This window comes from Pholcus phalangioides, unplaced genomic scaffold, assembly GCF_987345545.1.
Source record: "Pholcus phalangioides strain wild (caught in Gottingen) unplaced genomic scaffold, Ppha-v1.0 ptg000042l_1, whole genome shotgun sequence".
NCBI lineage: Eukaryota > Metazoa > Arthropoda > Arachnida > Araneae > Pholcidae > Pholcus > Pholcus phalangioides.
In genome coordinates this window covers 17,622,171-17,910,528 of record NW_028301628.1, presented here as the reverse complement: position 1 = coordinate 17,910,528, position 288,358 = coordinate 17,622,171, and the positions used below count along the sequence as shown (strand labels likewise).

General features: G+C 38.2%; 3 protein-coding genes across 8 annotated transcripts; 2 read left to right on the top strand and 1 right to left on the bottom strand.

The window, feature by feature from the left end:
* Nucleotides 1-73,306: 73,306 nt before the first annotated feature.
* Nucleotides 73,307-218,279, top strand: LOC149064563 (nephrin-like). 6 transcript variants are annotated; one of them, XM_089255447.1, is made up of 14 exons: nucleotides 73,307-73,769; nucleotides 135,100-135,435; nucleotides 144,989-145,096; nucleotides 155,320-155,523; nucleotides 157,392-157,691; nucleotides 160,776-161,066; nucleotides 162,068-162,355; nucleotides 162,486-162,785; nucleotides 165,138-165,266; nucleotides 171,586-171,613; nucleotides 175,982-176,079; nucleotides 188,569-188,710; nucleotides 188,860-188,990; nucleotides 217,474-218,279. In XM_089255447.1, the coding sequence occupies exons 1-12, from the start codon at nucleotides 73,700-73,702 to the stop codon at nucleotides 188,679-188,681; spliced, it is 2,265 nt and encodes a 754-aa protein (XP_089111573.1). In that variant the 5' UTR covers nucleotides 73,307-73,699; the 3' UTR covers nucleotides 188,682-188,710; nucleotides 188,860-188,990; nucleotides 217,474-218,279. The 6 variants fall into 6 exon arrangements, with proteins under 6 accessions (XP_089111573.1, XP_089111572.1, XP_089111570.1 ...); XM_089255446.1 differs by having other exon boundaries at nucleotides 144,989-145,099; nucleotides 165,141-165,266; XM_089255444.1 differs by having other exon boundaries at nucleotides 144,989-145,099.
* On the bottom strand, nucleotides 201,991-202,728 carry LOC149064565 (uncharacterized). The gene has a single exon (XM_089254609.1). The coding sequence runs from the start codon at nucleotides 202,726-202,728 to the stop codon at nucleotides 201,991-201,993; it is 738 nt and encodes a 245-aa protein (XP_089110735.1).
* LOC149064564 (uncharacterized) lies at nucleotides 210,751-211,563 on the top strand. The gene is made up of 2 exons (XM_089254608.1): nucleotides 210,751-211,030; nucleotides 211,169-211,563. Exons 1-2 carry the CDS (start codon nucleotides 210,751-210,753, stop codon nucleotides 211,561-211,563), a joined length of 675 nt encoding a protein of 224 aa, XP_089110734.1.
* Nucleotides 218,280-288,358: the final 70,079 nt, after the last annotated feature.

Here is a 288,358-nt window from a genome sequence, read left to right as displayed (position 1 = left end):
TTTGTAAGGTCAACACATTCACAAATTTGCAATTTTCGACAGTACTGCAGTACTAACACGCCGATTATGAGAGATGCCAACAACATCGCAGATTTGGTGCTGCATGATGATGACGATGATAACGCTCTCAATGAAACGATAATCTCCCTACAGCGATATATTGTCTTTGTTCGCAGAATATCGTTGTATCCAGATTGCTGTATTGTGAAAAATTGTGAAAGATCATTAATAAAGTAAATAAATCATAATTAAATGCGTGATACAGATGATACACATCAGCACTTAATTCGAGCCAAAAGAAACATAATTAGTTCCACTATTTAAAAATATGAACAAAATCGGAACAAAAACCACAATTTTCTTTAATTATTTAACAACCACTCTATCAAATGTTTTAGTGAAACCAGTATATATGAGTATATATACCAGTATATAGTACCACATGAGTCATTGTGCTGAACTCCCATCGTGAGGATGCACGTTTGTTGATGTTGGCCCAGAGGCGGATTTAACGGCGGGCGCACGCCCGGGGCCCCGACATCTAAAGGGCCCCGAAAAACCCAAAACTTAATACTTTTTTCTAATTTAAGGGGCCCAATACTTTCTTTTGCACAGGGGCATCGATCGACTTTATTCCGCCACTGCGTTGGCCGCAAAATGATGGGTCGACCGAAGTTTGTTTTCTGCGGTTTTCCAAATTCGAGGAGCGAATGCGAGCCTGTCTTCCAGGCTCTGTGCGGAGATCGAGCAGAACCTCAATACGATACTCCCGTAACATGAAAATTCAAGCATATACTATCTTCACTTCAAAAATATGGAATACATATGACAGCACCAGAAAGAACACGAAACAAGCACATCTCCGAGAAGTGTGAAATCTCATTGCACGCATAAATGTGTTAGGGGTCACGCATACTCTCGGAATATACATTCCGGAATGCACCGATTCGTTAGAAATTCCGTAGAGGAATGTGTACGAGATGCATTTGCGGTCGAGTAGTAGTTGTATTACAAATTCACACCACGTGACTGATTTTCTTCTCTTCTCTATATTTTCGATTGCGAACTTCAATATATTTCACGTATATATAATACCATTTAATCAGTTTCACCAGGAAGCGGCAGTTAGCCTGGTGAAGATCTTGAATTCGGGAATCATTCTGGTATTGAAGTAGGTATATATTTCAGCAGCCAAAGTAACGAAGCTAGCTTTGGAGCACGTATTTCCAAAGTTTAATATGTATGGCAGCACGCATGTAAACTCATTTTGCAGTTTCTCATGAATACGTCATGAGGCCAGTTCCGAGATTTGTTGGGATTTGATGGACTCCATTACTTCACACAACCGGCCATAAAATTTCGATCAAGCCCGAAGCGTAAAAGCGTAATCAGAATGAACTCGGCGACAATATGAATATTCGCGGCGTGGCGAGTTTTCGCGCAGAATGACCAGAAGTAATGCATACAAATAGCTTTTATTAATATTTAACAAACGACGAGCGCACGGGCAACGGTCGAGTGGAGGCCATTTTCTTTTTGTAAGCATCGTCCGAGTCGAAAATCCGGCAGTTTATGTTTTTCACACTTTTTAGGGCACCCACACACGCATGTAGTAACACTTCCTTCCTTTTTATAAGTTGTTTTTAGGTTTCGCAAGACAAAGCCATTGAACTAACACATGTTTGTTTTTTTTTCAAAGTAATCTTTATTCCTCTTTTAACGTCTTTGAAACCGCTGGCTACTTTTCTATTCTGCATTGCATGGTCGAAATACAAATACAACGCCACAACCGGCAAAATGCCCAACGAGGTGGTTGATAAAAAGATGCCCATAAAAATATGGATGTCATATATTTCAAAAATACAGCCAGAACTGAGCATCACGAAATCAGTTGCAATTTGTTCGGTCGAAATTTCCATAAAATATATGATGAAACTAGAATGAATAGGAGAGGAAAAAATAGAAATGAAACTTTTAAACAAATATTTTTTTTTTCCGAAATACGTAATCATTATAGTTGAAATCCCCGTACTTTGAGTATTTTTTCTTAAAAACTGCGTAACCGAATACAGCCAAATTTTCAGGATATCTTAATGAGACCATGGGAGAGAGGTTTATGAGATAAAAGAATAGTTCAATTTTTTCTACCACCGGGTGAAACAGTGGCGTTATTTTGTTGCATTTTTCAGTTTCCCATGGTCCAGAAAATATATACAAAGTTTCATTTTAATATGTCTGCTAGAACGGGCTCTGCATAGGTCTGAGTAGTTTCAGCAGTACTGGCACTGCTCAGACCAATGCAGCATCCATTCTGGAGGACGAATTCCATTGAAACTTGATATATAGGCTATATGGACTGAGCACTACGCTAGTTTTTTACCCGGTGGTCGAAAATTGAATTTTTTTTTTTTAAATTTCACAAATCTCTCTCCCATGGTCTGATCAAGATATCCTATAAATTCGGCTGTATTCAGACAAGCAGTTTTTGAGAAAACTATTCAGCGTGCGGGAACCTTAATTATAATTGCCCTGTATTTCGCCAATGATTTGGTATCCCAAATATCCCTTGTTGAGACAAATCCAACGATACCCTTTATATAGGAAAACCCTTTTCCTACCGTTGAACAATTAAAGCGACGGTGGTAGAGGCAAATTTTTTTAACTTACGGTTACAGTGGTACTTGAAACCACGATAGCTGTAAATGTGCAAGTCATCGAGGAATTTCAGCCTAACATAAATAGATTGCTAACATTTATTTATTTACATACAACCCCAGAGGGCATGAGTTGACTTGGTAGGAAAGTAGGCTGGTTAAAAGAACTCGCAAATGAAGCGTTTAAAAAAAGAAAGTCAGCCAAACACATTCACGTTTATTCAAAAGGCAAAAAAGGTAAGCGCTTGTATAAAAAATGAAATAAAATAGAAAATTGAAAATTTAAAAGTATAAATAGACTAAAAGTTAGTAGGGAAAGAATTTTCGATAGTGGGAGCAAATATCGCGTAGGTGGTGCGTACGAGTTTTGATCATAGACTGTTCCACATTCTCTCGACACGATATCTACTCGGTAAAAAACCAATCTCTTTTGGTCGTTGGTACGCTTATTGCCAACGAAAAAATGTTCGTCTATCAATGATCTCGAAGAATGGTCCTTGCTGTGGTAAATAAGCCATTTAGTGGACTATTTTGTAGTCATCTTCAGTTCTTCAACGATTCTGAGTCATTTCAGAGAATACAAACACTAATATTCTAGGCTCTCGCAATAGCCGCTGAGTTGGTCGAATGGTCATAGTGACGGACTCGCATCGCTAGCATCCGGGTTCAAAACCCACCGTCACCGCAGTGGTGGTCGCCTGAAGTTGGTTTTCTGAGGTTCCCAACTTCGAGGTGGGAATGCCAGCCGATCTCCCCGTTAAAAAGTCTCGCCGCAGAAAGCAACAGGCCAACGACGGTATAATTATTTATTCATTACACTTCACTCACTACGAGTTCAGAAAAACTCATAGTTTGAAAAAATTGATTGCAGATGGCAGCACTACACATAACAAGCATTACACAGAAACATGCCAGCTATTCGTTTGGTAAAGGACCGCTGTGGCTTTTCGAGGAGTTTTATGTCTTTAACTTCGGGAGGGGCTCAATAGTTATGAACAGAACTTCACGGTCAGGCGAACGTACATACAGAAAGCACATGACAAGGATTACGCATTACATTTTCAGTATGTCGTATATAACATATATGAAATTCTATTAGCTTTGCGAATTATTCCATGGTAATGTTCATTCAATAGAATCCAGGATGCGGCTCATAGTAATACCAAAATCCAAGCATGTATCTAATTTTTGTAACATTTTCATTGTCGAGCTGATATTATTCATAGTCGTAGTACCTGCCCAAATGCGGTTTTGACACAAGATCAATCAAAAATCCGCTATTTGATTTGTTGAAAGAGGGAGTTTATAACGGACAACTCCACTGGAAAAGTAGTTGGCATGTGATTTGTAAGATCCTAGTGTTTTGTACTGGGGAAAATAACGTGACGGGTGTGTCGTCAGCGATTACATTATGGGGATGGGTGACACAGCCTGAGTGATTTTTCTAATCATGCGTTGCGAGAAGGTGCCGGAAAAGGAAACATTTTACATTGAAATAATAAAAAAAAACTTAGACAGTAATAAAAAAAACTGAAACTGTTAAGAATATAAGTGGTAAAAGTGCCTAAGTTACCTAATTTAAGTTTTCAAAATTTATACACGAAAGGTCTTTGAAGTTTTGGACCGTTTTTGTGACTAAACGCTGTTTTTGCATGGAGCGGTTCGATGTAAATTTCCGGGTGCCAGTTTTTAAATATTTCTCATAAAACGTCTGGTCATAAACCGGACTTCGGTGAAGTGTCTTATGAAATACAAACCATTGCTCGCATATATTAAAACCATAATAAGATTAGTATTTTGGGTGTGAATTTTTTGGGATTGTTCCTCCTTCGTTCATAATCATAAAATAAATATCATATAACTTATACCAAATTCCTATTAAAACCTATTCAACTGCTAAAAACCTATTTTTACAAATGATGAAAATTAGTTAGCTTAATACTACAAAATTGTAGTATTATAATGCGGTAAAACCCCTCTTAACGGTCAGCCCTCTTTTGCGATTAAATAATAATTTCCGATTGTGTAACAAAAGTATCTATTTTAAACTCCTGATAAACGGTCATCCTCCTCTTTTACGGACGAATTTTCTTGTTCCGTTGGTATCCATAAAAAAGAGAGGTTTTACCGTACTACTTCAAACATTTTCATCATTTGTAAATTTTGTTTGTAACTGTTGAATGGAATATGAATTTGGTAATGCAATTTTTACATTTGACAAGTTTCTACTTCCACTGTTTTTGGCTTCTCAAAGACTTGGGGCGGCAGAAATTGACAATTGTAATAGACTTGACACACGTAGAAATTGGTACCGTGGTCCGATAAATAAGCCTCATTTCTTTCAGTAGCGACGACTTAAATGAAAAAAACCATTAAAAATATTTTCTTATCGATAAAACACCTGCGAATTTATTTCTCATTTTGGGTTAATTCACAACCTCGTCGAACTCTAAATCATGGAATGGATTCGCCCCGTGGGTACTTCTTATCGAATTCCATTCTCGAAGTAGAATTCCATTCTTACATTTTAGATTCTTTGTTTTGAGCGCTTTTCATTTTTATCCGGTTTATGTTTTTATCCCAAAAGAAAAAGAAATATCTACTTCCTCCGGCAGTTGCACTACATCCGGTTTTCCAGAGAAAAAAAAATCAACGTCTTATTTTATTTCGGCTTTTCTTTGGCTAAGCAACTGTCGTCTTCTTCTTCTTCTCGTTTTACCACACTAATGCGACTTTCCGGTTCAAGGAAACCTGAAAAGAAATCGCATTTTCTAGTTCCCGGAGCTTTTATAAACATTGGCCAAAAATAAATCTCGTGTGACACATCATATCTACTTTTTTTTTATTCTTCTTACGCCACAGCCATTAATGTGTCTTTTCTTATTCTTCCCATTGAAAGTCTTATACAATATGTGCCGCCGCCCTTAACACCACTGTCATTGCTCGGAACTGCTTTTTCGTGTACTTCTTATTTCTGGAAGATATTTTGAGACGGTCTTTTTCGGAGATGCGTTTCGATACTCTTCTCTTTTTCTTCCCTTCCATAGATTATTTTTCATCTCAACCAATACCAAATTTTTTCCCTCATTTTTTTTTTTGAAGCAGTTTGATTTCTTATTAGTGTCGTTGCTGCTGCTCCTCCTAAAAAAAGTATCTATAAAAAAAACTTGCTCTTAAAAAAGTTTCACGTTTCAGGATTTGTTTTCAAATGTTGGGAATTTGCGATCCCCCAAGGGTCTACGGGAATGCTTTCCGAAACTCAATGATACAAATGATAAGGTACAATCAGTGGTGAGAATTCGCATAGATTTTCTTCATCTTTCTTGAGCATTCGAATGACGAGTTTTCGAATTCCGTCCCTGTTTTTTCGCTTCTTTTCAAAAGGTTTTACAGAGTTTTGTGACCACATTTCCTTTAGAACAACTAAGATCCTGACGTCCTTCTCCTTACCAGATCACGGTCCGCCATGATGTAAAAACCTAACAGCGTCAGGACCCTCCTCCACCAGTGATACCCCGCCGAATGCCTCTTTGCATATACCCCCTTTCTCCTTTTTTGCGTCCTTAAGATGGCAGGTAAAATACGTACTAAAATGTAAAATAAAATTATAAAAATAAACAATATCGCTTGAACAGTAATGCAATCCGTTGGAGGTTCGCGCCAGGACTACGGAAGAGTGTAATACGGTCTATTGGTATCACTGTACCAGAGTAATCAATCTTAATTTTGAAAAGTTACCCAATGTAAAATGAAATCCAATAAATCCGGTCTGAAATCAGAACATACCCAGAAGACACGATGACCAAACTGTCAGTTTCGCTGCAGATTCATAGGTCCTGTCATCAACATGAGCCCTGGTTACTTCACTAATTTAACCTTGACTTGCATCTTACATGCCTGTTCCTCCCCCCCCCCCTCAGTTCTAGAGAAGGGCCCCGAGGCTGGGACGTTTGGCAGGGCCCCCGACTAGGATTATCAACCGTCCTCTTTTTTTTTATGTCATTTCAAGCATTTCGGGAAATTTGCCCTTTTGTCCTCCTTTACACGTTTCCGGAATTATTTTTCTCTTTTTCTGGGGAAAATCTTTCTTTCTCCACGTTGAAACGTATATTTCTTCATTGTGCTTTTTTAGGTGTATATGTGTTTTTTTTTCCCACACGCATTCACCAATAGCCGTTGAAATTCCCAGAATTTTTTCTGTTTCTGCTTTTGTTTAGCGGGAAAAATGAGGAGTTGGGAAAAATTACTGCTGTGGCTGGTTTTATTGGTCGGAGTAATGGTGCCATCTATTGGGAAAACGGGGATAAGTGGCGTCACTAAGGGTGCGTGCGTGCATAGTCGTCCTCCTTTCTCAGTTTGTGAATCTGGTAACTCTAATCCAGACCAGCATTCTCAGGTGGATCCCTCTACAGTGAATTTATAGCGTGAAAAAACAAAAACAAAAAAAAAAGATTAGAATCGGCTTGGGCCCTGTCAGTCATACAGGCCACGCTTACATGAACGAATTGTGATATCTTCGATCCTGGTTTGACCATATTCTGTCATATACACAGTCGAATCCCTTTATAGCGTACCCCAATGTCTTGTAGTGCGTTCTTATCTGTATAGATGGCGCACCCTCCTCACGCTTCTCGTGATTGTAAAAAAAAGAAAAAATGTCAGTTGGAATTGTACCACCGATTTGTATACACGTGTCTTCCTTCTCGTTATGTTTCTTTCGTATATTAAATCGTTAAGTTTTCATCACGTTTTATGTCGTCACTACAAGCATCGGATCAGTCTCATCAAACCCATTTAGCGAAAAAAATTATGTGAGAAAAAATCTACGTATAGGGATTATACGGGTTAATTTGTGATTCGATTTAAAACGCCAAATTTGTTATAGCAACGTAATTCTGGGGAACAAATGCGAAATCAGGGTTCGATTTTACTTTTCCGCCGTACATCTATATATCCCTCAACGTTAGTTCCTTTCATATTCTTCTACGTGTGTGAAATCGACAACTTTCCTGGTCCGGCACCCGAATCACCACCAGACCTGCCTGCCCTCCAGCCATCGGTCGTTTCGGTCGACGGAATACACCGATGAGAATTCATACATTAAATGGAGATTGACCGTTTGCGATTAAACCCCGTAATGCCCCGTAAGCATTGAAGTGTCCTTCCCATTACATAATTCCCATTCGGAATGTAAGTAATGGGCGTCGCCCACCTGTGATCTTCCTTAAGATTCGATTCCTAAGGGAAATCGCTGCTGTCGACGTTAATGGCATCGTCATTTCATTCTGTCAGCCGCATACCTACAGTACATTAGTATATAATATCATCGCTGAAATCTCCAACTGTTACCGTTTGAAAGTTCATTATCGACATGACGACGTCATTTTGTATATAATGTTTCGATTCGATTTACTCTACAACCAACTCATTGATCATAACATTCAAAGATGGACGATTGCATTATGTAATTAAATACTATATTTTACATGACATTTCACTCGTTTTCTTTCGTGGGGAATGACAAAAACCAAATCATGCCAAATAATTCGAAGCCAATTATTCAAGAGCTCTCATTTTCAACGGAAAGAAAATTTCCATATTTTTTTAATCTACTTTTCACTTTACGAAATTCATATTTTCATTCAGTTTCGCATTTCAACACACTGTTTAGATATTGTGCCACTACTGCTATGTGCTGTTTAAACTTTTATAAAGCAGCCCATTCGGAGAGAAATACGTTTTTCGCTTTTACGTTAATTTAGTGAATGTGGGAATGCCCCCTCCCCCTTGAAAATAAGATCCTCAATTAATAAAAAAAGATAATAATAAACACACACTACTACTACTTAACCGTAAATCTACCTCTAACACATTCCTTTGATGAACTTCTAACGAATCGGAACGTGTTGCGTGTGTATATATGCAGGGCCCTAACACATTTATGTTGTCATAGTTGTCCCTGTTTCGTGTTCTTGGTGGTGCGGCCATCACTCTTCTATATTTTAAAGTGGAAATGGCAAATGCTTGAATTTTCATGTTAAGCAAGAGTTTCTTGTTGAAGGGTCTGCCTGCTCTCTGCAGAGAGACTTTTTAAATGGGAGACCGGCTCGCATTTTTTTTTTATTTCAGTTTAAGATATGTCATAAGATTACAATACAGTCGAATCCCGTTTTAACGAATACCGTTATAGCGAAAATCTCGTTTTAAAACGAACACTTTTCTAATCCCCCAAATAAGTTTATGTAGGAGAAATGCAAATACCTCGAATTCCTTTGTAACGAAAATTCTAATATAACGAAGTGATTTCTCCGGTCTCTTGGAGTTCGTTATAACGGGATTCGACTGTATATAAAATATTATTAGCCGACAAGAGGCCGTGGCCCTGTATAGTCGACCGTCACAATTTTCTATAGCCCTAAATATGTTAAAGAAAATACATTCAGCACTTTCAGTGCGTATTCAGAAAATACATTTAGCACCAATCAATATAAATAATAATTTCATTCACACCTCGAAGTCGGAGAATCACAGAAAACCATTAAATATATATCTTTATTCAGAAGATATATATGTTGCCTTTAAGGGAGGGTAGCATAACCCAAAATAAATGCACGATATGGAATAACTCCTCGAGACATCCATCTAAGAAATTAGACATCACATTGCCGATTGCTCACAAAAAAAAAAATATCATAAAATAACCAAAACACAAGTAGCCTACAAGAAAAATAAATTGATGCAATCGGCCTTGAATTGCGCCAAGTTGGGGTGGGGGCGTCTCTGGCGTAAGTTCGTCCTTGATTCTTAGCGCCAACAAGAAGGTGGGGGGGAGGGGTAGAAACTTTTAGGAGCATGTCTCCACAGTTTGTCAGCCCACAAGAGTCTGGTCTAGGCTTGCAGGAGATCAGCCATCATCCGGCAGAATGCAGCCGCTTCCCACTATGTTGGCAACAGGGTTCGTTCCGCATCCTCGCTGTTGACGGTTTTTTCCCCCTCCTTGTTCCATGCCATCATCTTTCATGCGTTATCGGAATGCTTCGTTGAATTACACCCGTCTGGTAGACCGAAAAAAGTCATTTTGGTATAGAGCCTCAGTATGTGGAGTGTGTCCTAGTGGTGCAGTGGTAAGATGCTCGTCTTTCACCATGAAGGTTACCGTCAAGATTCACGGTTCGAATCCGTGATAGAACATCAGAAACAAATTCTTTATCACCGAGCCTGGGGTGACTACCAATAGATGGTGCCTTCGTTTCCTACCCAACTTCAACTTTTTGGAAATTGCCGTATAGCGATAAATGACCGGAGTTGGTGCGGTAGAGAGTTGAAGAGGGTTTCTGTGGTTCCCGAATTCGAGGCGTCAATGCGACATGACCTGTCCGTTAAAACCTCTTGCCGCAATCAACATCGTCTATAGCAGAAAGCCTCGGCGCGAAGCTCGTGACGTCACTGAAGAAGTTATTACACTTGTAGCCATTGGATATAATAGGCCAACGCATGTGATATCCAATGACTATAGGTGAAATGACTTCTTCAATGACCTGACCAGCTTCGCGCGGAAGTCTTCTGCTATAGATGGTGTTGGCACAACAGACGTACAACGGTACAGATATTCAATCATTATACTTTATTCACAATTTGAATATAAATAGCAGGACGGAAAATTCCAAACTAGACGATGGACCGGAAGCCATTGCCCATGAGTGAGGGTAGACCAGCTCGGTTTTAAAGAAAGAAAATACGTGGAAAGAACGATATTCTTTTTAGCTCCAACGTTTCTTTTGCATTGGAAAGCTTCGGTTATTTATTCTCTGATCAACTGGCGTGATTCGTATTTGTTTTCAAATGATTGTTCTAAAATATGAAACTGACAAACAGGCTAGAACTTTAGGGGACTCCTTGCGGTTTTATGCATTAATTATTATTTTTTACTTTTTTATTATCTTGTTCTGGAGTGTTTCCCGAGTTTCCTTTTCATGGAATGTTTTTGCAGCCTTTAAAATCCATTCAAAATGAGAATCATCTTTGGCCATTAGTTTCATTAATGGGGGAAAAAATGTTTGCCATTGAAAGCGTTCTTCATAAATAATGTAGAAAACAATTCGTATTTATTCGTCTTTATTTTCGAAGAGCTCGTCACTTATTCACGAATGGATGTATTGATTCCTCCTCTACCAGTCGCAAATTTATTCATCTTCGATGTTGGAAATATGCTTACAAAAGCGGAAGAAACACGTACAGAATTTTGAAAAAGAAAAGAAACATTTTGAGCAAAAAATATGTAATATTTCATGTTTTTTTTAAAACGCCAAAGTATTTGAACTCTGGATGAGAAATAAAATGAAAACGCCGCCGCTGTTTGAGGATGTGCGATAGAGAAGAAACCATTTTTCAAAGCATCCCTGAGTTTTTCCCACAGCCACTTTGCTGCTGTTGCTGCTGCTGCTACGAATTTCTCGAATCATATGTTATTGAGGTGATGTTTTCTTTTTTATGTTATACTTTTATTTATTTATTTATTTAGCAATAGAAAATAAATAAGAATTTTTTTTCACCCCTCCCCGTAACAGAATATTTCCTTGGTTGTTATTCTTCGATCGATCGGCAGAACAAAATGTTCCCTTGTTTTCTGTTGCCGATCAAAAGAAATAAATGCGAGGAAAGATGATCGAGAAAACTGTTTGTGTGGTTTTTTTTAAGAAAAACATCTGCTTACATACATACATCGTTTCTGTTGGATAAAGAACACAATCCATTGCTAAAAAGAACATCTTCTGATCTTTGACAAATGGTCGGAATCTGACCAGAGGTCTGTCTGACAGACCCGAATCCGTCAGAGGGTATGTGTGAATGAACTACGATATCATAACCAATAAAACGTACACTTCTTTCTCTCTTTGAGCAAGATATTTCGTGCCGTTTGTCATAAATTTTCCGTGCCCCGTAGATTCAAAGCAATATAGCTCCACCATTGCTTAGATTGCGCGAACTGGTGTTGTTAGCTTTTGAATGAGTTCACTCGAATGGCGTGGCACTCGTTTGTAATGTACTTGATGATATGACAAACGTTCGTAGTTCACTCGAGTGATTTCGTAACCGTTTTGAAATCACTTGAGTGATTTGGTAAACACGTTGACAATCTCTATAAATTCATTTGGTAAGTGAGCACATAACAAGGTTACTTTTTAGAATTTTGAATCTTATTTTTGATAGCACAATGTAAATTTTACTAAACAGTCAGGAACTAGTTATTTTATTAGACTCTATAATCTGTAGAGTCTAGAGAGTAGGAAAAAAACTTGAATTCCGCGTTACAGAGTATATATATCAAGAAACACAGATTAAATTTTTTCCACAATTTCTTTTTAATTAATACATTTATACAGTGTAGCCTTACAATTTGTCAATTCGTCACCGAACTAATGCCGAATCCCAAAAATATTCTTTATATGAATACACCCCCCGGACGGCCAGATAGCTGGCCGTCCGTCCGTCCACCGGAAAACTGAAAGACCAACAGGGATCAAAAAGTGACCGATCGCCCCCTTTCATTTGGATTTAAAATTGAAATCACAATCAGAATAGATTATTACGAACACGAACGTGTAAAGGCCGATACATACGATCTGTATACCTGACAGATACGCCCGAACAAGTATACTTCTCAGTTATACCTCGACAGAATGAATCCGTGCCGTTCACAGGTATACCCGTACGGTCTGTAAAAAAGGTGTGATAATTTTCTTTAATTGGGTATATATTGATTGATTTCGAATCACTTTTTATTTTTAGGTTATCGTAAAAATTCTTTGTTTTTACTTGCCAAAGACACTTGCCATTCATTTTTATAGTAAATTCTTTCCAACATCCGATGGCATTCACCTTTTGAAGGTGAGTTGTCTTCTCCCACGTTTTCATCAGTATGACTGGGGAAAAGTTATTGAATAAGTGAAATAATTATTCCTTCACACGCATTTTTGATGTGCAGCTAGGTTCAGTATTTTGTGAGTAGAGTTATACTTCTACTACTTAACCGTGCAAAAAAAAACCTTTCAGAATTTCTAATGGAGCGATATATGGCGGAACGTGTTGTGTGAGTGTATGTATATGCATGGCCCTAACGTATTTATGTTGTCAGAGTTATGCTTGTTTGGTGTTCTTGCTGGTGCTGCCATCTCTCTCCCATATTTGTAAGTGAAGATGGTAAATCCGTGAATTTTCATAATATGTATGTATCGTGTTGAAGGTCCGCCTGCTCTTTTTGAAAAGACTTTTCCAAATGGGAGATCGGCTCACATTCACTCCTCGAAGTTAGAAAACCGCAGAATACCAATCTCAGCGGACCACCACTGTGCCACCAACAGGGGTTTGAACCTGGGTCCTCACGATGAGAGTCCAGCACGATGGTCACATCCACCGCTCAGCGGAATGATATCATTGTGAGTCATCATGAGATATTGGAGCAGAGCAACCTTCTTTCATTTTGCGGGAATATTCTCTCAGGATTTTCAAACAGTAAATTTGAGTGGAGGAAGACTTCGTCGTCGAATCAAATGGAAAACAGAATGCGAACGATTAGATCCTTTAAATCACTAATTCGGCGGCAACATTATTTGGAGGTATACAGTATTTTCCCGAAAAAAGAAAGAACACAAAGTTTTAACGATAAATTTTTTCATCGATCGTTCGAACTGGTCCGAAGAGACACACACACACGGGGATTATTATTCATCTATTCGATCTCCGCTTTCGCAGAAGTTTCTCCAGCGGCATATTATACCATACGGCTACGAAAGAAAAAAAAAGTTGAGAATCGAATGATCGGATGCCGAATATTTCTTAAAAATTCGTTCCTTTCAAAGGCGTTCAAATAAACTGCGTCGTGATGGATTACTTTGGCGCAGCAAAAGGCTAAAAAAAAGAAGAAAAGTTGGAAATACTCGGAACGAAACCGAATGAAAAATTCATGTCCTAAAAAGATCCCGCAGTTGAACTGACGCCAAGAAACAAGAAAAATTCTCGGATACAAAATACAAACAAAGAAAGATACTACGGGAAAAAAAAGAAAGGAAACCAGGCATCGGCCATACATCTATTTCTCAAGAAAGATGTGCGTGCGTGTGTTTTTCTCTTCTCCATCAGTATGCATTGGCGAGATATGTTTCGGAACATTCCCATTTCTTTCCTGCTGCCTGTACCGGAAAACTGTAAATTTTCAACGTTGCTTCGATTTCTTCTATTTTCATTATAAGACATAGACACCTCGAAATGACGGAATTCATGGATGGAAATCCGAATGGCCGAAGCTTCGTAGACGCAACGTCACTCGATTTACCTTGTCTGCCTGACACAGATATTATATAATAAATATTTCAAACAAATATTTGCATAATACTCGGTCTATAGTATATCATATATATGCTGCAGTTGCTGCTCTGTTCCGAATGAATTATTCAGAACACGATGTTCGGATGTTTTCTATCAAAGGAAGGATCGAAACGGGAGAATGAGAAACAGAGTGGTCATTTCTCTCTCTTTCTCCTGTCGCTATAATCTGTCTTGGCTTAAATACAACCTTGGCTATCGATTTGGCTTTAAGCTGACTGGTTATTTATTATATAGCAATAGTTCTTAAAAGAGAACATAAGACCCCATTGCTGCCCCGTGATATTTTTAGGGTATGAAAATTAAGTGAAACAGGGGCCATAACACGTGATTAATTAATGGTAGAGGAGACAGACTGGAGGAAGAAAAAATACAGGTGCAAAACATTTTTGTGCATCCAGGTATGTTTTCAGCTCGAGGCTGACGAGAAGATCCATCTCGTTTATAAAATTTTCTCACACTATAAATTTATCAAGACATCAACCAAGCAGATAGAGCCGAACTCCTGGATGTTAAGGGGACTGAGTGAAGAAAGCAACAAGAGAATAAATTAGGGCTAGGAATCAGTTACAATTAACTGATTAATAAAAAAAATTAATCGACTAATCCACTGATTAATCGCAAATTTTCAAGTTCTAACCATTTATAACAAATGTAGCGCAATCGGCCCCGCTTAATCGGAAGCCAACGATTGCAGCACCTAATATTCGATTAAGTGGGGGCGGGAGACAATTCAATTGCCAACGTTAGCATAGTTTGTATATTGGGGCGCGGTAGCCCGGTCGATAAGATGCTCGCCTAAAGTACCAAAGGATGTTTAGAGGTGTCGCGAGTTCGTTCGATACCCGGTTCGTCCTTGTCAGAAAACTTTCCTGACACAGGGGTACAACAAAAAACGGGGACTTGACAGCAGCAAAAAATTGCTACCGCAGGGAGTCCCCCATCGAGGGGGTTAGCGCACCAAACTCTCGATGAATATAAAAAACAAGCCTGCCGTTCGGAATCGGCAATAAATTGTAGGTCCCGGTCTAATTAGCCCTCGCGTGCAGAAAATGACCGTGGTGTGACAAAAATGATCAATGATAGTTTGTATATTGGAAACGGATGTGAACGCGATCAATATTATTAAAGCTTCTCGAATAAACAAGACATTGAAAATTATATTTAATTACAATGATCACAATAACTATGATTTTGTTCCTTTTCGTTGGGAAAGTTAGCGCCCACTATTCGCTCAACAGAGAACAAAAATAAAATAATTAAATGTATGAGTTGAAGACTACTTAGAGGCCCTAGTTCTTACTCTCAAATGTATATTTTATCACATCTTATATAATCCGTGACATATTTTCCTATTAATTCCATATGTTTCATTCAACATAAAAAAAAAAAAACATAATAAAAAAAATGGTGGTTTGTGGTGAACGTGTGAAGCGCAATATTCGATTAAGCGGGGAAAAGTTATTAAAATTGATATATTAATCGGGACTGTGCATTAATAACTATATAATATTAGTCGACGCTGTAAAAATGTTTTTATTCATTTGATGCACCTGTTGGCTAATGTAAACAAACACGTCGATTAAGAAATTAAGTTTGCCACAGCTTCAAGCAATTTAATATGCTGAACATATTTGTCAAATCCTAGAATTTCTTTACTTTGATCTTTGTCGCTTTCTTAGAAAATTAGTTTATTCACTGATTTCCAAACTACTTTCAATCTTCATATTGTTGTTACTTGTTTCCCTGGAAATTGCATACAAATGGTACGGGGGAGGAGGAAAGCTGATGGTTCTCGAGTACAGAAACTGCTGTTCCCAATGTCGACAATAAATTTAAGTCTCATCTCCTAAAACTTCTATCAAATTGATAGTATTCATCACCAGCTTTCGTTGAATCTACTTGTATTTCCTCATATTAAAAAATTTGATCAAAATATCGATTCAAATATTTTTAAATATGATTACATTCTTGAAATGTTATGTATAAGAACATAATTCAAAACATCTAATCGGTTTCATGAAATAAATCAAGTTAATTTATAAACTTTTAATAAAGATTTCAATCGATTTTATAATCGGATTGATCGAGTCAAATAACTCAACTAAAATTTTTAACTGCGATTAAGTTTATTCGAACCAGCCCTGGTGCAAAGAGGGCCAATGGGCGTAAAAAAAAGGTTAAGAAACACTGCTGTGTTGCAATCAGTAATCAAGAATTTTAATGAAACCTATAATACCGTTTTTATTCCATTTTAAAGGGTCCTTAACGTTACTTGATCGAAATTTGTCAAAATGGTCGTCTTTTTCGCAAGAAATGATCCACCTATCTTAATGAATTTTTGCCGCTGAAATTCTCAAGTACAACGCAGACAATTGTGGGAAAAATATTGACTGCTAGTTGGTTGAGCAGATCTATGGAAAAGAAACAAATATCGGGTTGTGCCGAATGCTCCGAGCGTTTTTCTTGTTAGTTTTTGAGCGAAGCAAAACGAAGTAAAGGATTCAAGACTTGACCTCTTTTTTTCAAGAGAGAGAGTAGTTTTCTTTATTTTTCATTAAACTTAAATCTATCTTCGGGGTACTTTCCGAATTCCATCCTTGAAGAATTTAGCTGGTTGGATGCGGAATGTTCATGTAGCCTACTGTAAAAGTTCAATGTATAGCGAGTGGAGCTTATATTGTGAATCTCGCTTTTACTAGGGATTTGTAATGCACCGAGAGGGTAAAATGGCGTCCTAAGCTTCAGCGATTTTTGCAGAGGCCTGTCTGACAAATTGCGGAAAACTGATATTGTTAAGAAAAACCTTGAAGTGTTGTTTTTCATTGAAATAACTCAAGGTTCATTTCATGAACCTTTTCTCGCAATGTAAAATATGGAAAATCTTTTTTTTTTTTTTTTTTGTCACAAGGAGCCTAACCTACATCTTGGCCGTATTCCCAACAGTAGAAAATGATGTGGCCAATAGCGAACTCAACGTTCTTATCTCAACAAATCAACGGGCAGTTTTACAAGAGCTTATGATTTTGAGGAAATTATTGAACTGAGCTGTTTTCAGGAAATCTTAACTTTCAGGAAATAAATTTTATAAGCATTAGAAAAATATTTATATGTTAAAAATTAAAATACCTTAAAAAAATTAATTTTTTTTTTTTTGAGTAAATAAGAAGCCTATTTCGGAGTGATTAAGATTTTTTGAGCGATTAAGTGACACACATTTCTCCTCCTTTTTCAGCCTTAATGGAAATCGTGGGAAGAGAAGGTCGAAACGTGGTCACGTGAATTTTTTGTTAAGAAACATTTGATATTCGCACGTGCGGTGAAAAAAACATGCGTATCATAAATCCAACCTATCAAATATTCTAAAGAAACCTACACATCGCATTTTGTTGTTTTTTCTCGCATGTTTTATTTTGAACTTGTTCTAACGAGAATAGCTTCTGATTTGATTAGATTTTTACTCTCAAAAAATTAGAATTTTCATGTATAATTTATCACCTTAGTTTTAATATTATATATTTTATCGAATTGAGGAAAATACTTTGTCTAGGATACTAGAAATGCTTTACTGTTATTTAAAATCCGATATCAATATATTTTTGGTATTCAGATGAAGGTATATTTAAACTTTTCTTTCGAGATGTCATTTCTCTATTAAGAATTTTTTTATGATGTTTGTATTTTTTTTAAAGTTTAAACTATTTTGATTATTGCTGTATATTGAATTAAATAGAAATTAATGTTTAAAAAAAATAAAAATAACGTGACTTTCCGAATGACACTTCCGATACAATATGGTAACTAATAACTGGCACGTAACTACGCATCACCTACGCAAAAATATTTAGGTCATGTGTCTAAACCATGGGCGGAGATACGGGGGGGGGGGGTGTCAAAAGTAGAGTCGACTGATCTAATGTATAAATGTATATATGAATTGACATCATCATCATCGTGCCCCCCCCCCAGACTTCCAAGTCTATCTCCGCCTATGGTCTAAACAAATAGCTACAGTCTAAGAGCACCAAATATTGAATTCCGTAAGAAATAAAAAATTATGGAAAACTGGTCACGTTACCTACGTAATCAAATTACCATCATGCACTTCACATCAGAACGTACAGTCCTGAGTGGTTTCCAAACGGCGTGAGAAATTTAAATGATGGTGGCATCATTCTCATAGTTCTGCAATGACCGTGATAAAAACCTTCCGTGGAAAGATATTACGGGGTACACACACAGGTACCAATAGACTTAAGCAGAGAGAGAGAGATGAAAATTGAGAACTTTAATTCAGTTTAATCAATCAGTTGAACCATTTTTTGAAAATATACGAAAACTCGTGTTGTGGAGATCGATGTTCTGTTCAATTACATTATTGTATTGGAATGGTATGATTGAAAGAAGAAAAAAAAGCAGCGGAAAAAAGAAAAAAATCGCTTATAATGAGATTTCCGTCATAACGACAGTTTTTTCATAATTTGTTTGCCCTCGTTGTAACGGACTTTTACTGTGGACAACACATTAAGTTACAGTTAGAAAGTAATTTTCACAATCGAAAATTTGAAGAGAGTAAAAAATTAAACTGAGATAACACATTAGCAGCTGAAACATGCGCCTACGAAAAAAAAGCTCAGAAATTTCAGAACGGCCCAATATTATACATACTTTGATTAATTACTGAAATTCATTAAAGAGAGAGAGAGATAGAAAAGGCCCTGTCTTTGTCATGTATCTATATAAAAATTCCTTGAAATTCCTCCACGAAAAATTCCAAATCGATTAAGATCGATCTTATAATGTCTGTCACATTGAATCGATCATAATCGGGATGGTGTATATATTTATTTCTCCGGGGCAAAAAAGTCAGAGCGATTTTCGTAAGAACAGTTTTCCCTCTGATCGGCGCTCCTTTTTGATCTTTCCAGCTGTCGTCATCGTGTTGGGCTTCTTCCGAAAACGTGAAAAAAAATTGACACACGCAGTGTTTGGCACTACACTCTGTATTTTTATTGGCTTTTTTTTTTGTTCAGGAAACTTCTATAGTGAATTCATTGGAGCCGACGGAAGAAGAAGAACAAGGAATCGTGACTGAAAGCACTTTGTGACCTTTAAAAATGAGACAGGAACCGATATCGAATTATTTCCCGTTACTATCGATAAGCTACCTATAAACGACTTCGTAGAATTGACCAAATGCCTTCTGTCAATGGAGACTTCCGTTTCGGCACAAAACGATCTTCGGATAAGAAATTCTTTTGTAATGATTTTTCTCGTAACGATTGCCATTCCTGATGGTCAATCCTAAACACTTGAGTCGTTCACCATTTTACGTGAATACGTCTTTAAAATGAGATACGCTACACAACCGACAAAAAACTCGAAAAGTTGAGCATCACGTCATGTCACATTAACCGATTCAGTGCATATCTTTTGAATGGTTTGAGATTAACATTCACCTTTTAATCTTGCTACTAAAAATGGCAACGTTAAAGAAATTTCAAAAACATAATCTAATTAATCCAATTCGAAAAAATGTGGGAGATGAGCTCGTTTGAGCTTTGGTTTTTCTATTCTTTTCTTCGCTTTAGATTATTAAAAAAAAAGGAAGGTGCTTTTATACCTATTTACTCCTTTAGCTCTTCATGATGAGGTGAAGGAAAGAGCTTGTGATCTTTGGTCGGATTTCCTATTCTATCCCAATGTCATGTCACTAGAATTGGTCATACTTTAAACCAGTGGTTCCAAGTGTGTATCGAGGCTCTTGGGGTTGTCGCCAAACTTTCTCAAAGGAGTTGGGGAGCTGGTGACATTGATATGTGCCTTTCCAGTGCTTTAAAGAACTTGCCTTGTTGTTGAAAAAAGTTATCGTCTTGTCTCTACTGAGCCCAAGAAAATAATTCAATTTTTTAAGTGCAATATTCGCCGGTATATCCGAATTCAAAAATCGCTGAAAATGAGGGAAATACACAAATACAAATACAACGCCACAACAGGCAAAATGCCCAACGAGGTGGTTGAGAAAAAGATGCCCATAAAAATATGGATGTCATATATTTCAAAAATATAGCAACCCAATTAAAAATGCAATTAACAAAAATTGTAAACAATATATACACATGATAAAATATTATACAATGCCCATAAAGAATACTTATGGTTGTCTTATTCTAAGAATGGATAGCTTCTCGATTTACCCCAACATGTTTATCGTATTTCTTTTTGAACGTGTCAATTGTGTTACAATTTACTACCTCCGGGGGTAAGCTATTCCATTTATTAACAACCCTATTAGAGAAAAATTCCCTGCGACACCATAGCCTTGCATTGTCTCTCACCAATCGATACTGGTGTCCCCTTGTAAAAGCAATCGATTGGCGGTGTGCTAAAAGTTCATGGTCCATCCCATTGAAAATTTTGAACACTTCGATCATATCTCCTCGACACCTGCGTTCATCCAATGTAAACATATTCAAAAAATTAAGTCCCTTTTCATAATTCAAGCCCCGTGTGCCAATAAGGGCACGCGTAGCTCTTCTCTGCACCCCTTCAACCAAGTCTATGTCCCTCTGTAGGTATGGTCTCCAAAACCTTACAGCATACTCCAGTCCAGGACGAACTAATCCTCGAAAAAGCGGAAGAATGACTTTAGTCATTCTTTAGTCGCGAAGAGACCTTTTTGAAAATGAGACCAAGCATTTTATTCGATTTTTTAACCACCGCTGAACAATGTCCAGAAAACCTAAGCCGCTCGTCAATGAGAATTCCCAAATCGGTGACCCTAGTTGCATCCGGGATAGTGACACCATTCAACTCTTAAAGACCCGCATAATCTGACGGAGAAGCTCATTCTGCGCTTAATATGCTGTTTCACTCAGAAACAGGACAACAAGTTTCTAATCAAGGTTTTTTTAAGGACAGGATGACCAAACAAATAGTTATTTTTATTTTATTTTAATAACTAAACAACCCCTTGCAATAAGAATGACGTGTCTGAATTCTAAACGTTATTTGAACACTTTTTCCAATCGGAAATATTCTTATAAAATCAATGGTTCACGAGTATCTAAGATAAAGGGACTTTCCTATGCAACCTGTATAAATCACCCGGATGTTACCACCATCACACTAGAAATAAAAATGTCTGCAGTAGAACAAGCGTGCGTACTCGAACGAAATATATAAAAGCCAAACATTAAAGTCACTTAAAAGTTAATTTTTCTAAAATAGACGAAATTAAATGAGCACAAATCGATGACGAAATGAACTCTCGAGAAAATTCTTTTCGCTTTTTTTCCGACCAGGAAAAAATTTCCCGATTTTATCCAACGGGAAAAAAATGTATATCGGTATTCGATTCGCTGTAATTCGTGAATCGCCTTTTCTTTCACCCTCCGCCCTTTCCTTTTTCAGACAATAACGCGATATAGAGAATAAAACGATCGTGCTTTTCCTTTATATCGAATTTTAAGTAAATTACGTTTCGATTTCCCGATTTCAAAGAAAAATGGAAAACAAAAATTCTCCTTTCTCTCTCTCTCTGTCGTTTTGATTCCCAACAAACGCTCATATATGAATGAATACATGCACATATGCACGTAGGTAGTCGTTACGAGAAAAATTTTAAGTCGGTCTCTTTCCTTCTTTGATCCGTAATTAGATTTCTCACAATCACGTCACGATTTCAGAGAATAAAGTGTTCAAATTGAGAAGATGAAGCGAGTTTTGTTCGCGTAAAAAGAAAACTCGTCAATCGAATTTTTTTATTCGTTACAAAACGACGTACTTTTGTCTCTCAGACGGTTTATAAATCTCAATACGATGGCAAGGAGATATAAATATGTAGGTATGCAGTAAAATCTCGGATTACGAATAACTGAGTTTACGAATGTTTTGCAAGACGAGCGAAAATGTGAAACTTTCGCAAATAAATGAAAAATATTTAACGAAAAATCAAAATAGAAATACAAATCTATAATAATCGACTTTTTAAGTGCCGAAACCTATTAAAACATTATATAAAAAGAGCTTTTCTTATATTGCCTCTGAGATATTAAACAGTTTTCACAGTGAAAAAATTAACATAATTATAATAAAAACATGAATCATACAATTTTTGTTTACAAGTCGTTAGGACTAAAGATTACGAAACCATTTTTGATTTTAACAGATATAAAAACAATGTGAGCACAATAACAATACAAAAAGAGAAAAAATTTGCAATATATATATATTCTGATGAGCTTCAGTAATAAAACATATCTAAGAAATATAATAGTGTTATTTTGCTAAAAAATATTCTGTGACTAATTCTTTAAGGACTGCTGGAAGAACTTATAGTCCATTGAGGCCACAAATTGTTTGTATTATTTATGTGTGTGTATTATGTACATATTTGTATCTGTGTGCATTATATTTGCGTAATAATAATATTTAAAAAAAATGTTTAATAAATTTTGACTCGATAAAGGAATGGCACAATTCACCATTAATTTGTTTCCCCGATTCAAGCATTGGAAGTGACATGCGAAAAAGAAAAATGAATGCAATGGGAAAAATTGAGATAGAATCGAGAATAAAACTGCCTGGGTGAGGACTTCCTGGGCACGCTGCATACAAAATAAACTGTACTGTACCGTATTAACTAATTTTTATATGAATATATTAATGTTTATATGAAAAGTGGCTTTTTCGGGGAAGAAGGTCGTGGCCGTTTTCTAGAGTTTGTTCTCCACTATTTTTCCAAAGCTAGGAATTGGCATCATCACCAATGATTAGGGTAACGGTGCTCAATTTTCAGGAGAATGCAGACCACTTCATTGGTTGGAAACAGTACCGTGGGTCACTTAAGTAATCTGGAAATGTGCCGCGGGTCACTTGAGGGATCTGAAGACGTGCCACGGTCATCACGTTACACAAGCGATATACAAATATGCCGCTGGTAAGTGATGTGGAACTGCATCGCGGAACATTAAGTTAAGCATATATGCACCCTTTAGTTCATTTTGAAATTAGGTATGAGGTAGCTGCCACATCAGATGATTCTAAAGGCCACATTTGAGTCGCGGTTTATGGATTGAGCATGTATAGTTTAGACTAGGGTGTCTGGAACTAATCAGTAGAATCTTCATTCTGTTGTACGAGAGTATTCTCTTGAGAATAGTCGACAGGAACAAACCAATCTCGTGATTGGAATCATTTTCTTAAAATAATTAGAATAAACAATTCTTCAAAAATTTCAAATTATTAATTATTTGCAACTATCAATCGAGTTTACAGCGAAGAAACACTATTTTATTAGTTGGAAAGCCTCACTCAAGTGAGCAGTTGTTTTGTAGTTATCATTTCAATTGTGGTTCGAAAGCGGAACATTAATCGTTTCATTGTGGTCGATGCTTATTCGGAAAGCAGCGGACAAAAGAAAAAAAGTGACTCTCATCAAATAATAATTTATATCTCTAGCGGATTGTTGTTCCTGACAGCGAGCTTTTTGAACGAGAGATTTCCCATTAAGCGCATCTCCGAAGGATTCCCGCGGAAATGTTCGTAGCAAATTCATATAAAAAAGAAAGGGAGTAGGAAAATCTCGAGTAAAGAAGAAATGGACGAAGCAGTTCGCAGCTGTTTACTCGAAAACAAAAGGAGCTACTGCTTGGTGGTAGTTGACCTACAGCCATCGACCCGCACTCGAGCGACGAACACGCCCGCGCACACACTGATATCGATCCAATGCCCGTGGATCGATTCTCAGTCCTGTCATTCAGCTAACTTCACTTACTCCCTCGCTTTGACTTCTCAGATTCTCTCTGGAGGACTTCGTTTCGCGTCCGTCCACCCACTCCTTGCTGCGCGAATCGGCTAACGCCATTTCGGTCGACTGATCCTACAACTGTCCCGTCAGTAGAAGTTGCAATCATTTAGAGGTCCTGTCGGGGGTCTTGCAAAAGAAGCTGCACCAACCGACATCACAAAATGTACTGCGACCGAAGAACGGACTCACGGTTCGACGATTTTGATGAACTTCAACTTTTTGCCGAAAAAAATTATACTGTTCTCCGAAATCGGATCAGTAGATGGAATTGAGCATATAATATGGTACATACGCATAAATATTTTCGCACGAGAAAAAAAAACCCTTCGATACAAATGCTTCGAGAAAAAGACACGATAAATAGTTCGCGTCGACAACCTTTGCGGTGGATATTGCACCTTAAACCAATTCAAAGTTTCGAGATTGAAGTTCATTAAAAAACACTCAATGTTTATGTGATAAACGGCAAAATTTAGTTGGAGGCTTTTCAAACACGTGGAGACAAAATTGACGAACATTTTACCCGAACACCTAATACCCCTTTACTCAGATCCACAGGTGGATACGGTGGGGGGGGGGGGCGTAAAAGATGATCGCGTTATACCCGTTCAGTCAAAAAATATCATTGGCATAGGCCGCTTATGCTTAGGTTCGGGGTTAAAGATGATATGTGGAGGGCTTCAAGTACCTTTTACAGTATTACCAGAGGGATGGTACCATGATGGCGTCATTGATATCTCACCTATAATTCTGGGTGCTACTTACTTTGGCAATCCCGAGACATCTCGCGTCCATAAAACCCTCTTATTTCGGCAATGGCGAGGTCAGATGGTACATTGTTGTTATTTTTTTACACAGCCAAATATGTTTTCTATTCCTTTTTACCTGTCAGATCAACTGCTAGTGGATGAAGTCAGATTTTGTTTAAAGTTTGATAACAGATTATTATTTATTACTATTATTAGACGGCGTATTTTTCTTATCCTTGGGGTAGTATAGGAATATGCGCACAGTTTATAAAATTACCGAAAAATACAGTTTTCCTCTCCTCGGTTTTTTTTCTTTTCTTTTACTATTCTTGGAGTTATGGGGAAAGAAGCAGGTATCAGCTCCACAAATTCGGAAAAAATGTCTTTCTTGAAAAAAGGTGTGGCATTTTTTTGCAGAAGGTTTAGCGATTTCCACTGAGGCAATTATAATGTGGATCACAGAGAAAGTTTGAAAACCGCTTAGGGTCAAGACCTATAAGAGAACATCAGAAGCCGCTGTGCGGTCGTGATGGACATTGATACGAAATAAGCGACACCTCACCAACCCCAGCACATCGGCGTACGCAGACGGGGCGGGGGTTCCCACCTGAGCAGAGGTTATATAGTGTTTAATTTAACAGGAAAAAAATTCCTCCTCCCTTGAGAAAATCCTGCATACGCCTATGGTCCAGCCATACAGACGTCAAGAACTATATCGAAAATCAAGATCATAACGATTGACCTGGGGTAGCGCAATGAACGCTCTGAGGTGGTAAGAGACGCTTCTTAATGGCCGAGGAAGATCGGATGCTCATATATTTGCATCATATTCGTTGTATACAAAAGTTTGGTTAGCAAATAAACGCAAGATGCATCCATTTCTTTGGAACACCTTGAAATCTGTAAAAAATGTAGGGCGGAACGCATCTGGTCTTATCGATCGTGACGAGCTCCCATGGTGAGGACCCGAGTTTGGTCAGCGCACGCGGCACAGTGGTGGTAATGTTTGTTGGTTGAAGTTGGTTTGTGTTTTCCACAACTTCGAGGTGTAAATGCGAGCCAGTGTCCCCTATGAAAAATCTCGTCACAGCGAATAACAGTGGACACAAGACCCGTGAAAGTCGAGAGAGGCAGAAAAATATAGCATATATTTAAAAACTCATTAAAATTTCTTAATTCACTCAATTTGTGCAAATTTCTGAGGGTTACATCTAAAGTATGTGTAATTTGATGAGCACCCATCAAATTAGAAAATATTTTTTCGTTTTAAAGTTGGAAATTTTTTAAAAAATGATCATACACACCACCAACTGCGTGTACAATTTCTTCTGCTCAAATTTGAATTTCTGCATAAAATTTTTTTTTGTACCCTAAAATGTCTGTTTCATGCAATGAAGTAGAATCTTTAAAATATGTAAAGTGAAAGTATTTTTAAAAATTCAGAAACTTTAAAATTTCAAATTTTATGAAATTTTTCAAAATTTAAATTTTATGAAATTTTTCAAAATTTAAATTTTAATAAAATTTTTAAATTTCAATGTATGTCTACTATTCTAATTAATTTTATACACCTAGGCAAGGGACACATGCCAGATAAATCTCACGGAAATAGGAAATATAGCTCATGAGGTATCATGAGCGCAACAACAAAAATTGATGTTTTGAGAAAAACGTGTTTAAAGATTGTGAAGTATGAATTTTGATGAATTTATGAAATGACAATTTATAACTGTTATCGATTTCATTCTACGAGTTCATTGCGTTAATCAAGTTTATTGGCTCGGGATGGCCGAACTTATTCATAATCAAGTTAATTGTGTTGCAGAATTACAAACAAAGGCCGCGATGCTACCTAAAAATCTTCCAAAACTAAAAATTGTTACCGATACTTCATTCAATTAAACGAGAAAAATCAAATGAACACAGACGTTAATCAAAGCGAAAACATTTTCATTTTTGGGTATAACGACAGCGTGAAAATGAGAAAAGTGCTCACGCACACACAGATGCCTACCGCTTCAAATGCTCGACACACAGCAAGTTGCAAAAAGCAACAGATTGGAGAACTAATGATGCAAAAAAATTCACTTGAATTTACTTTGCAGTCTATATTATGCATTCAATGTATGTGAGTAATATTTGGGGCAAATTTGAAACTGACTCAAGAAAACCGACAAATATTAGTTGACTGATTTTTGACTTTGTAGTAAAAAATAATTCTCAATGTTGGTGGTTTTTTTATGTATAAGTAGTGGCATTAGAGAGAGAATGAATAAAATTTGTGGTAAGTGTGATGTAAAAAACATGATTAGAATTTGTTTTAGAAAATAACATTATATGTCTAAAGTGGGCAAAATTTTGAGTAGATGAGAAAGTTTTCGACAATCGTCAACAACAAATCTCACTGCATAGACATGCAAGTGTGTGTAATACATAACACATTATTATGCTTGGAAGAAAAATCTTTTGAAAATCAGGTTCTTCTCATCCACTACGTGTTAACTTATTTCTGATACACAACAAAGGAATTCGCAACAAATAACACACGTAAACATTAATTTTGCATTGCCTCTATTGTTTTCAGTGATATTTCAATGGAATTTTATCCCCCATTTCGTGAAAATGGTTTTATATTCATTGTTGAGATTGTAATCACACTGATAATATTCACTGAAGATATGAACTGCTGTTGCGCATAACTTGATTATCTTTTAGTACGTTCAATACACAATTCACAACTTTGATATTTCTCCTTTACCACCACCACACAATCTAGGTTCATGTAACATATATATATATTTCTAATATGATTAATTGAAGGGTTTCTTTCACTGAATAACTACACTAACAAGTAACCACTCATGAAAAAATAATTGTGAAATAATTATGAAATAAATTGTAATGTAACACAAAAGACATGATAGACTTGCCGAGGCACATGCACGAAGAGCATATGTAAACAAAAAAAGTGGGAGTAAGTTTTTTCTTCAACTCAATGAAGAAAAAGGAAAAAAGACTCATGAGAGATATTTCGAATGTAGATAGCGTAATAAAAGTCTGTAACAAATGTATGTAAACGCGAAACATATGAGGTAAACATGAAGCCACGTGGCTCGAAGTTCTTTTAAACTTGTGAAATTTGAATTTCGCGTCACACATATCACATCTATCTCGATTTCTACTGCTCCTAGAACAAAAAGTGAGGTATAAAAATGTTCAAGAAGATCTGTAAAACTTTTTAAAATAATCAAAAAATCAAATTTTTTTTATCGTTCAACTGTTCTGTGCCCTCGTTCATTGACGATCATTTTCGCCCTAACGATACATGCTCCAAACTTGCACAATTATTTGGTTAGGATTCCTAATAACCATTCAAATACAGCTACAGATAGTGAAATATCAATAAATTGGCTCTGAGCCGAGATGATCAGTGTTGTGTACCGTTGTTAAAGTCATTTTTGTGTCTTCTTCTGATGACACGAATGATTCCAATTCGCACCTTACTCTGGCTTAATAAACATCATATTTTCGACTCTTTTTTCTGACACGTTGCTTTGAAATTCCCGGGGACATAATTGTGTACCTGTTCAGTGTACATGAACTCCAAGGAAAAATCGAGATATTTGTTGCCTTTGTAGTCTAGTGGTCTAAGGCGTTCCCCCGGAAAGTGGACGGACGTAGGTTCGATTCTCTCCGCAGAGTCAGTTGAATTTTCTCTGTCCATAAATTCATCTCGGTAACAGCCAGTTGTTAAAAACCTTCGTGCGGAGAGTGACGTCATCCTTACATAATTACCAATCCCCTGAGTGAGGAAATTTTGTTTGGGAAGACCAATCCCTTGCTTGTGTGTAGCATCCCGTTTAAAAACAGTTTTTCCATTTTGAATGCCAGCCGGTGAGATGAGAGTAGATTGCTACGGAAAATGCATTTGTAACTTAGGCCCAAATACTATCGAGACCAAAAAATGCCTAATCACTTATGGACTCGATATACTTCTACCCTATGCGATAAATGCACATCGACCTGACGCGTACAAACGCATGCTAACCCGGCGTTGATTAGGACTAATGAGACTTTTTGACACGAATTGTTTGTTTAGCAATAAATATAGCAGAGTTAAATTTTATTCGTATCTAAAACGTCTCAGTGCGAAAACAGTGCTTCTCGTTTTTCGGTGGTAGTCCACTCGTTCATGGGAGAGAGAGCCCTACCCCTTTTCGTTTTCGCTCTTTCTCAAAGTAATGCTGCCCTGTTGTCAAACCACACCATAATTACCCGAGTTTAGAGGTGTGAAAGCTGTTCATAGAATGTTCGATTTAATTAGTCACCGAAAACGAAAAAGCACCGAGCTTAGCTTAGTTTTCGTATAAAAGAGCCATTGGTAACGTGAATCAATCACCCTTGTCACCATCAATGAAAACATTGTTCTCAACTTGTTCCACTTTGAGCCTATACGTGCTTGCTACCTAGATGGCAAAAATAAGATAAAAGTTTCTTTTTCCGCTAAAGTTCACTTTCACTTGACTCGCCCCGTCAATTTTAGCTGCTCGCTGTCCATGTTCTAAGAATAGTCAATGAAATGAGACTGCACTAAGAAAATCATCTAACGGCTTATCTAAGGATTACGTTTTATCGAAAAAAGAAAAATTGGCCGCGTGTTCACTTAGCGTTTGTAGCGATTCGTTAAAAGACGAAAAGGTAGATTCGTGCTGTATCAGCATTTGATCACTACGACAAAGAGTTGCGAGTTCGTCATCGATCGCGAATCTCCTTCGCCGGCATCGAATAGTCAGCGAGTGAGTTGAATGAGACGACTGAGCGCTGCTGAGTCTGCTCGATAACAACCAGCCACATACGGACTTCTCTACTTCATCGTCCCATTCTTTCCAGAACATCATGAAAAAATTCTAACGTGGGTTTTGTATCCAAATAACGTTTCCACAATTAAACGACGGAGGCACGAAATATTTGTAGATTAAGCAAGTTTATCAAGATAAGAACACACAAATTTCTAGGCCAATGAATTTTGGTATTTAATTAAATCATCTTCCTTAAATCATAAAATTGAATGTCAATACTATAAACGTGGTTTTATAGCATTCGACAAATTACTTGTTTGCAAACTCATTTATTTTAATCGTCAATTTCGGTTTCTAAAATATTTATTAAATTTTTAGGGAATATCTCATTAGTTAATCCCAAACGAGTAGCATCGAGTGGAATTACAGATAAGAGCATAAACTTCTAAATTTCCTTTCTTCCAATTTGTATTTTTTGCACCGACCTCTCGGAGTAACAGCTGAAAAAAAAACACCCAAACACAAAGATAAAAAAAAATCAAAAATTCAAACTTTGAAATAAAATATCCCGGACAATTTCTGCTCTACGGTTACGTAAGTTTTTCCTTTGCGGAACTACTTCAAGGACAAACTTTATTGAAATTTGACCATATGCCTTGGATAAAATATGAGAATTTAAATTTTTTATTTCTTTGAAAAGTTTATATAAAGGTGTCGATATAAATATTTACATATATAAAATAAACTTTTTTTGCTGTTTGAAGTGTTTGTCAACAACCGACGGCAGAAGAAAAAGGCCTGGGTAAGGGCTTAGTGGACAGCGATTCATAGTCGGATGGATAACCACTCCCATCATGGAGTGGTTATTATTATTTCGGCCTGACATAAGTAATTCAAAAATAAAGAAAGCTTTCACCGCTACCAAGACTTGATCTTCATGAACATATATTATGCAGAACACACCTTCAAAATCCTAATTGATGAAGATGACAAGTAACGAATCGAATGGCCAATGTGATGTCACGTCAGGGTTCCAAGTTTTGGCATTTTTGAAGGTGTTAGTATTCTATTAGCCCTGATGTCAGGATTACACTACAAAAGTTTAATAAAAGATCTTTTACAAAACTTGAAAAAAAAACCAATAAGTCTATTGAATGTATTCGCTCGAATGTAATCGATACGCGTATGAGTTGCATTTTTCTCGTTTTATTAAAGAGCTTTTACAAAACTCTTATAGTGCAATGCTGGCCTAATCGAGAAAGCAAAAAAACCCTTTTTTTCCTTGTGTGCGTGAGCACTTTTCTCATTTTCACGCTGTCGTTATACCCAAAAATGAAAACGTTTTCGCTTTGATTAACGTCTGTGTTCATTTGATTTTTCTCGTTTAAATGAATGAAGTATCGGTAACAATTTTTAGTTTTGGAAGATTTTCAGGTGGCATCGCGGCCTTTGTTAGTAATTCTGCAACACAATTACTTGATTATGAATAAGTTCGGCCGTCCCGAACCAATTAACTTGATTAACGCAATGAACTTGTTGAATGAAATCGATAACAGTTATAAATTGTCATTTGAGGACTAACTAAATACAATTAAAAACTTTTACGGCACCTAATTTATGTTATGAATGTGTGTATGAAACCATAAAGCTGTATTTAGAAGAACAAAAAATCTGAGATGTCTTTTTTTTTTTTTTCATTTTGAAAATTGATAGCTTTTTTAGGGGAGGGAGGGTGAGTTTTCGGGGGAAAAAATTAAGAACCGGAATATAAGAACATCTCGAAGGGGCAACAAAATTAGTACTACCTAGGACGGCCAGAGCCTGAATTCTGTCTCTGCTAAGAGGGGGTTAGGACAACTGTGTGCCCCTTTACTTAAATACGCCTCCAAATTAATCTTCATCTGAAAAAATGAACAAGTTCTGAGTGAATCATGCAAGCTGGAGTGAATTTCGATGTCATCTAACCCTTCCTTCTAAAAAGGTTAAATAAATTTATTCCATTAAAGGTTAAAAAATAATTTTGCCATTCGCAAAATTATCTTCAGTTTGTATCAAACGAAGGTACCAAGTAATAACAAGGTTACAACGTCACACTACACGAAGAGAAAAAGCGCCAATCGTGAGAGAAGTTCGAACTTGGCTTCTAACGGGATTGAATATTTCAGTTCATTTTCGGAAAGTGACAATCCCCCGGCTGTGGGAGAAATTTACTTTCGTTGAATGTATGGCGCGTAACTGACCGCTGCAAAAATGACACGTCACCAATAATATTCGTCTGACCATAAAACGGAAAACGTTTTTCCATATTAGTTTTTCACAAGGAATCACGCGTGTAATTATTGGACTACCCTGTATACATCGTATCTTTCTCTTTGTAATGAGATATTACACACCATTTTCGCACGTCTGGAAATTATATTTAGATTTAAAGTCTGATCCATTTTCGTTAGACAACTTTTCATACTGGCATCACAATTTTTAGCAATTTCATTCACATCAAAAGCAATAGTGTCATTAGTTGCTTGAAATATGTTCAATGGTTTTTTTTCTTTTGTTGTTGAAACTTTATTCGTAGTTCGCTATCCTCTGTCAATAATGGTGCATAACTTGATCGTTGTTTCTGTTTGTTCTGGCAACCGATTCCAAACGCATATATCGATCTTCATTAATTGAATACACTTCCTATCATATTCTACATACTCTCATTCATTCACTATAATCATCGTTATAATGTTAGCGGTTATTTTCTAGTCATAATACGCCATTACCACGCTGTTATATCATGTTTCCTAATTATTCAGCTGTTTGTATTCTCTTGCACCTCTAACGCGTACTCTTCAGGCTACGTTTGTTGTGCACTAAGTTGTAATTTGCAAATTACCAATTTTCGATTAATCAGTTAAACTTTCCCATCGATTCTCACCCATGATGTAAACAAAGATCGAAACACTAGCAACTGAGTGTGAAACTCAAACATTATAAATTAGTTGAATTTACAGTTAGAAAGTTTAAATAAGATAAATTACGATGGGGAAAAAAAACAAGCTGTTAATGCCCTGAAAAGAAAACAAAATGTTTTGGAAACATGTTTCACAAGGGAAAATTTTATTTGTTGTAAAACCACTATTTGCCATGAAAAAAAGCAGAAAACATATCAGCCAAAAAAGAAAACTACAAAAAAAACATTGATGTCGTAAAATAACGGGAGGAAATTAATTTCCTCTTAGACAAAGTTGTTATTCCTTCTCCGGTTTCGTTGGCCCGTGACATAACAAATTGTAATTATTCAGCGCTCATACTTTGTGCATTGCATTCCTACGACGAAATAAAGTGAATCGTATTTTAAACGAAAAATGTTCACAGCAAATCATTCGTGCGAGTGCACAATTCATAGGGAAAATAAATATACAGCTTTAGTGGATATACGTATTTAGTTCGTTAATTATTTAATTTTCTCCCCCCCCCCGTTGCTATTCAAATCAAACATATTTTTACTCGACAACTCGATTAGAAGTGTCAAAAGTATATCAACAAAATGTATAAATAAACGAGAAATTATTTACTAACACTAGGTCGAACTGTATCAAACTGTCTCGCGTTGGGCATGTTGATACGCATGTTCGGATGACCATATGATCTGTATTTTCAAGTGTTTTTGGTCGTATCTACTATTTCATTTCAAAAGGATTAGTTCTACCCTTTACAGTATTACCAGGGGGATGGTACCATAATTGTCTTGGCCCTTATAAGCGGCATTGATATCTCGCCTAATTCTAGATGCTTCTTACTTTAGAAATCCCGAGACATCTCGCCTCCATAAAACCCTGTTATTTCGGCAACGGCGAGCTCAGATGGTACATTGTTGTTGTTTCTTTTACACACAGCCAAATATGTTTTCTATTCCTCTCAACCTGTCAGATTAACTGCCAGTGGATGAAGTCAGATTTTGTTTAAAATTTTGATAACAGATTATTATTATTTATTACTATTATTAGACGGTGTATTTTTCTTACCTTCGGGATAGTATAGGCATATGCGCACAGTATATAAATTACCGAAAAATCCAGAGTATTTCTCTCCTCGGGTTTTTTTTTCTTTTTTTTTACTATTCTTGGAGTTATGGGGAAGGAAAGTATCAGCTCCACAAATTCGGAAAAAAATGTCTTTCTTGAAAAAAGGTGTGGCATTTTTTTGCAGAAGGTTTAGCGATTTCCACTGAGGCAATTATAATTTGGATCACAGAGAAAGTTTGGAAACCGCTTAGGGTCAAGACCTATAAGAGAACACCAGAAGCCGCTGTGCGGTCGTGATGGGCATTGATAGGAAATAAGCGACTCCTCACCAACCCCAGCACATTGGCGTACGCAGACGGGGGGGGGGGGGGTCCCACTTATGCAGAGGGTATAGTGTTATTTTACATTAAAAAATGTAAACCCTCCTTTAGAAGAAAAAAAATCAGTCCCCCCCTCCCTTGAGAAAATCCTGCGTAAACGCCTGTGGTCCAGCCATACAGAACAACGGACGTCAAGAACTATATCGAAGATGAAGACCATAACGGTTGACCTAGTGCAATGCTTCTCTATCTCACGCGTCTATTTCTTACTTCTCTGCAATTTATAACAGTTTTTTTCATACATAATTGGTATATTTCCTCAGGTTTGGCAGCTTTTTTTAGCGGGAATCAGTGACGCTCCGTTCTAACGAACAGAAATTCCCATATTTTCCCCACCAAAAATGGTCAGCGATGTTGATGTATGTTGATTGGGATGAGTAAATAACGATATGACAGAGGCTGATAATTACAGCCGAGGAATACAAAAAATTATATTTATTATTCACGATAAACACGTCATCACTATCCACCCATAAGAATAAACATGCATCGAAAGAATTAGAGAGAGAAGAGAAAATTACATTACATACATTAACAACAAAGTTTTTCAAATTGCGCAGAAAGCATCGTATGAAATTGTGTACCTGCTCATTCGATGACCACTGCCGATGTCTTTGCTGATTCCTCTCTCCACTGCTATATACAAATCTGTTCAATTCTCTCAAAAATGCCTCCGTATTTTCGTGTCCACGTTTCAATTCCAATCCACTCCCTCCCGATGTATTGATTGGTGTGCAATCACTTCTCTGGATATATAGCGATGATCCAGAAATAAGAAATCGATCAAGAACAAGAAAATAAATGTGATAATGGCAAAGGAACAATCTCTCCCCCTTAATCTTGGCGGTTGAACATCAAGCGAGCAAGTATCATCATCATGAGCACCGCCATCGGCAGATATTTATTTCACCGTAAAAAAAACAAACGAAGTAGAGATTTCAGCAAAAAGAAATCGGACATCGTTTGCCGAGAAAAAAGAATTTTCTCCTCCTCAGAATGTTTTTCATTTTCCTGATACTAGGTACGTGGTGGTGCTGAGATGACAAACGACAAGACTGATCACCCAAAGGTCAAAAGTCCTTCTCACCTTTTTGTCCCGTCAGCGCCCTCGTTTTCACTTCTCTCCTCCAACCCGCAAATGGAGCCTCGTTCCGGTTTATATACCCATCTTAGAAAATAAAACTAAAAATACTGCTCGTATAAATTGCTAAGCTATACGCTCTTCGGCATCCATTTCACGGACTCAGCCCGAAATATTTCTCCACCAGAGGCGGAAATTTCCTTGGATTCATACTTAAAAAGAAATCGGCAATATAAGTGAACATACAATATTAATCTAAAGAAGATAACTACAAAAAAACCAGAAATACATTGCCAAAAGATGAATAAAAACCTGTGAGAAAAACATATTTTTCAAAAATCCAAAAATCCAAATGTAAATCCAAATTATAAGATAAAACCTGATCCTTATGCGATCGTTTGGGAGCACTATGGGTTCCGTTTTCAAAAGATAAAAAATTAAATTAGTCTCATATGGAAAGAACCGAACATCCGGCTATAACGACGGATACCAACTAAAATAACAAGAAACAAACACAATAAACGCTTAAGTTGATGATAATGCTTCTTTCACCTGTGCAAATTATCTGATTGGTCTATGAATTGGTGACATATTGTAACATACTTCAGTACAAGAAATCGATTCCATGGAGAAGTACTCGATGGTGTTGATTTCCCATCGTTAGCTAAATATTTCACTCGTGTTTTGATAAAACGTCCTTCGTAGAAGTAGAGAAATTGAACGTGTGACTTTCATTCCAGCATCGAGACGCGGTGTTTTCCGTCTAAAATCAAATCCACGATTTCTCATTTCGGTTTCGACGTTCCTTTCACATCGAGCTAGAATTCCTTTTTGAGACCCCCCCCCCCCCAAAGATCTCGCACCAGTTGGTACACAATGGGGAATTTATTTTATTCCGTGTGGTCAATGCTGCCACGGATGCGTAGGCAAACAAAAAGGTCATTGGGAATACAATTAAAGGAAGACATCGGATATGTTAAGGACTTTGGAAAATCTTCTTCCGCATCTCATCGCTGGAGTGTAAGTCATACGTAAAATTTCTCTAAAGCCAAGATCATTCATAAAGTGAAATCGCCAGCACATATTTAGACTTCTACGATGAAAGTTTTATCCGTGGAATATTTAGCTAATTATTGCATCTCCATGGAATCAATTTGCGGTACTGAAATATGTTACGAATTTATAAACCAGTCTGGTAATTTACACAGATCAAAGAAACATCATCATCAGCTAAGCGTTCGTTTTGTTTTTTTTATCTTTAGTTGGCGTCCATCGCGATAATTCTTTCAATCCGAGACCATTTTATTTTTATCCATTGAGAACGGTACCCATAGTGTTCAGAAACTCCAGTACCAGGTTTTATCTTATCATTTGGATTTTAATTTGTCAAAAAAAATACGTTGTTCTCACCCCGGTTTTTACTGAAGAATATATTTGGATGTGTGATGTGTGATTTACTTTTATCATATAATGCTAACGGTTAAACGCACAAAAAAAGCTCATGTTTGACTGATTCTCTGAGGATCAAAATGCTACTCTCGTCTCGAGAGATCGGATTTTTTCATATGGAAGAGAATTCCTCTTCATCCTTTTAGCAAGCGTCTGTTTCCTTATCAATGAGAGAACAAAAGACGAGTAAATGTTATAGCTCCTGAGGGAACACCTGATTCGAATCACGTCCGAAAGTCTTCTCTCAGTGATTTCTATTTATTTCCAAGTGATGTTCCCAAACATTTCTGTTTTGATTATGGCTGCTCAACCCTTTCGAAAGTGCGTGCATTATCTGTCGTGGGCCACAATGGTAAAAAGCAGTGGTAGGGACACACTAAGCATAATACTTGTAAAATGAAAACTATTTCTTTCCTTCATCTCAAATTATTCTGGAGCTCGAAAACTTTTCATCAATATGAAACATTCAAATTTTCAGGTTTCGTGTCCACAAAGGACCGATTATTTTGACGGTCAGGACCGTAACCTGGATTTTCGCCGCCCCCCCCCCCCACCAATTTAAAATTTTATAATTTTATAATAGTGCTCTTTGTTTCCACCCAAGATTTTCCATCCACCCCTGAAGTTTGCCCCCCCCCCCGGAGCAGTTTTCCACTGTCCCCCTCTAGTTCCAACCCTATCGTATTTATCTTATCACAATCCCCCCTCCTACCCCAGCATTTTCAATTTTTTATTTTTTATTTTTTTTTTCAGTTTCCCTCTTCCTTTCAAGTCAGTACGTATAATCCTTTTATGCGAGGGATGCACAACCTTTTCGGTCCGTGGACCTGATTTGCGATATTGCCATGGCCAAGCAAGTGTACCTATCGTGTTGGGAAGATTGATACTTTTCTTCTTATTTTTTTTTTTAAGAACGGCTTACGCAGGCCGGATAATATCTCTTGGTGAACAGCATTAAGCCCGAGGGCTAGAGGTCGTGCACCCCTGCTATGTGATATCTATAGCTTCTACCGTCCCACCTCAGATCCACTCCAGTACTTCTCTGAACAGGATATCGCTAACCCTGTAGAACAAGAAGCCAGCTTACGAACGGGCCGGATATTTTGCGGGAAAAATCCACCACCTGAAATACGAAGTGTACCATAATTTCGTAAACAGTTAAAGAATTCATAAAAATGCGGTAATCCATAATTGATGCGGTTTGTGCAAAAAAGTTACTCTCACGAAGGTTTTTTTCTTTTTTCCTGGTAACTTTAATTTTTATTTTTTAAGAAAAAAAATCATATCGTTTACATTTTGTTGATAAATGACGTTGCACAAAAATTTCACTGCAAATCATTCATACAGGGTGTACGATTAATAGCTCATTTTTCAATTTTTCCTGTTGCTAGAGCTTACATAAGGCTTTCATTGTGATGTTCATCATTGGTGGATAAAGCACTATTGGCTAAGTTTTTTTACCTCAGCTGAAGCTTTACGAATTTTCCTGACACAGAAGAGATCGCATAAAGGTTCAGGTTCAATCACTCCTGCTTACAGGTTTCCGACGTCCTCTATCCACAAAAATGTGTACCAAATCTTTTTTTCCGTTTCCTAAAAAATTCTCTTTTCGTGAGAATAACTTTTTTAACCGCATTCAGAAATTTACCAATTCCTTCAATATTTATAATTCTTTAAACGATTTGCGAAATTATGGGACACCCAGTTGATGATATCAGCTGTGCAAAGAGTGGAACGGTTTCGATCTTTGACTTCGATTTTGTGAATTTTTTCAATATTTAAAGAATTTCTTGAAATATATTTATATTTTAAATATCAGGCACATGAATGGGTACATATATAGAGATCATCAGTTGTTCAGCTATTGAAATTAATGGACCCGTTAGAAATGAATCGGTATCGAATTCAGTATCCAGTAATTCATCATCATGATGCCAACCACTAATGTTGGGGAAACACTGAGAAGAAAATTTCCTCTTATACCGACGACGGCCTTTTGCCCCGAGAACCTCTCTTTTTATGCGAAGATACAATTTTAGCAGAATAAAACCGTTGCATATCAAATACAAAGGAAAAAGTTTATTCGGCAATGACGTCATTGCATTGTTACGATATCGTAACGTGGACGTTCAATGGGTTTTTGGTTTTACTGCCACCGCCACTTGTCAACGCTGCCGTCGTTGTAATTTGATTCTTTCTGATTCTTATGAAGCGTAACACCGTTCTCTAAAAGAAGTTCGATTTCCTTTTTTTTCCATCGATGCTTCCTTAAAAAATAATTTTCTTCGAAAAATTTAAAAAAACAACAACAAATCTTTGCTAATCGTAAAAGGAAGTGAAAAGGTGAGGAAAAAATGGAAAGATCGGAGCTTTCTCCGAAGTGTAGATGCTTGTCGTCATCATTAATTACCAGCTTTTTCCAGCAACAAAAATGCGACGAATGTTCTTAGATTAATGTGATTAATTTTGATGTGCGTGCGTGCGACGTTCGCCCGCACACGGTGTCGGGACTTTGGTTTTGGTCGGATAAAGAAACGATTATTTTCGCGTAACATATTCGTTACCTAAATTAACTTAATTTCCCTCACGAGAGCCATCAACGAAAATCTCTAATCAGTGATTAATTATTGTACCTTTGTGCTCTTTGGCGCGTTTTTGCCGAATACAAAAAGAGTGCGCGCCTACCGATTAATCATGGATCCCATTAGAAGATTGATCCTCCCTCTTACCGCGCGTTGTATGTACTGCATTATGCTGCAGGTCGATGTTAATGACCAGAAAAATCACTGTCGATGAATACCAACGGATTATTATTTGTTTCATTTTCAACGCGACAGACTTTACTGTGACGTACGTGTCGGTCGTCTAATTATTCTCTTTCCTCCCCATCCTTAAATAACTTAATGCTTAATATTCAGCTATTTAAGGATGGGAGAGAAGAATATTTTTTTAGCTATTTCTTGTGTGTGAATTTTATATGAAAAAAAACCTTTCTTTTTTTCTTTTAATCATAACGAATGAAATGCACACTGCATCAAAGTTTTCGGTATCGATATGATTCTTAGATGAAGCAATCGTTTGCCGCCGTGGGAACTCTACCTGTGACACATATCCTATGAGATACACAATATTCTGGAAAGTTACATCAAACAATCAATCTATTGGAAATGGCAAATAGAATTTTAGGAATTCTGACATATGTTTACGTGAACAACGAGCGTTTTGGGAACACAGTTTTTTTTTTTTTGAACCCGATACGTATGTTTTACTAACTTTAGGATTGCAAACTCAAACGTGCATACCAGATGACATTCTACGATTGTCGTTGTGTCCAATTCTTATGTTCGTGACACCATGTTTGTCGTTTCAAGGCATTGCATGGTGTCGCCAATGATTTTGGAATAGTCGCTCTACCTTCTATGTTTGCTGCATGCAGTTCACGGCGGACAGTTTTTGTCGATACACCTTCCTGTAGATGTGTGTTCATCTCAGATGTTATCTGGGATGCTGTTATCTTGTGCTTTCTGGCCACAATCCGCTTCAAAACCCTTCTGGGTCTATCAACCATCTTCGACTTTCGGCCACTGTTATGCTTTGTAGATGATGTCATTCCCTGTTTGCCATAGGCTGTCATTACCATCGACACAATACTTCTCCCGACACCAACAAGGATGGCCGTTTTAATTACTGTGGCCCCGGCAAGACAGGCTCCAACAATCATGCCTCTTTCGAAATCTGTGAGGTCAGCCATAACGAAATTTTAACGCCCCAATATACATTGCATCCGAACGCTATCATTGCTACGACTACAATGATGTGTGCACATTATCGCCCACTAAGTGGAACTCTTCCACAGTAGAGGGCGGACGTATACGACAGGTTCTCTCGGGTATTGTTTTTTTGCAGAGGTGTTCTCATTATTTTGTCCAACCCCTGTATGTTATAAACGGTTGACCGTTTATATGTACAATAATCCGTTTAATCCAATAGACCGTTTATATGTTCGTGACACGACAAACATGGTGTCACGAACATAAGAATTGGACACAACGACAACGTTTTGGGTCTGAAAATGCTTCCCTGTACGCAAAATTTTTTGCTGCGCAGATACAAATTCCTTATTAGGAAGGTAGTAGGTTATTTGACATTCCACACAGATATCAAAATTCTGTGCAGTCGAGATAAAAGAGAATGTGTCCTTATCTGGGGGAAAAATCCTTGGTACTAGTATTTGCCAGCACGCATCTAGATGCATGATTCACGCATGAAAATTCAGTTTTAGGCTTCCAAATGTGAAAATACCCTGAAAATTACAGTTTTTTAGTAGAGTTATTTCTCACGGATAAAAAAATACCCCTCTTTTTACGAAAATACCCCTCAACATTTTGGACAGGAGTAAAATTACTCTTCACGATTTTTTTTTCAGATAACTCTGCTCTCTGTTATTACTACGAATGTTTCGATAGCTGAGTGATGCGAAGATAAATGCAGGAGAGAAAATTCAGATGCCTTCTCGGAGAATCAAACCCACATCCTCTCACTTCCTGAGAGTGAGCGCACTTCTTTCTTCTTAGAGCTCGCGTGCGCTGAATGGGGCCGTACATGGACAGCCAGGCACAAGTCTAAGGAGTATGAATCCGTTGGCTTTGTAGTCTAGTAGTCTAGGGCGCTCACCTGGCAAGTGAGAGGACGTAGGTTCGATTCCCCGCAATGCCGGTTGCATCTTTTTTTCTTGGATTTATCTTCGCATGAGCTAGTTGTCGAAACCTTCATAACAAAAAATATTTCCAAAATTGTTCGCCAATGTAATCAAAAATTTCCGGAAAAGCCGAAAATTTTTGCTCGAATTGCTTGATGGCGGACAAAATGAGAGCCAGTCAGACATCGCACTCAGAGATATGATAGGCCAGAATAGTAACAAAGCCTATCACGCCAGGCGTGCTAGCATTTCTGTCTACAGCGCAACCCGTGGAAAATTGTTAGATTGTCCTGACCAGAACCCGGACTCTGCAACATCCTATGGTCGAGAACGGCACCAATTGTGCACCGAAACATACGTCAAGACTTTTATTTCCCATTTGTGTTAGATTGATTATGTTACAAGATCCGTGATGTGTCTATCAAAAAGTATTGAGTACGTCTTCGGACCACATCCCTGTCCACATGTCGTTTTCCACCATCCGCGTTGATGGTAGCAGAAAATTCTGGAAACTCGGACTGCGGGAAACCGAAGTGTTTCTTTTTTTTAATGATGCCTTAACGCTTAAATACTCATCGTTGAAATTTCCATAATTTACCTTCCACTTACTTTGTATGCGCTTGTATCTGCTCGCGATATTAAGTACACCGTAGTCGAAGTATCATTAATTTTGAACTCGTCTTCGCTTAAAACATCTTGTACGGAGGAAATAACTCCGAAAACTTGACGCGAGAGCCGGTATGAAGTTTCTGTTTCGAGATTTTCCAACAAAAGCGTAAGAAATGCAAAGACACTCGGGAGCATCCTCGGCACGTTTCCATAATCTAGTGTCTTTGAACCGGAGCGAAGAGTCACGTACCCGCTCGCAACGAACCCTAAGGTCGGCGGGCCTTTGATAAGAATGCTTTGACCGAGAGAGAGCCAAAACATTCTACCATATCACCGAATGGAAAAATCGAACGTCCCTTTCCCTTTGGTTCCCGTTGAATAATTCACGAATATATAGGAAAAGATAAGTAAAACAGAAAGTTCTCTCTCTCTCTCTCATATCTACTTTTGTTGTACCTCACGTAAACGTCTAAAAAAAAAACTGCATTTAGATGGAATATAGTCGTTCATCGAAATTTTGTATCAATGTTTTCGTTACATGCATTCACAAATTAATCTTGTACAGTGCACGCTACTTGATGTGATCACATCTGATTTCTGATAACAATAACCGATTGATACCTCTTTTCGGAAAAAAATCTTGCAGAAAATCGACGACCGAGAAAAATGGGGATGAAAACGGGACCACTGTTTACTTCTTTCCAGCATAACTCCGTGTTTCTCAAACTTTTACCACCCATGGCTCCCTTGCCTCGATCATTTTTAATCCACGGCTCCCTAGAGGAGTCTCGAAAAGAACCACTCCGTGAATCGATATGATCACCTCACCGCGACGCCTCTAGGAGCCACGATGTAGTACGATCTTCATGAAACAACGGCATAACTGGCTGTGAAAAATGTTCAATCATGCAATTTTTTTCACATTGTTCTAAAGCGTGATATTTTTCTTTTAAGTTGAAATCCATCCTGCATTTTATTATTGTTGTTGAGCCGCTGTGACGAGTTAGAATCGAACTAATGTATATCACGAATCACGATAATCTTTGTAAACAAACATGAATCATCATCAAAACTTTATCGTATGTTTATTTTTGAATAACGAAATGGTGTTTCAAAAAACGAAACTAATTGACGAAACCTCTGCTTGCATTTTGAAAATGAGCACCGTTAAATAATTTTGTCCGACTTGAAATTTCCTCCGAAAAATATTCGTTGTACAACGTAGGTAGAAATTAATTATGCTTAATGACGCTGCCGCCGTGCGGTCATGTGGGCATCGTGCTGGAATCTCATCGTGTGGGTCCACGTTCGAGCCCCGATGACGCTAAGTGGTGGTCAGCTGACGTTGGTTTTCTGCGGTTTTGCAACTTCGAGGTGTGAATGCGAGCTGCTCTCCTATTTAAAAAAGTCTCTCAGGGAAAGAGCAGGCAGACCTCCGACGTGTTTCTTACCCAACATGAAAATTCAAGTATTTATCATCTTTGCAATATGGAAAACAGATGGCAGCACCGATAAGAACACGATGCAAACACAATTCTGACAACAACATTACGTAAGGGCCACAAATACCCTCAGAACACACATTGTACCAGTGTATGTTCGGCATGTACCAATTAGTCAGAGGAATTTGTACGAAGTGCATGTGTGGTTAAATAGTAGTTAATGATGCCAAATTAGTTTCGATTTTGTTCTGTGTACACAATTAGAGAAGATGCATGAACAAAATAAAAACGTTTATGAGGCTCAAATACATTTCCGAAACAATATCATTATGTTGTTCCATGCTAGAGAATTCTCAATCGCCGTCATTGCTGTGACTTATGACGCGAGAATACTTTCTATTTAATGGAAAAAAAAAAACTGTAGGAACAGACTAAAATAGGATACACTTCAGAAGATCCATGAAAGTTTTTTCTATGTTTGGGTACATCCGTGAAACAAGTCGATAAATTAGAATGACCCACTGAAAATTCAGTCATATAATTGCTGTCAAAAGCTGTTGCTTCCCACTCACTTCATCTTTCTGGGATCAAAGTTCGTGGTCAAAATTTGTTAGCGTGGATCGTGTGTGTGAGAGATCCAAGGGATTCACTAATTTTGAATATAACATTTAATATGTAAACGTAGGTGCGCTACCTATATATGGCACCATTTGTATCAAAAGAACCTCGCGTTCGTCGTGACCTAACTTACGCGGGTCACCCGTACACTTTGTAAAGAATGGTCCGTGAGAATTTGTTGGGGTTATGCTATAATGAGTTTTCATCATTTATCACATTTATCACTAAGTGTCTCGAGCACACCCTTCTCCCTAATAACAGCTGAGACCGTAACGGGGACCGAATATATCGTTCAGAATGAAATGAAAATGTAGTTGATAGTTAATGATGTTGTTTATGTGGTATGCCTCGCTTGCCTCTGAACGTGGGCGTCTAGTTACAAGCACAACGCGGTAAATTTGTCGAAAATTAAAATTGGAAAAACTCATTAATTTTTAAAATTTTCTCAATTTTTCTTCTTCTCAATTACAGTACAGTATTTATTTCATCCATTGGGTGGATACACTTCTAAACATGTTGGAATCGAAATTGTAGGATCCAGTCAATTTATGCCGCACGTTGTAAAAATGAGGGCTGTTTTCAGAAGTAATGTGTAAAAAAAACATCTCTTTAATATGATCGTGAAAACTCCCATCCGAAAAAAAAGACTGATGGTATATTCTTCGAGATTCACTGGTAAGGTGGTAGAAAAAAATCTAAGGGGCCGTTCTACGTCAGCAAATTTTTAGCCATTTTTTGACCCCCTTGTCAGCAAAAGTCATCAAAACTTTGTTTCCCCACTTATCAGCAAAATTTCGTCAGAGCTGCCCCCCTACCTCCTAACGCACATTGGTGGGATCGGAAATGTACACGGAAGGGAAGCATAGGAGCTCGTGCGCCTTCCCCCCAAAAAATATATTTTTCTAACGCAAAAAATTAAAAAAAAAAAAAATTCGAAAGAAAATACCTTTATATGTGTCATTTTAATCGATTTCTGTGTTAATGTCAATGCTTTTTTTTTTGAAACCGAGCACAACTCAGGTCTATCGCCATGGGCAATTTACTACCTAGTGAGTTGTGCCGGAAGTGTAAGTGTGTATACCTAATAGTCTGAAAGCGTATCTAGTGTTGTGTATGAAATTTCAGTGCTACCATCTATATCTCAGAAGTGAAGTGAGTGATGTGTAGTGACTGAATATTTGTACTGTCTGTAGGACTGTTGCTCTCTGTGGCGAGACTTTTTAACGGGGAGATCGGCTCGCATTTGCGCCTCAAAGTTGGGAACCACAGAAAACCAACTTCAGCCGACCACCACTGTGACGACGGTGGGGCTCGAACCCGGGTCCCCGCGATGCGAGTCTGTCACTATGACTACTCGACCACCACAGCGGCTAATGTGAATGCTATATGGAGGGTAAGAACTCAAAATTTATCTTTAAGTAATTCATTGCGACCCACGGGTAAACCCTTGACCCACAGACCAAATGTGGCCCTGAAGGTTATCTGATATGGTTTGCCCCCTCAAACTTAATTTTGTAAAAATGAACTATAAGCGGCACATTTACAAATCGCTCAAATGACCCGTGTCATAATTTCAAAGCATTTAAGTGGCCCGTGGCACATTTTCAGGTCACTGAAGTAGGCCTCAAAGATCACTTTCACATTCAAAGATCACCTAAGTAATCCGCGACACAGTTACGGAACACTTAACGATCCGTGGCACATTTAGAGATCCCTTGAGTGACATGTAGCACAGTTTCAGAGCAATTGAGCGGCCCGGACACATTTCCAGAGCACTTGAATGATCCGTGAAACATTTAGAGATCACTAAAGTGGCTATATAGTGGTACTTACAGTATCAATAGGGAGAATTTTAGTTCAGGTGCCATTAACTATCTAAAGGTTTTTTTTCCGTTTTTGGTGCACCGAATATATAAGATTCCATTAAGAATATTTCATATCTTCATAAAGGATGGTTGGTGACGTAAGTATCATCCAAATCCCCCCTCCCCCCTTGTCATCAAAAGTCAGCAAATCGACAAAACCCCCATCGATGCTGACGTAATACTTGAATGACCCCTAAGGACAACCAAAAAAATGAAGTAATAAATATAACTGTATAGTAAAGGTCAAAACCTGAAGAAAAAAAAAGCATAAAGACAGAAGTGTTTTGTGATGGAAGGAAGAGAAATGTGCATGTATTGGTGTGTTTGGCTGGGACTGTTTTGATCGGTCTTACGCTGTGAAACCGGGGTTGTCTTTAAATTGTGAAGATGCCATTTATCAGAAATTGAAACGTGCAAAATCTTTGTTCTTATAGAACGGTGATTCTCAAACTTTTGTAGCACGCGGCTCCCTTATCCAGTTAATGATACATCTACGGCTCCCCACAATAGTTTGCGGTAGAAATTTTCTCTATAAAATAACCACTTCAAAGCATAAATAGGTATACAGATTAATATCTACAGCATCACATAGGAAATGGGATGTCTGGTCACGAAATTTCGAAAACAATTAAAAGATCGAAAACTGTTGTTTACGATGTATGAAGGATCTCCAGAATTATGAACTGAAAACTCGCAACAGGTAGACCTCCTTCTTTTACTATCCGTCAAAAAAGTTCCATTATTCATAGTGCTCACAAAAAAAAAAATCTTCTGGTCTAGAAGGAATACAACTTGAACGAGTCGAGAAACAATCTATCAAAAAATTATGAACAAATGTTCATATACAAGATTCATTGAAAGACTGGAGCACTCGTCCGGCAAGCGAGAGACCGGGGTTCGAGTCCCCGTGGAGGGCAGCGATGAATTTTCTTCCTTGTAATCTTCATCTCCACATATAACCAGTCTTTCAATGAATCTTGTATTGACAAGTGGAAGAGGACATTTCTAAATGCAAATGTTCATATATACGAAAATTAACACTCCATGGTTCCATGTATATTTTAAAAAAAGATGGTAAATTGCATGGTAAAAAAAACCTATTATACCAACTAATTTTCTCAATTTTTTGGGTGTTTGAGAAATTACATCCTCAGTGTCATTTCGGTACAAATTACGGCTATTTAAGAGTGCAATACTTTTTTTATCTAAAATAATTGTCTGCGTTATTTTATGAGTGATGCTGAAAATTGTATGTGTTCAGAGACATAAAATCGCACTAATTTGAGGGAATCGGAAACAAAACTCAAGGTATAAACTATTCAACTTTGATAAGCGAGATTTTATCTGTAGATAGCATTAAAATCAAGACAAACTATATATTTCATCCTTAACTAACAATTTTAGCAAATTGAAATATACACTCTAATCAATTAAATTGCTGCGTCAAAGAGTTGTTTCAACTCGAAACATCCTAGCAGCACCAACATTCATCCGTTTTTATTGGAGTGAACCATAGAGGGTAAAAAAAAAAAAGTGCAAACCCCTTCCCTTACAAAAGCGAGGTCAGTTCGCCAAAAAGCATGTTTCTTTTCGTGCCAAGTGAAATGATATTGTTTTCTCTGAAGAAGAAGGTCAATTCACATAGACCTGTTAAATATTACTGGCATGACCTACGCCGCGACAGAGCCATATTCCCGAAACGCCAATTCGGAGATGGATCAGTTTGAGGAGGTTTTGCATCCCAGGGAAAAAAATTCCAATCGCGTTCAAAATCAACTCGGAGGCAGATCGAGATATTCTGGCAGAAATTCTACTTACTGAGATGAAGGGCCACCATTAGCAGACTCGGGGGCCCGGTGCGAAAATAATAGCGGGCCAGAAGCACTTTAATAATTTCGGGGAGGAGGTTCCTTTAGCTCCGATTTTGCTATCATCGGTAAAAAATCGGTAACAAAAAAATGCAGACACAATTGAATGTAAATTAAAAGAAAAAAATTATGAAAATTTTTTTAAATTGATGAGACAAATAATTCAAAACCCAATTAAAATTGGGACCTAATGGAAGAAATTGTTTGAGAACTAATGAAAGTTCAGAATCCATGAATTGAAAATAAAAAAGATAATTGAGAGATAATTCAGCACCTATGAAAATTCAAAAAATTTATAAAACAAATTAATAATATCGTAAGAGCGGGGCCCGGAGCACCCGCACCTATCGCACACCCCTCGGCGGCTCTGCTAAGGCGCCTCTTATGACTTCTGAACAGTATTTCTTTTAACAGGACAATGCTTCTGTACATGTTTGAGAGCCTTGGTGTGAAGCCGATTCGGTGGAACTCGTTGACTGGTCAGCCAGAAGTCCTGATCTGAATCCTGTAGAGAACTTGTGAAACAATTCGACAATTTTTTTCTGAGACAGTGTACAGTGCTCATCAGATTTTCTTTTCACTGGTTAAATTTTTAGTTCGACCTGTAAATTATCACTGTAAAATTTTGATATGTGGATGACCTATGGATGTAAATCCCCACAGGTTTTTGAGGTATGACGATTTTTCGATTTCCTTTAAACTTTGTTTTGGACCACCTTAGTTGCGAAAAGGATTATGAGAAAGTAATATTATTCTGAAAAACTCGGATTATTGCATTTTCAACACAAACGTTCCAGTTCGTGATAACATCGCTGTGACACCATCAACCTCTCTTCCTTACCCAAAGCTAGTTGAAAGTGTTTCTGAACTAGCAACTCTTCATGCAACTTTATTCAAACCTTATTGGCCCTTGGGCAAAGGTTGTCAAATGGAGGGGAGGGGGCTGAGAGCGTTTTTGGGTTTCCAGTTTCCATGGAGTTGAATGTCACGGAACCCTCAGAAATCTTGAAACCCAGAGAGCTACAAAAAAAAAATACTTTCTTGTTTCTGACACTCGTGGAGTTTTTCTTTATTTAGAATTTTAATGATATAGTGTCGTTTAAAAAGATTCTGATGGCCAAACAGCTGAGAATGGTAATTCCAGTAGTTTTGTCTCCATACCTCGATGGTCAATAGAACCATGGAAAGAGTTCAAGTAAGGCATTGCGCGCAATTTTTTTGGCCCTTGAAATTATTTTTTTGTTTAATATTAGAAGCAAGACAAATTTCCGTACGAGTGACTATCACTGTACGTGAGTGAGCACACTGAAAATTTTGGGAATCCACGCTCCAAGTAACACACGAGTGCTTTCACTGTCCAATCAGCGCTTATGTAGCATCATGTGGCAACCAAACACATTTGGCAGCCTCCAGGAAATGACGAACTCGCAGGGAACCCACGAGTAACTATATATACAAGAGTAACGTGTAAACATACATTTGCATGCATAGTGTTCTTTTTCCTCCCGATAGTAATTGTTATGTTTGCACGCGTTGGCTGCCATTGTCTGGGTTATATGGGAATATTTGAGGCGTAATATTTTTTTGTCTTATAGCTGCCTTAAAGACCTTGCCAAACGGATTAGTAGAAGCCTCACAAAATTGTTTCCACGCTTGGTGTTTGGTCTTTTTGATAATCTTATTATGCAGGGCTCTTCTTCGATGGGAAATTTCTTGCAATACACTCTGATCGGTGGCCGTGTAGAATTTTCGCTTACTAGACGGCGTAGAGATTTTCTCGACACCTCCAGTTCTTTATTCCACCAGGGTGCAGCTTCTTTGATGGTTGTGGTTATTTTGAGCCACCTGTTGCCTATTCATAATATTAAATTAAACGAATTCGAAATAGAGTTGTCTAGGTCTTCTCTATTTCTCGCATGATGTAAGTCACTAATAATATCGGGCATTTGTCTACCGAGAGTTTGGAGGAAATTCCTAACCCTTCTTTCAAAGTTTGAATACGTGGCGATGGTTTGTAAGATAGCTTTTTCGCTCAGAGCTAGGTGTATGTAGAAGTGGGGACTCGAGCTGTCTGCATCAGAAATACTCCAATGGGTTCTCTGAAAGATATCTACATCGTTCGTTAGCGTGACGTCAGGGCTGTCCGAAGTATCCTCCCAACTATAGGTGCAGCTGCCATCATTGAGAAGTGAAAGGTGTTGAGCCCTGAGTAGATCTGAAAGTTTGCGGCCCCTGCTGTCGATGTCCTCGTATATAATGAACATTCATATCGGCACCGATGATTGAAAATGTTTTGCTGGTTGTTTAGGAGATAATATTAAGTTCGGTGACAGTTTCTTCTATTTTTTGGGATGGGGACGCGTAAGCTGATGTCAGAACTAGCTCTTTATTTGCCAAACAAACTTTTACAGATACACTGTTTCTAAATGTCAAGAATTTTGATGCAATTATTCTGTTATTCGGAATTGTTATAGATGCTTTAAAATTATGCGAAGTAAATTTCATCCACATACCAGGAAGGCCATTGAGCATTCCTCTATGCTGCCAAGGTTCCTGGCCATATCTATTTTTTCCAGAAATATGGTGCACCATTGTATAAGTGGCAGTTTCACTCTGAAAATTAAAAAAATTAATTTAATTAATAATTAATTAACTTTCACTCTAAAAATTGTTAATCTGAAGTATTTTAAGACTTGTGGGTGGGGGGGAGGACATTAGTAGTATTATCGACTAGAATGCATAAGTGTGCCACCCTTTGCCGATAAATGGTATTTTAATTTGAAGTTATTTCCAACAGCGACGCTGATGACCTCAGCCGCTAATGAGTGGGTGCATTTCACTACTATGTCTTTTTTCCTGGGTATAATTTCCTAGATAATTGCTCATATTTCATTTGTTCTAAGAAGTCATTTAAGATGATTTCTCAATTGATGTAATCATCTTCACAGAATTTCAAATGCAGAGAGAAATTGTTTCCAATGCATCAGAGCATATGAGACCGTCTTCTTTAGATAGGAGAGTGTGGTGCCATTTGTCAGCTGACTAGGTATCATCCTACCTGCAGTTTTTGACGATGCATGGAATCTTATCGTGCCACGGCCAGAAGCTGCCAAGTTCTTGGTTGTTTCCTGCGGGTTTGAAATCCTTGTCTTTCAAAGGATCCTTGATTTTGTTGTGTCGCTCTTCGACTCTGTTTCACTGAATTAGGCCGTGGCAGATGACCATCTGGAATTACGAAAAAATTAGGATTTTGTCACTTAAAACGACATCACAACTCACGTCGTTTTCGCTTTTGTCTTTTGTTCAGTACTTAGGTGAATGTGTCTCTCTCAAGATCATCTTCTGTATCTTTTCCATGGTTATCCAAAAAAATATAAAAATTGATGGCAGCTCTACACATAACAAGCATTACACAGAAACAAACCTCACGTTAGGTACACAACAACACGTACACGCACATTCCGGCATGTATCAATTCGTTAGAAATTCCACAGAGGAATGTGTACGAGATGCATGTACCGTTAAGTAGTAGTAGCCTCCAAGGAATCATATGCTCTACAGCTTGAAACTGACCATCCATCTTTTCACTCAAGTCATTTCACGTTTTATTAGATTTTGAAGATTTTTTTTGTGTAATGTTGGAGTTGTTTTTTCGTTGAATTTTCAAACCAGAGGCTGGATCTAACTCCATGCGACGGATAATACGCCTTAAAAAAGTTTTGTTTTTGTTTTTTTTCGCATTATTATAGACTTGTAAGTCAAAAGATGGTGGAGTTTCGGAAACTTCCCATCAGCCGGAGTTTTTGAACCATAGAACTTACTTGAACTTTCTCTGTATACTGAAAAAAACTCAAAACTTGTTTAGGTTCTGTAGAGCAGCTTCATAATCATCAAGGATTCCACGTAACTTGGAACAACTATCATTTGGTTTTGGCAGTTGGCAGTTGGCTTGGAAGAACTATCAATTGTTCCAAGCTGTTTTGCTTTCTCTCTTTTAAAGGATTAAATGCATCATCTCATTGGTCGGCAAACAAAACAGTGAGATTTGTGTTGGATTAGAGTAGAACATGCAATGTCGCTCTAATTTATGAATTGGGTTAATGTATTAGGAGATATTTTTGCGGCGAAATAAATTTTAATGAAACTGCTATCGACGCCCAGAGCGGGATTAAGAGAGGAGTTCATTTCAATCATTCGATATGGCGTTATGTGAGTGCACGAGGAGTAGATGGGCGTGCGTGCTCACAAGCGAAATCCTCTCTTCATCCTTTCGCTTCTGTACGGTCATTACCAGCACTTGGTGTAGGAACAGAGACACACATGCACAGTAAAGGGGCCTTCCTGCGAGAGAGCCGCTTTCGCTATTGATGAGTCGCTGAAAGAGGGAGATTCGTAGGCGATTGCGAATTCAAATCATTCTCTATTTACGACTAATGATGGGCCGCGTGAACCATTCATCATCCGAACGAGAGCATCACCTACCTACCACCTATATCGAGCTCCCACGTCATTAACTCCTGTATGCTCTCGATCTGCCATGCAAATAATTCAAAGAACTGCCCCATTATATTCCTCTTCGCAAAGAGATCGGGCCTCCAAAGTAATTCATGTAATATTATTTTTCGCCGTCGTTAAAATTCAGTCTCGCGCTGATCTTTTCTTGGTCCGATTTCGCATTTTACTCGAATATCGCCGATTTCAGAATGATTTTTTTTCGCTAACAAATTAAATTCATGCCGAAGCAAAAAGAAAAGCTCTCCAAACGGTTCTCATTTACCTCCTTCTCTCGGCACCGATGACGATATAATTATGTATTTTCGCCTTCTGACTCTCCCTCACACCATCCGTTCATATTTTCCACGACATATAACGTTTCATACACAGACAGAGTATAATTTATTTCAAAAGAATCGAATCGGTCAAAAGTATCATCAGAATTCACTCACTCGCTGAATGCTCCTTTTGCATCTGAATATCCAACGACAGATCTATATTACCGTTTTACTTGATATCATTATTTCGTTCTCTACGATTTCGGAGAAGAAAAAACATTCCATAAACGGCACAATGGAAGACATTCCTCGAAAGCATCCACAATCATTTACTAGTCAGTTCGATTCATAGTCTAAGCCAGTAATGAGTGTGGAAACTACGGTCCGCGGACCAGATGCTGCCCGCTTAGAAGTTTTATCTGGCCCACCACAGATTTGAAAATACAGTGGAACTTCGGTTAAAGAACTCAATTCGTTCCACAAACGTACTCGTTATCCGAATCAAACTTCCCCATAGGAAATAATAGAAATTTGGATAATTCGTTCCACAATTTATTCATTCACATAAAAATGACTAATAAAAACGGCATTCAATCAATAATTAAACACGATAATATAATAATATATAATACAATAAAATATACATAATATATAATACAATAAAATATACATAATATATAATACAATAAAATATACATAATATATAATACAATAAAATATACATAATATATAATACAATAAAATATACATAATATATAATACAATAAAATATACATAATATATAATACAATAAAATATACATAATATATAATACAATAAAATATACATAAAATACGATAATGTATTTACGAACATGATTGACTATTAAGGGGCCGTTCAAGTATTACGTCATCATCGATAAAAGGGGGGGGGGTCCGATTTGCTGACTTTTGATGACAAGGGGGGGAGGGGGAGTTTGGATAATGCTTACGTCATCAACCACCCTTTATGAAGATATAAGTTAGGATTCAGAGCTGATGACGAAATTTTGCTGACAAGGGGGGGGGGGAAGGGAGTCAAAAATAGCTAAAAATTTGCTTACGAAATACTTGAAGGGCCTCTAAATGACGAGAGACAGGAGAACTATCGTTTATGACAATTTACACTCACTGTTGTTTGCAAACTTATTCTTTTTGCGTGACTCAAAAAGAGCCTTATCCAATGACACTTGCTTTTGACTCCTTTTTAGAATTTCTGAGAAATGGTAAATTGCAGTGCTCTCTCTCTCTCGATGGACAGATTCATTGCTCGCAGACTGCTACAGCTTTATTTAGGTGGTTATTTTCTGCAGAGTTTTGCACAGATTCCCACATATTCTACACATCTTTCTAATTTCATTTTAAGTGAGGAGACTTCTTTCTCTCTTACTCAGATGAGATACCGTCCATAAACTCTCGCTGGTGCGTGCGAAAGAGATTCATCACTTCATCTACCAACGCCGCGCGTCAACTCCTACACATTTTTCCACCACTAGTTCTTGAATACCATCCTCATGCATCTCCAGTACAAGGCCTTGCCCCAAGCTCTTCGACGAGTAGTAACTCCTTTTCATGAGCTAGCCCCTCAAAGTCACGTTCAATAATGCAAATCCGCCCACAGTTTCCTCCAAGCAGAATTTGAAAAAAAAAACTTTAAGCGCATGTACGTATGGCTACATCTAGTTTCGTATCGAAAATATGCACACTCGCACGTGTGCTAATTTTCTGAGTGAGGCACGCTTACCGGAGACATTAGGGAAGAATATTATCCGCGTTACACGTGTGAGAGAAAGCAAAAAATCATCAGCTCAGTTGTGATAACGTCAAAATAAACGAAGAAAGTGCAAAATTTTTGTTTGTAATACGAGTCATCACTCGTTAACCGAGTCAAAATTTGTTCAAAATTTTTGCTCAATATGCGAATTGCTCGTTAACCGAAGTTCCACTGTATTAGGCAGAAAACATACTAAGACGGAGAGCAAAGCAACGAGAGAAGAAGAGATCCGAGCAGCGAAATCAAACGCATAGATTCCAATGTGCCTGCGTATAGTGGCGCGCACAGCAGCAGGGCGGCAACTCCACGACAAGCGAGCGATAAGAGCAACGAATTCAAGATATTTTGTTTTCGCTGCTCTGCTCGCCTGTGTGTAGTTTCAGGATGGCCGTCGAAGGGTTAGTTTTCGCTGTTAAAAAGCGGTAGTGTCACCAGATCAAAATCTGTATTATCAACTGTGGAAAAATTGGCAAGTTTTATTTGTTTGTTTATTTTCTGAGTACCGGCAATATTACCATACTGGAAGCGTACCGAATATATTTTATGCTGGATTTTTGTGTGCCAATAATTACGTTTCTTGGGTAAAAAAATGAAAATATTCATACAACTAAAGCTATTCGAGAGGGGGGGGGGGATTTTCCACTTCTATCTTCCCGCCTATGCTAATAATACGAATTTAAACGGTAGCGAGGGGGGGCTTTGATAAACTTGATATTTTTCAATTTTTTTAGTCATAAATTTAGTAAAAAATATTGATTTTTCAGGAAGTCCTCGCGCTCAAGTGCCGCGGGAAAAGATGTAGGGAGGAAAGCGACCAAAATATGAGGAATATTTCAGTAGTTATATTTAAAAATAGCGATATTCACACACTGTTGAATATCTAAAACCAATCATATTGAATATCAAAAAAGTTTAGAATATCATTCTAAACTGTTGTCTGAGCAATGGTTTTATAATTATGAAATTTTAAAGCATTCTTTAACTTAAAAAACCAAGCTGAGAGAGAGAAATTGCGAGTTTCTATTCGGTACTCTCTGCTATATTAAACGTTAGAGCCTGGGTGTCTCTCGGTTCCTGTCACTATCACTATATTAAACGCCCCCACTATGCTCATAGCCTTAGTTACATAATAATAAATAAAGTACTTGTACAACAAAATTAAAGAATTTTTTTTAAAATAATATTTTTGAGTCCTTGTTGAGTTTTTAATGAATATACTGTTGACTTGCCAATTTTTCCCCCCTGCTTTCTTCCCACTAGTGTGAGCAATGAATTTATTCCAACAGAATGCATGTATAATTTTTGTTCTAAATTTTATTTTGCTCACAATTTTTTTTTTCTGTGTGAACTGGACATGCCCCATCGTGACTTCTCTTGCAGTAAGTGGCGTAGGTAATAGTTCCTACCGAGAGTCAGAAATTGTTCATTTACCCTGTCCTGTGTCGAATCTCGTCCCACACATTTGTTCGAATGCTCCGCGTTCTGGGCAGCGTGGTTGCCGCTGCATCTGTCTGTGAAGCTCAAAGTGGATTTATAACCATTGGTTGAATCTGCCACCAAATCCATACGCTCGGTAGTTTTGGTTCGTTCTCAGTCCATCTATATTATCATTCGGTAATTGTCTCGCCCTGAGTGCTCTCCGACCGTGAAAGCGATCTGCGTCTGTTGCGAGAGATAAAGTAATATTAATGTAGATATGTGGGCCTCACTCAATAAAGCACGGAACACTTGACCATAGCACAAATAATAGCATACCATATCACAAATGTTCGTGCACCTTTTACGTAGGTAAATAGGTTTAAGGAAAACAGATGTACAAGCAAACGAACAGTATCCGTAAGTTGATCCAAGAAAAGTTTGATCTTTGACTTTTTTCTCCCTTCCCACAATTTAGAAGTCGATTGAAACACGAGAAACGAATGATTTGAAGCTTATAAGCACCGAAAGAAAATTGCTGTATTATACAGAAATTTTGATCATGACCCCACATTCTGGAGCAGGACCCCTAAGCTGAGATCTTCACTAGCCCCTTTCTATGATGAATTTATAGCATGAAAAGCAAAAAAATTGGTGGTAACTGTCCCGGGCCACAGGGCTAGAGCCCTGTCAGCCCCACCCTTGGGGGGGGGGCATGAATGTCATATATGTTATGGCCAATGTCTAAGGTATGTGCAGTGGGGAAATGGCTAATCATTTCACGAACTGACTTCGGGAATTCGCCAATTTCATGACTTTCTTACGCCTAAGAAATGTTTCTTCCTTCTTTTCGGTATTTATCACAAAGCATTGATTTCTACTATTATTATAGCATATTGTTACGAACCGTTTGAATTTTAATTTTTTAGTCATCTGAGACATTTCTGCGACCAAAATGACAATAACAAAACTGTCGTTGTTATTAAGGGAAAAGATTATTTCTAGAAAGCCGTCGACTCCCTCGAAACAACGTGTTTGCGCATGTGCGATGCAAAACAAAAAGAAAACAATCACCATCGATCCAAACATTTATATGTATGCATTTTCATGAACAACACGACTAATTCAAATCCTCAAGAGATGATCTTTGGTCTCGTTTCCAGCTGTACAAGAGAGTTTTCCCTCTTAAATGATGTAAAACTCGGTTTTTTTTAAACCAATGTACGATATAATGAAAGGTCGACGAGGGCATATCGTGGGCTAAAAGTCATGACTTGGAAAAAAGCACAAGCTTCGCTTCACAATTGATTACCGGTCGTTTACCTCCTCCAAAGTGCGAGGAGTTTCTTACATCATAATTAATGTTTCAAGCTCGCAGGTGTGAGCTTCGGAAATTAATCTTCTCCCCTACCTTTTGTAGCACGTTCAAAACGAGACAAATACGATGCGGGCCTTGATAAACGAGGATCAGGAGGAACGAGGTGTTGCCCTGGCGAATATTTTCATTCAATTCTATCACCTTTGCTTCTTGAGGACATACGGTTGTTCCCTGACTAAATTGACACTCGACGAACGCTCTGACACCACGAGGTTCTTGTCTAAATACTCTGGTTCAATTGAAGAGAGGAGAAGAAATTTCGGTTTTAGCGTTTTTTCAGCTGAAATATGCTGATTTTTCAACAAACACGTGATAAGAAACTTGTTTTTGTACCAAATGCAATATGTGAATTATGAGTTCCATATGTATCTAGGGCTCCGCAAAACAACAGTTAGAAATTCATGCTTCAGAGCAGAAGGGCACAAACTTTTCAGCTCGGAGGCCAAATTTGATATGGCTACCACTCACTGGTCAGAGACTGGTGTACCTTATCGTAGTGTGTGTATTATTATTTATATTTTATAAATACTTTTCGTGAGAAGGATGGAATGCATTTGGGTGCCACGTTTGTCCCGTGGAAGTGGAAAATTGTCCTATGCCTATATGACTGGAGTTGGTACGTGGTAGAGAAAGAAAGCATATCGATGTGCAGGGAAGAAAAACTGTCAATGGCAGACTGTGTAATGATGGATTTTGAATAATTAGAACATATTCTTGTAGACAATTTTGAAAGCAGCAGTTAATGCAGTAAATTTTTTTTTCTGATATTCTGACTTCGGGAAATTATTACGAACATTTCTTTTTGTTTAGACATTTTTTCAATTTGCGATATTCATTAGCTACATGCTGTCGATACCAAAAGTAGGATGTGGTCTGGATAATGTGACTCAACTGTGTACAAATGTACCAATAAATTCTCGCACTGGCTCATTACGAAGTTCATTACGAATTCTTTCCTCAGCGTTCCCCGAAGACGGAGATTTTTCTTCCGGCACACCATATATATACAGAACATTTTCCCTTCTAATTTTTTTTTCTAACGCGGTGAAACTCGACGCAAATTTACGCTGTGAAAAATGTGTAAAAACAAAGTCCTCCAAACAGAAAAAATTAAAGTAAGCAAGAAAAAAGAACAGAGGAAGCGCTCATTTCTCTCACTGTAACATGAAGAATAGAAAATACATGTTGCAGAAATTAATTCAAAGTAGTCAGAAGCCATAAGTCAAGAAACGTGATGAGATACCAACCCCTCCCCCCGCTTCACACACACAATTATTTTCTTGGCAGGAAATTAACGACGTGTTTTGTCACGGAACGATACATAATTACGTTAAAACGCAATTTTTTTCTCGTAATTATGGAAAATAAGTTGACATCTCGACTTACTTTGTACGAGTATATTTTTTCTGTTTTTTTTACAGCCTCGTCGTCCTTATGTGTTTGTGACCGATTCCCTATTTCCCCCATCATTCGATGGAAGCGAAATTTTCTGGGAAGCTGTTCTTCTTGAGCGACATCCTCTCTCTCCCTTCATCTTTTCCTTTATTTACATTCATTCATCGTTTCGAAATTCAGAATTGATCCGGTTCACGTTTTGTGCCTAACAGAGACGAACCAATTTATCCACAGGCATTCAAAAAAGTATGTTTTTTTTCGTTGCGAGAAGAAATAAAGCTACTGATTTTGGTGATACGAATTACTCTATTCGAAGATAATAGTTTTCCATAACCAAAGAGTTTATTTCATGACAGAGAAATATCAACGAATCGCAAAAATAATTAAGAAAAGTCTCGTTCAAAGGCTTACTTTTTCAATTATATTTTTATCCGTTGGTACGGAAAAATCGTTAAATTTAAAGAGTGTGGGCGGGAGAGTGTGAGACGACGACGAGAGAGAAACGAAATACACGTCTTAGGCCGTGATTGCACTGTAAAAGTTTGATAAAAACTTTTATAAACGTTTAAAAATACAACCAATAAGAGCATTGGTAACATTCTAGCAAATGCAATCGCTTACGTTATTGGTTGTATTTTTCGACGTTTATAAATGAACTTTCATATGAAAACATTCATATGAAACTTTCATAGTGTAATCCCAGCTTCAGACCGGAATTACAATATAAAAGTTTTACAAAAGCTCTATTATAAAACTTGAAAAATCCAACCAATAAGCATATCGGTTACATCCGAGAAAATGCAACTAGTGATCTTATTGGTTGCAATATTCAAGTTTTATAAAATAACTTTTACCGAATTTTTATAGTGTAATCCAGGCCTTAGTCTGACAAACAACATGTATACAAGGAAGAGCAATAACAATCATACAGTAGTAGTCAATTTGTGGGAAAGAAAAATTCCCCAAAAAAGGGAAAAGTTGAGCATACGGGAAAAGAACATGAATAAGTAAGAGTATATACAGTAAAAGTAGAGGGGGGGGGGGAAATGATATTATTCCAACACTTTTCATTCAAGCCCGTATAAGCATAACATTTCCTAATTTTTCAGCATTAAGTGTTTTTGTGAATCTGTCGGCCGGGTTGACTTTAGAGTCTATATATTGAATGTCCAGATGACTTTCACTGATCTAGCGAATAAAATGATACCCGATGTCGATGTGTTTCACGCGACTGAACACAACATGATTGCCGGCAAGTGATGGCACTTGTGTTGTCGCAATACAGAGTCATGCGTTTGCTTATGCAACCTTGCAATTCGGTCTTGAGTTGCTGTAACCAGAGAAGTTCTTGAACAATTGAGCTTATTACCATTGAACATTGAAGGACCGGACACACCCCACTTCCCATCTCAAGGAGATATCAAAGCGTTCCCGAAAGATGGGTGCATCCGGAATTTTATTAAATATGTATATGTATGTATATATATACATAAATTTGTATAACAGAATAACAAGTCCAATTACAGGAGTATAAATCAACGGAATAATTATGATAAATCATGATCTAAGAATCGAAATCTAAATTGATATTATAGCGTCCTTGGCACGTCTGGACTCGATAATCAAAGTTCCGTTGGTGGCGGTCCGTCTGCGTTCGTTGGATGTCACAAGTTAGACATGTAGGCCGTACAACGACGAATCGATGTCATGTTTGCGTCACATGGAGGTGGGTCCAGGTCCAAGTGTCCAAGTCAGCCCCATGTTCGGACACCCAGGTGTTTTAGCTCATTCTGGGCACACATTCCTGTTCCATAAGCATCCTACATCTTAATTCTCCTGCGCAATTAGGAGATTTTCATCATTCCCGAAGCTACATCGGCTGGATTATGGGTGGCATTGATTCACCACGTTTACATGTTAAGTGTTTATAGTTTCTCCAATAAAGTTCGCCACTCAATGATGTATCAGTTTCATGAATTTCCAGTACCCCTATGTGGCCACAAGTTGTAGATTCTCCCTGGTATCAGCTTTACTGGTCTGGAAGGCTGAAATTCACCCTGCTTCTTCCGTAGTCCACCCTTCTTGTCGTGCAGCAAATATAGGTTACGGTCTAAAAATTGAATCAAATTTTGAATGCGTGAGAAGTTCATCGGACTTTTTAGTATTCTTCTTTTGAATGCCGTCATCTGACTTTGTGACATCTGACCGAAATGAAACGCTGATGTGAGTGGACATTGGCAGACGTAATGCCATAGCGAGCCCGTAGCACCACACTTACAAGCATTGTGAGATGATCGTCCAAAGCACTGCAAGTATGTCGGAAATGCTTATTACCATGTACTCCACGTCTGTTGTAGAGAGAGCGCCCGTTTGCTGTTTCTCTGAATTCCAGCTCACGGCTCCGGCAGCATTGCAGAAGATATAGCCCGTAGTTGACTTCTGTCATCTTTATTTCCAGTCCAGTTCGAGTCGGTGTAGCCAAACAGCTCTCCTTCGTTTTTCTGGAACACGAGCTTCTTGGTGAGAGTTCCCTTCAAGTAACGCATGATTCGCTTCAGGGCGGACCAATGAGTCTGACCAGGATCGTTGGCGAATCTGCTCACCACTCCTGCAGCGTAGCTTATGTCTGGACGAGTTCCGTGTATAGCAAGGGTCCTACTGCTCTCTGTATGGAATCTTCTTCATCTGGCTGCGATCTTTTTCATTCCTTGGCGACATGTCTCTAGGGAGATCTTGATCGGGGACTATATCGTATTGACTGGTTTGTTTTCTTCCATGGAAAATCGTTTCAGGACGTCTTCGATGAATCTCTGTTGGTCCTCTCTATCGCGAAACTGACGCGACTGAAAAAAATTCGAAATAGGGAGTTTTTGAGAAATAGTTGGTTTTTTTTGCGTAAGAAAGGAAAAATACGCCAAAAGTAGCAAAAATCTGCGCTTCTCTCTGTCCCCCCCCCCCCACTAGTTGCGGCCCTGTTAGCACAAGCTGCAAATATTTCGGGCCTTATCTTCTGAGTTTGCTTCAGTAAACGGTAAAGCGTTTTTACAGCATGTTCAGCACTTTTTCCTAATTCCTCTGAAGCATCTTCTGCTGTATTTTTGTCACCTGAATCGGTCATACATTCAGCAATAATTTCGGTTTTATTTAAGGTGTCCACAAGATTTTGGTGAACATTTCTACAAAATCGAAAAATGAAATTTCTAGCTTTACGTGTTTATAGTAATGCCCTATTGTTCTGAAATTTCATGTTCAACATTATTCTGAGATTCGTTGAAATTCGAGTGAAACCATCAGAGCTGATCCTTCATTACAAGGATGATTACTGCTCCATCACACTCCGGCCATACCGCTATTCACAATTTACTGCCGTTAACGAGATAGGTTGGAAATGAAGGCACCGTCTATTGGTGGTGGTCGCAAGCTCGTTGGGAGAAATACTGTATCTTATCTATATTCTTCCCCCGATCGAACCTGGGACTTGACGGCAACCTTCACAGTGATAGAAGAGCATCTTACCACCACGTCACTGGGACGACTGGTTCCAAACCCAGTTTTTTGAAGAAATTTTTATTTCCCTGTTGGCTGACTTTTTGCCATGCTGAACAAGCCATCCACATGGCATCTACCCACCCATCCTCCCTCGACAGTCATAAAAGCCGCTTATGATTGGCAAAATCCATCAATATGAATAATCCTTTCTCATCAGTTTCTTTCACCTCCGGGAATAAGGCAGATTTATGCGGAAGAAAAGGAATTTCCGAGTTCTCTTTTCACTATCGCCGTGGCTTCCTTTAGAGATGGAGAGTTTTTCGAAAATCACTTCGCGACAGAAAAGTAAAAATGCATTGATTTAGTAAAGTAAATGCAAGAATTTTTCATTTTTCCTGATATAGTTTTTCCGAGAAAGAGAGGTTTGACTATACCAAACGTGACCCGACTTGACCGACAGGCAACTTTAAAAGTTCATTGGAGCAAATGCCCGAAATGGGCGGAAAAACTGTCGGGCAACAATGGTTCCTGGGCTCCAACAATCACTTTCGGAATGTGTTTACTTTGGTTCCTAGCAATGATTCCAGACATTCGTATGCTTTTATAATGGTTTGTCACTTCTTATCCACTCAGTATATAATACAGTGAAACTTTGGTTAACCAGCTTAATTCGTTCCTTATCCGAATAGCTAGTTATATGAATCAAACTTCCCCATAGGAAATAATGGAAACTCTGATAATTCGTTCCATAATTCATATAAAAATAACTTATAAAAACGGCATTCAATCAATTCAGGGTGGTTCAGAAAACATGGGGAAAACTTTAAGAGGTGACAGTACGCACCAATACAAACAATTCCAATTCAAGAATGCATGGTCTAACATGAAACGCAAATGCGCTAGCGCGAAACGGACGCTCCGCAAACGTTAAAACGGCATTCCTGTTAAAATTTATCAGGAGAAAAATAACACCATGATGCAAATGTAACCTAGGGAAATCTCGTCTTCCAACCTGCTGTTCTGGAATCATATATATCAATATTCACTTTATCCTTCACTAAGTCTGTTTGTACTATCGCAGATTTTTGTATGTATGAATGCTTTTTGTGTTCTCGTTTCAGCTATCGGACTTCCAGCCAGAAAAGACAGCAGTGGAGTGGCGTGGGGCCCCGGTGGGGGTGAATCCTGCGGCTTGAGTCGGGGATACCCGCTGATCCCGGATACTCGAAGAGTTTTTCCAGCATGGCCCAGCCGCAAGGTGAACTGCTTATATCCCGCAAGGGACAGAGCGAGGGCCATGTTTGGTGTTGGTGCTGTTCTGGCAGCTTTTGTACGACCGGCATCAGACCGGGAAGCAAGAAGGATCACGTTTCGCACATCTACCGATGCAAGCGCGCAAATGTTTTCGGATTGAGCAACCGCCTGTCGGAAAAACGCTCACCGTACATTCGTGCTGCCTCTGTAGTACTTCCGTTTGCAGCTACGTAAATGAAATGCATATCTGCTTCTTCAGTATTACCAAAGTGCGTCATTATCCCGTACGCTACATATGTTAAAATGGTTGCACGCTGGAATAACTTCCCAGGACTGGTGTCCGTGCCTTTTATTCAGTGTGACGAAGATTTGAATACGATTTCTTCGTCCTCGGGTTAAATTTGTATGCATGGTGTCCTTTTTCTCGCGATAAATTTCAACAGGAATGCCCTTACAACGTCTGTGGATCGGCCGTTTCGAAACGCGCTAGAGCGTTTTCGTTTCACGTTAGACCATGCATTCTTTGATGACAATTGTTTGTATTGGTGTGTACTATCACCTCTTAAAGTTTTCCCATCTTTCCTGAATCACCCTGTATAATACAATAAAATACACATAATATAAATAACGCAATAAATAAACATCAATACGCTAATGTTTACAAATTACTCTAAACGACGAGAGAGAGAGGAGGACTATCGTTTACGACGATTTAAGACTCACTGTTGTTTGCAAACTTATTCTGTTTTTGCGTGACTTTCATTTCTGGTTCTTGGGAGGGGCGATCCCCCTTCATTGCCCTTTCTAGATCCTCCCCTAGGTCCCATGGCATTGCGAGGCTGACAGGGCTGGTAATTTTTTAACTTCATTTTTAAACTTCCGCATTAAAAAAATCAATGCAAGGGTCCCCACTAGTCTGAACTTGCCAAAAATCCTTGCTTAAGAGCGCCCCTTTCTCAAGAATATGGTGCCCATCATGCCCCCTCCCACAAAGGTGAGGCTGACAGGTCTCCAGCCCCGAGGCCCGGAATAATTATAATAATTTTTTTTTTCATGATATAAATTCATTATAGAAGGGCCCATGAAAAGTCTGGCTTAGGGGCCTGCCAAAGATCCTAGCCTAGGGGCTCTGCTCTCGGATGTGGGGACCATGGTGCCCATGGATTAGTTTTTGGTCATTTTTAGCCAGGGTGCTGTAATTTTATTGCGCATAAGGTATTTGAAATCGATATCGAATGTTATGCGTATGCGTCTTATCGGGATTCAAACAAGACGTTCATTCAGCGCTATGAAAGTCACGCAACTATGAAAGTCACCTTATCAAATCACATTTTTTTGGATTTCTGGCAAAGGGTAAATTGCAGTTTTACTGTAGATGGACAAATTCATTGCTCGCACACTGCTACAGCTTTATTTAGGTGGTTATTTTCTGCAGAGTTTTGCACAGATAAAATATTCCCACATTCCCCACATCTTTCTAATTTCATTTTAAGTGAAGGGACTTCTTTCTCTCTTACTCAGATGAGATACCGTCCATAAACTCTCACTGGCGCGCGCGAAATAGATTCATCACTTCATCTACCCCCGCCGCGCGTCAACTCCTAGACATTTTTCCACCACTAGTTCTTGAATGCCATCCTCATGCATCTCCAGTCCAAGGTCTTTCCCCAAGCACACAATCTCTTCGACGAGTAGTGGCTCCTTTTCATGAGCTAGCCCTTCAATGTCACAAATACAAGGCCATAACAGACAAAATGCTCAACGAGGTGGCCGAGGTGGCTAAGATTCCCATAGTTTCCCACGTTCAATAACTCAATCAGCCCACAATTTTCTCCAAGCAGATTTTAAAAAATACCTTCAAGCGCACATACGCGTGTCTACAATGCTACATCTAGTTTTGTACCTTAAATATTCACACCGCACGTGTGTTAATTTTGCGTGTGAGGCACGCTTACCAGAGACTTTAGGGGAGGATATTATCTGAATTCCATAGCACGTGTGTAGGTGAAAGCAAAAAAAAAATCCATCAGCTCAGTTGTGATAACGTGAAAATAAATAAAGCGTAAAATTTTTGTTCGTTATGTGAATTGCTCGTTAACCGGAGTTCCACTGTAGTTTATATGCCTTTATAATAGTTTGTCACTTTTCCAATCCTCCCAGTAAAAAAACCCGGGCAGTGCCGGGTATTGTGTAGCTAGTTACGAGAGAGGTTAGTTATCATGCGAGATAGTTGAGACAATATAATATTTTTGAAAATGTTTTTCGGGATATTAGAATTGTGATTGGTTAAAAAATTAACATTTAAATTGAATTCGTTTCTTTTGTCGTGGTTACCTGTTAAGACTATATTGTTTGTATTGTTTATTTTTCCGTTATATTGTGAGAAATCAAATTTTTGTCTTCAGAATAATGTAAAAAAATATTATCAAAAGCGCTTGAAAACAACTAGTACCTATAGAGGTACTTATGGTTTGTTCATAAGAAATAATACCATTAAATTGTATTAAATTGTTTTCAAAAATACTGAGTTTTGCCAAATTCATCCATTCGTTTTTATTTTATTTTAATGCACTATTCATAGTTATTGTATAGGAATTCGCAGATGTTTATAATTTCATTACGTTATGTTTGTGTAATATAGACATCTCTTTTCTCGAGATACTATTCAGATATGTTATGTATGTCAATAACAGAATCAAATCTTGACAATTTCATTTCTAGTGCAAAACCTAAAATTTTCTTAAAGTTAGAACGACGGATATAGTGGTCATGTAGCAAAAAAACCAAAATAAACTGCAATAGGAAAAAATAAACATAAATTATTTTTCTTTAAAATGTAAACTTTGAAAGTTGAAACTTCTTAAACTGCGTGTATACAGTTTTTCCGTCATGATTTGGTCCGTCAATTGTGATGGATAAAAGCGTGAGAAATGAAGATGATCTTCGCTGTGCGATATTTTTTCAGCGAATGTAATGCAATAAAAGTGTCAAAATCCATAGAAACGCTAAATGAATCAAATAACGTACGACAACTAGCTTCTTCAGAAGTATACCTTCGAATGGTACAAATGGGTGCTGGGAAAATGTGATAGGACATCTGTTTTCTCAATATTGATGTTCACATTAAGGATGTGATAGACCAGTCTTTCTCAACCGCCGGGCCCTGACATCATTCATACCGGGCCGCGAGTGATTGGTGGTTTCCTTTTTTCTCATTCGTTCGCCATCAATCGTGTGTTTGACCGGACCTTCCACTTGCAAAAACAAATGAAACCGAGCCGCGGGCTTCCAAAGGTTGAGAACCGCTGTGATAGACGGAACACTCAACGCGCAAGGAACATTGAAAGAAATAAATTATCTCATAATGGAGCGCTGGGCCAACGCGCTGGTCTTCGATCGTCTTGTGGTTGCCTGCGACATTTTGCGGTTTGCGTCGAAAAAAGGCATTTTATTACTTTTCCCGCTCCTCCGTGCTCGTCCATCTGCCCCTTATACAAACCGTTTGAGTGAAATCCCATGTTAAAATAGCTTCGCAATCAAATTGACTGCTTCCGCCGTTCTAGTCTAGCGTTAAAGACTCGGACGGCAGTCTCCCGTCAACCTTGTGTCATCATCTTACGAATGTTGATCCTTTTTTGGAATATAATAAATGACAATAACTAATCACGGAATGAAAACAATTGAATGAAAAATGGTGGTGGAACTCGAATGGTATGTATTTTGTATTATTAAGTCAGTGTCATCTACACTTAACACAAATGCACCACAAACAATTCAACGAAAAATTCAAGCGACGAAATCGCTAGTGAAGACGGTGTCGTCATTTTCTGAAACCTCTTCGAATTCGATTAACACCGATGCCACCAGAAATCTTGCGAAAATGAAGTTTTCATGAATGAAAATGATCTTCGACCACTCGACGTATTTACGATCTCGACCAAAAAGAGCAATTTTATTCTCTTCACCTCTAATCATCCGATTGATTGTACAAAAATTGCAATAACATTTTTCGAATGAGTTTTACCTTGTCATCAAAAATCGATTAGTCACTGATGGTTCAGAAGGAGACAAACTTTCCTAATTCAATGGTGTTGAATTTTTGCTTTAATATGTATCAAATGATCGAGTTACTAACTTTCAGCCGAGAGAGCCTCTCACGGAATTTCCTAATCAGAATTTATATTTTTGCTCTGGATTCGGACCAGGACAGGCTCGCAATTGCCACTCCATGCAGATAAGTACGATTCCGGTTCGTTAAATTTTTCGGACTCATTAAACTTTTCGAATTAGCCACTTCGACGATGACGTCTGTGTTCTTTCGATGACTCCATTTCTCATCCGGTTTCGCACCAGAAAGAGCTCGTCATTAGCTCGAGAAGACTCGTCATTGAAATTGCCCAGGCGATTAGGCGGAATTTCTAAGGAAAAGATAACGTTTAAAACAAGTCGTGAAGTCGTCTTATCGAAATCTACTTTCGACAAGAAATTTTTATCAGTCCACGTTTGAAACCTTCAAAAGAATGACGATTGGCATTCGTTTCAAATTACCCGAAGAATTTTCATATCATTTATTTATCGTCAAGATATGAAATAAGTCAATTTTTTTTCGCTATAATCGAATGTCGATACTTCAAATCTGTTGTCTCCTTTTGAAAGCTTCTATTGGAAAAAAAGCATACCACTATTTTTTGTCGTTGTATGAATATCAAGAAAAGAAATGTTCTGGTTTTTTCTTCGCGATGCGCTTTTCATGAGAACAGCTGTATGCATAATAATAGGTGCCAAGGTCTACGTGTATATTTAGGATATTTTCAATTTTGAACGATACGTCCAGCAGATATGTTGTTAAAAATACTCACCACAGAGAGTGTAAGGCCTACGATGACACAATTATTCAATCATTACATTTCACTCATAGTTAGAAAAATTGATGGCAGATGGCAGCACTACACATAAGTATTAACACATACAAACTTCACGTTAGATTCACATAACGCATACACGCACATTCAAACATGTACCAATTCGTTAGAGCGGACGAGATGCATGTATGGTTTAGTAGTAGTAGATATGACGGGGTTTAAGTCAAAGTGATGTAAGTCACATTCTCAACAATTCTGACTCAAGTCCAGAAATGCAGTTTTGAAAGTGCTAAACTAGTTTCAGCTTCAGTGGCTCGCCACGAGATTGTGATATCACAAAATGTTTTACATGTGGGACTCTATGAAAACAATTCTAGTAGGGGAGAGTGGGGTTATACCGAACGGCGTCGTTCTCGGTCACTGTTTGATGTGGAGGGGTCTGATTAGTGTTGCAGCCTGACGGCGTCCACTGTAAATTAATTGAGAGGGAGAATGCCTTTCTAGATGTGTTATTGCGTGTGGTGTGTAAAAAAACCGTTTTTTCGGAACTTTCAAATTAGTAAATTAGTGCTAATTTGGATAAGAGATAAGTAAAATACGTACGCGTTTAGAGTAGTGAGCTTGATATCATTAGATTCTACGTTTATTTAGCTATTTATAAAGTAAAAAGAAAAGTTTGCTTGCTACATTTTGAGGTTAGATTGAGGAAATTGCCACGACGTGTCGTTTGGGGTAATTCCGAACACTTTGTTCAGTGGTGTAGAAATTGAAAAAAATTTCATTTGTGATTTCTGTAGGCAGCGTTAGGTTCTTAGACAGTTTCAACTCTGCTGTTGATGTTATTTTTGTTATTTTTTAAGAACATGTAAATGTTACTTAAATTTTTGTAACATGAAAGTTATTCATATCGATTACAAATAATTACTATATTTATGTTCACCTTAGTTGTATATTTTCACAGGAACAATTGATTCTAGAGATGATTATGTCATTTAAGTAATTAAATTAATTAATTTCATAAAAAAGTACATAATGGAAGCTACATTCCTTACTTAGCTGCCCCCGCTCGGTATTGCCCCGACCCACGGGCAATTCCTAATAGTGTTCCTCTTACAAAAAAAATTTTCTATGAAAACTCTAACCATGAAGTCAAATGTTTTGTGGTTTTTTTCGTAGGTAATTAAAAGCAGGGTATCTATCTATATATACCTATAGCAAATTTTTTCGTATAGCAAAAATAATTGAGTAATTAGAGATTTTCCTTAAGTGTTCGTCATTACACCGCTCTCCCCTAAAACCTTCTAAAATTAAATCATAGCAACCCGAATGGAATACCATTTAGCTCAGTGATTCCCAACGTGGGCGGACGTTCCAGGGGGACGATAGAAACTACGGGTATAACACAGGATCCCATGGGTTAGATTGAGTTGGGGGGCGATGGGAGAGAAAAAAATTTCTGAAGGGGGGAAGGCAATGGGACAAAAAAGGTTAGGAAACTATGATTTAGCTCATTTAAAAAAATAATAATAATAATTAATGAAATAAGAAAGAGAAAAATGTGTAAGTAGCAGGATTATAGTACGAATAATTTGGTTTAAGTAATTTTATTTATTTTTCGTCTTACATAGTTGTTTAGATTCTGAATCAGCCCCGGACAATAGTGGATACTTATCGTTGTTAAAGCCGGGTTTTTCTAAGAGCAGGTTTTTCTGTGCTGCGTGAACCGGATAAGACCATATCGCGTCGGTAGAAACGTGTAACTTTATCACCCTACTCCTTTGCGTGTTCCTATTGTAGCGCATCCTGTATGTGTATTCTGTCGTTTCCATATCCATGTATTTTTTTTTTTTCCATTTTGCACAATAAAAAAATAAGACAGAAAGGGAGAGCAAGAAAACAATAAAAGTGAAGACGATAAAACGCGGCGCACGACGCATTTGACTCCTCCAGAAGCAGTCGGCCAATCACGCCCAACGTAAAGCGCTGGCGTGAGGCGTGTTTTCCTCTACAAGAAAACATTCGTACCACTTTTCGTACTGTTGAGTGGATGGCATGTTGCGATGGCCGATCCACGTTGCACGCGACGCAGAAAACCTGCTCCTAGGAAAGTTCGGCTTAAGAAACATAGGAATTATACGTATTTTGTATTCGAACGTGTGACGTTTGAGAGGGGGGAAATGCGTTTTGAACGCATTAAATGGTCCGCAAAATACACCGGTCAGGATATAACAAAAAACCATTTCGAGATGTAAAAAATTCCTTCTACGAAACTCACGACATTGAAATTCTTTTAGTAAACTGCAGCTTTTTCAAGTTTTACGTTAACGTTTTCTTAAACATAAATTTCGTTCTGCGAAAAAAAATCACTTTATCGCAAGTAAAGTGAATTTCAATATAAAATATGGGTGTCTCCACGATTTCTTTTTTTTTTTCAGAATTCAATAACGACGATTGATAATTGTAAAAGAAAAAGCACGTTGCCTAATAAAAAATGGAATCAAAGCTCAGTAAATTCAAACGAGTTTAGTGGATTACTCATGCACAGTATTTTATACATAGCATGTTAATCATAAACGGATATAGGCTCTTTTCGAACTCGGGGAGGAGGGGGTGGGAGATCATAAAGGATTTGTGTAATGAAAAGGAGGGGGACACCCTCCAACCTATGAAACCGATGCATTATTTTTAGGGGGGGAGCGATCAACCCCACCCTCCCTTCACCCTCTGTTTTGACTGTGAAGACCTTCAACTTACGACCGATTTTGTGTGTGTGTGTGAAGTATGTATAAAACTTTTTTTCTTTCTTTAATTAACCTCGAAAGGTTTACAACCCTATAGCACTGAAGAAATAGTGCTTTGTATTTCTCCCATACCATGTCTGACGTAATATTATGTGAAGCAATCATAAATTTAACCATTATTGATAAATATTGTCGTATCGTGGGGAGCCTGTCTATTTGTCGACGTTACGTAACTATACGAAGGTTTTTAACAACTGGCTGGTGCGAAGATGAACTTTTGGAAAGAGAGAAAATTCAACTGCCTTTGCAGGGAATCGAACCCACGTCCTTTCACTTTCCGGGTGAACGCGATAGACTACAAAGGCAACGAATATTTCAATCTTTCCTTGGAGCTCGTGTACACTGAACGGGACCGTACATGGACGGCCGGAACAGACTCAGGCCAAGCTCACAACTACTGACGCTGCCACCAGATGGCGACTTATGCAAGGATGACGTCTCCCTCCGCTACTATACGAAGGTTTTTAACAACTGCGGGAATGTGAAGGACGTGGGTTCGATTCCCTGCAAAGGCAGTTGAATTTTTCTCTCTTTCCAAAAATTAATCTTCGCAACAGCCAGTTCTCATTTTCATTTCCACCATTTTACAATAGTGTGGCACTGCGTTATTTTATGCAAATCATTTTTTTACGTCACTGGATAACAAACTAATAAAAATATTCCCTCTTTACAAATACCTCATCACTAGACAAAATGCCACGGGGTACAGTGCTGCAAAAAAAAGTGAAATTCGTGAAATTTTGCTATTGCGTGGCAACGGTGTTTTAAAATGTATATAGCAAATAAAATTAGATGTTCTCGATGTGCCGACAAATTTTTTAAACCGTGGAATGCGATTTTGTAGAAAAACGATCAGGGCACACCCCATGCTTGTCTTCCCCATCAAAGCGCAATATTTGTGCTCTCGCATTAATGAGCAAAATGTCATCCAGAAATATAAGATCTGCCTTACAACTTCAAAACTCACAGCGAACAATTTCTAGAGTTTTAAGTTCTACAAGTAACATCAAATTCATGAAAATCAAGAAAAATTCCCCATTAACTTTGAAACACAAACAGGATCATTTGACTCTCGCAAAACGTACCATGTCTTGGACTCATCCGTGGTATTTTGCTTTGTTTTCCAATGAAAAGAAATCAATCTCGATGGTCCAGATGGTTTCCATTCATATTGGCATGTTTTGAGGTCTGCAACGCCGTAATTAAGGAGCCGTCAAATGGGTGGTGGTTCAGTGATGGTTTGGGGAGCATTTTCTGCCCAAGGAAAGACTGACGTAGTTTTTCTACCCTCGAGGATGAATTCAAAAAGCCAAGTAGAACTTTGTAGGAGCAACTTGGTATATATATAAAGAATTTAGTTTTATAATAATAATGTAATAACGTGATCTTCACGTATTCCCAAGGGATCAACATGATCCGTCCTGGGAATTTGTTAGTGTTAGGTTAGTAGACATCCATGCCCGAACCGGGATTCGAACCCAGACCTGTGCACAGTGAGAAGCTAGTTCCCTAACCACTCGACTGCCAGGTCCGAATGTTTTGTCCGAATTTTGGTCCGAATATTGCATATTCCAACAAGATAATGCGCCAAATTCATGTGTCAGGTCACACAAAACAGTGGTTCAAGCAAGAAAACGTCAATGTTCTATTGACCCTTACCCTCAACCCCATGGAAAACTTGTGGGGCATCCTATCAGTATATATGCAGATAAAAAGCAATTTTCTACCATCGAACATCTAAAAGCCGCCATATCACAGGCTTGGAATGATTTCTCTTGTTACAAATTCACTGATTTGGTTAAATCCATGCCAAATCACATTTTTGCTTTGATTAGCAACAGAGGTGAGTGTACAAAATATTGATTTGGATAAATTTGTATGTAATTTGTTTGAATTTTATTTTACTTTTACCCTCAAAAATCAGTAGGTGTCTTATAATTTTGTCCATACTACATTTTCTGTTTTTCCATGAAATAACGAGAAAATATTTTTTTTAAATTTCCAATATTTGGTATAAAGGTTTTTTTTGCCGTCATAAAACAGCTTGAAATTTTGATATTTTTTACTTTGCTCCTTCTTGTGATTTCACTAGAATTTAAAAGTGTCTTATAATTAATTATGTCTCGTACTGTATGTATGTATGTGTGCTAGAAATTTTCTATTGAGAATGAGACGCTAGAACCATCCGTTTGATCTGCAAATGGGCTCCAGCGCGATAAGGATCCATCTGAGCGACTCCAGCCACTCACTCTTCTTCGTGGGGGGGGGGGGGGAAAGAGAGGCGGAGGCCAGTACTTCTTGCACTTACAAAAATAAATCAAAGGATTTTTTCCCCCGTTTTTTTTTTAATTTTGCCACTTAAAAAAATGCAACGAGACGAATGCCATGCGTGTCGAGGAATATTTAAACTCATCAATCAGAAAACCAATAACTTTCGGCCCTCGATCATTTCATGGCGTCAACGTAATTGATATAAAATTGACTGACCCTCTAGGAAAAATATCAGAAATAAAATAATCACAAGGTCTTTAAGTGAAAAGCATTAAATATTGCAGGGTGCACGCATAAATAATAACAATAATAATATGGTGGAAGAGCGCCTTTGAAAGAAGAAACAGCAGAAGCGGCTTTCAGTGGTGGCATCTCTGCATCGCACGCGATGCCCCCTCGTTTCCGAGAGTGGAATCTCCTTCGCTCCTCTTTCTACTACTACCACTGCCGCTCGCTTGGACGGTCGGTCGGTCTAAGAGGAACGAGCCGCCAGAGATAAACACACCACCACAAGCATTCACTACTTATAATACTTCATACCATAATACGCTCTTGTTAATAATACACTTCGGCCGCAGGCGACGACGATCATTTTCAATGAAAAGACGCCTCCGGCAGGAATGGTGGCGGTCGTCGAAATGAGTCCTTGAGTTTATCGTATTCATTTCTAATGTGTTTACTGTTGACTTCGATTTGTTTTACTGATGCTCAAAGTCAGGATTACTATGAAATAATCCGCTCCAGCGGAATACGTACTTAATAACGTGTGTGGCAGTGCCGAGAAGAGTGCTTGTGTGTATGTGTTGTGATTCCTGTAGAAAGAGAAGCAACACTTCGTCACTCGTTTCAGCATGCTCCGGTTCCTACGTTCTGGATTACTTACATTACTTTTGGCCGGTATCGTACGAGCCACGGAATACGGTGAGTTTCTTCTTTTTTTTAAATCTTTATTAATCTCTTCTCTTCCCTACGTTTAATTTTACAGCGTCAGTTTTGCGTTGGTTTTTTTTTTTCCTCTCCCGTTTATTAAAATAGCTGAACTGTATTATATCATAGACGTATTTGTAGTTCGTATTAAGCTGTACACGGATTGTTTCGAATAATTTAACCTCGAATCGAGGCAGAATGTGGTATTAGAAACAGGTATCACATTGCCGACGGACATTCGCTAAAAAAACCATTTAAAAGTTTAGGAAAATATGTATGTATATTATGCAAGAGCAATATTAATAGTATGTTCGAACGAAAATCCATTCGTGCTTCTTGTTGGACTTCATAGTAAAGAGTTGCGGGATGTGTGTGTGAGTTGTGGATGTGGGGAGCGGTTTACTAAGTAAATCGCGCACCAAGACACAGGAAAAGAAAAGTAAAGAATAAGCAGCTTTTCATGATGTTCAAGTGCACATGAGTCTGCGATTGAGGTTTCTTTTTTTTCGTCTGTGGATTACAGCTCGAAATTTCGGAGCATCGATCGACTTCTTGTGCAGCGAGCGCGTCTTAACGTCAGGGGAAAAAAGCGTATCAGCGAGCGATTGATTTAAACAGCTGTTATCGCGAAGAATGCTTATTGATTCCGACTCCATCCGTAATTCGACTTCCTGCCACTGATGAAAGACGAGATCTGCTCCACATCTTGGCGGTATAATTACCCACATATTTGATAAGTTTTGCACGAACTTTAAATTACCATCGTCGAAAAAATAGTCGGAAGGAGGCATTTGAATATTTTGAAACGTTAGATCTACACCTCGGCCGCGAACGAAATACTCGGAGAGGAGAAATAACCATCATTAGATTCTCATACATCGATTTCCCTGCCTATTTCTCATCATTAAGAGCATTTTATTCATGCGCTGCCATCAAAAAGTTGAATACCAAGAGCAGATCTTTGTAGATCATCGTTAGCGGGGTGATTGATCCAATGGAAGATCAATTTCTGGCTATCACCATTGGTTGCGATATTAATTCGAGTCTGGGTCATTTCGTAACTTTTGGCATACGCAAACGGCTCCAAGTGACTGAAATCAACTAAACATTTATTTCGAGCTATAGCTATGGCCAGTACATAAGTCGCTAGTCAAGTGCTAACACACTTGGCGAGAACCTTTCAGGTTCGAGTTAGTCACACATATTGTAGTCTAAGACAAGCGTTGACTGCAAACACGCCAGTAATTCCGAATTTCTGGAATCGAAAGGCGTTCTGTAATCTGGAGAGCAGGATAAATACGCGAGCCGTCGCATACAGCACCGAAGTATCATAGATGAGATAACAGCTCTAGCGTTACTATTCCGGTGCACAGACAAGCGACGTAAAGACAGTTACGGGCTTTATGTGACCAAATTCTTTTACATTCTTCACTTCGACAATGGAAGGTGATGCGACCACTGATGATATACAGTGACGATCACTTATACGTTTCTCTCAGTTATAAGACGATTTTTTTGCTCTCCCGGTCGAAGATATAGCATAATAATGCTATTAACTTATACGTCTCTGTCACTTTTGCGTCTGTTTTTCTTCGTTCCCTTGCACCTACGCATAAGTGAGAGATTACTGTTATTGCTTGTTATTCTATCACTGCAATCTATCTATTATGATTACTCATCACACATACACACATTCAGTTTTGTATGTATTGATGGAAGAGCAAAAAATCTTACTTTTTTATAGCTTAAAAATTTTAATTGATTCACTCAGTTTATCAAAGTGCTGCTGTTACTATTTCATTTCCGAACTTTTCGCTGCAAGCGCAGGCATAGCCTATGTTAGCATGTATAAGTTATATGGCTGTATGTATAATATACATACTCGGACGTATTCGATTTTCGGAATATACGAATTGTATGTTTCGTAAATCTAAAAATTTGTGAGTCAGAAATTCAAAATTTGAAGAAACTTACTCAGGGCCACAACTAGATACTTTGTCATCCGGGTCGAGCCGGCATTTTAGCGCCCCTTGTAATGTAGAAGAAGCAGTTAACGGGTGAATTCGGCGTCCCCTTCTGTTTCAGCGCCCGGGGAACTAGACGCGCCTGCTCCCTCCTAGTTGCGGCCCTGGACTTCATTGAGACAAAAACGGGGACATCTAGCTAATTGTAGTCAATAAACGTCTATCGGAGAGATTTTCAAATAGTGTGCCGCTGCACTTTAGTATACCCCGAGGTCGGTCGTACAGATGTACCGTGAGATATATTGAGAATAACATTACATGGGAAATACCGTCTTCGATTACATTCTGATATTCAAAAAAAAAAATTGAATTAAGAACTGAATAATAAAGTTTTGCGTTTAGCACTTTCCACCAAAAACTGCAGTTTATGACGAATTTGCTAAAAATTATTGCTGAAATTCCTGAAGGACGAAAAAGTAAAAGAGCTGCTACAAATCATTCATTTTAATAGATATATTTTCACACAATGGAATTTTTATTTCATCATGACTTGGGTGATCATATTTCATTCAGAAAATTACGGGAAATCGAGAGCTTAAATATGGTAGAATATGGAATAGCGGCAATTTTCACCATAAACGTGATCACAATATGGCAAAATCACCAGCTGTTGATCATAAATTTATCAATCAGGGAGTAATGAAGAATTTACTGGAAATCATAATTTAGTTCGGGGGGGGGGGCAACTTAGAATGTAACAAATATGTTTTGATGAATTACATTCATACGTAAACAATTCAGCATAACAAAATTTATAAGTGATGAAAATTATCTTCATTCTTACTTGGGAAACCACGGGGTGTTTTTTCTTGATTGACAGTAATTCCCTATCGACAGGGGGGGAAGAAGAGATCGGATTGGAAGAGATCCCCCAAAACAGAATTTCTGGGGCCTTCTATATGTAGTCCTTGAAGCAGAGGCGAACGCAGGGAGAGGGAGCATGTAGGTTGTGCGTAAAATACAAAAATAGTAAATTTTAAGGCTTTGAAAATTTGTGGGCCATGGATTTTGTCTCGTTCACACATGCAAGAAACAGGCCCTGCGCTTGATCTAAGATTATGGCATGTTTTTACTTGTAAGAACGTAAAAGCCCCCTCCCCCGAAGAAAAAATGTGCAATCCTCCCAGTGGGAAGATACCCCCCCCCCACTCCCTTATGTTTTTAGGTATGCACTGCCACATCGAACTTTTTTGCATTTAAAAAATTCTTCTGCGGTTTTTAGCTGGTGCAATCACCCCGTTCTCTTTTATTCTGCATTGTTCTTGTGCAGCACATTTCGTAATTCCCCTTTAACAAGCAGTATTTTATTAGAAAAAGGCTTCCCGCGGAAAACAGGCAGACCTCCAATATGAGGTAAAATTCAGGCATTTGCCATTTTCCTATCAAAATATGGAAGGCGGATGGCAGCACCACTAGAACACGAAACACTCATATCACAGAAAACAGAAACTGACAACAACGCTCTGAACACATATTCAGGCGTGTACCAATTCATCAGAAATTCCCCAAAGGAATGATTACGAGGTGCATGCACGGTCAAGTAGTAGTAGTATTTTATTGCTCACTCGTTTGCCGGGGCAGTTACCATTCCCAGACCCCCTCTCCTAGTTCCGACACTGGTTACGTGTATGACCCCTAACGTATTTCATGTTGTGAGAGTTGCGCTTGTTCCGTATTCTTGCTGGTGCAGTCCAAATTTTGAAATGAAGATGGCAAATGCTCGAATTGTCATGTTAAAAATCTGCATGCTCTGTGCGGAGAGACTTTTTCAAATTGGACACCGGCTCGCATTTGCGCCTCGAAGTTGGAAAATCGCAGAAAACCAACTTCACCACCACAAGGCTCTTAACAGGACTCGAACCTGGATCTTCATGACGAGATTGAAGCACCATGACCACACGACGGCTTTTATTGCATTATTAACATTTTTCCAACTCATCCCGGATCTTCATGGTTTTTTGACGTGACCATATTACTTATATTTCAATATAATTCCGAGGTGGAAAAAAATAAATTCTCAGTTTTTTTACCACGCATTTAACGAAGCTAATTTGAATTTTCATTATCTTGGATTAAGATTGTTTTAACAACTTTTATTTTTTAGATTATTTTAATAAATTATATCTCGATAATTATGATATCGGGTACATATTTCATGACTAACGTTTTTTTCTTAAAGAAAATTTTGAGTTGCCATTTACGTCCCTGGAATTCGACCATTATTGGTAATTTTTTGGCTGGAATCGTTTATGTTCCGTATTTTTCTGTAAATCCGTGTGTGTATGTTTAGAATCTCTAATTCCTTGTGAAATATGATCAGCCTATTATATTTTTCTTGACGAAATATTGTAAGCTCATGCTCAACCTTTGAAATATTCTCAGATAAGCCTTTCCCCCGACGAGAACTTTACGACCGACGAGTTTTTGGAAACTATCGGTTGAAGTTAGAACGGCACAGAAACACGTTAAAAAATCTTTAATCCGAAACATAATCAACAGCGGACACAATAATTTGTTTGCCGTTCGGCTTGACCTTCTTCTCGATATCCGTTTTTGATTTAACTGTAAGGTTTGAAGGTTTTATAATACCGGAATCATTATTTTATAGGCCTTAGTGCTCTTCGAACACATTTTTTTCTTCTTTTCTGGGGGTTTTCGCCGATTGTGATTTGTCTGGCCATATGCACACGTGTGGTGAACGACGCTATCAAAAAACATCAGAAATATTTTGGTACCACATGAAACCGCTGTGGCGGTCGACTGGTTAATAGCGATGAACTCGCATCGTGAAGACCAGGATTCGAACCTCATCGTTGCCACAGTGGTGGTCGGCTGAAGTTGATTTCCTGTGGTTCCCAACTGGAAGGCGAGAATGCGAGCCGATCTCCCTGTTGAAAAGTCTCGTCTGAGAGAGTAACAGGCCTACAACGTGATACAATCATTAATATTTCACTCATAGGTATAAAAACTGATGGTAGACGGTGGCACTACACATAACAAGCATTACACCAAAAACAAACTTCATGTCAGGTTCACTACTCCAACATGTACCAATTCGTAAGAAGTTCCGCCGAGGAATGCGGACAAGGTGCATGTGTGATTAGTCAACATTAATAATATGTACCGTATTCCCTCGCATTGGCCGACATGCCTCAAAAATCTTGTGACACCAACTTTTTGAATGCGCGAGTCTGTTCCATCCCCGGCATGCCGAAAAGCATGGTTCGATAAAGATCGCGTGGTAAATTCATAAAACCGATATATCAATCTATATTGAATATTTGAATTGTAATCGAATTATAGTTTTTACTGTAGCAAACAATTTTTGTAGCAACAAAGTTTGGTCCAGGAATATGATAACGATATATAATAAAAATTGAGCATTTATTATTATTATCGTTCTCATCTAATTATCACCAACCTAATACGGAGTATAGATAGCGCATATTCAGAGATTAACGAAGCATGCTATCGCTTTTGCATTACGACATTATGTTTTTCAGTGCAATTTTTAAAATTTTTGCTCTGCTTATTCAAATCTTAAATACTTGATCACATAATACAAAAAGGCTTGGCAGTTTACTAATTATTCCATTTAGCTCTACGAAATTGAGAATATGCTTAGCAATAAACCAACATTAATGGCAGCTAAAGTAAACATGGAATTCGCGAGCTATCTATCTCTAGCATAGTTCGTAAAACACGGAGGATCCTGAAATGCAGAGGACAATTAGCCAATTCAGCCGATTCTCATGGATTAAAGTCCAGAAATTTAAAAATTTTCTAGAATCTGACAAATTTCCCGGCATGTCAGCTAACGCAGAGAATACGGTATATTATTTTACTGAGTAAATTTATTTTTGTTATTTATTTTTTTCGTACGACACATGTCAGTACGGCAATGGAGTTATCGGCATAAACATGGCATCAATTTCAAGTACAAAGAAAGCACTCGCTAAAATACATTAGATAACACGACAATCGTTCTGTTATACGTTGTCTGTGAAAGCATATCTTGGGGTTGGAATTTCTTTCTCGTGTGTTCATTTTTATGGGAGCTTTTATTTGCCCCTCGAGTGATACGGAAATGAGGTCTTACGTGGATTCGTCCTTCCAAAAACGATTCGCGAGAGGCCCATTCAGTCCAACGCCGGCAGAGGCAAACAAACAACCAGTCATACGTTTGGCCGCATTTCCATTACGACAGCGCACACTTTCTCTGTACCTTTTCTTTTGTTATGCACTTCGGAGCATTCGCCCACGCAAAGCCCCGTGCTGCAGTAACTTGGAAAGACGTTATTGTATATCGATCAGATCTGTGATCTTCGTCTTTAAAGTTCAGTTCCAACTATTTAGGGCAGCGGTTCTCAACCTTTTTTGACTCGCGGAGCCCTTTCAAGTAAAAAAATTCTATGGCGGAGCCCCGTAGGCCAATTTTTTAATTATTTATCAAAGCTACTGATTTATTTTTACTATTTAAAAATATTTTCAATTATTTTTTTTAAATTTTCTTCGAGCGCTTGAGAGTACACAATGAGCCCCAGCCCCCAAGAGAACCGCTGATTTGGGGCATCAAACGAAAAAGGGACACCACAAAAGAAATATTGTAATTTTTTCCCCTTGAAAACCTCCCCCCTCGTTGGAGTTATCATCTGATCTGGAGGTACCAATAGCGCGCAAAAGGGGGAATGGTTTTAATTTCATTCGGCTCAGTGTTGCTTTCACTATTGATGTTCCATAGTAGCCAGTAGTATGGACATATCCAGATGACTGCTCCAAAGCGAGGCAACTTCGACTGTCCTTCCGAGTATTAATTGCATGCCTTCCTGGGAACCTCTGAACTGTCATGAGGTTTCCCTAGGGAGGCTTAAGAACTGCTTTGAAATTTCCAGTCATAAACACCACCATCTGAATCATTCTTTTATATATTCCGGAAAACGAATATACAATGTATATTGTTGCTTGCAGCCACGGTAGTTCATTCTCTGATAAAACAATATGTCTGCCTACTGTTAAATAAATTATATCTGAGATTTAGGCTAATTGCAGCTAGTGTTGTAAATATTCGACAACCTATACACCAGAGCGTCTTTCTGAATTTCAAATTTGAATATTCAAATATTGAGATTACAATCGTGGATTTTATTTGTGGCAAGAAATTCTTGGTTTTAAAGAAGTGATAACATTGAAGAACTCATAAACAGTAAATCTCACTGATAGCGTTTCCCAAAAACTCGTTATGAAAACCGTTTGAGGCCGAAAGCCCTTTAAAAGGGAAATTTCGATAAGTGTTATTAAAAGTTAGGATTACGAAAATAAATCGTACTAAGCGAGAAAACTTTCTAAATGGGAACGCGTTATAACCAGAATATACTGCAGTAATTTTAAATTAATCTACACTTTCAAATGCAGTTCTAACGTGTTTCTGAATGTTTTTCTTTATTTTTGTGAATCCGAGTACTTGATTCCTTTACTTCTATTAATTTACATTAATTAAACAAAAACGGCAATAAAATATTCGAAAAGTGATCAAAGTTATCGAATAGTAACATATTATCTTTGATAAAGATGATGAAGCACTTTAAAAGTTTGTCTGTTCAATATGATTCGAACCACGATGAAGTGTAAGCAGGTGGACCACGCTAATTATTATTAATAATTAATAAATTTCGCCGCATTAGTAAAAATGCAGTTCCGTAAAAAATGTATTAGTAAAAAATTAGTAAAAAATGTATCGTGTTTGATTACTAGAGCGTGGAATTTCAGGCAAAATGCGTTTTTTGCTTATTTTCAAGCTGAAAAAAAAACTTTTTCTGCCATAGATACCTATTTTAACATAGTTTTAAATTTATTGGTGCATTTCAGAGGTCATAATATGCAAAATTTGGATATTTTGAGCATTGAGAACAAAATAACTGCTTTTTAAAAAAAATTTACAACTCTCAGTATTAATTTTCATTAGAAAGTCCCCCCCCCCTTCCAGATCCATTTAACACTTTATGGAGTTAGTATATGGCCTCCATATCCAGCACAGGGCCTCCCGGGCTGCGGTCTTTGCTGGGCCTCCTTGTCAGATGTTTCACGTGCCCCAAAGTACTGAATATCTACTCTATAATATAAAATCACAAACTCGAAAAGGGCCTGTTTCTAAGCAACCGAAATTAGTGACGATTTTATGTTACGGAAATCTGTTACGTTTTTGTGTTACGGAAGTCGGTGTGTACGATTTTGGGTCAAATATTCGTTTAACTCCTGAAGACATCGCGAACCGCTTGACCTGTAGGGATCAGTTTTGTGCATGTACATCACCAGTGCTCCCAACACACAGGGTCCGGGTACCCAGGGCGGGGCATTGGAGAGATCTCCTAATGGGAAAATTGACAGGTTTCATTTTGAGACGAGAATGAATACTTGCTTCTCATTGTGCTGCATTGCTTATTGTTGCACTGCAAAAATAATGGTGCATTACTGATTGCGGTGCATTGCATATTGTAGTGCATCGCGTGCTGTATTACTCATTGTAGTGCCGCGTTTAATGCGTATTGTGGTGCATTGCGTACTATAGTGATTTTTATAGTGCTTTGCTTTTTGCGATGCATCGCATACTATGCCGCATTGCTTATTTGTGGTGTACAATATTACTGATTACACACATTACTACATTACTTATTGTGATGCTTTACGTGTTATAGTGCACTGAGTGCTGTATTGCTTATTGTAAAGCAGTGCTTATGGATTATTGTGGCTCATTGCGTATTATGGTGCTTTGTTTAGTGCGATGCATCGCATATTATGCGGTATTGCGGTGCATTGCTTATTGTTGTGCACTGTAAATATTGGTCAGTTGCGCATTGTTATGCATTACGTATTTTAGTGAATCACGTGCCATATTGCTTATTCTAATGCAGTGCTTATGGTGTATTGTGGTTCATTGCGTATTGTGGTGCACTGCATATTGTGGTGCATTGCTTATTGTACTGTATTGCCTACGGTGGTGGTGGTGTATTTGTTATTGTGCTGTATTGCCGATGGGGGTAAATTACGTATTGTGTTGTTTTGCTTATTCTGGTGTATTGCGTATTGTGCTTAATGTGGTGCACTGAATATAGTGGTGCATTGCTTATTGCGGTGCTTTGAATATGGTGGTGCATTAATTATTGTGATGTATTGCCTACGGTGGTGGTGTATTTGTTATTGTGTTGTATTGCCGATGGGGGGTAAATTACGCATTGTGTTGTTTTGCTTATTCTGGTGTATTGCGTATTGTGCTTAATGTGGTGCACTGAATACAGTGGTGAATTGCTTATTGCGGTGCTTTGAATATGGTGGTGCATTGCTTATTGTGCTGTATTGCCGATAGTGGTACAATAAGCACTGTCCTGTATTGCCGATGGAGGTGCATTAAGTATTGTGCTGTATTGCTTAATGTGGTGCCCTGATATAGTGGTGCATTGTTTTTTGTTGGTCCTTAATATAAGGCTGCACTACTTATTGTGCTGCATTGCCCAAAATGGTGCATTGCTTATTGCACTGAATCGCCGATGGTGTAGCATTGCGTATTATGCTGTATTGCTTATTGTGGAGCATTACATGATATATTGCTTACTGTAATACAGTACTTTTTGCGTATATTATGGTGCTTCGCTTATTGCGATACATCGCGTATTGTGGTACATTACGTTTTATACTGTATTGCGGGGCACCGTAAATAGTGGTACATTGCTATTTTTGGTGCATTGCGTATTGTAATGCATCGCGTGCTGTACTGCTTATTCTAATGCATTGCTTATTATGGTGCTTTGCGTATTGTAATGCATCGCGTGCTGTACTGCTTATTCTAATGCATTGCTTATTATGGTGCTTTGCGTATTGTAATGCATCGCGTGCTGTACTGCTTATTCTAATGCATTGCTTATTATGGTGTTTTGCTTATGTGATGCATCGCGTATTGTACTGTATTGCATATAGTTATATATATTGTGGAGCATTGCTGATTGTGGTGCTGCTAATTGTTATGCATTATAGTGTATCGCGTACTGTATTTCTCATTGCAATGCAGTGCTTATTGCTTATTGTGGCGCATTGCGTATTGGGCTGTATTGCTTATTACCCAGCCAAGGTGTACTGCAAATAGTTGTGCATCGCTGATTATGGTGTATCGCTTGCTTATTGTGTTTCAGTGGTTATAGCGTATTGTGGTGCTTATTGCGATGTATAGTGCTTTATAGCGTATTGAGCTGTATTGCTTATTATGGTGTGTATTGCGTATTGTGGTGCTTATTGCGGTGTGTATTGCGTATTGTGGTGCTTATTGCGATGTATATTGCTTTATTGCGTATTGAGCTGTATTGCTTATTATGGTGTGTATTGCGTATTGTTATGCATTACGTGTTGTAGTGCATCACGTACTGTATTGCTTATTATAATGCAGTACGTATTGTGGTGTATTGCGTTTTGTGCTACATTGCGTGTTGTACGTACATCGTGTGCCGTATTGCTTATTATAATGTCGTGCCTACAGCTTATTGTGGTGCATTGCAATATGGTGAATGTGGTGTATTGCGTATTGTTATACATCAATACAGTATGAGTATTGTATGGTGCATTACGTATTGTGGTGGATTGCAATATGGTGAATGTGGTGCATTGCATGTTGTTATGCATCAATTCAGTATGCGCATTGTATGGTACATTACGTATTGTGGTGCATTGCAATATGGCGAATGTGGTGCATTGCGTGTTGTTGTGCATCAATTCAGTATGCGCATTGTATGGTACATTACGTATTGTGGTACACCGCTGATTGTGTTGCATTGCGTATTGTGGTGCACCGCTGATTGTGTTGCATTGCGTATTGTGGTGCACCGCTGATTGTGTTGCATTGCGTATTGTGGTGCACCGCTGATTGTGGTGCATTGCGTATTGTATGCATTACGTAGTAAATCGTGTTCCGTATTGCTTATTCTAATGCCGTGTCTACTGCTTATTGTGCTGTAGGCCTCATTGTAGTGCACTGCAATATGGTGCATTGCTGATTGTGGTGTATTGCGTTAGTGCATTGTTATGCATCACGTATTGTAATGCATTGCATGCTGTATTGCTTATTATATTGCAGTGTTTATTCCGTATTGTGGTACATTGTGTATTGTGCTGCATTGCTTATTGTAATACATTGTGTATTGTGCTGTATTGCTTATTGTAATGCATTGCGTATTGTAGTGTATTGCTTAATCTAATGCAGTGGTTATTGCTATTGTGCTGTATTGGTTATTGCTATTGTGCTGTATTACTTATTGCGGTGCACTGTATTGCGTATTGTGCTGTATTGTTTATTGTAATGCAGTGGGTATTGCTATTGTGCTGTATTACTTATTGTGGTGCACTGGCACTTGCGATGCATCGCGTATTGCGCTGTATTGCGTATTGTGGTGCATTCCTTATCATGGTAAACTGCTTATTTTGCAGTATTGCTGATGTTGGTACATTGCCGATGGTGGTACATTGCGTTTTGTGCTATATTGTGGTGCACTGCATATAGTGGTGGATTGAGCATTGTGCTTTATTGCCGATAGTGGTGCTTTGCGTGTTGTGATACACCTTATATAGTGAATCACTATTTAATTTGTTGTATTGCTGATATGGTGGTGCATTGCATATAGTGGTGCATTACTTATTGTGCTGTATTGCCTATCGTGGTGTATCATGTATGTATTGCGGTGCATCGAGTATTCTGTTGTATTTATGATGGCAGTGCATTGCTTATCGAAATCAGAATGGGAAACTGGCAATGAATAACTATTCCGCAGGCATTTGCAGTGTCTGAGGAATATTTTGCTTTATAATTAAAGAAGATGGGACGAGCAGTTAGCCGCATTGGAGGAGTTGGGGGAGGGGGGGGGTTGGACACCGTAGGCGTCAGGGGGGCTTTGCCCCCCTAGTATAGTATATAGTTAAAGTTCCATTTCTTTGTAAATGAAAAATTGAAACAAATTAATTATGCGAACTGCAAAGAGAAAGCAAAATATGTGAACAATGAAAATTTCAAAAAGAAATTAATCGAAGAATTCAAAATGAAAAAAGTCTTTGCCAATGTCTAGGGCTCTCATCAAGGGGGAAACACCCTGACATTGGCTTAACACAGAGTGTTTCTGAGAGCATTTATTGGCCTCCACAGCCTAAATATATGCTCGATCCCCCCGATGTTCTGCTGTAGTACCATCGAATTCAAAAATCAAAAGAAAAAGCCAAAACATTTTTTTTTTGTCAAGTTTAAGAAAATAAGTAAAGTTGCAGTCAATATAAATGTATACAAAATAGATGCAGAAGGTGAAAGTACATACCATGCGCTAGTCCTAGTTATGGCGTCCTGCGTTAAGCATATATCAGGGTGTGTGTCCCCCCCCCCCTGATGAGAGCCCTAGACATTGGCCACAATTTTTTTCATTTTTGAATTCTTCGATTAATTTCTTTTTGAAATTTTCATTGTTCATATATTTTGCTTTCTCTTTCCAGTTCACATAATTAATTTGTTTTCAGTTTGTCATATATAAACAATGAAACTTTAACAATGTTTTTGTCACTACACTGCATATTACAGCTGTCTATGGCGCTGGTATTAGCGAGTTTCGACAAAAATTCATTTTACACTATATATACACACAAAAAAATAACCAAATAAATAAAAAATATATATAAAAACACCACAGACATTGGCCGGAATAGCAGAAACGTTTCTGCAAGTACTTTAGGCCTAAGCCTCAACGAAAGTACTTGTCAATGTAGCACATCCGAAGCCAAACAAACGAAATCAAATTCGACAGACAAATTAATAATTCAATCACAACGACCTTTCAAGCATTTAGGGGAAACACCACATGTAATAAAAGCTACCCATTGATACAGAAAAAAACTTTGTCTTGTTAGTCCATTTACAAACACTCACGTGTTACCTCCGATGTGGATATTTGATAGTGAAGAAGAAAATCTTCGCCAACTATGATTTTCTTTTTGTTGTTTATCGCATCAAAAAATGATCCTCAGTGTTGTTGCAAACATATCTGATTCTGCTGAGTTTAAAATTATATTTTTAAATCTTTTTTGCTAATATCACAATTGTAATTAGTCAAAAAATTTACTCTAAATGTGAAGTCATTCTTTTTGTCGTAAACAGCAGTGAAGGCTGTTTTGTTGTGAATTTTGATTTTCAAGGCCAAGAAATCTGAAATATGGTTATTATCGGTTTTCTTCGGACTGAGAGTGTTCGGATATATTTTATTACTAATTGCATGAAAATTCTGAAAATGGACAATAATCAAGTCATCTATATATATTTAAAACCATTAATTTTTCACAAATTGAATTTTCATAATTGTGCACAAAAATATTGGCAAAAGCGCTGGAAAAACTAGTGCCCATAGGAATACCAGTAACTTGTCTGAATAAATCCATACCATTAAATAGGTAGTTTTGAACATACAGAACTCTTGGCGAGATCTATCTCTCCAAGTTCTGCGCTAACACCGAGAGGTTAGACCACCAACCTCTCGATGAATATTAAAAAAAGCCGGCGTTAGGAATCGGCAATAAATTGTAGGTTATGGCCTAATTAGCCGTCGTGTGCAGAAAATGACCGTGGTGTGTCAAAAATGGTCAAATGATCAAATTTCACTCTGCGGAGGAATATTTAAAGCACTGATTAAGCATAATTATGCGTTTGCTGAGAGAAGTGCAACTTTTTTTTTTAGCCTTACCCAACCTAGGTCTTAGCACGAAGCAATTAGCAATGGTTGCCCCTACTGTATGGTTGAATGGAAAAAGGCACTAAATTTTCCAGTATTCAACTAAGTTCAAGACTTATCACAAACCCTTCTGTAAATACACGATGTAAAATAATAATAATAACATTCAACACGGGCTGGAGCCTGTCAGCCTCTCTAAAATTGTTTGAGAATTAAAGTAATCATTCAGAAATTCCTTGTTTAGTGTAACAAAAACCATGGTCGCACAATGATTTTGGATATTCTCTGACTTTTTTTTTTAAAAATAGTCGATCGTTTCAGTCTGATTGATACATATGAGTATCTATCTCTCCATATTGGTCCATTGGTTCTGATCGGTCGAACGACTCTTAAGATATTTGATCCTTTCGTAAAAACGTTTAAAGAAATCGTTGCTAGAAACGTCACATAAACTCGTTACACCTTCGAGTTTATCATTTCATATACGTACGTTTTGGGTAGATTGTATAGTGTTCAACTCACAGCTCCCAAAAAATATTATCAGTACTGTCACTTCATCTTGTTACAATGTATCACTGTTGGCAGACTGCCCATCATTGAAGATGACAGGTCATAATTAGATGTCAATGTTGACACGCGGCGGATGGACATCTTAAAGACGCGGCCGATGGAGTTCTGTTTCTTCACAGGTTCTGTGAGCTCTTTTGTTTATGCTCTGCAGATTCTTCGTTGGTCTGTTTTGTTGTTGCTTCATGCTGACAAGTAGGCTAGATTGTGGAATTACAAAAGACTTTTATGAATGTTGCAGCTTTTGCTTATTTTCTTAAGTGTGCTAAGCGATGGGTAAGAGCAAAATTAATCTGAAACAGAAATGGTGCAATTTCAGGAAATGAATCTAAAAAAAGAAAATGTCAGACTGCACAAAAACAATGTAGACGTAAGAACGATCAAAAGGGCGGATTAGACAGTGACATTGAATACCGACCGCGTACCAGGATCGCAAGTTGGTCGAGTTACATTGAAACAAGGGCTAACTTATGGGACCGTAAGGCGTAAATATAACTGTTCAATGTTGATTTCGCACTGTAACAAGTTATAACAAAAACTATTCTTTCCTGACACAAATCACTAACAAAAAAGCGGCGACTTGACCGCAGCAAAAAAATTGCTACCGCAGGGAGTCCCCCATCGTGGGGTTAGTGCACCAACCTCTCGATGAGTATAAAAAACAAGCCTGCCGTTCGGAATCAGCAATAATTGTAGGTCCCGGTCTAATTAGCCCTCGTGTGCAGAAAATGATCGTGGTACGACAAAAATGATAAAAAAACTATTTTTCAAAAATTAAAGCGTAAATGAAGAGAGCAAAGCAATTTCGTCACTGCACGTAGTCATCTGAATGGTTCTGAAGAGTTTCCCTTTCACTCCCGCAAGATAGAAGTTCTGTACGTGCAAATTAGAAACGGACGCGAGGGGCAGGGAAAGGATTTCGGGCACTTTCCCCTAATCATCAACCTGACAAGGTATAAATTTTCATTACGGAGCTTAACCCCCGGTATCATGTTTCATGAGCGTAACTGAACTGAACTATCGTGGTGGTGAATAATGATATTTCGATTTTTTTCCCGAAAGAAAGAGCGTGTCGATAGATCGTGAGACTAATGGCGATTGTTATCACTTGCGGGTAGGCATTACAGGTATATCCGCGAGACTTGATATAACGAGGGGGAATCTCACAACACACGATATATACATACAGGTTTCTTATTTTATTTCCTCAAAAAATCTGTCTTCAAGTGTGTATCTTTTATCTTTCCAAACTCCCTAGGCATAGATTAGTTGGTTATCAAAATATTCGTTGCGTCTCCTCAGGGCATCTCAAACGTTTGTCATCGGCTTCGCGACATAACATAACTTCGCGTATCGCATTTTCTCTTAAAATATCGTTTCGGATCCAATTTTTATCTATAGTCAACTTATTTGTGTGAGTATTTAAATATGGTTTTTTACCCCTTCAATAAATACCATTGGTTTACGGAAAATTCACCGCCAACAATTCACTGCCGGAAAATTCACCGGCAACAATTCACTGCCGGAAAATTCACCGGCAACAATTCACCGCCATGCAATTCACTGCGAAGAAAATTCATCGCCGGAAAATTCACCGCTAGGAAATTTCATCGCTAGGAAAATTCGCCGACTAAAAATTCACCGACAACAGTTCGATGAAAGTCAGAAAGCGAAGGAGTGAGCGATTGAGTTACTAAGTGGAGCGAGGGAGTGAGGGATTGAGTGAGCGGGCGAGCTACTGAGTGAGCGACCGAGCTACTGAATCCGTGAGTGAGTGAGCTACTGAGTGAGCGACCGAGCTACTGAATCCGTGAGTGAGTGAGCTACTGAGTGGATGAGTGATCTAGTGAGTAAGGGAGTGAGTGAGCTACTAAGTGAATGAGTGACCCAGTGAGTGAGTGAGCTACTAAGTGAATGAGTGACCCAGTGAGTGAGTGAGTGAGCTACTAAGTGAATGACCCAGTGAGTTAGTGAGCTACTAAGTGAATGAGTGACCCAGTGAGTGAGTGAGTGAGTGACCTAGTCAGTGATCCTACAGACATGGTGGAAAGTTTTAATAATGACTTTATTAGAAGAAATTGAGATGATACGGAAGAAATTACAAATTGCTGTTGCACAAGAGAATATACTCAATAACTCCATTAACTCTATATTTCACTCAGAATCTTCCAACGAAACGTTAAAAGGAATAATAACAGAGAATTAAAAGATAATAAAATGGATACGCGATGAATTAACTTCCTGAAATACTTAAAATCATCTCCTGTTATCACTTTGATATTACAAAAAACATTGTTGATCATCAGTAAGCAATGGATTATTTTTTCATGATGAACTAGCTGTTACCAGCGACTTCACTGGTGTGTATTCTGCAATCTCAGATTTACTCAGCAATGATTCCCCCTAAACCACTCTAACACCTCATGATCCCCATGGGTGATGAACTTTCAGAAATCCCGTTTTAGTGCGTCTCTACATCTATATACTGCATATAAAATAACATGTCCTGAGACTCATTCATCATCGCCGAGCCAAAACCGCTGCAGCTATAAATATCAAATTTTGTGAATAGTTTTGTTTCACGACGTGAAGACTCACTAAGAAAGGTTTTTCCATATTCGACTCCTAAGGGGGGTTCAATAATGGAGGGTGTCATATGTTGGAATCACGCCGAGCCGAAACCGCTGAAGCTATAAATATGCCATTAGGTCGATATTGTAATATATACAATATAACATAGAACAATCAGATTTTTTAATCATTTGTGACACTACTAGGTTAAAACTAACTAATTCACTCACTCCCTCACTCACTTACTCACTAGGTCATTCGCTCAATCACTTAATCACTCACTCACTCACTCACTCCTCTCTCACTGACTCAGTAACTCAATCGCTCACTCCCACGCTAACTGACTCGCATCGAACTGTTGTCGGTGAATTTTCCGGCGGTGAATTGTTGCCGTTGAATTGCTGGTGGTGAATTTTCCGGACACGATGGGTTACTAGATCAAAGGTGCTGAAAGAGATCTGGGTGACTGAAAGTATCGAAAAAAACTATGTATCCTGAGTCCGCGGTATACCATGGGATGCGATGCACGACTCATTGTGTTCGGATTTCTCCTTGCTTGCTGACTGTGTTGTAGAGAAACCATGAACAAACGCCTTCTACTCCGTACCATCGCTTGCATGAACGTGGCATTTTGCATTTTGCTAAACACTAGGCATTTATGCACCTCTCAGCACTCGCGGCAAACTACTCTTCCAAGACACCTGGGTTCAACATCTGTCATGGGATGAAAAATTATCAATTGCCCCGTTCGATTGGTTACAATCCTGATTCCAACGCATCCATTCATGTGTTCTATCTCCGAAAGTGCTTACGGTGCTCTATTATATCTCCGGTCTACTCACGAAGGCACTACGACAGTGCAATTGATTTGCAGCAAAAGCTGTATAGTTCCACTGAAGAAGATCACGCTTCTCCGATTTGAACTACTATCTGCTCTTGTTGGTGCTCGTTTGCTCCGCTACTTTTGTGCACCAACCGATCTCAATGCACGTGAAGTCGTTTTGTGGTCCGACTCAACAGTTGCCCTGGGATGGATCCGACATGACCCGAACAAATTGAAAACGTTGTGTGCAACCGCGTCACAGAAATTCAACGTCACACTGAATCGACGTAATGCCTCGGTGAATCGAATCACGTGGATTATGTTTCTAGAGGTTGTTCTGCCACTTCACTTCGCAATTTGAACACCTGGTGGCTTGAACCTACGTGGCTCACTGAAGCAACGTGTTCGTGGCCTTCCGATATTACGGTTGAGTTAAATTCTGCGAAAATTCGACAGTCAGTGAAAAATCCAATGTTGGCATGTACGTCTACCCCAGTGATTGACATTTCTTCTTTTAGTTCTTACGCGAAACTTATTCCGGTTACTTCGTCGGGTTACTACTGAATTCTTCGATTCCTATACAACTGTTGCATGTCTTGCATACTTCAAGGCGAAATAACAGCAAACGAGCTCGAAAACGCGAAATCTATATATATAAAATTGATTTTCTGTGTATGTGTGTGTGTGTGTGTGTGTGTGTGTGTGTGTGTATGTTCTCTACACAAATCTACAATTTTAGATCGATCGTCGCCAAATTTTGCATATATACCAAATGTGACCCGACTTGAGCGATAGGCTACTTTAAAATTTCGTCAGACCAGGGCAAATGCCCCAAATGGACAAAAAACTGTCCGGCAACAATGGTTTTTGGGCCTCAACAATCATTTTCCGAACGTTTACTTTGGTTACCGTGGTTCCCTAGCGATGAGTTTCAGACGTGTTTATGTCTTTACAACGGTTTGTCACTTCTTTAATCCTGTTAGTATATGTATAATAGTTTATGCCTTTATAATGGTTTGCCACATTTTCAATATAAGAGTATAATATATTTTCAGTAATGAGGCTTTTTGAATAGACATCATAATCATCATCAGCATCGCTTTTAGAGTCAGGAAAATGGTGATCCTCATAGAAATCAGTGCTAAAATTGTCGATTTTACTGTAGAAATGCGGAAATTAGTGGTATTTTCCTCCCCATCAATAATTTTAAAAATTGTATTGAATTCTCGATTTTTGAAATATTCAGTTCGCTTAGAGATATAATACGAAGCCCAGGAGATTAAATATGAAGTAATTAGCCAAACCTATACTTTTGAGTTGGATATTCGTGCAATATCATTGATTTCATTTATATCTTCTCAAGTATGAAAATTAATGTCTCCATATTGTCTCTTTTGATATTTATTTGCATAAATTCATGTGGGTTAGGATATTTTAAAATTAGTTATGAGCCCGTGAAAAGTGCATCGAAAAAATTCCACAGCTTTAACTAAGGATTTTTGGAAGCTGGAACAGACAGATGGATAACTTGAAGTTCAGGGGGGGGGGGGATCGAAATACCTAGCGCCCCTTAAAAAAAGAAAAATATACATTAATTTCTACGTTTCTGTGTAAGTTTATATTTGTTTATTTCATGAATCGCGCAGGTCGCCATATTGGTTAACTTGGACACGGTTTGTATGTCCCTCAAGAAAAAGAGAGGGAGATATCACGTGATCCAAAAAAGCCTCATTGAAGAAAACCCGGACAGCGCCGGGTATTATAGCTAGTGTTATTATATTCGTCAAGTTCAAATACATTGTTTTCCATTTGCCTAGGATGCTAATGGCATGTTAAACAACTTTCAAAAGACTTGAAAATTGCACAATGCCATCCATTCCTTTGTGACAATCTGATATGAGTTGGCGGTCGTTTGCAGTTCACATCACTTCTAGCTACTGCAAAGCATCCTTTGGTGCTCGATAGTTCATACCCATTTGTCACGTACATATTCGTCTCCATAATCTGCGCACGAGAGTGGTACTATCACACCTACAAAATGATTACTGGATTCTTCGAGATCCAGGTTATAGAAAGTGTCTTATTCCAGTGTATTTCGTGTAAAACTTTTAGAAACACGCCACCGTCTCAAATTGAAGCACCACTTCCTTGAGATAGAGTCACACTGTCAAAACCATTTAGTGCCGTGGGGATAGACTTTGCTGGCCCACTGTGCGTTCGTAGAATCTTTGGCTCAGTAAAAGTGTATATCTCGTTGTTTACATGTGCTGTCACTGGAGAGATACCTGGAGCTTGTTACGGATTGCTCTACAGATATATTTTTGTTGGCGTTCTCACGTTTTGTTGTTCATCGAGGTGTATATTGCAATACGGTATTGTCAACACGGTATATTGCGAATATGACCAGGGACAGATTAAGCATGAAACAAAATAAGCATTTGCTTAGGACATCAGGAGAAAAAGGGCACCACAGAAACTTATCAAATTATATATTTTTTTATTAATGTACAGTTTCTTCACAGCATCAACTATTCGGTAGAAAATCCTTAAAAATCATATTGGAAATGAAAGTATCTTGAAATTCTTCTTGAGATGCACATGCTATTTCCACGGGAACAATATTGAAATCTCAAATCTAAAGAAACTAATAATATTGCAAACACTAGAGCTCACGTTAATGGGGAAATTTTGGAATGAGATGTCACAAAAGTTCCATAAAGTAAAACCAGGGCATTCTTAACCATTCATAGATTCCAGAAACTTACACAGGTAGGGCCCCGTAACCTCTCCCCACTTCTCCTGACAATTGGAAAATTTAAAGTATTTTTGTGACAAGAATTAAAATATCGGAAGAAAATACTTTTGTTACCACAAATCGATATCTGTTTATTTAAATTTTTTTCAAGCTTAGTAACTCAAAATTTCTCTGGAAAGATTAATTGTGCCCCTCGAAAAGTCTCGATCCTGTGTACACTTTTAATGGGTCCCCGGCCGATGCAAAGCGATTTTACTGAGGCCCCCATATAGCTAAAAATACCTGTCTTCCAGTTTTCATACTTATTAGGGCCCTTTCACACGGAGCGGATTCGGATGCGGACGCGGATGCGGGTCCGGAAGAAGTTTTAACAATTGGAATATACTGCGCCTTTCAGACGAGCCGAAAAATCTCCGCACCTATGAAATGTTCATGCGGGTCCGGACGTCGTCCGCATGTGTCAAAACCTAAGTGCGGGCTCCGCATCCGCACATAGAAGTTTTGACAATAGGTTTATTCGGAGCTGTTCAGACGATGCGGATGCGGAGCGAATTCGTCCGCATCTTTGGCTACTTTTTTAAGGTGATTTTTCACGGAATTTTTTTAATTATTTGCCATAAATACCCTTAAAAACACCATATGATGGTCCCTGCTCATTAATATAATGTACCTACATACGTCTATCCCTCCGTTTCCTTCTGAGATGGAGATATAGCAACTTCAACTGCCTTTTGTCCATATTTCACAATTTTATACAATAAAACTTGTCAACAACGGCCACTGACGGGACCAAAATTATAAGCCATTACGAATATTTAATTGACTACATACTTTAATAGCTTTTAAATTTAATTTAAAAATTTTAATTTTTTTCTTAAAAATTCTTTCAAAAATTATTTAAAAATATAAATATCTGAAATATTATTTTAAATATTTGTTATTTTTTTAAATTTTTAATCTGTTAATTTTTTTAAACTCTAAAAAAAATACTTTTATTAAACAACGTTATCCACGTACGGTGTTCACTCAGGGCCGGATTAAGTCGTTTGAAGACCCTAGCACTTGAATAGTTTTGGTGGTTCCCTCGATACCTACAAGTTTATTTTACTCGATATTCAGTCTATAAACTGAAAAAATGAAATTTTATATTTCAGAAGTGAGACTAATCTAAGGATGGGATTTCACTCTAAAAGGTTTATGAAAGTTATTTTATAAAACTTGAAAAATGTAACCAATAAACACATCTGTTACATTCGAGAGAACTTAACTGATCCGCCTATTGGTTGCATTTTTCAAGTTTTATAAACGAACTTTTATAGTGTAATCCCGGCCTAAAACAGAATTGTGATGTGAATATTTCTAAGCGCAGGCATTTTGAAAGTCTCTACCCCTCCCCTTTTTTACTACTTGCAAATTCTTTGATATCTCCTGAATTTTTTTTTTCTTTTTTTTGGAACATCGAATGTTTTGGATGTTTTTGGATTGGATTTTTCGAACATTGGATGTTTTTGGAATTTTTCTTCCATATTTTTCCGAAAAGACGGATTTTTTTTTTTCAAATATTTGAAGACATTTTCTCCCATCGACGACTTGTGAGGATCGGAATGAAGACATCTTTATTCCCATATTCTATATGGCTCTAGATTAAACCGCCAAAGAATGCCTCTAGGCTGCCTATGACCACTAAATCAGGGGTGAAGGAGAAAAATAATTACAAAAATTGCGAAAAAACAGTTTATATGCACGAATTTCGAACTAAAGATGCGGGCGATTCATCCGCATCTTCAGCGCTCGTTTGAAAGGGTATGCGGACCCGCGTCCGCATCCGCTCCGTGTGAAAGGGGCCTTACTCTAAAAAATTGTAACCAGATGTAATTGTCACGAAGCCCTCTCGGCACTTCCCGAGGCTTAGCCGGTTGGTCCCATGCGTCGAGAAGGCACTGAGTAAGCCAAGTTATACAGAATAAGGACATGCAATTAAACCCTGCAGATCTGAGGGTATACTCGCATATGGACCATAAGTGAATCAACTGTGTGGTTTGACCCACCGTAGAAGCAAAAGAAATGTTACCAGATCCAGATTGCAAACGAACTCGGAAAATATATCAGAAAAAAAAGGTTCCCGATGATGATGATTAACTACCTCACACACAAGTTTTTGGCAAGAAATTGGGATTTTCTGTATTTGACGAACCAAAAAAAAAACACTGAGAACTTGTTTTAATTTATTCCAGTGGTGTTTGGACGTAATATCACGACCGTGATCGTAAAGAGGTTAACCAAAAATAAGGTACAATAGAGTCTCAATAATTCGAGTCCAGAAAGTTCGAGGTTCCGGATAATCAGAGGTATGCTGGGGAATTTCTGAAATTCCTTCTCAAAAAACCCTCACTCTTTCTGTTTTTCTTTTTTTTTCTTTTTTCTTTTTTTTGCCAAGAACGTGTTGTTTTGTTTCTAGGAATGTCAGTAGTTTTAGTTTGAAGAGGACTCGAACCGCATCTCCGTCTATGGCTAAACGTAGTCTTGATCCCTATGCCCGGGTCTTCAGTGAAACCTGAGGCCAGAATTTTCCAGAGGTTCCTCTATAGTAGATTTATATTATAAAAAATAATATTTTCATATCGAGTCCCCAGGGCTAGACCCCCCTGTTACAAAGAGGCCATGGATTTTGGTAGCCCTAATCTAATCAATTAAGAACGTGAATCAAGAATTATGAAGGTATGGGTAAGTACAAATGCTGCTACTCATGCACGGAGCCATTCAACATACACTCGTGAGTAAAATTAACATAATTTGCACATTGTGCGTGTGTTTGTGTGTCTATTTTCGCAAAAAGTACTGAACCAAAGCTATTAATAATGCCATAATAATAAAAGAAGTATGTAAATATTCAGTGTCGAATACGTAAGCGTACACCTTGCGTGTGGGCGGAGCTGTGACCATGGAGGGGATGATAAGAGCAAAGGCGTTTTCCACGATTCGTGTGCTCGTACTCCTCGGCGACATTCGCTGTGTTTGCTCGCAAGAGTTTAATAAATTTTATAAGCTATCAGGTAAAATGAGTAGCAACAAGCGTATGAATGACAGATTGAGATGGAGAATCCTCGGTAGATTGGAGGCAGGGCAATCACAAGTGCAGGTGGCTACAGAGCTCGATGTTACGCCCAATGTCGTCTGCAATTTGTGGAAACAGTTTCAGGACACTGGATCCATATCGGGAAGACCTGGACAAGATCGTCGAAGAGCCACGACGACCAATGAGGATCGTTATTTTGCACTTTCAGCGCGGCGCCACAGGACTGCTACAGCATCACAGCTCTCACGTGACCTGCATCAGTGGACATGCAGGTCACGAACTCGAATTTCACGGTTTACTGCAAAGCCGCTTGAAAGATAATACTTAATGCAGCTTTGGTTTACTGTTGCCCGTAGGCTTCGTGAGAGAGGGCTTTATGCCAGAAGACCCGCTGTTTGCGTCCCGCTCACTCCAGCACTCAAGAGAGCGCGTTTAGCATGGTGCAGACAACATCGGCTTTGAACCAGACTTCAGTGGACACCGTGCTCTTCACAGATGAGTCGAGATTCAGCCTGCACACTGATTTTCGACAACTCCAAAAGTCATGCAACACAAGGAACAGTTCTTCTTAAAAGTTAACATATGTATGACGAGAGTGGCACAGTGATTGTAAAATTCAATACAACAATAACATTTGAAACGCAAACTTGAAATATTTTCGGGAAAAAAAAACTGGGCTGTGTGTGTAAATTAACATTACGCACAGCATATGTTATCAATACAGACATGAAGTGAAGAAAGATGAGACAATTAGGTAGGGGGAAAAATCATGATAGCGAGATAATGAAGAAGTCTATTTAACTGGCAAGTTTCCATGCTACCGTAGAACCAATAATGGCGGTAAAACAATATGCCCCTGTTGAAATTCGCTTCGTACCCAGGAGAAAAACTACTATCAACAACAAAAATAAGGGCTCGGTGACCCACTTTACTTCGCATAATTCTTTGGGTTTTCCTCCGAATACACGGAGGGAAAACGATGCTTGTTCAAGAAGTCGAGGGAACCACTGACTGAGATTCGGATTACGGTATTTTACACTCGCGATAGCGTTGTGTTTGTGAAAACTTCATGTTTTTATTAATTTTTAAGAAAAATTATTGCAATACAATCGCAAAAGCTCAAATACTTTCATTTTACTATGCGAAAAGCAATAAAACGTGTATGGGGCGGCTGGCTGTACTCCATCCTTTGCAGCAAGCGCATCGTGATCCTACACACCTCCGGAAAAATGTCAGAACATTTAGCCTTTTACTGGCCGATTTGGATTGATTTTTCAGAATTTTTCGTTTTCTTCCCCCTTCGGATCCTTCAGTTCAGATATATTAATCAAAAAATTCCGAAAATAAATATTTCTGTGTTTCCTGGACTTATGTCCATAGAAACAACATTAACATTAAAAACAAAAAAAATAAATTTTATTCTTTCTTAAAAATAGGTAATTGAAAAAAAAAAAGATAATTAAATTGGTAATGATTGGAGTTCTTGCTTTGTAAATTGAGTTTGGAATCTCACACGTTCAGGGGAAAAAATCTAGTGATTTCATGAACAAAAAATATTATTATTATTTTTTTTTTTTTTGTGATTAATAACAGCTGAGTAATAACAGCTTTGAGTGCAAGTTAATAAATAAATATAATTGTTCAAAAAATTGAAGATATAAGGTAAAACAGGGAAAAAAGTGGTCAGGAGTTAATTCATGAAGCTTTCGATCTGGCGTCACCGTCGTACCAACACAATTGATGTTAGTCGTTCGTAATTAAAAATATATCAATTTTTTCTCGAACATCTATTTTTCTCTAATGCGCTCTCGGAATGGACACCTATAGTAATCGCGAGTGCTAAACGTCAGTTTCTTTCGGATATCTTTTTATAGGCATGGAGGATGCTAGAGGCCCCTGAAGCCGGTTCGGAAAATTCTTAAAAGCGGTCAATGAGAAAAAAATATCTTCGAATGTTTTTAAAGAACTAGAATAAAAGTAAAAATCAAAGATCTATCTTTCTGGGAAATATGAAAGGAGAAATTTCTAAAACGTATATTTTTGGTAAATTCAAAAATATTGATAGTAACATTAGATTTGCATTTCTTTGGCTTGCTCAGTTCTAACAAATAACATGTAAAATTTATTAGAATGCATAATTAAGAAAATATTTAATCAAGCAAAATTTTAATGGAAATGCTATAGGAATGTAACTTCGTAATTTTGCAGCCAGAATTATGCCAACCATTGAAACAAAAGTTTGCAGAAAAATAGAGAGGCTTGATGATTTCTCTACTGAAAGTAGCAGCAGATGTGTTACGTAGTATTCGTTTAGAAGATGTCGTCAAAAACTTTGCAAAACTAAAAAGACGGAAGGAGGGGGAAGACCTTTGAAACAAATGAGATGTGTGCTTAGAAAAATACGTATTCACACACACATACTCATCCTACTTCTGAAAAATAAAATTTCATTGAACGTTTCTTATGGTTTTTTTCTTTCGAATTGATGGAGTCAATGAATAAATAGATGGAAAATACAGCGTGTGTCGTTACCCTGGAGAGAATTGACGGCCATTGTAGCCAATGGCATGAAATTGAAATTTAATTTTGGTGCCCCCTATTTTCATGCCATTGTAGAAAATCGCATGAAAATAGGGGATACCAAAATTACTTAGGTGCTTAGGCCCCTCAAGCGTCTTAATCCGGTCCTGTTGCTGGCCCACTGTACATTTGTATAAGCTCTGGCTCAGTAATCTCGTTGTATTATATAATAATACAACGAGATTATAATATTATAATCTCGTTATATCAGTATATCTCCTTGTTTAAATGTGCTGTCACTCGAGCGATGCATCTCGAGCTTGTTACCGATTGCTCTACAGAAAAATATTTACTGGCATTCTCACGTTTTGTTGCTCGTCGAAGTGTTCCCAACACAGTATATTCGGATAATGCACAGGAATTTCACGCCGCAAATTGTGAGCCTTATGGGTTTCCATGACTTCGCCTTGTGCTCACCAGTTCTACGCCTCCCACAGAATCACCTGGAAGTTCGTAGCTCCTCCAGCGGCTTGGTGGGGATGATGGTGGGAACGCATGATTGGTGTCGTCAAACGTTTTTTACGGAAAACATTAGGTCGCGCATCTCCCGATGACGAACAACTGACGACTACGTTGGCTGGAATATTGAAGCCTTTCTTTCTTTCAAACCGAACACAACTCAGGTCTATCGCCATGGGCAATTTACCACCTAGTGAGTTGTGCTGGAAGTGTAATTGTGTATACCTAGCAGTCTGAGTGCGTATCTAGTGTTGTGTCTGAATTTTCAGTGCTGCCATCTATATTTCATAAGTGAAGTGAGCGAAGTGTGATTATTGAATATTTTTATTGTTTGTAGGCCTCTTGCTCTCTGTGGCGAGACTTTTAACGGGGAGATTGGCTCACATTTACGCTTTAAAGTTGGGAACCACAGGAAACCAACTTCAGCCGATATGGAAAACAGGTCGTAAGATCTATGAAGTTCTTCCACAAGTTATGGCTGATCTAGAGAGAGGCTATATTTTATTTTTTCAAAGCATGGACCCTTCCCCTCCTATTTTCATCGTTTTCATAAGAGTAGGTTTTCTAGCATGTGTAAAAGTGGCGGGGAGGAAACCGTTTTTCATTATGCTACAGCATACGCGTATACCAAGGACTTTCATTTTGGCTCTACTTACGCCACAGAATTACACCATCTTGAAGCTACAGTTACCTTACTTAAGTGCCTTATTAGATACGTAATTTCAAACGTGAAAAAATCACAGTCACGAAACAGTGCCAAAGTACGAATGTTTCAGTTCCCTTACAAGCTGATAACAAACCTTCATCAGACTCAGACTATGATCCTATGGCATGAGATTTTGGGTGTCTCATGGTGTCTTTGTGCCTTCGAGGCGCAAATGCGAGCCGATCTCCCTATTAAAAAGTCTCGCCAAAGAGAGCAACAAGCCTACAACGATACAATTATTCAATCATTACACTTCCCTCATAGTTCACTCACGCACTACACATAACAAGCATTACACAGAAACAAACTTTACGTCAGGTTAAACTACACGTACACACACATTCCAACATGTACCAATTCATTAGAGGTTCCGCAGAGGAATATGGATGAGGTGCATGTGTGGTTTAGTAGTGGTGTCTTTGTGCACAGATATTCTGACAGACAATGAAATTCCTTGATTCCCGTTGCTGTCAATGTCGCCTCTCTTGTATACATTATATATATATATGAGTGTTTATATATTTGTGTATATATATGTTTATATATCCCTTATAAGAGACACTATATATGTGTTTATAGTTATTTGTGGGCCCCCTTCGTGGCCTGCTGGCGACGTACGTATGCACCTGCCCATGTAACCTCAACTTTTTGTCTTCTTACCCGCTGGTGGTCTTTCGGTGCTTAATACTCCGGACGTTGCATCACCCTTCCACCATGGCCCGAACCCTCTGGGTGACCAGCTTATATTCCATGAGGACAGAGCGAAGGATCATGGTCGGTTTTGGGTCCCCGTGATGCAAGTCCGTCACTATGACCACTCGACCACCACAACGGCTGGGATTGAAGCCGCAGCCAACAGTCGACCATTGACAGCTGATACCGAGGAAGATGACAGCTTCGAAGAACCTCTCATGCCGGCCCACTTCCTGATTGGACAACGACTAACAACCCTTCCTTCTCACGAAAAGGTTCTTGCTGCTACCGACCTCAAGAAATCGTGGTTATTACAGCAGATTCACTATGACTTTTGGAGCCGATGGAGGACCTACTAGAGCTGAAGACTTTCCACCAAGTGAAAAATAAAGACCATGGTCTTCAGCCACGAGTTGGAGATGTCGTCCTCCTACAGGAAGATGAAAGACCTCGACACATGTGGACAAGAGCACGCATATTATCCCTCGTCAAGCGTCGTGACGGCAAGGTTCGTTTGTGTATTCTACGTACAGCCAGTGGAACAGAAATTCGATGACCAATTCGGTTGGTAATTACTCTGGAGGTTGACCAGGATGGGGACGACGTTAGGAATATTGCGAGCTTACGTATGTAAGCCCTCTGGTCACCTCCAGATAGCGTGACTTGTCCGTTCATGAAGCTCTTTTTGCTTGTTTTTCTTTCCCCTTCATACGTATCAGTATGTTCTGTTCGTTTGACGCGCACACATGTCTTGCTTGTATGGTAGGTAAATAAAATCGTTTTTCTTTACGCCCTTTGCTCTCCCATAAGAACTATTTTGGCCCCGACAGGGTCCTCACGATGTGAGTCAGTTAATATGACCACTCCACCACCACAGCGGCTCTGCCCAATGACTGTTGATAGGCAGGTTGGGGAGGAGGGGATGGAAAACATGTTGTTTGGAGAAGCATTTAAATTTGTCATTGCAGAAATGGGGAAGGGGGTTAAGTTAAGGATGTGAGATATCACGTGATTGCCGAAGTACAAAGCATCAGGTTAGACAAGATGTCTCGCAATTGCCGCCGAGAAGGTTAAGGAATGTTTGTGTTTCACCTTGTCCTGCCCCTAAGAGCATACAAGTCAAATCTGTAGATTTCCGACAGATACTCCGACAGGGTGAGACGGAAATAAATCCCGATTCGAGTGCCGGCGGAGTCAAATTAGAGAGGGATGTCACCCTCTTAATGTCTGTCGTCTGGTTTCTTGCTAAAGATACAAATCTAGAGCTTTGAACTAAACACTGCATAACGACAGCGCTAGAATAAACTTAGTAGGATAACACTAAACTATCTCACGACGGTCAAGGTTAAGAAATACCAACTTATCCAAGACAATTATACCAAGACCGAGTATATATTTACTTCGAACTAGGATTAAAAGGGACAAAAAATTAGCTGCAGAGCTTCGGACATCCAAAAATATGGTATGACGTGATATGTGTCCAACATGTAATTTGCGAACCGCGTTCATGCGGTGAAGCAGGAAATGGGCCATTTTGTTAGACTTCAGCCCATCCAGTTATCGGATTACAAAAGAATCACGATGCCAATGAAAACCATACGTGCCCCCGCGATAAAAGCGGTAGCGTATGAGCTTTTATTTTTTAGGGTGTGATTTTGCCCTTCTATTTGTTAATAAACATCGATCGTCGAACCTTCTGTCGAAGGAAAAGTTATTATAGCCGACAAAGAAAAATAATTAATTAATTAATTACTTTCGAAAATCTCATTAACAATCTCATTAAGTAGTTTCAATATATTCTCTTGGACGTCGCGCCGTCCACGATCATCAGCTAATGGAGACCTCTTTTTCTTTTCTTTCTCCTCTGAAATTCTCGATAAGACGTGGAGCAAGCATATAAGGAAGCCATTTTGAAATTAAGCTATTCTTTTTTTCCCCGATAATTAGGTGAGTGAAAATATCTCGCATTCGCAAAAGTGCTAGACTCCACGTTTGATTCATGACGTACGGAGGACGAACGATCTTTTAAATTTCCTCCTTCAAAGTGGTGTCAGAAGCGAAAAGAAGCGAAGTGCATTTCTCAACTAGAAACTCACACTTCCTTCCTGTGCTGTTCTTCACTCAGTTTTCTGTAGCTACTCCCGGACTTTCTCAAAAAAAATACTTAGTTTTTAATTTTTTTTTACTTTTTATTTGTGTGTGTGTGTGTGTGTGCGTGCGCGCGATGGTCCCCGGCCCTTATGTACCACTGGGAGCACGTTCAATTATTTCACTCTGGACATTGGGTTCGGCTGTAAATTTTCATTCAAATGGCTTGTACGTTATATAGACTTCATAGCTGTCTCCACCGGGGAGAACGACACGAAATTTGATACTTTCGAGTTCGGGGCAGGATGCCACTGCTATAAATCTTCGTTTTTTTCTTTCCGACTTAACCCTAGCTCATTTGAGGTAACGGAGGTAAGTTGCTTTTGCATCAGTCTGGATTGTGAGCGTTTATATCTGTCTATCAATCACTTATGAATCTATCAATAAAGAAACCAAGCCTAAAAAAACAGGAAGTAAGCACAAAATAGACAACTTGACAGATTTTCAGATGCCAGCATCAAATAGCATTTGAAAGCGGCTTTTCAGGAAAAAAATGTATTTGCTGACCACTTCTTGGAATTCAGTTCTTCACAGAACACAAAGATCAGAATCAAAGATTAACGTCGTTCCCTAGCTTAAACAGGCTGTGTGACGGATTCGTTTCGTTTTCGAAACCTTCTGTTTCGTTATACCACAGAGCAGGCAATACGAAAAGAAATATTTTTAACTATAGTCTGTTTCAGGTTGACTTTGCAGAGAAGGGAAAGCTACGAGGTAACCGCTTCTTTAATTTTTTCTTCAATTTATATGGAAAAAATTAACGTTAAAGAAAATTTTTGAAGCCAATCAAAAAAAAAACTAATTAAGAGCAAGCAGATTAACTCTGCTTTCACGTGTAAATGCAGGAATAGCACCAAATAATACTAATGATACGGGAAAGTGTAGAATTTTTTACTCATTTTTCTTGCCGAAATTTCTGTCGCTCAACCCCTCCCCTTTCCCCCAATGGTACACGTCGATGCCACTTGTTTTCACGACAGTTTTAGTCTTTTGTTACAATTGATGTGCTGCTCATGATTATTACGGGTGATTTTTATCGAGTTTTGTTTACAGCGAGTACTCAAAAACAAAATATAGTATTCAGGAATAGAAGAGCACAGAACGTTTTAGCATGGCTATCTCGGGTGAAAAGAAAGATACAACTGTCACATAAAAGATTCAAGCCTAAACCACTGTGGGCCCCCTCTCTCCTTTGTTATTATTTATTTTAGACACTAAAGGCAAGACTCGTGTCAACACTCGCCCTGATCAGCTATAGAAGATTCGGAAACTAATACTATCTTATGAACATGGCAAGAAATAAATTTAAAAAAGGATGACCTAAAACCAAAACTTCTGCATCCACCCATAAAGAGTCAGTCACTCTCACAATGGTATCGGCGCTCTCGTGGGAGAAGAACACTGCCGGTAATCTATCAGGAAATATCTGAATTCACTGAAGAGTATTTTCGGGAGAAAATAAAACTGATTGAATATTCGTATTTATGTAAGCCTATAACTGCATGTAAAACCGAATGAAAAATTGTATCGTTATGGAAAATTCAATCAAATAACGATGCAAAATATGTATATATATATCTTACCGCTAAAGTGCAGAAATCAGTTATTCTACAGATTATCTAGGTATCAAATCAGTTAATCTGCAGATTAGCTAGGTAATGTGCACATTAACGGCTTTCGAGATTTAGCGGTAACATATATACGGTATATAATTGTGTAACGAAAAAAACACGACAGTGATATTGGCGGGAAAATTTTCTAGGATATCGCGCCAGAATGTCGCCGTTGCTATGGATTTTTGATAATTATAACCAATATTTTTTCTAATTTAAAAATTTTAAAAGAATAAACATCGGTATTTGTAATTAATTTTTAAGTATTTTTTTCAAAATCATATAAAAAATTGAAATATTCTGTATAAAGATCGTAAACCTCCGATATATGGGAACTATATTTTGCGGCGAAAAAAAAAGGAATACACTCTCTACATTTCTCTTCACTGCAAAGTTAACCTGAAACGGACTATAAATATGCATTGTTTCTTAATAAATTAAAAACTACATAAAAAACTGCGGTTGGTATAAACCTGTGGATCCTAAAGTTTTGAAGTCACGGAGCACTTTTCAGGCGAAAAGTTCATCGCGGGGCACCAACGTTCACAGGGATGCTTGAAGTCACGCTCGATCTATGGCAACTAACATTTAGCTTCAGTATATGTCATGACTATACGTTCCGATTTCTAAAAAATGTCCCGTTCTTGGAAAACGAAAGTAATTTGATTAAATAATTTTTTTTATTTTGTCAAATTGTGTCTTCTGAAGTGACATTTTCTCTTGCGCCAATTTTTATGCAATCGCAGGAACGATATATAATGTTATCTGTTCTTTTTCCAAGTGTTACTTCATATCTCTGAGGGTTTCCGAAATTTTTTGTGGAAGAAAGTGGCAAAGGTTTTGGGATGACCTGGATGACCAAGGATAAGGTCATTCTTCTAGTGTTGCCTATAGTTAATCTGAAACCAGTGGAATGGGCCAGAGAAAAAATTCTGTTATCCTCACACCGAATGTTATCCTAAAAAAATAATTTTGAGGAGTATAATTCCACTCCTCTCCAAAATTTCAAAGAGGTAGTTTTGTAAAAGGAGGGTGTTTTTATTTTTTTAATGAAAAAACAGAGAAATAAGTCTATTTTGAAATAATGACTTAAAATTCGACGGAGTATTTTCACTCAACGAAATTTGGAAGAGTAAAATTGAATTTGGATGCGTGCGTGGTGTGTGTGTGTGGAAGCAGAGATGTTGAGCAAAAATCAAAAAAAAAGATTGCACAGGGCTTTCGTTTCAGTAAACTTGGTTCTTTACCAGTGGCCCCTACGACAAATTCAAAAATTAGAAATACCCGACCTTTCGCAATGGACCCTGTATAATTCGACTGGGCTACTTCATAGTCGGGTTTTTTTTTGTGGCTCCATGCATTTGTTACACACACCCTTCTCTATACTGTTTTGCTCTCCCCGATGTCTGCGCTGTGTTTTTTTTTTTAACATTTGATTTTCTGTTCTTTGGTAAGTCTCTTCGGCATGAAAAGAAACTACTGACCAAATGTCATATTTGTAGCTTCAATTCTCTTATGACCACCCCCCCCCCTTAGTGGTCGAATTTCGAAAAGCCCCTTCTTGGTCAGTCTTTAAGTCATGAAATAAAATAACTGACCACATTTCATATTTATAGCTTCAGTGGTTTCAGCTCAGCGTGATTTCTCTATGTAACCTTTGAATCCCCCTTATGACCCCCGTAGGAGGTCGAAATTCAAAAAACTCCTACTTAGTGGGTCTTTACGTCATGAAATAAAACCACTGACAAATTTCATGTTTATAGCTTTAGTGGTTTTGGTTCGGCGATGACGAATCAGTGAATTAGTCAGTCAGGACATGTTATTTAATATGTGTAGCTTTACCTTTTTCGTTGATTCAAAAAGAAACCTTCCAGCTTTTACCTAGTTTTAATGTAAATTTTTGAAATACTATGGAAAAGGATTTATATATATTTATTTTCCAATCTATTCCTTAGTGCTCCGCGATGCACAGTTTGGAGACTACGGGTGTAAACTACCAGGTGAAAAACTAAAGCTTTTTATAATAATTACACTAGTCTACAAGGTTTTTCTAACATGGGAAAATTTAACAATACTTAATTAATTTTTGGGTGCTGGTTCCAAATCTGATCTTAAAAAATGGCCATCATGTCTAGTGTTTTTTTACATGGTATTTAATTTTGAATTTACATATTTAGGCTATTCGTGTGAAATGATATTAGAAATCATGTTTTCATTTTTTGCCATCTAAAACTTGGGGAATGGCAACACTGATTTTATCTCCAATCACAACGAGATTCTCAGTTTTCGAATTGAAAGAGAAGCATGGCCATTATGTTTATGTACAACCCTTTAGTCAGAAAATGGAGCTAAGTTAATGTCGCAGATGCATTTAACGTTCCAAATAAGTTTTGTTATGTTTTGCTACCACTATTTCACATTAAATTGGGGGGCAATGAGAGGTGTACGCAAGAGGGGGGCATGGGGGGGGGCTTGTGTCCCTCTGAAGATGATCAAGAATTCAAAATATTTTCTAATATTTTTATAAAAAAAGGAAATATCGAAAAACGAATAACTTATTAACCTTTATCATCTATGATTAACCTTTTTTGATGATATAATATTATTATATTATTTAATCTATTCCTATATTATTTAATATATTATTAAATATATTATATATATTATATATATAATATATATTATATTAATATTAATATATATTATATTATATATAATATATATAATATATTATATATATTAATATATTATTATATTATTTAATATATTATTATATTATTTAATATTTTATGTTAATTAACTTTTATCATATATTTTAATGAATTTATGTTAACTCAAATGTTCTTTCAAGATTAATGACTAAAATTTTATCTGGAAGAGAATCCTTGTGGACCCCCCTCCCCCACCCCAAAAAAATAAACTTTTGAGACCCTCCTAAGTCAATCCTGTACGTCCCTTTCGCTGATGGAAAACATCATGAATTCTATGGACAAATCTGGCCCAGGTTTCTTGCACCTAAAAAAAACGTTTCCGAAGTTAAAATGGGACAAAACTAAAAGAAGGAATATTCGTAGGTCCTCAAATAAAAATAAAACTATGGAGTGATTTTGTTTTCACATAAAACTTGCTGCATAGCAATCATTCACATCTGCATGAAAATGATTATAAGTGGGATCTTACTGTACAAAACCGCTAAAGATTTCGTGGTGCTCCGCGAAGAGATTGGAAAATAAGCAAATTATTTCTCCGCAAGAGAGTATTACTCTCCAGTACTCTTATATACCAGGTTAAAGTTGGGAGATATCTTCTTTTTTGTACCATTGAAAACAAATGTTTTTAATATGATAAAATGTATCGGAGAAAACATCGAATGGTTTTGATTTTAATATTTTTAAATAACGTGATCCACACGTATTCCCAAGGGATCAGCATGATCCGTCCAGGGGATTTGTTAGTGTTAGTAAACACCCATGCCCGAACCGGGATTCGAACCCAGACCTGCACAGAGAGAAGCTAGCTCCCTAACCACTCGACTGCCGCCTGGTTCAGAGTTTTGAACTAAACTCTGTATTTATTCGACCAACGGGCGAAAAATTTCCGAAGTTACTTTTTAACGGGTTAAGCCCATGCGTAAAGACAGCTATGTACCATATGCCATAATCGAATCACGATGAACTTGTACGATTTCTGAATTGAATACTGTATCTGGACTCTATAACAACATGCGATCCGGCTGAGTGATCTCCGATAACGATCATCCAAGGCTGATTTTACGATTTTGTGGTGGTCTCACTTTTTTCATCTACTCTCACCATACACTTGCCGCTGTCGCACGCAAAAAGCTCAGTTCTAGACACTAATTACGTAATTGAAAGGTGCGAGCATCGTACTAGACTCTCATCGTGAGGATCCGGATTCGAACTCCGTTTGCGACACGATGGTAGTCAGCTGAAGTTGGTTTTCTGAGGTTTTTAAGACACGAATACAAAACTTCGAAACGCGAATACATACGGAAAAGCAAAGCCACACAGTGAACGGTGCAAAACTCATTGGGCCACAGAAAATATCAAAATACAGTGCAAACATACGGAAGAGCAAAGCAATACAGGGGATGGTGTCTATGACAAATGCATGGGACCATAAAAAATTAAAGAAGAAACAGTGCAAATAAAAAAAATGATATTGAGTAATGAGGTGGTATACAACAGATGCGGGGGGAACATTTAGTTGCGAAACAACGGGGTGGGTGGATTGGATACATCGATTATAAGTGAAAGACACACTTCACACAAGGAAACGCACGTCCTTCGACTTCGGTTTCATTTGCAGGAGCCATTCTTCGAAACATGTTGCAAATTAATGGTGGATAAGCTCCTCATGCTTTGAGATATGCGCTTTATAAGTCCTCGCTTCTTCAACCTTATAAAGTCTCCCACGTCTATATGGAGTAAGGATTACTCTGTTTTTTTCGTTAGGGTTCTTGACGATGGCCTTGCCTCCTTGAAATGAAACAGTCATTCCCATCTCTTCGATTCTTCTCACTGAAAGGAGGTTACCGTCGAGTTCTGATACATACAAAACGTCGACTAGATGGAAAGTTTCTCTATCACAGGATTTAACAGGCTTCAAAATAACATCACCTTTGTCTACCACTTCTATTTTCTCGGAAATAGATATTTCTACTTCATACTTTACAGTTGTCAAGTTCAGAAACTTATATTTTTGTGAACATATGTGCTTCGTTGCACCACAGCCTAGATACCAATCGCAGCTAGGCTTCTTGTTACCAACATTGGCAGTCAGTACTCGATTCGCGTTCTGCGAAACCACCTCGGCCCGATGGGACGAGTTATTCGAAGGGAAGTTTCTGGCTAATGTCCCCCAAACACCGCAGGAAAGGCATCGAATTCTTTTCTCATTGTTTCTGGAGTATTTCCCTGATTGTTCGCGAGTTTTTCCTATATCGTCAGTGTAAAGAACTCTCTCGTCCACAGCTATGCGATTCGTTTGCATATTGTCACGCAGTAACTTCTCTTCCACAATTAGACGCGATTTTACCATTTTTGTAGACAGTTCATTCTCATCACGCTCCAAGTTCAGTATGATGGATGGAGCCTTCATTTCCCACTCAACTCCACTGGTTGGAAATTGCCGTATGGCGATATATGACCGTAGTTGGTGTACGGTGTAGTAGCCCATCCTTCTGGGGTGCCATGGTCGAAAATGTTTTATACGAGCAGTGTTCGGCTTGATGCATGGAACTGATTATTAAAAAACGGCTGGAGTTTTCGATCCCTTCTGCGGAATAAAAAATATATTTTTTGTATTAAAATAATGTGCCGTAAGTGCTCGAGCAGCCGGACCGTCTTAAGAGCATCACGGGCTTTCCCGGGCCAAGTGATTTTTCTGAGGCCCTACCACGTAAATTCTGGAAATTTTCAAATAGATCTTATTTTTGTGAATCTAATGCGACAATGCCTTAAGACGACACTGTCGAACAGCCGGTGTTTACGCAACAGAAACACTGCGATGACGACGTTATCGAGAGCACTGCCGTGGCGCTTTTAGTGAAATTTCTAGGAGGCCAAAATAGCGCTAAAGACGCCAAACGGAAAAGCGCCGTTGCTAATGCGCTATTCTCGATGGGCAGCTGCTTTACCTAAAAGTAAATAATAGAATCGTCCGACGTGACGTAACGTGACGTGAGTGTTCTTCTCGTGATCGGTGGACTATAAATTCCGGTGTATATGGAGAAATAGAAATGAATTACTTTTTGGGTTTGATAATACAATTGAATAATCGACGTAGATTAACCCAAAATTCCAAAAAGAACCACAGCTATACGCTTTTCGGAACTATATAAAGTTCCTTCATCAGTAGCAGAAACGAGGAAGAAAGAAAAATATTGAAAAACTCCTTACATAGCGGGAGAGTTACTCGCTGTTGTAGACAAGAGTCAAATTCAAAATGAACCGGCAACAAAAGAGTAGAGGACAAAGCCGCTTGAAAGTTGACTCTTAATGCAGCTTTGGTAGAGGAGGAGGACGGAAAAAGAAAAATGGCGGAGCCAATTGCAACCGAGAACGTGATAGTGATGCTGATGAAGAAGAATAATTATTGTTGAAACTGTTGCCAGATTTTTGAGAAGGGTGGTGTGCTAGATAGGTCATTGACCAACTGGTTTGTGTTTTTGTTGATGTGGAATGATTCGAAGAAATCCAAGTCAGACGGTGAGGGGCATTTTTGAATGATTCTGGCAGAAGAGAAGTCAAATTTATGGTCAAAGGACCAGCAGTGTTGGGCTATGGATGAGCGGTTAAAGTCTTGGTTGCTTACGTATCTTCTATGCTCATTTAAACGGTATTTTAGGGCACGTTCAGTTTGGCCTATATATGATAATCCGCATTTCATGAAATGCTGTAGATTCCCCAATTGTTGAGTGTGTCAATGGGATCTTTTAGTTGAGAGAAGCGGAGTTTATTGACGGTGGTAAAAACCACAGAAAATTTGTATTTTTGAATGATTTTAGCGATGCGTTGGCTGGTTTTTGGGAAGAAAGGCAAAATGATCAAGTTTTTGTGTTCAGGTTTAGGCTTGGTTTTGGAAGTGTTTTTAATCAGTTTTCTGTGTAGATTATCAATGAGAGAGCTGCGGTAGCCACGATCGACTGCTATTGCTCGTAGATATTCAGTTCAGCATCGAATGACGTCGGTGAAGAGCAAAGAGTTTTTCTTTTTCCGTCCTCCTCTTTTGTTGCCGGTTCATTTTGAATTTGACTCTTGTCTAGAACAGCGAGTAACTCCTGCTATAAGGAGTTTTTCAATATTTTTCTTTCTTCTTTGTTTCTGCTACTGATGAAGGAACTTCATATAGTTCCGAAACGCGTATAGCCGCGGTTCTTTTTGGAATTTTGGGTTAATCTACGTCAATTATTCAATTGTATTATATGGAGAAATTCTAGAATACTGTATTATACCATCGGCTGAAGATTTATTGGATGTTGATTTCATCTTCCAACAAGCCTGTGCATCTTCTCACACTTCGAAATCGACCACTGCTTGGCTCAAAGAAAAAACAAATTCAATTGCTTCCTTATCCACCAAATTCACCTGATTTGAGTCCCATGGATAATTTATAAGGTGTCGTGAAGAAACGCCTTCAAAAGTTTACTCCAAAAGACAAAAATGACCGTTTAATGTGTTTGAAGACCACGTGGATAAGTAACAGTAAAAAAAATTGCAAAATGCCTCTCGTAAGTGATTTTGCCTTTTTTGCAAAATCATTTACGAGAGGTTATTAAATATTAAAGTTAAGGGAGATGCCGCAAAATATTCAACATTTAATTGAATTGAATTAATTTTAAATGATTTCTCATAAGTTTTGTAACATTATCGTAATTTTTTGAATCAAGTTAAAAATTATTGTAATTTTGTGATTTTTCCGAAGTGCAATTTTTTTCTAAATTTGTGAAGTTTCAGTTTTTGTTTATATGTTACATTTTTCTGCAAAATATGATTAATCAGTCGCCGTAGTTTGGAAATTGTGGACATTTTCATTCCGGAGAAAAAAATCAATTTGTAAATCGTGTAATGCATTTTTCACGTTATTCTAATATTTTTCAACTGGAGCTGTATAGTGTATATAGCGCTCAGAGTGATGCAAACACTTGAAAAAAATTGTTTTGATTGTTTAAATTAATTTACTGTTATGTAGTTTTTTCTGCAAAGCAAAAATTTACAAAAAAAAAGAAACAAACCCCGCCAGCAGCAAAGTTTGCTACTCTGCAATGCTTGTCATTTGTAGTGCTGCCATCAATTTTTCTAACTATGGGTGAAGTGAAAGAAGTCTGCGTCACATCGGAAGCCTACGAGACGGTGAACACGACTTCTTCGACAGTCTGCGCACAGCGACAGCTTCATCGCCCAAGTTTCTCAACGACACCTACTTGGAAATCAACGCCCATATTCAAGCTTCTTCGATCACTCGGTGAAGATGTTGATAACTACAGTCGGATTTTGACACCGAAGATTCTTCGCGCATTCCCTGCGGATATTCATCAACGATGAATTATCCACTCTAAACGGCAAGAAATCTCGGACATGGACATATCAAAGCTGATGCAGTTCCTCGCTGAAGAAATTGACAGATTTCAATTTTCAAACAAAGTTCAAGGTGAATTTCCTTTGCCCGCTTCGAGTTTCCGCCCGACTACGGAATCATTTCATGTTCGCACTCGACGTAGCAAGAAAAATCCATCACCCTTTTGCCCATTTAGTGAATCGTATTGACGATTGGCCCCAAAATCTCTTGGTGATAACTGATGTTCAATTACGAGTGCAGAAGCTAAAAGAAACTCGTTGTTGTTTCTTGTGCATTAATCGTTCGCATAACGCTAAAACTTGTCCAAGACGTGCTAGAGCTTTCTGTTTAACTGTAAAAGGAATCGCCACGTATAAATTTGTCCTTCACTTCACGCCTCTACTGCTGTCGGTAAAATCGATGTATCGGCAAATTTTAGGTATTTGAAAACTGCACGTATTTGGGTGTTCGGTCCCAACGGAATTTGCAAATTGTCTCGATGTGTATTAGATTGCGGAAGTCAAACCTCCTTCATTCACAGCATCTTAGTGAATGAACTGCAATTGCCTGTGCTACAATCGATCAACCTGTCTATCAGTGCATTCGAAGCTGTGCCAAAGCAATCGATGTACCGTCGTCAAGTGAAATGATTTTTTCTGTCTGGCATTTGGGATAACATATCGATTCTGACAGTTGCTTTTGAAAGCAATAATTCCTACGCCTCACATTCTACGGCTCCGGGTAGACATTGGTGCATTTACCACTTCACGCGAAATTCAGCTTGCGGACCCTCACTCGTTCGACGGTTAATACAAATTATATTTTTTTTTCAATAAGCAACACACTTATTTAAGAAATTTCTGATAGTAACTAATGTTACAACTAATGAATTAGAGTTTTTGTGACAATAAATTTGGACATTTGTTCCGACTACCCTCGCAAAAAATACCGTACGTAAAAAACGGTTTTTGGGCAGACAGAATAATCTGTTGTATTTATAAACATTTTAAGGCCTCTTTAGTTGCCTGGTAGCCGCCTCGAGCGTTTAGAGAGCTAGCAGCTAGCTTAGCAGGTCTGGGTTCGAATCCTGCATCGGGCATGGATGTCTACTACCACTAAAAAATTCCCTGGCCAGATCATAAAGATATCTTGGGAATACTTAAGGAGCACGTTAATTCTGATGTACATTTCCAGCTGAAAAAAAATTTATATTAACAGTATTAAGTGCAATATATAGCATAAATAAATGAAAAGTTTGCAGATGAAAAGAGAATATCGAAAGTATATGAAGAATCATTTTAAAATGCTCCTAGAATCCTTCTTCCTTCTCTTTTTTGCTTGATAAAAATTAAAGCTTAGAGTTAATCCGACACAACAGTATACACAAATAAAAAAATACATCCGTATGTATTCGTTAAATATTTTTTCCCAGCTTTTCATGTCAAAGTAGGTACATACTTTCCTTATTAATGTATTTTTTTTATCCCTGTGAAAGTATTGAACGTTTCTCTCTGCGACATTTTGATAACAATTACGCAAAATAATATGAAGAAATTAAGGATCTCGGAGCATGGTCAACCAGAGGAAACTAATTCTGAGATACCTCGGATACCAGAAATCTCGTTTAATAGAGACGATCCTTGAATATTTGAAAAAAAAAATTAATACCAACCCCGACACACAAAAACAAAAAGCAGTCATCAATTAAGTATTTACTGCGGACACACGATTATAGTCCCTTACGGGGTAACACTGCGCTTGCGAAAAATGTATGTGACCGCTCAAACTTTAAATGGCCATATGCTATCAGAAAAAAAAGCTGAACCTACGTGGCGCAGCTTTTGCCTCTCACATGCAGGTTCCATGATAAAGCAGTTTCGGTTTCAGTACAGCACAGGATAATTTGGTAATATATTTAGATTTTGCGTACCACCGCTAGGACCGACCAAATGAGCTTCGTTTGCATCAGTGAGGGACCCCCAGGTGGGCCCTCTGTGGTCTCGGCTTGTTTCGTTCGATATCCCATTTATTTGTCGGCCGATTCATGAGGAGCCCTCAGTTGGCTCTGCTTGGCTCGTACTTTATTTATATCAACTCCGTACTTGCCACCCGACACAGGACCTGACCAAAGGGACTTTTTCCATCCACGAGGGACCCTCAGGTGAGCTTTCTGTGGTCTCTGCTCATTTCGCTCAGTACCTTGTTTAGGCTTTACCCTTCATCTTCTTGGCGTATGCACTGAAAAAGTTGAGAACCACTGCTGGAAACTCAAGCGTCTACAGCCGAGCTCCGCTCACTTTAGCATCTTTCGGTGTTCTTTTGGTGGTTTAGCAACTTTTGCCGCTGTGGTGGTCGAGTGGTTATAGTGACGGAATCGCGATGCGAGGATCCGGGTTCGAACCCCACAGTGGTGGTCGGCTGAAGTTGGTTTTCTGCGGTTCCCAACTTCAAGGCGCAAATGCGAGCCGATCTCCCCGTTAAAAAGTATCGCCACAGAGAGCAACAGTCCTACAACGATAAATCATTCAATCATAACACTTCACTCATAGTTTGAAAAACTGGTGGCAGATGGCAGCACTACACATAAAAAGCATTACAGAGAAACACAAAAAAAACTTCACGTCAGGTTTCACTACACGTACATTCCCGCATGTACCGATTCGTTGGGGGGTGGGTGGGCGGGGTGCATGTGTGGTGTAGCAGTAGTAGGTAGGGCCTCCAAAAAATGGCTCGGGGATCCATGATGTCTTAAGTCAGCCACCTCGTTGGGCAATTTGCCATGTGGCCTGTTTGTATTGTTTGTGTACAAATACGCTTTAAAAACTTTCTGATTTGTTTAGGAAACATTAAGCATTCTTTGTTCAATTATTCACGTTCCTGACAATTAATTTGTGTTTCTGTGAACGATTTTAGAAATTCAAAGAAAATTTTATAACACACCAAACTTGTATCCTCTCTTCTAATGGAAAGAAACACTACAGTAAAAACACTAAGCTTTTGCCCACTGATGACGTGTCTCTATTCACAAATAATGCCTCTTAACCTCATTTACGGCTTATAATTTTCAAATAAGACGATGAAATCAAGAAAATTCATTAAAAATTTCCAGCTTTGTACACCCGATTTATGAAAATTTTTGCGTCGGAAACCCGTATTCTTTGCCTTCAAATAAAGCAATAAAGCATCTTATACTACTACGTACAGAGATAGACTCTGAATAATCCTTCCAGTAATCCGATATTTTTAGGCTGGTTTTCTTCGAGCATAGAAGAGGAAAACGTATCACAAGTGAGCAGAAGTTTATATTATTTGAATGAGCTTTTTCAATCAACTTGCAGTAACTCGGCGATTTCGGTAACCCAGCACACCCTGGTGGGATATGTGCCAGATTAGCGAGAATCCATTGTACTAATAATTCATATCTCTATTAGTTCCAGAAATATTCAAATACAAATACAAATACAAATACAACGCCACAACAGGCAAAATGCCCAACGAGGCGGCTGATAAAAAGATGCCCATAAAAATATGGTTGTCATATGTTCAACTCCATCGGCGTTTTTTTTTTTTTTTTTGCTACTATTTCTTTAGTTTTCTCCTCAATATTTTTTCTACAACGCTCAGATTTTGAACTTGCATGTCCCGCCACTGAAGGCAGTGTGGTATTTACGGGTTGGGGAGGCTTAGAGGACTATAGCCCAGGGCAGCAAGTTCAGAGGGATCAAGAAAAATAGAATTTTGAAACACCCTCTGCCATATCATGTTTTTACGGAAGATCAGAGGATCTGTGAAATCTGTCAACAATTGAAGAATTCATACTTCAATTGAACTAAAAAAATGAATTTTACAATCTTTTTCTTTTCGATAATTATACATAACGCAAATAATTATATATATAACTATTATATTATTCAAGGATGAAAAAAATAAAAGAAAACGAAAAAAGTAACTGCCATCTGTTAAACTGAACAGGATATTACTTAACGGAAATTGTAATATAACTAATCCATACTTGTGAAGTCTTCTTAAAATAACAATTAACAGGTTGGTTACTGTTATGATGGTGCGATCGGTAAAGGTATGGCGTGCGATACGTAGGGACAATCCTCGAGCGGTCTGGGTTCGAATCCGAACTACGCTACAACCGCGTACGTTTTTTCCGTCTCTTCGAACGGCGCCATGTATCTTCCGAAAATAAAACTATTAGCAAATGGTTTTTTTTTTTTTTTTTCAACGTCATTTTTGACGTTTCCGCTATGGACATAATGACCATTTCATCACGTTTTATGTTTGAGACATTTTATGACTTCAAAATTTTATGACGTCATTTGACGTTCATTTTATGACGTCAAAAAAACATTTTTGACGTCGGGAGGTAGGAGACATAGGAGCATAAACAGGTTCATGCTTGAGATCAAAATAACCCCCCCCCCCCGAGGAAGAATGAAAAGACCCCCTCCAAGAGTGGCAGGCCACGTCCACTGGCGCATGCGCATAGGTCTACTTAACCGCAAAAAATAGAATCGTCTTTATTTCACTAAATTACTAAATCAATTTACACCCTGCTTTAGAACTATAATAAATCGGATTTTTTCAATATGGTCTAGATGCTGTAATCAAAACATTCATTTATGTCAGGGCTCTTCAACCCGTGGCCCGCCAAAACATTTCGGTCGATTGACACAATATCATTCAAAAATAGGGTAAAACGAAGATTTCAACAAAAAAAAGTCACCCAGCTTCATATAGACTTATAACAAGGACAGGCTCATCAGTGTACAGTATTTAGCTTCATAATAAGGCTTTTAACGTAAAAGAAAACACACCCCATGCACTTCTTCACTATAAATAACTTCGAGTACATCCCATCCTCCTTGAGTGGGAGAAATCCAGAAATGAACGGAATTTCCATGGTATCGTATTTCTCGGGTGCATGGTTGCGTAAGGAGCAGGTGGATGTATGCATGTTGATTGGTTGGAAAAAGGATTTGTACAATATTGGTACAGGTTCGTTTAGTTGTGTTTTAGGTCTTTGAAGCCTTTCATCAGAAGCCTTTTAATGAGTGCACGATGGCAAACCGTGATAACAAAAAAAAAAGGAAAGTTCAAGAAAAAATGAGATTTTTTTCAAGAAAAGTGGTCATCCCTAGATGCTTCAGCGCCTGTTTTCCTTGAAGGAGGAAGGGGGGCGATGAATTCATGAAATCCAAAGGAAAACTTACTGGAGAGTTTCAAGATAAAAAGTGGGTGGGAGATTTCACATTTCTTGTCGATGTCACTGGTCATCTGAATGACCTTAACTACCACTTACTGGGAAAAGACCTACTTGTCCATAATTTTTATGACAACGTAAAAGCGTTCAAAGCGAAACTAAATTAGTCCTTCGGAAACGTCAATCGCAAAACAAAAACTGCATATAAAATTATTGAAGTTGGTAAATAGATCTACAACTTGGAAACCGGACGATTATGGACAGTGCATTTCAAATCTGAGAATGGAATTCAGAAGCAGATTTTCCGACTTCGGCGAGAACGAAATTTCTATGAAAACATTTTTCTCACCATTCTCGGTCGATATCGAAAGTGTTCCACCTGAGCTACGATTAGAATCTGTGGATTTGCAATGTGACTCTGCGGTTAAATGCAAGTTTTTGGTTGTTTTTTTTTTAATTCCTTCATTAATTGATTTTTATTCTAAGTATGTGTCTCCGAACAAAAGTATCCAGAAATACGCAATGCTTTGTTCATATCTTCTATATATAGGCAGCATATTTTTATTATATTTGCTGCCTTATAATTTATTATATTTGGCAGCACTTACGTATGTGAATAGTTGTTTAGTCGAATTAAGAATACAAAATCAAAAACTAGAACACGTCTGACTGACCAGCATTTGGAGGATACTTCACGAATAGCAACAACACAAATTTTGCCTAACATTCAAGCTTTATTCAAGCAAAAACATAGGCAAGTTTCGCATTAAATTAGGAATTACATCCACTCGCATTTGTAATGTGAGTAACCAAAGATTTTCTTTTTTATTTGGTGCGTAATTAATTCAACATATATAAATGTATAAAATCATCCATTTTCAATACAAATACAAATGCAACACCACAACAGGCAAAATGCCCATCGAGGTGGCTGAGAAAAAGAGATTCTGTTTCATACAATGCAAAAAATTCCTAAAATAATTGGTCTTCAATTCAGTTTAATTTTTTAAAACGAAAATGCCACATAATGAATCATAATGAATCATAAAGTATGAGGTACGCTTCTGATTTTAATTTGTCGTATCTGAGAATACGTGGGATCAAACTTTGGCCGGGGGGTTGGACACACTGAGATTGATTGGAGGCACAAGAAATCCCTGAGAAAAACTCAGATTTACCAACTTTCAAAAGCATTTTCCAGTAACAGAAATGTATTAATATAGCAAAAAAGAAATTTTTTGACACTATAATTTGAAATGATTTTTTTTTAAATCATTCAAAACTAATATTTGTTAAAATTAATTGAATTGAATGTTTAAATTCTATAAAATATTTTGAAAGATATTTAATTTGTGATCGTCTTTGGGCTCCCAACCCCCCCCCCCCCCGCCACTAATGAGTTGCCCGCGGAACGCGACAAATTTTTTATGTGGCCCTCGAGCTAAAACGTTGAAGACGCCTAATTTATGTATTTATTTCCCGAAACTAAATTATTTTCAATGAGTAGGAGATATATCTCTTTTGTTTGTATCCAATGCAATGGAAAGCTCTATCTGCGTGTCCTTTCTGAAAAATATTGTTGCCAATATTCAATCGTTACCCAAATCGGTATTCTGCTCAAAGAGTGACATTTAAACTAAAGTATTTTCAAAAAAGTAAGGCGACACAAAGAAATTGATTGAACAGAAATTCTCACCAAATACCATTTATTACAACAGGAAAAATTTAAAACCTTGGTTCTTCAAGCTTTTTCGTTAAAAAGAATGGTGGACTTTCGATGAAATCAGAAATTTCATAAATTAGAAGTTGAACCATTTCAAGGAGACTCCAAGAAAAGTCTGCTCCGAGAAAGCACGCTACGGCCCTGGGGAAGGGGTTGTTTTCTCTCTCTGCAGATTATTTTTTAACCTCAGGTACTTCGCTTTGCTTTAATTTCAACGATAACGCACAATTCTTGAAGTTTGGGCTGAACATCCCGATGTTAAATAACAATATCTAAAGTGATAAAAGCAACCCGCACGTTTGTGCATACAGGGTCTAAAGGAGTATGCATATAATCGCCGATAAATGTTGCGAAATTTATCAAACTTACCGAGACGAGTGGTGCACCTTGAGACGATTGTTGAAAACTTACCGAGACGATTGGTGTATATGCTTTACCGACTCAACACACATTTACCGCAGCATATATTCATATAATTCTATATTTCATCAGCTTCAAAAAAACTCATTTCAAATATACGAAGATACCCGCAATTTCTCTTATTCGAAATGGATGTGCAGGCGCTCCCCTCTTTGCTTTGGATATGTGAAATACTACTTTATTTCCATGGAAATCCTAATTAACTTACCTTATTCTGCTGCGTATAATCCCCGGATTATACGTTTAAAAAAATTACGTTGAAATCAAAACAAAACGTCGGAAATGAGTTTCTTATTCTAGATCAAAGCTGCACGAAGAGTTTTAACTTTGAAGCGGCTTTAGAGTGTGGATAAACCACCGCGTCTTATCTGCAGCTTTTTTTTTTTTCTGAGAGAGGTTTGATTAGTTATAATTACATTAAAACTTTATTCACAAAAACAAATATTTCTTAAATATTTATATATGGGGTGGATGCCAGTACAAAAATTGGCATTTTCTCCGCAAAGCCGTGTTAAACACCGCCCCTTCCCCCCCCCCCCCACTTCCTATGGAGAGATTGATAAATGAAATTCTCTCATGCGGGTTATATGCTGCTGCGGACTATATGGCGTTTTTTTTTCACACTAGCAAAGGTTACATTTGCGGATTATAAGCAACAAAATTTGATAGGGTTTGTTTAATTCTTATTCAAGATTCATATCGAGGACAGAGAAAAACAGAACGAAATGACTTACCTTCAAAGCGACTTTCTTTAATATGATTAAAATTCTTACAACTTATAGAAAACTAAATGCAACAAAAATTAAAATCGAAAATTTCACTAGTATCACCAGATTTTCATTTCGATCGAATTTATATTGAGGTTTTCGGCCCTTCTTGAAAGTCGGTTAGCATATCTTGTCAAGCAATCTCTGCATTGATTTGTGATTACGACCTTCCTGCATCCTTCATTGGCTGATTGTTATGGAGAATGGGAAAAATGGAAGATGTAGTGTTATTATTTCTGTGATGATTATTTATTATACTCATTCTTCATACTCACACACACACACACGTAAATACTCCCTATTCATATGTGGCCCACACGTAAAAACAAACACTACACAGTCACTAATTACTCTTATTAATTATTATATGTTTCAGCGAGGCTGAAAATTGTACTAATTTTTATATATTTTAAAATTGTTAAATCCCTCTTTTGTCCCACTTGACCCTGTTCGTCGACGCAGCGATTGGTCTCGTTCGACGGGGAATAAAATCAAGAAATTGAATTCAAGATCTCAGAACTTTCAATTCGTAATTTCTGCAGAAATTCAAATTTCATCAAATTCCAGATTTCTATCATGATCGTGTTTCGACATGAAACTTTGCTTGCTCTCCCTTCCCTAGTCCCTCCTCCTCTTCTCCCCCCCCCCCAGGGGTGAGTCACCATTTTCGCGCGTTTTCATCGAGAGGAGCATGACGTGGTCATCCCGTGACCCCTCCGCGTCCAATCGGAAGTCAGACAAAGTTCAAGATCTGGAGAAAAGTGGAGAAAAAACGGGGCTTTTTGCTCGATGAGATGATGCTGTTCGGTGACACTCTCCTCTGTCTCCGTGGGTCTCTCGCCCCGACTCCCCCCTTGAACTCTCGTTGTCTATCAAGGCAAGGGGATCCCGTTTCCTGAGCTTTCCTAAATAAAAGATCCTCAGGACTTTCCATGGTGCTACGACTTCTTCGTATGACGCTGGTCAACCGCTACCCGAGTACCATTGCGACGTCAGCTGCCTCCAGAATGCGACGTCTCCGATATCATAACCACCACGCTTGTCAACCGCTACCCGAGCACCATTGCGATGTCAGCCGCCTCCAGAATGCTACGTCTCCGATATCATAAACACCATGCTGGTCAACTTCCATAATCAACTTCCACACTGTCTTCCTCGGTTACGCAGCTTCCACCTCATTGCGACTAGAACTGCCCTCCTCCGATATGCCGCGTCCTTGATGATGAACCCCGATGAATTCTGACGGTCAACCAGATCTTCCGTCGTCGATCATGCTCTTATCCTGGACCGTAAGTAAATTAACTCTAATCCTCTGACAAAGCATATGTTCCGCCCAAGTAATGTCATTACCCTCCCCCATCTCGACAGCTACACCATCATGCGAGTTGTAAAGAAACTGTAAAAGGTGTTAAATTTTTTTGTCTGTATAATTCCATAGGGGATCCCTAAGTTCATACCAAGTGTTATTGTTTTGCTCATTGTACATTAAAATTTTCAATATATATTTTCAATTGTCAATGGTTAGTTGAGATTGTGTTTTTTTTGTTGTTGTAAGTTTTTCAGCTATAACGAACCTGGGTGCATTGAATAATACCCCTCCCCTCTCTTCACGGCCAACCCTAGTTAAATTTCTGAATAAGTTATATGGTAAACTTAATGCACTAAGAGTTAATCTAAATAAACTATATAACACTGATCGACCACTCCAAATTAGGGCTGTCACCAAAATATCCCCCCGAATGTCTATCACCCCGCCCATCCAACATTTACGAATTTGAAGTGTCAACAGTCTCTCTCGATACGTATATACACTCTATTGTGCGTGTTTTTTTAAATTCAAAAGCAATCAATGGCTCAACCCCGCTTGAAAAGTCATAAAAACGTTAAAATAACGATCATTTTACATTCCTATCTTCTAACTCAACAGACATAGCTGTGTCCAGTTTCCTATAGTATTGGTTCTAAATCGAAGATTATCAACCTTCTCCACTTTTGCAGGAAAGATCTTTTACTGTGAACTTTTCCACTTGTACAGAGCGAACTGCGCTGAAAAGGGAGTTCGATCAACGGTCATGCAAAACTCAGCTAATCGTAACTTCCAACTGTTCTACATCTTCTTTTAATGGCGACAAAAGACCACCCGATCTGTTCCTGGAAAATCTCGCATTTTTCTCTTTTAGATGTTACCTTTCCATTTCCTAAAACATGGTCATAAAAATCACTCTAGTTCCCGAACATTTTTCTTTTTGGTTCGCGGTGCCCTTTGTGTATCATCCAAATGTTTTCCACTGTGCCTCAAATTGTAATGGGTAAACCTACCTTCCAATTGCAGGCCACTAGATTAAGTTAACACAATGATTCACATTCCCAAATAATATATAACGTAGTGGAAAAAATAATGTGTTAATAAACTGGCGCACTATTTAATTAATAAATCTATTTGGTGCGACGTATTATCACTCTTCCACATAGTACCTTAGCAAGGTCCAAAACAATGCCGTGAAGCATATCTAGCAACAACAATCCTAATGGAATAAAGCAATACCTCGTATACATTTTGCACCTTAAACTTTTTTCGCCTTTTCAACAACAGAATTGGGGAGTCCATGGTTATGGAATCTGGTTCACAAAGCTGTTTAAAAAAAATAAATTGAATTTTTAACATAAGTTTTTCATTAGTTTTTTTGAAAGGAAAATATGTCTTTTTAGTGTCCTGTTTTGGCCACACCTTACCAAGGCCTCCTAGATAGATACTGTCTAGAAGCCTCATTGGAGGCTTTACCATTACTCACCGGGTATGTTCAGTCCTGTTATGTTTGGTTCTGTTATGTTTTGTTTCTGTTATTTATGACTTGCTACAATTTTTAAGAGCACACACATACGATGCACTCAGGGGTGGCTCGAGACAAAATCTCTACCCGAGCGGGACCTAATTTTGGGTCCCTGACCTCCCCTAATTAAAAAAATACTTTTGCTTCAATAGGTTTGTTTTGATGCATTCAAAGGAACAGCGCTATTTTATGTCACAGCAAATATATCGAGTTTTTTTGGCATTTTACCTTGGATTTGGTGCTCCTCCCAGAGCGGGCAGAAATCATTTTCTGTAATTTATTTCGCCCTTTCACTTCGGATTTCTAGAGCACAGCCAGTGTGACTGAGCTGCCTTTGGTTGCACTATCATGAAAGTCTGGCGAGTCAGGAGACGGAGCAGTGATCGGAGGCTCCAAGGTGCATGGGTTTTCTCATGAAAGAGAGCACATTTTTGTTTCTTCTCGTGTGAAAGGTAGAAACGAGGCCCAAGTGAAGGATTACTATTTAAAATGGTCAGCAAATCATAGGTTTTAATGCATTCATTTTTTTTTAATATTATTAATTAGAATCAGAATTATTTATTCAATATTTTTTTTTTTTTTTTTTTTTGAAATACTGTACGGTGGTGGCGATTCGATTCTGCATTTTCAATATATAAGTCAGGAAAAAAAAGGCATGAAAGACCTCTGGTTCAAAATCTTCCCCACATAAAAAAACACCTTCATTTCCTTCAGTGAATCCGTCTTATTTGCAATTCTCCCCAGAACACCGGAAAACACTCTTGGTCCCATTAGCATAAAAATCGGGTGACCGAAGGAGATTCCTCTATTCTTTTTATTTTTACAGCACAAGAAAGAGAAGGTTGTCTTTCCTCCAAAATCTCCTGCAGGGGTAAACGAAAAGCAAAGAACTCAAGTGTGTGTGTGTATTTTTATGTGACCAAAATCGCTATGTACTGTACGTATATAGCTGCACTGCCCATCGATTCCTTCCTTTTCCAAAAATAACTGAAATATTATATACTAAAACCTTCAATTTTTTTTCATCTGACATTTTTTTATGTACACTGCTCAAAACAATTAGGGGAGCAAGCAAAAAAGTGAAGAAAACCGTGCTAGACAGCCACGTATTGACATACAATGGATAGTACACGCGTATCAATGCGCAATACAGAAAAAAGACGTAAAAGAATTTGGAATTAAGCTTTAATTCTTTGAAAATATGGAAAAAACATGAAAAGATGATTTAGGTCAACAATTTGGTTACATGTAAACGATAAAAAAAAGTACTGTTTAGACATGATGCATGAGTTTTAATAGGGCGTGTGGTCTCCTCGAACAGCTAAGACTGCTGCACACCTGTTTGCCATGGATGCGATGAGGTTATCGATCAGACTTTGGGGAATACTGTTCCACTCCTCAAGAAGTGCAATCTGCAAGTCTCGGACAGTAACAGGCGGCCTTGGTCGCGCAGCAATGCGTCGGATTCAGGTCAGGAGAGCACGCTGGCCATTCCATACGCTGTATTGTTTCAGCTTCAAGCATGTTCTCCACCAGACGAGCTCTATGCGGTCGGGCATTATCATCCTGGAAAACAAAGGAATCTCCAATAGCTCCAGCGTAAGGGATGACATGAGGTCGTAGTATCTCGTCTGCATACCTTCGGGCCGTCAAAGTGCCATTCCGAATGATATGCAGGTCCGTACGTCCGCCTATGCTGATTCCACCCCCATACCATCCAACCAGCTCGTCTGTAATGTGACCTTTCACGAACTAATGCGGGGTTATTTCGAGTGCCCCTGTCCCTCCATACCAGAACACGTCGGGTGTCACACTCCAGACTGAATCGGGACACGTCTGTAAACAGCACTTGGCTCCAATCATGTTGCTCCCAATCTCGATGTTCAGCAGCCCATCTTCTTCGGGCCGCACGGTGGCGTGGGGTCAACGGAATGCAGATCATTGGCCTACGTGCATAGAGCCCTCCTTCATGAAGCCGATTACGTACTGTTTGGCTGGACACCCTTCGTCCTGTTGCCAAGAGCAACCGTCTTTGCAGCTGCGTAGCATTCTCTGTTCTGTTTCGACGGGCTGTTAACCGTACATACCGGTCATCAGTTGCTGTAGTGGCGCGTGGCCGACCTTGCCCTGGTCGACGTCTAACATTTCCTGTTTCTTGGAATCGATTCCACAGCCTTGCAACAACACTTCTGGCGACTCCAACAGCGTCCGCGACACTACGTTGTGTTTGCCCGGATTCCAGTCTGCCTATAACACGCCATGCCATGGATTCCGGTAAATCACGTTGTTGAGACATCCTCAAGTCACCTTGTCTCCAAAAAAAATACTGCGCAATCGAATTTCACAGTTACGGCAGTAAAACAGACGTTTCTGCAACATCCCGATTTCTGCCCTTATCTCCTTGTTCTGGTTTTTGACGTCATGAACTTTGATTTGCATATGAAGTTTTCTTCTTCCGTTTCCTGCTTGGCTTTAAATTATGGATGATTCATTTTATGTTACTTATCGGTATACATCTTTGCGTAATTTTGTTAAAACCATGTGCTCCCCTAATTGTTTTGAGCAGTGTATATTTGTAGTTTTTTTTTTTTAAATACGTACCTTAAATATATTTTTCTAATAATGTATATCTAAGGTGTTTCGGCGCACCTTATCGTTTGGCGCCATTTGCAATTGCACCGGTCGCACTGCCGTAAGACCGCCCCTGATCAACGGTGTGGATTTGTATAAACATGCATGCTTTCACATTTATATACCATAGGTAAATTTTGCTATTGCCTTACAATTTCACAGTACAATGTCCTCTGAAAAATGTTTTTCAACATGCCCCGATTTTTATCTGTGAATTTTTGCCTTATGTCCATCTTTTTATCAGTATTTGTCCCGGTTTCTCAGTCGTATAATCTGGCAAACTTATTCCAGGCCTGCACCTGCTGACATGTCCGGTTCCGTACTGTAAATTGGCTATGATTCTATAAGCAGGGTGAATTTGTAACTTTGGGACTTCTTCGACTCCATCAGCGTGGCATATTGTAATTAGCGGTTTCACCAATTTTAGGTTTTTTAATTGGTGACTTTTTGAATTTTCGTATTTTTTTAAAATCTCGACTTAAAATTAAATCACTTGCAGTATATATTTTTATGGAAATAAATCAATTTATTTTTTAAAAATCATTAAGTATGTCTAGTGATAATATTTTTCGGGCATCTATTATTTTAAGTTACTTGTCCGACCGGGCATGTAACTTTTTGGAGATTTGTCCAGCCCTGGTACATAAACGTTTTTATAGTATCTTCTATAGATACTCTTTAGGCTTATTCTGTTTCATTCACAGTGAACGTCATTCTCAATGCAATGGTTTCTTCAATAACTTTCACGACAAAATAATTCGTTGTCTTTTCCTTTACGCCTTCAAATCGGTACAGTTATCGGCTTTTTCGCTGAAATGTGTCGTATCTTTTATGTCTTTTCCATTCTGAATGGAAACCATTACGTGCATATCATTACAGTGTTTTGTTTTTCAATAGCTAAACATTCAGTTTCTAACTGATCGAAATACGCATTTATGGGTGAATAAGGGAATTTTTGAATTGAGGTCTTTTGTTCAAAACCAGGCTAAAAGTTAAAAAGTGGAATGAGCAACCACAGGGCACAGAGTTAGGAGGAACAAATGAGAAGTATGAAAAAAAACGAACCTAATTCATTATAATTGTAACTCGCTATTATCATTCTTCATTCACGAGTTCGAAAGAAGAACAAGAAGCAACTACACCACTGTACGTACGTGCCATCGTTTTGCGTGTGTGTTCCCTTGTTCTTTCATTTCCAGCTCGTGATGTCGGCAATCGTAAATTTTCCAGCAGAGAGTAGGAAAGAGTCGTTAAACGGATGGTGATCAATAATCGTTTATTATTAGAGCCGAAGAATTTCCGCTTCCGTCAGTTAAACGAAACCAATTTCCGATAGTTTCATTTCATGGTGGGTTGCTGCACTTTTTTCTCGACAACTCGTCGCTGGTGTGCACGGGAATTACTCGAAATAATTGACTTATTTTATTGCGTGGAAAGACGTTGTTTGTTGTTGGTTTTTTTTTCTATCTCAAGTTTGTCTTTATTTAGTCGCGAAATACCTGTTTCTGAGCACCCTGTAACATTATCGTTTTGGAAAGAATGAAAGCAAGTTTTACCTCAAAATATGGAAGACAGATAGCTGCACCAGCAAGAACATGAATTGCACAATGCTTACAACATAAATACGTTAGATTATACCACACATACACTAAAAACCACACATTCCGGCATCAACCAGTTCATTAAAAATTCCTTAGAGCAGTGTTTTCCCCATCTTTTTGACGTCGATCCCCCCTTGACACCCCCTTCCGTTGCGACCTCCCCCCCCCCCTGCATAAAATCTAAAGTGGAATGACTTTTTTTTATAATTTGCATGTCATAAAAAAATTGCATGTCACAGCACAAAATGTGTTATTAATGCGATGATAGGTCTAAATGAAAATGATCTCGTGGACCCCCCGGGGTCTGTGAATCGCAGGTGGGGAAATAAATGTAGATACATGTATGTAGTTATGTAGTATCCCACATATTACACCAAATGTGATAAATCGATTATTATGCAAGATCACCGATCACCTCTGTAAGTTTGATAAATTTCATTGCATTTACCACTTTTACTGGTGATTATATCGTAGCATAAATTCTCAAGTGAAGTTGGTAAATTTGATGAACATGGAAGATATATAGAAATATTTCGTTCATTTATCCACTTAACAGTTTTTCTGGGGGTAATGCACGCGCCTATAGAAAAGTAAAATTTTTTGTCAGTCTTGTATAAATGTTGTCTTTCTTCATATTTTACAGTCGAACTTGGTTAATCCGAAGTCCAAAGTCACTGGGAAAAAGTTCGAATTATCCAATCAGTTGATTCTGGATCTACAAAATGAATACAAATTTCAATTTAATCACCAACATTCACATAGGATAATAATGAACTAAAGTTCAATCATAAGTTACGAAACTGTTTCTTAGATTTTAATAATTTATAATTATGATATAGTTGATCTTAGCTGCTGCTACATTATTCCGCACTTTTGGAATCTCAGCATCACTGCAGAATTTCTTGACCATGTTCAAAGCCTGAATTACGAAAACAGCTCATGATCATCTGTTATGCAACTGTTACCCCAAATTTTGCTTATCATTCTAATGCTTGCTACCAAAGAAATATATTTTCATTAACGTACTACACAATCTGAAGTTTCCATACTCTTAATGACGACAAAATGATTCATATTTTTAGTGGTACACCTTGGTCTATAGATTGAAAAGCATAATCGGTAATAAGTGGCACATATTCTCTATGCACTCCATCTGAACAATCTTAAAATCGAATTTCTCTGGGTTCAAGGCGCAAATGCGAGAAAATAATAACTCCGTAAAAGGCACGCTGGATTTTCACTTGCTCAGCTACATTTTTATGATAATGCCATTAACCGTTATACGGCTTTATTTTTCAACCGTACACACCTGGTCCATCAATATTGAAGCAATTTAGCACCATAATTGCGGTCACGATAGGTTTCAATAGAGTATAATGTTAGTCAACCTTGCATATAACGTTAGTGAAAACACAAAAACCTCAGATATAACTACATACTTCTTACGCTTGCTTCATTATTGCGTTTTTCCCAAAAGAGGTTCCCAGAATTGGGAATTATTTTCCCACATCGAGGCAATGCTCGTCTGTTGTTTTATTAGTAATACAACTTCTGAAGAAAAAAATTGTTTATTATAATGTTTTGAGGCTCCAAAAAATTGGCATTTCCGTATTTTCCTTCTTTTTACAATAATGTTCCGTTTTTTTCAACTAAAGTTATTCGTAATCTTTAAAAATTCAGGAATGAGCTCAATTTGCATAATTTATAAATAGTGCAATGAATATGAATATACTGTAAATATCATCTCGCATACCATCGCGCATATTCGCCATGTTTCAACTTGTTTTCCGTGAAATAGATTTTAAATCACACTGCAGACCTGTTATAATGCCATTGTATTTTTCATCTTAATGGTTGGTTATTCATAATCATAAGAAATATTTGACAATTTCACCGGCAGAAATTTTTGCGAGAATTGTGATGGTATTTTTAATCTCACAATTTCTCGTACTTTCTCGATCAAAATTTGATCATATTTGATATGATCAAATTATTTAATTAATTTGACCGCTCTTTAGTCCAGGATTCCTAACCTTTTGTTTTTTTTCAGCCCCATCCCAAAATCGACAACACAACCGCCTTTTACCCATTTTGACCGCTCTTCCTATTCATGACAAAATGGGACAAATTTTTTATGTATGTGTGATAACCGGTTATACAGTGGAACTTCCCTAACGGATACTCCCCATTAACGGTCACTTTTCTGTTCCCGGTCCCGTGAAACAGGGCTTTAATGTATTTCACTTCCTGTTAACCGACACTAAAATCAGGCAAACTCTAACTTTTTTTTTTTTCAAACTCTAATTTATTAATTTTTGTCCATAAACCGAGACTTTATCATATTCAACTAAGATTATGTTTGATCCCAAGCTCGTGTTGGCAAATAAGATATAATTAAATAATTAACTGAGCATAACTATGGTCCAGGATGGTGAATTCGAACAGTAATTATGGGTTTGTTTGTTGATAGGTGTGGAGAAAACCAACATTACAAATGTTGTTTTTTTATGAATGTTTTTACCTCTTCTTCACTAATTTTAATTTAGTTTTTATTACAAAATATGCATGTGTAGCGAGCACGTATCATGTACGAATAAAAATAATTAAATGGTTTAATGAATAAAAGAATGTTTTTATAAATTTTTCCATATTTATCAAATTTTCACAATTTTTGGAATTATGCATAATCGAGTAAAAGTTGTAAATGTAGTAAAATTTAATCAAACTTTTTTTACCTAGATGACTGGTGATTATGCATAACCACCGGTATTGTCACAGTAACATATACATTTTAATGTATAGAAACCAATTGCGACCGAAGCCAAACGTCGTTTAAATGTATAAGTCGTATAAACGAGGTTCCAATGTTTATTGTACTTCCCCATTAGCGAACTCTCCCCGTTAGCGCACAAAATTTTTGGTCCCATGGGTGTCCTTTATCAAGAGGTTCTATTGTGTTTAATTAACATATCTGAGAAGTTTCAAAAATCGGACATTAATTTGGCAGGTTTTTCTTTGTAATTAATGTAAATTTCCAATTTATTAACTTTTTGATTGATTTTAATTAATTTACTTAATTCAATCAAAATAATTAGTTATTAAGATACTGGGAAACCTCATGTGCTACGTCACAAAAAAATGTAAATATAAACTATAATAATAATACTAAATAATATAAACTATATTACTATGAAGAAATTTCAAATTTTTTACTATGCACTAGACCTCTCTCGCTAGAGACACTTACTATATATATAGAAATGTCCTCCCACTTGTTAATAAAAGATTCATTGAAAGACTGGTTATTTGTACAGATGCAGATTACAAGGAAGAAAATTTATCTCTGCCCGCACACGGACTCGAACCCCGATCTCTGGCTTGGGCTGGCCCATAAGAGCCCCTGTCCTAGTCGTAATAAAAAAAACTTCACGCACATTTGATTTCATCTGATTATATTTCCCGTCAATAAAAGGTCTTAGAAACGTCAACTTCGATTGCGACGACGAAATCACTTAAGTGATTCGTGGTGCTGTTCCGGATCACTTAATCAAGTGGCCCGTGACACACCTCAAGTCAATGAAGTGGCCAACACTCTCCTAATGGTTAATGAACACGCTTGGTCTACAGAAATTGCGAGTATTTGATGGATATAACTGACGTCTTTTTAAGAGAGAGAAAGATTTGGAGTTCGAGTCGGAAGTGAAAGCGTTAAATAATTGAGGTTTTTTTTACGTCCAATAAATTAATTATTATCACATTAAAATGTATAGAAACCGATTGAGACCGAAGCTAAACGTCGTATAAATGTGAAAGTCGTATATCTGAATGCCATGTAAATGAGGTTCCGCTGTATTTTAGATCTGCTGATCGCTGTGGAAACAGGCAACCGCATACAGGCAAGATGGACACCGTATTATATCGATTGCCGACATCCTAAATCTGAGTTTTGCTACTGCTCTGACTACTACTACTACTTTACCGGGCATGCATCTCGTGAACATCCCTCTGGGGAATTTCTTACGAACTGATATACGTCAGAGGCCATGCCATAAATACATAAGGACCACACAGCATTCCATGTGTGTGTGTGACCCTAATGCACTTATGTTGTCGGTTTAGCTGTTTTCCGATCCCTACTGGTGCAAGTTCCGATTGCTATTTGCAATTTTCATTTCCAAAATATAGATATTTTGGAAATATGGATTTGGAAAAGTGAAAATTGCAAGTGTCTGGATTTTCATGTTATATGAATATCGTGTTGAAGGTCTGCTGCTCTCGGCGGAGACACCTTTCAAATGAGAGACCATCTTGCATTCGCGCCGCGAAGTTGATAAACAGCAGAAAACTACTACTACTATAGTCCGTTTCAGGTTAACTTTGCAGTGAAGGGGAAGCTACGAGGGAACCGCATCACTCGTTGCTATGGGAACGAAAGCCTCTTAACCAATGTATCGATGCGCGGCCTCGGTAAGGTATGGCCGATTCTCGCCAATCTCACTGAGAAAAATATTTTTTACGTGTAACGTAATTGCACAGTTAAATTAGTAATAATTATAGAATTAAAAGAAAACCATTGCCGATACTTGCAGAAATTAAAGTGAGGTTTATGAAATCATTTGTTTTGTTTTTTGATTAGAAAGTGTTTTAAAATTTAGAAAAATTAATTAGCTTCTATCAGCGTGTCGTTTACTCTTCATTGATGTGCCGTAAGTAACACTAAAAATTTCAAAAAACAGTCATATGTTTCTGCAATATTTCCCTTCCCTCAGCTGAAATTTATTTACGAAAAAAAATCCAAACAATATTATTAAATAAACGTATAATTTTAAAATACTGTATATTAACCATGGCTCTCAAAAACTTGGGGATTTTTAATTTTTTCTTCAATTTATATGGAAAAAATTAATGTTAAATAAATTAAGAAGAAGCAGGTTAACTCTGTTTTCACGTGTAAATGCAGGAATAGCACCAAATAATAATAATGATATGGAAAAGTTTAGAATTTTTTTACTCACTTTTCTTGCCGAAATTTCCGTCACTCGACCTCCCCCCCTTCCCCGAACGTTATACGTCGATGCCACTTGTTTTCACGACAGCTTTAGTCTTTTGTTACGGTTGATGTGCTGCTCATGGTTATTACGGATTATTCTTATGGAGTTTTGTTTACAACGAATATTCAAAAACCAAAAATATAGTATTCAGGAATGGAAGAGCAGAGAACTTTAGCGTGGCTATCTCTGGTGAAAATAAAGACACAACTGTCACATAAAAGATGAAAGCCCAAACCACTGTGGACCCCCCCCCCCTTATTTATTTTATCTGAAGAGACACTAAAGGCAAGGGGCATCCAGAGAAACCGGTGGGTGGAAGATGGCGTCCGTTCGTGTGAGTGGAAGTCGCGACTCTGTCAACACTCTCCGTGATCGGAAACTAAAACTATCCCATAAACATGGCAAAAAATAAATAATTAAAAAAAAAGGAAAACCTAACCAAAACTTCTGCACCCATAAACAGCCTCTCACAATAGTATCTGCAATCTCGTGGAAGAGAAACACTTCTTGTAATCTATGAGTGAATATCTGAACTCACTGAGCCTATTTTTGGGAGAAAATAAAACTGATTGAATATTCGTTTTTATGTAAGCCTATAACTGCATGTAAAACTGAATGACAAATTGTATCGTTATGGAAAATTCAACCAAATAACGAAAAAAAATATATATATACAGTATACAATTGTGTAACGGAAAAAAAACACGACAGTGATATTGGCGGGGAAAATCTCTAGGATATCGCGCCAGAGTGTCGTTGCCGTTGCTATGGATTTTTGATAATGGTAACCAATATTTTTTACAATTTAAAAATTTTAAACAAGTAAACATCGGTTCAAAACGATGTTTTTTCAGTATTTTTTTCAAAATCATAGAAAAAAATCGAAATATTCTGTATAAAGGTTCATCTTAAACCTCCGATATATAACTATATTTTGCGGCGAAGGAATATACTCTCTACCTTTCTTTCACTGCAAAGTTAACCTGAAACAGACTATAGTAAACCGCACAATGCACTTCGTAAACATTACTACGAGAAACTCTTAACGAATTGGTGCGTGACGCAACGTGCAATGTGTGTTGTGAGCTAATGATGCTTTCTGTCTTCCGAATTCACAAGGCAAACAACTCAGCAGTTTATAACTTTTGCCTGCTCATATTATGCGTAAATTTTAAATGATGTAGGCCTGATTTCCCTCTGTGGTGACCACTAGTACTACTACTACTGTTTTGCTCTCTCTCTCTCTCTTTTTTTAGATCCAGTCACGAACTTCGGCGTAGCTGGAGAAAAGGCGTCAGTTCCGTGCAACATTTCGACTCCGCTCGCGGATGATCAAGTGTCCCTAATCCTGTGGTATCGGGTCGATGCGCCGAATCCGATATACACTCTGGATGCCAGGAAAGTCGCCATCAAGAAAGCTCGTCACTTTCCTAGCCGTGAACTGGAGGGTCGAGCCTTCTTCGACATAACCGTCCATCCGCCTACTCTGATCCTCGCACCCGCCAGAGTCGAAGACGAAGGAGACTACCGATGCCGCGTAGATCTAAGAAGGACGAGAACTCTTATACTGTATACGAGACTCAAGATAATAGGTAAACTTGGTGTTACATATTGACTATTCTCCCCCCCCCCTCAAAATGACAGAATGTGTGAAAATAAGAAACTCTGTCTTATCGGTAATATCTTTCAAAAAAATTAGGATTTAACATCAAGAGAGACGGGCTTCATTATTACCCGCGAATGAAATAAGGAGGTTTCAATCACTTGTAGCCGCATGTAATGCTCGAGGATTATTTCATGATAATTTGACGGATATTACTGACTGAAGAATGTGTCTAAAAAAACAGAGCGAAAATATATTGAAGCAGCTCTTAAAACGCCACGCTTACATAGGCATAAACTTGTATCCGTCCCATGTTCAGAGCCTTCACCACCCCCCCCCCCCAACATTTGCCACAGTAACCTATGGAAATATTAGGTTTGAGACCCCCCTCCCCCAATAGCTGTGAGCCCTCTCAACATTTTCAACTAACATTTAACTTTATGCCTATGCACGCCATCTTTCTGACACAAATAAATCAAAGCTTGCTCTGCTAGCATACTGTACACTTTCGAAGAGATTTAGGAGCACTAAGCATGCTGACTAATTTCATCATCGGCCTCCGAATAGTTTTTTCCGCCATTCTAGTACCGTCAAATAGGGGTTAACTTGGGTACATATTGGAATTTTTTTATTTTGTCTCTGCTCTAACATGTACGTGCTATAATTTTAAATGTCGCCATAGCTGCTGTGAATGAAATAGGGACGTGATTCCAGGTCCAGCTGCAAGAGTGAGCCTCCATGATACAAAATTGTGCCCAAATCTTTCACGCAATTATCCTGTCTTTTTTTCTCCCCGCGTACTTTTATCATAACCTGTGTTTTATGGTGTCATGAAACCATTGAACCAAAAACTTTGTTTACAAAACTTAGTGGTTACATGTTACGGTCCTGATAGAAGTTTGCTTTGGTAAATATACTTATTGTTTCAATTGTGGATGATAAATTAATTAAATCAGATTTCTAAGCTAACCCATTAACGCCGGTTGGTAAGAAAATGTGCCATCCGAAATTTTAATTTTTCTTCTTTGCAATAAACGGGGGGGGGGGGGGAGAGTGGTTCCCACTCAGTGTTTTTTTTTTTTTCTTTCAAAAAATCGAAGTCGTTAATGGTTGTATGATTCGTGAAATGTTTAAGAATTGCGAGATTGCTTAGGGGACAGTATTTAATATTAGTTGCTCAAGGAAAAGGAATAGCCATTGATGACGTGGGCAGTCTAAACCCTGAGGAGGAATCAATCAGTAGTACTAATCATAGTAAACCAAAAATAATTGAATAAACCGCATAAGTGACAGAAAAGTGAAAAAACCAGCCGTTTCATGCCATAAGTTTCTTAAATCGATGCTCCTTGCATCATAAGATATGAAAGATAAACATGCTGCCAACCAAAAACAATTTGATGAAGGAAAAAATAGATCCGACATCAAAGTTGGGGGTTTAATTTCTGCCAAATATGAGGGAAGAAAATACCCAGGCCCGATGACTGAAATCTTTGATGATGAATATCACGTAGATATCACGGATATCTACATGATATACTACTTGACATTCGTATACATTAACCCTTCGACAGTTACGCATATTCAAAGAAAATCTTCTGAATCTGGCACACGATTTTACCAGAATCCTTTGAAAAACGGCAGGGCATCTTCGACAATCAAGACGATGCCTTCCCCCAGTTGTCAACAGTAGGGTGCCGGATTTTCACTGATAGGATTCCTCCCACCGCAATAATACGGCCAAAGGTATGAATAGGTCTTTTGTAAGTTGACGATAATAGCCTTACTGAGTGTAAAAGGTCCATGAAATTCAGGGAATAAGTTTTCCGTCAGTGAAAATTCTTCTTTCCATCTGTTTCTTTGAGTTCACACAAAATGATTCCCATTTATAGTGATTATAAAAATTACAGCAATATCAAAATCTGCTATACTTTGATATTCACATACATTCGATTAAAAATAATTAAATTGAGTATCACTATGGATACATCTGATACGAATTCGTATACAAAAATGTATAAACAATAGCTATAATTTTCCGTAATAGAGTGGTGTCACATTTAACTTTTACGTGAATTTTTAGCTCCAATCATCGGCCAATTCTAGGTCTCACGGCCTATTTGACAATTTTTTTTAGTACTATAGCTTCGATGATTCTAATGAACTTTTATGAAAATTTTTACAATCCAGAATATGGATTAGTGTCCAACCTTGGGGTCCCTTATGATTCTCATCATTTTTTTCCATGCCGTCACTTTGAAAGGGGCCCCGAGCGCAGGGCATGCTGTCTTAAACCACGAGCCCAACTAGTCACGGCCCAGAGGCATGGAGTGCAGACGGGGGGGGGGGGGAGGGCAAAAATAAAATCAGGTTAAAGTTTTCAAAAGTAAACACGTAGAGGGTCCACGATGCTCTTAAGGCGATCGTGCCTGGGGCCCTGCTTCAGGATAGGGGGGGGGGATGCATTCAGAAGTTGAGTTGATTTTTCATAATTGAGTATTATTCAATTTTTCTATCTCAGAAACTGAAATGATACGAAGCTTCTGTATGTCGGTTGCGGTGTTTATACGAAAACTTTTTTTTCTTTCTGGTCATCTTTCTAGAGAATTGAATATTTACAAGAAATTACAATACATTTTACTGAAGTTTAAATCAAGATTATAATATGTAGTAAATGATTCTTTTTTTCCCATTCAAATCATTATTTTTGATAATGAAATGAAATATATATTTTTTTCATTTGTATGGGAAAATTCAAATCCATAAACAGAAACAAAAAAATCAATATTATATATGATATGCAAAGGCCTTTGTGGCAGTGCTCCTCAAAGTGTGCGTCGCGACAAGATGGAAGTATCGATAAATATCACCCTATTAATGCTTCGAAGTGATTCTGTTATGAATGCACATTACCTACTAAAATATCCCGGGGAGCCACCGATGAACCATGAGTGGGGCAAGGGAATTGCGAGTGACAAAAAAAAAGTCCATCACTAATTTGGTTGATACAGTACTTTGATTTTTGAAGAACCAATCACACAAGCACACCAAGCACACAAATCAATATTTCGAGCTCGCCACTATGCCGCTGTGAGTCGCGATGAAATTTCGGAGAATGCTATATGAGTACGCATCCATTGTTTGTGTGTGTGGGATTGGGGGCGGGGGAGGTCGTGCCCACGAGAGGTAGTCATCTCGCTTATCTGCCCTGACAACGGATTGTTCGTCCAGGAATACATTCGTTAGCCATCGAAAAAAAATTGTGACTCGGTGAAAACGTTCTAGAAGAAAGACACACAAATCACATCTTGTTGTATGGGAGCCAACTGAATTAATATTCAATGAATAGAAAGGATTTGGCGAAAAATGAATCAATGAAACGAATCTGATGCTTCCATGCATATTACCGAAATTAACAAAGAAAACCAATATACGTTTCCACCTGTGGAGCAAAATATCTTTAGTACAGAACAATGCTGGGATTACCATTTACCCATTTTTGGTACAAAGTTTAGATACGTGAAGAATTCACGCAAAAAGACGTGTATCGATCGTCTTGAAAAAAAAAAAAAACTGTCGGATTATCTCTGCCATTGTCAAAAGTTACCTGTTATCAGGACTCAAGAATCAAGAGCTCATTCAACACTCCCAAAGAAGAGGGTGGGTTGGTTATTTTGGGAGTGTTGGTTCCATACGGATGAAAGTATTTAGGGGAAGGGGGAACGCGAGCATAGAAATGAGTACGTATTCGTGAACAGTTTTGAAGAAAAGGAGGGAAGATATTTCTTTTCTTATCAAAAGTACGTTCGTAAATGAAGACAATACATGTCTATTAGTGAGAATATACAAATACAACACCACAACAGGCAAAATGCCCAGCGAGGTGGCTGAGAAAAAGATGCCCATAACAAATATGGATGTCATATATTTCAAAAATAAAGCAACCCAATTAAAAATGTATCGTCTCGTTTTTCTCTGTTCGATTTTATACTGTGTTCGCTAAAAGAAAACAAAAATGGGAGATATAATATGTTCCCGACCAAAAATGAATAAGAAAATAATTTTTCGGACGAACGAAAATAAAATGAAAGAAATAATTTGCAGTTCTGTTGACGGGTAAAATAGGAATAAAAACCAATATAGGGATCTTACGTATACTATGTACTGTATTTAAAATTAAATTGAAAATCAAATCAAAAATTACGTAGCGACTATATGAATTGGGCAAAATGTTCCATGGATGTTCAAGATCAATTGTGAATGTCGATCTCAACGATTTCCTGTTCCTGACATCAGCACATCAAGCATTGGCCAGGGATTTCCAGCCACTTTGCGGAATAGCCGGTCTAAGCCCGAATCATTTCTGAAATTCAGACGGACTTGGCCCATTCGCGAAGTGGCCGGCCCCGTCTCAAATCGGTCGCAATTAGGGCTTAGGGAGTAACATGTATATAGGTGTACTGCTTATAGATTCTTTTTCTAAAAATCAACTGCATATATTCAAACTTTCAATTTTTTTTCTCCATCTCTCGGTCATTTTACATGTATACATTATTTTATATGGTAATTTTTTTTAAATGCCAAAGAAAGTTATTTTTTACTCTCTCTCTCTAAGGGGCCGTTCAAGTATTACGTAAGCAAATTTTCAGCCATTTTTGACCCCCTCCCCCCCCCCTTGTCAGCAAAAGTAAGCAAAACGCTGACCCCCCTTCCCCCCCTGTCAGCAAAATTTTGTCATCAGCTCTGCCCCCTGAATCCTAACGCATATTTCTGGGATCAGAGACGTACACGAGGGGGGGGGCATAGGGGGGTTCTCTCGTGCTCCTTTTCCACGATCAAAAATTTATTTTTTTAATGCAAAAAAAATAATTTTTTTAATTAAAATTTCGGAAGAAAATACCTTTATATGTCATTATAATCAATTTCTGTTAATTTCAATGTTATTTGAAGGCTCTATGAACTCAAAATTTATCTTTAATAAATTCATTGCGACCCACCCTCTAAGTCATATAATGATAAATCACATAAGGTCCTTGGCCCGCGGACCAAATATGGCCCTGGGGGTTACTTGATGCGGCCTGCCCTCTTCAAACCTAATTTTGTAAAAATGAACTAAACGGCACATTTACAGATCGCTTAAGTGTTCCGTGGTACAATTTTCAGAACATTTAAGCAGCCCGTGACACATTTTGAGATCCCTTGAGTGATATGTGACGCAGTTTGAGAGCACTGAAGTGGCCCCCAGTGTGGTTCTACATCACTCAAATTACTCGCGGCTCATTCTCAGATTATTCAAGTGATGCGTGGCACAGTTCCAGAGCACTTAAGCTGCTCGAACACATTTCCAGAGCACTTAAGCGACCCGGACACATTTCCAGATCACTTGGATCCGCGAAACATTTAGAGATCACTAAAGTGGCTCTGTAGGGCACTTATCAATAGGAGGGATGTTACTTCAATTGCCCACAAACTATCGAAAGGTTTTTCTCGTTTTTGGGGCACCGAGTAAGATGCCATTAAAAATATTTCATATTTTCATAAAAGGTGGTTGATTACGTAAGCATTATCCAAACCCCCCTTGTCATCAAAAGTCAGCAAATCGGAAACCCCCTCCCCCCCCCCCCATCGATGATGACGTAATACTTGAACGGCCCCTAATGTACAGTGTTGAAATATTTGACGTACATCAAATATTTCAACTTGTTTCGACACCTCTTATTATTTGGTGCCCTGTGCCATTGCGCAGGTCACACTGCCCGCCATTGGCCTTATACTGTTTTGGTGGCCTTTGTATATCATTCACAGTATTGCATCGTCACCTTTACTTTATTGACACAAAGGATCCGTGAAACACAAAATATTTAGAATCCTGCTTATTTTATTTGTTTTAATTATATATATATATATATATATATATATAAGATTTAAAACTAGCACACCAAACCAGAGTAAAGCTATTTTTAACTCAGCTTTTTGTAGCACATTAAAATATATTGTAAAATGCGTCTATAATAATAATAAAAGAATGTTTTTACTCTTCGCTGCTGACAACAAACACACGTACCACAACTGATAAGAAAATTCCATTTACTTTTTAATACATGTTGTATAGACACTTATGGATAAGTCAATGAATAGAAGAATTCAGTATGTACTTGTGGGAGGGGGGGGGGTGTTATTTACAAAGGTTTTTGTGAAAGAGTTTATCTACTGCAGAGGTACACACCTATCTGACATTTTCTTTTTTTTTTCTCTCTCAATACACGGCTAGTCACATACAAATACGGATGTAAAAAACCTTATCCAATTTAAAAAGAATTCCAATTATCCTATTATTCCTGGAATCTGAAATTTTCTTTCAGCACTGTACATGAAACGTCGTTTTATATACAGTGTTGTGTAATATTAATTAATTGCATCTCAATATTCCTCATTCTCATATTATTTTGCTAAAATTAATGAAGTAAATAGAAAAGGTAAATTTTTGTATCATTTTTTACTTCATGAGGCAAATTTTCGGTCTTTCGGGGCATAGTCATTTTTTATCAGTTTTCATGTCCTGAAAATCCTAGCCCTAATTATAAGCATACTTGCCAACTACTATGGAATTTACGTAGTTTCTACGGATTTCCACCACAAAATATGAAACTACTGTGTAAATCGTGAAAAATTATATATGGTTGTTTTAGAAACTTCTTTTGTTCAAGGATTTCCTTGAACTCCATTATCCTATCGTGTATAAAATGACGTCACACAAAGACTGCACTTCCAAACAATAAATATCAAATTAATAACAAATCAAAAAGGTGCGGTTTACACTAAGATAACTTATCGTGCAGGCGGGTAACTAGGCTGGGGTGACCGGGGCCCTCTTTGAACTTCCTCCTTGAGAGAGAACACACATTACTATTATTATATTTTTTATAACAAGTTGCAACATTCCTCCCCTCCGTTATATTTATTACCTCATCATAATATTATAAATTATAATGCAATTTTAAATCCTATAATTATTTTGATACAGTAATACCCCAACTTACGCTACCACGAGTTGCGTGATTTTCTATGAAAAGTTGCGTGTTCTGATATATTCAAACTTAATCACTGTATTAATGCTGAGATAGTAGAATATGTTAAATAAAATTCAAGAAAGAGTTGTTTTATTCGATCAGAACACCATATGTAATGAAACTACATCGATTTCTGGGAGGCTACAGTATATAAAGATGAAAAATTTGCAGTGATTTAGAAATTAAATCTCAAGGGTTTTATGATATCAGCCATTTTTCTGTTAAAAAGTCATAATTTTCAACACACCCGGTAAAACGGGCGGGGGGTTGAAAAGGGAGACTATTTTTAAGTTTAAAAAATGAAAAAGAAAATATTTTTTTCCCACAACATAAATGCAAAAAACATTTTGTTTGCTAATTGATCATCATAGTGCACCTCCCGGAAAGAAATGCTAATTACGGACCTGGGGGAAGATGAAACAAGTAAGGTGTGACGGGCCAGAGGTGTGCCAAAATGCATGTTGTCGGGCTGGCCGAATTTATGGCTGCAGCCCTGACTGAATTAACCTACTTATTCAATTCTTGAATGATTCTCGAACTCTCAAGAATCATTTAAGAAATATTATCAAAGAAGTATTACATAAAATATTATTACAATTATTCAAGAAATGATCATTTTTAGAGAAAGAAATCTTGATATTTAATTTATAAAGAAAGTTAATTTTACAAGTTTAAAATTTTGAACTTGTCAGAACTATTGCTGTATTTAACAAGTGCAATCAATTATATTACGATGTTTCCGAAGTTCTTTGGGAATATTAAGAAAAAGTGCTCTTCACACAAGGGAGAAAAAAAACGAGTTTTCTTAAACGCACAGTTATAACCACACACCCGCACAGAGATTTCGCTATTCAAGTTCTTATGTGTGTTCTCTATTATAGTACATAATAGAGAAGACAGTGTTCTTTATTTATGTCTGCTTGCTGTATTATGTGCCAGTGAAGAGCATCCTACAATGAGATCAGCATTACTGAATGCAGAGGGAGGAGCTCGTCAAACAGCATGGGTGACAAGTCTCAGACAAAGCAACAAGGGGAAAGCACTGGTCTGATCAGGACGCGTCCTCGCCCGTTTTCGAAAGAATTTTTTTGGTCGCGTCAACACGTCTTCGACGATTGAAGGGTTAATGGGACATTTCAGCAAGCCACCGAAGGACAACGAATGCACCCGCGATACCAATCATGACTCCGCTCTGTCTCCATCGAATGTGGTTAACTCTGGGAGTTTGAGCAACAGTAAAAAAAATCCACCGGTTCACGAGATAAGAGAGCCCTCCCACCCTCAGCAAACTATGTATCTATGTCTTTCCCGCTGCAGATACCACTGGTAATTCCTCATTCTAGGGCCTCTGGAAACTCGGGCCGACTTATTCACCATCTTTGTGCTAAGTATGCCATTAATATTATAATTGTTTCCTATCCCTGGTTTTTATCACAATTAGACATCACTTTGAGCAAAAAACTGGGTTTTTTTTTCGCTCGGAGATGGAGGACGATGAGCGCACATGCTCATCGTACTCCATCACCATTATCGAAGCTCCTTTTCTCACGATACTTACATAACGGTGCGTCTGTCTACACGCTCACGCTATGCGTTACCCTTGAGTGGTTTACCGGGATTCCATATCGATATATACGGATGCCAGAGCATATTTAATCGCAAGCCAAGCAATGCACACTAGACGAACGCCAAACTTGGGAGGCTCCACCCGATGATGGATTCGAGGGAAGGAGCTTTCTTTGCGTCTCTTTGATTTTGTATGGCTAGGGCTGCGGTCAGAACTGGGTTGTGCGTGTGACGTCGAGGGGGGGGGAAGTAGAAGAAAGAGAGGGAGAGCATGAGATTGGTGAATTCGCAAAACAAAACCCCGGCGAACAGAGACCAGGGCGAGTGAGCCTATGTAGACGCACCCTAAAAACGAAACATTCGCCACTTTCACTTTTATTATGGAAGACAGATGGCTGTACAAGTACGCATAACCCTGATACATCGTCAGTGATTACGCATATACACACGTAACACATGCTGGCATGCAGAAATTCCGTAGAGGAACGCGTTTACGAGGTGCATGTATGGTGTAGCAATAGCAGTAAACGTAGCAGTGATGATCGCATTCACGATTATTAGAATTTTGTTTCTCAAAAAAGTGAAAAATTGAGCATTTTCATAAAAATGACAGGACAGCCGAAATGAATCCTGGACCGTAAAAACCGTGGTCATGTGGCCTACGAATAAGGTTGAGAGCAACATGCGTATCGTTTATGAGCGCAAGAAATGCCACGAAGGGAAAAAAAAGAAGTGTTTACTAGAATTCTCTTCTATGTGGTTCAAGTTACGTTCAAATTATTCTACAAACTGAGGATTTCTCTAGTTCAAAACTCATCCCAATTACATTTTTCTTTGCACTTTTATACCATTTTCACGAAAAATATGACTTTATTATGATTTTTTTTAATATTTTGTTATTAATTGTAGTTCCTCCTGGAGAGCCTATAATCATGGACGAGCACGGCCAGAGGCTACGTGACATCATCGGACCTTATGACGAGGGTACATTTCTGACGCTGGCCTGCGAAGTAGATGGTGGTGAGCGGAAATTATTCATACTTGAAAGTGCGAGAACATTGGGAATTAAAATACGTTAAAGTACGCGAACCAAAAGAAGATGCCAGTTACGTACTTTTTTTTCGCTCGGAACAAGGCAGTGGTAGGTTATAAGAATGAAATATAAAATGCAGAAGACTCTCGACTATCCGGCTCGCGATTAACTGGCCTCCGTACTATCTGGCCAAGTGAAAAAATTATTATAATTGAAATATGGTCTGAGGTTTTCATGGCCGGCGTTCAATGACTTACAAACGGTTTCGTATCTCGATTGTCGCAACATGTTACCTCATCATCGCTACGTGTGCATTTAACCTCAAAAGATGCTTGCCACAGATGTGGGCAAAACGTCAGGAAGAAAGTGCTTTAGAGAGAGAGACCAGGGAGTTGGCCAACAGCTGGCCCTGATAAAACTATTATATTTTTTATTACGAGTAGTTCTGATTTGCGAAATTGTGGTTAATGTAGAGGAAAAATTATTTCTGGTTAGACAAAAACAATTTGTATTTCCAACACACAAGCACAAAACCGCTTCAATCACGCAGGTCGCAGGATTGATTTCAAAAACCTACTGTGAGAGTTATAGAAGAAGTAGTAGCAGATTTTCTAGCGTAATTATCAGTTGTAAGTGATGGTGATCTGGATGAGAGAAATTTGCGGAATGCGAGGATATTTTTCGCCGATAAGAGAAGTTTCCCTCTTCCTTTTAAGCTTATCATAAAATTTCAATAATAATGTGCTGCCATCTTTTAGCAAAAATATACAGTCAAGTATTTATTTATCAGGAAAAAAAAAAACAACCTAAAAAAGCATTGCACGAAATTCACAATAATAAATTCCAATCTATTAAGAGCATTAACACACTCATAATTTGCTGAAGGAAAAGAAAGATGAGAACGACTCTTCATTCATTAATAATTATTTATAATTATTAGTATATAATTAAATGTTCAGTTAATTATTAAATCCTGTCAAAATGTTCGAGGCCCGCGATGACACCGCAAGCAATCATCCTCGGGTGGCGACGCATGTTCACGATATCTACAGACAAAATGTTCGGAAGCTCGTATTCTGTTCCCTGATTGGTTAATTTAGTAGAGTGTGGTCAGGCCTGGCCATTTATCGTTGGCGACAAAATAATAACGTTAGCAAACATCCTAACATAAATACCACGGGAAAAGAATACTTGAAGCGGAATAGAGCAACTATTGAAAAGAAAAGCCCCCCCCCCTTTTCAGTGGATTTTTTGCGAGATATGGATATTAATTTCAAGGAAATAATTTTTTTTTTCATTTCATCGCTTTTTCTCTTTCTTCTTTATTGTGTAAAAAGGCAAAAATATGTGGATATGCAAACGATGGAACAGATGCGCCGCGCTAGGAAAATACAAACACCTAGCAAAAATTAAGTTTTCTTACGTTTCTGCCGACCGGAAATGGTCCTAGTTAGTTCACGCGGATTTATTAGTGTAGATTATATAATGAAAAAAAAAAATTCGCTCCCCCATGTTGAGGGGTGGGGGTTATTTAATGTCTGCTTTACCCAAGGCCATGGTCCTCACATCCTGGAGCAGGGCTCCCTAGACTGGGATCTTTCACGGGCCCCTATATGATGAATTTATAAAATACTGAGAAGCGTCCCAGACCATCTCGTCCATATTCCTGGGCCCCAGGGCTGGAGATCTGTCAACCTCACCTTCGTGGGAGCCCTTGCAACAGTTGGTTCCTGAGGTGTATACCCCGAGCAGGGCTGCAACTAGATACTTCGTCATCCGGGGCAAGCCGGCATTTTGGCGCACCTTGATGTAGAAGAAACAGTTAAAAGGTGAATTCAGCGCCCCCTCCTGGTTCAGCGCCCGGGGCACCTGACCCACCTGCCCCGCCCAGTTGCGGCCATGGCCCCCACATCCTGGAGCAGGGCCCCTAGGCTGGGATATTTTACGGGCCCCCCCGGTCAGACTTTCCACAGGTCCTTCTATAGTTAATTTATAGCGTGAAAAAGCAAAAAATTATGAGAATTGTCTAGGGCCCCCAGAGCTAGAGCCCTGTCAGCCCCGCCCATGTAGGGGCCGTGGTTGCGGCCCTGAGATTCCAGCCGTAGGCATATATATATAATATATGAATTGACATCATCGTGTCCCCCCCAGATGTTCAAGTCTATCTCCGCCTAGGCTGGTGACCCATGTCCACCCACAATTACTCAGGATAATTCTTTTAACTTTTTTATGTTTTTCACAGAACAAATTTACTGTGGGGAATGGGACGCCAAAGATCCCAGCCGAAGGATGTGGAGTAACCTATACATTTTTTGTGTAAGTTACCGTAAATGTAATAAATCCGGTGATTATGGACCATCATGGCCCCCACATCCTGAAGCAAGGCCCCTAGGCTGGGATATTTTGTGGGCCCGCAGACCAAACTTTTCATGAGCCATTTCAACAGTGAATTTGTAGCATGAAGAGAAATGATTGTCCCGGGCCCTACCTAACCTTGCGGGGCCATGGCGACCATTATATATTGCATATCATCGTGCCCTTCCCTCAGAACTTGTCTATGTATGCCTTACACGGGTGGAACAGTGTCATCTTAACACAAACTCACCCGAGCCTGGGGGGATAGTCTTCAAATTTTCTTTAGTATACATGTAAACTCATAAGGCAGACCATTTTTATTCAGGTAGGACCTCAGAAAAATCTTGGCCAGACATCCACCCGCGCCTCAGGTAGCTGTTTAAGATCTGAAGTTGTCTTACATAGCCAGAAATTTCTTCTGCGGTTAGAGAGGAATCTATCCCTTTCAATGACCTTGTGCTTTGACTACACCCAGTATAATGTTAATTCTTGAAGTGGTTTCCAATCGGGTTATTAAACAGCACTCTTGGGTGCTAGCAAGCAATAGGCGAGATGAGTTTTGAATCATTAATCTATAGGGAAATTCAAAGGCATCTCGTTACAGCCTTCGCTCCTCTGGACCATTTCATCACCCGCTCAAACGTTATTGGTTGACAAGGAGGAAAAAATTTAAAGTTTGGGAAACTGCGCTGATCACTTCTCCATGGTGTCAGAAGTGTTTGAATCATGTGGGTGATTGTCTTGAGCTTCACATAGGAAATTTTTTATTTCTGAATCGATTCTGGAATTATTTATTCCAATAATTCAGGATTCTCATTAATTTTGGAATTATCTCTCTCATTAATTCTGAATTTTCGATTAGTTTTGGAATAATTTCTTAACTAAATTTTAGATTTCTTTCATTCATTCCTAGAATTATTTCCTTCATTTATTCTAGAATTATTTCTTTTATAAATTCCGAAATTACAGTATTTATTTCTTCTTTCATAAATTCTGAAATTATTTTTTCATTGATTTCGAAATTATTTTTTCATTGATTTCGAAATTATTTTTTCATTGATTTCGAAATTATTTTTTCATTGATTTCGAAATTATTTTTTCATTGATTTCGAAATTATTTTTTCATTGATTTCGAAATTATTTTTTCATTGATTTCGAAATTATTTCTTCAATTAATTCTCTGGAATAAATCGTTTTTCAATGTTTTCAACTATTTTTAGAAAATGATCAGCGGGCCACACGTTGAAGACCCCTGGTATAAAGGAAAGGCTATATAATACTTACCGTAGCTTTTCTTTGTTTGTCACATCTTTTACTCTAAAAACAACGGTTTTTCTCTCCTCGTCATTTCTGATTACTTTATACAGTAATTACTAGGAAGATCCTCCATTGTGATCAATGTGATTTGGTCCCGAGAAGCGCCTTTTGTTATATTAATAAAATTAAGCGTAAGATTAAAAATTTAAAAGATAAAAATCGAAAAGGGGAAAAATAAAGCGAGAAAATTTGCGGAGAGAAATGTATAAAGAACGTGATGGTAACCTCTCCTAGCAAAATTTCCCTTCTGACTAAATTTTTCCCCACGCATTCCAAAAATGTGCTGCCATCTACCGGTGAAAATTAGTCAAGTATTTTACAATAGAAAAGTATTGCACTGCATTAATATTTTTTATTTTTTTCAAAAAATTCTTTTGCTTGATGAAGTCTCAAAATTTCCCACTTGGCCAAATTTTGGTCAATTTTTCCCACGAATATGGGAAATTTCAAACGAGTTACCATCACTGATAAAGAATGTATAATTCTCCGTAATAGAATGATGAATGACTTATAAGAGAAGCCACCTATAACGTCCATATGATGATTTGATGAATAACTTTTTTGATCATTTATTTTGCCAATTGTTCATTTCAAAATATTTCATTTATCAATGAAATAAGTTAAAAAAATTTTTTTGTAAGAATTAAGCCTACGTTTTACATTATTATTTTGTTTATTTTAACCCTTTCCGCGGCATAATAAAAATCACAAAAACCCCTGTAAAATGCCATACGTTTTTAATAGAGTAGGCTTTTTTTTCAGCAGGTGCAAAGTAAATGATATGGGGAAAAGTGATTCATTTTGGTAAATCCCCTATACAAAATATCTTGTCTTATCAATACTAAAATAAGAGGTTTTTAAGGAACCGAGATAGCTAGTCAATGCCGTTGAGAGGGTTAAAAGTGTGTGTAATCATACTGTACAGTAGGGCGACCTATGTCCACCACATTAGACCGGATAGTTGAGAGTACTGTATTAACAACTAGCAAAAAATACCCTTCGTTTTTGTGTTTTATCCATATACTGAAAGTATAGGAATAGTGACAAACCATTGTAAAGGTATAAACACATTCTAAAACGCATTGTTAGGGAACCACGATAACCAAAGTATACATTGCAAAAGTTATTGTTGAGGCTTATGAACCATTGCTTCGAGAAAGTTTTTTGCCCCTTTGAAGCATTTGTCAAGCTCTGACGAACTTCTAAAGTAGTCTATTGGTAGACTCGGGTCCTGTTTGGCATATACGTAAATTTTGCTGACATCGGTCTAAAATTGTGCATTTGAATAGAGATAAATACACAGAGATAGACATTTTGAAAAAATCAATTTTATTTTCTCTCACAGATATCCTGAAAATTCCAGTAGTTTTGTAGAAACGTTGAGAATGCGATCACACTTACAGCTCTATAGCCCGAAAGACTGTCTGTCCTCCAATTATTCATTAGCAATTTCTTCTTTTATGGACCACCCTAACCATACATACCTCTGACCGATCAGCTACGGACAATTATGACCCTAACACAATACAAAGGTAGCTAAATCTCTGTCACAATAATTCCTTGGTTATTTAGATCCCGAAAACTGACCACGAGTCTCTCCCGGCCATCATTAACCCTTCCCAAAATATCTCGTGAAGCTTTATTTCAGCCACCCCAAAATATCTCGGCTTCTAAAAACACGTTGAAGTTGTTTTTACAACATATAAAACATGTTTTCCGCCCCTCCCCCAATCAGTGAACTGGCACTGGCAGTGGGTGGAGTCAGCTCTTGTTCAAGGTTAGATAAGAGGAGGAGCGAGAAAATTATAGAAAGAAACTTGAGTATAAATAATACAAAAAGGATTTTTCCCCCCAAAAAGAAAGTCACACGTCATGGCAGGTGTTTTTGTATCATAATGAGGGAAATTAACGCACTGGGCGGAATACATTTTCTTGTTGGGGGGGGGGGGAAGGAAAGCAGTTCAGCTCACAATCGAAAAAAAACTTCTTGAAAATAGGAGGCAATTTGTGAAGTTTTCGCAATTTCAAATGTGGCAGTACTGCCACCTCGTTAGGCATTTTGCCTGTTGTGGCGTTGTATCTGTATCAGGAAAATTTTAAAAACAGCTTAAAGGGGTAATTGATTCTTTCGAAATTTCTTATAGATTACAAATACAAATGCAAAGCCACAAATGACCTATGAGGTGGCTGAGAAGACATTGCTGAAGCTTAAAATAAAAAAGTAAAGACCACATCATTCATTTGTAAGGGGTAGTCAGAAATATCAGTCGAAGGGTATGGTTGCGCGGAAAAAAAAATAGACTAAACAATTGATTTTCGTGGCACTATGCAAAAATGCGTCCTTTACGCAAACCCTGCGTCCAAAGTATTGGGTGTGGCATGATTTTGACAAATGACGATGAGGACGTCCCAGACTTTTTCTTCAGACTCCTTCCTTTTTCTTTTTTGAAAGAATCAGAGCCGCTCATCTCGTCAGTAGAAGACATGGAGTGATTGATATCAGTTGGCCGATCACATTGAACCATACTATAACCGTGCATTTCTCTGATTGAAGTTGAGCATATTCACCCCATAATAATTTTTCTGCTCCCTGTGCAATTTTATTCATTTTCGGTAATTTAAAAGCTTTTCTCGAATGAAGGTAAGGGAAGATAATGACACACCAAATTCGTTTACAGTCTAACCAAGAATATCTAACTGCCAAAGCTTTATAATGTCCTTGTTGTACCTCTATGTCGGAATCTTACCTGACACAGGGGTATAACAGGGACATTGCAGGAAGTTCCCAAAAGGACCACATGCTCACCAAACTTTTGTCAAGAGACACGTCAGTAAAAAAAATGGTTCAAATGTGTCATTTGAAACCGACTATAAAATGCAAGTCTTGTTACAATTAGCTTATCAATGTACAGAAAAAGTATCATGTATATTCCATCCCATGATATTATTTCCATAACAGGAAAAACTTGCCTTCTAAGAGGAACAGTTTAATCATACAGGGCTTCGTATTGTCATGCTACCTATAAATGGTTTACGTCAGTAGGTTCTCACCCTGTGGTGAGCGTACCCTTGCGAGGGCGGAGGGGGGGGGTGGAGAAAGGGTAGGATATTAAAAAAACAGAAAGACAGAAAAAGCAAAAATTCAGAAAAAAAGACGGATTATTTGAATTCTAAATATGGAAAAGTACAGGTAGGACGAGAAGAAATGGACACATTTTAAAAACTGATAACAATTAATCAACTAGTTCACATAAAAAAAGTGCGATCTGAACTAAAATACTCATCGTGGGGCCTATAATTTTCCTTTTTAATAAATCAGAAAAAAAAAAATTTCAAATCAGGTGACGCTGCAAAAGCAAAAATTGGACATAACGCATAAAATGCAACACAGACGTTGCAAGATATTTTTTGGAACGAATTGGAAATTCAGCGAGGGTTAAATTAGCCATAAAATTAAACTGTAGTCAAATTTATTTATGAATATAAAATTAAAACTCGTTAAAAAACTCTGTCTGGTCTGTTTCTATAATCTTTATTTCCCATCCTCATCCCTTCCTTCTAGACGAAGTGTTGCTGTTTCTGGAACATTGAAAACAAACTTTATGGGTGTTTGGCCTTTTGTTGAATTATTTGACTGGCATTTATATCTATATACACTGCTCAAAACAATTAGGGGAGCACATGGTTTTAACAAAATTACGCAAAGATGTATACCGATAAGTAACATAAAATGAATCATCCATAATTTAAAGCCTAGCAGGAAACGGAAGAAGAAAACTTCATATGCAAATCAAAGTTCATGACGTCAAAAACCAGAACAAGGAGATAAGGGCAGAAATCGGGATGTTGCAGAAACGTCTGTTTTACTGCCGTAACTGTGAAATTCGATTGCGCAGTATTTTTTTTGGAGACAAGGTGACTTGAGGATGTCTCAACAACGGGATTTACCGGATTCCATGGCATGGCGTGTTATAGGCAGACTAGAATCCGGGCAAACACAACGTAGTGTCGCGGACGCTGTTGGAGTCGCCAGAAGTGTTGTTGCAAGGCTGTGAAATCGATTCCAAGAAACAGGAAATGTTAGACGTCGACCAGGGCAAGGTCGGCCACGCGCCACTACAGCAACTGATGACCGGTATGTACGGTTAACAGCCCGTCGAAACAGAACAGGGAATGCTACGCAGCTGCAAAGACGGTTGCTCTTGGCAACAGGACGAAGGGTGTCCAGCCAAACAGTACGTAATCGGCTTCATGAGGGAGGGCTCTATGCACGTAGGCCAATGGTCTGCATTCCATTGACCCCACGCCACCGTGCGGCCCGAAGAAGATGGGCTGCTGAACATCGAGATTGGGAGCAACATGATTGGAGCCAAGTGCTGTTTACAGACGTGTCCCAATTCAGTCTGGAGTGTGACACCCGACGTGTTCTGGTATGGAGGGACAGGGGCACTCGAAATAACGCCGCATTAGTTCGTGAAAGGTCACATTACAGACGAGCTGGTTGGATGGTATGGGGTGGAATCAGCATAGGCGGACGTACGGACCTGCATATCATTCGGAATGGCACTTTGACGGCCCGAAGGTATGCAGACGAGATACTACGACCTCATGTCATCCCTTACGCTGGAGCCATTGGGGATTCCTTTGTTTTCCAGGATGATAATGCCCGACCGCATAGAGCTCATCTGGTGGAGAACATGCTTGAAGCTGAAACAATACAGCGTATGGAATGGCCAGCGTGCTCTCCTGACCTGAATCTGCTGCGCGACCAACGCCGCCTGTTACTGTCCGAGACTTGCAGATTGCACTTCTTGAGGAGTGGAACAGTATTCCCCAAAGTCTGATCGATAACCTCATCGCATCCATGGCAAACAGGTGTGCAGCAGTCTTAGCTGTTCGAGGAGACCACACGCCCTATTAAAACTCATGCATCATGTCTAAACAGTACTTTTTTTTATCGTTTACATGTAACCAAATTGTTGCCCTAAATCATCTTTTCATGTTTTTTCCATATTTTCAAAGAATTAAAGCTTAATTCCAAATTCTTTTACGTCTTTTTTCTGTATTGCGCATTGATACGCGTGTACTATCCATTGTATGCCAATACGTGGCTGTCTAGCACGGTTTTCTTCACTTTTTTGCTTGCTCTCCTAATTGTTTTGAGCAGTGTACATCTTTCATAAATTGTATTATCTCTATAATATGAGAAAGGGAAAAGAAACTCAAACGCGGTTTTGTGCTTCTATTTGCACCTACATATGTTTATTTTTTTTTCTTTCAAGTTTTTTTTAAAATTCCTAGCTAAATCCGAGTTGCAGTGAAAATTTGCCCACTAAAAGTGACAGAATTGTTATTCAACTAGCATTGTACCGAATAAAGTACATTCATTTGCTCGTTAAATCCATATTCTTGTTATAAGCGGGTCTGACTGTACCGTACTGTCAAACCGCACCTTTTTATGCCTATTGATTGATTTATTATTAGTTTTTCAAATGTGTCCAGGATTTTTCACCCACCCTGTACATTCTGTTGGTACAAAAAAGAAACCCTATCCCTTCTAAACCCCGTTTATCTGGCAATGAAAGATGCCGTTATTTTACCGAGAAACTCGCTTATTACGCGGCAACTAGTCTGGCAGTTTCTCCTCCATTTGTCGCGCAAAGGATTAATAAAGAATTACTATAGTAGTCTTACGTACATGAAAGTGACATGTTATCGCACGTAGCAGCTTCCAGTGAACGACCAGCCTAAGAGAAAAGAAGCATGCGCTTCTATATATCCTCAGCTAAATATGTGCATGTAGCTAATCAATTTGTGGCGTTGTATTTGTATTTGTATTTAACCCCTTAACGTACAGGTACGAGATATCTCGTCCTTATGTATATGGTAGACGTACATTCTTTCGAGCTCATTTTTCATTAACCATGCTAACGAAAGTTGTTTTTCCCCCTCCTTTTCATTTAGCTTGGTAATAACTTTTTCTCTTCTCTCCCTCGTTGCGGTTTGACGAGTAGAAAACATACAGTATAAAAAATTCATATATAAGAATAGGATGACTGGAAAAAGGGTAAAGAATGGGAAACCAACTCTCATCTGTTTTCCCTGCGTTCTCTATACGTTGTAAAAATTATACCAGTTTTTGAGATTTATCCATGCTAGTTCAACTGCACATTGTCCTAATTTGTTGTCAAAATCCGTAACATCTTGTATGTAAAGCAGTTAAAATTCAACAACACAATACGGAAATATCCGTTTTTAAGCAAGGCGTGAAAATTAAAGCATGGTGCGAACCAAAATTGGGTTGCGAGTGCTGCTGTTGAGATAACACTGGTTTAGGTCATAAAGAAAATTACATAAATTCCATTCCCTTTACTAGGAAATGCAATGCAGTGTTTTCAAGGCAATCGGAATTTGTTACTTACAGCTTCTGAGTTCGTCAAATTGGACAATCAATACACATAATTATTTTGGTTGTTACTTTAGTTTTTTTAACGCGATTTTCACCATCAAAATGTTTCATGTCTCTCTCTTATAGGCGATCCATCCCCAGAAGTGACGTGGTGGCGTGGTTCAACGCTTCTGGACGAAACCTTCAACGTCACTCCTCAGGGTTTCGTCCGGAACGAGCTGCTGCTGTTGGAACTACAGCGGTCCGATTTACTGGCGGAGTTCACGTGCCAGGCTACCAACACGAATCTCACTAAGCCCAAGTCTTCGGCGGTCATGCTCGATCTCAATCGTAAGTATAGTAAAAAATCCATATACATATAGAGTCACACAATCGACTGACGGTTTTCAAAATGGCATAGCAAGAAAACGGTGGCAGATATTGAAGCCATTCATGCGGGATATAAATGTGTGGTCAGGAATTTGAGCTATGTCATTCATGTTGCAAAGGGTTGAATAGTTACGAAAATAAAAATGTTTTATATGAACACTCTGTTCCGAAAAACCCAATTAGAAAGTTGTTTCCCTGTCTCTCCTAATACCAAAAAAAATCCACGTTTCTAAGTACAATATTCGAGGAGATATTTCAATTCAAAAAATTAGAGAAGAGTTGGGAAAGGCGTTGTCCGTTAGTTCAGTGGAGCACTGTTTGACTTGTGCACTCTCAATCAAATACAAGGATAAATTTCCCTTGACAAAAATGCCAATGCATACTTGACGGTTCTGCTGATATGCCATGCAAATGACCCATCTCTACCCATGAAATATCGCTATCGTCATCGACCAAGATACCTGAGTAATTCGGAATGAACCAAGAAAGAATCAGTAGAAACAAATTTTGTGTTTTAGCTGTAATTCAGATTAAACCAACTTCTCTCCAACGATCGACTTTGATAGAGTTTTTCTTACGGGTTTCTTTTATAGAGTTATATATTAACGGCGTATGTTCTCAATTGGGAGCATCAATTTTATTAATTAATAAAAAGAAAAATACTTTTCGTTAATCACTTGATTTTCTTTTCCAGACGGTATGAGGTACTAACTTAATTTGCAAAACAAAAAAATTCAATCATTTTAGCATTTATATCAGAGATTTAAAATTTTTAAATCATCTATTTTTAAGGAAAATCAAATTTAATTTGTTTTTTAATTTGAATGTTATTTCTATAGATATGAGCAGGTAAAAAAAAAACATGCCGTAAATTTTTTTCATTAATTGTTTTGTTTTAAATCTCAACTGAAGGATGAGGAGAAATAGTAGTAAAAAATTAAAAGAGAGGACATCAATACAAATCTGAATTTGGCTCAGTTCAGCAATTTAATACACGAGATGGCTGTGGTTCGTCTGGTTTGAGCTGTTTACAGCTGTAAACTATTTATCAGTTAGTTACTTTAAGTTACTACTTACATTCTGCTCGAGTTCGTAAAAATGTACGTTGATTGTATATTGCTGGGTTGTTTTTTTTTTTCTGTCTTTCCAGAAAAGTTACAATTGCCCGACGCATTACATGGCGAGAAGAAATATTGCATACGCGAATATTAACCCTTTATTGGACATTGTTTCTGCTCTCAAGCAACACGAGTTCCTCAGATTTCTTTAGTAAAGTCAATGTATATTTTAAGCTCGTTTCGGCGTTGATTCTTCTAAGCGACTCCTAATCATTCAAGTTTTACTTGAGAGCTTTTCATAAAATTTCCACAATCACCAGCAGAACGGCTAAAAAGTAACACTTCTCCTATTTGTTGACAAGACAAGCAATGACGGTCGTTAACCATCGATCGTCCATTTTAGGAGTGAAAAATCATATGCGGAGGAGAAATAATGTTGTACATTCTTCACCAATGATAAAAATCAAGTTGGCAAACAATAAATGGCATTCTTATACTATTCAAATCTGTATGAATCTATCCCGTAGTGCAACATCTCACATTTGTTTTAATATATTGACTTTTGCTTGATTCAACTCCGCGAAATAATTTTCTCTGGATATTTCAATGCTTGCCGATGATAGGGTTATAAATGTAAATAGCGTAACGCACACACACAAGATGCGTTATGGCACTTGATTAAAGAGATGATATTTGATAAAAGTATACATATATTTATTGTGAATCGAAGTGAAAGAAATGTTTTTAAACTTAGTTATTTTTATGTCGTAGTGCGACCTCTCGAGGTGAAGATCGCCGCCCCGAGACACCCTCTGGCGAGTGGCCAGAAAGAGCAGCTGGTTTGCGAAACTACTGGTTCCAGGCCGAGAGCCATTTTATCGTGGTTGAAAGATGGCAAGAAGATCGCCTCTGGCGTCACGGAGACTGTGTCCGATGGTGGCAACTTGACTGTCAGCGCGTTTATGTTCTACGCCGAGTGGGAAGACAACGGAAGAGTTCTGTCATGCAGGGCTGAAAACCCGTCGCTACCTAAATCGGCCATCGAAGACGAATGGATCATCAAAGTGCACTGTGAGTTAGAAATCATTTATTTTTGTCCAATTAATCTTGTTCCGAATTGAATACTCCCCATTATGGTGTTCACCAACTGCCCTAAAGGTGCAGTATTAAGATAGAAGAATGAAAAACATGGCCCATCTCATGAAGCATTTGAATACTCATGGGGATGGGGGGGGGGGCACATAATCTTACTCGACCATTTCATTCGCCCACGTGAATAAAGTCGCGTTGTGTGCAGTGCCGTCTTAACGTGTGGACCCACACGGGCACGACCGTGTGCAGAGAGGTCTCATGATAATGAGATGTGGTTAAAATTTTCGACGTTAAGTTCGTGAATAGGTGTATGCAGGCATTTCCAGTCATATGGGGGGCCTCAGAAAAATCTATTTGCTCGGGGCCCCCATGATGCTCTTGAGACGGCCGTGGTTGAATGCGGTTGAAACCAGACCATATAATAAGGGCTGTCTCGTGAAGTGCTGGTGTCGGTACCGGCTGACACAACCGGTAAATTGCCATTGGCTACCCTGGTATTTCAAGGTCGCGCTTGGGCTAGGAACTATTGACGCAACGACGTCATGCACTGATCCGAGACCACAGCTCATGAGCCAAGGCAGCAAGAGCAACGTCAAAGGGATATGAGACAGCCCTTACTATATTGCCCTGGGTCCTTTAACACTTTTAGGCCGGATACACACCGAATTGATATGATAAACAATACAACCTTCATCTAGACACGGATTGGTTAAAAAATTGAATTTCCGGTTTTTAACCAATCTTTGCCGAGGTTGCATTGTTGTCTATCGTATCGGTCCAGTATGTACCTGACCTTACAGACTATTATCATTCAAGAAGATGATATTGATTTGTCTATTCATGTGGGAAAAAATTGTTCAATCATGTAAGTAATGAAAACTAAGCAGAGGAATGAATGGGAATCATTGCATACAACAGATACAACCAGGAAAAGCCATATAACTTCATATATAAAGCAGTGAAGTTATATAACTTTTACTCAAGAAAAAAGCAGCGGATGTCCAACCGATAAAAAATTGTAATTTCTTTAATTTAAGATTTATTGAATAAGGACTCTCTTGAAACTCACGAACTCTTTCGAAAAATATCTAGTAGTCGTTTTGGAATATTAATTTTTATTTATATTTCGACCGTGTCTCAAGGTTTGGAAAACTTTTCTCCTTTTATTCCTCCGCAAGCTACTGAATTATCGTTTTCTCCCGTTCCCAGCAATTCACGAAGTTGTTCATTTTTTTTAACCCTTTACATCAAGAAACGACATTAAGAAAAGTAGAAAAGAAGAAAATTTTAATAAATAAAAATAAAAGTATAAATGCGATGATAATGATAAACATTTATGAATACAAATAATAATGAAATTATTTGGTAGGTCATTTTACAGTCCGTTTCAGGTTAACTTTGCAGTGCAGAGAAAGGTAGATAGTGTATTCCTTCGCTGCAAAATATAGTTCCCATATATTAGAGGCGTACGATGATCATTTATGCCGAATATTTCAATTTTTGAATGATTGAAAAAAAATACTGAAAAAATATTGTTCTGAATCGATTTTTATCCGTTTAAAATTTTTAAATTAGAAAAAATATTTGGTTACCATTATACGTAAAAAAAAGGTTTTTCTCAGTGAGATTGGCTAGAATCAGCCATATCTTATCGCGACCGCGCATCGATACATTGGTTGAAAGGCTTTCGTTGTCATAGCAACGTGTGATGCGCTTCTCTCGTAGCTTCCCCTTCACTGCAAAGTTAACCTGAAACGAACTATAGTTCTAATTAGAGGCAAAAAAAAACAATATTTTTGAAACAATTAGTTTAAAACAAATTATCTAACCTTGTAGTTAAAAGTACCGTCTGGATATAAAGGGTTAAAAAGGTTGGAAAAAAATCTTAATATACTCAATCATCTGTTGGAGATGAATATCGATGCCTTAACCCCTTCACATGCTATGATGAACGCCAGAACTTTGCCGCCTGACTCATCACGTTGCAGAGATATCTTCCAGCCCAGTTTCGTGGCAGAGTCTGGAACACTTTATTATTCAGTCAGAAAGAGAAAAAATTACAAAAATACAAAAATATAGCAATACCCCTTTACGGACAGGATTGTGACAACACATTTACATGATCTGTATTTGAAGTATCGGCGATAACACCGGAAAATGATTTTCTTGTTCGCATGTTAGAAATAGAAGTTGATAAAAAGATTATTGCAGTACGTATATATAGATCTCACTTTCGCCCTCACTTTCTCTTTCTCACCTCTCCTAAATGTTCTTTTTCTCTCTTATATATAGTATATGGTAGAAAAACACATTATATGTGGTGGGGATCACAATACAGGAGTACAGAAAGAACGAGGAGAAAAAAAAAACTTTCTTGAATAAGGTTGCAATAAATCTTCGCGATGATGAGAAAAGAGGTAAAAAACAGAGGGAGCTGAAATTAATTTCTTCTTTTTCCGTTTTGGACGAGATAGTTCGTTCCTAAACTTTACGGGGTTAAAGTTCTTAAGATGTTATATGGATGGCGTGTGCTAGGCCGAACAAACACTACACTGACGTGACGCGATTATCATGTCTCGTCAGAGACGTTGTGAATTCTGATTCGTTGAAATTCTGTGACGCGAAATTCCCACGTCACAGAATTTCCACGAATAAGAATTTACGACGTATCTGACACGACGTGAAAACACATCACGTCAGTGTAGTGTGTTTCAGCCCTTACTGTTTTATTCATCCTTACTTTCAACTTCCTTCCCTAGCTAAAAAGATTAAAGAAAAAAAAATAGTCTAGTTCGTTAGCCAAAGTGTAAAGCCTCGATCTTTATATACTTGCACTCACAATCTATCTTTCCTCAAGAAGAAATTGAAACACTAAACTGGTGTGATAAAAAAAAAAAAAAAGAAGCGAAATTTGTCTCTTGTGTGTGTTAAAGTACACCTCGGATCCTTCACACAGTTAAAGGGCTATTTAATGATGATATTATTGTCAGAAATCACTGTGATTATTACTATTTATTCTTATCATCCGTTGCTTTTGCATAACATGTTGTGTTACCCCGTCAGATGCACCGATCATGACATTGTCTCTTGGAGCGAACATAAACCATTACGGTATAAAAGAAGGCAGTGACGTCTACCTGGAATGCAACATCAGAGCTAACCCTTGGGTGAATGAGGTGACTTGGCTGTTCGAGAACGATTTCCTTTCCAGTAACAAGTCGGCCGGTCTCATCATCAGCAATCAGACGCTCGTCCTCCAGAGGATAAGAAAAGAACATAGAGGAAGGTACAAATGTTTGGCCGCCAACTCCAAGGGGCAAGGGAGCAGCGATTACCTCTACTTGATGGTTCAATGCAAGTATTATCCACGTGTATACTGTATACTCTTGTACGAAATAGCGAGTCTGTTGCTTCAGACCAGATGCTAATGACGCTCTGCCTCGATCTTCCAACCTCGTTGTCATATATCATTTCGAAACGTCCATTAGCGACTACTCTTGTGGCGCGATCCGGGTTTTTCTTAGCAAATATTCGGGCCATTAGACAGTAATGTGGTTTTTGGGCTTAAATTCAAAAATTTCTAAAACGACAGGATAATGGAAGGGTTCATTCTTATCACAGCACTCCCCGTATTTATGTTCCGCGTGTGTTGCTTAAGCCTGAAACTTCAACTTCCGAGAGGAAAAAAAATCTGAAAAAATAAAATACATTACGTTTTTATTTTTTATTTATTCATTTCGTTTATTATTATTTTTTAGGAAATATCAAAGGATTCATTTTTAACCAAATGAAGCGATCTGTGGTGTTACAAATGGCATGTTGCTACAAACAAACGGAATGCCTTAAAGCCGGGTCTACTTCCGATGAGCGGGAAAAAAAGAGTGGGGTCGAGAAGCTTGTTCCATGTGGAGGCGCGCGGCTAGCACCGATCCCTAGGTAGCGTTACACGTCACAAGAAGAAAATGCTGCCCAAATAAAATGCGCACACATATGAGGCAATTTCTTTGGCATACCAACTCTCCCTTCTCCCAGGCACTCCGTCGAGTGCGAGGATACGCAATGTTGCGCTGTTCGCCGTCCACATCAACTACACTGGCGCAGCTCAAAAACCTGTTTTCCGAGGAACAGCGCTGTAGGTGTGGACCCAGCTTTAAGTGAATAGAAAAAAATATAAATATTCCTTAAATTCTTTAAAGTGATTTTTCCGATAGATAAGCATGGGATGCCAAGATCTTGCACCCTTTAAGAAAAATAAATAAAATGGAAAAATATTTTACTTTTTTTTTTGTGTTATATACATAATCTTCGTAAAACTATCTTTTAATGAGAGTGTATTTTTCCCTCGTCATTATTAGTTGCACCTGTATGCAAATTAGCTCGGCCAAAGACGTACGGTGTGGCAAGAACAGAGATAGTGAACGTTACGTGCGAGGTGGAGGCGGATCCCGACGACCTGACGTTCCGTTGGTCTCTGAACAACTCGCTGGAGACGATACCTCTGGAGCAATGGGCGAGCGAAGGTTCCAGAAGTGTTCTTAGCTACATGCCGAGGACGATGGCCGGATACGGCCTGTTACTCTGCTGGGGGAAAAACAGCATCGGCACTCAGAAACAACCCTGCGTAGCTCGTATAATTCCGGCAGGTTGGTATACGTATAACCATTCTTATCAAGTTCGGAGTAAATACGTGGCTATGAGAAAACAACTTTATACTTGACCAGCTGCAACGATCGATTCAAATATTGGATTTCAGTCTCGTGTTTTTAATTGCAGGAGCCCCAGAGTCTCCGAGGGATTGCACGGTCACAAATCAGACGTCCTATTCGTTGGCAGTCGAGTGCGATCCAGGCTACGACGGGGGGTTGTCTCAGTCTTTTCACCTGGAAATCTACAATTCCGTTGTAGAGCATTTGTCTGCTAATCTCACATCTACCGAGCATCCCGTGTTCAGGGTGGACGGATTACCTCCGAACACCGCATTCGTGCTGGTTCTGTATGCGTCGAACGGCAAAGGTAAAAGCAGCTCCGTCGCTCTAATGGCTTCTACGATGCCCCCTGCCGAAAGGAGAACCGGTAAGATGATCTGTGTTATTATATTTAATATGCCGTACGTCGCTTAAATCAGCGGTTCCCAATTGGAGTGGTGCCCCCCCCCCCCCCAGGGATTGGGGATCCACGGTCCAATTGTAGAATTATAAAATAATAATAACAATGCGAAGTTTAAAAAAATAAGCAGTATAAATAAATTACTTAAAAGCAAAAGTTCAAATTAACGTGCAAAAGCACTGCTTCAACGTTGGCAGACGGCGGTAGTAATATTGTGCACATGATTTGACAAAAACCGTACTTCTGATGACATCTTCCGATAGGCCTATGAATCGTCGTTTTTGCTCGGGTGGTCATAGTGATGGACTCGCCCCGGGTTCGAACCGCACTGGCACCAGCGATGGTAGGCTGCTTTTCGGGGTTCCCAACTTCGAGGCACGGATGCGAGCCGATCTCCCCGTTGAGTTGAAAATTTCGCCACAGAGAGTAACAGGCCTACACACAACGGTATAAATATTCAACTATTACAATCCACTCATAATTTGAAATATAGATAGCAGACGAAGGTTTTTAACAACTGGCTGTTGCGAAGATATATTTTGGAAAGAGAGAAAATTCATCTGCCCCTGTGGGGAATGGAACCCACGTCCTTTCACTTCCCGGGTGAATGCCCTAGACTACAGAGGCACCGAATCTCTCAATCGTCCTTGGAGCTCGTGTACACTGAAAGGGACCGTACATGGACGGCCGGACCAGACTCAGGCCAAGCTCACAACTGCTGACGCTGCCACCAGATGGCGACTTACACAAGGATGACGTCACTCTCCGCTACCATACGAAGGTTTTTAACAACTGGCTGTTGCGACGATATATGTATTTTGGAAAGAGAGAAAATTCATCTGCCCCTGCGGGGAATCGAACCCACGTCCTTTCACTTTCCAGGTGAACGCACTAGACTACAGAGGCACCGAATCTCTCAATCTTTCCATGGAGCTCGTATACACTGAAAGGGACCGTACATGGACGGCCGGACCAGACTCAGGCCAAGCTCACAACTTCACACTCTGTTTCCAAAATATATCTTCGCAACAGCCAGTTGTTAAAAACCTTCGTATGATAGCGGAGAGTGACGTCATCCTTGTATAGATAGCAGCACCAAAAAAATTAACACACAACACTAGATACGCACTCAGACTGTGTACTTAAGTACACACATTCTACTTCCGGCACAACTGAATTGCCCGTTTAAATTGCCCATGGCAATAGATCGGAGTTGTGTTCGATTTAATAGAAAGCAAGAAAGTCTAGTAGATGGCATTATTAGATAGAAAGCCGTTTTTCGAGCACATGACCCTGGTCTTCAACCACCTGCTTATATCTATTCCTTGAGACAGAGCAGCGGGCCCTAATCTGGTTAGGAGGAGGTTAGGATGCCCTCCTTTGTTCGGGGACATTCTCAGTATAGATGGCTGTAGTTACTATTGATATACAGGGTGTTTCAAAAAGAATCATCCGATTTAAAAAAAATCATAACTATTCAGATTATTATCCGTTTTGATCGAATAATGTATAAGTAGAAAGATAGAAATCTCGAGTTTCACGCAGTTGCCGACAGATAGCGCTAACGCTCTTCCTTCGGCCGCCACTGCAGCGTTTGTCAAGATCGGCTTTTCCCACAGTTAGAAACCGATTCAGATGATTTCATTTTCCAGCAGGACTGGGCACCACCACACTGGAGCTTGGACGTTCGAGAATTTTTAACACTCGCATTCCTAAATGATGGATCGGCCATACGGGACCTGACGCTCCAAGATCGCCAGACCTCACAGTGTGCGATTTCTTCTTGTGGGGGTTTATAAAAGACTACGTTTATATGTGCCTCCCCTTCCAGCTACATTAGCCGAACTGAAGATACGCATAACAGCAAAGTGGATGCAAACATGCTCCAAAAGTTTTGAACGTATTTGACTACCGTATAGACATATGCCGTGCATCCCAAGGTGAACATATTAAGCACCTATAATTTGGTTTGTAAAAAAAACTTGATTAGCCATGTAATATAAAATTAATCTCAAGTGTCTATGTGTTCAATATATTCCGTAATATACGCATTTCAAATGGGTGATTCTTTTTGAAACACCCTGTACATGGAGTCCATGACAGACACCACGATTCCCATTAAAAGTGTTTGGGAACCGCTGGCGTATTAAATCATTTCTCGCGAGTTTGTGTATAGTCTTCGCCATTTATCTTATTTTTCTATTTAGTTCTACATTCATTAAGAATAATTTATTAAATTCGTAGTGCCTCCCTATTGGTGAATTTTGAATAGTTTGATGTTCATGTTTGTCGATCAATTGATGGATTCTTGTTTTGCAGCAGAAGATGACCCGGGAAGTGTGAGCCCATTTTTAGGTGTCTTAATCGGTTCAGTCATCGTGCTGGTCATTCTTTCCGTATTCATCGTCGGAATCGTTAGAGTTCAAGGTTCTAAAGATTCTCCTAAAGGTAATTAATTAAATTCCGAGAAGTGTTATAGTTCCTTATTTCTTTACCGCTTAGTAAAAACGCTTGTAGAAAAAGACCGTAGCGTCGATTTCGATCACCGAATCAGAAAGTTTTGACTTCCGTTATGGAAAATTTCATTGGCAAAAAATAACTCGTACCATTCGTATGTACAGAAAATAGATTTTTCTCTTCGGGTAATTCAAATTAAGAAGCCTAATAGACTAAAGTTTATTGAGCCCTAAACGAACATGTTCTTCCGCCTTTGATAGTAAGGGAATTCAGAGAAACTCTTCGCTATTTATTGTAATGGATTTTTCAGCCATTTTGGCTTGTACTTACTTCCTCAATAATTATTCCTCTTCAGATTAGAGGGTTTAATCGACACGATACTAATGAAAATTATGTAGAGTCGTGGGTATTTTTCCTGGCCCACTGTGAGAAATAACTAAAACTGAAACTATATAAGGTAATGAATGTACTGCAAGAACTACTGCTACTAAACCAGACATGCACCTCGTCCATATTTCTCTGCGGAACTTCTAACGAGTTGGTACATGTTGGAATGTGTATTTACTTATGGTGAACCTTCCTGGAAGTTTGTTTCTTTGTAATGCTTGTTATGTGGAGCCGTCTACAATCAATTTTTTTAAACTATGAGTTTTTTCTCAACTCATAATGAGTGAAGTGTAATGAATGAATAAATATACCGTTGTAGGCCTGTTGCTCTCTGCGGCGAGACTTTTAACCGGAAGATCGGCTCGCATTCGTGCCTCGAAGTTGGGAACCGCAGAAAACAGCTTTAGGAACAGCTTTGGCAACAATTGAATTTAATCCAATCAGATTAGGTATGTGCTGTCATAATCTTGCCTTGATCCTTCTCATTCATTACTTATGGCAGATATGTATGTTAGTGCAGGCACATTTGGTGGCAATTTCCTCTTTGGAGATACTACTTCTGGAAGAAGTTCACACCAATGTCTCTCATTTCGTTCTTTTTTATTAGGTACAGTCCTAAATGCTTCGATTGCATCACATAAATCTCGCCTTGTTTCTATCTCACAGTCGCTAACACATTTCGTAACGTTTAAAATTTGATCCGAGACAAAATTGTTCAATCTATTCCTATCAAACGGGATAGGTCAAGGGTGCACACCCTTTTCGATCCGCGGGGCCAGATATGCTATTTTTTTGTGGATCGGAGGCCAAAAACTTGTATACTATGTAGGGTCACTGTATGGACCGTATTTTACGGGGCATTCTCCTGATTGTTGCTATCCCAACTTTTTATATGTGTGTGTGTGTGTGTATATATATATATGTCCAGCTTTCTCTTTATTTTCAACGAGGCTTAGATAATTTTCGAAATCAGGAATTAAGATTATTTTCGTGACTAATAAATTATTTTATAATAATATGACTATCATAATTATCTATAGTCATATAAATATACTAATCTCGCATATATTTGTCAATTTTTCAGTGAATTATATTTTTACTTGTTGTTGCACAATGACCAATATTTTCCACCATTAGCGTTTCTTCAGCAATTTAAGCGATAGTCTTTGAGTTCGACAATTTTTTTTGGCTATAATTGGCTACTTTACTTGCCTTTGAAAATTTTTATTTTTTTGGTAATTGGCAACTTTACTTGCATTCGACAATATTTTGGTGATAATTGGCAACTTTACTTGCATTCGACAGTATTTTAGTGATAATTGTCAATATCCCGCATGGATCTCGATTTCCTGTATTTTTATGAAGGAAATATGTTCAGTCTAGGTAGCTATGTATTGATATTATTCTTCCGGAACACCTTTTGAACGGAACCCTTTGGCGGGCCGGAGGTTGCGCACCCTTAGGATAAATGATCGTGGTGCCCTGGAGTAGATGGTAAACATTTTTCCGTTGATAACATCGCGATTATCCATAAAAATGCAATATATATTTCATCCTCATTCATTTTTATTCAGTTTGCGAGCTCGCAAAATTACAGGGCAGTACAAAGAAAAAAAAGGTCACGTTCTTTCATTGTCGCTGTTTTTGTGGTGCTTTTTTACACCAAACATCATTATAGTCGTAAAAAATCTGACTCACGACTATAATGTCGATGCTGAAATTTAGTTATTATGAATTTAATAAATGAGCGCGATCGGTTGTTTATCTAACACGAGTTTAATCATGTAAACATCATATTAAAATATTCAGTCGCGCAAAAGTCGCGGATGAGTTCCCGGTCGTGACATGATATATATATATAGTATATATATATATTTTTTTTTTAAAGTTATATTAATTTAATATTTTAATAAGTTAAATTAATTTACTCGCTTCTTCACACGAAATTTTGCAATCAAACATAAGACTCTCATGAGCATCAGTTACCCGTTCTTATTCTTGTCTCATGGAAACTAAAACAAATGCATCTGAATAATAAAGTTGGCATTATCATCTAGTGAAACGAAGTTGGCAAGCTGCACGACGGGGCAACGCTGTACTCTGTATACGTCACAGTGCATTCTTAAAACTTTTTTTAAAATACTGTGTGTGTGTGTGAAGTGAGAAGCCATTTTTCTTCATTTCAACCACGAATCGATCTTATTTTGTCGTCGTCAATAATAATTGACAAGGAGGAAAATTTGAGAGTGCTGTGACGATAATACGAACTCTCACTTCACCGCGTATCCATACAAAGCAAAGGTGACGTGCAATTTGTCTTCGTATGTGGAGGAGGAGAGAATCTTTGACGGAGAGAATATATATATATCTCGAAGGTCCTTCACTATATATATGGACGAACGCAGGAAATCAAATTCAGCCAACAACCACTGTGCCGACAAAAGTGATCGAAGGTTCCTTGAATGAGAATATATATACACTGCTGGCCACCCAAATTGCAACACCAAGAAAGACAAGAGATATCGCAACAATATTTATTTTGTAGATAACATGTTGACCAAGCATCAAATGATTAAATTTATAGACTTCTGTGAAGTGTGGTTCCTGCCAAAATCAGTAGCCAGAGTAGCCGCCATTGTTGGAGATCACCGCTGCCACACGCCTCGGCATTGATTCAAAGAGACTTTGTATGTGTTCTTGGGGTACAGCACACCAAGCAGCTTCCACGAATTGCCAAAGTTGATCTGGTGTGGCAGCTGGGGATGTAATCTGGGTCAATCGTTGAGCAACCATGGACCTCATGTTTTCTATCGGCGAAAGATCCGGAGAGCGAGCTGGCCAGGGAAGCAATTCAATCTGGCGATTGACGAAGAACCTTTGGACAATGCGTGCCACGTGTGGTCACGCATTATCCTGTTGAAATATGGCTGTGAGCAAGCCCTGAAGGTAAGGAAGGACAACTGGCTCCAACACCTCGGAGATGTAGCGCTGGCTTTTTAAAGTACCGGCAATGCGTACTAGAGGAGTGCGAGAGTGATATCCAATACCGCCCCATACCATAATACCCGGTGCAGGACCAGTGTGGCGGTGCATAACGCAGCTGTTCAACATCCTCTCTCCACGGTGTCTCCAGACTCGAATCCGACCATCGTGGTGTTGCAGACAGAAGCGTGACTCGTCAGTAAAGACAATTTCATTCCATTGTGCCGTCCACATCCTTCTTTCATCGCACCATTGGCGACGGAGACGTCTGTGGTTCTGCGTCAAGGGTAGACGAAGCAATGGACGTCTTGCGGACAGACCACTCTGCTGTAAACGGCGTCGAATGGTACGCGCAGACACTGGATGATGCGGTACAGACTGAATGTGCTGTGCTATGGTTCGTGATGTGGCTGAGCGATCCGTCACTGCCATACGCACAATACGCCTGTCATCACGTAAAGTGGTGCACTGAGGTGGATGCGATCGAACACGTCGGTCCGTCGTACCCTCCTGCATCCAACGATCACATATCCGCATTACAGTTGTTTGGTTTCGTCCAACACGACTACCGATTTTCCTGAAAGATAATCCACAATCTCGGTAGGCCACTATCCTTCCTCTGTCGAACCCGGATACTTGATCAAAAGATGATCGCTGTTTTCTACGAGGCATAATTGATCGTTTTTTTGAAAAAACCACAAGAAAAACACAATTGCCGTACTTCAAATCGTCGAAATCTCCAAGCCTTAAATAGCGCTTTGAAGTGGCGCCACAGGCGCTCGTGATGTGCGTCTGCGCTGAAATTCTAATCATTTGCATATCTCACCTCCGCTAATGCATGTTGTAAATTTCATATTATTTGCATGCTTCCTTCAGGGTGTTGCATTTACGGTGGCCAGCAGTGTATATATCAAGGAACCTTCGATCAATATATATATATATAATGACTGTGATTGGCGGAGAACTGGCAGAGCGTGTAAAGAAAAATCTAGAAGGTCCCGCCCCTGCAGACATTGGTTCAACCCCTCCGTACGGTGGTGCCGCCGACTAGGAAACTGCAAAATAGAATTTTGTGGAATGTTCTATTTCTCGAAGTTTCTGTCGGGGTTATAAATAGTGCGGCGCTTACAAGATGGCAGGCTAGACAGGTTCAAGGAGAGTTTAGAAAGATTCAGTCAGTTGTGTTTAAACTTTGCGAGAAAGTTGTTAGCTCTCTGATTAGCTTGTAAATACGTGTAAATTGCTGTTCTGTAAATAAATCTGTGTTTGTCCATTGAACCGCTTCTTGTTTTGCAATCCCGAAGTCTTGTGGAAAATTATCCGGAACTATATATATATATTCATTCATTCAAGGAACCTTGGATCACTATTGTCGGCACAGTGGTTGTTGGCTGAATTTGATTTCCTCCGCACAAGCAGACCTTCAACACGATACTTGCATAACATGAAAATATTCAGACATCTGCATTTTTACTTCAAATTATGCAATACAGATGGTGACACCAGAGAATTTTACGAGTCATCTTGAATTCTATGCGAACCGTATATCCGAAGGCATAATTGGCGTATATATTGTGTGCATCGTATTGTTTAGCTATTGAATGCACAGAAATTCATAAACCACACTGACTTTGGCCTTTGATGTTTCTCAATATCACCCCCTGGGGGCTATGGAATCAGATATAATAATACTAAATCTGTAACACTAAATCTTATGTGTATAGATGGAATGGACCAGGGAGGCGGCAGAAGCTCTGGGTTTAATAAAGGATCATATGGGTTGGCTTTAGTTTGGGGGAGTGGGGGGGGCGATGAAAAGAAAAAAAAATTTTTAAAGAAGAGGCGATGGAACAAATAGTTTGGAAAACTATGCTTTAGAGTCGGAGGGCATACGGTTATTAGGATTTTCCTTTAATGCTAATAACTAGAGCCCAGATTATATGCACTTAAAAAGTGGCAAAATATGCTCTAAAAAATATGCAAATATGTCCTTAAAAATGCAAAAATGTCCTTAAAAATGCAAAAATATGCACTTAAAATACAAAATGTGCATTTAAAATGCCAAAATATGCATAAACACCCCCGAATATGCACTAGAAATCCTGAAAAGTCAAAAATTCCGAAATATGTACAAAAAATGAGAAAATATGCATTAAAAACATCACCATGCAAAAAAATAGTAGATGTGAAAAGCAGAATTTGTTTTAAAAGGCATCTTTTCTATTTCTTAGTGCATACGTATATTCATTTACAAAAAAATATCCCCTCACATATATATACCGCTTATGCAAATAACTTCAACATGTTTTTATTCAGGCATTTTTTAATTTTCAGTTTGTTGTAGATACTCAATAACGAAAATACCAGCAACAAAAGAATTTCGACACTATTTCTAAAAAAAAATTAACACTGACATATCTTTAGAAATAGCCATACAATAAAACGGTTAATATTCGCAAAATACTTCATAAATATGTATAAAGTCACTAAATTTACCTTTCGGGAAAAAAACCGATGCTATGAAAATATTATGAACAATATTTATTTAAAAAAATTGAGTGAGCGCTTAAATAAACCTTCAAAAATATGCACTTATATTGAAAATTCTTTTATTTTATGCATTTATATGCGTTAATGCTAAAAAAAAGCCAAAATATGCGAATGCATTTGCATATAATCCGGGCTCTACCAAAGCCTCCTAGATACTACTAGGAGTAGTATAGGTACCTCCTAGAAGTATAGGTACTTCTAGGAGGCTTTGACTCTACTAATAACTTTGCTTTAAATGCTTTATTAGCATTTTGATATTATAAGGCAAAGTACCTATTTTTTCCGGTAAAGTTCTGATGATTCATTTTCACTCTTGCTTGATTGATTATTATTCTTTTCTCAAAAATCTAGATTGAAAATTTCATTTTCTTTTTCGTTCTCTTTACTCTAGAGGCTCCTAATGTTGAAGAAATCACGAGGTAAGTCAAATTTTCTGATTATTATTTTCACTCTCTAGAAAAAAAAGCTTCAACAGCGATGATATAGTTAAGATAAAAGCATAAAGATGTCGAGCAAGAACGCAGAGAAAAGGGATCTTATCTCTCTCCCAACATGTAAGATATTTTCAAGAAATGACCGATTTGGTGAAATTTACCATCTTATAGTTTATCCCATCACCCCTCCCCCCTCCATAAAAAACTCATAGCAGTGGTTTCGAGGCTCACAAACAAAAAAAATTATCACCTGATATCAGAGGCGTACGCGAGGAGGGAAAGATGACAGAAACTTTTAAATATTTTTGAATAATTTGTGTACGCCAATGCTTAGGATCATCCTCCCCATTAGCGACATAAGTACGTGGTGCTCAGAATATCACTAACCAACCGAATCTATGGTTCAGTTTACATCTCACAGGTGATTTCCAACCTAACGCGAAAGTAGTGGTGCATCAGAGGATTCGCTTCCACACAACTCATCTCGAATTCAAACAAACACGAGCAACAGCAGTCAGTCACAGCACCAAATAACATCGTCTATCCCAGCAAGATAGAGCCTTAATCGCATATGGTTAAAAAGTAAGACAAACGGAAAGCTCAAGTACAGGCCAAATTAGCCGATCCCTGCTCCCCCTCCTCCCAGCTGTGTTGCATTCTTGAATGAATTTTTATTGGCTAGTCAGCAAATTTCGAATTGTACCGAATTATATTAGATTGTATCCCTAAGCGTTCTTTTCACCTGCTATCATGCGTAGACATTGTGCAAACATCACGCGCATGCGTGAAATTAGATGCCTTCCAACCGAAAAAAAAACTCTGCAGCCATGTCAAATTCGCCACATCAAATCAAGAGACTTTCTGGATATAATGCCGAGGTAAACTTGGGAAGAAAAGTTTGTTATCCCCACTGGGAATCGAATCCAGGAGCTATTGCAAATCGGGAAAGAGCACTGACTATTACACCACAGAGACATGACCATTCTTCCCTTAAAACATGCATAGTAGCGTGACTTGCTGAATAGAGATACTGCAGCCTCTCAAAACTTTAACAATTGCCCTCCAGGTAGTGGCAGTAGAGATTTTCAAGGGAAGAAAGATCATGTCTCTGTGGTACAATGGTCAGCATGCGGTTTGCAAGAGGTTCTCTGTATCGTTGCAATTTTAGAATATGTACTAACCAAATCGTAGTACTAGTACTTATACTAAGCCAAGAGACATGCACCTCGCCTTTATCCCTCTGCGGAACTTCTAACGAATTGGTACATGTTGGAATGTGTGTGTGGGCGTGTAGTGAGTGAAGTGTGTGCTTGTAGTGAGTGCCATCTGCCATCAATATTTCTAACTATGCATGAAATGTAATGATTGAATAGTATACCGTTGTACACCTGTTGCTGTCTGCGGCGAGACTTTAACGGGAAGATAGGCTCACATTTGTGCCTCGAAGTTGGGAACCACAGAAAACCAACTTCAGCCGACCACCACTGTGGTGACGGTGAGGTTCAAACCTGGGTCCCCGCGAAGCGTAGTACTGCAAGATGTCCTGGGTTCGATTCCCGATGGAGACTACAAACTTTTCATTCCAACACACACTAAATGTTAGTCTAAAGACCATAATGTTTTTCTATCTGATGATGTTCACCCGACTTGCTCTGTACTATTTTATGTGAGAGATTCTTTGCGTCTAAATATATCGCTCGACATTATATCGATTCGAAAATGAAATGATTTCTCACCAGTGTACGCGGCAGTTAATCCTCATCCGTCGTTACGGGGCTGCATCCGAGATGGATTCGATTTTCCGATATAACGAGCCTAATGATGCGCGATTCGTAGCAAAGCCCCGGTGGCGAACTCCTGGCAATAGGAAAAACCTCGTGGACTCGATCTTCGATACTGAATAAACGAGATCCAACCAAAATAAACCAAACTGTGTCACGGCAGATACATATACAGTTATTTACCAGTATCACCGGTAAAAATTTGATTACTCATTGTTCTGTATTTCACCAGTTGAAATATTTTCCGTGATAGCAACGTCAACTAAGCCGTTCCTGACCAAAAAGAAAACTAACAAATAAAAATTCGCTTTTTATAGCTAATACCCGTTACCTATAACATGGATTTAGAGCAGCGGTTCTCAACCTTTTTTGACTCACGGAGCCCTTTCTGGTCTACAATTTATATGGAGGATCCCCGTGGGCATATTTTTTATTTATTCATCAAAGTTACTGATTTATTTTTTTATTTAAAATAATATTATTTTTTCAAATTTAACTTTTTTTTTTATTTTCCTCGAGCGTCCGCGAAGCCCATGGGGAATGCACACGGAGCACCGGTTGAGAACCGCTGATTTAGAGAGAGGAAAACGTGGGTTATATGCGAACGTGCATCAAAATTTCAGTGATGAGGGATTGAAAAGTTAAACCGAGCAACTCTCTCATGCAGGCAGATGCCCATGGCCATTTTCACGCATTTGCCCGCACTGGCATGGAGCTTCATGAGCATTAAGGGCAGGGGCATGATAATGTATGGGAAATCGAACTATAACACGACAGGTAAGAAGCGAGCCACAATCGAGGATTTTTCAGTTATTACCCAGATGCAATGAGAGATAAACGGAATGAGGAAAACAACTAGTGCAATTAATGCAAGTGTTGTAGAAATCTGTGCATGATTTCAGTGATAAACCTGGACATACAAAGGTAGGTGTACGATCATCAATGTCGCTACAAATTGCATGCCAAAGATGGTGTTTGCTCTTCACAACAAGTGGACAAGTGCTCCTCCAGTTCAAGATAATCCAACCCAGCAATAATGATTAGAGTCATTCCACATTGTCTGCGTAGCAAAAAAAAAACCCACCAGAATTGTCCGGTTTTGCGTGGACCACAAACTGTTAAATTGTTTCAATCTTTCCCGAATTCAAATTCCATCAAAAATGCGATGAGACTGTTATACGAAGTAGGTAAAGTTCATTCTATTTCTCTAGAGAATTTAAGACCGATGCATCCTTATCATTTAACAGCCAGGACTGCAACTAGATACTTCGTCACCGGTACAAACCGGCATTTTGGCTCCCCTTGCCATGTAGAAGAAGCAGTTAAAGAGTGAATTCGGTGCCCCTCCTGGTTCCGTGCCCGGGCACCAGATCCACCTGCTTCCCCCTAGTTGCGTAGCAGTATTAACGAATAACGAATACCGTTAACAGTATTCGTTTCTTATTCTGTACATCTTCGATGGAATGTTCTTCCTTTTGGATTTAAGAACGTCGGTTGTACGTTTCAAAAACGCTAGGAGAATTGTCATTTCTTCACCGGAGATACTGTCACTCTTACATCAATAACGTTGTCATATCCTGAGATAAGGGGGAGGATCACATGATTCACATACAAGAAGTGGTATCTAGAGCTCTCCTTCTATTCAGGCAGACTCCGTTGTCAATAAAAAACGAAGTGTATTTATGCAGAGAAGAATTAAAGATTTTCTGAGCACATCAGCGGATCCGGCAAACATGTTCCTGACACTCATAAAATTAAAACAATGTTATGGTCGAGTCGTCTTGCCAGCAAAAAGGAACTGTGGAGACCGTCGGCACTAGCAATCAGTTTCAGAAAATATATTCCTGACTTTTCTGGGATCTTTTACTCGTTCGACAAAAAAAAAGAAAGGAAAGTCCCAAAAAAAACAACATTCCCTCTAATTTTTTTTTACCTGTGTGAACATGATTTTTCTACGCTCGGCAAGGAAATATGTCGTATTCACCAATGATAAAATTTGGGGATTTTGAGTGTGCTGAATCACTTTCACGGTGCACGTCCGCGAACGCACGCAGCTTAGTCCCAAATCAACCCTATTTGTGGAGAGAAAGAAGAAACATCATTTACTGGCTTAAATAAGGCAGTATATTGTGCTGTATTTTGGTTTTTTTCTTCAAAATGTCTATTATGGCAGACCACGAACGGTGTATATTTTCAGTATCGACACATTAACTCTCAGATATCACGTAAATAAACGCACAATTGCTCATGTGAATGTACATATTTTGTTTGGATAAGTTTATGTTTTTACAAGTTCATTTTTTCTGTTTTCACAAGTTCATTTTTTCTGTTTTCACAAATTCATTTATTCTGTTTAGATAAGTTTATTCTGTTTAGATAAGTTTATTCTGTTTAGATAAGTTTATTCTGTTTAGATAAGTTTATTCTGTTTAGATAAGTTTATTCTGTTTAGATAAGTTTATTCTGTTTAGATAAGTTTATTCTGTTTAGATAAGTTTCTTAATTTTGTCCTCGTAATGTTGATGCGAGTCTAGTCCGTTGATATAAAATTTCTCGATCTTTTTCTCCACAGATGCGAATCGCCTTTGAACAAAAAGGAATTTGAGAGCAGTTGTCAAGATTCGAGCGAGAAGGGTCCCGATATAATTCCCTTCGCCAACGAAACTGAAGGTTTGGTCTTACTTCTATTTCTTTATCCTTTTATTCGTTTCTGCCGGTCATCTTCAACCTGTTGCTCGCGAGCGAGCAAGACTGTTATGTTTTGATTTCTGATTTCATTCTCGCACAAATCGGCATCCCGCTTAACCTCTTTACGATCACGAGCGTAATATTACGTTCAGTGGAATAAATTCAAGCAAGAGTTCTGTTTTTTTTCCTCTCTCTCTCTTCCTCATCGCGAAGCTTTATAGCAACCAATTACTTACAGAAGTTGCTTTTTCTTTCCCTCCTTTCTTTATAATATATCTTTCTACTATACGGGGTGTTCTGTTAATGAACCGACAAACTCAGAGGGTTGTTAGTAGGCATCAAGAGGAACAAAAACTGCAATGGAACATGGTGTCACAAACCACGTTGAGAGGGTGAAGATCGCGAGAAACGCATGCAGGTTCTGAGTCCGGAGAAGACGAAAGGCGGATGTCCGTTGATCGCTGAATGCATTCGTGGATTCGCTCACCATATCTGACGTAAGCAGAGTCACGAAAGACACTCGCGTCGTTCTCCCTATGAAGACAGCTATCAAGTCGATGTAACGTACAAGCCATTTGACTAAAAATAGATAGCGGAACCCAATTACCAGGGAGAAAAATTGCACGTTGCGCTCAGTGGGACATAAGGGCTGGAGACCGCAGCTTGGGATTTCAAAAGAAGTGAGGAGACTTGTAGGGCAAGTAAGAAGATGAAGTTGGCATGTTGAGGTGGAAGATTCGAATGATCTACATGCATAATACATACAAAATATGTACAACGCCTCCACTGTGACGGGAAACGAAGAAACAAAGCCTCCGTTCACAGTGCTGAGCAGTTTTGCTTCCCTTTTTTTTACAGAATATGCAATATACACACATACAGAGCCTCCACTGTGACGGGAATAATCAGAGCCTCCGTTCACAGTGCTGGGCATTCACGCTTGAATTACTCACATACATTATTTACATAACAAGATTTTATAAAGAAACCACCTCTTCCACCTGCTATAAAATCGACCAAAAAGAAAAGTAGAGGTCTTTAGATGGCTGAATCTATAAAAAAATTTACTGTACAATGTGACTTCAAAGAGCAAAGTTCACCTTTTGCAATATATATAGGAAATCCAAAAAGTGATGCTCATCCAATTCATCATCAATATTCTTGGCTTGTTTCCCCCTTTTTTATATAATTGGGAATGCACATAAATATTACTATAAATAATACATACTGCGTGCAAATATTATGTGCTCATACAAATATTCATGGTTACAAAATTATAATCATGCTATGTCAGTGTATATATAAAACATTTGTATTATTCTTCCGGTTGTTTACGACAGGGTTGTTTCTAAAATAGGGTGTGTGTGAAGACACTAATTCTTACTTTCAAAAATTGCTCTTACACAGATGTCCTTGATTCCAGATGATTGATATACTATGGTGTAGGAGCCGAAGTTGGCCCATTTAACATGAGTCTGCTTCTAATTCAGATTCTACTTCCGAATCACTAGTTTGTTCACTTCTTTCAGTTCATTATCGAAAGTTTCTTTATTATTCACCAGATACTTCAAGATTTATGTAGTTTTCATATCTCGTCCGTTCGGCAGTGATTCTAAATCGTATCCCTTTGTGTACTCACGCTGTGTCACATAGTGTACTCACGCTGTGTCACATAGTGTACTCACGCTGTGTCACATAGTGTATCACGCTTCCCAAATGGCCGCATCTACACGTGCTGGTCTGGCTGATTTTGAATCTTTGCATGTATTCACCGAATGGACCGTGTTCTGTGAGGAACATACTCTCGTTATGACTTCTTGGTATTACGTGGAATACCTTTCTTCTAGTTGTGCATATTTGCCACTGGTGTTGTCATTTTTCTGACACTTCTTGCGAGAGCAGATTTTTAATGTCTCCGGATGCCGGTAATTTCATTAGGTGTTTTTCCTGTTGATGTGGCCTCTTTTTTGCGAATTTATCTGCCATTTCATTCCCCTCAATACCTACATGAGATTTCACCCAATGTATTGTAATCTTCCTGTTATCCATCAGTATTTTTCTAATGTGACGGACCAGCACCTACTAGAGATAGAAGGCCACCGCAGTTAGCTTGTGATGTCAGTAAGTAGTCCATTTTCCCTTAAAATATTCGGGGAAAAAAATTCCCTGCTCGTGCCAGTATCATCGTTGTCAGGAAAAAAATTGATCGAGCTCAGAATTGGCGATTTCTATGCCCCACATCCAATCAATATGCGGTATTTGTGAGCCAATCAGGAAGATTCTACGCCAAAATAAAAAGAAACGAAATAGGGTGCTGTGTTTCAAAATGTGACAAACTGGCAAGGTAGTCTGAATGACGTTTATGGCAAACAGTGCAGAGGCCTTCTATCTCTAGGAGGTGCTGGACGGACTCGCATCGCGAGGATCCGGGTTCGAACCTCACCTTCGCCACAGTAGTGGTCGGCTTAAGTTGGTTTCCTGTGGTTCCCAACTTCGAGGCGCAAATGCTAGGCGATCTCCCCATTAAAAAGTCTCGCCACAGAAAGCTACAGGCCTACAACGATAAATTATTCAATCATTACACTTCACTCATAGTTAGAAAAACTGATGGCAGATGGCACCACTACACATAACAAACATTAAGGGCCGTTCAAGTATTACGTAAGCAAATTTTTAGCCCTTTTTGACCACCACCCACCTTGTCAGCAAAATTTCGTTAACACGGTCCGCTACCTCATATTGGTGGGATCAGAAACGTTCGCGGGAGGGGGACAGAGGGGGCTCGTGCACCTCCCCCTCTCCCAGACGAAAAAATATATATTTTTAATGTACAAAACATTTAAAAAAGAAATTAACATATAAAGGTATTTTCTTTCGAAATTTTATTATAATCGATTTCTGTTAATTTCGACGCTATTTAAAGGGTAAGAACTCAAAATTTCTCTTTAAGAAATTCATTGCGACCTACCCTTTAAGCCATATATGGCAAGCCCTTGACCCGCGGACCAACTGTTGCCCTGAAAATTATCTGATGTGGCTTGCCCCCCCCCCCCCCCGAAAACCCAATTTTACAAAAACGAACTAAGCGGCACATTTGCATATCGCATAAATGACCCGTGGCACAATTCCAGGGCATTTAAGTACCCCGTGGCACATTGTCAGATCATTGAAGTAGGTCCGTGACATATTCAAAGATCACTTAAGTGACCCGCGACACAGTTCCAGAACACTTAAACAATCCGTGGCACATTTAGAGATCTCTTGATCTCTTGAGTGACATGTGACACAATTTTAGAGGACTTGAGCAGCCCCCCCCCCCAGTGTGGTTGTAAATCACTCAAGTTACCCGCGGAACATTCCCAGAGGACTTAAATGATCCGTGGCATAATTACGGATTACTTGAGTAATGCGTTGTACATTTCCACAGCACTTAAGCGACCTGGACACATTTCCTGAGCACTTGAAGGATCCGTGAAACATTTAGAGATCGCTGAAGTGGCTCGGTAAGGGATTTATCATTAGGGTGAATGTTAGTTCAAGTGCCCACAAACTAGCGAAAGATTTTTTCTCGTTTTTGGCGCACCGAGTAAGATGCAATTAAGAATATTTCATATTTTCATAAAGGGTGGTTGATGACGTAAGCATCATCCAAACCCCCCCCCCTGTCATCAAAAGTCAGCAAATCGGAAACCCCCTATCTCCACCCCCCCCCCCATCGATGCTGACGTAATACTTGAATGACCCCTTACACAGAAACAAACTTCATGACAGGTACTACACGTACACGCACATTCCCGCATGTACGAATTCGTTAGAGGTTCCGCTGAGGAATATGGACGAGGTGCATGTGTGGTTTAGTAGTAGTCTAATGTTATGCACTAGGCTATGAAGGGATTCAACGTCCCGTATTGCGTGTATGCTAGATCTCCAAAAGTTTTTGCATAAGTGACCGCCATCCAGATTGCATACAACTCTGCTTAGAATAGTGTTGTTATTGGGCAGTTCCATTTCTCCGTTACTTCACCCATATAGATACTGATGTAGGCTGTTCCTACGCCGTCCAGGCTTGGAACCATGTGGGAAAATAATTCGATTTTTTGATTTTTCTGGATCTGTGGTCAAGACCTGAGTTGGCAGAATATCTTTCACCGGGTGATACGTCCAGGACGGATGTTTATGCTATACATTTGTAGGAAGATGTGTTCCTTTTTTTTATTTCAATTTCGCGCCCGAGCCGCAAATTTGCTTTCTGCACTTCGTTATTCAATAGTATATGTATCGAAGAATTGTTAGTGAATACTTGTAACGCACTATTTGATGTTGTGGTGCACCCGTGATGAATAAAAGGAATATTCAATGAAGTGTCGGAAGCATCGGCAGTCAAAAACAATTTCGCATTCGGAACAGGATGGGCCAGAAGTGCGGCGTTGGCAATTGATTGCTTGCATGACAAAAAAGCGGATTTGGCCTCCTCGGACCAAACTATTTCAGTTTTATCTTTTTTTATCTTGCTTTTTGCTAATTCATGCAAAGGAGCTTGCACCCTGGCGGCATCTTTAAGGAATCTGTGATAGAAATTTACAATTGCCAAAAAACGCTTCAATTCAGTCACTGTTGATGGCAATGGATAATCGAGCAATGTTTGTACTCGATCTGGTAAAGGTGCAATCCCATCGGGAGAAACAAGAAACCCCAGAAAATTAATTTGACGTTGACCAGTACACCAACCTCTCATCTCAATTCGTCTAAGCCCTTCGTCTCGACAGACTTGCTAACTTCTCCATCAGTATTCGTCCGACAAGACTGTGTACGCAAACCTCTACAACAACCATACACCGGACCATTTGAAGTTATTTCAAGAACTGATAAGTATTTTGTTGAACATTAATGGCAATCATAAAACTGTATCCATAGATCGCCTTAAGCCATGTTTTATGTTAAATAATAATTTATGTGACACGTTCAAAAATCAGTATATTTCCAGGTCTGGCCGAAGAGTGCGATTTCGTATTGACCCTTCAAAATTAGCTATATGATTCGTAATTATGTATGGTATATATATATATATATATTGCAATTTTTTTTATTATTTGTATGATTATTATTCAAATTTTCTTCTCTTAAATGTTTCGTCTTCGACTGGAGGGGGAGTGCTGTAGTGCGTTCTTATCTGTATAGATGGCGCACCCTCCCCCGCTCCTGGTGATTGTAAAAAAAAGAAAAAATGTCAGTTGGAATTGTACCACCGATTTGTATACACGTGTCTTCCTTCTCGTTATGTTTCTTTCGTATATTAAATCGTTAAGTTTTCATTACGTTTTATCTTGTCACTATGAGCATCGGATCAGATCATTGAACCATGCAATAGCACCATATGCTATAATGCGGACGGCGACAACTTTATAAAGCGTATTTCTAATACATGTATTAATGCCCCATGGGGCCTGCCATTCTTTTAAAATTTTGTAAACATTTCTTTGTTTTCGTGATCAGATAATTCATGTTTGAAACCATGTCAAGTTTCTATCAAACATTATTCCTAAATATCTGATATTCATATTGTGTCTGTCTTATAGGACTGTTTCGCAGTCTAATGGTTGGTTTTCCTTTTTTGGGAGAAATCCATAAGTACATGCCACTGTGGTGGCATGTACCCTTGCATAATCCCTTGCCACTGTGGTGGTCGAGTGCCACTGTGGTGGTCGAGTGCCACTGTGGTGGTCGAGTGCCACTGTGGTGGTCGAGTGGTTATAGTGACGGACTCGCGATGCGAGGATCCGGGTTCGAACCCCACAGTGGTGGTCGGCTGAAGTTGGTTTTCTGTGGTTTCCAACTTCAAGGCGCAAATGCGAGCCGATCTCCCCGTTAAAAAGTCTCGCCACAGAGAGCAACAGTCCTACAACGATAAATCATTCAATCATAACACTTCACTCATAGTTGGAAAAAACTGGTGGCAGATGGCAGCACGACACATAACAAGCATTACACAGGAACAAACTTCACGTCAGGTTTCACTACACGTACACACACATTCCCGCATGTACCGATTCGTTGGGGGGTTCCGCGGGGGGTTGTGGGCGGGGTGCATGTGTGGTGTAGCAGTAGTAGGTAGGGTAAAAAAGGGCTCGGGGATCCATGGTGTTCTTAGGTCAGCCACCTCGTTGGGCAATTTGCCTGTTGTGGCGTTGTATTTGTATTTGTATTTGTATTTGTATTAATTGGATTTGGAGAATTCGATCTCTAATTTATTTTCTGTGAGCCATGTATCCAATAATACCATTGCTGCTTTTGCGTGCTCAGTGACATTGCAGATTCTTGAATCACCTATTACCATAGAAATATCATCAGCATACACTTGAATTTTTATATTTTCAGGCCAGTTTTTCGTGAGTAAATTATTTATGACAAGGTTTCAAATCATCGGCCCACTACGGGAGCCTTGAGGGCATTCTTTCGTTTGAACTGTAGTGGCCTCACCTTCATCCGTAAAAAGGGATATCTGTCTTCCTCTGATTGTATCAATTATTGTTCGTCTCACATTGTCCGGCATTGAAATGCTCAGAAGTTGTTTTATAGGAGACTTGACGTTTTGTTTCTAGACTTTTTTTTTTTTTCTCACTCATTCCTTTTGAAATTTTTATGCGAAGTGGGATTCGGTATTTCTGTTGACTTCTCTTGTAAGAAAAAGTAGCTTTTATCAAGTTTCTCTTTTTTGAAGTCTTGCATTGTCTCGAGTTCCTTGCCGTTCTCCTCGCTACTGCTTCCCTCTGGTAGAAAATCCATATAAATGCCTTCATCCCAAAATTCAATTGACGAATCCATTATTTTTGAAGGGAAGTGTTGGACCGTCGATGTATTCAGTGTGAGAGAAGTTTCTTTCGAGTGAGATTCGGGAGTGCAAGATATGTCGGTTTATATGACAAGATATGTCATTTAGTTTTACCAAGTGGTTTGCGCCGGCAAGAAAGTAGTATGCTTGAAAGACCTAACTGACTTTGGGAATCATGGTAATTGAGATTATCAGCAGAGAGGAGTGTCTTTGATTCACTGCCCTGTTCCTCGGAATTACTCGCCCTTTCTTCTACAGAGAAAAGCTGTAGGTCATGTGGAGTGTTATTATTCAATACCATTGAGGGTTCAGATTCCGTTGTTTCAAGATCTATGTTTTGTCTTTTCTGTCAATGGGATTTTTACTGCCACTTGACTTACAAATGTAATCCATTAAAGGAATCAGTTGCTCCGAAGTCTCTCCTCTCACATTCTGAAACTTCTATGTTGAACTTGAGCGAGTCTTGCTTTTCTAGCACAAATGAAGATGTTTTCTGTATGTTAAAAATACCAATTTTATGTTTCCGTTTTGTCTGTTCTGCTTTAATCGAAATCGATGTTTGTGAGTTGCGGGAATTCAGTTTTTAGGCCACGTCTGACGTTGACGACGAGATTGAGACATCCGAGTTTTTCGATGGTACTAAACGAGAGCTGAGATTGAAGATTTCATTGAAAGACTTTGTGAATTTTGAGTCTTTCTTGTTGATTCGATGTCAACTCTGGTCTTTCTTCTTTTTATCTCATTCATTGTGCTCATTTCTCTTAAGATGTAGTGTTGGACTTGATGTGATCGTGTCCGTATGGAATGGGTGATCTGTGGAGTCTGGTCGATTTGAACTTCCCACAAGGGTTTCTTTTTGTCCATGTTTGAATCAAAAGCGGGGGCAATCACTATCGGTGTCTTTGACTTATCCATAGTCAATACAAAACTATTAACACCACTACCAATTATGAAGAACATCAGTACACGAGACACATGTGTGTGACCCGACCGAATGGTCACCAAATAAAATTCGTTCACAAAAAATTATAGTATAATGTTTGTCAAAAAACTTTACGAAAGAAAATCAGTTATAGAAATAATTTAGAACTTGAAATACCAATCATGATGAAATGCAGTGGAAAGTCCAAAAAACTTGTCTCCTGGTTTACTGTTTAAGATTTGAAAATGGCGACTCATATGCATAACAGTGGATTATTTAAAAAAAACCATATCTCACTAATTATAAAAGTTATGGCAACGATTAACAGTGTGAATTACAGCAAATTTTCTGGTTGATGATCTTTGCTATCAAGTTTCGAAAATCATTCACCCCCTATCATGCCCAGGCGGTCCTTAAATATAGTTTAGCTTGAACGCTTGTAAACCATTGAAATTTATTTCCGGCGTTTGCAATCATGCCATCCACTTAGAACAAATTGGAATTTTTGAATGATTGTCATACCGTTCTGAAGCTGACATTCCCGCCGACAAATCAGATGAAAAATTTACACCGATCATCACTGAAAAACTTCAGCCATTGATAGCGGAAGATGATAACCGTGATGAAGACTGTACCGCTATAGCACGCGTGACATTAACAATATCCAAATTTCTTTCCTACTTCACACCACCACACAACTCCACATATGCACTTTTACTCCCACACGTAATGAACAAATTACTCATTAACTGCCTGCCGTAACCTAATATTCACGTTCCCAAACAAAATTTTTAACCGAGCACGAAAATAAACAAACTGCCTCCATTATGACTTGACTGGATTCCATCGAGGGGGTGGGGAGGATGAGGGAGAGAAATTAGTGCATATCAACAAGATATCGATTAGAAATATATTTCCTACCACACCTGCCAAATTGCGGCGGTTTTCTTTTTCTGGAATCGAAAAAAAATCGAATTTATCCTGTGAACGTCCTTCACAAACCGAGGATTGGAGGTGGGGGAGAGGATAGGTAAAAAAATAGGGCGGTATTAATATATAAGCAATTCCACAAGAATCAGTTTGTCAAACACTCGAGTGAGGTGAAACGCTAATGTGATAAATAGAAAAGCAAAATACTTGTTCCCTTTCATAAGGAGTGAAGAAATTTCGTATTCGTTCAACGATCGATATACAGGGTGGTAACTATCGACCGCCCAATAATTACACACGTGATTCCTTGTGAAAAACTAATATGGAAAAGTGTTTTCCGTTTTTTGATCTGACTTATAATTATTGAGTTATAACGATTTAACAATTGATGGCGTCACTTCAAAATCCTGCCAAATTCACCGAACTAACACCAAACGTTTAACTTGGCGTTTTTTAAAACTGAGCAATGATGCAACCCTAAGAAATCGAAAAAGTAAACCAGTTTTTCTCCTCTTTTGTTGTATGTGTGTGTGCACTTTCTAAATTTTTACGCGGTTGTTAATTTTTACGATTTTCCAAGATTGCAGAATTTTTGAATTCATCGTAAGATTGAAAAAAAATACTGCCACTCTAAAAATTCTGAAATTTTGCTCTGAAATGTGTTACTCGCCACGTGTTAGTAAAATGAACCTCAGCCTTAGAAATTAACCCAAGTATTTTTTAAAACAAATATTGAATTCTCAGATTTTTTAAATTTATAGTTTTTCAAACTTTATAAAATTCTAACCGGATGATTCGAGGTTCATCATCATGCCGTATAAACATTTTTACAAAATTTCAGAATTTTTGGTATAGTATTTAATATACAGTATTTTTTCATATCTTAAACGGAGATGAGCTCAAACACTGCAATTAGTGAAAATCGCATTCAAAGTGTTTTTTCTTGTTTACGTTTAAACTTTAATTCATTAATTTTTAATTTTATTTTGAAAAAAAACCAACAAATTAACCCGATTCACACGAAGTTTTTGGCATTTGATATTCACAATTGAATGAAATATTTTTTAAAGTCATGTTTCAAAAATCGACTTCATGTTTCAAAAATCGACTTCAGGGGTCATGAAACCCCTTAAATGAATAAAGTATCTCCAATAATTTTAAGATGAGATTTTTGTTTCCAGTTCTGATCCAGAAGTTCTGGAAGATTTACATGTTGCATCACAGCTTTCGATTGTAATTCTGCAACGCAATTAACTTGAGTAACACAACAAACATGATGAATGAAATCGATCACAGTTACAAATTGTCACGATGACATCTAACAATTTTTACGGCATCTCATTAATGTTATGAATATGTGTATGAAACAGTAGGCCCCTACTCAAAACCATATTTGGAACAACAGACAGTAAAGACATGGCTTTCATTTCGAAAATTGAGAGCTGGGGGGAGGGGGAGTGTAAGCATGATTTTTCGGGAAAAAAATTAAGAAACAAAATATACGCACACATATAAGAGCAAAGGGACTGCAATAGTAGTGCCTGCTAGTGCAGGCTGGAAAAAATTTCAAAATAGTCCAAATCTTGTGGAAGGTAAAGTAAAAATTTATTAATATTTCAGCGCGACAAAAACCAATTGCAGTCAAAAAGGAAATGAAAAATCTTCATTGCACATGCAGAAATCGTTATGAAAATGTGACTCGATGAATAATCGATAGAAAATATCCGAAACTACTAATTATTTTGAATATGTCAATTCATAAAATGCCTTAAATGTTATTATTTTACTGTGTTTACAGGTCACCTTCGTCAAGCTACCATTTTTGCAATCTTCGTTCAAGGTTTTTACACGTGACTGTTTCGATGAAGTTTTAAAATAACTCAAAAATATTGCCGTTTCAAAGATCAACATTAAAGATCTGATTAAAACGATAGCAAATAAAAAGGATCGCGTAGTAAACACAACGCATTGTATGCACCTTCCCTCAGAAAATTAGACAATAGTGAAGGTAAAAAAATTGCTCATTTTGGCAAAAAAAGGCTAAAAAAAAGTTCAAGTAGATCTCATTTGGCTAACATGGTACAAATCTTGCGATAAATTTGCCAACATAGAAGACGAAACTAATACGTAAGCGATACGTAATAGCAAGGTTATAGATAGTATCACACTACATGGAGAGAAAAAGTGTCAATTGGAATTGAATATTCCAGTTCATTTTTAAGAAGTGACAACCCGCTGTTGGCGGAAAAATGCACTTTGGTTCAGTGTTTGGCATATAACTGACCGTTAGAAAAATGACACGTCACAAAATTTTAAAAGCTTATAACTCACTTAATATTCGTCCGATCGAAAAACGGAAAACACTTTTCTATATTAGTTTTCACAAGGAATCGCGTGTGTAATACGGCTCGGATTTTCATGGCAATGTCATATTTTTTTTATGACAAACTATATTTTGGGTATTTTCAAGAAATAGACAATTTGAATTTTGGGAGACAAGTTTAATTTAAAATGTATATTGATGAATTCTTTTTTTTTAACTTAATAAAGTGTCCTGCTGGTGAGTGATGGAGGAGTGGAGAAAAATAATGAGCATGCGAGTTAAAATAAAATATTTATTACTATATAATTTATAAACTTAACATTTTCAGGCCGGTTGTTATGCGTGTTCATTCCGCGGTGACTGCCAGCGGAAGTGTGTATGTGTGTTAGATTTCCCGCCAAACATCGGCGGCTTGGCGGGATATGCAACAAGAGTAAGAAATAATAACTGAAAAAGAAGAGATGAAACAATGAGGAAATTATATAAGATCATATTTTTATGTTTTTTGGGTCAAAAATATATATTGGGCATATTTTGAACATTCGAAGAACAATATTAACTCAAATAAATATTTCGCAATCTCTCTGTTAACAAAACTCGTGATATATTCGGAGATAGTGTATTCAGTGGAAATCACAGCAATTGAGATTCGATTTGATCAAGTTCTTTCAAATGGCAATGGTGAGAGTAACTGATTAACCAAACAAAGCATTCCGTTATTCTCAAGGCCACCTCCCCTCTTAAAAAGACAAGTTAACTCGTTTGCACTCAATTGCTCACGTAATCTACCTTCATCGCCCTCCGCCTTGTCATTTAAAGTAAGCAAAAGCGAAACACCCCCTCACTGGGACTTTGGGGCTTACGTAATAGTTGAACGGGCCCAGAGTATACTGACAGAATGATACCATCCGTGATATCGACACGGATTGGTAAAAAATCTGAACCAATCCGTACGGATATCGTAGTAGCAACGGGATATCTCTCTCTCGCCTCCTTAAAAGTATCTTATTTTAGCATTGACGAGCCGAGATATTTTGTAAAGTTGATTTTTTAATGGAATACTTTTCCCTCTACCTCTTAATATGCACCTGCTGAAAATTGGAAAAAAAAAAAAACTCCTACTTCATTAAAAAATTAAGTATGGCACTTTGTAAGGGGGTTGTGTGATTTCTGCTGCGTCACTTAAATGCTTAATATACAAACTTACTGTTTTATTTTATTTCTTTTCCCCGCTCACAGAAATTGCAATGGGAAACAATATTTTATTTCCAATGACATCATTTTTATTTAATTTTTTTCGGATCAATAAAGGATCCTACTGTTACGGGATTTTCCAGGTCAGGCCGGGTGGACTAAGGGCTCTTTTCCTTAATTTTATTCATTGAGATGGGTGACCAATACGGATATCGACGCATTGTTTGTGGTTATTTATGATGTACTGCGACTAATATTCGTTCCCACTTTCAGTTTATTTCACAGGCAGTTCCAGTGAGCTACGGAGACACGTCAGAGCCGTTCAAAGCCGATCAAGTCCCGACTCTGAACTGAACACGCAGAAAGTCACCGATACGAGGTTATAGCAGCGACATCGGTTCCTGCTTAATCCACAGTTCGTATTATACTTTCATACATAATGCTCTCATAATGCTAGATTTTATAACAGCAAGGTCTGAAAGCTATATATCCTGAGTATACCCCGATCCCCGGGCATATTCTCAAAACTCGATTAATTTTTTTTTCTCTTTGTTTTCATGACAGGTCGTCCGCCTGTACATTATGTCATGTACGTAAGCTTGCGCTACTGTGCGTTGAAGACCGAGACTGAACCGGCAGTTGAGAAAATTGCAATCGAACTGCTTCATTTTTCATTGGTATCTCAAGAAACAAAGGCGAGTATCGTCAGCAATTTTCAATTGTGTACGTATGCGATGTGTGTGTGTGTGTTTTTTACCACTGGTACGTAAATAGTACGCTGTCCGTTTAATTTTGAAGTCTTAGCTTAAGAAACACTGGTGTGGCACTCACTTTTATTTATCTCGCACCCCTCCCCCAATAAAATTCCATTTAAAAAATGTTGAAGTAAAGAATCAAGTGTGTTTAAATTTGCGCAGAAAAGCAACATGTTTCGAAGTATTAAATATATACTACTACTACTTTACATCCCACAAATGCATCTCGTCAACATTCCTCTACGGTATTTCTAACGAATTGCTACATGTCAAAATGTGTATTCTGAGTGTATGTGTGGCCTTAACGTACTTATGCGGTCAGAGTTATACCTATTTCGTGTTCTTACTGGTGCTGCTATCTGTCTTCCATATTTTACGGTGAAAACGGCAAATACCGAAATTTTCGTGTTTTGTGTTGTGTATCGTGTTGAAGGTCTGCCTGCCTCTCTGCTTTATTCAGAAACTTTCTAAATAGGCTTGCATCTGAGCCTCGAAGTTGGAGGATCAACAGCCGACTACCACTATGCCGCCAACGAGATTTGAACCTGGACCCTCATCACGATGCCCACACGAACAAATAAATACCTCTATTTACATAAACCAGAAGTACAGCAGCCTTCCAAACGTACGTCTTTCCACCTCGAATTCTACTGTCCGAATCCCTAGAATCTCGTTCTTCTATTCTAACAGTCACATGCAACGCGAATCTTTCATGCATTCCCCAAGTCTTTTCAAATGTCTATACTTTGTAACATTATTGATACATTCGGGGCCTCATATACACTCAGAACCCCACATTCCGGCATATACCGATTTGTTTGAAATTCTACAGAGGAATATGTACGAGATGCATGGCTGTTATGTAGTAGTAGTGACTTGTAGTGACCATAACACCAAACATGGCCCCCGCTCTGTCCCTTGAGGGATATAAGCGGATTACCTTGCGGCTGGGCCATGCTGGAAGAACTGTTCTGACATCCGGGCCCGGCGAACATCCCCCGACTCGCAAGCCGCCGGGACCCCACTCCATCCCAAGCAGCCACACTCCGGGAAGCTCCCGGAAACCTGCGATGGTCAAGAAGGAGTACAGGTGGACCGCCCGCCAGATCTCCGACCCAGCAAAAACATTCCGAGCCACTCGGCTCCCCTAGTCCACGAGAGAACACCCCCGTCCGCCACTCATCGCTCAAAGGAGCAACAGAACGGAACCAAACGTCAGTAGTGTACGCAGCGGTTTGGCGTAATTTTTCGGCACGCTCCATCTCCGGGGACCCTCCGTCCTTTCACTTTCCCTACTCTTCGTGGGGGGGGGGGATTTTCTTTGTGATGCTGCTTTTCTTTTACTTCCGTTACACTTTCCACTAGTGTACAAATTATGCTGCTTAGCTCTGGGGCTATGCCAATTTCCGCCGCTAGATGGCGCCACCGGAAATGTTTTCTATTTTTCGCGCGTTTTTGACCGACTTCCTTTTTTAGCCGGACTTCGAACCGGATTACCTGTCGACCGTATTTATTTTCAAAATGGCGGTTGGTCTTATTTATTTGGAAAAAAACTATTTTAGTGTCCGATCGGGATTCGAACCCATGACAACCGATAGAGTATATCGTTCTCCAGGCTAGTGTGTTAACCACTGAACCAAACAGACTTGCTAGACGAATGCCTTATGAAATAAGTATATAAAAATAATAAAACGTAGAACGTTTAAGGAAGTGTATTAAAGAACGTCGCTCCTAATTTTGATGTGCCTATGATCGACGATCGTCCACGGAGTTATTGGTGAAAAGTGCGCATATTGTGAACCATATCTACTGTTTTTCAATTATTTTCCACGAACCATTTTTATTTAAATACATTTTTAAAAATTTTCTCAAGATGGTCGATCACGTGACCCACGTTGATGACGATACTAGATGGCAGCACTACCGATATTTAACTTCCGTGAAAATTATTCACTATGTCGTTATATAAAAAAATTTATGAAATGTCGTCCCGATTTTCTCTTTGGACATGAAGCTGTATTAGAAATGAATTTAAAAGAGAAAAAATTAAGTCGCCAAATTACGGCGAAAATGTCAATTTTGGCACCAAACTCTCTAGCTGTTTTCAAATCTCAAGTTTGAAAAGATATAGTTCGTTTGTGGTTGATGATGATGCTAATTAACCACTAGTGTTCAAATTATGCTGCTTCGAGAAGAGCCTTTTTATTAAAAAAATATCCAAGTTAATCAAACATGATTAAAAAAAAACGCTCACTTTCCAAGCGTTATTATTTTTACCCATCGTCTTTGGATCTTTAAGAGATTAGATACCAAAAATATGCACAAAAAAAAACCACACACAAGTTTTCATTGTCAACATTTCTATATTTCCTTCCATAACGAAACGAGATTTGTAACTACACCCTTAGAAAGCTTATTCTTTAGACATCACTTCTTATACCACATAAATAAGAAAGATATTGTGTCTTCCCGCACTTTATTATTTTATTTCTATTTTAGTTTTTCATTATGTCACTTTATTCATGGCTTTTATTTTATTCACTTCAAACACTTAAAAATTTATTTATTTCACTTTATCAAACTTATTCTATATTTAATTATTCAAACTTTTATTCAAAAATTTTTAATATTTTCTTTATTTTATTATCTTTTTCATTTCGTTTATTTTTAATCATTCAAAATTTTATTTTTTAATGTTTCATCGTTTATCTATTTGATTTTATTATCTTTGTGTGAACATTTTATTTTCATTGATATTATTTTTTAAATTTAAACCTACTTTTAGTTTTTCATTATGTCACTTTATTCATGGCTTTTATTTTATTTTTTATTCACTTCAAACACTTAAAAATTTATTTATTTCACTTTATCCAATTATTCTCTATTTAATTATTCAAACTTATATTCGAAAATTTAATTTTTTCTTTATTTTATCTATTTGATTTTATTATCTTAGTGTCATAATTTTATTTTCAGTGCTAGCTTATTTTTTCATTTTTAGTTTATTTTTATATTACATTCACAACCACTTAAAAATTATTTATTTCACTTGTTTTAGTTCACTTTATTTCCATTGATATATATATATTTTTTTTAATTCAAGCCTTTCCAACTTATTCTATATTTAATTATTCAAACTTTTATTCAAAAATTTTAATTTTTATTTATTTTATCTATTTGATTTTTATTATCTTAGTGTCATCATATTATTTTCATTTCGTTTATTTTTCAATCATTCAAAATTTTTTTTTTAATGTTTCATCGTTTATCTATTTGATTTTTATTATCTTTGTGTCAACATTTTATTTTCTTTATGTTTTTATCGTTACTATCCATCTATATATCGTTTTTTCATTATCTTCGTTATTTTATTTTTATTTACTTAAAAGTGTTTATTTTGTCGTTTGAAGATTTTACATTTCTTAAATAATATATTTTTTAAATTAAAATGTCATGTGAATAAATTTCACGCGTAGTTCAAAAAATGAGACAGACTACAAGTTTATACAGTTCAAATATTTATTCATATCAAGATATCGATAGCATGCTCGATAAGTTTATACATTTGTCTGGAATTTAAATTAATTCCTTTTATCGTCGGTGTGTTATTGACAAAAACACGAATGTCATAAATTGTATTACATTTCGTGAAAAAAACACCATCACCAAGAGGTTGGGAACGAGAACAGTTTCCTCTAAATTTGAAGCTGGGGTCGTCGTACACATTCAACGCAAACACATTAACGTGATAATCACGGACACAACGATGATCCCGATCAAGGCTTTCCCGGTCTCTTCACGGCTAAAAAATTTTCTCTGGGCCGTCACAGCGCTATCCTTTGATACGTCTTGCATAACTCTGCACGTATCACGATCTCCACTGGAAGTGACAAATGCTAGCGGGATTTCAGCAATTAATATGCTTCAGTATGAAAAATCGACGTGGTCTTTCTAGTGTTAAATTATATTTACGTTGAATTGGGTGTGAAAACCGTGTCTCTGACATGTCTCAATGAATAAAATTTTCATAACTTAAGAAAATATTCATTTCCTGGCGTTTTATGAAATATGAATGTTTCTTACATTTCTGCTGAAAATATTTCTAATGTTTATCAATCCGGAAGGTTACTTCGGCTTACGTACTATGAAATATTATATCTGTATGTTTATTCGAGTTTTTTTTTTCATGAATTTTATGTTCCTTAGCAGACATTGTTATAACGAGAGGCATGTTTTTTCGAATAGTGATGAGAATAACAAAAGGCTAAAAATAAACTACGGTATCCGATATGATGGGTGTCAACTAAAGAGTGGACACGACATTTTAACTTTTATTCTTTCTCGCACCATTTTTCTCAGAAGCATGTGTGTATTCAATAAAATAATAATACTTTTATAAAAAAAAGGGGGGTAAATAACACGAAAAAATGTTAAAACTCATAAAAATGATAGAAATGTTAAAATTCATAAAAATGATAGAAATGTTAAAACTCATAAAAATGATAGAAATGTTAAAATTCATAAAAATGATAGAAATGTTAAAACTCATAAAAATGATAGAAATGTTAAAACTTATAAAAATGATTCCAAAAAAAAATCCACAAGGAATTTTTAGCCAGCAAGACTTCAAAATGAAAGTCCTTTTTTACTGTTTCTAAATCGCATGTTATATCGTGACTTAGAACGTGACCTACGTGAGTGACACTTAGAATGACCAACTGAACATTATTCCTCCCTAACTATTCAGTGTGAATCCATTGTTTCTTTCATAAAAGTTCTCACAGTGAATGCTTTCCAAAAACAGTTTTTGGTTTCCAGTCCTTAATTCCGACATATTCAATTTCTCGAGATGAACGAATTCTCAGCGGTTTTCTCTCATTCAATTTACTATCTTTTACTAATTTTAACAAACTCTTATTTCAAATGAAATTAAATTTATTCTTTTTATACATACAAAAAAAAAAAAAAAAAAAAAATTGAAGGGTATTTATGAGAAACATAACCGAGACAAATGCCTGTACCGACGATTAAAAAATTACATTGCAATTAAGGGATAAATAAAATATTTATAAAATAAACAAAATAATAATAAAAAAATACGTATATAGCTTTCATGTCAACGACTTGGTACTTATAGCGGCTTACCCTCCTTACGATAAAAAACATATTTTCCCCCCTTGACATTATTTTTTCCCTGTTGAAATCGATTCAGTAAAAATACGAGTGATTTTTTAAAAATGTTACTACATACACCACACACTACATAGTGTCAAATACCTAGATAAAAAACACAAAATAACACTAAAGACCATTTTTAGAGAAAGGTAATAAAAATTTATTCATAAAAAAAGGGGGGTATATACATGGGGGAAGAGCGACTGATATACGGCAAGATAAAAAAAAAACAATAAACAGATTAAAAAAAAGAAAAAAAGGAAGCAAGCTTTCTCTCCGACCGAGGGAAGCAGCCGTCATGACCAGGGTAGTAGTTCTACAGCGATACAAGAAAAAATAATATCAGGTTAGCAGGCGACGCTTGTGTATTTAAGTTTAATATTTTTAAAACAGATATATTAACAGCTGAAAGACAGGGCCGTAATAACCCATTTTCTGACCGAAAATCTCATATGCATGAGAAGACTACTCAATTTTAAAAATGTATATTGATTTACATTCTATATAGGTGAAATCAATATTAAAATATATACATACATATATATATATATACTATTACGAGTGAAAAACTCGATAAACAATCGTTTTAAAAAAATTTTGAAACAATACGTCATACAAATTCAGTCAAAGCTTCTACTGTTTTAATTTAAGAAGACGTTCGATTTTTTTTTTTTTTCAAAGCTTATTGAGAGCGTTCTGATAAGACTAAAATTTAAAGCCGTTATTTCTGTGTATGATATATTTTAAAATAGTACTATTTCAAGAAAAGATATAATTAACAATTAAAAAAAAAACTTAATAATATGACTCACCATGCTTTCATAGGCTGATTTCATACAGCGTCCTATACTTCACACCCAGGGCTGATGCTATCCAGGATTTATACAAATAAACCTCATCCAAAGGGCAGCTCCCCGTCGATGTGATGACCACAGCTCATCGATGTTGCCAGACGCCAGGGTTCACCGGTCTCGATATTCATAACCTTCTTTTTCAGCAGGGTGGCCTTTGGACAGCCGAATCTCTCAATGTTAAGGGCCGGTATCCCTAAACCGTTTAAGAGCTGTGCCTCACAGGTACCTCCTTTATAACCCACTAGTGTCTTTTCAGATGTTTTTTCCGTGTCATAGATACGGAGAATCTCGGAGGGCACCTGCTGAAAATGGAGTAAGTGACCACTGTCATACTCCCAAGGCCTAGGAAAGTAACTAAGCCCGTGTATGTTTTTTTTATGAAGTTGTTGGAAGGCGTTGATAGTTCATGAGGCGAAAACGAACCAGTTAAATTAACCAGCTTGTGGTAGTCGACGGGTCGATGCATACTGACAACGCCGAATTCGCGAATAATAAATTTTTTTTTAACACTGAACCCTTCCAGGTCCAACAATAAACATATGTTTTCCATGGCGAAAAAAAAAAAGTTAGAGAGAGAGCTAGAGAGGTAATGTCCGTACAGAACTAGTACTGATTATGAGTTCGATTTTACAGTATAGACGGCGGCACGAATTAATAGATAACACATTAAAGGGGTTCCGACAGTGGGGTTCTCGGCGCTCTCAACATTCATCAGAAAATAGATACTCGGATAATGAGTATCAATAGTACCGCTACCGCTTTATCAGCGGTACTATTATCGCCATGGAAAACATATGTTTATTGTTGGACCTGGAAGGGTTCAGTGTTAAAAAAAAATTTATTATTCGCGAATTCGGCGTTGTCAGTATGCATCGACCCGTCGACTACCACAAGCTGGTTAATTTAACTGGTTCGTTTTCGCCTCATGAACTATCAACGCCTTCCAACAACTTCATAAAAAAAACATACACGGGCTTAGTTACTTTCCTAGGCCTTGGGAGTATGACAGTGGTCACTTACTCCATTTTCAGCAGGTGCCCTCCGAGATTCTCCGTATCTATGACACGGAAAAAACATCTGAAAAGACACTAGTGGGTTATAAAGGAGGTACCTGTGAGGCACAGCTCTTAAACGGTTTAGGGATACCGGCCCTTAACATTGAGAGATTCGGCTGTCCAAAGGCCACCCTGCTGAAAAAGAAGGTTATGAATATCGAGACCGGTGAACCCTGGCGTCTGGCAACATCGATGAGCTGTGGTCATCACATCGACGGGGAGCTGCCCTTTGGATGAGGTTTATTTGTATAAATCCTGGATAGCATCAGCCCTGGGTGTGAAGTATAGGACGCTGTATGAAATCAGCCTATGAAAGCATGGTGAGTCATATTATTAAGTTTTTTTTTTAATTGTTAATTATATCTTTTCTTGAAATAGAACTATTTTAAAATATATCATACACAGAAATAACGGCTTTAAATTTTAGTCTTATCAGAACGCTCTCAATAAGCTTTGAAAAAAAAAAAAAATCGAACGTCTTCTTAAATTAAAACAGTAGAAGCTTTGACTGAATTTGTATGACGTATTGTTTCAAAATTTTTTTAAAACGATTGTTTATCGAGTTTTTCACTCGTAATAGTATATATATATATATATATATGTATGTATATATTTTAATATTGATTTCACCTATATAGAATGTAAATCAATATACATTTTTAAAATTGAGTAGTCTTCTCATGCATATGAGATTTTCGGTCAGAAAATGGGTTATTACGGCCCTGTCTTTCAGCTGTTAATATATCTGTTTTAAAAATATTAAACTTAAATACACAAGCGTCGCCTGCTAACCTGATATTATTTTTTCTTGTATCGCTGTAGAACTACTACCCTGGTCATGACGGCTGCTTCCCTCGGTCGGAGAGAAAGCTTGCTTCCTTTTTTTCTTTTTTTTAATCTGTTTATTGTTTTTTTTTTTATCTTGCCGTATATCAGTCGCTCTTCCCCCATGTATATACCCCCCTTTTTTTATGAATAAATTTTTATTACCTTTCTCTAAAAATGGTCTTTAGTGTTATTTTGTGTTTTTTATCTAGGTATTTAACACTATGTAGTGTGTGGTGTATGTAGTAACATTTTTAAAAAATCACTCGTATTTTTACTGAATCGATTTCAACAGGGAAAAAATAATGTCAAGGGGGGAAAATATGTTTTTTATCGTAAGGAGGGTAAGCCGCTATAAGTACCAAGTCGTTGACATGAAAGCTATATACGTATTTTTTTATTATTATTTTGTTTATTTTATAAATATTTTATTTATCCCTTAATTGCAATGTAATTTTTTAATCGTCGGTACAGGCATTTGTCTCGGTTATGTTTCTCATAAATACCCTTCAATTTTTTTTTTTTTTTTTTTTTTGTATGTATAAAAAGAATAAATTTAATTTCATTTGAAATAAGAGTTTGTTAAAATTAGTAAAAGATAGTAAATTGAATGAGAGAAAACCGCTGAGAATTCGTTCATCTCGAGAAATTGAATATGTCGGAATTAAGGACTGGAAACCAAAAACTGTTTTTGGAAAGCATTCACTGTGAGAACTTTTATGAAAGAAACAATGGATTCACACTGAATAGTTAGGGAGGAATAATGTTCAGTTGGTCATTCTAAGTGTCACTCACGTAGGTCACGTTCTAAGTCACGATATAACATGCGATTTAGAAACAGTAAAAAAGGACTTTCATTTTGAAGTCTTGCTGGCTAAAAATTCCTTGTGGATTTTTTTTTGGAATCATTTTTATAAGTTTTAACATTTCTATCATTTTTATGAGTTTTAACATTTCTATCATTTTTATGAATTTTAACATTTCTATCATTTTTATGAGTTTTAACATTCCTATCATTTTTATGAATTTTAACATTTCTATCATTTTTATGAGTTTTAACATTTTTTCGTGTTATTTACCCCCCTTTTTTTATAAAAGTATTATTATTTTATTGAATACACACATGCTTCTGAGAAAAATGGTGCGAGAAAGAATAAAAGTTAAAATGTCGTGTCCACTCTTTAGTTGACACCCATCATATCGGATACCGTAGTTTATTTTTAGCCTTTTGTTATTCTCATCACTATTCGAAAAAACATGCCTCTCGTTATAACAATGTCTGCTAAGGAACATAAAATTCATGAAAAAAAAAACTCGAATAAACATACAGATATAATATTTCATAGTACGTAAGCCGAAGTAACCTTCCGGATTGATAAACATTAGAAATATTTTCAGCAGAAATGTAAGAAACATTCATATTTCATAAAACGCCAGGAAATGAATATTTTCTTAAGTTATGAAAATTTTATTCATTGAGACATGTCAGAGACACGGTTTTCACACCCAATTCAACGTAAATATAATTTAACACTAGAAAGACCACGTCGATTTTTCATACTGAAGCATATTAATTGCTGAAATCCCGCTAGCATTTGTCACTTCCAGTGGAGATCGTGATACGTGCAGAGTTATGCAAGACGTATCAAAGGATAGCGCTGTGACGGCCCAGAGAAAATTTTTTAGCCGTGAAGAGACCGGGAAAGCCTTGATCGGGATCATCGTTGTGTCCGTGATTATCACGTTAATGTGTTTGCGTTGAATGTGTACGACGACCCCAGCTTCAAATTTAGAGGAAACTGTTCTCGTTCCCAACCTCTTGGTGATGGTGTTTTTTTCACGAAATGTAATACAATTTATGACATTCGTGTTTTTGTCAATAACACACCGACGATAAAAGGAATTAATTTAAATTCCAGACAAATGTATAAACTTATCGAGCATGCTATCGATATCTTGATATGAATAAATATTTGAACTGTATAAACTTGTAGTCTGTCTCATTTTTTGAACTACGCGTGAAATTTATTCACATGACATTTTAATTTAAAAAATATATTATTTAAGAAATGTAAAATCTTCAAACGACAAAATAAACACTTTTAAGTAAATAAAAATAAAATAACGAAGATAATGAAAAAACGATATATAGATGGATAGTAACGATAAAAACATAAAGAAAATAAAATGTTGACACAAAGATAATAAAAATCAAATAGATAAACGATGAAACATTAAAAAAAAAATTTTGAATGATTGAAAAATAAACGAAATGAAAATAATATGATGACACTAAGATAATAAAAATCAAATAGATAAAATAAATAAAAATTAAAATTTTTGAATAAAAGTTTGAATAATTAAATATAGAATAAGTTGGAAAGGCTTGAATTAAAAAAAATATATATATATCAATGGAAATAAAGTGAACTAAAACAAGTGAAATAAATAATTTTTAAGTGGTTGTGAATGTAATATAAAAATAAACTAAAAATGAAAAAATAAGCTAGCACTGAAAATAAAATTATGACACTAAGATAATAAAATCAAATAGATAAAATAAAGAAAAAATTAAATTTTCGAATATAAGTTTGAATAATTAAATAGAGAATAATTGGATAAAGTGAAATAAATAAATTTTTAAGTGTTTGAAGTGAATAAAAAATAAAATAAAAGCCATGAATAAAGTGACATAATGAAAAACTAAAAGTAGGTTTAAATTTAAAAAATAATATCAATGAAAATAAAATGTTCACACAAAGATAATAAAATCAAATAGATAAACGATGAAACATTAAAAAATAAAATTTTGAATGATTAAAAATAAACGAAATGAAAAAGATAATAAAATAAAGAAAATATTAAAAATTTTTGAATAAAAGTTTGAATAATTAAATATAGAATAAGTTTGATAAAGTGAAATAAATAAATTTTTAAGTGTTTGAAGTGAATAAAATAAAAGCCATGAATAAAGTGACATAATGAAAAACTAAAATAGAAATAAAATAATAAAGTGCGGGAAGACACAATATCTTTCTTATTTATGTGGTATAAGAAGTGATGTCTAAAGAATAAGCTTTCTAAGGGTGTAGTTACAAATCTCGTTTCGTTATGGAAGGAAATATAGAAATGTTGACAATGAAAACTTGTGTGTGGTTTTTTTTTGTGCATATTTTTGGTATCTAATCTCTTAAAGATCCAAAGACGATGGGTAAAAATAATAACGCTTGGAAAGTGAGCGTTTTTTTTTAATCATGTTTGATTAACTTGGATATTTTTTTAATAAAAAGGCTCTTCTCGAAGCAGCATAATTTGAACACTAGTGGTTAATTAGCATCATCATCAACCACAAACGAACTATATCTTTTCAAACTTGAGATTTGAAAACAGCTAGAGAGTTTGGTGCCAAAATTGACATTTTCGCCGTAATTTGGCGACTTAATTTTTTCTCTTTTAAATTCATTTCTAATACAGCTTCATGTCCAAAGAGAAAATCGGGACGACATTTCATAAATTTTTTTATATAACGACATAGTGAATAATTTTCACGGAAGTTAAATATCGGTAGTGCTGCCATCTAGTATCGTCATCAACGTGGGTCACGTGATCGACCATCTTGAGAAAATTTTTAAAAATGTATTTAAATAAAAATGGTTCGTGGAAAATAATTGAAAAACAGTAGATATGGTTCACAATATGCGCACTTTTCACCAATAACTCCGTGGACGATCGTCGATCATAGGCACATCAAAATTAGGAGCGACGTTCTTTAATACACTTCCTTAAACGTTCTACGTTTTATTATTTTTATATACTTATTTCATAAGGCATTCGTCTAGCAAGTCTGTTTGGTTCAGTGGTTAACACACTAGCCTGGAGAACGATATACTCTATCGGTTGTCATGGGTTCGAATCCCGATCGGACACTAAAATAGTTTTTTTCCAAATAAATAAGACCAACCGCCATTTTGAAAATAAATACGGTCGACAGGTAATCCGGTTCGAAGTCCGGCTAAAAAAGGAAGTCGGTCAAAAACGCGCGAAAAATAGAAAACATTTCCGGTGGCGCCATCTAGCGGCGGAAATTGGCATAGCCCCAGAGCTAAGCAGCATAATTTGTACACTAGTGGAAAGTGTAACGGAAGTAAAAGAAAAGCAGCATCACAAAGAAAATCCCCCCCCCCCACGAAGAGTAGGGAAAGTGAAAGGACGGAGGGTCCCCGGAGATGGAGCGTGCCGAAAAATTACGCCAAACCGCTGCGTACACTACTAACGTCCGTCCCCCTCTGGCAGCCCGCGCCCTTCCATGCCAACACCGCACTCCGTCCCCACCAATCCATCCGCAGATGGACCCGTGGGATCTCGGTTGCCAATCACTCGCTTCAGCTCCCTTGCCACCTGAAAGAAATCATGCATACATGGCACATGGAAGCACTGAACAGAAATGACAGCAAGTGCTTAACATCAAGTGGAAATTGTCAGGAAAGAACATGACAAACATCGCAGTTCTGTTAAATGAGCGGGGCAGAAGAGAAAAAAAATATATACATACAGTGATATGGTGAAAAATATTCCCATGAAACATCACAGTCCATCCGATGAATATCCAGGATTACAGAGCAGTGGGAATTCGAGAGACTAGACACAAAATAGTCTCACAAAACATCACAGTACAAAATGCATTCCAGAACAAAACCAGCGTTGTGGTAATTCATGGTTCACTACAGTACAAATACAAATACAAATACAACGCCACAACAGGCAAATTGCCCAACGAGGTGGCTGAACATCATGGATCCCCCGAGCCATTTTTTGGAGGCCCTACCTCGTAGATCGTAGAGCTTACAAATATATATATGGATACATGTGAGTAAATGCAAATACATAGAAAAGATTACAAAGCTACATAAATATGTGAAAAAGTATAAAAAAGGCAACGGAAATCTGAAGAACATCATTGTCCTAATTTCACTAAGAGTTGACAATGGGAATTCATGTGAAACCTCGTTGTTCGATGAAAGAATGAAAAGTTTATGGTTCGTAATCGGAGTCTGAGCAAGAATCACCTACATCATGATCCTCTACAATACCAGTCACTGGTCTAGGATGGATGAAAGAGTCTTGATTATTTTCAAGTTGATTGATGAGCATTTTAATTTGATCGTGGAGACCAGAGGTATTGAGCACTGAAGTCATCCACGATTGAACATCATTTGCCTGGACCCGGATGTGTAGATTCGCGGTCAAAGGGCAAGTGGTCGCGTAATGGTACGATATGCCCTCCTCCCCGCATTTGCACTTTTCTGTTCTCTTGTGGAACCTGGCAAGGTAGGCGGGAAATGGACCGTGTTCGGAAAAGAAGAGGATCATTTCCCTAGTCCATTTCCTAAGCTTGCAGTTAACGGTGGGGAGCAGAGCGAAAATTTTGCGACCAGTCTTTCTCTCGTTAGACCATCGATGCTGCCATTTGGTCATCATTTCTTCATGAAGAATGTTGGTTGCCCATGACACGGGGAGAAATATCGTGAAATCTGGTGAAGCTCTGGTCGTCGCTGATTTGGCCAGTTGATCGGCCCGTTCATTACCATATGTGCCCTCATGGGCTTTCACCCAAGCAATTTTAATATGTGGATTGTCACATAGAACTTCACGGATTTGTCGGGCCGTACGATGTTGAGATAATGGGTTTTTGATGGCAAATATGGATGACAGAGAGTCAGTGTATATACTCACTGGTTTTTTACATTCTAGAGCCTTTTGGACGGCCATATGAATTGCAAAAAGCTCCGATTGGAACACAGTATTTGAGTCATTTAATTTACATGACCATTTGTAGATTTCCATACCTCCTTTAAGTATGATGAAGGCTGCAGCCACGCCGTTTTCTGATTTTGAACTCCGTGAAGATGTTAAAGTCGGTATTCTCCTGCCCTATTTTTGCAGGTGCAGTGGAGATCTGTTCTTCTTGTGGATAATCCGCTGGGTGATGAGTCCAACCTGTTGTCTTGGTCTGGAGCTGGGAAAAACTGATGTTGGTGCCATCCTGAAGCTCGATATTTTGTTTGTTTCTGAGTAGTAGACCCTTTTTGGCTTCAAAACCAATGACCAAGCGCAGTGGGGGTAAGCCGGCTAGAACCTGTAAGGCATTTGTGGGTGAGGTGGAGTATGCTTTCAGAATATATAATAGGCAACCTCTCTGGATGGAATCAAGTCTTCTACCTTGCTCCTCCGTAAGTTTACCTCCCCATGCAGTGGCACCATATGCTATTATCCGCTGTGCGACAGTCAAATATAATATTCTGCGCATTCTAACACTGATGCCCCAGTTCTTGCCAGTGGAGCACCGGAATCGAGGGAGAAGTGCATTGATCCTTAATGAGATTTCCGATATGTGTTCGTACCAATTACATTTGTCATCAAAAACGACTCTAAGAATCTTGATGTTTGAACTTCTCTTGATGAATTGTTCGCCAAGTCTAATGGACGGAGGTCGTTTCGGGGAGATCCACATGAATCTAGTTTTCTCCATTGCCATCTCCAGCTTATGTTCCCCAAGCCAATGATTTATTGTGTTGAGGATCGAGGATGCTAAGTTACCCGTCCTTTCCACTGTCGGGCCCGAGACCATAACTGTGATGTCGTCAGCGTAGGCCTGGACCCAAACATTATTAGGCCAGGAGATGGAAAGAATGTCATTTATGAACAGATTCCAAAGAAGGGGACCTGAGCAAGAGCCCTGAAGACATCCCCTTGTCATCTTATGGCGAACCGGTCCTTGAGAAGTGTTCATTTGGACCATCCTTTCTTGTAGAAGGCTGAAAAGAAATCTAGCAAGATTTGAAGGGATTGGCAAGTTCATTAATTTAGAAACAAGAATATCGTGACTGATGTTGTCGAATGCACCCTGGATGTCAATTGTGATAATTATGACATTATGTTTTTTCTTTTTCTGTCTCTGTATTTCGTTGGTGATTGCCAGTAGCGCATGTTCAGCAGATTTCCCGTGGCGAAAACCATACTGTAAAGGGCTGAAAACATCGTGTTTATCCAGAAAGTAGGAGACTCTTTGGCATACGACTTTCTCGAACAGCTTTCCAAAAGTGGACAGAAGGTGGATTGGTCTGAAGGATTTGGTTTACGTAGGGTCTCTATCCTTTTCAAAAAGAATAAGACGTTACTTATTTTGAAATGAAGAGGAAAGTGGCCGAGATCCAGGCATTTATTGAAGAGAGAAAAAAAGACATCAGGAAATTTTTTCAGGAGTGCTTGCATGACCACATTGTTGATGGCATCAATTCCTGGGGCCTTTTTCTTATTTAGATGCGAGGCGATATGCCACAATTCCGAAAATTTGATCTTTTTGTTGTCTGGGCATAGAGATGATGACGCGGCGCAGACCTGTACAGGAGAAGAATCAGAATTTGATGGGAAGAATTCTTCGAGTTGGCGCTTGGCTTGTTCCTTGACTGAAATGTTCCCTTCAATATTTTTCTGGAAGAAAATTTGGGGTGAGAGTGACGACTGTTTAACAGTTGCTTTGTAAAAAGTGTCATATGGGTCTGTGGCTGCGCTACAAATTTCCCTCCACGATTTCCGCTTTGTTTGACGGATAAGTCGAGAATATATGGCTCTGTTACGGTGGAAGATAACTCGCAAAGTCTCCTTGTTAGTAGTATTGGCAGCTAAATATTTTCGTTTGCTTGCCCTGGATATCCTCCTCGCCATCTCCAATTCCTTCGTCCACCAATCGTCGAAGTAGTGCTTCTTTTGCTTAGAGACCAACAGGTACGTGTGACCTTTATTTTCTATAGATTCAAAAGGATTATTAGTATGGTCTTCAAGCTGTTGGACCGAGGAAATAGATTTTATTTCCTGTAGGTGAACTTGCATATTATCTTCAAGCATTTTTAAGAATTTGTGTATTCTTCTTTTAGAGTTGGAGTATTTAATTGTGCTGCAAAGAACAGGATGATCTTGGACGGTGATCTCAATGTAGCAATGAGGACTATGTGCGACGTCCTCGTTTCTTGCCTTCCAGGTTATATGGTCCAATGGGGGAACACAGTTACACAACGTCACATCGGGGGCACCAGTAGCACCATAGTGGTCATAAGTTGTTGTGCCATCATTATGAAAAATTAAATGATTAGCTCTAGAAAAATCCAAGAGCATCCAGCCCCTAGTGTTTGTGTCTTTATAACCCCAGCTGCTGTGGTGTGCATTCATATCAGCAGAAATGAGAACTGGGAGATCTCCGGCCTTGCTATAGATCAGGTTAAGTTCTTGAATGGTTAATTCGATTTTCGAGTACGGAGACGAATAGGCTGAGACTAGTATAATCTCACCTCTGTCGGTAGAAATTCTGATGGCTACGCAATTTGTCATTATCGCGAATGTTGCTCCAATTATTTTTTTATTGGCAATGACAATTGCAGCTTTATTATTCTTTGACATCCACCGAGGCCAGCTGGTTGGGAGTTCACGAAGTCTTCCATTGCCGAAAAGAGGTTCTTGAAGCAGCAAAATATCCCACGAGTGTTTAGTTGCTCTCAGTGGGAGAAGCGCCATTGCGTTCCTGCATCTATTACTGTTAAATTGTAGAAGTTTTAGATTTGGTGCCATGAAGGAAAACAAGGTATCGGGTATTGAAATTAAGCAATGAAGATGTTGAATTTAAGTTTGAAGTTGTTGTGTATTTCCTTGATAACTTGAGAACTGATGGTTGAAGATTTCCCGGAGATTGAGATACCCTTGCTTGTAAGTTTGGCCGTGATATGTTGCTTTGCGTCAGCTTTGATAATATTAGAGTAATGTATTTGTGAAAGAAGATCGTCGTAAATTACTCTGTTGTTCCCCTTGGTTGGAGAGAAGAACCAAGTATGAATATGCCAGTTCTGTGATAAGATCCTTCCGGATGTCTCTTGCACCATTTCACCATTCCTGACGACTTCGGCAAAGGAGGTCAGCGGATCTGAGAATCTGACTTTTTTCATCTTATTTGCGATTATTTCAATATTTCCAGTGTTGACTTTGCCTGAATTACGATGTTGAGTTGAACCTACTGCCGGGTACTGTGGTCTTGTTGAAGAAGTATTGAAGGTGCACCTTCTTAGAGGGGAAGAGCTTTTATTCTGTTGTTCATTCCTACGTGTAGTTTTATATTCGACCAGCTCCTTCTTCCGTTGGAAAAAAGTTCTAGCCCTCGGTGTTGAATTATTCTTCCAATTTTTTCCAGTTTGTTTGAGGGCATAGGATTTTCTGTCTGTTAATCGCTGATTATTCTCCATTTGCATCCTTTGTTTTCGATGCGATTGAAGTTGTCTCCAGTTAAAATATTTGTTATTCTTCTTGTTGCGTTGGACCACTCTCCAACCTTCTTCTGTTGCGGTCCCCTCATAGTTGTGGGTGGTTTGGTCATATCCAGCCATATGGAACATTTTTTCCTGAATAGAAGTTCTCTGTTTATCCTGATTAATTTCTCGTTGTTGAATTTCTCCCGTTGGATCAGCATAAACTTCGTCCGAGTCAGTTAGAGGATCAGATTCGGATGAGAATTCATGTGGTGGTGGGATTATGAATTCTTGATTGGTGTTCCCTAGTTGTGGATGTACAATTTCTTTGAGACAGTTACTCTGGCTGCTTCTTTTACTTTTTTCAGAATTATTTCCCGTTCGATTACTCCTCTGTTGAAAAGACCGTTGAGGAAGAGGTTCTTCGAAAATTCTTTGTTCTTCCAGGATATCTTGTAGGGTCCGCTCTATTACTTCTCCAGTCTGAGTGGATTTATCTGTTTTTTGAAAACTCTTTTTGTTTCCATTTCGTTCAAGTTGAATGTCTTTATGTTGAGATCTTTCTTGAACTGAAGTTTCGACAATATCCTGTGTCGATATACAGATATATATCTTCTACTTCCTCATTGTGGGTGCCGATTGCCCATATGTTGATAATTTCCAGGAGTTTTTCGGCCTTTTTTCTTTGGAGCGTAGGTATTCCGAATTTAAAATTTTTTCCCTCTCCTGTGGAATATCTAATTATTTGTGTTAGCTCTTGGAAAATATCCTGGATGTTGAAGACACCATTTATAAATTTCCTTGGTGAGAAAATATCTATTATATTCGTATTCTTGGATGTTGATGCAATTTGTTCTGTATTCTTTAAAACTCTTTGTGCATCCTGTGCGGGACTGTTTGAAGAGCAGTTATGTCCACAATTTTTATTGCTGTAATTACAGGAATTATTTTGTATTGGAGTTAAGTTCACACTTTCTTCTAGGATTTCATTTCGAATAATTGATCGTTCATTGGAGATTGACGATCTTTCTATTGTTGCTGACGCACCATCGTCAGGAAGGATCAATTTTTCCGGTACAACCGCAGGATTCAACTCTCCAGAGATTCCTGTTATTTCCAGTTGGCCGTTCTTATCCAGTTAAGTAGTTTTTGCTCCTTTGGTACTATTGCCATCAAGATGTTCTTTGTTCGTCGTTGAGTACGGGATGTCGAGGAATTTATCTACCTTATTTTTTGATTTCCTCGTCTTTTTCTGCCCTTTTTTGTTTCCTTTCGAGGAAGTATTTGGTGAATCTACAGGATTCGGTGCTTCTTTCTCCTGAGATTGCCTGCAGATGTTGCTATTACGTGAAAGAAACTCATTAACTGCGTTTCCAAAATTTTGTCTCGTAAAAGTATTTTCCATGGTGTTCTGGTCTTTTGCGGTCAAGTCATCATTATCCTGGGAATCCATTATTGTAGTCACGGGGGTTGAATTGCCCATCGGTGATACCAAGAAGAACTTGGACCTAGAGATATTGGATGATACTGATTCTAGGGTGTTTGAAGATTCCGTGGCCATATTGTTGGGTCTTCCGTCCTGTTTAATTCCCTCAAGGATGTTGCATTGTTTCAGGGACTCTGTCGTTGTGTCCGTTGTCTTAGCCGAGAGTTGGGATAACGTGTCATGGATGATCTCCTGGATTTCTGATGTACCAGCTTCTCCATCCTCAGCGCTAACGGTTGGTTCTTCTGATATTGGTAGACCAATCTCAAGTTCAGGAGACTTGATTTTATCCGTCCTGCATACCTCATCTGTTGATACAAGAAGTTTTTGTCGTGGATTCATCGATGTGAAACTGATGTCAGCATCAGTCGAAGGGTCTGAATTGTCCAACATACTCGATTTGGTGGAGTCAAAAGATGATTTGGTGATGTCTATTGTGTCATCCTCATCCTCTGTTAAGTTCTGATGAACCGGGCTGAATACCTTGAGTGAGTCATTAAGCACCCTTGACTTGACGTAGTTTCTCAGTCTATATTTTAGTCGAGTTTTCATTTGATGCACTGTGTTCTCCAATTTCTGGAATCGCGAGGACGTCTTTGGAGTATTGTCATCCATCATGAAAAAGTTCAATGGAAATATTTGCAAGAAACACCAAATTAGCACTGAATATCGTATATTGTTAGAGGTTGCAGAGAAATTTCCAAACTTAAGCGAATTAGTGCAACAATGTAAAATGTACCACGAGAGAAAATATGTCCATATATATGTATCATAGTAAAAAAAAAAAAATATACAAAAAGTGAAAAGATGCAAAATGTTGCCAAAAAATACCTAAGGAAAAATCACAGAAATTCCAAATGCATATGACAAGAACGGCCAACTGTTATTAAAAAAAAAAAAAAAAAAAAAAAAAAACACCACCACCACCAAATTTGACTCGAATCGGAAAGTAATTTCTGGAGTAAAATATCCCCAATCACTTACCGATTAGCAAATCCAATTAGTGGATTTTAGACGAAAACATTTATGCGATTTCACGCAAAACTCAAGTGCAAGAAGATATACACCAATAGAATATATAAACAAGGTTACAAGTTACAAGATTGAATTTTGATCAGGTGAACAAATTAGCGCTCCAACTGCCAGTAAAAACGGTCGAACAATATCGAGTTTGGTGTCTATGAATTCGTGAGGCAAAACATTAAGCATTATGATTTGTGCAGTTCACAAGTAGTAGAAGCAATTAGGGTACTAATCAATGACAATTAGCAGTATATTTACCTTCCAATATTATTATTTTTCCCCCCCTTCCGAGAAAATATTCTATAAATAGAAATCAAGTCTCCCAAAAATCAATCAATACTCAATCACTATAGAATTAGGTAAGACCAATCAACTTCCAACACTAAATGGAAAAATTCACAATATATACACACTTGAATAAATAAATATAAAAATATATACAGCACATGTATGAGGCAGGTGGTTATGTATAAAACGGAGCTGGAAGGACATCTGGACAGCTGGAAAGACGTTTACTGTTTACGACTTCTGAGTTTGACAGTTGGGAAAGCACCCACAAAGGTACTGAAAATGTAGCGCACTATTTATGAGGTTTTGTATCTGACAGCTCAAAAGACGTTCACAAAAAACCGTTATACTATTTTTAGCTCCGAGATATGAAGGTATATATAATATGCCAGTCTATCACTTCCTGTTCTAAGTATTAGGATAAGTATATCGAAACATCAACATATATACACCTACATATATATATATATTCTTTTTTATAGGTCTGGAGAAGCAAAATGGCGAGACAAAAATACAATTAAAACAATCAATGAGAAAAACCAGTTGAAAATATGCACAAACAACCAGGGCCGCAACAAAACAAATATATCAAAAAATAGTACAAAAAATCAGCGAAAATATTATGTAAACAAGTTCACCAAATGTTCATTAGAAAACATGTCATTACCACTAATTGGTTTTGCAGTTTTAAACTAATCAAGCTTTTATCTCGGGAACCGAACGTGACTCAGACATATGACCATTTTAAATACTCGGCCAAAACATATATATGCATTAAAAATTATAAAATTCAAGCAGAAGGAATAAATTTAATTGTTCAAAGTTTTCTGCCTTAATCAATACTAAGGTGGCCACAGAGAGTATGCTTTGGTAGAACCTTAATAACTTTCACATTTATGAACCGATTTGATCCACAAAAGTTTAAAACTGTTCAATAAGGATCGGCCGACAGTTCCATCACAAACAATTGAAGGGTTGTCACGCAAATTAAAAAGTTATATAATGTCGAATGTCAAAGTACTTACAAATTACGGCTCCCGCATAAATCCAAAATGAATACACAGAAACACTACACTTCTCAAACAATTAATTAAAAATACATCCTGAAGCCGGCTGATCACAAGATTAGAACAGGAGACACACAAGAGTTGGGACTATCCTGGGTGCCCTCCTCTTGAAAAAAAAAAAATTCACAACGGCACGAATATGATAGCGTTCCAAAACACAAAAACAGAAAGAAGAAATTTGATGAAATTACACAACAGTATTCCCTACGGCCGTTGCGCTGGCCACTCGGGTAAGGCTACCGAGCCTACAACATTTGGGGTCGGCTACCAGACTTGAAGTTTCTCGTGGCACGGAGCTCTGACAAACGTTACCGGCCTGTTTGAAGTCTAAGGCGCAACTCCACTTGTAGTGACCGATCATAAACGATGCTCTGTGACGTCACGATGTCACGTTTTCTCGTTATAGCGTTTTTCGCCTTGCGATGGATGGTAACCTAGCAACGGATAGCCAGAGAGTTTTTCGAACGTTTTAATCAGTTGATTGTATTTCGTCGTACAGAATGGATGTCGCGTATAACTTGTCCGTGTGTGTAAATAAAATGTTCATGTCTTTAAAAATGAAATTTACATCTTCTCATTGCCGTCGCCTTTACTGGTGACCCGGACGTGATCCTGAACCTGCCAAGAACTTACCACCATGGCTGAACAGCAAGAGAGCGATCGAATTCAACCTGTCCACGCGAAATTGCCGACATTCTCGAAGGACAGGATCAAACTTTTTTTCGTCCAGCTCGATGCTGCCTTCAAGATCAACCATGTTACTGCCGAAGGAACCAAGTATAACTACCTAGTCAACTGCCTAGATGTGGAGATCTTGTCAACGGTAAGTGACATTGTTTTCGATCCTCCCGCATCGGATCCGTTCTCGAAACTCAAGGAGAGACTTCTCGCGAAAGATTCATTCAGCCGCGAAAGAGGTCAAGATATTGTTAGAAGACCTATCCCTAGGTGATCAGAAGCCTAGTACGTTGCTACGTAAAATGCGCGAGCTTTCGACAGGGCGAATCAGCGATGAGACTTTCCTCAAAAATTTGTGGCTTCAACGGCTACCAAAGAGTATACAGTGTTAGCTGCCAGCAGCGAAGAACTGGACAAGCTAGCCGAGTTAGCTGATCGAGTAGCTGAGCTCACCGAACCCAATTACGGTCATGTAGCAGAAGCCTTGTCTTGCTCGGAAATAAGAGACCTTAAACTGCAAATCTCGGAGCTGACTAAAAGAGTTGAGCAGTTGGGCAAATATCCGAGGAATAGCCGGAACCGCTATCGAAACTCTAGTCGAGACCGACGTTATTCTGGTTCTAGGAATCGCTCGCGATATCGAGACTCCGATGAAAACCCTAAAGTGTGTTATTATCATAGCAGGTTCGGAGATAAAGCTTCCAGATGCAAGTCCCCCTGCGCTTACAACGCTCAGAATATTCAGGGAAACGGTCCAAGCCCCCCGCAGTAACGGCATGCGGTGGCGGCGATAGCAGTCTTCACCATAGCCGTTTGTTCATTATGGAAAGGAAAAGCGGCATGAAGTTTTTAATTGACTCTGGAGCTGATATATCAATTTTACCTTACGAAGGCAACGGCAAACCGACAACTTTTGAGCTTTTCGCTGCAAATAGTTCCCGTATATCTACCTACGGTTTGAAACTCCTGGAATTGGACTTGAACTTACGGCGGAATTACAAATGGCATTTCACCCTCGCTGACGTTGAGAGACCAATTATCGGATCGGATTTCCTTGCTCATTACGGACTCATCATCGATATCAAAAACAAGCGACTTATAGATCCGCTCACTTCTCTCACGTGTAAAGGTTTTACTTACAATGGACCTTCGACAACGATTAAAACAATCTCAGGAAACGGTGCTATAACTGAAATTTTGAAGGAATTTCCCGAATTAACGAGACCTCGTCCGTTTTCGAGAAAAGCTTCCCATAATACCTTGCACTACATAGAAACTAAAGGTCCTCCTGTTTTCGCAAAGCCACGCAGATTGCACCCAGCTCAACTCAAGATTGCCAAGACCGAATTCCAGATGATGTTGGACCAAGGTATATGTCGTCCATCCAAATCAAACTGGGCTTCCCCATTGCACATGGTTTCAAAAGGACCGAATGAGTGGAGACCAACTGGTGATTATCGAAGTCTGAATCGAATTACTGTGCCGGATAACTACCCAGTGCCACATATACAGGACTTTGCGCAGAATCTGCATGGATGTAAAATTTTCTCTAAAATAGATCTGGTCAAAGCATTTATCATATTCCTGTAAATCCCGACGACATTCCCAAGACAGCAATCATAACTCCCTTTGGTTTGTTTGAATTCGTAGTCATGCCGTTCGGACTCTCAAACGCTGCACAAACGTTCCAACGCTTCATCCACGAGGTGCTACGTAATCTCGACTTCTGTTTCTCGTATCTTGATGACGTGCTCATCGCCAGCCATGACGCAGAGCAACATCACAAGCACCTTAGAGAAGTGTTTGAAAGACTCGATAAGTACGGACTGACAATCAACACATCTAAATGCGTGTTCAATGTACCAGAAATTTCCTTCCTGGGCTATTTGGTCAATGAACACGGCTCGAAGCCTCTTCCAGACAGAGTTCGTGCAATCCAAGAATTTCCTCTTCCAGAAAACATCAAGCAGCTGCGAAGATTTCTGGGAACTTTGAACCTTTACATGCGATTTCTACCATCTACAGCAGCTGTGCAAGCACCACTTCATTCCTTCTTGTCCAGCACCAAGAAGAATGACAAGACATCAATTCCTTGGACTCTTGAGACCAGACAAGCATTCGAAAAATGCAAAACTCAGCTCGCTAATGCCACTCTTTTACACCATCCTTCAGCATCATCACCATTAGTTTTACATGTGGATGCCAGTGATTTTGCTATAGGTGCCGCCTTGCATCAAGTATCTAACGATAATCAGCTACAACCACTTGCATTCTTCTCGAAGAAGCTTTCAAACGCACAAAGAAGTTATTCTGCATACGATAGAGAATTACTTGCAGCTTATTCTGCTGTCAAGCACTTCAGGTATATGCTAGAAGCAAGACAGTTCTGCATTTGTAGTGACCATAAGCCGTTGGTGTATGCGTTCAGGCAGAAACCAGAAAAGTGTTCATCTCGCCAGCTACGACAGTTGAACTTTATCAGCCAATTCACAACAGAAATTCTTCATATAAAAGGTGTCGAAAATATTCCAGCTGATACTCTTTCTAGAATATCGACCATTTCTGTACCCACACCTTTAGATTATGTGCAACTCGCAGCTGACCAAGAGAATGACAACGATCTCAAAACCATCTTAAATTCTAGTGAATCATCTTTACAACTGAAGAAACTCAGCCTTCCTGACGCAACAGCCGAAATTTGGTGTGATGTGTCAAACGGCAAAATAAGGCCTTTTGTACCAATTTCTCAGCGACGACGAGCGTTTGAATCATTGCATTGCTTATCACATCCTGGCATCCGAGCAACATCAAAACTGCTGAGCGACAGATTTGTTTGGCCTTCAATTAGATCTGACTGTCGTGAGTGGACTAGAGCATGTATTCCATGCCAACGCTCTAAAGTTCATCGACACACTCGATCCGCGCTGGCTGAATTCAAGGTACCTAACAACCGATTTCAGCATATCAATCTTGACATAGTTGGTCCATTACCATTATGCCAAGGTTCTCGGTACCTCTTAACGATGATAGACAGATTCTCCAGGTGGATCGAAGCCTCTCCAATGCCAGACCAAACTGCCGAAACAGTCGCCAAAACATTAATTGCCACTTGGTTTTCAAGATCCGGCATACCGCACAGGATCACCACCTACCAGGGCAGACAGTTCGAGAGCCAGCTTTTCCAAAGCTTGAGCAGATATCTAGGATTCCAACATCATAAAACGACTGCTTATCATCCACAAGCAAATGGGCTGATCGAGAGACAACACCGATCGCTGAAAACTGCCCTGAGATGCCGTATTCAATCGAATCCTGCTTGGGTTGATGCTCTTCCATTCACCCTACTGGGTCTAAGAGCAGCAGTGAAAGAAAACCTGGGATGCTCTTCCGCAGAAATCCTCTACGGAACTCCATTAACAGTTGCCCGGCGAGTATTTTTCCAAAACACCAGACGTTATACAATCCGATTTCGTCCATCAAATCCAAAAGCTAATGCGTTCAATGAAGCCCGTGCCTACAACAACTCACGGATACACGCCGACGTATATTCCTAGTGATCTGCAATCCGCGTCGCATGTCTTCGTACGCAACGACGCACCACATCCTGCCTTACAACCAACATATCAAGGCCCGTTTCCTGTCAAAGATCGCAGAGAAAAATTTTTCGACATTGGCATCAATGGGGCAAGCAAGAGGATCTCCATTGATCGTTTGATTCCAGCTTTCCTTGGAAATAGCTTTAAGGTACCTTCAGAAGTGCCCATACAGCCATCCAGTACAGCGTTGCCAGCACAAGCAGTACCAGCAACTGTGACTCGCTCCGGTCGTCACGTCCACTTCCCCGACAGATATTCGACCACAAATTTCGTTGACACTAGGGGGGAGTGTGTAGTGACCGATCATAAACGATGCTCTGTGACGTCGCGATGTCACGTTTTCTCGTTATAGCGTTTTTCGCCTTGCGATGGATTTTAACCTAGCAACAGATCGCCAGAGAGTTTTTCGAACGTTTTAATCAGTTGATTGTATTTCGTCGTACAGAATGGATGTCGCGTATAACTTGTCCGTGTGTGTAAATAAAATGTTCATGTCTTTAAAAATGAAATTTACATCTTCTCATTGCCGTCGCCTTTAGACTTATGGTACCAGTGATGCACTTAACAGAGTTTCTTCAGTGTTCTTTTTCAAGATTAATTATATTTTTGTTGGTGAAGGGGTCCACTTGGCCTCGATGATTGGGGCAAGGGGAACCTATGGCTGGTTGTGCTTTAAAATCATTCGCAAAATGATGGTCATAAATGATTCATAAATATAAATAAAGGGGAAAACATTCATCTGAACCATAAAAAGCCCAAACATGCCATTATTATATAAAGCTAATTAACAACCTTAGTATGCAGAAAACTCACAATGTTAATTAAAAACTTTGGTATGTAAAAAACTCAATGAAATAATACCCCCACCCCCGTAAATATTAACTGACAATCGTATGAGACCAATGAGAAGAGTAGTGTGTTAATTTTCCCAGACTGTCAAACTCGAGGGGTGAAGAAAATGACAGAACATCATTTCCAGTCATACTTTTGTCTTGAATGCTGGGCCATTTAAAGGTTAATGTAGTACCTTATCTTCTAAATTTTGCTTCCGACAAGTCTTAACTTCGATCAGTTGCCCAACAAACATCTTTACTGACTTTTCATTTGTGAGGTTGGCAAGAATGCAGTCACCAACCTTTGCTTCTGGAATGGGGTTTTCAACAATATCTATGGAGTTATATTGCTCCTCTATTTCTCGGCACTCATCTTTTAGGTCTATAGAAGAAGCTAGTGCTGATTCAGGAACTTTATCCCTTTGTTCAGTTTCATACCACAGTTGATAAATCCTACGCAAGTAGTTACTACGCTAGCGTATATTCATTGGGTTCCATTTGCCCCACCACAGGAAAAAGCGGGGGAGGGGGATGTGATCTTCTTAATTCCTACTCTACCTGAAGAAATATCATAGTCGGGTGAAATAATAAGAAAGGATCACCGAGAAATTTCGATATTATATCGAATCGAACGTTTAGACATGGTTGAAAGGTAAAGAGCACACACACAACAGAATCAAAAACCTAACTTCTCCATTTGAAGTCTCCTTGTAACCTTATAAGATCAGCTACCGCACTAAAGTACATTTTTACTAAAACATAAAGTAAGTGCTGAAGAAAAATTCCACCAGAAGCGAATTGAATTTTAAATTTAAAGACCATACTGCCTAAAGATGAGATTCCACTTACCTTAGTGTACTTTACGGCTTATAACTTGTATTTAAATTGTTTAAGGATATGGGGCCATAAGAAAAAGCAATTTAAAAAAGTGGATGCCGTTTGATAATCTCCCAACCTTTAACGTTTTTTTTTGTTTTTGAAAATTCCTCATCACTTCATTAAGCAACAAAAAAGAGTCACACAATTGCAGAACACGTATTTTTCTTCTTCACTCTGCGAATTAGAGGTGTAACTAGGATTTTTGTCGGTTGCAAAGAGAAAGGGGTGCTGCAAATTTGGTTTGGTTGCTCTGCTCTCACTGTAAAATTGATAATTTTATACCAAAATGTTTTTGCATCAAGTCTTAAAACTTGAAACACGAATCAAGTCTACAAGTCATTAGATGGTTGTTATTTCAGTTTCTGTAGTAACGGGAGGATTCAATTGTTCAATAACTTGACAAGGCTGCTTTTCTTGATCAAAATACCCTTCGCTATTTTCATATTCAGTAATACTGACTTACTCGTATATGCTCCGAGTACCATTCAACGTTAGACTGATAGCGATTAATAAATCTGGTTCAAAGGCCTCGGTATGTTTTGTGAGAACAGAACAAACATCAATTAGCATCGTACTTTATTAAAATTCTTGCCAGCACATTCAAAATTTAACTTTTGTGATTCTTTATTGATAGTGCGTGTACACGAGGACCCTCAGAAGAGCGGCAAAAAAAAACACACACACACGCACACACAATGGTTGATCTAGAGCAGAGGTTTTCAACGCATGGTCTGCCGAGCTTTTTAATAGCATATCTGTTTAGTATAACATAGTGGTTAAATGTCGAATCTAGCTAAAATGTCGAATGTGGCCTGCGCTGTATCAGAGTGAAAATTACTGATCTATAAAAAAACAGACATTTGATCTGGTCGAAGCGATGGTTGCATTTTTTTCGATGAAAAGGGTGTTAATTTGGTTCTATTAAAAATTGATCTGAGCCCTAGCGAACTCCATTTTAACAAGAAATATTTTATCATTGCATATCTTTGGTTCTATGAGGTGCGCATTAAGTTTCTTGGAAATGAAAGACGATATACCTCGTATATATTCCCAGTCGACTGATGTCGAATTCGATTCAATTTTGATTTTAATAAAATAATTTCCCATTTTCATATATTTGCATCTAATTGCTTACGTGATCAACATTCGAACTTCTCCCCCTCGTCATCGAAAGTAAGCAGAGGCAAAACCGCCCCCTCTCGAAATTATTGCTTGAAGATTTATTGAATAATTCGCATGCATTTCATTCATTTTTATTATTGTTAATACAACCACATTTGAATGATTCGCTTATCCTGCTAAAAAAAATTACGTTTGTGTGGTGGAATTGCCATAGAACTGTATATGAAGCGATTTCTTGTGTCTTTATTTTAGGTCGATGGAACGGAAGGAAGAGAAGTCATTCGAAGATTGCCGCCGGTGGTTTCGTCGTCCGTCGTTATTCGGTCTTCATCGCCGTTACGTTCGAGCGATCATCCTACGATACGACTGTCTCGTCGTGTGTTCGCTTGTATTTGAGACACGAAGAAATTCTTTGTTTTGTTTATTTTTATGATATACATATATATATACTATGTTTATCGAACACTGATCGTTGTGAAATATTTCCGGCGCAATTTTTTTAGTCTTTCTTCAGGGTCTTTACGCCGTGATCGTCACCGTCATTTGAGATATAGAGCCACACGAAATAGGAAACGATGTCTTCGGTTTGCAAAGCAATCCGACCCGAAAAGCGAGCGGGCAGTCATAAGTCTAATATATAATAAATATTCCGAAATGATGGAATATCGAACGAATTGGCACAGATTTCGATGCTTTTTGTTTCTATGATGATTGATACTCGCTCTATCCATGGGGAGAAGGAAAGAGAAAATTTTCTATTGCGATATAATATATCCTCCTCATCTCGTTGCTCAAAGCCACCGACACTTTTTACAAACTTCAAGCTTCGTACGGCGAGCGCCGTCTTTATCCACCACAAAAAAAGAAAGCAGCGTTAGACCGTGTTTTCAGCATTTCGAGCATCAAGAATAAACTTTGTGGCTGTTATACCATAATTGTTATCAATTATAAATATGGAAATTATCTCGTATATGTTTCGGACGAAGAATATCCTGTTAGTTCGTATGTATACCTAAAATAATTTGTTTTTTCTTTTTGTTAATAAAACTCAATGAGATATATTTATTCATAAAGCCGAGTTTCTATTTTTTAACTGAATCTTGTCGTAATTCTATTCTCATCTCATCTCATTTGTCAGAAATGGATACATGCAGATTTTATCACACGTGCAGCGAACAATTTGAAAAATATCAAAACAAAAACAGAATTAGCATTCACAAGTAGAATGATAGATCACTTTACGGGTGTAATTCGATTCAGAAAATCATTTGTATAATTTAATACTCGTATTACGAAGCAATTTATTCATTTTATATACAGTGATAACTCGATATAACGATACTCTGCGTACCGAGAAAAAATATTCACGTAAAGTGTTAGTTTACTAAGATTTAAAGATGCTACCTCTCGATGTGATATATGAAGAGTTAGCATCTCTCTCTCATCAATTATCATTAGGCACCACCAAATTTATATAGTCAAACCTCGTTAGTGCGTCACCCGAGTAACACGTCGCTCCGCTTACCGGACCACTTTTTGGAAATCCCAATTGTCCCCTACTTCGCCTAATGAGTCACTTTTGTGAAAGCACCCTTTCGAAAATTACCATTCAAATCGGAAACTCTCGTATAATATACACGATAAGTTCATCGTTCACTCTCGCTGTGTCAAAAATATATTTTATCTAGCATTTCTCAAACAGAAGCCACTGAGTAAGTAAGTATTTTATCGATATGCACTGTAGTGCCAATCAAGAATGGCAACAAGAAGGAAAACAACACAGAACAGAAATAAAACACACGCATAGAAAAAATTAATCGCGATCATAACAAAATAAATGAATTATTGAGGCGGGAGGGACAAAGCTATAGGGGGTGGGGACTGGGGAAACCACATACATAAATATAAAAAAACAAAAAAAATATTGCATTACACAAAATGGGAAAATATTAAATGATCGAGTGAATAATCATATTGATTTAAACAAAAAGGGGAATATCATATCAGAAAAAAAATAAATAGAAATAACATCACATGTAATGACCGGCACAACATTGTGGAGGGGGGGGGGGAGGGAGATTAATTGTGGACTTCGATGAACGTGATTATTTTCATAATATTTTCGATGTAGCAGAAGATGTCGCCACAGAATTCTCGAGAAGGGTCCAAAAAGAGTCCCCAAAAGTTTTCGCGTATATATTTATATTTAAAAGTTGAAAAACGTTAAAAGTTGTATGTAGCGATTAGAGTGGACATTTGGGTTCAAATAAAGACACCAGGTATGGAATTACAGAATAAACACGGGTCTTCAGGTTTCGAGACCTTTGGATGTATAGAGCACAAAAGGGGAGATTCTTAATCTAGCAAGGTTTCTACGAAAGCATAAAGGAATATCATATAGTAAATAAGGTTGGATTAGAATATTATAATCGAAAATGGTAGCGCATTAATGCGAGCAGATTCAGCCTATCCTCATGGATCGAGTGATCAATAAAGGTGCGCATAACGGACTCGAAGACCGACGGCACAAGGGACCGTTGAGGCAAATTCCAAGTATCTGGTCGCCCAAGTGTGTTGAAAGAGGATCTCAAGGTATTGACCCTATTTTCGTGATCTGACAGGTGGCAGAGTAAAGAAAAAAATATTTTAGGAAGCCTGTCGTTATCCATTTTCATTAGCCTTGAGGATCTTTCTAAGAAAAAAATGTTTGAACTTTTTCAAGAGCATCGGTTTGGGAAAGGGCCAGCGTAACATAGTACATAATAGTCGGACAAGACTATCGAAAAGTTTGAAGGCGACATGAAAGGAAGGGTTTTAGATTCTTCGGAGCAGATTTAATAGCTCTGCTAGCGCCGCATTTGATTTTTTTCACCATTAAATTTCCCATCGGGAGACCATTACTTTTGTTGTAGAAGCCACTGAAGCCATCTCCATCTGTATCTTTTACTACAGTCTTGTTAACAGAATCCATATGTCAACGTTGTGCTATTTCTTATTTGGAAATGGTTCAGAAGGGTTTTTTCTTTTTTTTGGAGAGGCGGTTTTTGGGCAGCTTTTGCTAAAAAAAGCAGTCTTTTTTTTTTTAGGAATTATAAATCAGAGAAAAAAAACGTTGTTACCCTGGTGTTCACTTCAGAAAAAAATCATGAAGTTTATTTTTCTAGTGTTTCCCAGACATACACAACATAGTTTTCTGTATCCGCTCTCGTCAGAATGTTCTCCGAATTCAAAAAACTTCCTTCATCATTAAAGACAAAGCAGCGTTAGTGGTTGAATATGCAAACACCAAACATGGCCCCCGCTCTGTCCCTTGTGGGATATAAGCAGGATATCTTGCGGCTGGGCCATGCTGGAAAAAAGAAAAAGCCCCGCTATCCACCAAGACCACGGGCCGACCTCCGACCCTCGCAAAGGACTACAGACATTAACACCAAACATGACCCGGCTCTGAAGCAGATTGCTTGGCGGCTGGGCCATGCTGGAAAAACTCTCTTGATGTCCAGGCCCGGCAGGCATCCCCGGCTCGTAAGCCACAGGACCCAACCCCGCCGAGGCCCCCATCGCCTCCGACTCACGCACCCCCAAAGTCCCCGGAAACCCCCGCCAAGGAGCCCGGGCGGATCACCCGCAAGAGGACAACGAAAACATCTCGCCTTCATCACTGTACTCTGTCCCCAATCATCAGCCAATCTGCAACACCAATTTCTCTCATCTTGTCTTCTGTATGAAGGGTTTTTTCATAGGTCCGAATCTGAAAGTAGGACATGAAAAACAGGATACATGTACAAATTCAGGTCCAATGAACTATAAATATGTAAGTGGGAATTATCGATATTGATCAATTGCTGGTATTAATAATATCACAAGACTAAAGGAGCCGGGGGTACTTTTCATTGCCAGTTAGAGCCATATTTAGATATGGATATTATAGTCCTAATGATGAGATCAAGTCAGGAGAAATTACAAAGTTCACTTGAACATACAAATTTCAGTTGCGCACTAGTGGATTCACCGGCGGTATACATTGGAACACATGAATATATTGATGAATAACAAAAATTATGGCGATTCATAGCAGTTGAGAAAGTATATATAATGTGATTATAAGCAAGTGTCCGGGTACAGAGTTTTTATAACAGATGGGCTCTGGGAATGATCTAGACAAAAAGCGATGCCACGAAATGTAAGATATATAGCGAACATACATGATGATATGGTGTAAACATTGTATAGTATATATCATGCATAGTAAATGCACATGAAATGAGATAAAATTTAATTATGCGTATAGGACAACATCTACAAACTACGCATGATTCAACAATAAAAATTTAGTCAACAATTCAATCAAAAATAAAAATTCAATCGACAATGCAATCAATAATAAAATTCAATCAGTAATTCAATCAATAATTCAATCAATAATTCAATCAATAATTAAATTCAATCAATAATTCAATCAATAATAAAATTCAATCAATAATAAAATTCAATCAATAATAAAATTCAATCAATAATTCAATCAACAATTGCGCTCAGCCCTTCAAAGCAGAGTAGCAAAATTCAAACAGGATATTATTAAACATTGAATCTGAAGTATATGCTTTGGATAAAAGAATATATCATGTATGAACATGGAACGAATACATACTGGCATCACTAACAATGAGAATGATAAATTTCATCAAAATATTACTATATATATTTTATAGCACATGGGGTTAGGAAAGCCGTCGCAGTTATGGTACATAGTCTGAGTCCGAATCAGAGTCCAAGGGATCTTCTCTGTCTTGATATGCCATAGGTCTCGGGAAGATGTATAACTCTTGATTATTTTCCATAAAGTTGATAAGATTTTTAATCTTATTATAACTGCCAGGATTTTGGAAGACCTTCAACTTCCAAGACTGTGTATCAGCAACAGGGATTTGTAAGTGGAAGTCTTTGGTCAACGGGCAGGCTATAGCGAGTGGTTGAATATGAAAAATCTGGAATGACAAAACTTTCATTCGCAAAAATGAAGGGAATACCCCCGTACAAGTTTGAAAAAATGTATCATGGCATCTAACAAGTTGATCCTTTCGGCAGCGCACGATGGGGTTACAAGGTGCAAGATATTTATAGATTCAAACTTTAAAGATATCGAATAATGCCTGGTTGAATGGTTCAAGCAAGCTACGGCTTGCTCGCCGATTAAGAAGCTTGTTAAGAGTTCGTGAATGAACTAATAACGAGGTACTGTTTTACTACAAGTATATTGCAAGTGTTTGTGGGTCCTCAAAGTTAAATAAAAGTTATCAGGGTTGTGTGAATCCAGGGTTACGCTAGCGCGTCTACTCAGGAATACTACCATGCTATACAATGTATTGCATATACAGTGCGTCAAGTCTCACCACAGAGCAACAGGTGTACTACACAGCACACGATTCGAAATAACACTACACTGTAGTGCCTACAACGGTACAAATATTCAATCATTACACTTCACTCACAATTTGAAATACAGATGACAGCACTGAAAAATCAGGCACATACGCAATCACATTTCTGCCACAACTCACTCGTTAGTAAATTGTCAATGGAAATAGAATTTTCTATACGTTTCGTAGAATTCGGTTGGAAACTTCACGTCATAAACAAAAAACATCCGATGAAAATAGGAACTTTTAGAACAAATATTTAAACCTCCGTGAAAATAAAGGTGTTACGGATAATGTCTCACATGTCCTTGAAATGATCAGAGGATGAAACAATTTGCAGGACGTTACACATTTATTCACAGAAAACAGCTATTTACAGTTATTCACAAGGACGAACTACAAATAAGAATCTCGCATTTGAGGATAAAGTACAACAACTCTGACGACTCTCAGGATCACGGTCGAAGCTTCGAGAAAAAGATTCCAGAAAACTCCATATCACAGTTCCCAAATTATTGGCAGCGCCACCAGACCTGCAAAAAACCAACGTTCCAAAGAATCTGGATCGTTCGCGCCGTACCTTCGCATCTCTCGTTTGGCAACAGGACATCGCCCAGTTTGTAAATTTTGGGGGTTCTCAACAAAATGCACTATCGATAATTTTCGTAACAAAGGCAGTTCTCACGAAAAATGCACACAAACATTGCAGGTAAAATAATTTGTGAAAGTTACAAAATACTTGCAGCTTTTTCTCTGTCACGGTTGATCAAAAACATTTTTTCCCTTATTTAATTATTTGTCGATTTCCTAAACACACTGGTGACTAAAGTTTCACTGGAAATTGTCAGTATAAGCATAGGGGGGGGGGTTTACATGAACTCTTCCTCCTAATCAGATTATGGTCCACCACTCTATCTCAATAAAGAGACATGAGCAGGTGGTCGAAGAAGACCTGGTTCATGCTGGAAGCTGTGCGTGTATATGTTTCTGAGTAATGCTTCTATTTATAGTGCTCCCATTTACCATCTATAATTCGAACTATGAGTAAAATATAATGGCTGAATATTCGTACCGTTGCAGGTGGGTTTACATGCCCAAAATTTCAGAACAGTTCATCAAGTACATATTTAAAGCAACTCCAAAGCGTCCTATGACTTTTGGCTGTATAGTGTATTTTATAAAGAAAAAAATCACATTTGTGCATGATGGAATGTTAGCATTATTTCTTCGGATTTTAACTTCCTTTGGATGAGTGTTACAAATTTTTCGAAAAAACGTTTTTTTGCTATTTCAAATTCGTAACTCACATTTTGCAGAGAATTCCATTTTGAATTGAGAGCACTAACTGATATTCCATTGAGTCTATTTCATAGACAAGGATGTCTATATATACCTGATGGAATATTAGCGTTTTTGCTAGATTTCAACTCCCGCTGAGAAAAAGTAGGTAATAATTTTTCTTTTCCTATCGGAAAGTGTCATTATGTAGAGATTTTGATCTAGAATAGGAATCGCCAATTGACATTTGTCCAAGGCTATCTCTTGAAGAGGTAATTTCATGTGCATACAAGTCTACCTCATTTAAAACATTTTTTTCAATTGAAAGTTCTTTCTACAACAAATGGTTGAAAAGAGAAGAGCCTGAGTAATGACTTTTTGGACAGTCAGGTGATTATACACGACGACGCGATTTCTCAAAAAGATTTCCTCCTCAAAAACCGGCGAACATTAACAATAGAAGGGCCGGACTAACGTTTTAAGGACCCCTGGCAGTCATTTTGAACTGCTGCTTCTTTTTAGTGCAATGTATTTGATCACGCCAATTTTTTTACAATAAAAAATATCAAGCATTATACTAAATTGTTAATTTTTTAATTTTGAAGAATTTTACCTTTTTTTTGAAGCATACAAGGTGTCTGTAAAATGACTCTCGATCTTTAAATACGAAAATATAGAGGGCGGGCAGCTTTTGACAAGATTTATCATGAAAAAAGGCAGTTGAACATTGCACTTCAATGCACTTCATATCAGCCTCAGATTCATCGTCTGAAATATAATTTAGTGCTGATAAAATATCATTATTGATCTAATACATCCGTCTTCTAAGAGCCATTTCTACACATCGTGGATGGAACCCGTGTTTCCTAGGAAGCTTTCAAAGCAGATAGTGGCATAAAGAGTTATGAAATGTAAAACTAAAACAAAAACTAATCTTGCCAGGTGAACGATCAGAAAAAAAAAAATGTTTCCTCAACTTTAATTACCTTTAATTACCAATAGCTATAGCTAAAGCCTGCATTTACAGGTATTAAAGTTTTGGAAATTTTAGAAAAGTTCTTTTATAATGCTTGAAAAATGCAACCAATAAGCGTATCTGTCACATTCGAATGAATGCAACCAATAGGCTTATTGGTTGTTGTTGTTGTTTTTTTTCATGTTTTGTGGAAGATCTTTTATCAAACTTTTATATTATAATCCTGGTATAAATAAGATACAATGCTTTGATTGTGGATACATGAACTTTTGTTGTCCCTTTGAATAGGCTTTTAAATTGCCTAATAACATGATGCAACAGATAGCACTGATTTCTTTATTTTTTCTAATCGCATGTTACTCGTGAATATGCGTTGCGCTGTGTGTGTGCCATCAATGAATGATAGGGAATAAACTTAAAAACAAAAGTATACATCAACACCACCGCGAGGAGGAAACTTATAAAACTTACATATAACAGTCAAAACGACCGTCTTTGGCCGTTGTAGGTACAGTATAAAGCCGTTCCAGGGTTAAGGATATCTCCCGAACAAATTCTGAAATGTCTACAAATTTTTGTTCACAGAGACGAGTACAGAAATAATGAACCACCAAAAAGTGAGTATGTACGTCAAATACTGTAAAGATTATAGAATTTTCGAAATCAAAAACAGTCAAAATAACTGCTCCGACCGTTCCAGGGTTAACGAAGGGACTTCGAATAACTGTCAAGCTATTTCAATCATAGAGGACTTACTTAATTACTAACCGAAACGGCGACCCAGTCCATATTCCGAAGAATTTCTAACCGATAGGTCACCGCCGGGGTAAAAAGAGTGTGATAGGGACAGGAAGAGTCAAGAAGGTGTGAAAAATCAAAGTATCGTATCGAAAAATACACGCGTACAGTTGAAAGCAAGGGCTGCTGGGAAGAAATGTACATTGCTTACAAAATTGGGTATGCATAAAATACATACCTGGCACCACCGGAAAGGGGGGGGGAAGTGCCTGACATACTGTGCAAAAAAAAAAAAAACTACACCGAGATGCAACCTGCGGAAGGAACAGAAAAACAGCTGCCGGGGGAAGAACCCACACGCAGGTCCGCCGCACCTCAAATATCCAATACTACACCGCTTCATGAAAAAAAAGGAAATGTTTCACGACTGTTTCCCCGATTGTTAGGGAAAAAAACTTTTCTTTCTCTTTCGGGAAAATGAAAAATTGGGGAGCCATTCGTGAGTCTACTTTTTCAATTTCGTAATATAGTGATGTAGTGATGTTGATAAACAGAAATTCATCACCCGTCTATCAAAAACGTTTTTCGATCGTTGCTTAATGTAGTTTAGTTTCCTGTAATGGTGCCAGATAATACCTATCTCACGAAATCTCGATGCTTCGTCGATAACCATCCATGGCAATAACACTGAAAAAAAGGAGAAAATCTTTCAACTCGTCGCCATTTGTGTTTTTTTAACAATATGGCATGACTCCTGACTACCTCTAACGACAGAAATTGGTCATCTATATGATCGTGGTGTCAGTGAGTCGTTCTAATGCTCTAATGCATACTTTTTTATTTTCCTTTCATTCTGCAAGTTTTTTTTCCTTTCTCAATCGAACAGAAATTCGTTCTATTCGATTCGCTCGTAAGCTTTTGGGAAATGGTGAATGTCATTCGGTGCCCTAAATCTGGAAAGAAAAGTCAGAGCATGGCTGTTAATGTCCGCTCCAGAGTAAAAGGTGCTCGGATTTTCCGAAAAGTACGAAGATTCAAAAAAGACGAACCCGTGTTCGGGCAGAAGTACCTGAAATTCATTGTATGCTTATGCTGCGTCATCGGCTTCGTTTATCAAACGACGAAATTCCTTGCAATGTACCTCGAGTATCCGGTAGTCCTGGATATTCAAATACAGAGACCGAACTATATATCCGTACCGTCCTTAACGATTTGTAGCAACAATCAGTAAGTTCGAACCTTACAGATCCTACTTATAAATATTAAATATTTTACGTTAAATATATGTATGTGTATGGCAGCTGAACGATAGATATCCTTGATCGATAGCTTTTTGTCGATTCGTCAAATGTACTAAAGGACATTTTGAGATTTCGTGATTTTGAAATCAGCTCGGTCTTCGTCTGGATTTCTCTTTATCAGAGTTATGTCTTTAACTTTTCTAAGACAAATAGCTTCAAGGTGATTGCATAGCTTATGATTATCCCAAAATATTCGAGTATTAAGTGCACCAATCTTACCATGGAAAAAAGTGTCAAAGAAATCCTGTTCGCCATGGTCTATATAAATTGCGAATTCCGGCCTCATTAGCTCTACTGGGCACAAAATGGTCATTGTGAAAATCGAATCATTTTCGGACAGCTGATCCTATAAGGAGCTCGGGGTCCTAATAATCTTCCCAATGTCCTAGAGTCGGGTACCAAAGTCTGGACTTTTCATTAGCTCTCCAAGGTAAATTTATAGTGCAAAAGTAATTAATACAGTAGTCATCCCGGGTACCTTGCCCTCTGTCTTCCAATTTTGGATCCAGGTCCCCAATTTAAATCGGGGACCTCCACTTATCAGTGTTTTCATCCACTTGAAGTTTTTTATCGATTTTTATCATAGTTAAATGTAGTATTTCGTTTTATTTTGTTATCGTCAATTCGATTCAGTGATTTACTGCTAAAGGGCATTTTTAGAGAAATTTAAAAAAGCTCAAATACTTTTGAATCCTTTCCAACTACCATAAAGTTCCTCATCCCGGATTGAATTAATATACTACAACTTTACCACACACCGACTCCAGTCATATCACCATACAGCAATTTACTACCGATAGAGCTGGGTAGGAAATGAAGGGCGCCATCTATTGGTCGTCGCCCTCCCATGAAAGAACTCATTATCTATGTTCTTTTCCTAAGGTCGAACCCGCGGACCTGACGGACACCTTCATAGTGGTAGGCGAGCATATTACTCCGTCGCAAATTGATATACTAACCGAATGGGTTACCAGCCCATTTAAGCCTCAGACCCGCCCCCCCCCTTCCGAACTGCTTAATGCGGCTGTAAAAGAATAAAAATATTTTTGAATAGCGCAATACTTTTGATTTACATATCACTGAATGATTCGGAAAATGGTTTCAATTGAATGAGCGATAAGTGATTTTATCCGAAGGAAATAGTTTTCCATTAAAATAAACGGAAAGCCCAATTAAAAGAATAGCATAGCTGATGGATGGTCTCACCCGTAATCTACTTTGTATCCTTTTCAAATCACCGTCGTTGGCGGTGTACTTCACAAGGATGTCCTAATTAATTACACATTATATACAAATACAGCACTGAAATATTCACAGGTGGCGATCTCTAAATATTTCACACAGTTCGGTCAGGATGTTAGGATGCTATCTTTCAGAAAAATCTCCTACCTAAACAAAAAATTTCCAGGGGCGTCCGCATATATTTTACGGTAAAAGTGATAAACCAGTGCTTTTGCATTATCACCGGGTCATCTCTGTCAAGTTTGGAAAATTTTACTACGTTTTCACTTAAAAAACATTGCACTTTTATTCTAACGTTTGTTCATAATTCCTCAAAGAAGTTGCTAAGTTTAATAAATACTGAAATTACGTTGATAAATAATGATGTACTTTGATCATTCTTATTGCTGGCAATGTAATTTTCTGCGCATGATTGAACAAGTGCGAATTTCACAACTTTAAAAAAAAAATGTCAGTCCGTATCTGCGGATTTCATGGTTTATTTTTTTAGAAAAGGTACCAATTCTACTACGTCCGGTAAAGATGACAACCTGCTGTAAAACATTTTCATAATACAGCATTTGTTAAAAAACATTTCTAAAACCCCATGATCTATCTCCAAGAAAAACGAAACCAACCAAATATAAGTGCTTTAAACTCTATGTGGTCCTGTGTTTGTTTGTTTTTTTTTTTCCTTTTTTTTAATATACGTGGTCATTTACCCCCCCCCCCCCCATGGTAAAAAACCCATTATATATTCAACTTTTTACTTTTTTTTTGTACGTGTTTTTGTGAAATTCCAGTACAAGGTACGGCTATGTATAAGTAGCACAATAAATACTCTGTCTAGAAAGAATTAATTAATTGTCGATGTCAGTTTTCTGAGTGTTTCTGAAATCTTACGTGTTCAGAAATTTGTAAAAGCGCTCCAAAAAATTGAGGGGATTGGATATAAAATTCAATGTAAAAGTATTTAACATTGCGAAGCAAGATTTTTTAAGGTTAAATGTATATTTAATTGATCATTTTGGTTAATTAAAACCCCACTCGAATAATTGAATTGCTGCGTTGGTGTATTGTTTCGATTAAAAATATGCTAAGAAAAATTTCCAACATGTTTTTACGGGTGTAAATGAGAGAGAGAGAGAGAGAGAAAAAGAGGGATTAAATTTAAACACATACAATAAATAGCCAAAATAAAAAGCCGTATTCAATTTGGGTTTATACAAAAACTGAATTTGAAATAAAGTAACCAAAAATCACAACATCAATCTCAGACAAAATAAATTCAGTTGATATTATGCAAACAAAAATGAACACAAAGCCGTAGAAAATTTAAATTTATAACATTGTGATAAGAGTGGACTCCCTGAGAAGTCGCAAAAGACTTTATCGAAATAAAAACGTCTTTATGAGGAATTTATTTTCATTTTTTCCATGAAATAAGAATATGTTAAACCTAAAAAACTACCTTAAAAATAAGCAGGGCCGGCGCCAAACATGGGGTGACGAGTCAGCCGCATGATTCCAGGGGCGGCATTTGTTATGAAAGATTTATTATGACGGTGTTTTCACTCTCTCATTTTTACACATCGAAATAATTTTGAAGGGAAAGCGTGAGTGGATTAATAAGCGCAGCTAAATAAAATACTTTTCAGTGTTGAAATGCTATTCAACTCTTTGCTATTCAATGATTAATTCATCTCAACGCACCTCCTTTCTTGCACTTCCAAACAATGCCACCTAATCTCCAGAGAAGCTGGTAAAAATTAGGTTCCTTCTCTTTTTTTGTTAAGGATCATTTCGCTCTTTATCAACATTTTTTCAATTGATTTTCATTTCTTTAGTCGAGTCCCCCCAGCACAGGTTTCGATTCCTTGTTCATCTTCCGACAAATGCCTCCTTCAGCCAACACCAGTATCTAAAATCTCTTAGAATTTCTAGTGTGGTGTTGTTTGGCTCCGGAATGTTCTGTGACTGCAAATGTGTATATACCCCTATATCTGTTCATATCGGGGTTTCCAACGTTTCTCGCGGAGTCTTTGATGGTTACAAGACTGTTCCGCGGAACCCTTGATGATAATGAGGCTGTTCTACAGGACTAAAACAAATTTTTGAATATTTATCCAAAAAAAAAAAGTGACACTACTGCCGTCCCAACAACATCATAGCCTCAGGGGAAATTATAGAGAACCTAGGCAGCACACCTCTTAATATACATATTTATTGTCATAAATCATTGTGCCAGATCTTATCATGGGAGCTCCTATTCAACTGAGGTCTCTGCATTGGAACCCCCACAAAGCGAGCGGATCTGGCAGGGCTCCTGACTGGGGGGGGGGCGATATGATTTACATCAAATGTGATTCTTTTTTTGTTTTTCACATTACAAATTCATATTAGGGGGGGGGGCGTGAAGAGTCTAAGCTGGGCACCCACCAAAGGAGGCCTAAGGGCTCTATTGCGGGATGTGGGGCCATGAGTCTCCGTTCCGTGCCCGGTTGAGACTCATGAGGTTCGAGTCCTGTGGATTAGGAGGCATATTCACGAATCAAGAGCTTTGATTATAGACATCACCAAGCGGAAAGCGCCTGTACAAGAACTCTGACATATGACTTCTGAAATAATCATGATGCTAATCATTGAATCATAGGGTGTTCATCTAAGTTGCCGGTGAATATCTCCTGGTATGAAATCAAGTATCTACCTTCAATGGTTTAAGTGCACTATGACCCCCATAAGGGTAGGGCTGGCAGAGATTCAGCACTGGAGCCGGGACAAATCTCATTGTTTTGTTTTACACTATAAATTCACTTTAGAGGAGGCCCACCAAGGAAAAATTGTATTCTTACATGAGAAAAACGTGCCCTTTAACTTTCTTTTTCTACATGGGGAGGGGGGGGGGGGTGCATTGCTTTCTATTTCACCTGTACAGACTTCTTTCTCTGCTCACAGAATTCCGATATCTGTGTGGAATGAAACGGGCAAAAATAAAATTTCATCACCAAAAATATGCCTTCTAGAAATATTGAAAACAATTATACAGTAAGTTATTACACGTGAAACAAACATACCCGGATGCGGTTCTCGTACAAGAATCGTGGCTTTCGCCGGCACGCAATTTCAAAGTTCATACATATAAATGCCATAGGCTTGACCGCCCAACCTACCAAGAGGGGGTGTCCTTATTCTTATCAAGAGGAATTTTCATATTGAGACAGTTGATCTTCCTACATCCACAACTTGTGAGGGCATCGCTATTAGGGTACATCACCCAAATCAACAATCGATGGTAATCTGTTCCTTCCACAAGCCACCACGAAATCGACTCGATATCACCTTAGTAAAAGCGATATTTAGAAGTAACAGTAATAAGCCCATATTTGTAGCTGGTGATTTCAACTCTAAAAGCCAACTTTTCAATAGCAACACAACAAATCAGGATGGTAGGGTGATCGCAAATTTTTGTCATTCAAATATGATTGATGTTCATGCGCCGCAATCATCAACACATTATCCCTACAACCTTCAGCGTAGGCCAGACGTACTTGACTTTGGTTTGACAAAATACCTACTACACGGAGTCACCATTTGGGTGTTCACTGCTCTCGAATCTGACCATAATCCGGTACTATTCGAGATTGACAGTGGTATCACCTATCAAATTCCATACGTGCTTCATACAGATTGGACTAACGTCCGTACAACACTGGAAAATGAACCACTCATTGAGATCAATAGTTTGTCAAAAGAGAACATTGATTTAGCAGCAGAAAAAATTACTGAGGTAATTCAAAATGCCGTAAATAATTAGACAAGGCGTATTAAGCCTTTTAAAAATTATGGCATCCCTGAGGAGTTGAAGTGTAAAATTAACTTTAAAAATCAACTCCGAAGACGAGTACAGCGTACGAGAGATCCCAATCTCCGTAACATGCTGAACCGTATGTCCAGAGAAATAAGAAACAGCCTCAAGGAATATCACTCTCAGAAGTGGAATGATTTTCTTGATGAGGCTGATGTATCGGATGGGTCTCTCCGGAAATTAATTAGAATTTGTAAGCCCAGACCCATCAACATCAACAGAATACATGGTACAAATGGTCTTATATACACTGATGAAGAGATGGCGGAGTCATTCGCTAATACATATGAAGACCAGTTTTCACCAAATAGTAACCAACCGCCTATTGTAGAAACACACTTTGAACAGGTGGTTAACAACTTTCTACAAAACAACCAGCCACATAACATCTTGACGGCTGCTCCCACTGATCGTGAGGAGATCCTCGAGATAATTAAAGGACTTAAAGATAAAAAGGCACCTGGGTATGATAATATTACTAACACAACTTTGAAGATACTTCCATCTAATATTATCACCACATTAGTAAACATCTTTAATGGTATGTTGGAAATTTGTTATTTCCCGTATAGCTGGAAACATGCCATTATTAGTCATTCCAAAAACTAGGGAGATAAGTCTATTTGCGAATGATTTTCGCCCGATCAGCTTGCTTCCGGAATTGTCCAAGATTTTTGAACGAGTTTTTAAGGCGAGATTATCTTTGTATCTGGAGGATAACAGCTTTATCCGAGATGAACAACATGTCTTTCGTAGCGGACATTCTTGTGTAACACAACTGGTCCGTGTTGTGGAGTACATACAGGGTTCTTTCATCCACAAGGATTATGTAGCATGTTTCGATTCAGACATACAGAAGGCCTTCGATGAGGTTAAGCACTCAACACTGATTGCCATTGTGATACTTAGAAGGTTTCCCTCTCACTTTATACATATGATTCACAGCTACCTCAGGGATAGGACATTTCAGGTCCGTATCAAAAACGCCCTCTCCACTAGACGTCCACTTAAGGCATCTATTTGTCAAGGTTCAGTAATTGGCCCAATACTCTTCAATATTTTTATTAACGATTTCCCTGCTCCACAAAGAGGAATTTTAGCTCCTTATGCTGACGACTCGAAAATCCTTATGGCATCCAGGGACCCTCAGCAAGCTCTGAGGAACTTACAAGAAATGGTCCGAAGGGTCGAGATCTGATGTCAGTCAGCTACATGCAGTGGTCTTAAACGAGGGTAAATGCAACTTCATATGGTTTGCAAGAAGGCAACTCCCTCCGAACACCACTATCACAGTGAGGCGGACCATATTACAACCCAAGTCTCAGACAAAATACCTTGGTGTTATTTTGGATAAAAAGCTCAGTTTTAAAGCTCGCATTCATGAGGCGAAAGTTCGAGCCGCCAAGGCTGCAGGACTTCTAAACAGAGTCTGTTACACACGCTCTGCACTTGGCCTCAGAAACAAAACCATTATGTACAAGTCAGTCATTAGACCAATTATGTACTATGCAGCACCATGCTTTTCCACAGCGAAACCCTCTGTCATCAAACAATTACAAGTGCAGCAAAATAAAATACTTCGGCGATATACCGGGGCACAATGGTATATCAGAAATCTTGACATAATGAAGGATTTGAACATTGAAACCATACATGGCAACTTAGTCAAACTATGTAGAGGATATTTCGATAGAGCTGAAACATCAGAATATCAGCACATAAGAGGCATCTTATTCTGCAGGAGAGGTGTTGAGGTTTCTTCGACCTAAGAACATACTGGCCTGATATGGCCCCAATGAATTGGTTTAGTTTTGTAGAAATTGTAAATAGTTTTAATTCTCTCTTCATTGATTTGAGGCATAGTGTTGCATGTATACTGAACGCCTACCCATATTCATCGCATTTAATCTTGTATCCACATGTAATCTTGTATTTAATCACGCAATTCATTAGAATGAACATATATATACTCTGTTGTAACCATTAGGTGCAGTATTCCCCTTTTTTGTCAGTTATTTGCTGAGATAATTGACTGGTTTTGTAATTGCATATGAAATGCGTTCTTGAATTTTAATACTTCACTTCCTTCGCGCGGACATAGCTCCACAAATTTCAAATTTCTGTGATAAGTAAGCCACAACTTACCGAATTCATTTTTTCTAATATGATCTCAATTAATTTGACGTATACTGACTCTCTGAGTACAGCATGGGCTGTAAATTTATTACCTTTTATTGACACGCCTCTTATACACGTACACTCACTCACACACTCAACTATCACATACAAACAGTAACTTCCTCATCCAGCTCGTACGGAGCAGCATCAAACAGGAAAGCTTATGGGAGTCTTAAAGACTCGGTACGCCTTGAGAAAAGGTATCTACCTCAGTCAGTCAGTCAATATTGTATCTCATTTTTTTTCCACATGGCGCATTAGTCTAAATCTAGTCGCTAATACCAATCGAGGAATTGTAAGTTTTACATAGTAGGTGGCGAAAGGGAGTTCTAGGTCATTGATGTTTTTCTCACTTGTACATTCAGGGTGATTCTAAATTCACGGGAGAAACTAGAAGAGGTGATATAAGACTCCGTTAAACAACATTTTTTATCACAGAATGTATCATTGAATCGCAATAGCAAAGGAGGTAGATGGTGTTTTAAGAGTGTTTTAAGAGAGTGCCCAACAGCAGCACTTCACCAAAAACAAATATCATTTTTCCGACGGATTGTCTGCGATACGTGCTATCAACCATTCGAGGATGCATAAGCAACTTCGGATTGGATTGGAGTTTTTCTTATTGGTGCAAAAGACCATCAAGATTTTGCTGCGCCAGTGATCAAGCGATACAATGACTGATGGTAGAATTTGCATTACCCAAGTTTGAAAATGAGAAGACCCAGGGCCGCAACTAGATGATTTGTCAGCTGGGGCAAGCACGCATTTTGACACTCCCTTGTAATGTTGAAGAAGAGGTTTCAGGGTTAAATTTATCCCCCCCCCCCGCCCGGTCCAGTGTCCGTTGCACCACATCTCCCTGAACCCTGCCCTGAGAAGACCCACCACATTACAATACCCTACACCCTAGTCACGAGCATTTGCACACGCAAGATCGGCCTGGCACATTGGGTTTGAGGAGCACAAGGAATCTCCCAGAGAGAGTTCGATCTACTAATCTTCAAAAGCGTTTTAAATTAACAGAAATGGATAAATATAACATGCAGTATATATATATATATATATAAATATTTATTTTTTCTTTGAATTCAGAATAAATACATCAGTTTATTAATTTTCATTTTTTCGCATAAAAGTGCGCATTTGCGAAAGTTGATTGGATACGATTTTTCTTCGCAGTTTTTTTTAGTAAATTTTATGCAGGATTTTAACGCGTCATATGATACATATGTGCTAAAAGCTCAATTAATCACTTTGCAGGGTAGACATTTTTCCAAAACCCATAGGACAAAACAGGGGTGCCCATGGGCGTCCCTCCTTCTTCATAGGGGAGTTTATATTGATTTGATAAGTTTTTGAGATTTGAAATTGTTTTTATTTAGGAAATTCTCCCGCGACATCTTAAATCCTCAACGTTACCCCCCCCCCAAGGGGGTAGTAACCAACACATTTTGGGAATCACCGTATCAAGGTAATAGATGTGAAGAAAGAAAACATTTTACAGAGATGGTCGTACCTTAAGCACGGCGAAATATTTTTCACCTCAGGCAGCACAATTTCTAGGACCGACCCAGATCCTACGCACTCAATAGTCAAAAGCAAAGCGCAATAATTAGAAATGATAATTTCTCTCCTTTGTTTACACATGCAGCAAAATTGAAATTTCCAGAATCAGACCTTCTAATCTTCTAACCTCTCAAATGACGCGAAAAATCCAGAAACGCGTTAATAATGATAATTTATAATATATTTATAAAATTACATAACGAATGGCAGTGCAACAGCTGTTTTAGTTTGAATGAAGTTCAAAGTGGCAGGAGAGTGGTCCCCAATAAAATTCTTGTCAAAGGTGTGATCGGGCTTCAGAAGGTTTTGGAACCACTGCACTACTGTAGAGTATCATTATGGCATTTTCATGTAATTTATCACTCTGTATAATCTCTACATTTATCATCACTTGGCGGCCATAACTCAAGGCAGAGTAAAACCGGTATTTCATATAATCCGACCATTTCATAGGTATTGGCATATCCTTTATAGACAATGGATGCCAAACATAATTAGCAATGTAAAAGGGGAATAAACTAAAAAGAAATATAGACTGTCGCCCATAAAGAAATATGGTTGTCAATAGCGTCTGGGATTGTTCTCTTCTGCGAATACAGCACTTTTAAAGTGTGAATCGCGGTGGAATTCATGAAAACCGACGGTAAGCTAAGGAGGCCCGAGTGGCGCCGTGGTAAGATCTTCGTCTTCCACTATAAAGGTTACCATCGAGGTACATGGGTTCCAATCCGGGCATAGAACGTTAGAAGCAAGTTCTTTACCTACCGAGCCTAGGGCGACCACCGAGGGATGGAGCCTTCATTTCCCACCCAACTCCTCTGGTTGGAAATTGCCGTATGGCGATATATGACCGGAGTTGGTGAGCGGTAAAGTAGTAGTGGTAAGCTAGGGAAAAACTCCCCTCGATGCTATAACCTGAAAAATTGTCCCTCATTAATCAATACTTCTCGAATCACAAAAATTGACGATGTATGTTAAAGCTCGCGATCCATCCTATTTCTCCACTTCAAAATTTTAAGCACTTCAATCTAGAGCAGTGAATCCCAACGTGGGCGTTAACGCCCCCTGGGGGTGATGAAGCTACGGGTATAACATAGGATCCTATGGGTCCGATTGCGTTGGGGGCGATGGGAGAAAAACATTTCTGAAGTAGTGGGCGATGGGAGAAAAAGGTTGGGAAATAGCACTCATGACCGGGCCTTTCACTCGAAAAAAATACTCAACCGGGCCGCGAGTTTCCAAAGGTTTAGAACTACTGATCTGGAGCAGTGGTTCTCAACCGGTGCTCCGCGGAGCCCTTGGGGCTCCTCGTGCACTCTCCCAAGACTCCGCGGCCGCTTGAAGAAAATAAAAAACAGTAAAATTAAAAAAAAAAACTTATAAATATTTTCAAATAGTAAAAATCAATAAGCAACTTTGATGAATAATTAAATAACGGGGCTCCGCAATAGAATTCTTTTACTAAAAAGGGCTCCGCGAGTCAAAAAAGGTTGAGAACCGCTGATCTAGAGCATAGTTTCTCAACCTTTTTCGTCCCATCGCCCCCTTCTTCAAAACGTTTTTTTTTCCCCCAACGCAATCTAACCCATAGGATCCTATGTTATACTCGTAGCTTCTACGCCCCCTAGAACTTTCCATCGCCCTCAACGGGGCATTAACACCCACGTTGGGAATCACTGATCTACAGCGTAGGTACTCTGCGTGCCAGCAAGAGGCCGTGTTTTCACTGCATCCCCCTTGACCAAGTCTATATCTTTCTGTAAGTGTAGCCTCGAACAACGTGCGGTATATACGCTATGTACCGCAGGACGATCTAAACTTGGGGATCTATTACGCTGATGTCGTTATGTCCGCGTTTCAAACGTGTTTGGGGTTTGTGGTGCATTGTGTGATAGATTTACGTCAACATCGTAAAGCCGGGTTTTCCTAGGAGTAGAACTTTTGCGCCGTGTGCAGCGTGATTGGTCAAAAACCTTAATTTCAGCTTTTTAACCAATCAGCGTTTTAACGTTGCATGCGCTGAAAGCTGCTCCTAGGAAAACCTAGCTTTAAGGTTGATTTTTCTCACAGCGTTACTAGTGATCTTCGTTACAGTAATCGCTACGATACCTGTACCAGTTTTTAGAGTGAAAATACAATATGTAACAAAATAAGAAATCTAAATTTTTATACGTTCTCCTCTGAATTATATTTTATCTAGATTTTTTTTTTTGGCACATCAGGAGAGACGAGACAACTTTCTAATTAGAATTTAGAGTACAAGAGGACCGTATAAAAATTTATATTCTTTTATTTTGTGACGCACTGTATTTTCACTCTTAAAACTGGTACAGGATAATTTTTGAATGCCTGTTGAGCATTTTTCAAATTGAATCATACCCCTGCGACGGACGGTTAATGAAATATAGGCCGCACTAGCACTTGCAGGACACCCTGTATACTAAAAAGGGCTCGCGTGTCGATAAATGTTGAGAGCCGCTGCTTTAGAAGAACCATAAAGATCTTTTAAATATTCAACCAAGATCGTTTTAACCTTTTATGTACAGGGTTTTTGCAACAAATTTGCAGGAAATACGTGAGATAACTTGCAAACTGCGGTTTGAAGAGTGGGGGGGGGAAGTATTGCACATACATAGGGAAAGAGTGGCTGGGGAAGAAGAATGAAGAAACAACTACTCAAAAATATTTCTTTTTCTCCCTGAAATTTTTTTTCCTTCATTTCCCGTGTATTAACAATAATACCAATTTTTGAGATTTACCTCTGCTAGTTCGATTGCAAATCGTTTAAATTTGTTGCCAAAAGCTAGTAGTAAAGGGGTTAAAATGAAAACTTGAAAGATTACCGACAAAAAAGAGAAGAAATGAGAAAAAAAAATGCAAGGAGAACCAAAAAAACTGAGTTTCTTTTAGCATTCTCATGTTCCCACACTCCATTGACTACTTGACTCCCAGGACGTCTTCTCCGTACGTCGTTCCTTTAATAGTAAAGCCTGGGTGTTTAAACCTGATTAGTCGGTGATACGCAACTCAAATAACACGGTCCTGGTGAGGAGGTCAGTAAAGTCCTTGCTTTTACTACACTTCCGAACTAAACCTGGGAGTCAAGGGGTTAATATGGAGGTAATGCAATTAACGACAGATAAATGTCAATGGAAATAATTCAAGAAAAGAGCTATCAATTCATAAGATTTATCGTCATTGTGTAAGAACTTTTTTTTCACTCGTCAAAGCATAACAAAGGAGAAAAGAAAAAAAAATTAATGTGCAGGAAAAGGGGAAAAAATTCGTTTACAGAGAGCCCAGTGAAGTATCTCGAAAGAGGGGGAGGAGAGAGATCTCATATATCTCCTCCATCTACTCAGAGCCAAGACATCTCATCGCTGTACGTTAAGAGGTCAAATTTGAAACCATTGTATTAATATTTTCGACTACTGCAGAACAATATTGAAGAAATCAACGCCACCACAAAAGAGAATTCTCAAATCAACTAGTTAAGTTGAAATAATCAACAAGTCTAGTTTTATCAGGAATAATTTTGTCATTCAACTCGATAGTGAAACGTGGGTATTTCAAACCGAAGTGAGCAACCAAGTATTTTTAAACGTTGAAAGGCATGTTTCAATATTTGCCTCGCTCTTCTACTGTAGTCATATTCAGGTTGGTCTATAGCAGTCGTTCGCGACCATGGGTGCCACCATTTTTGGGCTTAAAAAAATTGAAACATTTTGACTGTGGAAACATTTTGAAGATGGGATTGATGAGAAAATCTTTTTTCTTCGATTCTTTAAGAAATATGAATCATACTGACATTTGGAAATCTCATTTTTCAGTTTCCGCTCTCACGCAGAATTCCAATATTCCGAGTTTGGGGGGGGGGGGGAGTTTGGATGGACTAAAGGAATGCAAAGGATCTCTTATATACAGATGCTTTTGCTAAAGTTTATTCTTCTGTCAGCTATAGATCTATTTCTTGGTCTTGAGACATCTCGAGAAAGTAAACTTATGACACCGGTCCTATTAAGAAAATTCACCATGAACCACTGTGACGTAACCCTCGAGCACGATTCTATTCAATTCAACAAGCTGCCTCAAAGTTCAACATCATACAATATTATTTGTTATCATGCATTGTTTTCTTTCCTTGTCTCCCTCGCCCCTTTTAGAAATATTATGCAAATCAATTTTCTGCAGTGAAGATGACACGAGAAGACAGAATATGGTCTGAGGAGTTAGAAATACGAAAAAGTAGAAGGGTGCCAGATGAACGAGTAAAACCCTAGTCTACTCATTTTTTTTTTTTTTTTGTCCTTGTATTCACTAAATTATGCCAGTTTCGGAGATACATATATCACTGATTTATATGATATATATATCGGTTGTTTCCAAAAACGCTCAAGTAAAGGGGTTAAACAATAGTTTTATTACAAAAATTATGTAAATAGTCCTTATTTATCATTTATTATGTCATTTTTTTGCCTGTAAATAGTTTAAATAGTCCTCTCATATAAAAATGAAAAATTAACGAATCTGTCTAGAGCACTTAAGTAGCCCCCAGTGCCGTTCTACATCACTCAAGTTACCCGCGGCACATTTCCAGATCACTTGAATAGATAGATAACTTGAAGTTCAAAGGGGGGAATCGAAATATCTAGCACCCTTTGAAAAAAGAAAAACAATTTTTTTTTTTTACGTTTCTTTAAATCTAGATTTGTTTCTTTCATGAGTCACGTAGGAAGTCGCCATATTGGTGAACTTGGACACGGTTTGCATGTCCCTCAAAGAAAGAGAAGAGGGAGATATCAGGTGATCCAAAAAAAGCCTCATTGAAAAAACCCCGGGCAACGCCGGGTATTATAACTAGTGTAAACATAAAATGAATGAAATTTATCATTCTTGTACTATTTTATAGTAAATTTCAAATTAACTGAGATTGCTGTTAATTTTACAAATTAACAGAGATTCTGGATCACTCATAACATCATACTAATATAAAGCAGGAATTCAATGACAAAAACAATAAAAAAAATTATGTATGTGAAATAAACTCTTGATAGTATGAAAATCTAAATAATATATTCATATCTCATTTTTACAGTCATTATAAAATAACCATATCTATTAACATTGAAAAAAAAATGTTGCTAGACTGCACGGGTTGAGTCTCACAAACCAGATACAGATAAATCTGTCAAACAGTTCCGGGGGAAAAAATAGCCACCGCACCTAAAGTTGGCACAGTAGTTAAACGAGTTTAACCCCTTCGCTTGCCAGATACTGGCAAGAAATTCAGATGATCTCTCTTTTTTCACCGTGGCCCACATCTCCTAAAACGGACCAGCTTATATCCCCTAGTGGGACAGAGCGGGGGTCTGGTGGTGGATGATCTCTATTTGACCAATCAGCGATAAATATGGTAAACTTGTCCTAACCTAACCACACGTTAGAAAAAAGGGGGGGGGAAGTACAGTAGAAGAGAAAAGGAAGAAAAAAACAAATGAAAGATTAAAACAGTATAATACATAAGTTAATAAGAGTGTAGGTACACAAAGTAGATTTCTCTCTTTTCACCCTCACCCTATCTGTTCTCTTTCACTCTCATATGTATATAGTAGAAAGATACATCATATGTTGAAAAAAAAATCACAATCAGGGTATAGAAAAAATGAAGAGGAAAAAAATTATAGGGTTACAGCACACAAAGCTTCGCGATGATGATTGAATTTATCCACTGGCGTTTGGACGCAATATTACGCCCTTGATTGTAAAGTGGTTAAATAGGAAGTTAGCGAGAAATGTCAAGAAAAGTTTTCCTGCCACCTGTTCGTAAATGAGAAAAATATATGTGCATGGGTCTTACACATCCTACGAGGGTTGAGATACGTGATCACTTTTTTTATCAACAATTTTTATTTATTGATTATTATTATTATTTTATTTTTTTTATATTCCAGCGTAATGCGGAGTAAATACTGCGAAGCGTTTCCGCAAAACTGTTCACGGTTGCGAACAGTTCTGAAAAATATGCCTTCTGCCGCCATGTGCGAGGACATTCCGTATCTTTGTGACGAAAATAGCACGGTAAGTTGAATTTGAACTACGTAGTGCAACTAAAAAATAGTAATTAGTAGGCTTCGGATTTTTACGACCTGAAACTGTTGAAAATATGAAAGCATTTATGACCTAAAAAACAATATTGGAAAAAATATGACTTTAAAGCTTAAAAATATCAGCTTATAAATTTCCCATTATTTTATCTCTTTTTTTTAGTTATTGCTTCTTATCTTATTCAGTTAAAAAATTAACAAAAATTTTATCAAATTACCTTTTTAATTGAAACTTTCGCACCAAATTCAAAAGAAAACCACGGCTACCCTACGCACAACAACTAGTCTTTAGCGCGTTATAGAATCGCTGAATTTTATGAGCTGCAGTTTAAAATGTTCAAAAAAAATGCTGTTCTGTAGTTCCTCCTAAGAAATATTTGCAAAGGTTTTTAAAAATTCTGGAAAAAGTATCTGAGGAACAATCTGTATTTTATTAGAAAAAGGCTTGCCATAAAGCAGGTGCCTAGTTTCTGCAATCGTTGATTGTTTCTCAGGCTGAAGTGAAATGTTGCTGCACATTAAATCGGTTTGGTACTGAAACTTTAAACATACGGTATTTAACAAAATACGATAGAGTGGTACCCGAGGTCGTAGTGGGGGAGGGGGACTTGAAGGGTCTGCCCCCCCCCCCGAAATGTGAGAATATGACTGAAAAAATTTGAAAAGATGGCCAAACCTATTGTTCTATTACTTCAGTTGTCCCCGAAATGAAAATGGTCCCCCTCCGAACCGAATTTCTGGCTACGGTCTTGAAGGTATCCCATCGAGCCTTCTTTTAAACTGAGTACGCCTCCGGTTCACCATCATTGGTCAATTCACTACTGTTCTACCCTCTTATAACCAGCTAGAGCAAATCAACCAAAACACCAAGACCTAAGCTGATCCTTAGCCAAGGCTCTCTCCAGACAATCCCCCATTTAAACCAAGCCCACATTGCTCACCAAAATAGGATTAGGGCGAGACGACTCGACCTGGCAGTTATATATATGTCAAGTTCTGAGCCACCTCGTTGGGCATTTTGCCTGTTGTGGCGTTGTATTTGTATTTGTGTATAAATGTGTGTATATGTGAATTTCTCTTTCCTCTATTCAAGTTCTTCATGCATTTCATGTTCACAACACACGTGCGTACTCATATTGTCGTATTCATGTTGCTCACCGAATAAGGTGCTAAGCGAGATGACTCGCTCCGATGGATATATATTATTTTTTATTTCCCTGTGTATAATATAGCAAGTGTAAGATAACAGATGAGATGGCATGGGGGAAGGGGGGGAGCCTCAATTGCTTTTAAAGCATACCTCCATCCTAATATGTGTACATTCATCCGTCTTAACTAAACCCCGAAACTTTTCTCCAACTCCCAATCCCATCTCGTCTGTAATCACCACAAAATTTGTTAATCGCGACAGTACCCAATTGTCCGGGGAAAATATGTTGTACAAATTTTGTATGGGTTTTTTTTTTTGACACAAAATAAAGTGTTCCAGATTCTGCCACGAAGCTGGGCTGGAAGAGATCTCGGCAACGGAATAAGTCCAGTGGCAAAGTTCTGGCGTTCATTCATTCATTCATGTTCTACCCTCTTTCAGAGGTAAGCTAGTTGTGCCGAAATTTTGTGTTTGCCTGTGTTTACCTGTTATCTAATATAATTAACCGTACGTACATGTCTAGTGTTGTTCGTGAAGTTGGTGTTTCGAAATGTGAGTGAATTGTCATGCTTGAATATTTGAACAGTTGTAGGTAAGGCCGCAACTAGGGCAGAGTGCCCCGAGCGCTGGACCAGGCAGGGTGCCAAGTTTGCTTTTTATTCGTTAAAAATTACGAAGAAAGCGTGTCTAAATTGGTACTTGTCCCCGACGACAGTATAAATTTTTATTTTCGGTTGCGGCCCTGGTTGTAGGATCTGTTGCAAGACTTTTTAACGGGGAGATTGACACACGCATTTGCGTCTGAAGCTAGAAAATGACAGAAAACCAATTTCATACAGCCAACACTGTTTCGCCGGTGGAATTCAAACCCATATCCTCGTAATGCAAATCCCTGAAGTCCTGGAAAATATTCTACATTTTCTTACTCTGAATGCCCAGTTTTAGGCAGGGCCGGAGTTACAGGAAGAGACAAAGGGAAAATACCAAACTTGTGGAAGTAACAATTTCAAAAAATTTAAAAAGCGATTTTTACTTCAAATCGAATGCAAAAATGCGAATAACATATCTCTGAAGAAAATCCATAAAAAATAAAATTTTCGGTAATGAAATGACAAAAAATCCGATCTATTGCTTAAAAATTTAAAAATATGACCAATCGCTCAAAAATGCTTAAAATATGACCTGTAATAACAAAAAATATTACACGTCAAAAAAATTCGAACCCTAGTAATTAGATACGTGAAATTGAAAACCACTAAAACAGTCGTTCTTCACCTTTTTTTCCCCATTTCGCGCCCTCCCCCAGTGCCTTTCGATTGACCTCTCTGCACTACTCCTCCTCCCATTAACAATGTGGTTAAATATTTTAAACTTGATGATACAGTGCTTCTTGTAAAAGATATTGATACAGAATATTTAATTAAGATGATCTAACAAATATTAAGCTCGTTAACAAAACATAAATTAAAACTTAATGCTCAAAAAACAAAATTTATCTATATGAAAACAAGAAACAGATTTATAACACAAACATAGATCTAAGAATACATAATCATTGTCAATGCCAGGATAAAAGTCAATACCATTGAAAAGAAATAGATATTGCTCATGAGTGCAATTATTTGGGCACGACAATACAGGAGGTATACCACCTTCTAATTCTTAATAACCAATCATCCATACGTAAGAATCGATTCGTAAGAAGCGCCTTAAGAATCGAGCTCCGAATGCAACCACGATGCGATTGTTGAAGGCAATTGTTAAGGTCGCGTGACGATGGACAGGCCGAAAAATTTCCCTTTTGGGGAATTTCGCCACTACCAATCAACGCCCAGCTAAAAATTAACAACAACGTGTTGTTGACAAGATGGGGGAAGAGGAAAAGAAATTTTAGAATGACTAAAGCCTGAAAAAATGGCGGAGTTAATTTAAGGAAATGTGAACATGGTTGCGAGGAAATGATAAATATATAATGCTGTTTGAGCCATGTTGCAGCAAAAAAACCGAAACATATTCATACTTGACTATTCAATATGATTCGAATCAAAGATTCTTCCACGTCCACGGGGATGGACATATTGCCCACCCCCGCCACAAAGACTGGCTATGCTGTATACGTTATGGTGAAAGTGCTAAAGAGCTACTGTTATTATGAATAATCATAGGCTATTTCGGTAAGTTTTATAAATTTTGCTCACATACCGGGAATCTATCCCATTTTCAGGTCATTATGCATAATCGTCAATCTATGGTTAATGTGATAAATGAGTCATCGTTATGTTTACATTATGTATGTAAGTATAGCTAAAATTACAAGACGAACAATAATTTTTATAATATGCTTCTTGTTTTCTTAAATTATTTTTCATGGTAAAATGCTCATGGTACTGTACATGCATCGCATAGCTGCTTCGTGATCCAAATAAAAAAATACTCAACTACGGAAGAAAAACGATTCTTAGTTAAGAATGTGGTAGCAAAATTGCCTCTCGATTCTTAACTAAAGATCAAATCCATTGTTAAGAATCGGATTCTTATTAAGAGAATTCTTATTATCAGAAGGTGGTACACCCCCAGGATGATCTTAAATTAACACGCACTGTGACATTTTAATAAAAAAAAAGGATTAGAAAATATGCAGTGATTAATTACAAAATGAATAAAAAAAAATATATATATATATATATATATATATATATATTCAATTTTTCCTCATGTACTGAATAACTTTTAAATTAAGTGTTTTTCTTTTTTTAAAAATTATCACCTTTGTTTATGTTTAAAAAGACTTTTATAATGTGTACTTAGAAAAGTCTTTTTGCTCGACCTTTAGGGTTTGTGAGGAACCTCAAGATATTAAAATATTTTACTAGATTTTAGTATAACTTCTTAAAACCTTGAAAGGCATCTTTTGGATACTAAGACATCAATTTCCAAAAAAAAAAGTGAAAAAACACCCTTTTTCGTTACACCCTAATATACACGTCTGAAATGCATTGTTGGGAACCACAGTAACCAAAGTAAACGTTCCGAAAGTGATTGTTGAGGCCCCAAAATCATTGTTGCCCGACAGTTTTTCGCCCATTTTGGGCATTTGCCCAGCTCTGACGAACTTTTAAAGTAGCCTACGGTTCAATCCCGGTCCTGTTTGGTATATATGCAAAATCTGGCGATGATCGGTCTAAAACTATAGATTTGTATAAAGAACAGACATACATACAGACATACTTTCACATCTATATATAAGATGTGATCAGTACCTGGGGAGGAACATATTACGAGAATATTCGGAAATTAGATAATATATACTGTACATAACTGAATAAGATCTCAAATATTAATAGATAGTTCCAAAATACAATACCATACTCCATCTTTGAGACAAACATTTGTGTACAGAGTTATCAAATTTTTACAATTAAATGAAAAATGCTTAATGAAAAATCAAAATAGAACTACAAATAGATATAATCGAGTTTATCAATTGCTAAAACCGAATAAAACATATAAAAAGATCTTTTCATGCATTGCCCCTAAGATATTAAAAATTTTTCACACTGAAAATCAACTTAATATTAATAAAAACATAAATCACATATAATATTTGACTTCGTTAAAAGCATAGATTACGAAACCATTTTGATGAATGTATTGTAACAATATACTGAACAGAGTACAAGTATAGAGTGCAATAATAGAAAAGAGGAAATGATGGATGATAATTATACAGTATTACATTGAGCTCCACAATCAGTAGCCTAATTCAAAATGTACACAAACGAAAATACATTTCAACACTTATCAAATAAAACGCTGTTTTTTTTGTTTTTTTTTTTGCCAAAAAAATATTAAATAACTAATCCCTTTAGGCCTGCCGGAAGGACTTTTCAGTCCCTCGAGTTTACAAAGTGTTTGTATTATTGTATGCAATAAATATTGTGAATCCCTTGTGATATCGGTGAGTGTGTGATGTGCGTGATCGTTGACACCCAGGTTCGAGTAGGACTATGACCGCCAGTCAGAGAAATCTTTTGAATGGGGAATTTAATGCATCTGTTACTTTACGTTGCTGCGAAAAAATTATAGAAACAATTTTTTTTTTTTTGAAGAAAAAAACGAAAAGTTCACATGAATCATATTATATTTTTACAGCATAATTATTATGACCGGTCAACTTTAATGCGGACAGGTGCACCTGACTAAAGGAAAAGCACTTAACTTGCAATTAAATTGCACAAGAGAACGGGGAAGCTGTGCAATAAAACATTCCGGGAAGTTCCCGGTAACAGGGATTTTCGCTACAAACCATTCACATCACGTTTAGTTTATGCCGGTAATCCCCTTCTTCTTTCGGAAGTCATCACTGGTTACGTGGGCTGAACGGAAGTGGTTGATTCAAGATGGCTTACAGTAGTTTTGGCGGCGCAAAGGATTATGGGAGAGAAGGTCGCCGTCGACCACCAATCCGCCCCAAAGAAATATGGGCTTTTTTTTGATGAGCTTCTCTCTCACCTTTTTTCCCCTAAGAGGGGAAAAAGTTGTCATGCCGGTAATTATCACCAAAGCGACCCCCCAATCTTACACATGTGAACGGGGCTTTTATTATAGATTGACTGTGGGGCACCCCTCCAAAAAAAAAGAAACTTATCTCAACTGCTGTGCAATTTGAGAAGAAGCTGTGAATTGCTGATGCGTCTCGATCGTCTCAGGTGAAATGATGCTGTGCGCACCCACGACGTTATTGTGAGGCATTGATGTTGGTGTCAAGTTGCTGGCACACAAGTCCTGTTATACAGTTCTGGAAGATTATTTCAGCATGGGGGTGGAATGGCTGGGATGATTCGTACGACTGGGAGCAAGAGCACCGATGTTCCACTACGATAGATGAGGTGCTTACGGTCGATTTGTTGGTTTCCTTGATGCTACTACATCACTGCAAGATTCTTAGACGACCACTGCGGCAAACGGACGACGGGACCCCGAGAATCACAGACGATATGTCACCTCTTCTTCATGTGTTGCCTCGTTCAGTACTTCCCTCCAACTGCCTCGCAAAACCGGTACTGATCCAGTACACTCTCTCAATTCCTCGTGATCGGAGACATCCTATTGGTTGAGGGCTCCTGTACATGAGATGAGCTCTTCTCTTTTGGCATTCCCTATATAAGATCACGTGTTTGCTTTCCGCGGTTGTGGCGATGCTGATGATGGCTGACTCAAGCTTCCAACACTCGACGGAATTTTCATGATTCGACAAGTCGAGAAATCTGCACATACCGGGTGCTCTATGGCATGTGTGGTACCATGTACTTCTTCTATTTCGATTTTTTTTATTTTATTTCAGCAAATATTATTGATATTTTAACACTCTTCAACAAAAATATTATTACTATTTCAATTTAGCACACATTAAAATCTTCAAACATGTTCGTATCAATTTTGAGAAATCTTCAAATTAACAATTTTTAATCTTTTTTATTTTTTATGACCTGTTATGAGCCTCCCCGTGGTACTGCACAAACGTGAATCCAAACCCCTGAATTTTCTTTAAAAAAATGTCTGTAAAAGGAAGAAAGGGGGAGGGGGTCATTTTCTAAAAAGGTCCAGTTGTAAAATAGATTTAAAATTGGCAAAAAGGTTTCAAGGATATAAATACAGAAACCGCATTTATACGATGTTTCGACCTGTTTTGACGCTCAATAGCCCCATTTATACGATGCGTCATATAATACAAATACAAATACAACGCCACAACAGGCAAACCGCCCAACGAGGTGGCTGTACTTAAGAACATCATGGATCCCGAGCCCTTTTTTACCCTACCTACGAGCCCTACCTACTACTGCTACACCACACATGCACCCCGCCCACAACCCCCCGCGGAACCCCCCAACGAATCGGTACATGCGGGAATGTGTGTGTACGTGTAGTGAAACCTGACGTGAAGTTTGTTCCTGTGTAATGCTTGTTATGTGTCGTGCTGCCATCTGCCACCAGTTTTTTTCTAACTATGAGTGAAGTGTTATGATTGAATGATTTATCGTTGTAGGACTGTTGCTCTCTGTGGCGAGACTTTTTAACGGGGAGATCGGCTCGCATTTGCGCCTTGAAGTTGGAAACCACAGAAAACCAACTTCAGCCGACCACCACTGTGGGGTTCGAACCCGGATCCTCGCATCGCGAGTCCGTCACTATAACCACTCGACCACACAGTGGCGAATACAAGTTCCATTGTATTGAGCCTTGAGCTCCCCCCCCCCCACCCCCAAACATTTTCAACAAGTTGACACCTATGTTAGTGTGGCTCATTGAACACTTGTAAGAAGGTGGATAAAACTTCATACTCAGGAAATTCAAAGACAGTTCATTCTAAACATGTAATACTTTTCTTTTCTAAAATACAGTGAAAATACATTTGAACACATATCTAATACAGTAACACTTCTCTTTTGCATACATTCACGGGACAAAAAAATTTGTCCATTAAAGAGGGGTGACCCTATCTAAGGGGTTCCTGTTGAAACTGTAAAATGCGCGGTATCAACAATAACTGAAATGGTTCACTATTTGAAAATGAACGAAATTCTTCAATATAGGATGCGCTGAAAGTCATGAAAGTGCATAATTATTACAGTGATGAGCGATTGAAATTACAAAAGAAAAATTACAGAACTTTAAAAACATTATTGCACAATCCACTACTTCATAAACCGAATAATTTTCGACACGGTTTTCTTGGTCACATTGCACCGCCATAAATCATTTGTATTTGATGACATCCATTTTTTTCATTATATAATAGAGACTAATGATTACTTGAGCTGGGGCCATATCAAACAGCGTGGAGTCATATGCAAAATATACGAGCACAACCAACCTGTGATTTTACAAATACAAATACAACGCCACAACAGGCAAAATGCCCAACGAGGTGACTGATAAAAAGATGCCCATAAAGATATGGATGTCATATATTTCAAAAATACAGCAACCCAATTAAAAATGCAATTAACAAAAATTATAAACAATATATACACATGATAAAATATTATACAATGCCCATAAAGAATATTAGGGTTGTCGTATTTGTTATGTTTATCGTATTTCTTTTTAAATGTGTCAATTGTGTTACAATTAACTACCTCCGGGGGTAAGCTATTCCGTCTATTAACAACGATATTAGAGAAAAATTCCCTGCGACACCATAACCTCGCATTGTCCCTTACCAATCGATACTGGTGTCCCCTTGTAAAAGCAGTCGATTGGCGGTGTACTAAAAGTTCATGGTCCATCTTACAACATTGTGCCAGATGGAGTAGCAGCTGCGTTTATCATTCTCAAAAGTGAAATGATATTATATAAATGGTCTTGTAGACTAAATGACAATAACTCTATATTCCAGGGGGAATTATTTGTAATATATATATGGCCATTAAGAAAGCAGAGGAATTGTAGGAAACTTGCTCCATATTCTCAGACTCACTTTCATCCATTCACGCAGTTAAAGATCTCTTATCTACACATCTCCTTGCACGGCAAATTAGATCAACTTTATGTTCTAACCCCCAGATCAGTTTATCATGGGTAAAAGCACATAAAGGTGTCCGTGGTAATGAACTTGTTGATCAATTGGCAAAAGCAGCAACTAGGAAAGAGTCACCGGACTTTTCAGTACTTTTCCCAAAATCATGGGCGGCCAACATTTTTCGTCAGGAAATGATGACTATACCGATGGACAAATGAGAAGAAAACTGGTCCAAAAATCTATGCCCTTCTTCTAACGGTTAAGTGTAAGTTTAGGAAATGGACCAGAGAAATTATCATCTTCTTCTCCGAATATGGTCCATTTCCAACATATATGGCAAGGTTCCATCGACGAACTGACAAATGTAAATACGGAGAAGAGGGCACTCCCTTTCATTATGCTAATGCCCACTGACGAAAGATTTTCATATTCGTGAAATGTCTGAAAATACTCAGGCCTGCAAAGTCAATGTCCTCAAGAACACAAATCTTCACGTCAAAATTTTTAAAAGATTGGTAAATTTTATCCAAAAACATCAAGATAAAATTATCATTGCTAGAGAGGTGGACTTACCAATTACTGCCGAAGAGAAATTTTCCGTCGGACTCGGACTCTGGTTTTGAACTACAAGTCTGTCTTGTACCGAATGTATAGCTAGGTCTATTATACTTTACAGAAACGTATATGACTCATTTCTTATATAATACTTTATTGAGAACTAGCTGATACCCGGCGACGTTGCCCGCCCCGTAAAAAATTTATATATGTATAGCTTATTAATTATTTCTTAATCAAAAAAAATTCTGCATCAAGTAAGAAAAAATTACTTTTATTTTCAAATATTATAATTAAAAACTTCAGGCAATTCGCTTGTGGATACAAAATATCTTTGGTTTTTCCATCTGGTGTGTAGACGTACAAATTTTTGGGATTACCAACACGCGAACAGGTGACGAAAAGGTGTGAAATACAGGGCTCAAATAGGTTGATACCTGCCATTGCTAACGACTGGCCTCGCGCTTTGTTGATTGCCATAGCAAAACCTAAACTAATCGGGAACTGTAATCGCTTGAAAGTGAATGGCATTTCTTCGGTGATGATTGGGATACGTGGAATGAAGACGTCTTCTCTCCTTTGGCACATCCAGTTAGAATCGTTGCTTCAAGGATGTAATTGTGCAATTTTTTCACGCAGACTCTGGTGCCATTGCAGAGTCTCGGTGTCTCCAAATTTCTTAAAAGCATTACAGGTACTCCGACTTTGAGGGTCAAGTTGTGAGGTGGCACACCCGGAATATCCAAAGAGTTCAGAAATTCTGCAAGATATAGAACTGTCTGCGCTGAGTCTGTGACAGTGTCAACCGATTTGTAAGATGTGGAGTCTCCTGGAATAATTTTTAGAATTTTTTCGTTGATCTTGTTCACACTGTCATTTTCCGGTGCCAGAATTACTCTCTCACAGTCACTCATAGTTTTGGTGATTTTGTTGAATGTTTGGGAAGACTTTGTCTCCAAGTTCTTGAACTGAGTTTAAAAACTGGTAAAATCCATTTGGGAACGTAATCAGTCCTTCTTGGGTCTACGGGAATTCTTCCATTGCCAAGTTTGATCAACTGATGTGAAAATGATAGCAGTGCTGAGTCATTTTGCAGTTGAACTCGCATGTTGGTGGACAATGATAATTTTTTAGCTTCGTGCCAGAGTGTTGATGTCCTAACGAACTCGAGGCGACCACCGATAGACAGCACCTTCACTTCAAACCCATCTCACTAATGGCAGTAAATTGCAATGTAGCGATATGGCCAGAGTTGGTGTTTGGTGAAGTAGAGTGCTGATGATTTGAGGCAAGCATTGAGTTCATCAGCTGGCGTTGAACATTTTTATTGCCTGTTTTATCGTCGTATTTGTTGTTCACTGTTATTAGTGACGTCATTATGTCCAGCTTCTGCAGCGAATATTATTCAAACTCCTTTTAAGCACTTTTTAAATTGAAACCATACCTCAACGATGGGTGGTTGATGAGATAAAGGCCACATTAGCACTTACAGGACACCCTGTATACATGCAAGCAAAAATATCTGGCGCTTCCCGGGGTTTTTTTAATTACTGGGAGGATTGGAAAAGTGACAAACCATTATAAAGGAATAAACTGTTATGATGGCAGCGTTAAAGATTTGACAAACCATTGTAAAGACATATACACGTCTGAAACGCATTGTTGGGAACCACGGTAACCAAAGTAAACGTTCCGAAAGTAATTGTTGAGACCCCAAAACCATTGTTGCCCGGCAGTTTTTCGCCCATTTTGGGCATTTGCCCAGCTCTGAAGAACTTTTAAAGTAGCCTACGGTTCAATCCCGGACCTGTTTGGTATATATGCAAAATCTGGCGACGATCGGTCTAAAACTGTAGATTTGTATAAAGAGCATACATACATACATACATACATACATACTTTCACATTTATATATAAGACTAGCTGATACCCGGCGACGTTGCCCGCCCCGTAAAAAATTTATATATGTATAGCTTATTAATTACTTCTTAATCAAAAAAATTTCTGCATCAAGTAAGAGAAAATTACTTTTATATTTAAATATTTTAATTAAAATCTTCAGGCAATCGCTTGTGGGTACACAATATTTTTTCTTTTTCCATCTGGTGTGTAGATGTACAAATTTTTGCTATTGCCAACACGCGAACAGGTGACGAAAAGGTGTGAAAAACAGGGCTCAAGTAAGTTGATACCTGCCACTGCTAACAACTGGCCTTGCACTTTGTTGATTGTCACGGCAAAAGCTAAACGAATCGGGAACTGTAATCGCTTGAAAGTGAATGGCATTTCTTCGGTGATAATTGGGATACGTGGAATGAAGACTTCTTTTTCTTTGTAACATCCAGTTAGAATCGTTGCTTCAATGATGTAATTGTGCAATTTCTTCACGCAGAGTCTGTTGCCATAGCAGAGTATCGGTGTCTCCAAATTTCTTAAAAGCATTACAGGTGCTCCGACTTTGAGGGTCAAATTGTGTGATGGCACACCCAGAATATCCAAAGAGTTCAGAAATTCTGCAGGATACAGAACTGTCTGCTCTGTGTCTGTGACAGTGTCAACCGATTTGTAAGATGTGGAGTCTCCCGGAATAATTTTTAGGATTTTCTCGTTGATCTTGTTCACACTGTCATTTTTCGGTGCCACAATCGCTCTCTCACAAAGCCACTCATGGTTTCGGTGATTTTGTTGAATGTTTGGGAAGACTTTGTCTGCAAGTTCTTGAACTGAGTTTAACAACAGGCAAAATCCAAAACCCCCTCCCCCCCCCTCGATGCTGACGTAATACTTGAATGGCCCCATACGTGGAATGAAGACGTCTTCTCCTTTGGCCCATCCAGTTAGAATCGGTGCTTCGATGATGTAATTGTGCAATTTCTTCACGCAGAGTCTGCTGCCATTGCAGAGTCTCGGTGTCTCCAAATTTCTTAAGAGCATTATAGATGCTCCGAATATGAGGGTCAAATTGTGTGATGGCACACCCAGAATATCCAAAGAGTTAAGAAATTCTGCAGGATACAGAACTGTCTGCGCTGTGTCTGTGACAGTGTCAATCGATTTGTAAGATGTGGAGTCTCCCGGAATAATTTTTAGGATTTTTCCGTTGATCTTGTTCACACTCATTTTTCGGTGCCAGAATCGCACTCTCACAAAGCCACTCATGGTTTCGGTGATTCTGTTGAATGTTTGGGAACACTTTGTCTGCAAGTTCTTGAACTGAGTTTATATATATAATAACTGGCAAAATCCATTTGGGAACGTTATCAGTCCAGTCAGTCCAGTGGGTCTACGGGAATTCTTCCATTGCCAAGTTTGATCAACTGATGTGAAAATGATAGCAGTGCTGAGTCATTTTGCAGTTGAACTCGCATGTTGGTGGATAATGATAATTTTTTAGCTTCGTGCCAGAGTGTTGATGTCCTAACAAACTCGAGGCGACCACCGATAGACAGAACCTTCACTTCCAACCCATCTCACTAATGGCAGTAAATTGCAATGTAGCGATATGGCCAGAGTTGGTGTTTGGTGAAGTAGAGTGCTGATGATTTGAGGCAAGCATTGAGTTCATCAGCTGGCGTAGAACATTTTTATTCCCTGTTTTATCGTCGTAGTTGTTGTTCTCTGTTGTTAGTGACGTCAGATGTCCAGCTTCTGCAGCGAATATTATTCAAACTCCTTTTAAGCATTTTTTAAATTGAAACTATACCTCAACGATGGGTGGTTGGTGAGATAAAGGCCACATTAGCACTTACAGGACACCCTGTATACATGCAAGCAAAAATATCTGGCGCTTCCAGGGTTTTCTTCAATTACTGGGAGTATTGGAAAAGAGCCAAACCATTATAAAGGAATAAACTGTAATGATGGCAGCGTTAAAGATGTGACAAACCATTGCAAAGACATATACACGTCTGAAACGCATTGTTGGGAACCACGGTAACCAAAGTAAACGTTCCGAAAGTAATTGTTGAGGCCCCAAAACCATTGTTGCCCGGCAGTTTTTCGCCCATTTCGGGCATTTGCCCAGCTCTGACGAACTTTTAAAGTAGCCTACGGTTCAATCCCGGACCTGTTTGGTATATATGCAAAATCTGGCGGCGATCGGTCTAAAACTGTAGATTTGTATAAAGAGCATACATACATACATACTTTCACATTTATATATAAGATAATATTATTTTCAAATTGTAATTTTTTTCTATATCTATTGCCAACAATGTATGTTTACAATTTTCCATACATATTTTTTGATATCTCGATATATTATCCTGTGAATTATTATTCCACATCTTGTATCATTCATATATTAATTCAGCTTGTTTTGTCTGGTTTTGGTCTGTGAACAAATGGAATTTCCAATATTGAACTGAGTTGCATACCGGATTGAACTTTGATTTTTTGAGAATGATATTTTCGAATTGTCATTTTTTTACTATGTTTATTGCCAACAATGTATGTTTATAATTCTCCATATGTATTTTATTGATATCTTAATATAATATCTGTGAATTATAATTCCATATATATATCTTGCATCATTCATATATATATTCAGCTTGTTATATTTTTATAATATACTTGGGGGAGGGCAAAGCCTCCCTGACGACTCCGTCGTCCAACCCCCCCTCCCCAACTCCTCCAATAGAGCTAACTACTCGTCACATCTTCTTTAATTATAAAGCAGAATACTCCTCAGGCATGCAAATGCCTGCGAAATAGTTCAATACGCGATGCATTGCAATAGGCAAAGTACCATAATATGTACCACAATACACCGTAAGCACTGCATTACAGTAAGAAATACAGCACAATATGCAATGCACCACAGTATGCAATGTATCGCATTGAACAAAACACAATAATACGCAATACACTCTAATATGCAATAAGCAGTCATTAAAATAAGCAATACAGCACGCGATGCACTACAATTCGCAATGCATTACAATCAGTAATGCACCACCATTTGCAGTGCATCACAATAAGCAATACAGTATAATATGCAATCCACCACGCAAACGCGATGTATCGCATCAAGCAAAGCAGAATAATACTCAATGCACCTCAATACGCAGCCCGTTATGCCCTACAGGTACGTAATGCATAACAGTACAAATCAACAACCTGCAAAATGAGCATATAAGAACAAATACGCAATAAGAACTGCATTACAATAAGCAATACAGCACGTTGTGCACTACAGTACGTAATGCATAACAGTACAAATCAACAACCAGCAAAATCAGCAATGCACTGCAAATCAGCGAAACATCGCAATAAGCAATTTACCACAATACGCAATGCAGACTGCATCGGACTGCATTATAATAAGCAATACAGCATGCGATGCACTAAAATCATCATTGTATTGGCAGTGCACCACAATAAGCAATACAGCACAACAGCAATAACCACTGCATTAGATAAGCAATACAGCACAATACGCAATGTATTGCAATAAGCAATACAGCACAATACACAATGTACCACAATACGGAATAAGCACTGCATTATAATAAGCAATACAGCATGCAATGCACTACAATACAGCATGCAATGCACTACAATACAGCATGCAATGCACTACAATACAGCATGCAATGCACCACAATCAGCGGTGCACCACAATAGGCAATGCAACACAATAAGCGGTGCACCGCAATACGTAATGTACCATTCAATGCGCATACTGCATTGATGCATAACAATACGCAATGCACCACATTCACCATATTGCAGTGCACCACAATAAGCAGTAGGCACGAAATTAGAATAAGCAATACGGCACACGATATACGTACAACACGTAATGTAGCACAAAACGCATTACACCACAATACGCAATACGTACTGCATTATAATAGGAAATACAGTACGCGATGCACTACAACACGTAATACACACCATAATAAGCAATACAGCTCAATACGCAATACAGCACTATACATCGTAATAAGCACGACAATACGCAACACACACCATAATAAACAATACAGCTCAATACGCACACAATACGACATAACCACTGAAACATAATAAGCAAGTGATAATCAGCAATGCACTATAATCAGCGATGCTCAACTATTTGCAGTGCACCACAATAAGCAATACAGCCCAATACGAAATGCACCACAATGCGCAATAAGCAATACAGCCCAATACGAGATGCACCACAATGCGCAATAAGCAATACAGCCCAATACGCAATAAGAGCGTGATACATTATAATGCATAACAATTAGCAATGCACCACAATCAGCAATGCACCACAATAAGCAATACAGCACGCGATGCATTGCAATACGCAATGCACCAAAAATAGCAATGCACCACTATTTACAGTGCCCCGCAATACAGCTTAAAACGTAATGCACCACAATATGCGATGTATCGTAATAAGCGAAGCACCATAATACACGCAAAAAGTGCTGCATTACAGTAAGCAATATATCACGCGATGCGCTGCAATGCGCAATGCACAACAATAAGCAATACAGCATAATACGCAAATGCTACGCCATCGGCGATTCGGTGCAATAAGCAATGCACCATTTTAGGCAATGCAGCACAATAAGTAGTGCAGCCTTATATTAAGGGCACCACAAAAAACCATGCACCACTATATCAGGGCACACCATTAAGCAATACAGCACAATACTTAATGCACCTCCATCGGCAATACAGCACATTCCTTATTGCACCACCATCGGCAATACATCACAATAAGCAATGCACCATCACAGGCAATACAGCACAATAATTAATGCACCACCATATTCAAAGCACCGCAATAAGCAATGCACCACTATATTCAGTGCACCACATTAAGCACAATACGCAATACACCACAATAAGCAAAACAACACAATGCGTAATTTACCCACATCGGCAATACAGCACAATAACAAATACACCACCACCGTAGGCAATACAATAAGCAATGCATCACAATATGCAGTGCACCACAATACGCAATGAACCACAATACACCATAAGCACTGCATTAGAATAAGCAATATGACACGTGATTCACTAAAATGTACGTAATGCATAACAATGCGCAATTGGCCAATATTTACAGTGCACCACAATAAGCAATGCAGCACAATACCTCATGCACTGCAATACCGCATAGTATGCGATGCATCGCACTAAACAAAGCACCATGATACGCAATGAGCCACAATAATCATCAATCCACAAGCACTGCATTACAATGAGCAATACAGCACTCAGTGCACTGCATTACAATGAGCAATACAGCACTCAGTGCACTGCATTACAATGAGCAATACAGCACTCAGTGCACTGCATTACAATGAGCAATACAGCACTCAGTGCACTGCATTACAATGAGCAATACAGCACTCAGTGCACTGCATTACAATGAGCAATACAGCACTCAGTGCACTGCATTACAATGAGCAATACAGCACTCAGTGCACTGCATTACAATGAGCAATACAGCACTCAGTGCACTGCATTACAATGAGCAATACAGCACTCAGTGCACTGCATTACAATGAGCAATACAGCACTCAGTGCACTACAACACGTAAAGCGTCACAATCAGTAATGTAGTAATGTGTGTAATCAGTAATATTGTACACCACAAATAAGCAATGCAGCACGTATGCGATGCATCGCAATAAGCAAAGCACTATAAAAAGCACTATAGTACGCAATGCACCACAATACGCACTATATTATTTGTTGTACAAATTTTTTTACGTCAAATTTTATCTCAATTCCTCTTTTCTTTTAGTTCTGTACTACTAATTTTTTCACTCTCAACTACTTTATGGTCTTTCCGCCTGGGGTAGTGACTACATTACTAACCTATATCCTTTGGTCACTTTGCACAAAAGAATAATTAGACTGATTACCAATGATTATTGTACTCCCTCACTACAACTTTTCCATTCTCTAAACATAGAACATTCAACACCTTTGAACACCTTTCGTTCTTCTGCAAGAATCAACTCCACCTATTTACTCCCTAGAATCTATAAAACGATTGGTAAGAAACATTTTTCATATCTTATCCCTAAATTCTATAACTCTTTGCCTGATCAACTCCTTAACTTCATTATTAGTTTTTAAAAAAAAATTAAAATGCTACCTGTTTTCAATAAATAATACTGATGAGTTTTTTTTAGGATGAATTTCCCACCTATTACATCTTTTCCTCAAATGGAAAGAAAAAATTGTAATTTTTTTTCATTTGGACTTACTTTACATTTTTTTTTAATTAACTTCTTCCCCCTTACTTGTTTTTTTTCTTTTTTTTTTTACAATCGAAATATCATCACCACATGCCTGCGGCCACCATGGCCTATCATGTTATATTGTGTTTAGTTTTTTTGTGTGTGTGTTTTGTTTTCTTTTTACTTTCTGTTTACTCATGTTCTGTCAATTATTTTTTATTTATTTATTTTTATGTTTGTAAGTTTCATATCAGATTGTAAATTGTGATTGCCAGTAAGGGCCATTTGGCTCCTTGGTAATTTTTTCTCCTTTTTTCTGTATTCCTCATTTCTGACTAATAAAGTATTGTAATAAAAAAAAAAGCACTATAGTACGCAATGCACCCCAATACGCATTAAACGCTGCATTACAATGAGCAATACAGCACGCGATGCACTACAATATGCAATGCACCGCAATCAGTAATGCACCATTATTTTTGCAGTGCCACAATAAGCAATGCAGCACAATGCGCAATGAGAAGCAAGTATTCATCCTCGACTCAAAATGAAACCTGTCAATTTCCCCATAAAGAGATCTGTCCAATGCCCCGCCCTGGGTACCCGGACCCTGTGTATTGGTTGCACTGGTGATGTATACATACCTCTGGGTACATGCGCGAAACTTGATCCCTACAGGTCAAGCGGTTCCCGATGTCCTCAGGAATTAAATGAAAACTCAACCCAAAATCGTAACTGACTTCCGTAACACAAAAACGTAACATATTTCCGTCACTCATTTTCGTAACATAAAATCGTCACTAATTTCGGTTGCTTGGAAACAGGCCCTTTTCGAGTTTGTGATTTTATATTATAGAATAGATATATATTTTTTTAAACTGTGATGTTTGACAGAGTCCGTTATACTGATTGTTGTTAATTCCCACTACTGAACCTCACCAACATTTATCACTCTATGCCGTGCTGTGCTCTTTTTATATTATCGTTTCAGGTGGATGATGCAACTGCTCGATGTGGAGAGATTCCAGAATAGGATTAGACTGGTTACTTGACCAGCAACTATGGATTGAGTGCAATGATGATAATGGTTTAATATGTGCCGCTGGATGAGGAACGGACGTACGGTTCTTCCCCGTTGATCCGATGGACGGGGAGTGACGGATGGTGTCGTCCTGCTGTAGGTCCCGCCGGACCTTGGGCTGCTGGGGTGTTCTTACTGGTCCTTTGCGTGGATCGGAAGTTCGGTGATGCGATGCCGGCCGGCGTTCGACCGGTGGTCTTGGTGGCTGGCGGGGCTTTCCTTTTTCTAACATGACCCAGCCGTAAGGTGACCTGCTTATATCCCACAAGGGACAGAGCGGGGGCCATGTTTGGTGTTTAAATAACATTGTGCCGCCATCTAGCGAGAATAATTTGAATCAAAATTACAACTCTTATTTTCCGTACAGGGTTTTAGTTCAATGAAAATGGTGTCCTGACTGTATCTGAGGGTGACCGTTAAGCAGGGGGTTCGAAATACGTAATTTAAATAGGCTTTTGCCGGAAAATTTTCATTTCGCCATAAAACAAGGGTGACCGCATTTAAGGGGTAACCGTTACGAGGAATTTTACTGTAAATATAATAACGTTGTTTAAAAAATATTTAACGACTAATTCCTTTACGCCTGCCGGAAGGACTTTTCAGAGTCTTGAGGCTACAAAGCGCTTGTTTGTAGTATGCGTGCATGTATTTGTTTATGATAGGTATTCGTATTTGTGTCTTAGTGCATATAATACATTTGTGTATTATATGCTTACATTTTATTTGTGTGTTATATGTTTACATTTGATTTGTGTATTATATGCTTGTATTTGTATAACATATGCTCGTATTTGCGTAACATATGCTCGTATTTGCGTAACATATGCTCGTATTTGCGTAACATATGCTTGTATTTGTTTATTGCATGTTTGTATTTGTGAAATAATTAAGAAAAAAATTAGTTCGAAACCAAACCACCCACAGATATAAGATCTAATACTCAAAACACATTTTAAAAGTAGGATAAGACAATTTTAAGAGAAGTAGGGATAACAACTAAGGAAAAAAAGCTTTAAATCAAAAAGATTAGGCAAAATTATACGTATCTCAAACTCCACAAAGTTATCTCTATTTGAGAAGACAAATTTATGACTTGTATTTCTATCAGATAGTCAGACCAGAAAACACGTTTCACTCCTACACGTCCAAGCTTTTGGCAACAAATTCGGATGACGCGCAGATGAACTAGCAGAGATAAATCTAAAAGAGTGGTATTAGTATTTACACATTGAAAATGAAAGGAAAGATGAGAAAAACTGGTTTTCCATGCTTTTTTCCTCTCTCTCAGCTACCCTCTGCCTATGTATGTTATACCATATTTTTATAATCATCAAAGCGTAGTGAGGGAGATAAAAGAAAATGTTGAGGTGAAGGAAAAGAAGAGAAAAAAAACAAATTTTCTTTTTTACAGGGCTACCAATGAATCGCTCCGAAGGAAGAGAGAGAGAACTCGAATGTATTTCTTTCATTTACAGAGGGACGAGATATCTCATCCGTGATTTTTAAATGGTTAAGTTGGAGCAGACATCGACTGAAGCAACATCGGCAGCGATATCGCTCATTTACATCAAATACAAGCATCAAGTGCAATTTATCGTCAAAATCAAGAGTGATTTCGATTGTACCTTTTATAGCATGAATTTTCTTCCACAGATACCGTAAGACCGATACGATAAGCGATACAACCTGCAACTCAACACGGATTGGTTTAAATACCCAAATTTCATTTTCTTAAACATATCCGTGTCGAGTTGCAGGTTGTATCGTTTATCGTATCGGTCCGGTGTGCGCACTTCCTCAGAGATCGAAATATCGCACATGTTTTGGTAAAGTATTATTTCGATATAACATATCTTACAACTTACCGAAGTTTCAGATGAATTCCTATTTGCTGTTCGTATTTCAATTATGCTGTGAAAATTTCCACGATATGGAGGTGTCGATTTCGAGTCAACCAAACAAAGTCAGCCTTATCACTGAAGCATATTGTTTCACTATGATTTGAAATACATGAAAACATTCTCCGCCATGTTTAAAAAGTTTCGATTTGAATTTTTTTAATAATATTCTCTATTAATTTTTTATCTCAGTTCGCAAAGCAATTGGATTCGTTGGCCTTTACCATCACAGAGAACATAAGTCGCATCATTCCATTCACACCTCAACCAGAAGAAATTCTTAGCGGCTGTGGTTCTAAAACTTATCGTGGGTTTCTTGAATGCAGGTAAGCTAATGCGGAAAGTATAAATAAGTTCCACTCGGAATAGGTTGTATTTTTTGCATTAATTCTGCAGAAAACTCAAGTATTCAGTGCAACTAACTTAACAAAATAGATGTCATTGTTATGATAAAGCATACAAAAGAAACCACTAGTACTGTTCGAAATTATAGTACAATTTTTCTTCTCGTATGTTAGATGAGTACGAAACCAAAAGCAACCACCTATAGCAGACACAAGAAGCCAGTAAATGCACTTTACACTTAAGGCGTTCGAGAATTCCAGAACATTCTAACCACCAAACCAGAATTTGAACTTTTATCGCCGTCTCCTAGCCCTTCCGGGGGCTGTCTTGCGACTTACAGACCGCCGAGATTTCCATGCGAAGGGAAAAGACAAGGTTGTGAATATAGGTGGTAAATGTAGTGCGTGTGCGTGTAAGGTGACAAATTTAGAGTAAAAACCGCGAGGGTCAAAAATGGTCGCTGGTCAAAAATATTTTACCACACTGTAAAAAAATGAAGAAACTCTAAAAAAATTTCAAAGTCCACAATGTGACGTCATAGTTTCTGAAACGCCATTGGCTCAGATGATGTATCTCAACCCGATTGGTTGAGAGGGCGAACTTTACGCAGATATCCATTATATCGATGAATTATCACCGTTCAAAGTAACAGTTTGAAAAAAAAAGAGAAAAACATCAATTTAGTACTATTGTTTTCGACGCTCGTCTCTATCTTTTACCTCTCCGCTGCAGCATGTGTTCGGTCTTTGGATACCTTTCAGCCCATGTTGGAACTGGTCGATCATTCTCTGAAAGGTGGTAGGTGCATTTTTCAACCCAGACGGCATTCTCAGAAACCGATATGTTCCGAAAGGACAAGTAAAGGCAGTTTTGTCTCGATCACTCGGAGTGACATTAATCTGATGACAACCTGATTTTAAATCAGTGGTGGTCATGTACGGGGTGTACTTCGCCTCATGTAAAAGATCATCTATGTGCTGTAGCGGATAGGTATCTATCTTCGTTATCGCATTCAGTTTTCTATAGTCAATGCATAATCTGTAAGTACCATTCTTCTTCGGCACTAGAACAACTGGAGAAGCGTAAGGGGACTCACATTCTTCAATAGTCTCTTCAGCTAGGAAAGGCTCGATCTTCAACACATCCTTTCGGTTAGGAGGCATCCGATACGGAGGCACTGCGACAGGAGTCTGTGTTCCAGTCTCGATGTGATGCTCTATAAACAGTGTCGCCTCTCCTCCCTGGGCTAAAAACCGTATCGTACTTTTCCAACAGACTGTTCAACAACATTTCTTGTTTCTGTGATAGATGCTCTTCCTCCTTCATTTTGTCGTAGTTGGCAGTACTTCAAGTCAATATGGTCTACCACATGTTGAATAGTTTTTATCCTAGATTCGTTTACGAAGTGGAATCACTTCCGAGTATGTTCCCCGAAGAAACATTGCCTTTGCTTGAGATCCAAGCTTTCCACCACCAGCTTTCTCTAGAAAGTCGATTCCCAAAAGAGTTCTGTTACCGACGATTCCAGGTAGAACTATAAATTTCGTCCTTAGCCGCTTCCATTGGGTGTTGACAAATACCCTTGAGGGCAACACATTCACCGTTGATTGTTGTCCGTTTGCAAGACGCATATTGACCGTTTCTTGACGGAATTTGGTGTTTTGCTCTTTCAAAATACGATGTCCAGAGATGCTATTGACGCTCTGTAACGCGTCAAATACCCGAAATTTCGGAAAAGGAAGCATTAAAATGATTCACGTGTCCTCCGGGAAGCGTCCTTTCCTAGTTCTAAGATGAAAAAAGTAGAGAGAAAAACCTCCACAATTCCCCCCCCCCTTTTTTTTTCTTCTTTTCACAGTCTATCACGATCACGCGGTCTTGAAAAAGTGGTTTTACTATACTGTATTCTGTATTGATATACCAGCGGGTTGTTGAAGATATTTAGTTTCCCTTAATGAGGGGCCGTGTATAGAATTTTCAAAGAGAATTTCGGAGTTTTTACTCCCCCTACGGATTTCTCCCCTCGGGTTATATTATCGGAAATTACGGTACTTTCGTGGCTATCTGCCGGCATTCAAAGACAGCGGTCTATACGGTGTAAATTCGCCTTGTTCTTACAAGATTGTGAATGCGTATTTTTTTGAAAAATCACAAAGAATTTGGAAAGCCTGTTCAAAGTGTAAAACATTTTCCGAGACCGTTAAAAAAAAACAAAAAGAAACTCGACAAAAAAAACTCTGTAAAACTCGACCTTGAATATCCAGTTTTATCATCTAGCTGCTGTGTGGTAGTCACCGCATCTCATCGCAAAAATCACTAGTGTGTACGCAGAATCGGCTTTTGGAGGGGGCAGAAGGATTTCTTCCACAGAAATTGTGGGTCACTAATGCTCAAAAAGAATTTCAAATTAACAAATTGTATAAGACTATTTTTTTCAATATTTTAATTTTTTACAAAAATATTTTAATTTTTCATTTTCTTGGGGTGTGGGGGGGGGGGCGTTTTGCGTTTGGTGAAAATCCGGGTTTGGAACCCGTGATTGCGCAGTGGTAATTGGTTAAACATACGATTTTCTAAGGTTTTCCAATTTTGAGTCAGTTATTCCTTTGAAAAAAGCTTGTTGCCACGACAATCCTACAAACCTACAGCACAAATATGTGTACATTAAACTTCAAATGCACGCATTACCAGTTTGAAGGATAGATGCAGGGTCGCAACTGGGAGGGGGGACGGACAGGTGGGTCTAGTGTCCCGGGCTCCGGACTGGAGGGGGGGGGCACCAAATTCACCCTTTATAACTGCTTCTACATTACACGGGGTGGCAAAATGTGTGTTTGCCCCCTTTTGGACAGTATATGGTTTCGGCTCTAGATAGAGACCACCTACTGAACACAAAACACGCTAACTGCTAGGCGCACAAACACACTCAAGTTTCAACAACACAAATCTGACATAGCTCCTATATTCAGGTGTGAAAATATGTGGCAATTAAATGGTGACAGATCAGAGTGGTGGACCATCACGAGGGAAAATAAAATTATTCTACCAGGAAATCACTACGCCTACGTATGAATAAGGAATCATCGGACGGAAGATAAGTGTCTGAGAGAAAGTGTACTGTGTGAGAGAAAATCTCATTTGCTTTAAAATTTTAAATCAGAAAATATTAGTGGAAGAGCTAAGTTTTTTTAAAGAAATAAAAAATCAATCGGAAGAGAATTTATATAGGCTGATTTATTAGTAAATATATAAATGTGTGCCTACAACTTTTAATTACAGTGGATTCCGCTTATAACGTTTTTAAAAAAACCATCGTTAAAAACGTAAGAGGGAAAATGCTTTAAATGATAAATCTTAATGAAAATTATATACATACTTAGAGTTGGGACCACGAAAATAAGTCTTACTGAAAGGTTGTAAATGGGAACGGTGTAAGCGGTATCGACTATATTTGTTTTCGATTTATTACATTTGTTAAATTCTCAGTGTTAATGGGCTTCTTTGCAAGCTTTTTCTATTATGAAATGAAAGCTTTTTCTATTATGAAGTAGGCAATGAAAGTAAAAGAACCTAGTTATAAGCTAGTGAATTAATTTTTTTTTTCAATGAACCTTTGGATAGAACATGTTTTTTAGAAATGAATTATTTATTTGATTCACAGAGATACCTTCGCCTGCTACCCAGAACATGGCCCTCCGCTCTGTCTCAATGAAGAGATATAATTAGGTGATCAAAGACCTGGGGCATGCTGGAACAAATTCATTGAAATACCAGTGAATTATGGATTACCTTGAACACTGCGCTCTAATTACTCCAGGATATCCACATCCATAGTAGCTTACAGGCTCATCCAGGCTGGTCATGGAAAGTGTCTGTTCATCTGCACGAAAGGTCTGGGGAATCACTGGTTTTGATGACCTCCATGGATATTTCCTGGGTGTTTGCTTTTGACGACCCTCAACATCGTACTGCTGATTGAATTTTTTTGTGAAGGTACCCCTGGCATCTTCGTACGCGTAAAGTTTCTCAACTAATTCAGATCGCGATATCAACATGGAACATATCATCGATGAAATGTTCTTTCACTTGTGGAAGGCACTTCTTCTTTATCGGATCCGCTATAACTAGATTGATCAAGTCCTCAAAAGTTGTGACCTTAACTTCTGGTAACCACCCTTCAAAATACGTTTGTTTTCAACTCGAAATAAAAGTCCCGCCATGAACTCTCCGAGTTCTTCGATACTGTACAAAAAATTGTTGAAATCTTTCCGCGTGTAGCTTAAATCGCTTCAAAAGCAAGCTTTCCTTGACATACCGATAGTCCTTGAACTAGTCGTCAGGCTCCCTGGCACAGATCCTAGCCACCTCCTCCGGTAAGCAATTGATGAGATAAGTAATCCACAATTCTTCCGGAATCTGGTGTAACACCATGTGCCGTTTGAAGAGGACTAAAAACAACAAAATGTTGTCCAATGATTCAAAACGCGGAACTGATACTTGAAAGTCCCGATTTATCACAGCCGGTCGAACAGAAGCTTGACACTTCTCCGCTTCTATCCTCAGTTTCTCGAGTTCGAACTGCATTTCTGCTCGTCGGTTCCTCTCTTTGGCATCTTCTCGTCGAATTCTCCTTCAGCTTCTTTTTTCTCGCGGTCGAGCTTGGCTTCTACCAGGGTCTGTAGCAGTCCTTTTGCGAAAACCTCGTTGTATTTTTTACTGGACGCGTAATAAGCTTCTTTGGGGCTCTATATAACTTTCACCTTGGGCTCGGTAGGTTTACCCATCTCTTCCGCAAAGCGTCGAAGTTCGTCTTTTCGATATTCCGCCAGATAGGCCATTTTCCACTCATTTGGTTACCTATTTAGAATGTCCGCTTAGCTAAAAACACTCACTCGTCTGTTTTAAAACGTTGGGCGCCAATGTGACGGTCGTTGAGGTGTATATTAAGAGGTAAACATGGAAAATTCCTTTATTCTACGTTAATATAGAATAACTCTACGTTAACATGACAACCCTCGCCATGAAGGTTAAAATCGAACTCCTCAAGAATGTCTTCGTCTCTCGATACCAACTTAATCCTCACGTGTCTCGTAAACATAAGTATTAATATACGTCTTTGTCAACAGCTTAATAGTTAATTATTATTACCCATGCGAGACAGTTTCGGTACCTCTCTGGCTCGTAAGTCGCGCCAGTAAAATAACCCCGAAAACTTGTTGCTGTGTACAGATGAAATGCGTCAAATATTACCGCGCACGCGCGCTTGGCAGTCCAGTGGTTAGGGGTCCTCTGATTGTGCAAGTCTGGGTTCGAATCCCGCGGTTCTTCGATCTCTACTGACTCTAAAAAAAATTTTTGGACAGATCTTACGAATCTCTTGGAAATGCTTCAGGATCGCGTTAAAAAACTCACTGGTTTCTCTGAGAATCATTCAGTCCGTTACGGTCATAGTTTGAAATTTTGCATAAAAGCATTTAAAGAAAACAATTTTTTTTCTTTGCTTCTGCATAGGCTATACAGCCATAGCTACCCTTTTGCAGTTCGAAGAACATTGGTATGAAGTTACTTTAGTTCGTCAACCGTAGAAGTAAAAGAAATGGTAACAGATTGCAACTCGAAAATGCATCTGAAAGAACAAGTACCCAATGAGATTAAGGTTCACCAAAATAATGTAATATCGGCCATGCCAAGATTTAGTGGTTGCGTTTGAAGCCACTTTGTGAAATCCTAACAAGCAGTCTCCTCTCTCTCTCTCTCTCTCTCTCGATGGAAGAAAATATCTTTTAAGAAAATATCTAAATTTGTTTTAATGTGTTTTGAAAAAAAAGTCAAAATTTAAGGATTGTCTTTTTGGGAAATGCGAAAGAAAAATACCAAAAACTTTCAAAGATGTCCCAAAAATAAACAAAAATTATCCAAGAGATATTTTCAATGATTTGCAAATTGAAAGTCTCTCCTTTTTCTTTTTTATGTCCGTATTCAAATCATAATATTCTGCCTTAGATTAGTTACTTCTGAAACATAAAATTTCATTTAATGTTGTTTTTTTCCCTTTGTAAATATATTTCCTCGAAAGAAATACGGGAAATTGAGATTTCAAACACGGGAAAATATGGAACATCACCAATTATTGCCAAAAATGATGCCAAAAATAAGCAAAGTTGCCAAATACTGCTAAAATCACAGAAAGGTCGCCAACGGTGGGAAATGAAGCACAACTGCACACAAACTGCAGTAGATTAAAATCAATTCCACGAAATAAAACGTTCATCATATATTTTAATATGTGCGATCAATATTCTTATTTATATTTGTAATGATAAAATATAATTTATGAGTTTCAAAATAATTTCAATCTCTGATTTTAATATAAAGAATAAAAATTCAAGTAGGATTTGTTTAAAAAACGAGAAAAAAACCGAGATATTTTTGCAAAAAAGTCGGACACAGATACTTTTTAGCGTGTGAACCCGGTCTAACATTATTCCCCGCTATGACCGATCTCCCAGAAAAGGTTTCCATTCGGATTAAACACGTTTTTTTTCTTCCCTCCTCCTCCTCATTTTTCATATTCTATTTTAATTTAGAATTCAGATCAACAGTAAATGTTTGCGGACGCTCTTCGTGAATAGCCTGTATACTGTACTATATTTGATAACGCTTCCTTCTATGGTCATCCGTTATAAATTTATCGATTGTTTTAATGGTTTAAGAAATGATCACGAGTGAAAAATGTATTTTTCGTATTCCTAAAAGCCTATCGTTAGATGTCGTCGGCACCAGAGACGTACAGTTTGTGTTTCATAAGTGTTTCACAGCTCAGTTTAATATCTCAGGGATGGAGAACTTCAAGATGCCTAGATACACGGGTAAGAATAAATGCATTTATATTATAGCCTATATACAGGACGCATAGGTAACAGAGCGTATAGCATTTTACTGGAGGACCGTTCATCCTAGAGAGAGGCATGCTTTCAATTAGAAAAAGTATAAAATAAGTGTATATATTATTCATGTTGCAAGGGGTTGTATAGTTATTAAAATAAAAAAAATAACTTTTTATACGCACCAACTGCGTCCAAGATCCCAATTAGAAACTTTTTACCCTGTTTCTCTTCATATGCCAACAAAAAAAAATTCTAGTTTTTAGGTGCAATATTCGCGAGATATATAGAGAGATATCCGAATAACTCAGTGAACACACTTCACTTGAAGACATGTGGGTTTTGATTTATTTTACTAGGGGGGCTTTACCCCACGACGCATACGGCGTCCAACCCCCCAATTCCTCCAATGGAGCTAACTACTCGTCACATCTTCTTTAATTATAAAGCAAAATATTCCTCAGGCACTGCCAATGCCTGCGAAATAGTTATTCATTGCCAGTTTCCCATTCTGATTTCGATAAGCAATGCCATCATAAATAAAGTACAACAGAATACTCGATGCACCGCAATACAATCGTGACACACCACGATAGGCAATATAGCACAATACTCAATCCACCACTATATGCAGTGCACCACAATACAGCACAAAACGCAATGTACCACCATAACAAATACACCACCTCCGTAGGCAATACAACACAATAAGCAATGCACCACAATATGCAGTGCACCACAATACGCAATGAACCACAATACACCATAAGCACTGCATTAGAATAAACAATATGGCACGGGATTCACTAAAATACGTAATGCATAACAATGCGCAACTGACCAATATTTACAGTGCACCACAATAAGCAATGCACCGCAATACCGCATAATATGCGATGCATCGCACTAAACAAAGCACCACCAACATTCCATACGCAATGAGCCACAATAATCCATAAGCACTGCATTACAATAAGCAATACAGCACTCAGTGCACTACAACACGTAAAGCATCACAATCAGTAATGTAGTAATGTGCGTAATCAGTAATATTGTGCATCACAAATAAGCAATGCAGCATAGTATGCGATGCATCGCAATAAGCAAAACACTATAGTACGCAATGCACCACAATATGCATTAAACGTGGCATTACAATGAGCAATACAGCACGCGATGCACTACAGTATGCAATGAACCGCAATCAGTAAGGCACTATTATTTTTGCAGTGCCACAATAAGCAATGCAGCACAATGAGAAGCAAGTATTCATCCTCCACTCAAAATTAAGCCTGTCAATTTCCCCATAAAGAGATCTGTTCAATGCCCCGCCCTGGTACGTACCCAGAACGTGTGTGTTGGGAGCACTGGTGATGTATACATACCTCTGGGTGCATGCACAAAACTTGAACCCTACAATTCAAGCGGTTCCCGATGTCCTCAGGAGTTAAATGAAAACTCGACCCAAAATCGTAACCGACTTCCGTAACACAAAAACGTAACAGATTTCCGTCACTCATTTCGGTTGCTTAGAAACAGGCCCTTTTCGAGTTTGTGATTTTATAATATAGATTAGATTTGTTTATTTATTTTTTGGCATCATGTGAGACAAGGCAACAACTTCGTAACTGGGTTTTTGATCACAGGGTGTCCATATAAATGGTTAACATTTTTATTTTAATAACTATACTACCCCTTGAAACATGAATGCAATATCTGAGTACTACACGTTATTTGGATACCCTTTATGCCTCTAAATGAACGGTTCGCAGTAAAATGCCATACGCCTTGTCACCTATTGACCCTGCCATATATGTTACGGCCATGGCCCGAAATCAGCCAGTTCGTGAACTGGCCGGCCAGTTTATATAAATTCTGTGGATTTTCAGACATTGGCCGAAAGTGGTTGATATGAATATGTTACGGATATATCAATGTCTTAGGATATTGATATTCTGATTCCTTTGATCATTATGCTGTAATAGCTTATCGTAATTATAAATGGCCGTAATTATATCACAAAAAATGTGCCAACTTGACGATAACCCCGAATCATCCCTTCTTTTTGGCCAGCGATTTCCAGCCACTTCGCGAATCGGCTGACCTAAGCCCGAATTTCAGTCATTAGGCTTGTCAACTGGCCGGCCTGTATACAAGTTGCTGATTTTGGGTTTTGGCCTTAACTGTTACTGTTCTGTTTTTATGTACCTGCCCATATACGTGCGCACAGCCTAAAAAATCTAGCCGATGTGGTGGTTGAGTGGCCATAGTGAAGAACTCGCATCGGGTCCTGGGTTTGAACCCTACCAGTGAAACAGTGATGGTCGGCTGAAGTTGGTTTTCTGTGGTTTCGAACTTCGAGGAGCTAATGCGAGCCGATCTCCCTTAAAAAGTCTCACCACAGAGAACAACTGGCCTAAAAACGGTGCGAATATTCAATCACTACACTCACTCACCTCACTTCTGAAATATAGTTGGCAGCACTGAGAAATCAGACACAAAACTAGATACGCACTCAGACTGTTGGGTACACACACTTACACTTCCGGCCCAACTCACTATGTAATAAATTGCTCATAACTATAGACCTGAGTTGTGCCAACACCTTCTGCAGCAAAAAGTCGCCGCGCGAAACTTTGACACCACTGAAGTTGTCCATTTCACCTAGGCCATTGGATAATGCAGTCCGACGTATGTGAAATCTTTACCTTTCTTTGTAGTATATCCAATCAGTATAGGGGAAATGGACGACTTTAGTGACGTCACGAGCTTCACGCGAAGGCTTTCTGCTATATATGGTGTTGGTTGTGCTCGGTTTTAAAGAAAGAAAGAAAGACCAAAAATCCAGTTGGTTAAGTGTCTTTGCATCGATCGCTAGATCAACGATTCCTTATAGTAACGAATGTCATGTTACTGTAGATTTCCGCAAGATAATTTAGGGATGGGATGTGAAATTACATATTCATAGCAGTGGTTAAGTCAGTGATTATCAACCGATGTGTAGAGCTTTATTTCCCTGACGTACACTATGCTATGCGATACAGACAAGCTTATGATGTCACTAAGTTGGGTCGACATTGAACAAGGGTTCGAAGCGAGATATCTGAAATTTTCATCCGATTTTCAAAATACACCTAGCGATTGGGTAAAATTTTCAGAATCCCCCCCCGCCCCCGCCCATAAGGTTTTTAACTCTTTCTCACGTCACGGCAGGGCAATAACAAGGATTTCTTCAGGAGAGAGCAAACGCAATTTTGTTTTCCCTTTCAATAGTGAAATTCGAGGATTTTATAATATGATGTTTTTGGTTTCTTCTAAAGTTCCCGCTAGGATTTATTGCCATCTCTTAAGTCACCCGTCGCCCCTCTAGTTGTTGCCCAAGGGCTCCGTGGCGACTCGAGGAAAATAAAATGAATCAGTAAATTTGATAGATAAGTAAATAAGAGAGGCCTACAAGCTTCAGCTATAAAAATTATGTACAAAAAAGGGCTCCGCCATAGAAATCATATACTGAAAAGGGCTCCTCAAGTCAATGAGGTTGAGAACGGCTGGTCTACTTCCCCAACGTGGTGACTCAAAATGTAAATAAAATACATACATCTACCGACTAACTAAATATCTTTGTCTTACTTTGATGCCCACCCCCAAACTGTGGTGGATGATCAATAATCTGATGCAAGTGAATATAGTCCAGGAAGATTTTCTGATTCCGACATTCTGAGCGCTAAGGATTGGTCTAAAAACATGAAAACCTATAAAACCTGAAAATTTCAGGTTTCTAAATCAATCTTTATCGCGCAGGAACTGAAAAGTCTTTCTACACTATTTTTGTACCCTAACGCCACTTGAAAAAGTAAGCATACTTCAATTTTTTTCCTTTTTTGTACACTGGGTAGTCTTACCTTACCTTACCACCTCCGTTTGGGAGCTCCAGACTTTCAACGTGATGCTCACATAACATAAAAATTCAAGCATCCACCATCTCCACACCAAGACATCGAAGTCAGATGGCAACACCAGCAATAAAGGCTATAACTCTGACAACTTAAAACCGATTCATTATAACTTCTACAGAGGAATATGTACGAGGCGCATTTGTGTACGGTTAAATAAAAGTATATGAAGGGAGGAGGTGGTAAAAAAATTCAGTATTTAGGTATTTGGTAGATTAAATATGTAAAAACTGTCCATCTACTAAACTTTCTTCAGAGTAAGTTTTACAGCTTTTACCAGAGATGTGTGATGATGATGATGATGTCATTGAAAAGAAACTGTTTTATATGAGGTTTTTATCCCTTCTCTCTCCGAACTTCATCGTTAAAACAATCGTTTGTCCCCGATTCGGTCCCTTATTCTTTTAGGTACCATCGCGTCATGGCCCTCACAAAGGGAAGGCTGACAGGGCTCTAGCCCTGGGGTCCGGTGCAGTTCTCATTATATTTTGTTTTTTCACGCTATAAATTAACTGCAGAAGTGGCCCGTGAAAAGTCTGACCGGGGGGGGACCCGCTCCAGAATGTGGGGCCATGCATCGCATGGGGATTGAATCGCTATTTCTGCTCGTTGCGACCGAGATCAGTCATCTTTCATGACGAGTTTTTATTTCACGGTTGCCCTCCTTCATCTTTTTCATTATTGCCTTTCCTTCACATTTTTTTTCTACAGATATCTTATTGTGGTTGCGTTTTGGCCAAAAGGAATATGCGTTTCCCAAATTACCAATATTCATAAGAACGGCTTTTCATGAACCTGGAACAGTTGCATCTCCGTATTACGAAGGAATCAAGGTGGTTCCTGGAAAAATGTACGACATCCAATACAGCTTGGTAAGTACAGGCTACTAATTTTTCTGGAGATAATTTTCAGACTCCCGAGACACATCAAATACGTGTATGTTTTCCTTTTTCTTTTCTTTTTTTGTCGTTGTTAACGACAGATTAAAAGTCCAAGCTCTAATAACAAAAGTAACTCTAACGTCAAATCATGGAGTTCTTTTAATCGTGCGGTGTTTGAATTTCCCGAACTTGGGAAGTCTTATAAAAGGGAGTGGACTCCATCTTCGTCGCAAAGAACAGCGGGTTTGCCACTCAAAGTGATATCTCGGAATCGTTGAGGAAAAAAAAAGCACAGAGTGAAGGTAACAGCGGATAACGGTAATACTGACGTCCCATAGTTTTAATTTAAGACGGCGGGTAAGTCAGCCTAATATTTCAAAAATCTCTACCTAAAGTTAACACATCGGCAAGCATGAGCCCGAGATCTCAGTCCAACCTCTTCAGACAGGAATGTCGATAATTTCGCAGCTGCAAAAAGTTGCCGAGTGTGGCACCTTTCTTTTGTTCACATTTTTAAAACAGAAAAAAAAAAACGGGCGAATTGTTCGAAATAGTTCTCTGACTTTTTTCCTTTTCTTTGACAAAATTCATATATTCCTATTTCGAAAAATCTGGTCTTCTTAGATATACCGCTATGTATTGTTTCTTGAAACCATGGAGGTATCCTCTATCTTCATAATACCTCCATGCTTGAAACCCTATGCTGACTCGTCTGCCACCTCTGAGCGAAGTGTGGCACCAGTATTATTACAAAAGCCAATCGCCGTTTCCTATCCTGCTTATTTCTTAACGATTAGACGTCACTCGGAGTGGCATAACCATTTTTTCCCTATAGCGCAAGTGGTGCAGTGTTAAGGTGCTCGTCTACCATCATGAAGGTTGCCGTCAAGTCCGTGGATTCGATCCTGCGAAAAAGGACAAGCATAACATCGTCTGTACCTATCGAACCTGGGCGACCATCGAAAGACGGCGGCTTTATTTTCGATCCAACTCGATTGGTAGTAAATCTCTCTATGACAATCTGAGTCTGACCGAGTTGGTGTGCGTTAGTAGTAGTATTTTTTCCTTCAAATAAACTGGGGACAATGAGCATGCTCCACTTGCAAAGCGCCTTACTGTGATGTACTTTAACACGCACAGTTGCAAGGATAACATAGTATTCAATCACGGGTACTCAAGATGATTCTTAATGATCTTTAACAATTTTTTTACGTTATAAAATTTAAAAGAAGTGCTCCCGTGCGTGAAGGAACCTTGCCTTTGTTTCTGCCAAACATCCTAGCATGAGTGGCTAATTCTAGAAAATGGATTCCTTGACAATCCATTATTAACTTTTCCTCTCAGCAATTCCAACTGATTTTCTCTAGAGCTGGTCATGATTATTATTGTTATTTTTCAAATTATGCAGTAAAACTAGAAGTTGCAATGTTGATCAACCTATCAACCAAATATGCCTAAACATCAAATGAAAGGAATAAAATTATTCCTTTTGTTCTTGAAGACCATTCCATGATATGTTCAGACTGCGCAATTAGATCTCTGAGAAATAAATTAATTTCCTTTCTTGAATTTCATTTAAAATTTCTGTATAAACTCACAAGAGTCGCAAAGTGACGTCCTCAAAAAATTCAAGTACATTCATCTCACCCAAAAACACATAAAAACAAAAATTTGGGGCGGAATGCGGTAATTAGTCACAAAAAAATATCAAAAATCTATAACAGTTGGTTACTCATCGCCTCTCGCGCTTCTTGGCGGAGATACATATAAAAAACTTCTTTTCCCTCTTTCACACACTGTAGCCCTCATTTTCCTCTTTTTTCTTTTCTCTTTCTCCTTCTACGACTGTGCGCTGTACCCATAGACTTAAGATATAAATAGACCGCGCACGCTATTCATAAAACTTGTCGAACGTGAAGAAAAGATGAGCAGTATTGTCGGGGAAAGAACAGGTTCTGCGCTATTACATTTGGCGCGTTTTCGCAGAAGCTAGGATGTTGCTGTAACGAAATTTGACTCAATTCGATCAAGTTGATGAAAACTTTCCTTCATTTTTTCAATGAATTTCACTCATTTTTATGTGAAATATTTAGGGAGTATCAGATTTGAAAAAATAAATTCTATAAAATAAACAAATATTGGAAAACGGAACAACGTATATGTTGTAAAGCCTAATTCATTTATATTTTTAAATATTCTCTTCATTCACTTTGTCGCTTTTAATTTCGAAAATTTATTTATACGAGGGGTTATTAAAACAAAAATATATCTTTCCAGAACATTACAATTACTCTATATACTCATAATTAATGTATAATTAATTATAATGCATCATATTATGTTATGTAATGTAACACATTCACACTCATGCCATATTCAGTCATGAAATAATATTCAAACAATAAGAAAAAGTTTCATTTCTAACATTCCTGAAAAACCTTTTATAACCTCATCACACAAAACTGTAAACACTTACATAATATTTCAGGATTAAAATAGATTTTACTCAAGAAAATTACAGAATCTCATCATCAATTTATCTAAATTATAAGAATTAAAATTCCATGTAGAGTATATATGTAATAATTTAAAGTGTGTGTATATATATATAATATTTTAGGATATAATATTTCATATATATAATATAATATTTACACGTCACACATATATATATATGACATATGTAATCTCTTCGCTCCAAAAGTATGCATATGTTAATCTTAATTTAAGGTATTAAATCGTTTTTAGAATGATTCTTTTTCAAGATAACATCTGAGGTACACAATATATGACTTCAGGTCTTAGCACAGATATTGACTCAAAAAATCAATTGAATGATTAATTTTCTTGTTTGAAGCGGCAATTTCACATACAACAAACATAAATTAATGAATAAAAAAATTTCTTTTCTGTAATAGTTTTATCTCAGGTGTGAAGAGGGGTAAAAATACTAATATTTTTAGAGGTTGTTATGCACTTTTATGCAAAACTGCAATTGTCTAGAGGGGGGGGGGGAGTTTTCCTCACATTCTATTTAAATAGAATATTTTTCATAAATTTCTCCTTCTGAAAAGCATATTTTCTTCCAAGTTGAGCAAAACTCGAATGAACTCACTAGCTCGCCAAATCTCGCCAAATCTTGCGGAGACGTATATTTCAGTTAAAACTTCATAAAACTCACAATTTCAATCATTTATTGCCAAAAATTCTATTAAAACATTTAATAATGATTCATGACATTTGAATTTTACCAAAACTTGGAACTTTAATTGAATTAAATCCAAAATGGAGTCGTTAAAAACTGAGATTACGTCAGAAATCCATTGCATCGTCAATTTAATATTCAAATTTTTAATTTATAAGAAGGGGAATAAGCAAAAAAGTATTCCCTTGTGAAAGGATACTGGTCCCCCTTTCCTAAACCGCTCAGAACATCCGAAAGCTGCGCAAGTGTTGACCATTCTAATCAAAAATAAGACAGCGCGTGTAGATCGTCATACGAGTAGCCATAAGGAAAGCATTGCCAGCGAGATTCCCTGACCAGCCTTTCGACTGGAGTCACGTGACTCCGGATCTTTGCTTCACATTGTAACCCCTCGCGCGCACTCTATAGTATTATTACTCTGTGGCTGTACCTGATCATGTGATGTTTTAATGACGTCACTCTAACACTCTGGGATTGCGAGATTTTTAAACTCCTTCTTGGTCTCTACTGGAGCTCAAAATGTTAATATTTACAATGCAAATAATAATTACAATTAGTAACCCATAAAAATTCCACCGGATTTCTTTGTATTTTTGTGCATAGTAAAATGAATAGAATCGGTACAAAATTTTTTAAGGTATCACACCTTATGACCAGAGCCGATCTTAGGGATGTGCGACAGGTGCGGTAGCACCGTGCCCCGCACTTACGATAATGATCATTTCTTTCATAAATTCTGCATTTTCATCAATTCTGGAATTATTTCTTTCGTAAATTCTGAACTGCCATTCATTTTAGACTTCTGAATATTCATCTAGAAAGAAATAATTCGGCATTTTCATGAATTTTAAATCGTCATCCATTCTGGAACTGACATACATTATAGAATTTGGAATTTTAATCAAGAGAGAAATAATTGTCTGAGATTATTTCTGTCACAAATTTCGAGTTTTCAACAATTCTGGAATTATTTCATGCATTTATTCCCTGAATTGATTCTCTGCTGATTCCTATCTGCAACAGAATATATACGGGACCCTTCTTTGCCAGCCATAGGCGTATTTGGGAAAGGGGGTGCCTAAGCGTAATATAGTCAGAGATTTAGGGTAGTCATTCAGTTTAAACCACTACTAGTGATAACAACTTGCGTGCATTCGCAAGACAGTCCGGTGCTATCGAGAAGCTCCTACAAATTATGTGTAGCTATAAGGATATGCAGATAAGATAAGTGACGCGAGAAAAAGGGAATGTGACCTGATAGTTTTTCCAACTCCATTAAAATGATAATCGAAAAATATTCTTTACTGAAATAGTAAGTATATTGCGAATTTTTTTTCAATAAGTTCCTTCAAGATACAGTATTATTTCTCATCGTATTCATCATAAAAAGAAATTCGTCAGAAAAAGAAATTTTGAAAAATTCTGACGGTTATTTATCTAAGTCGTCATTTATATACCCCACCTGGCCTTATATTTTTTTTTTCACCATTGTACTTCCCAATTTTTTCGGTTTACGGTGCTCTTCTCGAGGATCAAAAGTTTTAGACGGTGCCCAAGTCAGAACAGGCCTACCTAAAAGTTAGAGAGCCGCCAGAGTGGTTAAAAACAAATAACAATATTTTCAAAGTCTCAAACATACTGCTAAGTACATAATGCATAAGTACATACTGTACATAATGCTAAGAAAAAAAAGGCGTTTTAATTTCGTCATAGTACTCCGGGGCACAACGTTGCATCGTTTTTGAAACCATTACCGTTAAAAATAGATTTTTTATTATCACAAATTTTTTTTAAATATTTGTCACCTACAGAATTCAGTCGCTCTTCGTATGCAAAAAGGATATATGACGTCGATTCTGAGAATATTTTCATGTTTCATATTCCAGGAAGAGAAGCATCTTTTACCACCGCCATATGCTACCAACTGCAAAGACTACGCGAACTGGTCGATGGGTGACCGAAGACCAAGAAATCAATTCGTGAGTGAATTTTCGATCGAACTAAAAGTTTTGATGAGATGAAATACAGTTTTATAGCGTGATCTCAAGAGACTCCGGAACTTGTTTGCTGTATCCGATATCCGTAACAACTAATACGTGGTTCAAATACGAATCGATGTACACAGTCGAGATCATTGTGACGACGTCCTATTTTTGCTATCAACTGCGTGCAGCTAATGAAATAAGGCGAGAATGGGAGATGGTTGGTGCGAATATGATATGAAATGAACGTGCAGTATGCATTCTAAAAATGTGGCAGCTGTGACAGATTATAAAAAATTTTATCATATTTAAGGAACTATATACTGTATATGTTTCGGTAAGAGCTCGAAGACTCCGGACTAATTAATTTATTTATTTATTTATACAATATTGCTTGGCCGAGGCCTATACAAGGGAATGCGGTGGTGAAGTTTGACAGAAACGATTGATGTTGCAAAGGAAATCAGAAACTGTTGTACAATCAATAATGTTTGACGGGAGGTTGTTCCAATCGGTTATTGTTCGAGGAAAGAAACTAAATTTGAAACAATCTGTGGATGCCAAGATGGGTTTCAATTTTTGTGAATGCTATTGGAAAAGTATGAAGCTGGAGTTAGAAAATTAGAAATGTCGATATGAAAATGAACATGAAAGAGTTTGAAAAGAAAAGTTAATCGAGAGATATGTCTACGGATGAAAAGCGGTTGCATATTGAGTTGGCGCTTCAGTTCAGTGACGGGAGCGTAGGATGACCAACAGTGAAGAATGAAGCGCGCGGATTTATTTTGAATAGATTCTAATTTGTCTATGTTTGAGAGAGCGTCCAAGGTGAAAGTACAGGAAGGATGTAGGTTTGGAAGCAGAGATGTCTGAGGTAACTGGTGGAGTTTTTGAGGTTTCGACACAGAAAAAATAGTTTTTGGAGACACTTATGAAAGACGTAATCAACATGGAGATTTCAACAGAGCTCGGCAGAAATAATTACTCCCAGATATTTATAATTAGAAACTTCGGTGTTTAAAGAGTTATTGATAGTGTAAGAAGAATCCAGGGGAAGTCTTTTACGAGTAATTTTTATAAAAACTGCTTTTGAAGAATTAAACGGTGATTGCCAGGACAAGCACCATTCCGATATAAGGTTATTTTGGAGAGATGCTTGGTCAAATTCGTTGTGCACTGTATGGTAGATGACGCAATCATCTGCAAAAAGTCTGATATGACAATTGATGCAATTAGGAAGATCGTTTATGTAGATAAAAAATAATAATGGCGAGAGGACCGAACCCTGGGGAGTGCCAGACTTAACCTGGAGAAATGGGGAGTTCTGGCCCTTGAAGGAGACAAACTGACTGCGGTTGGTGAGGAAGGCTTACACCCAATTAAGCAGTTGAACATATAGGCCAGGGTTTTGGAATTTAAATAGGAGTTTATTGTGGGGCACCCTGTCAAAAGCTTTAGAGAAATCCAAGAAAATTATATCAGTTTGGACGTTTTTGTCGATACTGCTGGACGAATCGTGTATGAAAAGAGCTAAATGGGAATTCTATATATATAAAATTGATTTTCTGTCTGTGTGTGCGTGCGTGCGTGTGCGTGTTCTCTATACAAATCTATAATTTTAGATCGATCGTCACCAGATTTTGCATATACCAAATGGGACCCAACTTGAACGATAGGCTACTTTAAAATTTCGTCAGATCAGGGAAAATGCCCCAAATGGGCAAAAAAACTTTCGGGCAACAATGGTTTATGGGCCTCAACAATCACTTTCCGAACGTTTACTTTGGTTACCGTGGTTCCCTATCAATGTGTTTCAGACGTGTATATGCCTTTACAATGTTTTGTCACTTCTTTAACGCTGCCAGTATATATGTATAATAGTTGATGCCTTTATAATGATTTGCCACTTTTTCAATCCTCCCCGTAATGAGAGTTTTTTGAATAGACGTCAAAATCATCATCAGCATCACTTTGAGGGACAGGCAAAAGATGACCCCCATAGAAATCAGTGTTAAAATTGCCGATTTTACTGTAGAAATGCGGAAATTTAGAGGGGTTTTCCGCCACATCAATAATTTTTAAAATTGTATTGAATTCTCGATTTTTTAAATATTGAGTTCGCTTCGAGGTATATGAAGCCCAGGAGATTAAATATGAAGTAATTAGCCTGCCTTATTTTTTGAGTTGGACATCCATGCAATATTATTGATTATAACTTTTTATTTACATCTCCTCAAGCTCGAAAATGAAAATGTCTCCGTATTGTGTCTTTTAATATTCAACCATAAATTCATATAGTTCAGGTTGTTTTAAAATGAATTTATTAGCCCGTAAAGTACATCGAAGAAATTCCACAGCTTAAACTAAGCATTTTTGGAAGCTGAAACTGGCAGATGCATAACTTGAAGTTCAAGGGGGCAAATCTAAATACCTAGCACGCCCATGTCTTTTGGCAAATTGCGGCTTTGACTGTCGCGCCCGCAGGTGGCTCCTGGGGGGGGGGGGGCTGGACCGTTCGGGGGTGCGGGGGTGGCAGGGAGGGCGGGAATGGGTGTCGGTGGTTCGGGTGGCTTCGTGCATGGTCGGGGGTGGCGCGTCGGTTGGGGCCCTTGTCGCGAGGCATTCCGTGTTTTTCTTGATGGGGGTTGTGACCCCGTCCTGTGGCGGGCTCTCTCTCGTGTCCGCGGTGCAGGTTCGTCGGGGTGGTCGGGGGTCTCCCTTCGCGGGGCGTGTTGGGGCGCTGTGGACCACGCCGGCGGAGCCTTGTCGCGGGTGTCGGAGCAGGGGGGGGGGGGGTCGCACCCGCTGTGCTGTACTGGCTTTGTCGAACGGTGGTGTGCCCTGGGATTGGGGGTTTGGGTGTGGGGGTGTGCTTGTGCTGCTTGGGGGGTTGGCGTGATGTTGGTCCGAACCGGGTGTGCTTTCCCGGCCGGCTTGCCGGTTTGAGTTTTTTTCCGGCACGCCCACGATCTCAATATCGCAAAAGCGACAGAACCTGGGCGTGCTCGGTTCTATACTTTACCTAGCGCCCCTTGAAAAAGGAAAGAAAATATTTTCATTTTTATGTTTCTTTAAATCTACTCTGTTCGCTCTAACTTGGGTCCTGATGTAAATAAACCGCTGTACCAATTTTTGAAATCACTTCGCATCCTTTATCTCTATTGTAATTTTACCCGCCCCTTCATTACGTGCTCCGAACACGTGCGTTTTTTCCTCAAACGCGAGACTAAATTCGTTATGAGAGAGAAGAATTTTCCTGGAAATTTTTTTTTCACTGTTCTCTAAATTTTGTTGAAATAAAAACTGTTGATAACACTAATTAAAGTAGAAAGAGGTATATATCTCCCAAAAAAAAATCGATAAGGTATTCTGTGGTTATCATGACACACGCCTCAAGAGTTGGGATGACAGGGCTCCAGCCCGGACATTGCCTGCAACAATTCTTGTCATTTTTTTATTTTTTTACGCTAAAAGTTTACTATATAGAAGGGCTGTTGAAAGGTTGGTCTGAGGGCCTGCCAAAGATCACAGCCTGGGGGGTCTTGCGGCAGGATGTGGGGCCATGTCGTTACAAAAGGTTGTGCGAGTTGTTTATTATTTTACGGCAGATAGTGAGAAAAAATCCCCATTTTTTCTTATTACTTTTTTTTCTTCAGAATTTTACAATTTTATTTCTGAGCTAATTTACACGGTATGACTTTCCTGGGCCGGATATGCTACCAATTATAACGTGAAACAAATCATGAACAACTTACCGTTGTGTTGCCGCTTTTTATTTTTCTTGCGGGTCTGTATAATGAAATATTTCATAATAATCCACGTACTGTAGCAGTTCCAATTTGAAGAGAGAGTCATGGACATTATTTCGTTTCTTTACTTCAACCTGTTGTTGATATCCTGTTTTTTGTCAAGACAATTTCGGTTTTTTATCCGTGCGTAAGTTGAGAGCCATGACCCCAACATCCAGCAGCAGGAGCCCCTGGATGCCCATGCGTCTTAACGCAAGGGCCCACCCGGGCACTGCCCGTGGGCCTCAAGAGAAGAGGAGCCTCACAAAAATAAGATCCGGTTGAAATTTTCTAGGATTTACCAGGTAGGGCCTCCGAAAAACCACTTGGCCCGGGGGCGCATGATACTCTTCAGACGGCCCTGCCTAGACTGGGATCTTTAATGGGCCCCCAGGCCAGGCTTTCTCACTGGATCTATAGTATCTGTCATAATGAGGCTAACTGAATCAAAAATGAGCATTACTCTTTCGAACCAGAGTTTCAAAACGTTACCTTCACGTCTACGTGATAATCCTCAGACTTCTTCGGCTCGCCGCCTTCGACGAAAACAATATTACTTCCTCCCAACAAGCTGCTCAAGCAGAAGTGAGAATTCTTTTGAAATGCGTATATTCACCACGTACGATGAGTCACCCCCCCCCCCCCCACCTTCCCGTTCAGTGTACGTCAAAGCGTGTGGGTGAGAAAAAAATCTTGTTGACAGAACTTTGTTTATAGGAGTCCAGAGCAGCTGCAAAGAAATGCATTTTCAAATGGCTCTGCCAAACAAGATACACGCATATTTCATTTATGTCATCAAACGATAAAGAAGAAAGCTCTTTTTCTTGCAAGACCTCTTGAAGAAGCGTATACAAGTGTATATCAAATTTGTTTGCGAATAGTAATAATAATAATAAAATGAAACTTCCGTTTAAAAAGGTGACGGTAATGTTTGAGTGAGAAAGGCGTATCCTGTCAACACCCACCCTGAAGACATAGCAGCAAAAAAGCTTTGTTATGGATCTTTAAAAAATATTTTTTCCCGTCTTCCAGATAACTTTAAAATAATATGGAATAAATATTTTAAAAAAATAAAAATTATGAGGTATTTTATGGTATGAGGGGCAAACGACAAAGCACTATATTTTTGGTGGTGTTGCACAGTAAGAAAAGGTGAAATGTTCTTCAACCAATCATTTTGGGCATCGCACACGTGCTTTCATTTACATCAGGACCCAAGTTAGAACGAACAGAGTATAGATTTGTTTATTTCATGGGTCGCGCAGAAGTACCCATATTGGTTAACGACACGGTTTGCATGTCCTTCAAAGAAAGAGAGGGAGGCATCACGTGATCCAAAAAGCCTCATTCAAGAATACCCGGGTAGCGCCGGATATTATAGCTACTGATAAAGATGATTGGAAGCCGTGTTGAATTGAGAGAAAAAAGGTATATATAATCAAGATGTGAGCGGATTTCTTTGGCAACTATGTGCTCAAAAAGCTTGCAGAGATCCTGATTTATGAGAGAATTGGGGGATGATTTTATTAATTTTTTCTAGTTAGAGGGCAAGTTAGATGTGTTTAAAGAGACGTTTTGTGAAGATAATTATATAAAGAAATTTCATCAGCGCAAAATTTCAGAATACGATTTGGAATCCCATTGGGGCCAGTTTAGTGGGGTTTCGGTTTTTTTAGAAGGTTTAGAAGGCCTGCTTTAGAAGACAGGACTAGATTTGAACAATGAATCGGAGGAGAACTGAGAAGGAGTGGGAGTCAGAGGAAAAAGACCGATTAAATTCTGTGGTGATATCAAGGTGAGAAGGTCAATGTTATCAATTTTAAGGGAAGAAGGGCCAGCTGATTTAGGGCGAAGAAAATTCCAAAATTTGTGTGGGGGGGGGGGGGTTAGTTTTAAGGTATTAGGGTATTATAATCGACTGGTTTTACGGGTAAGACCTAAATTTTTACCAAGGCGAGTTGGTAGAAGCACGAAATACGCTAGTAAACGTTTTGATTCCGCGTTTTTACCAAGTCACCGGGCTTTTACCATGATCTATGCATATATAAATCTAGGTATTAGCTACTTTTCACTGCATCATGAATAACAATAACACCTAATCTGTAAATCCCAAGTGAGAGTTTGGAATTTAATTGAATATACTGATTGCAAAACCTGGTATGCATAAGATTTATTTATTTTGCTTTTAACGTATATTTAAATTCAATTTTTATCACTGCTTCGATGCTACAAGTTTAGGAAGACATTCATAAAAAGCAATATCCAATAGGTCGATACATCCAATTCCATCATAAAAATGAAATCGACTGCATTTATTTTAAACGAAAAATAATAAATTTATTAGTTTTTGAATTTTGCAGATGTGCAACGAAGAATGCAAAAGGAACGTGTCGCTTAAAAATTGCAACTGCATCAACATTTATATAACTATTCTTTACCCTCAAGACATCGTTTGTAAAAATAGTAAGTTGTTGTTCGTTTTCTTTTCTTTCCCCCCCCCCCCATTTGCCTGTCTTTTCAACGCGACTCGAATTAACGAGTACATAGCTCTTTTATAGTCATAAATGCTCACATTCATAGTCGGATAAAGAGGGTGGGCGATGGGGGCGCTCGTCCCTCCCTATTCAGTGGAAAAAATATTATTATTACCATAGGCAAGATGGTGCCCCCCCCCTTTTTCCAGTTTTAGGAGCCTGCATTCGCTTATGGTTATATGCCACAGAGAGCAACAGACCTACAACGATAAAATCATTCAGTCATAGTGAGAAAAATTGGAGGCAGATGGCAGCACTACACATAACAAGCATTACACAGAAACAAACTTCACGTTAGGTTCACAACACATACACACACATTCCAACATGTACCAATTCGTTAGAAGTTCCGCAGAGTAATATGGACGAGGTGCATGTGTGGTTTACTAGTAGTAGCTTATGGTTATAGTGCTTGTGTATTAAGAATAATCTGTATGCAGATGAGATGCCGAGTTCAATTGGCTAAGCTAGTGCATATCTTTAATTGGCTGAAGAATGTCATTTACTTTATAATCTTGGTACATTAGGACCTCCGAATCCTCACGTGATCTTTATGTATTCCGGTTTCAATGGTGAAACTGAAGGAGGTGGACACGCTTAACTCAAACCTGCGAGATTTTTTTTTCTCTGTAAACTATATCTTTTTTTGCTGTTTTTTTTTTTTTTCCTCTGCTGTTTTTTCTTTCTCTTTCCATTTTACGTGAATCTCATGATACGATGCTCAAAAAATACAGCTTTAAAGCTGTACTTTTCAATTTTATTCGCAACGTCTACGAATTCTACATCGACTGCACAAACACCTAAATCTGTCAAATTCAAAACTCTTTCTCCTGTGGCTATGGCGGCTCATTCAACCTCTAAACGGCTCCAGTTGGATTGTGAAGACCAAGCAACTTTCCTGTCAAGATTCGAGGGTAATTTCTACCTGCATGACGGTATGCGTTGTCTTCATGCATGGTCGTCATGCATTCTTGATGGAATACGAATTACGATAAACCATAGTGAACATATGTCAAAGGCTACTGATGAGTGGCTACCACTAGTAAACTAGACATGTACCTCATCCATATTCCTCCGCAGCACCTCTAACGAATTAGTACATGTTGGAATATGCGTGTACGTATAGTCAACCTTCCGTGAAGTTTGTTTCTGTGTAATGCTTGTTATGTGTAGTGCTACCATCTGCAATTAATTTTTTTTAACTACACTGGTGGAATAAATTAAGAGAATTTGCATATTTTATCGAATTTCATGAAAATAACTGAACTGAACTTAAAACCACTGCTTCTAGACAAAGACTGCTTCTAGACTAGTGACGGACTCGCGAGGATCCGGGTTCGAACCCCACAGTGGTGGTCGGCTGAAGTTGGTTTTCTGTGGTTCCCAACTTCAAGGCGTGAATGCGAGCCGATCTCCCCGTTAAAAAGTCTCGCCACAGAGAGCAACAGGCCTACAACATTACAAATATTCAATCATTAAACTTCACTCGCAATTTGAAGTATAGATGGCAGCATTGAAATATCATACACAACACTAGCTACACACTCAGACTGTTAGGTGTACACACTCACTTTGTTCCAGACTCTGCCACGAAGCTGGGCTGGAAGAGATCTCGGCAACGGGATAAGTCCGGTAGCAGAGACCCTGGCGTTCATTGCTTCTAGACAAAAATGCAAATCTTGTACGTCAAATACGTAAGCGTACACGTGTGTGTAGGCGGAGCCAGTAGAGAAAGAGGCTTTATAAGCGCGCGTAAATTAAGACGCATTTCGTTCGCTAGCACACAGCATTTGTAGAGAGTTCAATTTAACGCCCAGCGTCGTGTGTAACTTATGGAAACAGTTCCAGGATACCGGATCCATCGAGAGAAAGCCTGGGCAAGGTCGTCCAAGAGCCACGACGGCCAGAGAAGATCGCCATTTGTCGATTATAGCGAGGCGTAACAGGAGTGCTATAGCTTCTCAGTTCTCTCGTGACTTGTATGCAGCCACAGGAACCCGTGTATCAAGGGTGGCTGTTTCCAAAAGACTTCATGAGAGAGGGTTGTTTGCAAGAAGACCTGCTGTTTGCGTCCCGCTCACTTCTACGGACAGGAGAATCCGTTTATCATGGTGCAGAGAGCATAGAGATTGGAGTATGGATCAATGGGCGACCGTTCTCTTCACTGATGAGTCCCGGTTCAGCCTAAGCACCGATTCTCGCCGTACGTTCATATGGAGAGAACCAGGGACCCGCTACCTACCCTCCAATGTCCGCGAAATCGACCATTATGGCGGAGGAGGTTTAATGGTCTGGGCAGGCATCATGTTGGATGGCCGCACACCTCTCCATGTCTTTGAAAGAGGCACTGTGACTGGTGTGAGGTATAGGGATGAGGTTTTGGTGCCCTATGTTCACCTTTTCTGGGGTGCAGTTGGCCCTGAGTTCATTTTAATGGACGATAACGCGAGGCCACATAGAGCTCTTCTGCTCGACGATTTTCTAGAGAGTGAGGATATTCGCCGG

Bases quoted from the DNA above. Each gene is read 5' to 3' on its own strand.
- LOC149064563 (XM_089255444.1), top strand. From the start codon at position 73,700: ATGCTCCGGTTCCTACGTTCTGGATTACTTACATTACTTTTGGCCGGT. The intron at 161,067-162,067 runs GCAAGTATTATC...CGTCATTATTAG, and splicing joins CCTCTACTTGATGGTTCAAT to TTGCACCTGTATGCAAATTA. The intron at 176,080-188,568 runs GTTTGGTCTTAC...TCCCACTTTCAG, and splicing joins CTTCGCCAACGAAACTGAAG to TTTATTTCACAGGCAGTTCC.
- LOC149064565 (XM_089254609.1), bottom strand. From the start codon at position 202,728: ATGGCCGTCCAAAAGGCTCTAGAATGTAAAAAACCAGTGAGTATATAC.
- LOC149064564 (XM_089254608.1), top strand. From the start codon at position 210,751: ATGGCTGAACAGCAAGAGAGCGATCGAATTCAACCTGTCCACGCGAAA. The intron at 211,031-211,168 runs GTCAAGATATTG...CGGCTACCAAAG, and splicing joins TTCATTCAGCCGCGAAAGAG to AGTATACAGTGTTAGCTGCC.